The sequence below is a fragment of the Pezoporus occidentalis genome, unplaced genomic scaffold, assembly GCF_034315485.1.
Source record: "Pezoporus occidentalis ecotype Australia unplaced genomic scaffold, CSIRO_AGI_Poc_V1 ctg4, whole genome shotgun sequence".
NCBI lineage: Eukaryota > Metazoa > Chordata > Aves > Psittaciformes > Psittacidae > Pezoporus > Pezoporus occidentalis.
In genome coordinates, this window is record NW_026915724.1 from 19,232,749 (window position 1) to 19,477,840 (window position 245,092).

The 245,092-nt window shown below is 39.0% G+C and overlaps 3 protein-coding genes across 4 annotated transcripts; 2 read left to right on the top strand and 1 right to left on the bottom strand.

Moving 5' to 3' along the window:
• Positions 1-119,760: 119,760 nt before the first annotated feature.
• METTL4 (methyltransferase 4, N6-adenosine) lies at positions 119,761-136,769 on the bottom strand. Its single transcript, XM_062632888.1, has 9 exons — positions 136,692-136,769; positions 135,554-136,062; positions 134,758-134,820; positions 131,953-132,319; positions 129,925-129,991; positions 127,952-128,126; positions 127,635-127,741; positions 126,922-127,010; positions 119,761-120,115 (listed from the first exon to the last, which is right to left on the bottom strand). The coding sequence occupies exons 2-9, from the start codon at positions 135,980-135,982 to the stop codon at positions 119,970-119,972; spliced, it is 1,443 nt and encodes a 480-aa protein (XP_062488872.1). The 5' UTR covers positions 135,983-136,062; positions 136,692-136,769; the 3' UTR covers positions 119,761-119,969.
• Positions 136,770-136,834: 65 nt separating this feature from the next.
• Positions 136,835-152,372, top strand: NDC80 (NDC80 kinetochore complex component). Of its 2 annotated transcripts, none has more exons than XM_062632887.1 (17): positions 136,835-136,951; positions 138,307-138,417; positions 138,881-138,967; positions 139,665-139,788; positions 139,906-140,078; positions 142,556-142,658; positions 143,466-143,555; positions 144,626-144,719; positions 145,860-145,966; positions 147,065-147,209; positions 147,487-147,692; positions 148,868-149,020; positions 149,296-149,385; positions 149,893-149,985; positions 150,863-150,993; positions 151,542-151,644; positions 152,001-152,372. In XM_062632887.1, exons 2-17 carry the CDS (start codon positions 138,317-138,319, stop codon positions 152,121-152,123), a joined length of 1,923 nt encoding a protein of 640 aa, XP_062488871.1. In that variant the 5' UTR covers positions 136,835-136,951; positions 138,307-138,316; the 3' UTR covers positions 152,124-152,372. The 2 variants fall into 2 exon arrangements, with proteins under 2 accessions (XP_062488871.1, XP_062488870.1); XM_062632886.1 differs by lacking the exon at positions 136,835-136,951 and adding an exon at positions 137,015-137,238.
• A 19,024-nt stretch (positions 152,373-171,396) lies between these two features.
• Positions 171,397-237,322, top strand: SMCHD1 (structural maintenance of chromosomes flexible hinge domain containing 1). The gene is made up of 48 exons (XM_062632889.1): positions 171,397-171,742; positions 177,027-177,102; positions 177,560-177,721; positions 179,836-179,918; positions 180,021-180,151; positions 182,044-182,158; positions 182,297-182,416; positions 184,161-184,327; positions 186,441-186,534; positions 186,795-187,005; positions 187,329-187,458; positions 187,559-187,742; positions 188,288-188,485; positions 188,589-188,702; positions 189,132-189,238; positions 189,487-189,569; positions 189,725-189,838; positions 191,950-192,027; positions 192,110-192,229; positions 198,447-198,591; positions 198,828-198,924; positions 200,476-200,548; positions 202,142-202,281; positions 202,784-202,918; positions 205,337-205,564; positions 206,302-206,450; positions 208,041-208,129; positions 209,199-209,317; positions 209,999-210,166; positions 211,394-211,519; positions 213,878-213,957; positions 216,700-216,857; positions 219,144-219,259; positions 219,529-219,590; positions 220,309-220,396; positions 220,790-220,921; positions 222,554-222,703; positions 226,018-226,144; positions 226,304-226,423; positions 227,832-227,917; positions 228,985-229,107; positions 229,373-229,563; positions 230,329-230,438; positions 231,380-231,450; positions 232,730-232,901; positions 234,892-235,050; positions 235,764-235,881; positions 236,928-237,322. Exons 1-48 carry the CDS (start codon positions 171,563-171,565, stop codon positions 237,025-237,027), a joined length of 6,099 nt encoding a protein of 2,032 aa, XP_062488873.1. The 5' UTR covers positions 171,397-171,562; the 3' UTR covers positions 237,028-237,322.
• Positions 237,323-245,092: the final 7,770 nt, after the last annotated feature.

Genomic DNA, 245,092 nt, shown 5'->3' on the forward strand with positions numbered 1-245,092 from the left:
TGGTCAGTTCAAATTAGAAATATTTTGGGTTATCATTTTACAGTAAACAGTGTAAGTCAGAGAGTATTTAATCCATCAAATTCTTATATTAATCAGAGCACTGAAAATACAGCTCAGATAAAGTATAAATTTAATTACATTTATCCATTTACTTTTAAAAAGCATGGCAGACCTTACAAGCCCTTTTATGTGCTAAGGAATATAAAACAAAAATGCCCCAGAGTAGGTAATACAGATAGACATTGTTATGTAAAAATCATCTCAAATTTAATATATATATTTTTTTTTAAAAGCTACACTTCTTGCTTGCACAAATTTTTCTTATTAGCCATGTTAAGATAGCTATTTTAAGAATCTCAGAGCAGAAGACAATATTGAAGAGTGAGAACCATAATAAAACCACAAGATTCAATTAAGCTTTCTTGGCCTGCCAGGCTGGAATCACTGAAGAGCCTCATTTCTGTAGGCAAAGGTCTGTGACGAATTTCTAGCATTTGGCCATGGATGCTCCCAAGCCCCAAGAGCTTGTCCACCCCCATTCATAGCTAGGTTAATGGAGATAGATAGGTCTTAGTTTGATTTTGATTTGAGGCTTTCTTTGGACCTGTGAGATTTCTCAGCTCTCCCACATGCCCATTAGAAGAAGAGTGCATATTTTGTCTGAAAAGCTCATTTTAGGAAAAGATCTTCAAGTGATATAAAAATATACCTGTATGGTTCTGTTGAAGACTGTGAGAAATCCATTAGTTTGTATGAGCTAATAAAATGCCTTCAATATGAGAAATGTTCTTATAATAAGCAAAAGGGAATAAGCTTAATAGTATGGCTATAACATATTAAAACATTTTCTTGCACATCTTTCTTTATATCTGATGGAAGTTATGATGACTGGAAAAAGTTATAAGCTCTAAGTTACAATGTAAAAGCAGACTTGTCTCAGTACTGGTAATACCATAGCCCATCTAGTTTCTGTAAAATACTGTTGTACATTAGACATGAGTAAAAAGGGTGACATCACCCATGTTGTTTGTTTTTCCTTACATCTGTTTTTCATAAGCGGGTTAAGAGAATTACTGGCTGAGAAACCAATGTAAATCTTGATTTATGCTATGATTGTTTAACTGTCTATTTTAAAATTCATCTGTAGGCTGGGAGTCATCCAGTCAAGTGAAGCAAACAACAGAAAAGCATTTAAGTGACCAACTGTCCAATACAAGCAGCAAATGAGGAATAATGAATAGTCAAAGCAGTAATGCCTCTCCAACCATAGTGAACAATTTAAAACCTGAAAATAACTCAGACAGATTTTGGAATAATGTAAAGTAAGAGCCAGAATTACAAAGTACTGAAATGTAGGTGTACAAAGCTGATGAAAACAGAAGATAATTCTGCACATAAAGTGTTCACTGCAAAACCTAATACCTAGTCTATTCATTAACATTGACATCATCCTTAGTGACTGCCTCATTATTAAAGGAATAGCTATGAAACTCATAGAGACTTAAACATTGAAATAATTGCCAGTGAGATGGTCTAATGGAATAGAAAGTACCTAAAATGGCTGAAGCATCCAGACTGGAGTTAAAGTAGCCATTGGCCTCTCAAGACATTTTGATTAGCAGTTTGGAGTGGATGAAACTATTAATAACTAACTGACTTTGATATGTTTGTTTCTTTTAATCCCATTGCCTTAGTTTGACAGAGGTACAAATCACATAATTAGAAGCCTTGTTCCACTAGGAAATCAGTGTCAAGTGACACTGGGCTCATTTATCATGTCAGAGTCAGTAGGCCATGTAGGTGTTTTTAATCATCCTTATCCTGATAGGACTTAAGGCACAGAACAGTAACTGGTGTTTGACATTCAGAATGCTTGGAGATTTTCAAAGTCATGTCTAAATCAAGTCCACTTTGGAAGACATGGTTTTAAGGAAACATATTTAAAAAACATTTCCAAACAATAATAAAAAGTGGAGGTTTTTACATCAGAGCTGCCATTGCTAAAACACTAATTTTACTTACATGCATGTTCCTATACATATCTGCCATAAGGAATAAGTATGCGGGAACTCAGAGATGGGTTTCTCTTTTAAAAAAGACATGATTTACTTTGCTTCTTTTTTTTAGCTGCTTGGGTCAGTAGTTCAACTAATTACATTTCTAAGCCACCATTTGAGAATGACTGTGCAAGAGAAAGGAAGAAATCTTTTGGGATAAAATTATTGAATTTTCATCACACAGTTTTCCAGTAGACTGTTAACTGAATAATCTGCCTGCTGCCTTTCAGTGATATGAAGGATGTAATCTATTTTTGAATACCTGAAAGTAGTTGTGGGAAGTTCTCAGGTTGTTTTACCTTGTACACACAGGTCTTCATCCTGTTGTCACAAAGGCAATCTCAAAGCTTCTGTTGAGCTGTAACAGTGCAGAGTCTAGAATGACGAATCTTTGGAAGAGCATGGATTTGCCATACATATGGTTAATCCCAGCAACTAGACAGTAGGTTTTGTTCTTACTAAGTGATAAACATAGCAAATATTTTTCTGAACTGATTATAAAATAATATAGGAAATAAAAGACAGTTTGCCTACCATATAGGGTTATGCAGATTATATAAGCAATTTTTATTTCATTACACTTCCAAAATGCAATCAAGAGTAAAACATACAGAGTTAAGCAACAGAAAAGTTAAGTGCTCAGTGGATCACTGGGAATTTCATAGGATATCCTAGATTATTTTAGCTAATTTTTTTACTAATTTTACAACATTGCTCAAGACTCTCTTAATTATTTATGTATTATTCTGAAAGAAAGCCTAACATCATATTACACTATTCTTAGAGTAAATAACCAGTATCACAACATAGACAAAAGATGCATTATAAAATTTAAATCAACTTCTGTCCTCTTTACCACAGTGATCAATTGTCTTTCTGTTTTCAAATGTAACACTCATTGAGTTTACAATTCAGACACTCTGTTCTTCCTAAGTATAATGAACAGCAAGTTAAATACCAATTTCGTAACTGAGCAGCTGTTAATGAATACATAAGCAACCTAACAAATTCATGAAGATTTGGAGATAAAGTCAAGGAAAGTTGTAAGCAGATAGGCTCAGAAGCAACAGAAAAAGATGTTACAGATATGCTGAGGACCCCTACTTCACTGTTAATCAATATTAAAAGAAATATTGATTTCAAAATATTAAAAATTTGAAACTCAAACAATTCCCAAAACATATAAGACTACTAAAGATGATCATGACTGACAGACTCTGATAAAGTACTCATCTGTCATCTGTGCAATTTTTTGGTTCTCAAGAAAAAAGAACCCATAAAATAAAATAAAAGTTTTATTATGATGGTAAAACTGTTATGTTAACAATAAAATAACATGAGTGTTAGCAAGAGTGTTAGAAAATGCCTTACAGGCAGCTATCTCAGTTTATTGTTTTAAGGTTGGGACTTTTTCTAGAGAAAGGCAAAGTAAATCTGAACAGAAACAAGGAAAAAAGGCCACAAAAAGGTCCAAAGCACAGCAGAATAAAGTCGAAATCTCAAAGAAGATTGAGTCTGACAGGCTCTTTGAAGAACCTGAGTGTGCTGAGACTGAACATAATTGTAGTTCAGCAAAATTAATGATCCCCTCAAAAGTGCATGCCTATTGTCAGAGCAAAAAAAAAACTTAACTTGGGATTTAGTTCTCATAGCTTTGGAAAAGAAAGAAAATAAGATGGAAAAATAACCAGGTTCACAAATAACAAAGTGCTATTGATGACAGAAAATGCTTAATTAGAGGTAAAGAGTCTTGAGTAGAACCTGAGGATAGAAGAAATTTCAAAAAATAAAAAAAAATCACAAAGAATCCAGGTGATCATTACATCTGAAATATATCACCTTAGAGAGCACTAGGTGTTTTTAATCACAGGCTAAAGAAGAACTTGTTAGTTTATCCTGAATATCACTCCACGGAAAACCAATTCTAGGAGAGAGAAAGGTCTCAGGCTTAAAGACCTTCAGTCTTCGATAAAATAAGAATTATTTCAGGTACAGCTAGCTCACAGCTCTGATTTCTGAGATGTGCTTATGCCCTAGACTCAGTGGGGAGGAAAGTGGTGAGTTAGGTATTCATAGATGTACAAGATTCTTCTGCATTCTGGCTATACTTGTATATTTGCAGTGTCTTCTGAATTTAAGTCAGAATATCCTTTTCTTAATCAATACAGAATTACTTTTCTTTCTCATAAATTTACATAATGATTAAAAACTTTGCCACTAGCTTGGCAAATTCCTCTTCATTTTACATTATCTTTTGCTATGTGTGCCAAAATAGAAATTTCTGCGTGTTTCTCTAAACTCTGTATTTTAGGAAAACATATGAATTTTTGCATTGGACATCGAATTACTGACCAGGCACTAGCCACACATGAACTTTCTTTTCTAAGACAGTATTTAGATGTAGTTGATTAACAGCTGACATATTTTATCACACAAATTTTGAAAGTGGAGTTCACTATTCAAAATACAAGTCTATTGATGGACAGAGGTTTTCCTCAGTGAATCCTAATAAACACAAGAGGTGATTTAACTGAACAATCCTCCCACTAGAAACAAATCAAATCTGTTCAGTATCAGATACTTGTCACCAGTCATTTTTTCCTGTTTTGTTTCTGAAGCTTCACTTTGTCAAGAAAATTCTGCAGACAGTATTTTCCCATCTGCACCATTAAGGTCATAGGAAACTTTTCTTTCCTCTTCCATCTATCTTTATTTGGTTCAGGACTTCAAATACGCATATGTGTTAGTCCCATGCAGAGATATCTCAGCTAATTATTAAGACTATAAAACCAGAAATGTTTTACAAGGGGTTTGAGCCTAGGCTCCTCTGGCTGCTTGAAACTATCTACTCTGATGATGTCCCCATGCCTGTGTGGGTCTGCACCCTTGAGATCAAGATTTGTGGTCTACCAAGGGGAGCTGATTGGCATCTCGCTAGTAAATAACAATAATTTTGTATTCACATAACATTATATTTACATAATGATAACATCAGCGCTCACAGGCACAGTTCACCATTAAAGGTAATGTTTGGATAGTGCCTATTAGAAGCAGACGAGCCTAAGAGCCTTTTAAATTGTCAACAGGATAAAGCTAGGCAGCACAACCTGATGGGAGGCCACAAGTAAAACTTGAGAAACCTTTAGCTACATGGAGTCAAAGCCTGAAAGCAATCAGAAACAGGTGGAACATGACAGACTAGAAGAGTGAAAACAACTATGCCCATGAGCAAATTTAAAGTTACATGGTTCTACTCAACATGTGATATTTATTCCAAGGATCACTTGTGCTATAGGAAAATAGGTGGGTGGCAACATATGGCAGGGTAGGAAGACTGGACATGCTCCAAGCAATATCAGAAAACCAAGCATGAAGTTGAGGAAACCCACTACAGCAATCTCAGCCCCCATTTCAAAACAAAGAGGTAGCTGAGGAAGACTATAGCCTAATGCTTCTGTCAAACAAAATGTCAGTCCTTCAGTGCCCACAGACACAGGCTACCACTAAAGGTAATGTTTGGATGGTGTTTATTCCTCTTTCTTAAGACAGTAGCAATAAATGTCAGACTTCTGAAATATGATTCAGAACCAGTGATAGAGCAGTTTGCACAGAAAGTCACAACCAGAAGGAAAATATATCTGGACTTTAAGGCTCAGTGTGTGGAAACCATGGGGGAAAAGAAACCCTACTTTTTAGGGTGTAACTAGGTATGCCCCACTCTGCAAGACCCAAGTCCTGTGTTCTGAGGAAAGTTTATGATCTAGGATAATGTTATGCTACATGTTTTACCACAATGATGTTTCCTCAGTCAACGTGAAAAGAGTCACCCAAGATTTACCTAACAGACTGCTCTGCAAGACTGCATCTTTTTTGAACATTTTTGACACCTTTGCATCTCCAACCCAAATAATATAGACTTTAACTTTTTCTCTTCTGCTTGTACTTAGAATACAAGCATGATTGATACTATCTAATCACACTTGCATACAATTGCTTACAAATTGCTCCAGAGATGATTTCCTGAATAACAGCTTCCTAAGTGGTGCACTGCTTATCTGACCCTTCGAAAACTAAAAAGAAATTATGATGTGTGTAAATCTACTAATAACCTCTACTCTGAGAAAGTAGAAATGAGAAAAATCCCTCTGGACATCACTTACTCTTCTACAACTACATCATTCACTCACTGGACTCAGTTTGGATGAGTTCTGGATTTTCAGCCCATGACTTGAATGTACATAGCATTCTCAGCTTTGACGACCCAGCTTGCTCAATCATCTAAAGGCTTTGCAGTCTAATTCAAGATTTCTCTAAAGCCTTTCCTGCAGAAGAGAATTCATAAACCTCCTCAGATGGTGGGAGCAGGGCTTATACAGAAACAGATACCATGCAGCTTCAGAAATTATAGCACTTGTCCCACAGCATATTGCAATGAGCTTGCAACCATTTAAGTTGACATAGAAAAGAAGCAATACAGGCTGTAGAGTGAAGAATCCTACATGCACAGAAAAACAGATAAACCTAGTGCCAGATCCATTCCTTCCCTTTTTAGAAGGTTATACTCCCAGCTTTGCCCAAGACCGCACTTACACTTGAGGTACTCTGACACCTTCTAAAGGAAAACAGACTTTCCCATTCAAACATGACCCCATTTCAAGTAGTCAAGGATAGAGGAATCAAGCTGTAAAGCTGCTATTGTATTTTCTAAGCATCTATTAGTAATATAATAAGGAGGTCCATCAGCAGAATTTAAACTGCAACACCTTAAAAAGTCACTTCACTACAAACAGTTTTTAAAAGAACATCACCACAGTATTCTGATGCATATTGAGGTAAATAAACATTTTGAGAACCCAAAATATTCCTTTTAAGTGAATCAGCATTTTTTCAGGGAAACTGAAGAAAAAGAAAAATCATGTCAACCAAACCACTGTTTCCAGTTCAGCTAAGTTACTCTCTCATTTGCCTTATAAGTACAGGTAGAAGAAAACAAGCCTACTCTGCCTTAGGAGTTTTACTTTTGTTTTTTTGCTAGTTTTTATTTTTTCCATGTTGTCTTCATTTGATTCACTGATTATCAAACACAATCATGTGGGATGAGGATATAGGTAAGAGCCGAAATCCTGGAATATATCTTGGCAGCGTTACTTTCTAGTTTACGTATGGCCTTACATAACATTCTACTAACTAATGCCTGGAGAAGCTTTTTCTCTGCCACAGTCAACTGGGATTAAATAGTCTTCTTCTGTGTGTATGTTAAGCACAAAATGCAGTTAGATCCAAGAGCAGCAAAAGATCCAGTTTCCAAACACATTCAAACAATCCTCCAAACAAAATGAGAACCAGACAGCCAGGCAATTTCCATTTATGCAGTCAAGAAGCATTCATGACAAAGTAGCTTCATGAATAATAGCAGTAGGAGAGATTTTCTCTACTGCTGCGAAATGTGTTTGCTAGCTGGAAAAAGCTAGAAAGTAATAAAATATGAAGGGGAAGTTGCTTTCCCACATCTGTGCCTGGCAAAATCTTGGAGCAGATTATCCTGGAAACCATGCTAGAGAACATGAAAAACAACAAGGTGCTTGGTGACAGCCAGCATGGCTTCACTAAGGGGAAATTCTGCCTAACCAATTTGGTGGCCTTCTATGATGGGGCTACAGAACTGATGGACAGGGGTAGAGCAGTTGATGTCATCTACCTGGACTTGTGCAAAGCATTCGACACTGTCCCGCATGACATCCTTGCCTCTAAACTGAAGAGACATCGATTTGATGGATGGACCACTTGGTGGATAAAGATCTGGCTGGATGGCCGCACGCAAAGAGCTGTGGTCAATGGCTCAAAGTCCAGCTGGAGTTGGGACTGGAGCACCTCCTGTATGAAGATAGGCTGAGAAAGTTGGGGCTGTTCAGCCTGGAGAAGAGAAGGCTGCGTGGGGACCTCATAGCAACCTTCCAGTATCTGAAGGGGGCCTATAGGGATGCTGGGGAGGGACTGTTCATCAGGGACTGTAGTGATAGGACAAGGGGTAACGGGTTCAAACTTAAACAGGGGAAGTTTGGATATAAGGAAGAAGTTCTTTCCTGTTACGGTGGTGAGGCACTGGAATGGGTTGCCCAGGGAGGTTGTGAATGCTCCATCCCTGGCGGTGTTGAAGGCCAGGTTGGATGAAGCCTTGGATGAGAAGGTTTAATGTGAGGTGTCCCTGCCCATGGCAGGGGGTTTGGAACTAGAGAATCTGCAGGTCCTTTCCAACCCTAACTATTTTATGATTCTATGATTTAAAAAATCTCTCATGTGGAAAAACTGATTTTTCAGATCAAAGTATTTGGAAGGATATTTTCTCATGAGCCTTTCAGCTAGTCAGCTCTGTCTTTAACCTCCAGCTTGGCTGCACAACAGGTGTTTAATCAGAAGTAGCAATGTACTTTTTTATGTCAAAAACATTTTTTGTTTGTGTGGTTTTCATTTTCTTGCTTGCAGTGACTCATGAAGTGTGCCACCTCACTGGAAAGAGCTTCTCACTAGGAAAGCCGTGTCATAAGCTCTGCCCAGCTCAGAGTTATTCAGTCAGAGAGCCCAACAGTCAAGGGTGCTGCTCTTGATACATTCAGGGAAGTCCTAATATATGTAAAAGAGTAACCAGACAGAAGATATATACCTATTCTCTGGTGTTTCCCGAAAAATTCTGTGATCAGTTAAATGGAGATGAAGAAATACCAATCTGGGAATATGCCACTCTTAGAAAATGACTGCTTGATCAGGATGCTGAAAGACTTCAAAAGAGGCTCAGCCAGCCACAATGAGCTTCTCTTGTCCTAAATAACTCTGGAGATGTTCAAGGTTCCTTGGGACTTCTTAATCAACGAATTTTCTTCTCTGCACCCTGTTGAATGGACTTCCTCAGTGATCACAGTTAGAAATACGCAGGTATCATTGTAAATGAAATTGGCCCATATGCCATAACATGATAAGGTATTTCAGGAATGCAGGAAAGACAAAAAAGCAACTGATATAGCATTTTTTTTTTCTGCTTCATTAACAAAGCATAAGCAGCAGCTGTTCGAACAATATTTGCTGCTTTGCTCCCAGCAAGTGTTTCCCAGCAGTGGGAGTAGCAGTAGCTCTATGACTCAGGACTTCACAGCCATCAGCCTTTGGAGAAATCTTCCTTAGATAACTTCAATGCCAATTGAGCCATAGGCTTGATTTGCAGTTCTTGTCACAGTGCTTCTCTTTTTGTCAATATCTCCCAGATACCTTTTATTTTTTCATTAGGTAAAGAGAGGAGAGAAAGATCCTGTTGTCCTGAATTTGACAGTTTATCCTTTGCATTGCTTTTCACTGCTAAGGTGCCCAGCAGCAATATTTTATTCAGAGTGGAAGCAATTCAAGGAAATTCCACTGCTGACCAGTAAATAAGTTTGCAATCAAAGATGACAGAACATACGCCATTCGCAAAAGTGAGCCTCCCAGGAATTAGTTATACATGCAAGGGGAATCTTTCTGAAAGTATTGCCATTTTGAATTTCACTGCTAATATAAGTGTAATCTCAGCTTGCTGCAGATTATCTCCTGGGTTTGTTCTACTTCAGAGAGCTCCTTTAGGATCAATTTTATGGCTTATTTGGTAGTTTCTATCCTTATTGCTGGCATTGTGCAATGAAAAAAGAGCTAGGAGCAGAAAAACACTTTTAACTAACACCTCAAGAAACCTACAGGAGCCTTTAGGTGGCCCTCTCTAGCTGGCATAAGGAGGCTGGATGAATTCTGGCCTGTGCACCTACAAAGGTAATTCACAAGGCTGATTTGTGCCTTCTTTTTTAACAGTTTTGTATTCTCACTAGCTTCACCCTGAAGGTGAGGAGCAGAGTAGTATGGTGATGCGGTGCTGGACATTCTTGATGATCCTGGCTAATCCTAATAACTTAGACACTCATGCCTTCTGTGTAGGAGAGTCTGTTTTGTAGAACAGAAAAGGTTCTTGTTTTAATGTTGACAGTTGCATATACCAGCATTTATGTGGAGTATACAAGGGCTTGCTTACTCCAGTCCTCATCATGCTATACATCAGGTCTCTCATAACAAACAGCTAAACCACCAGTAATGTTTGGAGTACGTATATATATGGAAGTGTTAACTCAAACTCTTACTGGGGACTTTGTCCATCCAGTCCCTCTATTAGCTAATTAGGAGAGCTGTACCTTCAAGTTGAGTCCCAAATCTTGCCTAGCCACTGCAGGATCCCATGGTTCCCTGTCACCTGAGAATTTTAAGGAGTTTCTAGGTCCATCAGGACTGGGCCTGAGAGCTAGGATCCATCCCAGTGCCCCAGCCAGGGGCAGGGCAGCCAGGGAACATTGGTGCATCCCCAGCCCTAGGCATCAGGCACCTCCTTGGGAACAGACATGGGCTGATGCTGGGCTGGCACTTATGAAATAAAATATCATGAGGCTCCAGGTGTCTTGCAGAGTTGACAAGTACTTGTGAAGCTCATAGTGCTTTAAAATCCCCTGGATTTCCTAACTTTCTAATGTTCATTTCAGATAAGAAGAAAAATTATTTCTATTTTGTTTGGCTTATGCAAACCTAGTTTTGTGCAATATAAAGAAGAAAAAAAAAAACAAAAACAAACAGGAAATATCCAGAGAGTGAATTGTTGTTTGAGATTTTAATATAAACCGGATTAGTTATGGGACTAATAAATATAAGTAGTTTGTAGCTGCACTGAATTTTAAGTAAGTGATTCTATGTCCTCTGAGAATTATTCTAAAAATACGGAATTATTTGTTAAGATTCATGGTGAGGTTGGAGAGGTTTGGCATTAAAATGAATTTAGAGATTGATTATGCCAGCCATCACTGCTACAAAGCTTTAATCTTGATGACAGAGCTAGTGAGTCTCATTAAACTGTCTTCCACCATTTCCAATGCTTCGTGCTTTTGCTGAGTTCCACTCTTACCTAGTATCACAGAATGTTAGTAGGTTCCTACATAGTATTTTAGAAACGGTGAGCTTTAGAATCCCAGAGGTATTCAGAAATTCACCAGAAATGCATGAGCTAAAATGAACAGTAACAGAATACAGAGTTAAACACAATATAATGAGCTATAAAGTTTGGCAGTGTGTAAATACTCTGCTAATTGTTCATGCCTTAAAGGAAAACCTTCACCCTGAACTTGTTTCGGGGAAATAGTCTGGTATCTGGAAGAGAAGAAGGGTGAAGAAAAGTTCAGCTTCTCCTCTTCACTTAAAAAGTCAACTTCCTTTACAGAAGACATGAGGCTGAAGTACCCTCTCAACCCCATAGCTTCATATCTTTACATCTGCATTGCTTCTACCTGCACAGGCTTTCAAGGTGATGCTCATACCATGCAATATCCTGAGCCTATCCCTGGAAATCCAGTACCTTTCTTTGTGTAACATCACCACAGCTCTGTCCCATTTACAAATGCTGCTGCCACAGAGATGGGGTTTGAAAATGTGCCTTGATACATATGGGAAAAGTCACCATATAGTAACTGCTGGGGGTATGCAGAGCCTGAATCTGAAATTGCAGTTTGCCCTTCTAACATTCTTCAGAAGTTCTGACCACATGTGCAAGATTTTCAGACAGTTTGTGTGCAGTTAAACAAAAGAAGAGACTTAAAATTGAAACACCTCCACCATCTCCTGAGAACAGCTGCTACCGCTGCCATGGACCAGCCCTGCTCATCACTTCAATCACCTAAAAATGGTGAATGAATGTTGCTCTGGGTTCCCTTGGCCCTCACACACCACTTTCCACTTCAGCTTGAGATGAGATAGCTTTTTGCACTGCTGCACAGAGAAGGAGGTAGAAATAAGGCCAATATACTTACCCCTGGATACTCAAACCTGCGTTCTGTTCAGAGAATAAAAATCTTACTTTTACAAAGGTAACCTAGTTTTGCAGCAGCAGATCTGTCTTCTCTGTCTCCATCTGCTAGTCTCTAGTCTCACATGATCTGCTAAGACAGGAAAAAAATCATTTATGGAGCATAGGCAGGCATGGCTAGGTTTCTGGCCAGCTTTCAAGGGTACTCTGCATGCAGCTCCCACTCACAAAGAATTGTAGAGCTTCTCACTGTATAATAGCTTTTAAACTTTTTGGTGAAGTAAATTCAGAATGTCCCTAACTTCCACATAAAGCTTCCCTCTCAAGGTAAAAAGATGAGCCCTATTGTGCATGTTTTCCTCTGATGAGAAGTGCACGGACATAGAGAAGCTGTTTGAAATAAATGGTCCTACTCACCTAAGAGTGAGTAGGACTCATCATGATCAGGAGTGGCAAAATCTGCCACATTCAGAGTCCAAACAAACAAGTCTGTACACACTACATTCCACGAGAAGCCCTGAATGCATTTTTTTTTCATAAGGTTTATAATTTTCCCCAGCTTCACATGGAAGTGAGCAGAACATTCAAGTGCTCTACCATACGCATTCTGCATTCTGCATTCCTCATCGTAATGCCATTTGGCTCTTCTACCTGCAACAGCTCACATTTAAGCAGAAAATCTATACTTTAAGACATAAAAAAAAGAAGGAAAAGGAACATGTCTCTCCTCTTTCAGCAGCAATCCAAGCTAATATTAACTGCTTCCATTGGCAAAGCACTAGATCATTGTATGCATGCATTCAGTTCCCTGTGCAATTAGCATGCCCCCATGTATCAAGAACTCGGGTTTAATGTAAAGTAAAAATGGAATGTGTGACATAAAATCATCTCGTAACAAAACTGAAAGGTCAGGATTGTTTTGGTGGCATTTTATAGTGATAAAAGAAGCACACTGCTCAGACCATAGGGAACACAGGTTAGAGCTTAGAGTGCTCACAGGCACAGTGAAGCCTCTGATGTTTTCCCATGGTTCAGATACCAGCATTATCAGTTACAAAACAATAATGACTGGGAAGAGAATCAACATTCAGGGGAGTTCAGTAAGAAAGAGCACACCTTGAAATACCGTGTGTAGTTTATTTCTTTAAGCCTAACAGCAGTGTGAAGTGAATTAAAGTAACCACCTTTTAAATCTTTAATTATGACAATAACATTGAAAGCACTAAAACAAAAGCAAGGCTTAAGGTAAGCTTGAGCCCACAGTGAGAAATGATTGAAGCTGATTTAAACCTGATAAGGAAAGCCGAAGTCCTTCTGGAGCAAAATCTGGTGGGACTGTGAAGAGCAACAAGAAAGGCTTCTACAGGTATATCACCACGAAATAGAAGACTACAAAAAATATGGGTTTGCTGCCGGATGGGGTAGGAACCTGGAAAAAATGGACCAAGGCCAAGGCACTCAATGTCTTTCTTCTTGATCTTCATTAGTAAGACTAGCTTACAGGAATCCCAGGCTCCTGAGACTAGTGGAAAAATCCAAAGTGAGGTTGACTTACGCTCAGTGGAAGAGGATCAGTTTACAGAACACTTAAGCAACCTGGACATACACAAGTACATTAGATCTGATGAGATGCAGCATGAGTGCTGGGGGAGCTGCCTGATGTTATTGTGAGGCTATTCTCTACTATCTTTGGAAGATCACACTGATCAAGTCAGGCCCTTGAGGACTAGAAGAAAGCAATGTCAATACTGTTTTCAAGGGCAAGGAGGAAAATCCAAGGCTCTACAGGCTGGTTAGCTTTACCTCAGCCTTTGAGAAACAATCCTGAAAGCCATTTCCAAACATATGAAGGACAAGAACGCTATTTGGAGTAATCAGCATGGATTTACAAAGGAGAGATCATACCTGACCAGCCTCATATCCTTCTATGAGGAGATGACTGGTGGGTAGATGAGGGAAGAGTAATGGATGTTGTTTATCTTGACTATAGGTAAGGCTTTTCACATTGTCTCCAATAACATGCTTCTAGAGAAACTGATGAAGTATGGATTAGATAGGAAGAGAGTGAGGTGGACTGAGAACTGGCTGAACTGCTGGGCTCAGAGTGTTGGGATCAGCAGCATGAAGTCTAGCTGGAGGCCAGTCATTACTGATGTATCCCAGGGCTCAATACTGGAGCCAGTACTGTTCAACCACTTCATTAATGACCTACATAATGGGACGGGGGTGCACCCTCAGCAAACTTGTAGACAATACAAAATTGGAAGTTGCTGCTGATACACCAGATGGTTGTGCTGTCATTCAGAAGGACCTCAACAAGATGGAAAAATTGACAAACAAGAAACTGGTGAAGTTTAACAAAGGGAAATACCAAGTTCTTCCCCTGGGGACAAATAAGCCCAGGTACCAGCATAGTCTGGGAGTCAACCACCAGGAAAGCAGCTCTGCAGCAAAGGACCTGAGGGTCTTGATGGACAGCATAAGCCAACAGCATGCTCTTGTGGCAAGGAAGGCTAGGGTCATTCTGCACGGCATTAGGAGGAGTGCTGTCAGCAGGTCGAGAGAGGTGGTCCTTACTCTCTATCCAGTGCTGGAGAGACACATCCATGCTGCTAGGTCCAGTTCTGGGCTTCCCAGTACGAGAGACATGGACTTACTGTTGTGAGTCCAGTGAAGGGCTGCAAAGATGATTAAAGGACTGGAGCATCTTACGTATGAGGAAAGGCTGAGAGAGCTAGGACTGTTCAGCCTGAAGATGAGATGGCTCAACAAAAACTTATCTACGTGTATAAATACCTAATGGGGTGGAAAAGAAAATGGAGTGAGACTCTTCACAGCAGTACCCAGAAACAGGACAAGAGATAATGGAAATGAACTGAAATACAGGAAAAACCATTCAAACATAAGAGAAAAATTCTTTTATTGTGAGAGTAACTGAGCATTGGCTCAGATTTTCCTGAGAGTTTGTGGAGTCTCTAATTATTTGGGATATTCAAAACCCAGCTGGACACAGTCCCAGGCAACCTGCTCTAACTGACCCTGCTTTCAGCAGCTAAGTCTGTTTCCAGAGGTATTTTCCAACTTCAACCATTCTGTGATTCCATGGTGTGTGGACAGAAAAAAAATAATGCAAGGATTAAGCAGACTCACAAGTAATGATGTTAAACAAGTACAGAAAAAAAAGTTCACTGTCTGGCAGCATTCTGCTTCACATTCAGACAAGAGCTATAAATTGACACAGCTTCATTGAAGCCAAAATCACACATTTCTCTTAGTCACAGGCAAGTGAGAAAATGGGCACTGGCATATTTGTGTACAAGGCTTCTGAAAGTCAAATTCGATCTAGTAAGAGCTGAAAACCAAAATGACAGTGAGGGTCAAGGGCGAAGAGAATAATATTCAAGGTGATGAAAAGAGTGAAGTGCAGAAAAAGGAGTGTAAGACCATATAATTTAGTTTGCAGTTGTCTTGTTTTCTGCTGCTGAATACTCATGCTCATATATTGCCTGTTTGAAATTCCTTTGGTACTTCAGTGCAGTGTTATACTTATTTTATTTACATCATTGATATCTTGCTATTTTTCATATACTCATCTTTTTTAATGCTTCCCCCAACAGAGATTGTGTCTATCTACTGCTAGTTGAGATGCCTCAGAGAAGTAAACTCACTACAAATTTAATGTTTTGTGTTTGTGTCAGACTACTTCATGATTTAAGATATTCACTTCTGGCAGAATAAGGATTTTCAGTTTATAAGAGTACTGTAATCCTAAAGGAGTTCAGGTACAACAAAGCCCCTAAACATTAAGCATCTTTGCTGTATTCATTGTAATTTTTTTCTTTCACTCTTCTACCAAAATAAAATCAGTCATAAACTCTCTGTGAATTTGGCAATTGATTAGATGTGCACTGATAAATAACAAGATTCATTTTCCCTCTAAGTTACCACATATATATAAGTATATAAAACCACATACTTATAGCAGTATAAGAAATCCTCATGAGGCTTTACACATTACACTGTTCAGATTTGCTCAGGATTTCCCAGGGAAAGGAGGCATTCTGAATGCTGACAGACTCCAGCCAAAGGAAACTAGTCCCTGGAGGATGTTAGTATGAATTTGCTGCAGTGCTAAGCCATTGACTGATTGGCTAGAATGTAAATGAAGTAGAATAATTACTTCTGCTAAAAATGATGCATTATTTAAATTACTTATCAGCATCTTAAGACTGAAATCCCTATGTGCTTTAAATTGGAAAAAGACCCTCCTGGTTCCATAACCCGCATTCAGGGAAAACAATACTTGAAGTCTGCCAAGTCGCTGACCCAGGTTTTTATTCCAGAAGATACTGATTGATTTATTTTTGTGTACCTAACAACCCCTGATATGTACACAATTTCAAAGCTAAGAACATTTCAAAAGGTGGCTGGAGGGAACAAATCCTATATTTCCTTGTAGAACATAGTTTTCTACCTTCTCCATATCTCCCCTTTTTTGCCCCTTCCTTCCCCCCCAACCTTGCAGCTGTGTAATTTCCTGATTGTTAACAAAAGCAGCTGCACACACCAGAGAATACAGCCATGAAAGCCTACCAAAGCCTTGAAGCCTTGTGGAAACATATCTGTATTGCCAATGTCATAATTGCTGAGAGGGAGAAATGCTCCCCTTCTTTTTTAAAATCTGTTATCATCAGACACTTGAGTGTAAACACAATCTCAGTTTCTTGAGAGATTATCTGCTGGTACTTGACACTCATCCTTTCTCTGTAACCTGCAGCTCATGATTACAGTCAGAACTCATAGCTACAACTAAGTTATTTTCATGTCAACAGCAAATAGTTACTCCACTGACAGAAGAAGCAGCAGGAGGGAAGCTACCCCTTGAAACAAGACGTATTTTCATACTGATGGCCTTCAATTCCTGGTATAATGTTAAAAAGTTGACCTCATTGCAAAATGTAGCTTCAGTGGTGCTTTATATGATAAAATCTGAAAGGCTGTGTGTGTTAACATTTCAACCCCCACCATCCTGTTGAATCCTGCAAGTCCTTTCCCACCATTGTCATCTCTCTTGGACCTTCCCATCTGCCCCACCACAAGGGGACTCAGGCTGTGACCCAGAGATGAGAATGTAGCTCTGCCCCAACTAATGCCATGCCAACATCTGAAACAGGTTGCTTTGGTTTGGAAGAAACCAGACTATTTGGAACAACAGTGGAGACATACGGCTGGTTTTGGAGGGGCTTTTCAAGAAGCACATGTGGTTACAGCTAGTAAACTGAATATTTAATATATTTACATTTTTAGTGAAACTTCATGATTTTGATAGCTTTATGCGTTTAAGGGGTTGCTGATGGCTAATTTTAAAGTATTTATTGTCATTTTTTAAGTATTAGTATGTTCAGAAAGGTGAGTCTTTCTTAATATTTTTAGAAAAATAAGTGCACTCAAGATTTATGAGTTGTCTGGTATTATAAAAACACAAATTCTTCAAGAATTCTACCACCAACACCCTTTTCACCGTTATGTTTTCATCTGGCTGTCAATATATTTGCATCCTCTTCTTCCTCCTTATATTCCACTTCCATGACGATCCGCATATTGTTTTTACATATGAACTGCAGCAATAACCTACTTCCTTTGCATCTTAATAGAGAAATAACTCCAAAGCATAAAAAGGCAGTTTTGAGGTCTGGCCTAGCCCAGACAATTTAATCAACATCGTGAATTAGCATTTTCTAGTTGCTAGGAAATGGCACCTCAGAACATCTGACAGGCAGATGCACTTAGGCTTGCTCTTCACAACAGAAGAGGTTAATTTGATTCCAACCACTTTCCAATAAAAGGTGAATCTATTTGTACTCCTATGGCCAGCAACAGCAACACATGAGAAATTCTCATGGCAATTCTCCTCAGACACTGAACTTTATTTTCATGAATTGTCTGTTAAATGTATGTATTACTTAGTACCCAAAATCACAGTCACCATCTTTAAAATGAAGAGGTATGCTCAAATTGAATCATCATTAACCTGCTTGTCAAAGGAAATAACTGTTCTACACCTACAAGCACCAACCAGCTTTCCTTGGTTATTGACTTAAAATGAATTTTTTTAGATTGCTTTAGAAATAATCACCAGACAAGTCAGGGCGCATTTTTCCTGTTAAATTGTATTTAATAATTGTTAGTCTGCTATGAAACTGCTTCAGAATATATCTTTCTTTTTATTAAAGTATTAAAGAAAACAAAGTTTGAGGCTTTTGAGAAATGAAAGCCTGTCTAGGGCCATTTAATGAATTTACCTGAGGCAGTACAACTTCCCAAGGAATTATTAGTCTTATTTTTAAAAAATGAGTCTAGGTGTTATTAAATCACAAATTGATATAATAAAGTCACCTGCTATACTTCCTCTAGGGGAAAACTGCATGCAACCTATGTGAAAAATATTCTAAGACTTGGGTAGATGTGTGCTGAATATGTTTGTTGAAATAAAAAAAAATCCAACACTTTCCCATGCAAAATGACCAAGTCATTGAGGGCTAGGACCAAAACTATCTCAGAAAAAGTAATTAAAATTCATGAAGCAAATTGTTCAGAATTCAAGCTAACAGGCTGACTCTGGGAAAAAAAAAAAAAAACAAACAAAAAACTGTAGTTTGGACCTAAAGGATGAAATGCAGATTCACAAATAGAAAGCTTTCAAGGCAAAGATTTATTGGTAGGATGATTGGATTTTGTCTTTCTGCATCTCTGCTTAAAAATAACCTTTTTTACAAATGAGGGATGACCTATAAATAATGTCCTGTGGCTATGTTTTTATGTACTTTTCATGGTTTAATTATACCAGCTGTCCTTTTCCAATTACACATCAGTACCAAAACACCGCTTTCTCATTAATATGAATTACAATGTCACAAGTGTGACTTTAGATGTGAAAAACAGCTCAAACTTCAGCTATTTTTGCCAATGAACTAGTTTATTATCTAAAACTCCTCAGGAGCAGGTGGGGTTCAGTCCTGCTGTACTTAGTCACCACCTTTGACTGCTGACTTTATTAAATGTCAATTTTGCACATTAATTATTTTTTTAGCATCTTAGGGAAAAATGGCAGGTTTTGTTTCTGTTAAGAAGAAAGAAACAGGGAGCAAGAGAAAGGGGGAGAGGAAGGGATAAGGGGAAGAAGACGGAGGCTGGAATGGACTACTGGTGGCATATAAAGTAGCCTAATACTGAAAGCAGGGCCAACTGCAAATCCAAACCAGGCTGCTCTTGGCCTTGTCCTGCTAAGTTTTGACTATCTGTCTCCAGGAGTGTGGGTCTCACAGCTTAGCATCTCCCACAGTGCTCAACCACTCAACCATTCCCAGGCCGAAGCATCCCCTGCCTCCCCAGATGGGAAGCCACATGCAGGGTGAATGTGAGTTTCTCCTTGTATTCCCTCCTATGCAGGTTTTTCAGGTGTCAGAGCATGCACCAGTGTCCCATGAATTCACAGCAGCCTGTACCCCTTGGTAAAAGCAGATACAAGTGCAAGGAAGTGCCTTGGGAAAAGGTTAGAGATGAGTTTATAGGTAATGAAGAATGCAGAATAGAATAAAGTAACTTACATTTAAGCAGAAAATTAGAATATATCCAGAGGAAAACAATGTGGCAGTGCTTGTGCCAGTACCTAAGAGGCAGAACATGGCCTCATCCGCCACCTGCTGATTCACCAGTAGAGGAAAAGGGTGCTCATTTGGCTGCAGTGGTCACACCATCCCCAGTCCTGTGATGTCTTATAACTTAAAGTTTAATTTTAAAGTAACAGCCAGGATTCGTGACCAAAATCCTGTCAAACCACAAGGGTATCATCTTCAACCCATATAAGCTGGTATAATTCTTCTGAGGCCCAAAAACAGGTGAGGAACCAAAACTGTGGTTAAAAATTACTTGATGGAGAGCATCCAAACCCACTGTAAGTATGTCTTTGAGCATTTCACCAACAGAAAATGACACAAACCCAAAAGGCCTGGAAGAAAATAACACTTTGAACCTGCTGGTCTGCTGTATTCAGACAAATGTATGCTATAGGAGACTGTACAGATTTTGATTAGTTCAAATGTTGGTTTACTGTCTAGGATAGTTGCTCAATAGGGACAAAGGATGTCTGGTATGGAATGGTTTTGCCATCTAGTGAAAATTACATTTTATCTTTTAGTAGGAAAATCTGATTATACCCAAGAGGTTTGGGAGAAAGATATTAATTTTGCATTTTTTCCCAATGAATGGCTGGTTTATGGTCCTGTGAAATAGCTCCCTGCTGTCTGTCAACCTAGTGAAGTCTTCTGAGCCCATTAAAGCAGGTGGTGAATGGGCATCCTGAATGTCTGTTGCAAATAATTAAAGCAATATTTTTTTAATTTTTTTTTATACCTGCCGGTTGTCTAGCATTAATCATCTGCAGTGCTAATCTGTTTCTATGAAAAATTATTCCTAAAGTAATCGTCTGCTGTAAATCAATAGTCTCTTCAGCAAACTTCACAAAAGCCTAATGGTCACATTACACAGGCAGAGACATACCAACACAAGAGGGAGCAGGTTAAATAACAGCAGAGGAAACAATGCTCGGCTTTCCTGCAAGTCCTATAGACTCTTGGAAAATAAAAATTTAATATTAAAAACAATGGACATTTTCCAATCTGCAAAGCATAACTGCTTTATAACTTTGATGGGACTGTATTTAAAACTTTGATGGGACTCAGTTCAAACACATCACTTAATGCTGCAGTAAACAGAGGTGGTGAAACAGAGACAAAATATAAAATAGAAGTGTTACTTCCAAAGCTAAGTCTACAAAAGGCAAATGGCATGACTTTGCCCCAGGCATATGGCCTGGAAATAAACTAAGAAATGAGCAGAATTTAGCCTTTGTTTTCTGCTGTATTTTCAGGAAACAGAATGGTTTCATGAAAAGAAAGACAGATGAAAAGTTAATAAACCTGTAAAGCAGCAAAGCTTTTATACTGTTCTCTACATAACACTGCAGCAGCAGTGCTAAAAAAGAATTTTAGCAACCCGTGTGTCAGGAAAAAGCATCAAATTATATCCAGACACTGGAGCAGCCGGCTGGACACTGAGGTACTTACTTTCTAATTATCAGCTGGTCATGGACCAGATAACTGTATACTCGAAGTTACAGTGAGAAAGTGAAAAGCTAGAATGAGAAAAGTTCAAAGAGAAAAGCTGGAATACAGTGAGCTAAACTTTAAATGAGGCACTGGAAAAACATTTATGCTGAGAATGTGTGGACGTGAGGCAGAGGTCAAGCAAAGTCTGAAATGGTATTTTACCAGTATTGGAAGGAACAGAGTGTCTACCAAAGGAATGAAAACATACCATACAAAAAGCAAGCAAAATTAAGCTATAGAAAGAGTGGAGCTGGGGAAGGGTGAGGGGAAGACAAATTCCAGCAATTAAAAATTAGTAGCAGTGTTTAAATTTATTTGTAAAGACAAACCACGTGAAAAGTAATGCTTACTAAAACAAGAACCAAGACCAAAACCTGCTCATTTTGATGCACGTATTCTTACGAAAACTTAAGATACCTAATAAAAATTCATCAGTCATTGTTTATCCTGGGGAAAAAAAAAGGTGTATTGGTTCTGGTTTGTTACAGAAAAAGCATTGTTAGAGAGTATAGCTGCCTTCACATTTATTATTTATACATATATAGCAAATATGCTCCAGCACAGAACCGAGAAATAAGCATTTCCAAGTAATACAATAATGCCTGTGACACTCTTCATGTGTAGAACAGAATAATATGCTAACCTTAAATTTCTTTTTTGATAGAATGGGCAAATTTTCTACTATTGCCTGTTAATGAAAACAATAAAAATGTATAACGGCATAATGAGACAAATTCTTCTTTTCACACGTTCTTGGGGGAAATGATAACCCTATCTGACATACCTACCCTTCCAAGAGGCACTGGTAGTTTAACTCACATGGTCACCTATTGAGGACACTCAGCCTATTGGTGTATTATTTAGCTGCCTGCTGTTCTCTTGTCACTGGTGTGAGAGCAGTATGTCTGCAATCACCAGGGCATGGTAATGGTCTCGGTACTATACTGACTCACTGGTAGTGACAAATGCCCTGTGGGGGTGGTTGCAGAGATGGAAACAGTCTAACTGGTAGCACAGAGGGAAAACCTGCCTGGGCTGCTTCATTGTGGCAAGATATAGCTGCCTGGGTGCAGAGCCTGCTGGTGAAGGTACACCCTCTAGATGTTCATGTACCCAAGAGTTGGGCCACTGAGGAACACCAGAACAGCGAACAAGTGGGTAAAGCTGCTAAGATTGAAGTGGCTCAGGTGGACTTAGATTGGCAACATAAGGGTGAATTATTTTTAGCCCAGTGGGTCCATGACACCTCAGGCCATCAAGGAGAGGTGCAACATATAGATGGGCTCCTGATCAAAGGGTGGACTTAACAATGGACGCTATCGCAAGGTTATTCATGAATGTGCAACACTGAATGCAATTAAGCAAGCCAAGAGGTTAAAGCCTCTCTGGTATGGAGGACAATGACCAAAGTACAAATATGGGGAGGCCTAGCAGATTGTATCACACTCCCACAAACCTGCCAAGGCAAGCACCATGTGCTTACAATGGTGGAAGCAGCCATCGGATGGCTGGAAACACGCTGTGCCCCATGCCACTTCCTGGAGAACTATCCTGAGTCTTGAAAAGCAAGTCTTATGGTGACACAGTACCCCAGAAATAACTGAGTCATACAACGAGACTCATTTCTGGAACAACCTCATAGACACTTGGGTCGAAGAGCATGGCATCAAGTGGGTATATCACATCCCCTATTGTGCACCAACTTCCAGGAAAATTAAACAATATGGTGGACTATTACAGACTACACTAAGAGCAATGGGTGGTGGGACCTTCAATCATTGGGATACATACTTAGAAAAAGGCACCTGGTTAGTCAGTGCTAGAGGATCTACCAGTTGGGCTGGTCCTGCCCAATCAAAGTTTTACGTGCTGTAGAAGGGGATAAATTTCCTGTAGTGCACATAAAAAATATGCTAGGGAAAGCAGTCTGGGTTATTCCTACCTCAGCAAAGGCAAATCCATTTGTGGGATTGCCTTTTCTCAAGGACTTGGGTGCACTTGGTAGGTAATGGGGTAAGATAGGGAAGTCTGATGTGTATCTCAAGAGGAGTTGATTTTGAGTGAGAATAGCCAATGAATTACACTGTATGGTGTAAATCACTATGTAATACTGTATATTATCACTTCTATGGTGGCTATATGACCACAACCACACTGGGCACCTTGTGATGTCCATGTATGCCACTCTGGATTTGAGGATCTGAACCCAAATCCTTTTCAATCACCTTATCAAGGGTATTCCAGTAAAAATCACTCAGATTCATGAAGAATGAACTTTGATGAAACCAGGCAAGTGCAGAGGTGATGGAATCAGAACTGGCTTCGGCATGCAATAATCCAACACCATATACCACCTTTCCTGCCCTGAAAGATTGTTATAACTGATAGAACCCAAAGTCATAGACTAAATTAACTCAACGGACTTTTATAGGGAGTGGTCCATAGACTAAGGGAATGGTATCTGTGTGCATACATCAAAACACAGGAAAGGTGATGGTCTATTGGAAAGTATGGGACCTGGGCATGATGTAAATGGTATAGAATAAACAGTGGATGCTTAGTTGTTAACTGGGGTTAAACCACAACACCCCATTTTATTAATTAGATCAAGTGATTAAGTGATTAAGTTATGCAATCAATTGTGCCACAAATGACCTCAAAACAAGCAAAAATCTTTACAACAGCAAGATTAATATTTTTTCTGATACACAGTCCTTGAAAGTATTTTTTCTTAATTTTTTTCTGCTACACCCTTACTTGGCCACCACCTAGATTCAGCAATTTGGACATTCAGAGATTCTGATAGGAGTTTTGTAGTTAGAAGGGCTCTGATTATTTGTTGATGCCTGGAAACCAGGAGATTCATGTGCTGGGCTGTACACTTTCCCGGGTCCAGACAGAAAGCAGTAACATCCTGAAAAGGCTTTTATCATTGTTTTTACTAACTCATTAAGACTGTATGGGGTCTCTGCAGACAGCTGTGTTGGAGCATCCAAAGTCAAGAAACAGCACTTTTTTCATTCAGCACTCCGAAACACCATTAACTCTCAGACCTGTAAACCTGTTCTTCCCTTTTTTATGAACCTGAAGGATTTTTATTGCTTACAAAAACACCTTTCGTTATTTTGTTTTTTCCTAGTGAGAAAATTGAAGCTTTCCTTTTCATTTCTGCCTTTTACAGCGTATCTTTCATCCTGTTTAATCTCCCTTGCTTACTTCTTTAGCAATTACTTTACTTTGCTATGTATAGAATAGACTACTAGCTTGTTTCTATCTAATGGATCAATATTTCTATGGATTACTATACCTAGAGATTATTAACTTCAGTACTATCAAACTAAATGGATCAAATTAGGCATTGAGGTCAGGTAGTTTACATTCTTACAAGCAAGTTTTCTGGTGTGTTGAGAATAAAGGGCTATAATTCAAAGTTGTAACCACTTTTAGGATGCTTCTCAGTCATTAAAGAAAAGCCAAGGTTCCTGCACATTTTAGTCACTGCCACAAGCCAGCTGGCACAGTCATTTCTGGGAGCTGCGGCACTGCCTTTCCACAGAGGTTGAGATTGTATGCCCAACTGGCCACCCATGAGTGTGGCACTTCTTCTCTTATAAATAACATGGAATTCCTTCAAACTCCATGACCGTCCCTCTCTGACTTTTCTCTGCCATCCCTCTGTAATTCCTCTGATACCTCTGTTATGCCAATGACACCAACAGGATTTCACAACAGCTGTCACCCTCAGTGGCATCCCTTCTGAATGAAGCAAGTAGAAAATGTCTGTCAAACAGGAGTATCAAAAATAATTGAGAGCTTAACTTATATATACAATCAAAACTGTGTGCAGCATGTGTCCACCTACCACAAAAAGGCGCAAGCTTAGGAAACACATTTCTGTTTTTTAGCATGGTTTGCTCATCTGAGTGTTGACATTCAGCAAACCCAACTGCCAGTGTCACCACCTCAGCTTCTGATGCCTTTCCTCATTTCCCACACAGAATCCCTCCAAGCTTATCAGTCCAGCCTGAGACCAAGAGAGGAGCTGTTGTGAGGCCAATGCAAACCTAACTAACCAACCTAATTAGCTACACTAAAACCACCTCAAATCTCCTGCCCTGCAGTCTTTGTCCTAATCTCCGGAAATCAGAAAGCAAAGAAAACAGGAAAGAAAGGGGCAACATTTGTCCTTAGAAATAAAGCCCAGAAGGTTTGCCTCCACAAGAGTGTCTTCCTCGAAGTTGTGCTCCTTCTTCTGCCATTCCTCATTAGCACAGTAATTAGAGGACAGAATCCTGCTGGTAAAAGCAAGAGCTTCTGCTCAGTGGCCTAGAGGAACCCACCAGGAGGTAAGGCATCAAAATCAATGTTCACTCAGACATATATGACAGCAGAAAGTCCTGTTCTGTCAATATATGCTGGGGGAGACAAGGCTCTGAGAGTTTAATTGCTGGCTTTTCTTATTCGTGTTTGTTCCTGAACATCTGGGATTTAAGAGAGATAAGTGGAATCCCAGCACTGACATATAGAAAAAAGAAAACAATCAATACTGTGCTTAACCTCATCTGAGGAATATATGGCTTGTTCACTTCTAGTCTCTTTGTTTATCTCACACTGTAGAAAAGAGTAGTATTTCATGCTAATCTAACCAAGTCAACAGTGTTGAAAACCAAAGCAGTTTCAGTCAGAGCTTTTGGAGGTACAGTACCTGTGTTACAGTTAAAAACCATATGTTTTTCCCTGTTCTAATAGCAAATATAATACTAGAAAGTTAGCAATGTGTTTGTAACATAGATCTCGCTAATTTAATACAAACCAAGAGTTATACCTATGGTTTAGAGAAAAATTGAGTGAAGTGAAACTCCGTATTTGCACATAGGATCAAGGGGAATCGGGCCCCTTTATGTGTACCTGTGTTCTTTACAGTCTAAAACCAAGAAAGACTACGGTATTAACAATACTTCAAAAAAATCAAAATATCTGGATCAATGGCAAACCTCTCTTACATTTGGAATATTGTTCGCTACCAGTGAGGCAACAGGGAGGCTCAGAGGAAGTGTCCTGAGGCAGTACCAATACAGCTACATTAAATAGCACATTTCTCATGATTTTAAGCAAATTCGGAAAGTTTTTATTGCATAGGATTGCAAATTGCCAGTGCAACAGCCATACCTTTTGGAGTACAAATGACCTGGGTGTACACAACAGAAAAGTAGGATTTAAACTTGTTGATAAAAAAAACCTTGCACAAAGGCTAAAACCCAGCTGTGCCACCAACCAATAAAATGGTCTAAAACTATGAAGCAAAATGTTTTTTCTCAGAAAATAAAATTTTATTTTTAAATCATGAGAAGAATTTGGCTTCCTTCTTTCTTTTGCCCATTGATGTGGAATCAAATGAAGGAGGAATAAGCTGAAAATAAAGAATTTTCCTGACTGGAATTGAATTCAAATTTTCAAACATAAGTTTAAAATTATTAAAAACATTAAAAAGTAATTTGGAAAATCAGTTTGACAAGATATGAAACATTTTTCCTCCCAGTTCTCTGAAAGGAAGAATTCTATTTGGACAACTTGCATAAGAAATTTTTTTCATATAATAAAAAAATTGACCATAACTGAATAGCCAAATTTTCAATAAATTAATGGCGTTACAGCTAATTTTTACCCAGCACCATTTAAAAAAGTGTTACTTTAATTTTAAAGTCAGCAGAGCTAACATTAAGTGTTTTAGCTACATGTATACTGGTTCAAATGGCACATTAAACTTCTATAGGAACATAATGACTCACTGACTGACTGATGAAAGACTCTGTGCCTTATTAATGACTCCAGTCCCATGAGTGTGTCCAATCAATTTTCTAAGTATGTCAAAGCCAGATATTTTGTTGGTTTCTTCATTACTTTTCAAGGTCCCTGACTGCTATTGATCATTTCAGGTACTTCCTAAGATTTTAACTGGACATTTTCCACAATGCCAAAGCAGTGAAAAGTCAGCAGTGACAGAGAGTTTTAAAATTATTTAAATCCTTTCCCACTCCGTCATGTCAAAAGGCAAATCTTATTTACATAGCATCCTTTGAAGAAATGCAATTATGTCATTAATCAAAAGCAAACCTTGAAGGCAAAACAGCTCAGTAAAATATCCTTTCTTATCCTTTAGATTTATAGCTCTCAAGAGAGCATGTTGCCTAGGAATATAGTGGACTGATTAAAAAAAAAGTCAAGGAGCAAGTTATTATATTGCCATGGAACTGTTGTGCATTTTACTGTGTAGGACATTACCTTTACAATACATGCGCCTGCAATGAATCTATTTTCTAGGATATTCTGTTCTACTCTTTTCTTTGTGCAGTAACTGTACCTGACACACGTGAGTAATCTGAGGTCTGTTTCACTGCTGTGTTGTAGGGTACACTCTGTTATCAATGTTGCAATGAAAGAGACCATATGATAATTTAGTGTCTGTGTGTTATAATTCTATGTTATATAAGTCTATATTCTGTTGTTTCGGGGTTTAATTGCTGCTAGGAAAAAAAAGAAAACAAACAAACAAAAAAAACCACCCTGGACATGTTATTTGTAACATTCACATGATAAAAGCTCCTCAAATCTTCAAATACTGCTTTCTGTTGATTATCTAGAAACAATTCTATAATAAAGTCTCCAGGTGAATAAACGCTGTTCCCACAGAAAGATGAGCAATGAAAGATAACAAAAGAGTTCTCATTGGTACCGTACAGCAAGTGAAAGTACTTGGATTGTTTTTTTAGGAACCAAAGGACATGAAAAATATGCTCATGTTCATTGCTATGGTAACTAATTTTAGTAAAGCTGCTTTACTTTTGCTTTCTTCACCAAATCAGCAGAAGTCAAATGTTGTGTCAAAGTTAACACAGTCTTCAGCAAGATTATTTTTGTTTAATACTACCTAAGCAGCAAGGACAGTTTTAGGAAAGTTTGCCTAGAATGGATGCATATAGATTATGGAAATTCCAGTTCTCCTCACAGATAACCTCTACAATCTTGCTCTTTTCCTGCTTTTTAAAGGAGTCAAAACAATCAAGTCATATGAAATACAGTATGAGAATCATTAATTCATCCAGCTTTTTTCCTCATTATAACAGTATTTTGCAGTCCTTTTTGCTTAGTTTTACAGCCAAACACAGGCTGGCTGAAAGCAGGCATGAAGAAAGCACTTACTAAAATGGACATTGAGTCTTCCAAGTTCAAGTTAATTTGTTTCCAGCAAACCTCTGAAAAAGTGTAAGATAAGAGATGCTTTGGTTTTGCCTAAGCTTTGCAGTGTGTTTATAACAAGTTTCAGTTCTTTGACAGGAAGATGCGTTTGTCAGGTGCTTATAATAGCAAACAGCACAACATCATAGCGCTCTACAGAATAAGGCTCATAAAACAGGATAATCATAGTAATGTGCCCCCACTGCAGAAGTCTAGCACAAGACTGACACAACACTTCTGAACTCAGTGCTTCCAGGGAAAAGGGAATATTGAGATTGCCCTAGACTAACTTTTTATGAACCTAGTGTTTGATGGATGCTATTTTTTGAATATTTCAAGAAGCAGCTGCAAGCAAAAGCAATTCTCTGCTCTGCTTCTTGAGACCCTGAAAGTAGTACACATGTATAGAGCTGATATGAGCAGATAGTTATTGAAATTTTTCAGATTTTAGACATCTTGAGGATCAGAAGACTGACTTTGAGCCATTTTTACAAGAACATCAATCCCTTTTTAGCCGCTACACACTACAAGTTGACTGTTAAGAAATGTTGATAAAGGCCTTCTCCATATCTGCCAGTGAAAGTTATTCTGGCTGAGCGCACAGCTCCTCCCTCCACAGCTGTAAATGCAGGGAAAGGCATGTACATGTGTGTGTGTGTGTGTGTGTGTGTGTGTGTTTGTTAATGATGATGATGATGATGACGATGAAGAAGACCATAGCTCCCCAACAAAGACTGCTCCCATGGGAAAGCTTGCTTGAGTTGAGGCTCCTTACTGAGAATTCAGCAGTAATTTGCGGAGTGCTTCAGGACCTCTGCATTGTGGGTAATTCAATTTCTCGTAATATAACTCTGCCAGCTCAATGTGTCCCTTGTAGTGTGATAATGAGACCTGACAGTGTCCAAGATGGCACAAGATTTTCAGCTGTATCATCAGAGCTGAAAGCAGTAGTTTCAACCAGAACAGCTAGTCCTGGCCTCTCATACAGTTGCCGCTCTCTGTTGTGCTGTCTTTCAGCAGGGCACAACAAAAAGAGGCAACTGAGGGCTATTAGCCTTCTCAATCTCCTTTTTTAATATCTGCATGCATTTACAGATATCTGCTAGGTCTTTTTGAGTAGATATTATGTTTTCCACTGACATACCTAGTATCTGACAGAGCTGTTGAAATTGAAACCACACCACTGGCATTTTGTTGTTTGCCAGGTTTGAAGCATGCTTGTAATACACAGCCTACCTGTGTTAAGGTAACAGCCTGGAAAGGCAATAAAAATGCATGATTCCTCCAGACTGTGTTTCCATGGATTTCTGTCTCTCATGGATGCCTGCAAGTAGCATTTCAATAGACTGTAGGTGCCAATAGCGCAGTGTCTTTCACAAAATCGAAATTACAAGCATGCACTTTGAACTTAGCTGCTGTGAGACATCTGTTGCTAATGAAAGACACCATCCTTAGGCTTGACTATTGTGAGTTCATTTTCACCACCAATTTTCTTCTTGCAGTGATATTTCATTACCTCATTTTCGTGTTATTCATAGTGTGTAGCTGCACAGCACTATCATGTCCTTCAGGCATGCTACACTCCCATCTCACTCTGTGTGCCAGAAAGTCGAAGCACTGTGACAAAACAGAAGGGAAATCAGAAAACCAGACTTATAATGTGCTGAGACTACTTTCATGCTGAATAATGTTCAGATATTCTTCTAGCAAGGCCTGCCTCTGATAGCAATGCTTTGCTTTGAACTGGGGTTGAACAGGTATAACACTATGCTCTCAGTTTCTCAGATGATGCCATCAACAAAGGTACTCAACATTCACATACTAAATTAATACTAGAAATTCCTGTAAGATAACCTTAAAATTGAGGGGTTTTTTTAAATCTGTTTTTACCAGACTCTCATTCCCCCATATAAAATCTATTCATCATCTTTAGATGTGTAACAGAATCTACTTTCACCAACGCTACATTTCGCTTCCTCTTCTTTGCTCTCACAACTTTTTTTTCTTTTAATGCTCATCTGTTTTGGACAGTCATGTTGTCAGCTGCTTAGCAAAAATCCTTGTGCACCATTTGAGACCATAGTATGTGATATAGGCAACAATGAAGATCTCTCTACTATGTCAGCTGCAAAAGATCTTCTAAGAGCAAGCTTTGGAGCTTGGATATGGCTGCCTATATGACATAAACATCTTCCTTGGTGAAGTCCAGACACAGTTCTTTTAATGCTAATATCTATTGCCTTTAGTTTAGCTTCTTTGGCGTTTCAGGAACCTAAAGCTACATTGTCTGTTCCTCAGACCTTTCATTTTTCATTTATTCAATAACTGTGATATCCAAGAAAAGCGCTGGCCACCGGGCAGAAGAGACCAGTACCTCCTGTTTGTTCATTCTTTAGTAAGACATAAGGGAAGAAAGCAAACTGAGAAAGCTCTGATAAACACATTCACTCCATCCTCAAGGACTCTTCCTTGAACACAGTGCTGTATCTAAGAGAAGGGAAGAGGGATGTGGACAGACATTTGTAGCCTTCATTAAAATGTAGCAGGAGAAAGTCTTCCTTGTTAGCAGACTGCCAATGTTTGCATGGCTGAGCTGAGTGAAGAATATTTCACCTACAGGTCTTACACATCGAGAAACAGAGATAGCATATGTAGTGCATGACAACTGTGTTCAGATTTGATGCTTTGGAAGCACATTTATCATGAATACTTGTCTTTTTGACAAGAGGAATGCTCAAGTGAATAAAGCACCAGACAAAACAAAACAGCAGAACAGGTTAGAAAGCAAAAAATACCATTAGTGTGGTGTTTAAGGAACGAACCATGACTGTGGTTGAAACAGGAATAACTACTGATGCCTTTCTGGTCCAGTAAGAAATACGCAGGCGATGTTAGAATATTTTTGTACAAGTTAGTACTACTGGATTAGAAAATTCCTTCTAAAAGGCAAAGTATTGTGTGAGTAAGCATGTAATTATGTTGCTGAATGAGGGAAAGAGTAAATAGCTCTATGTAAAAAGAGAAATAAAGTAAAGTAAGCACTACTGCCCTAATTCTTATTGTTGCACACTCATATCAGAACTTCTTATATTTCCTTCCAAAAATAATTTTGAATTTTATTGCACCCCTTGCAAGAATCTATTATGAAAACATACTTATTTTGAGAGTAGAACTTGTAATTTTAACCAAAAAAATAACTGCAATAACAGGTTTGTTAAAGAAGACTATTTTCCTGAAAAATACATTGACCTGCTTTCATCAAACTGCTGTGTTTTAATTAGCTGCTACTGGTTTGGCCATGTCTGTATGCCCTCCTTCATGCTTTCACATGAGAGCTGTGTGAGCCTGTCCTGTATATCATAGCTACTACCCCTGACTGCAAGGCTGGGGGGGACTTGCTATTAAAAGCTATCTCATCCTGCAAAATTTGTGGGTCTCAGTTTAGAGAGCAGGACAGAAGGCTGCTGTAAATTCGGATACTATGCTCAGAACTCGAATCGGGTGCTTGCTGCCAGGATTTTCTTCATGATAGTGCAAGGAATCCTTAGTGCAAAATGCATAAAGAGTGATGGAAAAAATATCAGTGCACCAGCAAGTCCATCTTGTCAAGTGTATTACGGAATTGTTTTGTATCCTAGTCCTCTGGACTTAGGTGTGCACCTTCTTCTTCCCAGGGAGCAGCATTTACTGCAGAAGCAAATCCATGAATCCATGTGGCAGGAGGGACAAAGGATCTCATTTATCAGCCAGTCACTAGCAAGTTTCTTCATCTGCTTTGGAAAGCAAACCAAGAATGGAGGTGCTGATCACACTATACATTTTCACCTGTGATTTGTGCTGTGAAAAGACTATTTTTCAGAACAAACCTTGTGTGGGTAATAAGGTATGAAGTTCGCAGCAGCAAAGAGCACTAAATACAGTTGATAAAATTCTGAATTCTCCACAGGCCAGTAAAAAATAGAAAGCTCTTGACTTTAATGAATGTGGATTTCTCACCAATTCCAGAATACTGGGGGAGAAAAAAAGATGTTCCACTGTATGGTATTGCTCTTACTCGAAAATGTCTCTGTTTAATTAAGATGTCCCACTGAGCACTGTGAAGTGTGGAATTCAATCAGTTTCTTTAAAAGTGAACAGAATGGAGCATGAAACAACCGTGTAGAGTTAGCTTGGGAGTTCAGCTTGGAAGAAAATTATAGGGGTGGTAACTTGTGTAAAGAAAGCTGCCACTACAGCTAGAATGTAGTAGTCAAATGCCACAGGCAACCTAAGAAGCCCAAGGGCATGGAAATTTAGGAAACACATTCCTTGGAGCTAAAATTATCACTGTAATTATTTTCTGGGGTCTCTACTCTCAGATAGCCTTGTTCTCAGATATGTAGTAAATAAGCAATATTCAGATCGATGCTTGTCTTTGTACCTTTTTATAAGCACACGTGGGATGCAGCAGCGAAAACTGTTTCTTTCTGAATATTACATTAGCCTTTTGCCTAAGAATGTAAACAGTCTTGTTTTGCTTAAATTCAAGCTGCCTTTCATTGAATTTGTGTATTACATTTAAAGTTGGTTTTACGGTGTAGTGCAATTTATTGTGGTACCAAGTACAATGAAATATCAAAGATATGTGACTGTGTATTTATTGATGTGTCTACTGTTCAGGCCTCAAATAGGATTAGGTCCCATGACATTTCCAGATATTAGGCAAACTATCAAATTTAGACTTTCAGAACACACTTAAAATAGTGTAATATGTTTACCAGCTCAAAGATTTCAATCATTTGGTAAGGCCACGTCAACATAATAACAAATTCTGACGAAAAAAAAAGCAAGTATATATATTTCATGCTGATAAAATACAAAAGTGATAAATATAACCTTTTCTAGGCAAAAGATTACCCTGAAAAATTATCAGTGAAAGAAAAATGATCTATAGGTTTTAAGCACCCACATTTTGAACAATGCACTTTCTTCAAAACATAGTGCCTATACCATAATAGGAAGAGGTAGTCATTGATCAACATTGTCAGAAGCCTTTATAGGAACATTACCACTGAGTACTGGCATCACTAATTCATCTTCACACTTTTAGTTTTGCCACAGGTTCATTTTTACAAAGTAAGAAAGTGGAAGAATACAAAGTTGTGTGAAAACAAAAGTATAAACAAGCAAGCCAAACCAAAGGAAGCCTAAAATCAATGCCCACAAGTGAAATCCATTTACTATTTTGAATTCTGGAACAGGTCTTCAACATAGCAGTATATTCATTTTCTTTAGGGTGGGGAAAGGGAAAGAGATGCAATGAAAATATTCATGAGCTCTATCACCCAGAGACACATCCAGATTAAAAAGGTAGACATCTCCTACAATCTATAATTGACAAGGCACTGACATTTTACCTTCAAATCAACAAGCTTAGGTTTTCATACTGGAGCCTGACAAGCTTTTTATATATTCTCCCTGCTACACTCATTTGAAGGATCTACCCTTTCTTCAAATATCTCACTGAGGGGAATAAAAGGACTATAATGTAAAGGGGAAAAAGCACTTTATTAAACCTCCTACTTAGCAAGCTAAGCTAATAAATATCCCATGGAATTAAAATTCCATTTTGGATTTTGGATTGGACATTTCCACTGTGTCAGATTTCTGAAATGGTATCTGCCAATGCAGGGGCTACACCAGGTCACTGCACTAGCATGTTCACAGCTAGAAGGAAGCTTCAATCAAGCACAAGCCCAGATGACTGAAGGGAAAAATCTAAATTGATAGTTCTAAAGGTCATGAGAAATGAATTCAGGTTGGGAAGGAAAGTAATCAAAAAGGTCCAGTACGGAAACGTTGTCATTCCTCAGCTTAATGAGTCCTTTACAAGAGTAAATAAGGGGAGAAGGATGAAAGTAATTGCTAGTTAAGTGTTGAGCTAGCTGTGTTTTTGGTGCCTCCTAGAATGGCATATGGTACACTGGCTAACTCTGATTTGGAGGAAGTTGCTATTGGTGATTTTCATTTTCAGTAATCCTTCCCTGGCTTCAGCTACATAACATGACCTCTTTGGGGATGTATAACATCAGTATAAAATAATTTTGCTCAAGTCAAAAATAGAAACAGTGTTCTTTTTCCTGCCTTCCCTGCCCCCCACCTTTTTTATTCTTTTGCTTGGACATTCATGTGCCTTAAAAAGGGTAGAATATGCAAAAGAGATTGGAAATAACCCTGTATGAAACTCCTTCAGATAAGCAGGAGTGCCTTGCTACATTTCTTGTGTTTAGCCCTGTTTTCTTTAGAAAAAAGAGATTGTTTTCCCTGTATATAAACAAATACTCTCCAGCCTTTCTCCTTTGGTTTGGTATTATGCTCTTCTTACTCTGTCAGACAGTCTGTTCAAGGCTAGGAATAAAATAAGCCAAGAAGACTACTAACTATTTTAGCTTCCAGAGAAAAGCGGAGCTACTAAACTCTGAGATGCACGGGTATTTCTTTTTCTCACGCTTCCATTGGCAGATAAAATTCACTTGGTTTATCTATTTTCATTTATTCAGAGGAATGGCTAATGTGGAAAGCAACTGTTGAGAAATACTTGACAGCACTGAAATGTTTGGTTAAGGGTAACTCTTCAGCTAGTGTTAGCTGGCAACGCATTAACAACATAATGGAGCAAAACCACCTTTGCCAGTGGAAAGGCAAAAGAAAAGCTTTAAAGTCAGTTTTTCCTGCCTGAAGGTGGTACCACCTCTCTATACTCTGTAGTACTTTGTACTATATGATGTGGGTTAATGATTTCAGAAGGCTACAGTTTCATCTGCAGAGTACATGAAAGTTGCCTGGAAATAACTGCAAGTCCCCGATAAACTGTTTTGAGTGGACACTGTAATAGCTTTCCAATCTGAGGGACAAAAATGATAATGTAAATTACAAAAAAATGTTTACAATGAGGGCCACATCTGCCCTGTTTCTGAATTAAACTTTGGTAGAAATCAATATAATATTTCTTCTGTATTAATTATGAGTTACACCATCTTCTTTCTAAGCAGGTACACACAGACGAACCCTCTCCAATGGCATCATAAATTTTTTTGTGTGTAACAATGACCTTTAAAAGTGAAAAACAAAAGAGAAACCTGACAAGCCCTGCAAGCTGCACACCATTTACACAAGAACTCTGTAGAATTTACTCTACCTGTGCCATCTGCTTATGCTAGTATCTAGGGGGCTATGTTCATCGGAGAAAGGGCAGAGTTGACAGAAAATGGTTTTCTTCATTTCGGAAGAAGATTCATAGAAAATAGCTGGGACTCTTTCAGTCTAGTGTCACACACCTCCTCTTGGATAAGGTCAGAATGAGACATAATGGAGAAATAGATGTGACATTTCATGAGATGCCAATACTTGAAATTCTCCCTTCCATGTCAATTTAGAATAAAAATACAAACACTACTGTGAAGCCTGATTTCTGAAATATTTCAGTGCAAGCTTGTCGAAAGAAATTTAGTTGACAAAATTCTTACTTATTGTCCAGACTTTCTTAAAAATACTCAGAGATGCTTGATTACCATGGCATAAGCATTAACAGAAAAAGTACAAATGCAGAAAGAACAAAACAACATTTTGGGGCATCGCCAATTCAGACATTCTGACTATGTTGAAATGAAATGTCAGAATTGTTTGATAATTCCCTGTCATCAACAGATAAAACTGTTATGTTCTTCTCAAATGGATGTTTCCTGAAGCACACTCTCCAGCAGAAACCTGCACCCTCGGAAATGTTTCTAACTCAAACCTCCCATGAGATACCTGCAGTGTACAGCACACGAGTAGGTAGGCACAGGTCATGATGATTCAGAAGCATGTAAGAATTAAGGCCATGAGAGCAGAATCCTCAGACTGGGTTGGCTGGCTTGAAAATAGGGCTGGTTAACCCAGGTAAAACACCAAACTGGCCCATGGGCTTGCTGGCCATGCCAGACAGCTGAAGAAGTTTACCCAGCAGAGGTGTAAACCTCTGCAGCTGTTGTTCCCCTGCACCACTCAGACCTGCAAAGCATACTCTTGTTTTCTGGCACTTTTTTATCTGGCACCCAAAAAGCCATCTGATTACCCTGCAGGAAGATCTTCCTCACCTATATTCATATTCCTAGTCTATTAATTTCCTTCCTTCACTTCCTTGTCCAAGTTTTTTTCTGTTACCTGTCTTGATTTCATTTTCACAGGGATAGAACAATCCTTTTATTCAGATACCTCCTAAAACTCAGTTTTCCATGACTGAGTGGAATAATCACAAACAATGCCTGAGCATCGGCATGCTTTCTTACCATGCCAGGATTAAAAGGTGGAAAACAGAGAAAGAAAAAAATAAAGCTACAGAAACCTCTGTATGTATTCCTTCCTCAAGCTTTCCTAGGGCATCTTATTTCATCTGTGTGGGGGGTTTAATGATTAATTTTCCCCAGGGCAGGAAAAGTCTTTACTAGTATTGAATGCAGTCATGAATATCTCACCCGAGTTTAACAATATATAATAACAAGTCTGTAAACAGAAACAGCAGGAATTTTGAAATATCAGCAAGCTCACTGGCTCCCAGGATTTTGTTGTTGACCTCAGATATGCCAAGACTGGAATGACTTTTTCAAGCAAACAAAAAAAAGTTACAATCAAGTTTTGCTGCTTTAGTTGTTTGCACCTCCAATATATCACAGGTGTCATATGTAAAAAAACAATAATAAAATTAAAGACTATGAGGAAAGACAACAGGTATCATTTTGGAAGGTGAATCACAACTAAATATAAGGAGAAAAGACTTGAAACTTTTTGTCCATGAAGTTCCTAAAAGACATCAGTAATAATTTCCTAATACAAGGGCCAGCAGAACCAGCAGTACTAAAGATGTACTTGACCTGCTGCTCACAGACAAGGAATGGCACATGTGGCTATTGTCAACAGTTTGGGTTGCAGTGACCATGAAATTATTGTCTTCAGGATTCAGAGGATATGTGGGAAGGGGAGCTGCAGAGTTCAAAGTCTGAGCTTGCAAAAATTGAATTCATTAGAAAATTTCTAAGCAGAATTCCCTGGAATGTAGCCATAAATGACATAGGTGCCTTGAGGAGTGGGGCTGGTTTTATAAAGAAAATTTCCAGAGAGCACAGGAAGAGACTATCCTTTTGGACAGATGTATTGTTGGACAGGAATTTCAGTGAAAGGTCCATTGGTATGAGTACAGAGCCCCTCAGTGAATCAAAATGTAAAAAAAAAAAAAAAAGACTTAAGAAGTGGAAACGAGGACAAGTAATAAAGAAGAATGTAAAAGCATTGTTTCAGCACTTAAGGACAGCATCAGAAAGGCCAATGCTCAGATGAAGCTAAAAATAGGTAGGGGCATATTGCATAACATGAAGAGATTCCACTGGAGTGCTCATAACAAAAGTTTGGAGAAGATATTGGTCCACAGACAAACAGAAAAAAACAGCCTCACGACTGCTGATACAGAAATGACTGAAACATTTAATGCCTTTTTTTATTTAAGTGTTCACAGCTGAAACCTGTTGCCAAACACCTCATATACCAGTCCATTCTGGGAAGCAGAAGAGCAGCCAGTAGTGAAGGGCAACATGACTAGTGGCAGCGTAAGGAAATCAGATGTAATAAAATCCATGGGGCCAAGTGGGATCAACTGAGGTTGCTAAAAGAGATGACTGGTACACTGTTCACCATCTCTGAATAAAATGGCTGTTGGGAGGTTACTGATGACTGGAAAAAGGTAACAATAAGCCCCTCTTTAAGAAAAATGAGAATCCAGAAAACTACAGGCTGCTGAGCTTTACCTCCATCTCCACATAGAGAACAAAAAGGTAATCAGAAATAGCCAGGATGGGTTTACCAACCGCAAACCATGGCTGGTCAGACTGACTGCCTTATACAGTGAAATGGATGGCTCTGTGGGCACAGAGAGAGTGATGCAGGAAGCTGAGTAATCTTGGACGGTGCAGACTGCTACATGGCTGCAAATTGGCTGGACCATCAAGTACAAAGCAGGCAACATCCATTTGAGGGCTGGTGACAAGCAATCTACTTCAGACAGCAAAACTAGGCACAGTGTTTTTCAATATGTTCACTGTTGATGTGTATGAGGAGGCAGAAAGGAGGTCCCAGAAAATGCTATCCTTAACGAGAGGGAGTAGCTGACACCCCAAAGTGCAGAGCTTCAATCCCGAGGGAACTAGCAAGGCAACAGAACCTCAGAAAACTGTGTGGTAGTATTTGAACTCTACTGGAATATGCTACCAGTTTTAATATAAGTGATTATTTCATTTATTGTTCTCTTTCTGTTTTACATTGTAATTCAGCTTTATGAAAAAAATTGCCAACCTTTGACCAGTTTTTTGACCAAAATTAGACAGTTCTTTCAGAGTTTTCATGTACTTGCTTTTGAACCAAAATGTGTTTTGTGAGTATGTTTCTTTCTCGGTTGCAGTACCACCACAAAAAACAGCATTTTTAGATTCTACACATCAGACTTGCTCTTTTCAGAAGTGCCCAGTTTGGTCTGTCTCTTCATGTAGCTGTCTACTGACAAATGTCTAATTGGCTCCCAGTTTGTCAAGGTGAACTTTTGCCATGTCAAACTAATTTCTGAAAATGTATATTGTTTCCTTTAGCAGCCTCTGCATCCTGAAGAGGCTGGAGTAAATTTGGTATCAGCTGCTAACATTTTTCTGTGTAAAAGAATAATCGTCAGGTCCAATAGTTTGAATAGATTGGTTTCCTGACCACATTAACTAGCCTGTGGCTTGAAGCCAGCAAAGCGTTTAGGCATGTATACAAATTAATGTGTAAGAAGACTCATTCAGTCAGAGCTCTAATCACATACTTACATGTTTTCTATTTATGCCATTGCAAAAAAACAAGTTTAAGATTAAAAGTAACTAAATTTATGGCACATAAAAACATTATCAAACACTGTACAGAGTTTTTAAGTGGCTTATTATCAGCTGTGGACAGAGCTCCTAATTTTCTTTCTGCACATCCCTATCTTAGAAGACTGAAATTCTCTCTTTGAGTAGCATAAAATGTCTGAAGCATTAATTGCAGCGTCAACATCAATTACAGGATGTTAGCCAAAGTGTTTTGCTATCACTAATTTGCTATGCTCTAATTAGGTCTCCCAGTCCCCCTTCTTGTTTTTATGTTATAAATTATAACAGCAGACTCTTAATGGATTTTCAATGGTTACATCATAGATTTCTTGGAAAGCATTAAATCCCAATCAAACCATTAAAGTATTTATTTCATGCCAGTTTAAATCAGTTCCTTTTCACCCTTGTTACAGGATCAAAGCCAGCTTGCCTGTACCTTATTTTACAACAGGTGTAAAAGGTGACATTTTTAGACTTCTGAGAGGAGCAGTCATTATTCCTCAGGGCTTTGTACTCTCAAAGAGTTTTCTCGGTTATAGTTTTTATTATAAATGCCATTTCTGCTTCCTCATGGTACTGGTTCAAATATTGTGAAACAAAATTGCTCAAGAGGAGCTCAGCCTAACATTTGCTGTCATGAGGACCTCATCAGATCATGAAATGAGATGGTATAAGGGAAAAAAAGGCCATTATGCTTCTGTAACAGTCTTCTGTGTTCCGGTAGAGGGACTAGCCTTTCTTTTTCATATTTGAAATGTCTAAATCATGTGTGTCTGTGCACGTGCAAAGAAATACAGAGAAAGACTGAGATTTAAATATGTAACTTGCTCTCCCCACAACATAGGCATTTCTATCATCCTTGAGAGTCTTTCACTCTTTCAAAATTTTAAGAAAACACTCCAGGGAAAATCTTCACAGAAGCAAAAAGATTCTGTGGCTCTAAACAGCACCAGAATCTTATCTTAAGCATAAAATTGTATTTTATATAAAATACACAGACAACATATCAGCAGTAGCATTGACTCACTAGAACTACATATTGTTTAAAGACATAAGGTCAAAGAAGATTAGGAGAAAACATGGGCAGCCTTGTAAGGCAAGCACTTTTCTTCCCTTCTGAACAGAAGAAAACTAGGAAATTTCCCTGAAATATTCACTGCTCCCAGCATCAACCTTGACAGCAGCCCTTTGAAACTTTTGCACTATTATCAAAATGGTAACACTTTCTTTTTACTAGTTTATACTTTTAATTAAAAAAAAACTTGTTAGAAACAAAATATTTAGGAAAATTGACTAACCATGACAATGAATTTGGTTACCTCCAGGAGAACCTAGGTTGTTTGAGACAGAAGAATCATAGAATCACAGAATAGGGTTGGAAAGGACTTTAAGATCATCTAGTTCCAACCCTCCCTGCCATGGGCAGGGACACCTCATACCAGACCATGTCACCCAAGACTCTGTCCAACCTGCCAGGGATGGAGCATTCACAACTTCCTTGGGAGACCTGTTCCAGCGCTTCACCACCCTCACAGTAAAGAACTTCTTCCTTATATCTAACCTGAACTTTCCCTATTTAAGTTTGAACCGATTATACCTTGTCTTATCACTAGAGTCCTTTATGACGAGTAAGGTTTCTTCAATAGGATTTCAGTCATATGTAGCAAGTAGAGCCAGATCTTTGAGATACCTTCTTTCCAGTACTCTATCTTAGCATAAGCAGCATAATCTATATTAAAGATGTCTTTCTTTTTGCCTGCAACTCAAAACTGAACTTTGGTTTTGCTATTGCAGAAGTACTACACTGAAATATAGTGAGAGAACTCAGAGGAGGTGTCTCAAAAATACCAACCTTAGAAGTTTGCTTCTTAGACATTACTAGGATTATCATGGATATTATTATGTAATTGAAGCTGTACAAAAATCAGGAGATGGATATCTCCTGCCTGACACATCAAAGAGTCTCAGAAAGCCCCAGGGTTCTACACATATCAAGATGCTGTCACATCAGGATGCCTTGCTTTACCTCTAGCTGCAAAGTAGAGCAAGCTGGGAGGACAGCTCCAGCTCCTCCTAGTCCCTCCAGCTCTTCAGTTTCAGCTTGCACCTCTGAGGAATTTTGGGGGATTATAAAGCCGGTACGCAGGTGCAAGAAGACCCCAGGAAGACTCTTTGGTCAAAAGAGTGAATTCAATAAGGACTGGAATATAAAACATGGTTAGAGATTACATAAACACTAACTAACGTATATGAAATTCCCGCAGCTCTTAGTGGAAAACTGAGCTAATTTCACATTTTAGGAATCACGCAAAAAAAAACCCAGATAACACTCAGAAAACAGATCTGCCACTCAGTAACACAAAAGTCCAAAATCCCACTTTATTCATCTTTTGAGGGAAGTCATTAGGTTACGCTTCATACTCACCAAAAATGGCATGTTCAAAAGCAGAGGATTCAAGATAAAAGGCCCAAGGCAGGATGTATCATGTTGTTACCAGAGGTCTAATTGTTGGGTATCAGGAAATCTGGTAGATTTCCACTGCTTAGAGGGGTAGGTGACAAGCTTTATAAACAAGCCAAATCATAGTATTAATTGCAGTGTTAAGATGGAGCCTTTCCTACCAAGCCTGTTCTCAGAATTGTACTCTACTGGATATCACATTCATCAACAGTTCACCTCTCGGTTCAACTAAAAGCCTGTGAAAGTATATTCTTTTCCCTTTCATGCTCACTGTGTATACGACATCAGTATAGTAGGACCACAAGAGCACTGGTAGGTTATAAGTCTCATGACTTCTGTTGCCAGAGTGTACATTGCATTTTCAGCAGGAGCTATATCTCATCTTCTGGAAGTCCTGACATCTATTTTTACCAGTTAGCACTCCAGCCCTACTTCTATAACTGTTGAACAACATGTGTTTGTCAGCTGTCTGCTAGCTCTGTAGGCAATTAAACTCGGACCTAAAAAATATTTCAAATATGATCACAAGCAGCTAGAGAGAGGCTAGAGATTCATGATAGCAGAATGTGGTAGAAGAAGATCTATTTAAGTTTTGCAGACACCTCAGCTGAAAGGATGTACACACGGGTGTTCACTTCAAGGCACGGATTGATCTGTTTTGTGGCAGCATAACAAACCAGCACCTCTCTCAAGCTGTTATCTTGTACTCTTATTTCTCAGCTTTTGGTATTTTTTTTCTATTTCTGTTTGTTGGGTTTTGGGTTTTGGTTGGGGTTTGGTTGGAGGTTTTTTTTCAGTGTACAGCCCTAGTAGTTATGGTTGTTAAATAAAAAGTTCAAAGTTTTGCCAGTGCAAAGATTTCTATGTGAATATTCAGGTATCTCAGAAAACCACTGACAAGCAAAGCCTAAAGACCCCAGGCTATCCAGGGGAGCTAATACCACCATTCCTTCACAGTTAGTCCTATCTCTTTCAAGGGGTGACTTACCGGAATGAAAACCAGAGTGCGTTCTGATTTAAGGTTGAGAGTATACCCATACTTGTTCTTTCTTGTCTTGGCTTCTGGTTCTCTATGGATCATATTCAACCCTGATTGATGCCAAAGACAAAATTCTCTTCACTACTGAATTGAATTGAGGGGTCTTATTAACTGAAAACTGGATAAATCTTTTGCAGTCTCCTGGTTGTTGATTTCTTTTCTCTATAACCTCTTCACAGACTTTTTCTAGCAGCATACTAGAATAGATGTAGATATATTCATAACTCTTACTTATAAGAGTTATAGAATTAGATATGCAAGTACTCTCCAGGTGCGCTGTTACCAGGAAAAGTAGCTGAATCCGGATTGGAGAGACACTCCAGAAACCTGGAAAATCCAGACTTGCCAGACCTGGGACCATCATGTTGACAAAACAACCTCAGAGCCATGGAAATGGGAAGCCTGGACAGGACTCGGGCAAAAAAAGAACACAGTTCTCACCAGGTTTGCCAAAACAGGTGGACTTACTTGAAACACCCCGGTTTTGATGAATCAGCACTTTCTAGTGCAATTCCTGACCAGCTCTCATCTCAGACTGTTAGTGTTTTCAGGTTTAGTTTTAATGCAAAAAATACTGCTACAAAAGGAATTATCATGCCTGTTCTAGCAGATTGTCTGCCCCCATGGAAATTAGCATTTAGCAAACCTAAAAAGACATGCATCAGGCATTCATGAATCCAAACCAGTAGGCCTCTTTTTGATTTAAAACTGCATTAACTCCCACTGTGAGCTTCTGTAGGATATAGAACACTAATAGATGAAATATATAAAAGATCATCCACTTTTTTGCCTATAATTTGAGCTATTAAAAAAACTAGCTGTACCCTAACTTTACCTGTAAATCATATTTGCTTAACTTTACTGTAGCTGCAAATCATATTTGCCTATTTCCAAGTATGTGCTTGTTTGAGGCACAGGCAATGCACAGGAACACATCTTTCCTTTTATTTTGCTATACTTGATGTGGTTTCCCTTGAATATTTGGGAAATAAAAAACCCAACGAAATAACCAGAAAGACTAACTTCTAATTTGAATAGAAATTGGAAGTGCAGAATCCTGGCTAAATCTCTTCTCAGTCAGACTTTTGCAATCCCTGAGCTACTGGTGAAACATGGAAAGTATTTAATGTAGCATTTCAAAATATGCCTTATATATAACTTGACATCTGGTGTAAACTGAAACTGGGTGTCCACTGAGATTTTTTTCCTCTCTCACAACATAACAGTGTGAAGCCATTCAATAAAGTGAAAGGTAATAAATGCATATGTATCACAAAGAAACACTCCTGTTAAAATGGGTGACTGGACTGACAAAATCATTTGCTACAAAATTTTACTTAAATCAGACATAACAACCTTCTAAAAGATTTAGAAGTCTCAGGCTATTTTGGTGATGCACACCCACGTTGTTACAGTGAAAGAACAACAAATAATATAATGGAGAGAAACATTTTTATTTTCAGTCCATAAAATAAGCACTTTCATGAAATCTCCCCTGAACAACATTCCCTTATGGTTCATTTCATATTGTCTTCTAAAAATCTTGACAGCACAGGCAGGAAGAAGCCACTGGGTTAAAGACCACTCGCACCAGGCTGGTGTTTCCTGTGTTGCTGATAGCTTCCTTTTTATGTATTTCTTGTCAATCCATTCATCACTGTTAATGGTATTTCTGTCTTACTTTGTGGTTTTCAGCTTATAGTAGGTGGACTCCGGGGTCCATGTACTGCTTCTGAGGGACCTCAGAAGCTACCTACCGCAAGAGGTTTACACTTGCTGTGCTGCTGCCTGAAAGTTCTTAGGAGGTTGCAAGTAATCGCAAATCTAAATGTTACGAATTGAAATTAATAAATAGCTATGATATGGTTTGAAATTCCCACATCAGTATGTGTCAGCCAAGGGAGCAGCAACTCTATTTTATCATCTGTGAAATGGTATTTCTTACATAGTGGCTAGGACATTAAACATCCTTATTATACTAAACCTATTATAGAGGGGTTAAATTTTGTAGGTTTTATTCCTGTAAAATTCCTGTGCCTGCAGCAGTTTTATCCACACATTTCTAGCAACACAGATATTAGCTGCACATTAGCCAATTTAATTTACTTACTTCTAAAAGTACCTGGGAGAAATGTTTAAGGATCTTCTACAAGCAAGAAAAAAAGAACAGATATTTCAAGGTGATGTTTATTTTTTCCTTGCTTTTTGATTTTTAGTTTATTTATATTACTGCTGAGAACATACACATTTTAGTACTTGACAGATGGCAACCAGTTCCAGAGCTGAGGAAGACAGGAAACTGAAAGCAGCAGATAATATAGTAACAAAAATCTTAGCAGCCTTCTAATGGCGTAACTTGGGAAGGAAGGCCCTGGGCAGATAAAATTGGTCTAAGCAAGCGTATTTAGCAACAGAGAGGGAGTTTGAGAGGAAGCCTTGTGCATTTGGCTCTTGTCATTTGCTGCGTTTGTGAAAAACTGCAAGACTTTACGGTCTTTGAATGGAAGAATAGCATTCATGTGGGGAAAATAAATAACTCTTGTCAACGAAGAACAGGTGCAAGTGGCCTCAAAGGCCCTTTGACTGAATGATGACAGAATTGTAATTTTTAACCCAGTCACAGCAAAGGCAGTGTGAATATTTATGTTTGTGTGCAGAAGACAGCCTTTGACAAAGTAGCAGCTTTGTCTAAGATTCAGGGCCTGCACTCCCTTCAACATGGGTGTTTTAATTTAGGCACTACTGGCAGTTTAGGACTCAGTGCCACAGGGCCAGAAGATAACAGAAACAGATCATGTTGGAATTCAGCTGAGCAGCTGAAGGATTCAGAAACTACCCCTCACCTTTTTTCAGTGTTTTCTGTATTCTTTCTCTGACTTCCCTGTGGAAAAAAGCTCATCAGTCTGCAAGTAATCAGTTATTGAAAAGGAAAATTGTGTTTGCTTTTTCTTGAAAATGTGCAGAGCTATCAGTGAGCACACCAAACTGATTTTCACCCGCTTTCACCATGACTCCTTTTATAACTGATTGATGTATCTCATTTGCACCAGTGGCTGTGAAAGCATGGTTAGGTCCATACAATTCTGATGCCCTAAGTTATTTCAGTGGACCTAATGGTCTTATGAAAAATAATAGCCATCATAATAAAAGAATTCAGAACTCTACTCAGTGTAACTCAGCAAGGCTCAAATGAAATCATTGCAAATATATGTATTTACTTCAGGGAATTTGATGCAAGATTATAGTTCTAATGTGCTAATACAAAGGGTTTTGAGCATTTTCTCTAATCTGATCTTTATTCTAAACTGAATAAGGAAATTGGACACAGACTAAATGTCACTGTGCACTGCGTTGCTGTCCCTCTTTTATGATCCTCATTACTACGCCAGCTATAAAGTAAGTTCCTTTGCAATCAAGGAGACAATGTGATGAAACCCCAAACGTCAAGGGTCTTTCTCCTTCACAAACAAGAGTGCAATACAACACTGAAAATAAATAGTAATTCAATACATCTTTCTCTCCAGACACAGAACATGTTAGGAAGAGGAAAATGAGACTTTACGCAGAACTTTGAGGGTAAAAATGGTTCCCATTTAGTAGAGAAATTATATGACAATATTACCCAAGATGACTGGATTTAATGGAAAAGCCAGAGAGATTTTGTGTTTCTGAGGCACTCTTTTTTGCTAGGGAATGAATGTCTATGTAACTTTCACAGACATGTCCATTAGCTTCAGAAGTGTTTAAGACATACTTCTTTCTACTTCCTTCACCTTTGATAAACCTTCAGTGGCTATAATAAGAAAGTATTGATGAATATATATTATATGTATACAAAAATAGGTTGAAAAATGTTAATCTTATTAGTCTCAGAAAATATTATCATACTCACTTGGCTGTCAGAAAGGCAAGAAGTACACACAAGTATAAAGATTTTATTCTTCTGGTGCATCTGTCATTAATTAAAATACAATACAGAATGTGTGTGTTTTAAATTACCATCATGTTATTCCTATTCTACTATTTAGCTTTTGTTACCCATTTCTCAGTGACTGGAAAAAACATTATGAAAACATGAGCTGGGGTTTTGGGGAAGGGTTTTTGTTTGGTTTTGATTGGTTTAGGGAAAAACTAAAAAAATAAAAAAAAGGAAAAATAGAAAACAAATAAGCTTGTTAGCTTAGGGATCTCACTAATGACGTCTTCACATGAAGCTAGTGATGAGAGAGCTTCAGGTTCAAGTGGCTGGCCTGAATCAGCTGCTTTATCACAGAGGCTTTTTCCCAAAATAAAAACATTGTGCCAGATGATCTTGTGATTTTTACATTGTAAGATGTCAGTAGACTTTCACGCACCACTGGTGACATCTTCCCAGCTGATACAAGTGCCTGCAGAGGGTCACAAGGTTTACAGAGGGATCTGTGCAGGTTGCTGGGAGCATAATATCAGGATCTGCAGCAGAGTTTCCCAGGATTTGTACCACATGTTGAGAGAATGTGCTGATGTTGTAACCAAAACATAAGTTAATTGTGCCTACACTGTGCAGTCTGGAGGTCATGATCCATTTCTCCTCAATAGGATCTTTAGCTTGCTTTCCAGACAGTACCCCTATAGACACAAAGACCTTCCATGAAAGAAGTGCCCCTGAGGTTTTGTTCCCTAGCAGCTTCAGAGGAAGGTTTCTAAGGTTACCACAGTTCCATATGACACCCTGAGGAACTAGGGCTCAGGGCATGCATGTGCCAAGTAGAGTCAAACCAACTAGTTCCAAGCAGATTAAAGAAACAAGAATCAAGCAGATTCTGCCTCTATTCAACATATTGCAAGGAGCAGCACCAGCATCTCAGGAAGTGACAGTGACCTTGCCATGCTTGTGCTTTCACAAGTCTCTACCTTCCTACCTCACAAAAGAAGTAAATCCTCTTAAGGCATTCAGTCTATGAGCCAAGTGAGCCCTCTACAAGCCAGAGAAGAGCCATGACACTCCTGTCATGGGAGCAGGAGCTGGACACTGTGCTCACCCTCTCCCACCCCCAATAGGCTCCTCCTCCCTGACACCAAGAGTGGGGAACAGGTAGTGTATCTGTCTGTCACACGTGCCCCAGTGGGGATAAAACAGTGACAAGTCTTCCAGAGTGATTCTGGATGCAGTTTGGTACGCTCTCCCAGCTGGCAACCAGATTCAGGATAAACCTTGCTCACATATGCAACTTCTGTTCATGCATCTTGAGAAACCACACAGTTTTTAAAGTCCACTCCTATTTAGAAATTTCTGTGTTTTAAGCCTCCAGGAAGAATCAGCTGGCAGAAGACTGTGCCAAAATTACAAAAGCAGGGGTAAAATAGATTCTTTGAGTAACTGCTATATCAGCTGTGACACGTTTGTATTTCCTTCCTCCATGAGAGAAAAGCCATTGGGTTCATCCCTTATAGCAGGACTGATGTGTAGGAAATATTCAGAAATGCCATTTAGGCGTTGGTCATTAAAGTCACAGTCTGGAACAAACCTAGGACTCAGAGCGATCTCTCAGCAGTCACATATTCATTATCTTCTTGTCTTACGTAAGTGCCCAGACTGGCCTCTCCAAGTCTGATCCTTCAAAATTTCCTTATTTAGACTGCTGAAGACTTTGTCTGCCTGTAAAATGTTATAGCCTGATTCATTAATGCCCATGAGATACATTTTGATGGAGGGAATAATGGAACTATGTAAAGGTTCTTGTTCTTTATTGGCTTCTTTTAATCTCAGTCTTCAGCAGCCCCATCCTCCCCATAGCGAGCACCGCCTGAACTAGACCAGTACATAACCTGCAGTGGAGATGCTTTCAGGCTCACAGACATATTGCTTGTACTACAGGTCATCTTGAGTGAGGGTAGGAAAGGGAAAGGTCTTCTACAACACAAAATCCTGCTGCACAGGTAAGGCTGGTTGTACGGTTGATATGACTGAGCAGCTTCATTGGCTCAGACTGCAGGAGAGTCTGCACTGAGTGAAGACTCAGATGCAGCAAGGTCACACATTTCAGGTTCAGCCAACATCAGACATATTTTATCAGCTTGTGCAATGATATTTTATAGTGACTCTTGTTACCCCTTCCTGTCTAAAGGCTATTTAGCAGTGTTTCCTCCTGGACTTGCTGAAGACAAGACTGGGGCAGCCATCAATTCCTGCCTGGCCTCTGCCTCACTTTGACATCAGCAGTGCTGAGGTAATGGCTGTCCTGCCTTGTGAGTTAAATTCAGATTTCCCACCACATCACTCTTCTCAACAAAAAAGGTAGCCCTTATCCCCACAAAACAATTGCAAAAAGTCACTGCAGCCTCCTAGCATGATTGAACTCAGAGCTAAATGAACAGAGCAAAAGCATGGACAGAAAGCAAGACCACAGTGATAATTCCCCCAAACTACAAAGCAAAGTCAACAGGCCATGGAGATTGCTGGCCCCACTGCAACAGCATCAAACAACAGGGACGTTTCCAGGCACCGCAAAATCCCTGAATGACACAGAGAAGTCTCCTGTGCCTTCTGCCTTCAACTTGAAGCACACACCACAGTGTTTCCTAAACAGGTAGGAACTGCATCCACCGATCTCTTTCAGTCCTCACAGCTCTCTGCTGCTGTAAGCAGACAGCCTAAGATGGCAGAGGCCTGATACCTATCAAGGAACTGCAGATAATGCGTGTCAGGTATGGGAGATCAGGCACAACATAGAACAAGATATATCCCTGCACTTCCATGGCTTCTACAGTGTTTCAAGAAGGGGTAAAGATCCCAGACTAGATCTCATCAGGAAGCCTCAGAGGGGAGACCGTGTGCTCCCCACTGCAATGCCCCCTGGTCAGTATCTGCACTGCCCATGTAAAGATCTGGTAAACAACACAGGATATGAGTGCACACTGCAGTGTGAATGCTTGTCACCCAAAACCTTGATTAAGACCATCAAATGAATTCCAGATGAGCCATCAAAATGCTCATCAGCCTCGTCAGAGGTCAACCCCTGCCTTGTCATGGATTTCAGCATGCTTTGGGACTTGACCAAGAAGAGTAATTATAGGTTGGACTGGCTTTGAATTAACAGCCCAGCAGTGAAACAAATCTCCAGAGTAGGTTTTTTCCTCCATTTCTGTATGGCAGGTGACCATGTGACGAATTTTTGTTTTGTACTAAAAATTCAGTCTTACACCAGCCACAAAAAAACATCAAGAAGCATATGAACATAGTTTTGAATGAAAGCAGAATAAGGATGAAACAACTTCCAGAGAATAACACAAGACCACTTTAATACTTTTTCTTCAGAGTTTAGATGGATCTATAATTTCATTTTCTACTTCATATTATGGAGTGACATTTTATGCTAGCATGTTGCGTCCTTTTAATGGCCTCTCTATGACTCGCTGTGACTTTTGCTCAGAGATTTTGCTGTTAGGAATTTGTTATTCAGAAGTCAGCAACAGTGATTTTAGCTATCTGTTGTAATGTGTTCTGATTCACAGCTAAATGCTTCAGGGAGGGCTGACAGATGCCTCCACCCTATGCAACAGGACTTGGGACAGAAAGGTGAAAAGACTGCAGAAGCGCAAATGACTTTGCCATAGTCATGCAGCATGATGTCCCAGGCAAAAGCCCTGCTCAAAGAACCCCATCAGTATGACTGCAACATGCTTAGGTACAAGCCAGCATTTCTTTGGGTTGCTGCACTGTGCCATAGGGCACTGCAGCCTGGGTGAAGAGGGTAGTGCTGTCCTGGACAGAAGCTGCCATTGTATGTCCAAGCCGTGCCCAGTGACTGGTGGAACCAACTTCCAGCTGTTGTACAAACCCATCCAAGAGCTGCCTTTCTGAAACTGCCTTAACCATCACGGAACTGTTATTTTTAATAAAGGTTTCTGCAACATTAATATAACACTGCCAAAACATGCTCATTTCTTACTCCAACACTTTGGAGTGCTCACAGGAAGAGCACAGAAAGCTGTGCAGAAAAGTGGCTGTCAGCCTTTTTCATTATGTAAACACAAGTTTTATCAAAAAGCTGTCAACATTTAGCTATATTGACAGGTAGATGCTACTTTCCTGGACAGCAATTGCAACCCAAAATATTGTCATACCTGTGACCCAGAACAACATGAAACATGTGCATAATGACCATAGCACACACCACCTGTATCAGCCCTGCCACTTGGCGTCATGGGTAAAATGAAGCTCCTGTTATACATAATAAAAAAGAAATGTAAGGACACTACCCTTGTTATGACACTAAAGCCTTGAAAGGATACCAAACTGACAGTATAAATCCCAGCAGCACGAGGTGCTTCTCTTGCAATGGAAATAAACAGTATCAAAGGACAGACAAGCCAAGTGGTCCCTGGAGAGGAGCCACCATTCCCCAGCACCTGGTTCCTCAACGAGACTCATCTTTTGCTGTTGTTTTTGGGGAGTTGAGTCTTTTAAGGCACAGCTCTCCCTGGCTAACTGGAGTATCAAGGAAATGATACTTTAATGTTATAGTACAGACTAGCCTTAGGAAGATGAAACACAGCATCCTTTTCTCCAGGACTTCATACATGAATTGTCTAAAGGCAAAATCTTCCTTCCTCTGCTTCCTTGCCTGGGCTAACTGAATTGATAGTATTTCACTGTTAGCAAAGTTATATATATTTTATGTGAGCAGAAAGACCAATATGATAGAAAACATGGGATTCATAGTATTTGTTGTCTGATAACACAAACACATGCAAGCAAGCCCCTGTACCACTTCAGCTCTTTCCATTTCCATTTCTTTTCTTTAAACAGGAATACTACACCTCTTTCCCAGGGCACTAGCCATGTTATTTTCATTATTTAGTAGGAAATACAAAGACACTTGAAAAAGACCTGTGTTCAAAACCAAAAAATACTTTTTTTCCTAGTGTGTTTCTTTGTTCTGCATGATATACAGGGGAGACAGTAAGTTAACTTTTGTTTGCTCTCAGTCCCAGACAGTGTCTCTCACTCATACGTACTTTCTTGAGTCTATGGTACCATGTGGCATTTCCCAAGAAGCACAGTTTTATGTCAGTCTTACAACCTTTACATCAGAGATATTTTGCACCCTGTTTGATTCAAAGAGCACAGATGTATGAAACATTCCAGCATAAGCTCGACCTCATGGGCAGGGGTAAATTAAGCCAGTACTGAGTTCAAACAATATCGATGCTTGAGTAGGTATGCCATACAAACCCGCTCTTAATTAGAAGCTTCCTGTCCTTGTGTTTGTCCCGTTGTCCTTAATAATGTAGCAGCACAAATATTTTAAACAGCTGCAGCTTTGTCTTTTATTTGCGTTTTGAGGATTGTTAAGTGCTACCAGAGGCAGAAACATGGGTTTCTCCCTAATTAACTCTTCAGGTGAGCACTGGAAATGGAAAAGGCTTGTATAGAAACCTACAATACACAGAGGGAACCTGCCTGTCCCCACTGTGAGGGAAGTAGCCCTTCCCCTGGTCGACTCACTAATGGCCCACCCCTGGTTAGAGGCTGCCAGAGGGTTAAAAACACTTCTCCTGGTTTCCCTTCATCCTTCTGGCAGGTGAATGCAGAGCCCACTTCCAGGGCATGGCTTTCTGTGGTGACATGAAAGAGCCCTTACTCATGCCAGCCAGCCCAAAGTGGACATGCTGCCCCCCTCTCTCCATCCCACCTCTACAGGCAGTGACAAATGACTTACGACTATCACTACTGTCAGCACAGGTCCCACCAACCAGGGAAGTTGAGCCTTGATGCAGAGTTCAGATGCCACCTGCAATCTGTGTGTATTTGTCACTGAATTTGGTTGCACCAGGTCTTTTTTTTTCTTGTGTATAGCTCTGCATTTTCTTACTGATGGTGGCTTGAAAAAAACCCAGCAGAAAAACACGTAAAACACAAAAGCAAAAAGAATAAAGGTAAACCCCTTAAGTTGTCAGAATGACTTTTAAATTTGTGTGACACAGCATCAATGAGGGCATTTCCCCACAACAATGACAAACACAAAATCTCAGGATTGGTTCATTACTTAAAAATTGCTTCACTTAAAGCCTTTTTTTTTTTTTCAGTGAGGATTACGTTATAGCCCTTATTTCTTCACCTCCTCTGTAACAACATCTGCTTTACAAGAGGCAAATTTTGCTTCTTACTTTGAGCTGTGGTCAATTTGGTTTGGGTTGTTTGATTTTAGGTTTGTGTGGGGCTATTCTTTCTTTATTCAGTTTTTGTTTTTTTTCTTCTTTTTTTTAAGTAGGCAACCTACCTGTCTCAGTATCCATGGCAACAAATCTCTGGTTAATGAATGTCTAGAAATTCACTGCAGAAGGTTTATTAATTTTTCCAAGAACTTGTGAAAGAAAGCGTCCTTAAAATAAAAAAGATCCACCCCAAACTTACGAGTCAAGCGACCCAAAGAAAACCAACTGGACTTTTTGCAGTGGGAGTTCAGTGAGGTTTAGTTTGGGCTTTGTTTCTGGTTTGAGGGAAGAAATACACAAAACTGAATGTCAAAATGAAAAGAAATATCAATACTCATTGGAATTGGTTTAGTATTTGGTCTCCTGGCAAAAAATGAAAGAGTAAGAGAAAACAGAAAACTCACCATAAGAAAAGGAGAATGTCTTAAAATTTTGTATTAATACTGGCTTTGTTTAATATATTTACAGTGCTCCAGAAAAATGAAAGTAGATTTGTCACAGCAGCACTGCAGTTGTACAGAATTATTTTGGTTAATCACTCCAAAGTAGCCCTATCTACACTTTGACTCCATCACAGGCAGCTCCCTCTACAGGGTCCAAGGGAGTAGAATGGCCAGATCATGAGAACAGCAGGCAGTCTTGTCTCTGCGATGATTAATGTTCACATCCTTAACCTCAGAGAGCTATAATTTGTTCAAAATTAAGCTGGACCAACAAGAACCCCAAGCCAAGACATATTGTAACTACTGATGCCAAAGCACAGGGCTTCTAGAATTTTATAGGAAAGAGGATGCTAAAAATTACAATAAAATTTTTTTTCTCTCTTTTTTCAGAAAAAAACATTGCAGATCAAAATTTCTAGAATGATGTTATCTTAGGAACACAACCAACATGAAGAAATTCTGTTCAGACAGGAAGAGCTTAGCTAAGATAAAAACAGCTATACAGTTTGATAGTTGAAAGTGAGATAATTGCAAGTATTGCAAGTAATTACAGTAAAGGTGTAATAAATTTCCCCAATGTAATAGGGGTGCCATGCAATTATACCAGAGGAAGGGAGAAAGCTCCTTTAGGTGATACAAGTTGTTGATACAAATCTCTTCTGGTTATCATTGACTGGATAATGATTGCTTTAGTTTTTCCTCGAAAGTTCCCTTAAATTTCAAAAACTCAGTGGAGTTACTTAATCCAGCAGGAAAAATTTACATCTCACCTTACACATAATTAGTGTTTTTAATGACCTCTTAAGAAAGCCTTTGCCCAAGGATTTTTAAAAGCTTAATTCTCCATTCTTCATTATTTTGCTAGACAATTCAAAGTATTAAAAGAGGTTAACCAGGCATAAATTTCTACTTTGTAAATCCTACCAATATCCTCCAAGATATCATGCTGTTTAGCTGTTTTATTCTTAATCATCATTTCTCCTTATTTACTCGGTACTAACATAAAACTCAAGAACATATTATTCCCAGTATATTTTGAAAGGAAATATGACATTTGATTCCCTTGCCATTTCTGCTAGTATTAGCTCATTTAATGACCATTTCCTTGGTCACTAAGGCAGCCACACAGTCTGACATAGGTCAACCTTCACAAAATAAATAATCCTTTACATTTAAGTCAGAATTTCAACTGTGGCTTATTCCAGGTTTAATTACTCTTTTAATTCCAGAAGCTAGGGAGATACAATTCATTAGAACTAATTACAGAAGCTTGTTTTCCCCATCACCAAACTAACCCTAAGTCTGGACTTCCCCTGCTCACTTTCAAAGTCGTTTTCTTTCGGAGCCTCTCAGCTCAATTGCTGCAAAACCCATTGTCTGTATTGCCATCACTGGAGTTTATGCCATCCATGTCTGGTGGCAGCTTAAAAATGATCACTCTAAAATGACAGGCACTGATCTATCACTAATGTGATCAAACAAACTAGCTCTCAGACAGCTTAAAACTTTATATTTGATGGACACAGGATGGGCCAAAAGGAAAACAAGGCCTATGCAAATTAGCACTGACTGCTGCCAGCACACGGGTAAAACAGGTTCTCCAAAGCAACCTGCTCTTGTGAATGAGGTTCAACCACTTAACATCTCGTGCTGCTGATTGCAGCTCCTCCTGGAAGCTATTCTTGCATGCTGACATGTGAGTACTCACAGGTCAGTTCAGTGCACAGAACTTTAAACCACTGCTGAATATCAGCATTCTCATTAATCACATAGAATCATAGAATCATAGAATGGTTAGGGTTGGAAAGGACCTTAAGATCATCTAGTTCCAATCCCCCTGCCATGGGCAGGGACACCTCACATTAAATCATACCACCCAAGGCCTCGTCCAACCTGGTCTTGAGCACTGCCAGGGATGGAGCATTCACAGCCTCCCTGGGCAACCCATTCCAGTGCCTCACCACCCTAACAGGAAAGAATTTCCTCCTTATATCCAATCTAAACTTCCCCTGTTTAAGTTTTAACCCGTTACCCCTTGTCCTGTCACTACAGTCCCTAATGAAGAGTCCCTCCCCAGCATCCCTATAGACCCCCTTCAGATACTGGAAGGCTGTACAACAGTACAACTGCAGTTCAGACCTCTTCCTGGTTTTGATTTTTAAATCTGGTTTACTATGAATTAAAGTGGGACATCAGGAGCTTTGTTTTCATATCTACATGACATTCTTCTTGTTGGTGTTTTTAAGGTGTGCACAATACTTGATTTTTTTTTTCTTGCCAACCACAAGCCTTGCACAGATGCCTACAAATTAGAAATTAGCTTGGCTATTTTTCCTGTGACAACAAGCAGCATATTCAGAACAGTGTGAACTTGTTTTCTCCCCAACTCTGGTTTTAGTACTACATCTTTCAGCTCCTGTGAGAATATTGATATGTTCTGTAAAGATACTGAAAACCAGTAAACACACCATTTCGGGGGGGGGAGGGGTCTGAGATTTTTGTTTGCTCAATGACTGTTACTAGCTCATAATTGCTTTACTTCAAGCAATTAGCCAACTGAAGATGCTGTTAAAAAAATTTGCCATTAGTGTCTGAAGGGGTAATGAAGGCTACCAATATCAATTTGTGCTTTAATGATCATAGCTTTCTCTCTTACTTTAATGCCATATCCCTACAGCTGCTTGGCGTGGTGAAAAAACCTTTCTATTGTTTAGCAAGGGCCACTGTAACAGCCATTATTCACTTAGCAGCAAAGCCACACATATTACATGGAAAAGGGAATAGAGCAGCCCAAAATTCCTGGCTGGATATCCAGGCCCAGGCAGATCATCCTACTCTGAGGCTGTCAAAGAAACCAGACTAGTGGGGGTTTGATGTCACTGATGGATCTGAAAACACAGGAGGATGACAGAGACAACTCTTCTAAACTTCATCTTTCCAACACCTCTATTTTGGCACAGGGATGTTGCAGTACCTTCTACATCATGCTGTGACATAATGTATGTTCATAACCATGGAGTCATCAATGCCAGCTTGAAAATTTCTGATGGCTCCCCACCTCTACACATTTGTTAGTATAATATATTAAAATAACACCTATTTCTTCAGATAGATAGCTTTTTCAGCAGCAGAGAGCAGACTTCTCTACCTATAAAACACAGGTTCCCTTTGAGACAAAACACTTTTTAAAAGACATGATTTATCTTATGCAACACAGAGGAGGTTCATCACCTGCAGCTGATGAGCTCAGTTCCTAGCTGATTTTAGACCACTTGGGCCAAAGTGGAGCTAATATAATTTCTCTAGACTTGGATGGTGTCATGGTTTAAACCCAGCCAGTAACTAAATATTATGCAGTCACTTGCTCACTTCCCCCCCATTCCACACTCTGCTCCCCCTGGTCAGGATGGGGAGGAGAATTGTGACCAATAAGCAGCAATTTCCACACAGGTCACCCAGCCACAAGGCAGGACACAACAGGGATCCACAAGCTTTCCTCTCAGCCCACATCATGACCAAATCCCTCTAGCTGAAAGTCAGTATTTTCAAAGAAATATGAGTCAATAAAGTTTTCAGCTTGCCTTTCATAACACTTAATTCAGCAATGCTGTCTATTGCCTTATAAAGTAGTAGAAAGTGGGATGTTGTGAGTAACATAATTCACAATAAGCGCAGATAACTGAGCTTCATTTGAAATGATCTCATTTCTAGACAATCAGGTTTTTGATTATAGCTACGCCTGAAGCTGTCTATTCTCTTTTCTCTGGATGCTTGGCCATCCAAAACAATTGTTTGCTCTTGATAGTGTTTCAGTTGCTAAACAAACACCAGTCTGGTGTTTAATTTATGAACAAAAATGCTGCAGGATGTCAAGATGCTTGAAATAGAAACGTGGAAATCAACAAGGTATAATTTCACAGATAATTTGTAATGCCGCAGGTAAAAACTTGCATCAATTAGGCCCAAAATTCAACCGTGTCAACTTGTCTCTCAGCACTATTTCATAATTGCACTACAAAAAATTAACAGGAAAACTGGTTTTGCTGGTGTCTCCCATTCCATAATTAAACATGTTTCCATTCACTGTGTTCCAGAACATTAACTGTCTTTCAGGAGGTTATACAAAAGTTTGCTGCAAGTCCTTGGAAAAAAAAAACAAACAACTTAGATTATCCAAAAACTTACAAATTTATACCTCCTTTGCTCTTCCCACACGTATTCTGGTCAAGCCTTTAGTAAAACACACAATAATTATTGAACGCACAGAAGAAGTGGTCAAAATCTCTAACAAAAGCAAAAGGAAGTCTGCAAATTCATGAGATTGAAGGGGTCACCTCAAGTAAAAAAAGAAAAAAATCAATTGAGGGATATGTTGGTTTTTCATCCTAAAGTTTGCATCTCTATCTTGAAAGTGGAAATAATGGATAACAAAGGAAGTTAAAATCAGTCGGGGTGCCCCAGGGTATACATTGTTCCATTTGCGTACTACCTCTAGGAGCTCCATTAAACAATAACCAGGAAAGGTTACAACAGAAGGCAGAGACTTTGTCTCTTCATTTCCCAAATACCAATTGCTGACTTTAAACAAGCAATACTAGCGAGAGATACATTAGTCCATTAGATGCCCTGTGCAAGTCTCTTAATGCTAGACACAGTGGCTAAATTTTCTCCGTGCTACATCTGCAAATATTGGCTTGACAAAAGAACCCACCCTAGACCTTCCTTAGAAATACTGTGTGAAAACCAAAGAAGACTGAAGCCTCAGAAAGGAAATAGGATTTCAGACACAAGTTTCCAGGACCAGACCTGAGCACGAAGAGAGCTGGAAAAGAAGTTTATGTTTTTATTTTTATGTTTTAAGAATAAAAAGGAAGAGATAATAAGACAGGTCATAGTATAGCCAAAATTCTGTCAGTCTTCTCTGAGTGATTCATCCTTCCTCCAGTCAACATACACCTTTTCTTTGTCTCCTTACCACTGCCATTTAAAATAGTATACTGCATAAGTTTTTTTCTTGTACTCTATTATCCCTGGTATCAAATGACCTGGCCTAAGCAGTTCTTTTAAAACCTTTGCCTCCTGCACTGAGATTTACTTCTTTTTCTTTCCTTTCAATTTTGCATTCAAGCCTCCTTCTAACTACATTTCATTAGACCGTTCAAACAGATCTGCCTCTTAAAGCAAATAGGAAACTATATTAATATTTGGGCAATACAGAGCCATTTTATCTGCTACGTAAACTTGCTCAGATTGATTTCCCAAGTTAAAAAATAGATGTTCAGAAATTAATAACAACGCAGACTGAGAGTCACCAAGGCACAAGTGGAGCAGCAAAGACGCGCCAGCTAGGGATCTCAGTAAGTGGTGTATCAGTGAGATGTTAAAATGATGTATAAGGCAGCTCCATGCAGCCCAAGCAGGGAAAGGCATCCCCACTGCAGCACAGAGAAGTCTGGAGTGAGATAGTACAAGTCCAACCTCATCCCTGTACCCCAGCTACCACAGCTTAAATGAATGGGTATGATGTGTGTGAACCATAAAAGTAGTTGTGAACAACTCATTTCCAGTGGTATTTACAACATCTGCACACATGCAGAAACAACTGCTTCTCATACTGGCAATGCTGCTTTGGGTTTATTTACACTTTCAAAATACATTTAAATATATTTGAGAAGACTTTGGTGCAAACCTCATACAATAGGCTGCACTTGAAGCTGCTATAGTACTAACTACTTACACTGTGGTGGCATTGTGACCTACAGGATTACATAGTAACCAAAGCCCTGGGCTTTGCCATAAGAGGTACTGTGGCTACATCTGAACTGGTAAAGACAGACAAAGGAGGACAGCAGAAGGTCTTCCCAAAAGATACATCAGCAGCCAGCCTGTTGTGGATACTGAAGGTTTGCAAGTATGGGTCTACACCTTTTCCTGATGATTTGGCTTCAGACCACAGAGTATTCTCAGCAAATTTAATTTACTAACATAGGCTTAGCCACAAAGAAATTCCCTACCCAAAAAAACTCACACACCTAAAGAGCTGGGTCTCACAGAATGCTGGGGGGGGAGGGGGGGAGGGAAGGGGGGAGAATATAAACACAAAGCTTAAAGAGTGTCATAATGTGGTAACATCATGTTGGCTCCAAATGTGTCTTGTTTTGAATCTATTTACTTCAGTAGTCTCTAGCCTGTGGCTCATAAGATGATGTCCACTCCTAGACTACCTGGCATGTCGCAAACCAAAGGCCCCACATAGCTACAGTCCAAGAGGACAGGTGGCCATATGTATGATACCTACACAGGCAGAGTCCTCCAGGGGACAGCAAAGCTTATAAACCGCAAAACAGCGTATGTAGATGGCTGCAGTTTCTCTAATAGCTAAATGGATAACGGCAATAATGCTGCATGGATAACAGTAATAGTGTAAAACAAATTCCATTGAAAAAATACAAATTAAAAAATATGTATCTCAGTTTCAAATGACTTCACCCACAGAAGTGTGAGCAAAGAACTCTAGAGGACACTTTGTGTGTCTTGTGGATTGATTCCTGTGTCGTTAAACAAATCCAACTCTGACAAAAAGAAGAGAAGGAAGTCTTTTTCTCATTCAGCTTTCTACAGGTACTTTCACTTCTATTCACTAACCCTTTTTGTAGTGCAGCCTTAATTTCCTCTAAAGCTGCAGGACAGTTAACTCAGCCTTTTCTTGTTCCAATGCATATGTGGCGTTTTCTATTTTTGGCTGAATTTTATGATGAAAAATAAATGTTTTTGGAAACCTTGACAATAAGAAACATATTGTTAGAAAAGTCCATTTCAAATTTCTGAATGTTCATTTATTTTCTTCATTAAAGGAGGTTTTTTTCTACTGCTTTTGGATTTTGCAAACATAAGAGCATTTTTCTTTCAGTCAAAGATAAGGAAATTTAGTTTGTCATCTTCTCTCTCCCTTCCCCCCCATTTTCTCTTACAGTCTGCAGGATTTGCAAGAGAAGCAAATGAGAAACAATCATGCTTTCACTCTGACTTCCTGCTGTATTTTCTTTTTTATAACTGTTGGGAAATATACTATATTGGGAAATACGTGAGAGTGACACGGAAGAAGAAAATATCATGAGTTGTTGAAGGAACAAAGGAAGGGAGGAAGGGAGGAAGGGAAGAAGGGTTAGAAAAAAAGAAAAAGAAAAAGAAAGAAAAAGAAAAAGAAAAAGAAAAAGAAAAAGAAAAAGAAAAAGAAAAAGAAAAAGAAAAAGAAAAAGAAAAAGAAAAAGAAAAAGAAAAAGAAAAAGAAAAAGAAAAAGAAAAAGAAAAAGAAAAAAGAAAAAGAAAAGATAAAAGAAAAGAGAAAAGAAAAGAAAAAAAGGAAAGAAAGAAAAGAGAAAAGAAATTAAAAGAAAAGAGAAAAAAAAAGAAAAGAAAAAAAGAAAAGAAAAGAAAAGAAAAGAAAAGAAAAGAAAAGAAAAGAAAAGAAAAGAAAAGAAAAGAAAAGAAAAGAAAAGAAAAGAAAAGAAAAGAAAAGAAAAGAAAAGAAAAGAAAAGAAAAGAAAAGAAAAGAAAAGAAAAGAAAAGAAAAGAAAAGAAAAAAAAAGAAAAGAAAAGAAAAGAAAAGAAAAGAAAAGAAAAGAAAAGAAAAGAAAAGAAAAGAAAAGAAAAGAAAAGAAAAGAAGAAAAAAGAAAAGGGAAAGGAAAAGAAAGAAAAGAAAAAAAGAAAATAACAGTAAACAAAAGTACCCATTACAGACCTCTGTCATCTGTTGTCTTGAAATCTCCACACAAACGACCGAGCAGATTATTCTGAGTGTCTTACGTGCCACAAAGAAACCAACAGAATTGAGCAGGTCTCTGGTGGCTGCAGCAGCAAAGAGTACCAGTCAAACCATGCCCTGTCTCCTGGCCCAGGAGCAATGGCATATGATATATGATGACCCATTCCATCACTATGTTTCTGCTTGCAAAATGAAGGCCCTGCAAACTGCAGCAGGAATATGTGAGCCATCGAGTATACTCCTTTGAGCAAAGATTTATTGAAATACCATAAATCAATTGACGTGGAAAAATTAGAAGAGGTGATGGTGAAGGGAAATTAAAGAAAAAAGATAGAAGAAAATATGATAAAAGACAGGTGGAGTTCAAACAAGAAACTAATCTGTGAGTAATAAGTACCACTGCTATTAGTTGCCTGGACATAACTGCATGAAAACCTCTGTTTAGAAAAGAATTATGAGCAACTTTAACTGAAATAATGTTGTCTTTGACAGGCTGATATCCTTGGTTCAGTGCTCCCCTTGGCAATAGCATATATTAGCAAAGATTTTCTTTTGAAAGAGCCTCAAGAGTAACTTTTCCCCCCCCTACTGTGTTTACGTTAGATACCATCAAGCTTTCTACAGGATTGCAAATTTTATTCCAACATAGCTATATAAAGAGCTTGTGCCAGCCTGCTTCTACCTGCGAACAGCCTTTGTTGTCTAGAGGTTACACAGAAAACGCCAGTGAAAGATCTGTGTAGAGTCAATCAATTATGTTACCGTGATCAATTTTCACTTGCCTTTGATCCTACATATAAGTAACTTATTTATGCAGGTTTCTACGAAAGAAAAGCCAAGCGCTACTACCTCTTTCTCGATATGATTATTGTTATACCAGACATTTGACATTGCGAGCAGTCAGTTTTACTAACATTCCCTGTTTTGCCAGGGAATTGCTGATTCTGGTGCATTCACCTCTCCCAGGGCTGAGCAGCAGGTTCCTAAACTGGTGCTGCTGAAGGCTACACTGAAACAAAAGACTTTTCTGTCTTCACTGACTTCACTGTATAGCAGATAACTCACTGGGGGAAAGAAAAAAGTGATGTGGAATTAAGCATCTAGGCTGAATGGACAGCTTTTTTGGTTTCTGATAAATCTTGATTCTTTGATAAATGCAGATATTTTTAATCCTGGAGCTGAAAACAGACCTAGAACTCCCACAGATTAAAACATTCAATTGAAATAAATATGCAGTATGTAATGTATTTCCCTTTGCTTTAGAAGAAAGGTCTTAGTCTATGCTTTGTACAACGCTCAGAGTACTTCAGGGTCTTTGGAAGTTCTCCATCAATCTTCTCTGACAGGTCCCATAGATGCTGGTGAATCATCCCTGTTAGATAAGACCAGAATCTTTACATGAATTTTAATTACTTCTTTTGGCATTTAAGCACTGCACAAATACCTAAAACAGGAATACAGTCAGACTATCTACATGCTGGAGTCCAAACTCATTCTGTATGGTCACAGACATTTTCATTTAACCTTCAAAGAATCTGGTGTTTTCCATTTAAATTATATTTCTACACTCTCTGTCCAGATACATCCTGATCCATTAGCCTATCCCTTCCCTCTACTCCCTGTCTCACTATCAAGGCTTCATTGAAGTTCTCCCAGGCAGAAGTAGAGTGGCAAGTGCTACAGTGGTAAGAGAGGCAGTTTTCTCAGTAGTTTACACTGTGATCACACACAGTGCAAAGATACAATCTGTGGCAACTCAAAGGCAAGTCAAGAACTTCATCATAGTCTGACGCACTTCTCTGGCTTGAAATACCTGATTCTTTCTTTTGTTATTTTTCTATCTTCAGAAAAATACCATAAAAATAGAGGTTTTCATACTTGTTCATTTTGATTTATATCTCGGGGTGGTGGAGAAAAGGAATCATTTGTCTTACTTTATTTTCAGATTGACTTCCTATGAAAGGGAGGCTTAAGCAGTCACACTTACTGCCCATCTGTGTGTTCATCTGTTGAGCTGTCAGTCCCTCCTCCTCGATAGTTTTTTGAGCCCATTAGCCACTTTCAGTCAAATTTGACAAATGGCATCATAAAATTAGTAGTGGGTACCAAATTACAGCACTGACTGAGGGGATGGCAGCAGCCAGCTGGCCAACCAGCATGTGAACACTGCCTGGCCAGTCAGTGGGCTCCAAACTAGCCAGAGAACAAGGCATCCCTTACACAGGCTACCAGGCAGGAGAGGCTGAGGAGATTGCACCAGTGATCTGTAAGACATCTGTGCCACTTCAGCCACTAATGGAATACGCATTAGTGTGACATGTCAGATCTGTATCTGATTGTTTACTTGTTACATACCTGTACAACATCTGTCTCACTCTGAGCATGAGACATTTGCTGCTGGATAGAATGGACAGTGTCTGCTTTATGGCCTATATTCAGTTAAGCCTAGGAGAACATTTGTTCTGCATCCATTCTGTCAAAATGCTGTGTATGGGCAGAAGTGAGGAACCTGCCCTTTACTTGCTAGACAGGAGAGAGTCCTCTTTTCCTGGAAGCAGTCAAGCTCCCTATGGTGGAGACTGGAAGACTCTTAGGTGCAACAGGGAGACAGCACATATGCAGATCCTGGATAGGGAGGAAAGGCTTTCCTTTGTGACCCAGATTAAGAGCTCTGTGACATTTGTAGCAATGAATAGCTGCTGCATTGCAGGCAGTCATGCTGTCACTAGACTGGGAACAAGCTGGAAGTGAGGATATATTTCACAATGGCATAGTGGTAGTTTTTTGTGTAGCCCCTTCCTATTCATACTCTGATTCAGTCTGAGCTCTCTCTAGTTTAAAATGTTTGGTGTTCCAGCGCGTGTTCCAGTAAAACACTTTTCGTGTTGTTCAAAGGCCATCTGGTGCTGCTAACTGCTTGGTTTAATATATTATTTAGGCAGTCACCTCAAGGCTCTGGCTGGCTCTGGGTCCCATGACATTGGCCAACTTTTCCTGATGTTAGCTCCTTATGCATCACTTTACATGCTGGTCATGATTTGAAATATCAGATAAGGTCCTTGCTTGCTACTGGATATAGTGGGAGATACAGGGAGAGGGATGGGTGGTAGGAATAGTATTCAAGAATTGCTGGCATTGGTTTCTCTCATTTTTTATGTCATCTCCCTACTTGCATCCCTCTTGTGTCCCAATTGCCTTCCAAGTACAAAAATCTAAATCTAAATGTCAGTCTGTGCAACAATTCCAGCTATTCCAACATAGTTATCAAAAACCCCAGAAATGCCTGGAAGCATCTACAAAATACATGCATATTGTTAGCAGAGATCCTTGTACCACACAGAATTTGGAAGATAAAAGAAAGTAAAGTTCCAGAGTAGAAATAATCAGGGGCAAAACCACACATAGATTTATGGGGTTTTGTTTATTGTTCTGTTTGTTTGGTTTTTTTAATTAGGATAGTAGTGTTCTTCCTGGAGAAATAAAACTTGGTTTTGCTGTTACTACTCTTTTGACACAGTAATGACTGACAAGCTGTTGCAAGCAGCCAGGGAAGGTGGAGGGGGTTGCTTTCTATTAAAAGGCTAAATTTGGGAAGAAGCCAGAATAGGAAAATAATGGGCTTCCAGAAAAGCAGATTTCAACAACTAAAGGAGAAGGAAAGATGAAAAGATAACCTGAGAGATATGACATGTCAGGAAAACTGGCAAATTGAAAAAAAAAAAATTATACAAGTTTAAGGGTAAAGCATTCCAATGTGGAAAAAAATATGGAAATCTCGTGATTTCCTTCTCTAGGGGACCAAAATGGCAATATGAGGAATTTTCTAAGCTCTTGCAGATGTTAATAGATTCATACAAAAGAGGAAATGAGAGTAAATGACTTGCTGAAGAGATTAAACATAGATCATGTCTTCTTTTCCTTCTGTATTCACAATAAACACAGTGTGAACGCGTCTAATTTTGACAACAGGCTAGGCACATAGACTAAAGCAGGTTTTTTAATGTTTTTGAAAGTATTAACACAAACAAACAAACAGGCAATATTCAACACAGCACAGGCTATTCAAATTCAGTCCTGTTTAACATGTTACCCAAACTGATGTTGGCAAGTATCATTAGGATCTTGATTGGAAGAGGGACTATCAGAGAAATGGAGACAGGCAAGCACATTTTAAAATATATGCTAGTCAGCCTAACTCCAAGTTACTAGATACAAAATAATAGAAACCATAAAGCCTGACAACCTCTAAACAATAATAAAGTTACCAAAATCTACCAGTCAGGGGTTGTTAAGAACAACATGGGTCAGGCTGACTCAGTTTCATACTGAGATCAGTTGCCCAACCATAAAGCTTGGTATGGCTAGGTGGGCAGAAGATCTGCAGATGTGGGAGCTACAGTTAGCAACAACTTTGTCTCTTCTTCCACAGCACAACAGTCCTGCCAAAGCACCAAATGTCCTGTTGTATTAACAGAGCTGGCACACTCAAAAAGTAGTGGAAGTCATCTTTTTGCTCTACTTGGTGCAATTTAGGATCCCTCTCTAGGGTGTTATTTAGGAGAAACTGAAGAATTGTAGCAGACTTGAAAAGTACAGCTTAGGAGAAAAGACTGAAGGACGTTGGGCTTGCTGAGCCTAGGAAAGAAGGGGAAAGGAAGTGCACTGATCTTCTTCAAATGTTTGAAAAGCCTCTGTGAAGAAAATTATCATAGTTTTTTTCAAATTTACTGGGGATGTGACAGGAAGAAACTAATCAGATTTAAAACAAAGGAGATTTAGGTTAACTGCTGCAAAATAGTTTTTAATGAATGATAAATACAGTTATATACTGCAGTACACACACACACATACATGTGCAACAGAATTGAGGAATTTTCTCCTCTGGAGATTTTAAGAATAATTATACTGACATCTGTTAGGGACATTTTCTATACTTTTTGTCATCATTTTACAGGGGTATGGGCTAAGTCACCTCTTGAATCTTTTCAGCCCCATGATTTTTTAATTTTTATTTCCATGCAATGATTAGGCACAGAATTTTTTCTTCAGAATCAAACTGTGGTACTGAGATTTAAACTAATATTTAAACTGGGATTGGTTTATACACTGTACAACAACCACTTTTCAAGGACTCTCTCAATAGGTGAAATTAAGCAGGTGATTCTAAGAAAACATCGTCCTGAATTACTGAGATTTTTCTCTTTCAACTGACAATTAGCCTACAATGTCTTGACATCTGCCAATTTTCAACACAAAGAAAATAAAAGCTTTGACGAAGATTGGCTTTAAGGTAAGGTTTATCTACTGAGAAGTAATTCGTGCCTTGATTTAGGCGCACATCCACTTAGAAATAAGACTTTGGACTCAATTCACAAATTGTAAAGTTTATGGTAAGAGAAAACCCACAGCACTGTTTTATGACATTACTGCGACTATTGCTTCACTGAGGGAGTTCATTTATTCAGCATTCTTGATACGGTTATGTTAGCCAGGTATTGATAATTTAAAGCTGATTGTTCCTGAAGCAAAACCAGAGAAGTCTCTTGGATACAGAGAGTTATCTCTAATGCCTTGTCCATTAACAGTTAAATAGAGTAACTGGTTCTTAGGATTCAGGGCTCTTAATTTCCTGGGCTGCAGCACACCGCATCTTATTGCATTAGTCACGAGGTATGAGGTTCCCTAGTAGAACATAATGTGACTGATGTAAGCAGCTTTGATGTAGGCATGCATCCCTCAAACGTACCTTGCCATTAGGCATGTCAACCGTTTCAGACCAAAGCTTCCTTCCTTCCTACGCAGTACCAGTATCATCTTCTGTTCAACAACAGGAATCAAATTAGTGGTCACCAGAGGCTCAGGTTTACAACACCACTTATACTCACAAAAGGCACAAACCTCACTACACTAGGATTTCTCATCTGCTATTTTTGATTGCATCTCCTCCCTAATGTTCCTTACCAAGCTTTTCGGGCTTCACATAGGCTGACAGCCACACAGTACAGATCATACTAGTATCAGAAATAAACCTGAACCTTTCTTTCTCAAATAAGGAATCTGTTTCAGAAAGGTAAAAAATGGGTGATTTCTTAAAAAAAAAAAAAAAGTAGAAAAAATGTTAAAAGTAAACTTGGGATCTGGGCTAAAATGAGTAGCTCTTAAACATTGCTCTGGCACAATCTCCAAGTGCCATGAAACACTGAATAATTTAGAGACAGATTAAAGAGATTATGTTCTCAGAAATATACAGTCTATTCATTTCAATGTGCCAGGACAAACCGAATGAGAAGACAGAGCACATTTCTAAACTCAATGACGTGTTCCTCTTTTGCATACTTTCCTGTGTATTATTTCGTTGTCTTAAATTACTGAAGTTGTTGGCTCTTCACATTTAGCTTTCCTAGAAAACCCCATACTAGACTAGAAAATGCATTTCTTCAACTTTAGTTTTGGTATATTCACCAGTGCAACTCTTTCAGTGTTTTCTAATCTTCACTGTTAAATACAGTAAAGCCATGCACAGCAGTCCATAAAATACTGGATTGCATTCTCAACACAGTGAAACATAAACCACAGTCCCCAAAAGGATGGAATGAGTAATACAAGAAAGAGAAAAGCAGTTCCTTATAAAACACAAACTGCATGCTGCATTAATGTAGAAAAACTATGCAACATGCTTCCGTCATCAGTGCCACTGCGTCTTCAGTCAGCCATGTCTTTTGTGGACTCAGTGTTCACTGAATATTTAAAAATTAAGCTAAAACATTTAATAAATAATGCATTAAACATCTGATGATTTGCCAACTCCAACTATACAGGAAAATGTTAGAAAAAGACAAATACTTTTATCACAGAGTGTGCTCTCCACCAGTTTGTTATTTGCACTGCATGAATAATTTGTGATTCTAAAAGTAATATTAAAATCCATTTCCCAATGGTATCTACATATATTGCACTGTACTGTGAGGTCCTACAACATGAAATATTTAAATAATTTGAATATTTTCTGTGAGGCAGTAGAAGAGGCATTAGCTGTGGGAGAGGGGAAAGTAGAGGATATGTAAAATATTTCATACTACAAGCTTTCTCAGACTGTACAAAGTACAGCAAATAAATCCATGTAATATTAATAGAGAGGGAGAAAGAAAATTTACTTAAAGGCCATTGCCTTGTGCTCTTGGTAGATTTGTTGGTTTTGTTTTTTTTCTCAAGCTTTGTTCTGGTTTTATTCTTCTAGCTTCTGTTACAGATCAAACTTTTCAGATAACAGGCTGCACTCTTAAGGATGAAAATACGCACAGTCAACAGGCAAGTCGCCACTGGTTTTGATGGGGATGATATGCTTCGCATATTCTCTACAAATATTTATGAGGCTAATTATCTTCTAGCAGCACTGACTTTCCTAAACAGCCAGCACTAAGGAAAGGCACTTCTGCATGGAGTGGAGATTTATAGAAAGATGGTTGTGTTTCCTGACCTCCTGCTTAGAAACCACCTGGGTTTTTGCATATTTCTGTGTGAAAATTCCTGCAAATTTCAAACCCTCTTTTCCTTAAATATTTTGGCTATTAAATACTATGGACCACCATAAGTCTTGGCTGGTCAATCAGAAGTTGGCAATGTCACAGGTTCCCTTTAGCAGTTTGGATTGCTTTACCCTGAAAGATCTCTGTGGAGTGATGAAACATTTAGGGAATCGATAGCCCCTAGAAAGCCTCTACATTAGACTTCCAAGAGATTATTACAAAATCTGCAGAACTACAAGATGTTTTCTGTCCTAGGTTCAGCAGTAGCACTCATTATTCTCCTTCTTAGTAGCTGGTGCAGTGCTGTGGTTTTGACTTTCAGCCTGGTAACAACACTGATAACACCAATGTCTTTAGTTGTTGCTCAGTAATGTTTAGTCTGACCAAGTACTTTCTGAGTCTCATGCTCTGCCAGGGAGGAGGGGAAGCCGGGAGGAGGCAGAGACAGGACACCTGAACCAAACTGACCAAAGAGGTATTCCATACCACAGCACATCATGCCCACTATATAAAATGGGGACAGTTACCCGGAAGGGTTAGATCACTGCTCAGGTGGGCTGGGTATCGGTTGGCGGGTGGTGAGCTGCTGTAGTCTCTTCCCTTGCTATTTCCCTTATCATTATTATTATTAGTGGTAGCAGTAGTAATCTGTGTTATACCTTAGTTACTGGACTGTTCTTATTTCAACCTGTGGGAGTTACATTCTTTCGACTCTCCTCCCCATCCCTCTGGGACCTGGGGGAGTAAGGGAGGGAGAGAGTGAGCTACTGAGTGGTTCCGAGTTGCCAGCTGTGCTTAAACCACAACATTTTCCCAGGTCCTTCTCAGACACCAAAATCTAGTCCAGTCTAGTGAAGGTGTTCCCTCTTCCAAAAACCAGAAAACAACTTACTGACCAGTCTTTCCAAGCATTACACATTAGAAGCTCACCACATCATAACAGGACATTTGTTCATAATCCCAAAAGGGTTCATGTGGGAAATGAAAGAGACTGCAAAATTCATTAGCAATCCAGATAAAGGGCTTAGATCTGAGAAATTTTTGAAATGTGGCAGTTGCCGAAGTCCTGCAATGGGAGCAGGATTCTCAGATTTCTCCCTTTGCCTCAGTTTGCATCTCTATTGTTCTTTTTAAACACTGCATTTCTCTTCTGCAGCCCATTGTTTGGCTGTGTAGGCAGTAAAGTCCTCAGGGCAGAGCAGCAATTGCTTTTTATGGTACATGTTTACGATGCTTCACACAATGGGACCTTAGTCTCCTAATAAATGACACTCACACAGTAAATCTGTCACCTTTCTAAAAATACTTTGTTCATTAAAAATAATAAAGAAAAAGAAACATTACGCACGTCATACATGTTTGACAGCTGAATTGAACTGGTGCTTGGGTTTATTTCTAATATTTGCATAAGATGAGGGTTCTTCTACTTCTCCCTTCTGTTTCCTCCCCCTTGAAAATAGACATATGTTCTGATTATGGGCATCGATTCCCTTCAAGGCCTGCATTCAGTGCTTTACCATATATTTTTATTTTTTGTGATTTTATTAATAAGCTGTTGGGGAATACGTGCAAAAACTGTAAGAATATGTGCATGTCTGTGTGTATGCATACACACAGCTACCCATTAAAAAAGGTGGGTCTGCAGAGTGATTTGTTCTGACAGCTGTGCTGTCAAGCTACTGCAGGAATGAGAAAGATGTAGGCTGCAAAGAATGAAGGAGGTCCTGCTGTAAAAGGTCTCCAGCAGCTTTTAAAGAACAGCTGACAGAACACACCAAAAGGTCCGATGAGCTAAAACAAAAAGGGAGATAGAGACTACACAAAGCAGCAGCCATCCCCAAGGATGAAGGCCCTCCTGAGAGGCAACTGTCTCCCAGTTTAGACAAGGAAACCCCAGAAATGTTGCTCCACACATGGGACTGTATGTCTGACGTCAGGACTTCCACCTTTCCCTTCTGTCCAGTGATCTTTCCCATTGAAATTGCACTGATCCAGTGATCATTTCTTACTCCACGTAAGGTGACATAGACAGTCTTGTGCCTGTCTTATGCTTTTCAGCCTGAGCTTTTCTCCTGGTGTAACATTATTAGTGACAATGGCAATAGGACAAAAGATATTCAAAGAATGGAGAATTGAAAGAAAGCAGGAGTTTAACTCCTCCTGTAAAGTCCAAACATATCTGGAGAAGAATCTGGGATCATTGTAAAACAAACAAGAGCCTGAATTCACATAGTTCAACCTTTCCAAATTGTATGAATATAGAGCACCTTTTAGGAAATAGAGGTGTGAAACAGCTGGTAACTGACACAGCAGCCCAGGAAATCTGTGAGCATCTTAAAAAGCCAGCATGATCCAGGAAGGTTCCTCTGCTCCATGAGAGACGGATGTGATAGGAGAGGCAGCTGAAGCACCAGGCTCATCAGCACCTTGACAGATGATTCCTGAGGCTGTTGCTACTGACACATGGCCACAAGTTTCCAATGAAGATGAGGCTTGCTCCACTCCGTAGCCAGCCACTTTGTTTTCTGGAAGAGAGGAGAAAAGTGGGACCTTTACAGCCAAAATTGCAGTAAACAGTCTTTGAGGAAGCAACACCCCCAGTACTGAAGAGAGAGCAAAGGCATTTTGGGGGCAGTGATATTAAAGAGTAGCAAAGACATCATGGCAGCAGTGACAAGTATAGGTAGACTATTAAAGAAATGTTGTCAGAATAAATATCATATTACCTAACAAATTGGTCTGCCTGTGTTATAAAGAGATTATTAAAATTGAAAGAGTTTAAAGAATCTAATTTACTCTCCCCTGTCTAAGGTGTTTACTTCCTGGATTGCTCCCAGCTTGCACTATGGAAGTAGACCAGTATATTTCACTTTTACAGATAGTTTCTGGTTGATTTTATTTTTGGACTCTGTCTTATTAAATATTGCAATAAAGCCTTGAGGCTTTCCAACAGGTCATGGCAGTCTTGTGCAGAGCACTATACAGACGTAATAAACAGCAACCCACAAGTACAGACAAAAGCAGGCTTTTATGGGGAAACAAAGGAGTGAGAAAAAGATTGGAACCACAAGAAGACAATGGTAGTGACAACATATACATTATACTGTGTATAACCATATACATTGTATTGTGAATATTGTATATTTATTAAAAATATGTACAATGTGTATCACAGCTAGCCTGCTATCAATTATTATCATAATCCACTGTTTTCTTCATTCAGCTGTCAGTCATAAGACTCTACCACCATATCAATTATATTTGGTCTTAGAAAGTAGGAACACCAAAGAGAAGACTGCCTTGCCTCAGGGTTAGCCCCCTTATACCAGGTTTTACTCCAGGGTAAATAACATTAAAAAATTACAAAAATGCTTTACAACTTGCACTGAATAGAGATACTTCTTTTTGCTTCATTGTTTTGAAAAAAAAAAAATTTGTTTTATTTTTACAAGACCTAAAGTTGGAGATTTAGTGTACAAAAACTCTTCTCTACTATTGAATCTGATCCTCTCAGATTCAATATACATGCCCAAATACAGCATTCTTCCTTTGACTAAAAGATTCAAACCAGTGCCTCCTATCACACTCCTGAAACCTTTAATCTTTTCCTAATATCTAATCTAAGTCTACCTTCTTTCAGTTTAAAACTATTCCTCCTTGTTTTGTCACTTCCTGCCCTTGTAAAAAATCCCTCTCCAGCATTCTTGCAGGCCCCATCATATTGACACGGTTCACAATTTTTACCTTTTTAACATCAGTAGATTATGCCTTCATAATCTGGAATTATTGAGCAGGGTTCAAATCTTCTCTCCTTCCCCTCAATACAGTTATAAACAAGTTAAGAAACACAAGTTTAATTATTCTACTTGAAAGAATAAGCCTAGAGATGATTCACTGAAAATAAGAGCCCCATACATAGCTTAAAAAAAAAAGTATAAAAAGTAACTAATATCATCACAAATTGCCCATTTTCCTAAGGCACCCACTGATTTCTGTCTTTCCAGATTTCAACCATCACTGTTAACTAAAGGACTTCCTCCTTTAGTAATATGCGTTATATTACTAGGCTTTGCAAGTTTTGCTAAAACTGCAGTAAGAAAACACTTAATTATGCATGAACTCCTTCCAGTATTGGAAAATACTGGAAAATGCTAGGTACTAATAAAATGTTTAGCTAGAAGCAAATATATTGCTGGCAATAGAAAAGTAAGCTTATTAACTCAGGCCAATAGTGATAGGTATGATCAGAACAGGTCTGCTTGGCTAGGTCCACAAAGCCAGGCATAAAGTAAAAGTAGAGATGCTACAGTTGTTCTCATGAGTAGATGCTTAATAAGCTATGCCATGTAGGTAGTTTCAATCTATACACAAGAGAAATATTCAAACAAAAAATGGCTATCATCAACTGCTATTAAAATTCACAGCATCTACTTTGACTGCAGGTGTAAGAACCCCCTATTAGAATTTGTCAAAGTGTTTTGCTGGAAGCAAAAGACTTCTGGAAGAAGGTAAAGACCTGAAGTACCTGATGCTGAAGCCACTTCATACTGAAGAGTTTTCAAATGCTTTTTCTTCCTCCCTCCTCTCCCCAGCTTCAGCTCTGTGTGTTACAGGAATAAAAAAAACCTCAGCAGTTGACTTTGTGTGGCATATTGACCTTGCTAAGATGTGTCACATAGCCACTCACAAGGACAGGGAGGCAATAGGATGAGAAAATTTGGGAGTAAAGACAGGGAGATTACCTAGCAGTTACCAACAAAGACAAACATTAAAACAACATCTTTCCTCCTTGTTTTCCTAGGCTCAACTTCACTCCTCACCCCCCTCCCCTGTTGAGCAGTGCAGATAATGAGAAGTGGGCAGTTGTGATTAGTCCAGAGGTCAGTCCTCTCTGCTGCTCCTTCCTACTCCCGCTTGTACCCTGCTACGACGTGGGCATTCCACAGGCTGCAGCTTTCTTTAGGAAATATCTACCAGCTTCAGCTTGAAGTCCTTGTGCTAGAGTGTGGATATGCGCTCCACCATGGTCTTCCATGGGCTGCAGAGGAACAACCTCCTTCAATATGGCTTTCATCAAGGGCCACAGAGGAATCTGTCCTAGCACCTGGAACACATCCTCTTCCTTATTCTCTGGCCTTAGTGGCTGTAGGGCTGTTTATCACCCTTTTTTCCCTCTCCTCCTCTCCCTCTCCATCATTTTTTGCCCCTGAAGAATCAACTGGTAACAGCCCAACTTCCCCCTACTGCCTGCACTCAAGAAATGAAGAAAGATTTCAGTATTAACAAGAGACATTAATTTGGAAAGCCATAACAATGCTTTTCTATCCTCCATATACAGTCATACATACCAACACTATAATTCAAAACCTTAAAACCTTGGTTTCATATGTGAAAAATGGCTTAGATTGTGGAAGTTGACAGGCAGCAAATTACTGGGTATATGTGGGTGGGTGAATGTCCACCCAATGGGTTGAACTTCTGCACCCTCAAGCCTGCTACTCTCTACTGAAACTGATATGGGCTAGTTGTGGATTTTGATAATATCCGGACTAAACAAGTAACACATCCCAGAACCTCCATTTAATAAAAAGAGATAAGACAGAATCAGGAGTCCTCTGCATGTACAGTATTCAGATTGAGAAAGCCATGGTCCAAGAAGAGGAGCCTAAATAAGTAGTTTCAGAAGAAGTGGTCTTGGGAAGAAGGAGAAGCTCCTGACTGAAAAAGAGATCCTGAAAGTGCAGAAGATCCTGGAGATGAGGGACATGCATAAAGACAAATGTTGTGGGCTTCCCAAGGTCCTTGGCCAGTGATGCCAGTGAGCTGTGAGTAGTGGTACCACATAAACCAACACGATTCTCTGTCTGACCTTCCCAAACCAGCAGCAACCTCCCTGTAGAAAAGAGGAAATGAGGTCGTTGGGAGTATTAATATTGGGAAGTAGTGAATGAGTGTGTGAGATAATCAAGATCTGACTGCTACTGATCAATCTCATCAGTACTTAAAGAAACGTCAGTATCCAGATCTAGTACAGGTTGTTCGTTTGCTCTGCCTGCTGTCCTCTCCCTCACGCATCCCAGCTATAGGGCAGGCATAGCCCCAGAGCAGAACAGCACCAAGACTGCTTCCTGGTTTCCATACAGAAATATTTTCATTTTATTTTCCTACATCCTCTCCTAATAGGTAATCAGCACCCATAGGTCTGCTTGGACCCTATAGCTCTCTTACTCCTTGTTAATCTACTGTCTTATGCCAGGTCTCGTTTCAACACTCAGTCAGCATTACTATACTGTCTTGTTGCATATTTTTCCCTGAACCTAGGCACTAATGGCAGAAACACATTTCTGGGCCTTTCCTCTCACACCACCTCCAGTCAGGAGCTTGAGTTAAATCTCTTTGCATCCTCAGGTGCTGGTGAGATCATGGGGTGGAAGGAAAGCTCCATGTTGCTGTTTTCCCAGAGCAACCTCATCCCTAGAACTCTGCCACCTGCTCTGGACCCTCCTAATTTTCTCATTTCAGAGTCTATGAGCCCTATTTTTAAGGTCTGTGCTTTGGCAGAAAACCTCTCTATAGAAGATTTTTGGGTATCACAAGACCCTTGAGAATGAATACTGACTATTCAACGAAAGTACCAACCCAATTCACATTCCTTCCTTTAACTAGCACAGATAACTCACTATCCAGTAATGACTTCAATCAGCTTTAGATCACACATCCACAAGGATTTAGGAGACACAGGTGTTTGAGCTCACCCTTCATCTTTTCTTCATCAGCACAAAGACTGTTTGCATTGTTTTTTCCACGCCCAACTTGTTAAATATCACAGGTGATACAGGGAAGATGGAGAAGTGATTAAAGGGGTAGAGAGAAGAAAAAGAAGGGAGAAACAGGCCAGCAGATCTGCCAATATCTTTTAAATGTACATAAAGATGCAAGGCTGAATGCTGCTGATCTTAATCCTAGACTCCAGACTACAAAGGCACAAGCTAAGGCATCATGGCTGAATAGTTACCAGGCCACAGGAAGCAAATGCATCAGAAGATTTTGTTCCAGCCTGTTGTTGCTGCTGCGGTGATGCATATGGGAAAAGGAAGAAAGGATTAGCTAATTGCCAACCTCTGTACTCATTCAGTTGCAGAGGGGTTAGGAACTTATCCATCAAATGGTTTTTCTTTTGAAAACGCAAATAGGTCAACACAAAATTGCTGGGGGGGAGACTGACATCACTGGATTTAAAAAAAAAAATAGTAAATAATAGTTCTTAATTATTTTTTCCTTCACATTTGTAATTAACTTACTAAAATGTCCAGGTTTTGCATTGAAATTGAAATAGTTTCAGTTTATCAAATTAAATGTTTTCACTGCTGATTTGCAAAATATAATTTTGTTCCACTTCACAAACAAGCCAGGGTTTTTTCCACACAGAATGAATATTTTACTAAACAAAAAACATTCTTCATTCAAGAAAAAGGGGAAATTATATTTTAAGAACTTGTCCTAAGTATCCTCCTGTGTTTCTCTTTTACTTTTCTAATTCTCAAGGCTCTTGCTAAAGTAAAATGCAGACAAATTTTCACTTGTTTTGCTTTTCTCCATCTGCATTGTTGTCAGAGCCTGTTTTCTTATTTCTAAGCTGGTATTCTAGTTTTGTGGTGGAGGAAAGGAGAGCAGGACAAAATTTATAACAACATTCTCTTCAGGATGCTGTTCTCATAATGAACACAAATTGCTCTCATTTATCATCTTGTGATGTAATCATATAAAAGCCTTTCCCATCCTCTTCCCTATAAGGTAACTGTTTTGCAGTATTGGATTATAATGACAGATGACAAAATCTTTTGCATGACTTCAACCATTATAATATTCTGAAGGGATTGTTGCTCTATAATGCTACTAAGGCTTTCTGATACAGGTAGCCCACACTGAAAGCTGCAGTTAGAAATACTTAGTATACCAATAATTTTACTATACAATGTTGACTCCTAGGGGGGAGGAAAAAAACCAAACCAATCAACCAAACAAACAAAAAATACCCCAAACAAGTTGTCTTTAAGACAGCCCAAAACACCACAGGGAGTAAATTGTGGTTACATGTTACATCTGAATGGGAGATAAATCAAAGGGTTCTATTTCAGGATATTTTATTCAAAACCAAAACCCAGTTGGACTTTTCAGTATATCAGTGCTCACAGGCTACAGGAGTTATCTGCAGGACTCATCTGCTTCCTGTCTTCAGGAAGCTGATGAATCCATTCCACTCACTTAGGGCTGCTGAAATGTTCAGACCTCCAGTAAGATCTGATGGAAGAAAAGGGTGCTCAGCAATGCAGAGTTGTGTTTACCATTTCTCAGGATAGACTGCGTTGCTATTTCAAATAGAAGAGACAGAAATCTCCCCTAGAGTTCCAGTAGCAAAATTTATCATTTCGTGCTCCCCAGAGTATACTAGCAATTTAAAATTTGTCACAGAATATTTGTGACTAGGTAGGTACATAATTAATATACACAGTGAACTTAGAACATTTAGTCTGTTGAGCACAAGATTTGCCACATAAATGAATGCCTTTAGGGAAAATCAGGTACATCCATTTTCTGTGCAAGTATCTGCACAACTCCTCAGGTCAAAAAGCATCCCCAGAGAAGTTGAGGTCTGGTTGTCTTCTCTCTTCCACAATTTTTTTACTGGAGGTTTCCATCATGTTCCATGCAATCTTGCCTCATTAGGCATCAGTGTAGGAGAGGTGAGTCAGCTTCCTCATATAATTTTATTCATTTATACCCACCTTTCTGTAAACGATGAGCTACCTTAGGAGACTATAGTGTTTTCTTTATTAAAATGAATTCTGACACTTTTAAAGTATACTTAATCTAAATAACATTGGAACACATAGCTCCAATTGAAATACATCACAAAAGAATATCTATTTCTACTCTGCATTTCATTAAAAATATTTGCAGACCTAGTCAGACTTGGTTATACATTTGCTTCAGGTCTTCACAGGATTAAAATGGTAACACAATGCTGTTCTCTAATTATGACATTGGCCTGAAATCATAGAATCATAGAATCATAGAATAATTAGGGTTGGAAAGGACTTTAAGATCATCTAGTTCCAACCCCCCTGCTGTGGGCAGGGACACCTCACACTAAACCATATCACCCAAGGCCTCGTCCAACCTGGTCTTGAACAGTGCCAGGGATGGAGCATTCACAACCTCCCTGGGCAACCTATTCCAGTGCCTCACCACCCTCACAGGAAAGAATTTCCTTCTTATAGTCAATCTAAACTTCCCCTGTTTAAGTCTTAACCCGTTACCTCTTGTCCTGTCACTACAGTCTCTAATGAAGAGTCCCTCCCCAGCATCCCTATAGGCACCCTTCAGAGACTGGAAGGCTGCTATGAGGTCTCCACGCAGCCTTCTCCAGGCTGAACAGCCCCAACTCCCTCAGCCTATCTTCATATGGGAGGTGCTCCAGTCCCCTGATCATCCTCGTGGCCCTTCTCTGGACTTGTTCCAACAGTTCCATGTCCTTTTTATGTTGAGGACACCAGAACTGCACACAATACTCCAGGTGAGGTCTCACGAGAGCAGAGTAGAGGGGCAGGATCACCTCCTTGGACCTGCTGGTCACGCTCCTTTTGATGCAGCCCAGGATACAGTTGGCTTTCTGGGCTGCGAGCACACACTGAAGCGGGCTCATGTTCATTATCTCATCAACCAACACCCCCAAGTCCTTCCAAATCAACCATTGGCTCTAACGAGTTCAGTGAATGTATTGGTGAGAGCATTGCGAATTTTTTTATATTGTTAGATGGGGAAAGGAGTAGTTGAAACAAAGCAAGTTGATCTCTTATGACCCAAGGAAGAAAATCATACATTCTCCCCCAAGTAAATATAACCACAAAAATCTTGCTTAAAACTTGCACGTTTCTCTTTCTATAAAAATGACTGAAATGGTTTTTACTCCTACAGTATAAAGGCTCCTCCCTGCGAGATGCCAAGCAGCAAAACAGTGGAAAATTGCAGGTCTTCCATAAAGTATGCCTTTTCTCATACTATTCTTGTCTTTTTCTTTAGTGTTTTTAATAACATAGTAAGCAGCACGTTGATGACACTAACAGTTTAAAAGATTAAGAAATAGGATCAGGAATACCAGAATTCTCCTGACGTTGATCTGCTACTAGCAATAAGTAAGTTGTATTTCTACATTTCCCAAGTTGTTCATTTCATTACTTGATAACACATAATTGCTCAGTGGACATCACGGAGGAAAATAACAGGCATATAAACTTAGGGCTCAAAGCGACTTTCATCCACTCCATCCCCTGCCCCAGTCCATATCATTTAGGGAAACCTCAGCAACCTGGAGCCTAAACTGCCCCTTAAACCCACAAATGAAGATTTTCCCATTCTGCTAAGCATTTTATTGTTGAGCTTAAATATACTTAATAAATGTCTTATCAGTGCCTAAACTGAATTACAATGGCTACATTTTAAATTCAGTACCAGAAAAAGCTCCTTCTCTTAGCAGAGACTCTGTATGTACTTGAAGACCATTGCAATCTCCATCGACGTCTTCTGTATAAATTACCCAAGTTCAATCTTTCAACAGAAGTTGCATTTTCTAGATCTTCAATTTCCTCCTCAGGCTCTCTTCTGCAGCTCCATGGGAAGTCCATGGGACCACAATGGTATCCTATTACAAACTGTCAAAAAATACTTGTCACATTATAAAAATGCATTAAAAATCACTGTAGAAATAATACCTGATCCAGCTGAATCTTGCCTGAAAGTGACAAAAAATACTGCATAGAGGAGTATGTGAAGCACATTATCAGCATTAATCTTTAACTTATTTTAAAAAATTCCCTTTCATGGCAAATATTTCATTATCTACTAGGCAGTAGAGGGTAGTCAGTATCCAGGAGGCGTGTTTCTATATGACTTTCCATTTCAGAGTTCACATTCTCCTGCTCCAACTACTGGCACTACAGGTATTTGTCAGGAATCCCAGGTTGTTCTCAGTAATGTACAGGAGTCTCAATGGGTATTAAGGGATGGAAACAACTTAGACATAAGTAGAATCCACAAATGAAAGTTATGTGATGGCTGAAAATTATATCCCTTCAGATTTTCAGAACACCAGTGTCACAGAAAATTCTTCACCCTAAGTTTCCCCCAGCAGCCTCAGACATCCAAGTCCTAGAAAAATAATTTAATAATTGAGTGGTACAGGAATAGGAGCAGCTGACCTGCGTGCCTCCGGGGAAGGACCCAGGACAAAGAAATTCCTAGGTGCATACACCTTGCATGCTCTCATTGGTCCAATGGTGAATTGATCTGGGGTCTTCATGTACATCACTGGGTTCTTTCATGGTCTTGAGGTGTTATTCTCTCTCAGGTTGTTGCTCCCTGCAATCAATGTGACTCCTTTATCTTCCAATTTGCATAACTAAGCACAGGTTGTTGTGGTCTAAGGCTCCAGCAACTTCAGTTACAGGTGTGAAGTAAAATCACCCAGCCAAAAGAACTTAAAGAAATTCAGTGAACTACACTTAATTCACAACAACTAGAATACCTGTGGTGAAAACATCATGCTATTCTCTTGAATCAGTGTGCTTCTGTAAGAAATAGAGATGTACTTCACCTATTACTCAAGCTCCTAATATTTGGAATCCAAGGCATTTAGAATTCATGCATACATTCATCACTTGGATTTTGTTACTTGAGTTATGAAATACACTTATCTATGGATAAATTATTCTTTATCTTTGGCTGAAAGCTATGTATAACAAATGATGCCAAAAATAATATTTTTCTTAAAATAAATCTACTTTTTCAGCATCTGAATTTATGGCTGTCAAACTTTTTTCTAGTAAGTGATTATCTGACAGTTTTGTAGAGTTTTTCTTTTATCACAAGTAGTTTTTATGGTCAGTTTTGTGATTACAGTGTATTCTTATCATGACATTCAAGCAAATCATCATTTTGTACCACAAGTGCCCAATATTGAAATTAAGTGGAGGGTGACAAAATATACATTTTTACGCATCTCTCTATGGCCTGCTCAATGCATTCCACTCATTTCCCATGTTCCAGCCAACTTCCTTCTTGATGCTGGGGTAAGATGGAGAGATAGAGCCCCATAATCTGCTCCAATCACATCACAGACTTTTTGAGTTTCAGCTACCCTGGGATTTGCAGCAATGATCTTTGCAAGAGATCTGACAGTAGCTCAGCCCTGGTCTATTCTCTCAGTGTCAGTTGCTATTCAGCCACCAGACATATATGATGCAAATTGTATCTTACAGAAAAGCCTTTCTTAAAACCTGATACTGCTTGTTTGTTTCCCTTGGTCCCCTGCGAGCTATGGGCAGGCAAATCCTCATGTCTGCTAACGTCAGGTGCTCTCACTACAGTTTTAATCCCTTTTTTCTTCTTAGCTCTCTGAAGAAGGTCAGAACAACCTTTATTGACCACAGGCATGCAAAATTTCAAAATCTTATTAGCTGCATTGTTTCAGCACTTGGACACTTTCATTAATTATGCTTCTGTGCCTCTAGCATCAGCAAGAAGTGTCCTTTGGGTTGCCTACAGCTTCAGTAGCTGACAGATCATCAAAGATATGCTTATAAAGCTAATACCATAGCATAATCCCAGCTTCCATGCCGCAAGGCACGTCTCAGTACAGCAGTTTTTAACTGTTCCATTATTCCAGTGCACTGGGACTACCACAACAAAAAATTTCAGCTTAAGTAAAAACAAAGAAACCCACAACACTTCCTACGACAACTGATTTGGGTTTATATTTTAGATTTTTATTTTAATTGAAAAAAGTTTCTCTGATACTGCCATTGGGATCAACTTGAACGAGTCACCTGAATCCTTCATCCTACACCATGCATTGTGCATCTTTACACACTGCTATTTGTGATCAAGATGAAAACAAACACTGAATCTTCAGAGGTTTTGACCCAGTATCATTCTCAAATCAATAAATTTTATTATTTTGAAGAAATTTAAAAAATCAGCTCTTTGTTATGCACAAGCATGGCTGGAAAAAAATATACATATGGGACTTAGACTGCTAAGCAGACCACATCAAGTATTTATGCAAACAGCAGCGGGCAACCAAGTGTAAATTGCATTTTGTTAACAGAGGTGTTTGGGAGGACCTCTTTACTGCTAGTGAGGAGGTTTCCTTGATTTTCTGGGAGAAGATGAAGTCAGAAGACGGAACATGGTAGTACAAAGGCGTCCAGTTTTAAAGAGGGCTTGGCACACTCATTACTTCAGTTGATGAAGTGCTAGCTTGCACCAAAAAGAGAAATAAATGGAAGTCAGGATAATAATTTCCTAAACTACATAGATCATGTTATAAGAGCACATCTGACTACACCTTAACTGAAGCTGGTATCTGTCACCAGCTGGGAAGAAACATTAGCCACTAACCCAAGAAAAGGCTTTCAGGTCAGGATTTATAGACATTCTCTCTCACTTTACTGTAAACTCATTTTGCAGTTTCATTCAAATCACAGTTTGCAGCACTTTAGGCTTTCCCAGTATCACCACCAAAGTAGCTTCCTCCAACAAAGTTCACAGAACATTTGACTGTCTTCCAAACACAAATACTATGTAAGAACCAGATTTCAATACTTGTTGTAGAAGGTTTTATTCATGCAAGAAAAAAAATAGAAACTGAGCCGAGTTACTTAATCAACATAAATCTATTTTGATACATTACATGGGCTTTCTAAGGAAGAGGTTCTTCATTGTACAGAATTTACAGCAATCATCTGTTCTAAAAATGATGGAAATGATGGAGTGAATGAATATTACTTTTGAAGATACAACCAGCTATATGTCAAAGGAATCAAAAAACATGTTTCTTAAGTGAACAAATATAATGGCAGTACAAATTATTGTGGATTCCAAAGCACCTGCAGAAAAACATTTATTGGTTGAACTAATTGAGAAAGACACTATCCTGTTTGAGCTATCAAAATGATTGGAGGTGTGTGTGTCAAACGTATGGACAGTTGCAAAAATGACATGTTTGCACATGGTAATAGCTGGCTGAACACCTATGTACCTAAATAAGTTTGTAGACTCACACTGTACCAATGATCCTAATGGGCTGCAGTTTGCCATTCTGGTACCTAGGAGGTCACACACCTTATAAGCAGCAGCAGTTTCTTAGCACTGTTTTTCATTCTTTTTTTGTCATAATATATAGAGGTAAGCATATGAAGACATCCTCCACCTTCAAAATTCAAAGGCAACCTTAAAAGACAAAACCTGAATGTAATTACAAGCAATGTAAAGAAACATTATCACAAGCTTTATGGTATAAAGTGATTAAGTCTGGATCTGGATTATCAAATCATTCGGGTTTGATTTTGTAAGTGGTTAATTGCAGTTGTTTAGAAAAGATATATAAAACCTAAAGGAAATACAGAATGTTTCATCCTCTGATATACTTCTACCCTTTGGTCATCAGAGTTTTAGAATCTTCCTGAAAAACTGTTTGCACCTAGGCCATCATGATTAATATACATCTTCAAAAAATTATTTCCAGCAATCCAAAGGGGTCTTTTTCCTAAGTGGTAATAAATAATATATACATTACTGCCTACAATAGCTCACATTATTTTTCCCAAAGGTATTACTTCTTGACTAGCAGACTGAATTTGTTTTCATTTTCCTCAGCCAGTCTTTTGCTACTGTAATATCCTCATGGGTTTACAGATTAAAATCTCCCTTTTGCTTATTCTTCTGCAAATACTGGTGACCAAGACTGTAAAAGAGCAAAGCTCTTTCAAGCAAAAAGAGCTTTTGAAACAAGAGGTTTCTATAAAATATGTTACCTATGCAGGTAAAACAGATGTTAGAACCAGCACAAATGGCAAGTTGCAGTTCCTAAGCAGCAGTACACAAAACTTGAATTTTTCATCACTTGCCTGCAGGCTAAAAAAAAATGAGACTGATAAATTGTACAATTTGAAAGAATTATTGTGCTTTGGCTGTTTTTCAGGAGCACAGATATTATTTTGAGATTTTTAAGCTCACTGTGTGGCAGAGATCATGTGCTGTTGGCTGAGTTAATATTTTGGAGCTACTTTGAAAATGTGGTGTCAGGTAGGAGAAAAATACTTAAGAAGTAGAATTAGCATCAGAACTTCTAAGACTATTACAAGCTTTTAGAAAAATCAAACTAAAAATGTTTTTCAGACTTTTGTGAAAAGTTGTTCTAAGATGATATCTTTATTTTTTCTAATGAAAGGTTTTGAGAGCTAATTCTAAATTGTGTTGCTTAAGGTATCAAAAAAGATAAACCTAAACCCAGGATATTAGTGACCATTAAACACTGGGAATAATGAACAAGTCAATTTTGATCCCTTTTGACACATAACTTTGATGAGAAGAAACCTCTGTATGTACTTTTATTCAGGAAGCAGTATGTGCTAGATTTCCTGTTCACTGCAAAAAAAACAAACATATCTGTATCATCATCTTTAAAGAGTCTCTTTCTTGCTAATATTTTCATAGTGAACAACATTTGTATTAATCTTTTCCACATGATCTTCAGTAAGATAAACAAATATTTCCACAAAAACTGTATTTATATCACTACCATTGACAAAAAATAATGAAAACCATTTATATTAAACTAGGAATAAAAGCACTGCCATATAAAATGAAAGGTATGATCTGAATTTCCCAGAATCTTATTAAATACTAGGAGGTAATCATGAACAGAAAAATAAAAAGAGAAAAAATATAAACAATATCTAGTACAAAGATACAGCTCCAGGCATCAAGGTCTTTTTTTTTCTCAGGAAAATACAAACACCAAGGTGAACTGCAGTAAAGTACCTCTATACATTATCAGATGGATGGAGATGAAAACCAGATCACAGATAAATGCAAAACAGGTGAAGAAAACAGAAACAGCTTTGGCCAGACACAGGCACATCAATGCCCACACTGCCCTCCAAGAAAGGGCCAAGTCCTGGCCAAGTCCTTGGGAGCAGTTCTCATCACATTTCTAACACATTTGAGCAAACCTTTGTGCTGGACTGCAGTCTGTGAAAACCATCTCTTGATTCTATACCAACCTAGCACATAGCTAAAGGATTTTTACTTACAGCTCAGGAAATCAGCAACCAGCTGCTCCTACATAGCCTTCTGCCATCCTCTACAGTCATCTGTATAGTGTGTGAATGTCTGACTGATGTCAAGCAGGCAAGCCAACACCTTAGTGTTGCCCAGAGATACCTCAGCATCATTGTGCATGGACACCACCTGCACATGCCAGGGTGGACACACAGTTACCTCAGGGCATTAGCCTGCTCCCTGGCACTGAAATGTGGAGGTCAACTCGCTGCTTTTGCTGTGCATCTTGTTTCATGGATTGCAAGGATGATGTTGATGGTGAAGGAAAATATCGGCATCTGGCCGATGCACTCCAGATGCTGCAAGAGTCATGTTTTTAATACCTGCTGAAAACATTGAAGAGTTACTTGACAGAGTCCTGCTGCTAAAACGAATGTTGTGGAAATAATTAACTGGTCGCCAAAGACAGTGAGGTTCACAAATGGTACAGAGGACTGACTCTGACAGGCACTGCATATAAAAGTGAAATAAACTATTTCTACTCATCTTGAGGAGTTTTAACAACACAACTTCAGCACCCCAGAGAAATCCTTCTTGCGATTTATCGTGTTCCAGCTGTAGGATGGGAGCTTGTGTGTTTATGCATGCCCAGACACTAAGAAAGGTGGAGTCCTGAAATCAGCCAAAACCCACTTGTCCTCCATGGAGTAACCAAGGTGCTATAGTTTTAAGCTGGTATGCCTGTATACCAGAATATTTTACTCTAGATATATTGCATCACCTCATTGCAAAAGTCTTAGCGTCCTTTAACGAGTAAAATCTTTTCAAACAGCATTTTGTCGGGAGGTTCACTTACACAGCCTTTTGAAATACCAGCTACAGGATGTACTAGTTGTTTCTGAACACTCATGGAAAAAGGAGGCTGAAAGAAAATCGAAACACACAGATTTGGTTAGCTTTATACAGGCCATGAATGGCATTGTGCTGTAAGTCAAAACAGCACACTGCAATCCCCAGAGGAATCTATAAAACAGGGCTGAAGAGGTTATCTAGGTTATTTCGTCACCCTAAGGATCAACTGTCTTTCCTGACAAATATCCCTTCAGCCTGTTCTCAAAGGTAATCTGACGGATTCCAGCATTTCTCCTAGCAAGCTACTTCAGCACTTCACTGCTTTGTTAAAAGAATTTTCCTCATCCGAAAGTTAATTCCTCAATTTAGTATTCCCTGTCTTAAAAAAAAAAAAAAAAGAAAGAAAAAGAAAGAAAAGCAAATGTAGAAAAGAATTTCTTCTTTTTTGTAGTTACTTTCTTTCAAAACTTTCAGTTTTGAATTGGTGACCTGTGGGAAGAAGAAAAAAGTGGAGATTTTAGGAAAGGAGAAATATTCAGTAACTTTCATGTCTTTATCTGGTCAGTCTTAAATCTGCATGATTCTTCAGCTTATGAATATCCTTTTTAACTTTGTTCATCATTCGTATTCTTATTATATTCAACACCCATACAAGCCATAGCTCTGCAGGAGAGGCTGTGCCAGAACACTACAGGGTGGTACTACTTCATATATCTTAAGGGTAGTGCATTAGTTTATATACATCATAATGTGCTGTTTGCTTTTTCACACCACCATGAGTCGTGTTCAGCTTGTGAGCCATTGTAACCAATAGCCTCCACTGCAGTATTTCTCCATAGCCATCACTCTACATTCTGAATTTGTCCATGACTATTTCTAGCTTTGTTTAGATCTCTCTTTCTTAAATTGCATTATATTTTTCTCTAAATCATTCCTCTAATCTGAAACAAAGCAAATCAAAACAAAACACTCTGAGCATATCCTTCAAAAGGTTTTAAATCGTTAGGAGCTCCAGACTTAGTAAGCTCCTACATTTATGGAGTACTCCTCCAAAGATAAACCTTTGCAGTCCTTTCAGATTTTACTCTCTTATTTTGAACAGTCTTCCTTCAAAAGAGTCTGTGAAGGAGAAAAAATCCAAAACTGGTGATGTTCCATGTGTGTATAATATGACATTTTAATAATATGAATAATATTATCAATATTATTGAAGTTCCCAACAACTGGAAAAAGGGAAATATAACTCCTATTTTCAAGAAAGGGAAAATGGATGACCCAGGGAAATACAGACCAGTCACTCTCACCTCTGTGACTGGCAAAATCTTGGAGCAGATTCTCCTGGAAGGCATGCTAAGGCACATGAAAAACATCAAGGTGCTTGGTGACAGCCAGCATGGCTTCACTAAGCAGAAATCCTGACTGACCAATTTGATGGCCTTCTATGATGGGGCTACAGAACTGATGGACAGGGGTAGAGCAGTTGATGCCATCGACCTGGACTTGTGCAAAGCGTTCGACACTGTCCCACATGACATCCTTGTCTCTAAATTGGAGAGACATCAATTTGATGGATGGAGCACTTGGTGGATAAAGAACTGGCTGGATGGCCACACACAAAGAGTTGTGGTCAATGGCTCAGTGTCCAGCTGGAGTCCCATAATGAGTGGTGTCCCTCAGGGATGGGTGTTGGGACCGGTCTTGCTCAACATCTTTGCTGCTGACATGGACAGTGGGATTGAGTGCGCCCTCAGCAAGTTTGCCAATGACACCAAGCTGTGTGGTTCGGCTGATACGCTGGAGGGAAGGAATGCCATCCAGAGGGACCTCGACATGCTTGTGAGGTGGGCTGATGCCAACCTCGTGAAGTTTAACCATGCCAAGTGCAAGGCCCTACACCTGGGTCGGAGCAATCCCAGGCACAGCTACAGGTTGGGCAGAGAAGAGATTCAGAGCAGCCCTGCGGAGAAGGACTTGGGGGTGTTGGTCAATGGGAAAATGAACATGAGCCGGCTTCAGTGTGCGCTTGCAGCCCAGAAAGCCAACCGGATCCTGGGCTGCATCAAAAGGAGCGTGACCAGCAGCTCCAAGGAGGTGATCCTGCCCCTCTACTCTGCTCTCGTGAGACCTCACCTGGAGTACTGTGTGCAGTTCCGGTGCCCACAACATAAAAAGGACCTGGAACTGTTGGAACAAGTCCGGTGGAGGGCCATGAGGATGATCAGGGGACTGGAGCACCTCCCGTATGAATATAGGCTGGAAAAGTTGGGGCTGTTCAGCCTGGAGAAGAGAAGGCTGCGTGGAGACCTTATAGCAGCCTTCCAGTATCTGAAGTGGGGCTATAGGGATGCTGGGGAGGGGCTCTTCGTTAGGGACTGTAGTGACAGAGCAAGGGATAATGGGTTAAAACTTAAACAGGGGAAGTTTAGATTGGAGATAAGGAGGAAATTCTTTCCTGTTAGGGTGGTGAGGCACTGGAATGGGCTGCCCAGGGAGGCTGTGAATGCTCCATCCCTGGCAGTGTTCAAGACCAGGTTGGACGAGGCCTTGGGTGATATGGCTCAGCGTGAGGTGTCCTTGCCCACAGCAGGGGGGTTGGAACTTGATGATCCTAAGGTCCTTTCCAGCCCTAACTATTCTATGATTCTATGTCTACCAAATTAAATATTCAGGCATGCTAGAACAGTACTTACTGATTCAGTTCCAAGAACTAATCTAAAACCAGAGCTATGCAGGCAAAAGCATATTTTGTTCCACCCCCAAATTATGTATAAAGAAAAACTTTTCCTTATATTTCTCAGTCAGACAGTCCCTTGAAGTCAATGAGAAAATAGTTATTTTTAAGTAGCATGTGCTGCCGCAGTAGCTGTTTGAAAGCTACTTTCAAACAGTAGCTGTTTGAAAGGAAAAAAAAAAGCTCCCATAATAAAAACATGCCATTGTTTTTTTTTTCATTCACATAATAATTGGCCTCAGGTTGTAAAAGTTATCTTTTTCAGACACCTCTCATTCAATTTAAGAGTAATGCTTTCTCTTAGATGCCAAGAGGATTGTGAGTACTGAGGGTGACCTCACTTTCAAATGGAAAAGTCCAGTGCTAGACAAAGCATGATCTACTTATCATTAAATTCTACATGAAAAGGTCTTTTTTTTTTCATTGAAAGGTTTGCAAGGACAGATGGGCAAGGGCTTTTTTACCATTTAAAGTGGTCTCTTAGGTGTTTATAAGCAATGATACATGGATACTTGTCAGCAAATGGCCCAAGGCAGATCTCAGCAAGAGGGTAAAAAAGCTTGACAGTTATAGACACCCAAATATTATTTCAAACACTTTCAGGAATAAGCAGAATATTTTCTTAGACACACACGACGTGTAAAGAAAGCAAATGATGCACTGTATGGGTTTGTTTTTTTTTTTTTTATTTAAGTGTGTGGCTTCCTCCTGTGAAGGATAAATAAATTCTTCCTGGATCCTGTTTTTATTGCACAGTTGTACAGATAACTCACATTTGTTATTCTTCCACACCCCCTTTTTCTGGTGTTAATAATATCAGTAGAAAGAAGAAGTACTGAGCTGAAATATTTGCTCCTCACGCTGCAAGTAAAGGAGCCTGCGTTCAGTGCAGAGAAAACACATGAGATCATGTGTGTGAATGGAGAACACTCCAGAATAGACAATAGTCTCAAAAAGTAACTACAGAAATAGCCTGGCCATGGTTAGTTTATTTGAAGTTACTACTCAGGATTTCTCTTTAGCACAGTCTAGCTCATCCAAACAAATAGAATTGTCCTAGTCACTAACAGTGGGATGACCTGTTCATGTAGGAGGCTTGGGTGTGTTGAGGGCAACTGGGCCGAAAAAAAGCCTAAAGACTGAAATATCTGGATATTCCTGCTTAATACAGGAGTAATGACAAATGTGAGATATGTGTGAATGTAATTCCTGTTCTCTCTCCATTGAAGAGGACAAAAGTCCTTCTCCTGGGAAAAAGTCTGGTTTTTCATTTGCACAGGATCATCAGGACTTCTGTTGAGGGCAGTGGTCATGATCAGAGCAGGTGCACATGCACCGTATCCTGTCAGGCTGCACTAAGGAATACACCTAAGATCAAATCTTTCCAGCAGGGATATCTAGAAGTCCTAAGAATCACTGAATTCCATTGCCTTGTAAACTTCCAAGAAGCATCCCAAAAAACTGCTACCTTCAAGCTTAACTGAAAGTTACTGTATCAGCAATATCAATTTTGGGGAACACCTAGCAATCTTTCCAGCACTTTGCCTTCACTTAAAACTGTCACACTGCAAGTGAGAAACATATCTGTATAAAAGAATAGTAAAAAGTGATCACAGAAAGGATAGGAAAAAGAATATTCATGAGAGACACTGAAAGTTATCATTTGTTTAATGTATGCCCCTTCTTAAAGCTCCTTTTTTTCTTTCATACTCAAAAAAAAAGCATACAGATGGTACCACATAGTCATGAATATATTTCAGTATTTTCAAGGGGTGTATGGAAGACAAAACAAAGCACCTGCAACTTTAAATCCTGATAATTTAAAAGATGTTGCTCTGTCATTATTATAACTCATAAAAAATGTATTGTTGCCATAACAACCACTTCATCACATGTGAGACTGCCTGAAAAACTCAAGCTTTCTTTAATCACTCAGATAGATGGGCCCAAACCTGAAAATAATATACCAATATATTCGTGACACTTCCCCTCTTTCTTGTAAAATAAAATTTAATGCACACAAAATCCTTTTTTACAATCATTATTTTTAAAAAATTCATAATTGAAAGACTCTAAGGGATTCTCTTTTTCCTCTTTGGCAATAGAATACTTGTATCTGGGAATGACAGCATTTCTTCAGATGGAATAGGGTCAAGGAATGCATTCAATGTACATTCTCTTCACTGCCGTTATTTTCCAAAGGCATTCCTGTGTATCATTTGAATAACACTCAACACAAATCTCAAATGGTGGCAGTATTTGCAAATGATCTAGTGTGGCAGCCCTTGCATGAATGCAAGGATTCATTGAAGAAAATTGCATTTTAATGGCAGTAGAAAGTATGCCACCTGGCTCCATGTGATAAAAAGCCTGCAGTAATGCAACCATATTTCCCAGTCCTAAGGGCATGAGACAGATGGCTGAGCGCAGGACCTGCCACTGAAGCTGTACAGTCCAAGCAGAAACACATAGTTCAGCTGATCCCATGGAAGGAAGGGCAGCATGTCCCCATACCCCACGGCAGGTCACCCCACATGCTGCACCAGGGCACAGTTGTCTGGTGAGACAGGGAGCAGTGCAACCACACTAGTTTGCTAGTTGGACTGTTATGTGAAAGGTCACTCAAAACATTCATTTGCTTTTGGTAATATTTTAGGTCATTCAAGAAGTACAAAGAATTTCTTCCTAATATCTATTCTAAACCTCCCCTCTTTCAGTGTACAGCCATTCCCCCTTGTCTTAGCAGTCCTATCACTACATGCCCTTATAAAAATAATGGTGCTCATCCCCCACCCCTAAATGAATCCCTCCTAGAAATTTTTTATGTTAAATGCCTAGATCCTTACAAAACTGTATTTCAAATTCACACACAGGCAAACTGTGCTTGCATATTTAACTATGCTTTCCTATACAAAACATGCTTTATTTCTTACAGACTGAATCACTAGCTGAAATGTCCCTTCTGGCCACATTTAAAATCTTGATTATAATCCTTGATGAAACAGGGAAGTGAACAATCCTTGTATTTAATCAGAATAAATTAAACTAATGAGCTTTCCTGGAAGATTTATTACTTTTCTTATGGATGAAGTTTCACCAGCTGATGATATGCAAGCCAAAATAAAAAAAAAAAAAATCTTATATAAGGGGTGGGGGCCATAATGTTTAAATTTCAACTAGTACCTTCCTCGTATGTTCCTAAGAAAAACTGGGATTGTGCTTTTTCTTTACACTTACATAAAGACCAGATAGGAAGGGTCAAAAGCAAAGTTCAGATCTGAGACTCAGCAATGAGACATGCAGGAGAGTGCTAGGGGTGGTTTTAGCTAATAGCAGTCCTGCTCAACACTAGGAGATAGGCTTTAGTTCTTTAGCATTGCATTCACATAGTGCCAGATGCTGACCCTTTTTGCATCACTGTAAAATACATACTCAGAGAAATGTCTAATTTTATGAATGCATTTAGGAGTATGCATGCAAAAAAGGTAATACTGTTCACTTGAATCCAAGCAGCTGAAGAGCCATCTTTCCTTTCTCACCCAGAGAAGCAGCTTAGGATGGAGCTCTGTCTTGCAAATGCAGAGCTGTTTTTCAGTGAGAGGGGGACAAAACCTGGTTCCTGAGCTGCAAGAAGAATCAGATAAGAGAGCTATTCTCCCTGAGCTCCCTCTTTCAAGCTCTTTCTGAAAAAATGTGCATGCTCTCTTCATGTTTGTCTCAGGGAAATATCAATGTTTGTAAAGGCTCTGACTGGAGCATCCTGTCCTGTTTCTCCTTTTTTCCTACCTCTACAACCCCAGCAACATCACCTTCGTATGTAAAACTAACTCCCAAGTAGATCCACAAATGCCTAAGGTTTGGGCAATGTTTTCAGTTTAATTTAATATTCTCTGTAACAATACCAGGAGGATTTTTGCTCTTGGGGAAAAGACTCTTTTCCATTGCACGCTGACACATTACTGGAGACACTTTTCAACAGCTGTCAATGTCCTTGATTCCTGGGTTGTAGATAAAAAGATGTGAAACTGCGGTTTTCTGTGCAATATGCACAGAAAACACCAATATTTGTCTTGTGGAAGAAAACACAAGTCTGCTGAAGAATGATCTTCAGTAACAGTTCAGAATTGGCTGATAGCAGAACAGGAGAAGGCACTTCCCAGTGTGGGGTGATAGACAGTCCAAGATTGCTCTGACCAGGCATGTACTTTGATGGGCAGTAGTTAGCAACAGGATCACAGATGGTATAGCAATAAACAAAGCTCAAGACATGAAAGGACACAGAAATCTCAATATTTGAAAAATATTAATTTCCCCTTGCAATTGTCTCTCCTTTTTTCTTTTAATTCCACAACCAGATAAAGAGTGGGAGGCCACTTGTCTGCAGGGAGAAGGCAATCCCTGCTCTGCAGTCCCCTAAAGAGCTGACTCAGTCACTGCTTAAGGAGAATCACAGGTCTCAGCCAATTACTGCAGACTTTGTAGACATCACACACTTGCTCCTTTATCCTACTTAGATAGGAAAGTATTTTGAAATGAAATTCTACAACTTTGTTTTCAGAACTCTTTCTGGTGTGCTTTTAACAAAACAGAAGGGAAATGCTTAATGTTTCTACTTCTGAAATTTTGGTCATTCATACTCTGTGACTTTAGACCAAATAATTCTGGTCCAAGGACATAGATAAACATAGATAAAGGTAGACATGCCTTTCACAGACCCTTTCTGTCGCAGGCACCTTGTTAAAAGGAGTGGTGTTGCCTTCTATTGTAGACAGAAGGTGTTCCAGACTTTGTTATCCAGCAGCAAACTCAGGCATCAAAGAACATCTGATCCAGTGGAGCTCCCACAAGCCTGATCAATAAATCAACTAGATATTGCCTAGCAGGGCATTACTTCTGTTATCTTTTTCTTCTGTCTTTCTTCTCATCTCATGAAATAACAGGTGAGAAGAGTCTCCCATCCAAAAGCAAACCAAGGCACGGAGATACATAGCAAAAGTGAGAAAGCTGGGCAGCTGCTTCATTACAGAGTAAGGGGCTTTCAACATTTGACTGACACTGTCACAGAAAAAAGCCCAAACAAACTCTAGCTACAAACATTCACTTTAATTCCTCCTGTATGCCTCTTTCAGAAGCCATAATCCTTTGATAATTGTTGCTGGATTCTCCATAATAAAGAGGTAAAATGGGGTTCCGAGCATGTTGTGCAAAGGCAAGCCCAGTAGAAACAGAAGTGATATTAAATTCCACAGCATTCTTACTTTCCTTTGTTGCTCCTTTTGGGCGACTATGGTCTCAGTGTAGCATACATGCAGAATTTAATTAAGGAGGACCAATGGAAGCAAACCTTCCCCTGCTCAGCGCACATACCCTGATTTCAGTTTTAGAAGCTCTAGTGATTACTGCAGGAAGCAGTTATACAGAAAAGCAAATCTTATTTGTTCTTCATTCTTAAACTCTGTTTGATTACATTTGGTAAATATTGTGCCCTTAAGTCTTTTAATAATTCAGCTTTTCCACTTTGAAATATTATTACTCCTACATGAAAAGTTACCTGGAGGACCAATTCCAATTGCTGAATACATACTGCATAAAAATATTCAAAATCATATCCAAATGTTTACCAGTCACAGCTTCAATAATATTCTTTTACAAGGCTAGCTTAATTGCAGTGTACTTACTTAACTTCATTCATTTTTTTCTAATTTAAAAGCTAGGTTACTTCAGTTGTGGATTTCTCGTTCTTTTGGAAACAGGTGGCTGTTAAAGTAAGTTCTGGTTGAGAGGATAGTATTAATGAATATATTGCAATTTGCAAGACACTCAAGACTTGAATCCCCCATTAAATCCAAATCTATCCTCACAAGACACTAATTATGGAAATGCATTCATATATTTCAGTGATATTAGTTACACATCCACATCTGCCTCAGACAGACAAATGGAAAAATACTGCTGTAACTTAAACATGGAACTCTTAGGCACATGAGAAGGTAGATGCAGCACTGTAAGCTACCACCTATTACAACGGAATTTCATAACTATGCAGTTACAATTGTTCCATAGCCAGCGGATGATTTCCAAATACAACCATGGAATAGATTTATGGAATTTATGGAATAGGAACCCATAAAAAACAGAAGCTAGTTGTAACTTTTCTGGATAAAAACCTCTGAGGTTTACATTCATTACACTCCCTGATTGAGCAAATATTCATTTAGAGTCACTAAAACATAGCCTCCAGCATTTTACATGCTGTCAACTTGGTAATAAAATGTATAGCAAGCACAGCAATATCTGTTATTTGCAAAAATAAGGCACTCAATTTCAATAATTTTATTAAATACATTATTAAAAAAAAATCCCATCACCATACCTGTAACAAGTAATAATCTTTGCAAGGATTTGAAAAAAAAAGACATGACAATCATATGGGTTTATAATTCTTGGGGCATATCTAATTGGGGTAATAATATCTAAGACAAGCAAAGCCTTCTGAAGCCTTCCCTTACAAACTACAGTCATACATTAAAGACAGTACGAAGTTCAGCAAAGCCAGCTGGAAGGCTTCTGTGAGCTTCAGGGAGGATTGCTCAGGCCACGACAAACTCACTTCAGTCAAACACGAATAAAGCTCACATTCGTTCAATATTGGTACATCACTGGTTTAAAAGAAAAAGAGGTTTTCTGTATTGTAAAAAAGAATATCCATGGTCAAAGTGTGATGTTAAAACCCTCACAAGTAGACCAATCAATGGATTTTCACCAGGCTATTGGGTCATACACCTCTAACCCAAACCCCTTGGTTCCCACTAGATTTACAGTCTTTGTTCCAAATCACAGACCACTTTCCTTTTTAAATTGCTGAGGCTTTACTTTTCCACTGCAATAATATGGGTGGTTTAGGTGGAGGTAATTTTCTTCACAGAAAAGAAGATCTGCTAGAGCTCAAACCTCCTGACAAAAAAAAAATGTGACCTTGACTGACAATGGGCATGAAGTGTTTCAAAGCGAAAGGCAAATATTTGACAAGATTATAATAGACTCAAATAGACCTCTCCAAATGAATGCTGTGTGCAACCTTAACAGCAGGACTCTGCTATAATGGCTACATCTATCCATTTCTCCAGGCCTCACAAGCTTGGAAGACATGAGGAAGGTGTGATGGCCTCAAGCTGTGGTCTCACCTGCGATTAAGATCTGGTTTAAAACCAGGTCTGTGCATTTGCACACCAAATAGGTGTCCCTGACAAAGACAAAGGGGGCTCTAACACAGACACAGGCACAGAATCTGACACTTCAACCTTACTTTTGTTACAATTTCTTAACAAAAGAGATTATACATGAGGACAGTGCACTGCTTTCTGCTGACCTTAACTGAACCAGTGCTATGAAAGGTTCAGTCCCTTTCTGTTAACATGCTGTTGGACTGCATAGCCCTTGGCCTATATGGTTGCTGGCCTTAAAATACCCTGTTACAAAATACTTCATTTGTCTCCCATGGTTCACACTATGATGACCTCAGCAGCTGAGGCAGATTTAAGCTTTTATTTGAAAGAAATAAAGAGCAAAATAACAACCAAAAAAACAAAAAAAAGAAACAAACAAAACAACAAAAAAACCACAAACCCAACACACACACACAAAAACACCGCTACCATCAATAACAAGTAAAAACAACACACAAAAGGGAAATCTCTACATTTTCTGTCTCTGAAGTGAAATTCTCTAAAGTGTTTTGATGGTTTTGACCTTCCTGGTCAAAGAACAGACTTTCCCTGAGGTACCCCTAATGCTCATTCTCAGCACAAGACATGCTATGGAGAAGAAAGTTCTTTAAATAAACATTTGCATAAAGCTCAAGTGACCAGAACACAACTTGAAATTATCATAGCCACTTCTTCCTCAGTACACCTTCTCATACGGTCCCTCTCCAAAGTAAGGGGTAGAGGAGGACAGTCCTTAGCCACCAGGAATTTCTTGGTGGAAAGCTCTCCTGTGGGTGACAGGACAGAAATAGTTAACGAAATGGATCCAGCCATTATCGTCCTGATCTGGCCTAAGCCTAGGGAACTGTAAAGAGAACAATGAAGCTTCAAGATCGGTTAGCAAAACAAAGCAGGCGGTTTGCAAGATAAAGCAGGATGCACAACCCAAAGACAGACCAAATATTTGTAACTCTTAGTTGTTTTGCTGAATCAGGATGACAAGGAAGTAAGAGAGTGGAAAGTTACTGCTTTGCACTTAGTGGACTATAAAAGAGATGGAGACACACAGTAAAGGTCTTCAGATTTCACCAGAACTGGAGTCTGGTTTTGATACACTACATATACTCTTCTGGTTTTGCAGGCATGAGAGAAACCAAAACTTGGGTCTTGTGAGGCCAATCATCATTTGACAAATGCACCCCAAAGTCTTCACTGCTGTACGAGTCTGCCTAGGGAAATCAAAAGTAAATAGGAAAAGAGGGTGAATGGTGCACTTCACTGGCAGTTCCAAGCAGTCCTCCATAATTTTGAGGGTGCTGCTGGCACCAAAATATTATTTTATTCTGATGTTGCTTTGCACCTACGGGTGTGAACGTTCAGCTTCAGGACAAATGTGATCTGACTTGCAAGGTTCTTTGTCTTCCAAACAAAGCTTTAGCTTTTTATTTTCTTGAAGAATTTCAGCCTGATGGATATTGGCAGTGGAAGGCATGCTAAATAATGCATGAGGAGAGCGATGGACACAAGAAATGTCAGGTTTTCCTTTTTATACCCTTTTCCCCTGCAGCCTTTGAAACATATTTTACACAGTTGCTTTATAATTCATACAAATATATATGTAAAGGCTAACTCTGCAGATTAGGCTCTGATGAATATACTGTGCAGATTCATATGCAAAGCAGATGTCACCCTCAGGCCATTGGCACATGCCCAGCTGCAAATAGGTACCACAATGTCATGCAGCATTTTGTTGTTTTTGGCAATCCCCCTGAATTTAAGTCAGGAATGAAAGTAAATGGAACAAATTACATAAATTTTACACTCCTTTACACCAAAACTACAAGCACAGATCAGCATCCTCTCCCAAAACTTGTGGGATTTTTAGCTGTCTCCGAAGTAAATAAAGCTGTTGTTGCCATTGTGTTCCTTCTCTTCAAAAATATCCATAGTTTTGTCAAGGATATGAAAGTGATGGTGTAATAAGACATTATCTCAAAAATCTGAGATTCGATATATATGAAATTCCATATATGCAACAAACACCCTTTATTTAAAACACACACACATTGTATTGCTCGCTCAGAGCTATACAATGACTAAAGCAAATGGATAATCACATTCAGGAAATCACCTTTCTAGTCATACATGTTAGCATCATATACTTTGACAAAAAAAAAATAGCTTATTAAGAACCTGCTGTAACACCAGTGTCAATATGGAATTGACGTATCTTAAAATATTTGCTCCTGCATGAATCAAAGCCAACTGAAATCTTTGGAAAGACTTTCACAGTGTTTCCTGGACTTAATCCTCTCCAGTGGTCACAGTCTACTATATATTAATACACCCACCTAAACAAATTTGAAATGTTTGTGCATCAGAGAACAACCAGTCTCAGAAAAGCAAGAACAAAAAAATACTTTCAAAGAACAGTTTCTACTAAAAGTTCAATATTAATATTTTACCACTAGGCTAAAACACCAGAGAAAACAACATATTATAACTCCGAATGGTGACATAAGAAATCCATTAAAGTCCTAATTAAAGTGCATTCTGCAGAACAGCAAGTCTTGGCAGTGCAAGTCATCTACTAAACACTATGAAATGCATTGGAAATTTGGAAAGATCATGTGCAATTCTTTTTTAAAAAAGATATAATTTAGCTCAAGAGACAATGATGTTTAATAGCATTTGACTCTCCCAACATTTTAGGTTTGCCTGAAATTACATATTTATCATATAATCTGGTCCTTATAAATGTTATTATTTATCCTACCCAAAGCTATCAGGCTATCAAGCTTGGGGTCCCAGTAATCTGCTACTGTATTGGCAGAAAAGCCACAGCCTTGTTCAGGAAAGCTTAACATTTGTAGCACTGATCCAGCAATTGCTCTCCACCATAATCTCTTTGGCATTAATAATTTATTATACTTAATGAGTTTTCTAACATGCAGAAAATTAGGCAAGTCATTACATTTTCAAAAGATCATTTCCTGACAGGTGAAAGTAAGAAAGCAGCAGACAACAAGGTAGAGGAACGATCAGTCTGGCTTAGACAAACAGCACACTAATTCTCTTTTTAAGAGTATTAATTAATCTCCAGTTACCCCTTAGAAAACTATTGTTACATAGTTTTTATATATAACTGTGCATCTCAAATCTTTTTTTTTAAATGTTGCGCATCTGCCAGTTACCATTACTGTAATAACAGGCTCTGTTAAGGTCTGTTTGTTTGATAAGCTTTTTAAAAGCTTAAAGTACTTAATTTCCTTTCAGGTAGCTTGCTCCTCAGCACCAAGCCTAATTTCAAGTCAGTAAAATCATTCTTCTCTCTCTTTAAACCCTTCATTTATCTCTTTGTCTGCAGCAGTTGTACTTCCTTTACACAAATATTGATATTTCTTGACACCGTGACAGCCAGTTCCCATGGCAGTAAAAACACGGTCCTTCCCCTCTCCAACTGCTTTTTCCCTTTCTTCTGATCTCACGTGCACCAGACTGGAGGTGGATTTAAAGGATCTTCACCAAAAGGGATTGCCCGAGGCATGACTGGTTCAGATTAAAACCTCAGATTCAGACATACTCAGAAAATTGCACTTGCTTGAGCCAGCTCATCTCGGTCACACCTACCCAGAAGAGGAAGTTGTTCTTGCCATGAAGGAGGGTCATTCCACCCTTGTGAAGAAATTTTAAGAACAAGGAGATTAAAATATCCTAACAGAGTCAACACCTGTTCCTAAACCTTGAGCCTCTGTGGATACAAGCACAAACATAAGTTTTCTTCTGGCTTCACAAACAGATGCTGCTAAAGGCTGGCAAAGCAATAAGCATGGGCACTGCAGAGCACTCAATCTTGACTTCAGATCTCTCTTCCTCTGAAAAACAGCAAACTGGAGACATTCAAAATCTCCTAGACACTGAGACACAAAAACTTCCGGAACATATCTGAAAGCAGCAAATTACCCTTATGGGAAAGATCTGAAAAAGACATCTGCAAAGGATGCTGCGCGTGCTAACTTTAATGGTTTTGTAAATATATTCCCATATTCATCTGCTCAGAGGCTAAACCAGCCTGTGCACTCATTGTGTTCTCTAGGTTTGGCTTCGGTTTTATTTTAGGGTGAAGCATACTCAATAAGCCAGATAAAAGGAATCCATGAGAAAAACAGGAAGATGCTAAACCAGGGTTGAGGTTAGCAAAGTACAGATGCCAACTTAACAAGGCAAGCCAGTTTTAGAAATAATAGGATATGGATTTACACTGAGAAAATTGGCTATGGTAGGATTAAACAATGCAGATGGATGCGAGATTCAAGTGCATGGAGCTTAGATTTTTAGCCCTTTCTTATCTCCAAAAGAAATTAATTTTCAGGTCTGATCTGCTTTTCATTTTTCCATCCAAATACCACAGATCCAGGTTACACTTCTTTAGGCTGTACTACAAATCTATGTGAAAGGACAAAAGTGGGAGATGAAAATGGTCTTCACTCATTGTAGAGACTAAATGCTGGCTCAGAACTGACCACTGTTTCCTCGAGGGACTTTGGAGGAAGAGACTGCAATCAAGATACAAGATTTGTCTGATTTGTTTCAGCATCTTCCACTGCTCTAAGACAGCACAATTTATATCGTGTGCACAATTAGGAAAGACCTATTGAGCCACCGATTCTTGCCATAATTCATGACCAGCACAAAATCAGTCTTGTTTTGAGGGGTTTTAGTTTGTTTGTTGGGGGTTTTTTTCCTTTCTGCTGGGAAGGGGGATTTAGCATCTGGGATGTTTTTGTGTTACGAAATTTTAATTACCGCATTTCAAATGTATCAGAAAGAATGCAAGTCTCAATGCTTCTTGGTATTACTTCTGCATTTACCTTTTCTCATTAGAATTTATCCTAATAATCACATATTACTCCAGAGTAGCAAAAAAAGTGGCCTTGTTTCTGTCAGAAATATTGCATTTAGTATGCAAAGTTGTTTTTAATTTTCCAATTGGGCTGCATACATATAGATAGCGCCTTACAGCATTGTTTTTGCAGCCTTAACGGGGAAAATACACGCACTGGAGCAAAGTAATTGGATTTCAGCTGAGAAGCAGTATTTGAATGAAATCAATAAAGATTCTGTCATCTAATATTTTAAGTTTGGTACAACGTGTATACTGCAGGTCAGTGTAAATTCATTAAAAAGATCAATGTGATGGAATTTGTCTTGGGTGCCTTGAAATATCCTATGCTGACTTGAGAGGAAGTTGCCAAGGAAACAAGAGATGCAACTCAGAGAAACATTTAGGTGTTTTAAGTTGATGGCTGAATTCTACTCAGTTTGTAAGACAGTATAATATAGGAAGTTGTCATGGAAACAAAGTTCAACAAATGGCTAATGGATAGCCAAGCTGGGCAATTACAGCAGGTGGCTAGATTGGGCTACAACACCCTTAAAAATGTGAACACTCCACAGGTTCTTAGTTGTAGGTTTTTACACTATATAAAAGAGCTAATGTTGCTTAGGCACTAAAATGGCAGATCCACTAGCAAAACTATTAACAGGTAGATTTCTTCATAACTGGATTAATTTGGGCTGTTATAAATCACAACTCCTTAACTAGCATCTAGAAGCTTTGCTATAGGTAATAAAACTGCCTTGAATTTCAAATATACTTCTCTTGTGTTATTTTTCATATTAAATGAAACATTTTAATTAGAAATACTTTGGAAACTCAATTTGTGTCTTAATTGGTGTCTTTGCTGAAGGCATTTTGTTTGTGGTGATGTTTTGGCTTTTTTTTTTCTGGGTTTTAGTCCCACATCTAATTTTCTTCAATAAATCCTTGCTGAAGCTATTTTAATTTCTGTAACAGAACATAACAGTCATTTTCAAGGATCATTCGGGCATCAATGTTTTTCTTCTTTATTATTCCGTTTCAGCTTCTCAATTTCCTTTCTTATTAAATATGATGCATTTCTTAGCTTGTGTACAGAGCTTTAGGCTCTCAACACTAATGTGAAAACTTCTATAACTTTCTATCAAAATCAAAGAAGAAATCCAAGAGCATATAAAGTAACATTCAACAGATATTCTCTTTTTGTATTAGAGGAAACCATGACATTTGCACTCTCGGGAAGATTAGCTGATACAGACACTATAACTGAAGATGTAGAGGGCATGCTTTCACTTTCTTAGATACAGACAGACTACATCTAATGTATAGATAAAATACATAAGGTAACACTTCTGCATGGAAATTCCTTTCCCAAAGCTACTCAGAATTTATAATAATTTTTCTTCTACAATGAAACCTCATTTTTAGCCCTCAAATACGTTTTTCTGGGAAGTTTTTTTTATCTAATACTCATTCTAAGAGTATCATTCCATTTAATTTGCTAAAAAGCTCCTGGCCATTATGTTCTGGAATCAGCCTGTCACTTGTTAAAAATAACACTCTTTTGAGATTTTTCACAAACATTTTTGTCTGCCTTAAATAGCAAGGAGTTAAGATGCCAAATACTGTATAACAGCATTTGTATCTACCTCATCACTTTAAGTTATAGCTGCAGTTTTACATTTTAGATTATGTCATTTCCTCCATCTCCACAATCAAACACACACAAAATTGTACATTTTGAAATGTATCTGTGCTTACACATGAATGGAGGTAAAGAAAGCTTGTGCCATTCACGTGTCCAGTAGAAATGCAGTATGCCTTTAATGAGGTTTAGCTTATCCTGAACATACAAAAACCTTCACTTTGACCCTCTCACCCCCTCCTCACCATTGTACCCAAAAGGTGACATAGGTTGGTGAAGTATCCACATACTCTGGGTCCTGTCTGCCCTCTGCCTGCTGTCCTGCTCCTCATCCAGTGCAGCACTGGCTGCAGCTACACTGACAGCCGACAGGATCGAAAAAGGAGATTCCATCCAAAAATGCAAAATTTTCTAGCCCAGCAAGACCTCTCTGATTTCATGTATTTGGACGTAAAGAAAGGGAATGTAAGATGGAGTGTTACTTTCGCATTCATCTTCACATCAGCCTCACAGAGTCCAAATGGATTCTTGGGTAGAAGAAAAAGGAGACTCAACCTCTCACGATTTCATTAAAAGTCTTATTTCAGCACTTGTCCAGATCTTTGAATAATGACTTCCAGGAGAATCTCAGTTTTTACATATGTTTCTAGACTTCATGGTCATGCAAAAAGGGGTTTAAAAGATTTAGAAAGAGAGGACAAAGAAACCAACCCTTATATAGGATTTTGGGATAGGCTTCTTTTATCATCTCCATATTTCTGAAAGGCTTAAATCATGAGTGGTTGGGACTGGTCAAGAATCAGGACTCTAAATGTAAACCATTTTTCACATGAATGCATGCCCTTGGAAACCACCCACGATTTCTTTCACCGTCATTCTTCCCAAAAGAAAAACTAAATAGAATGAGGATTTCACTGAGCAGTAGATGCTGTCTCTGAGCTATGAAGGACACAGTAAGATACTAACAAGCAAAAAAAATCCATTGTCATTTGCAACATTGTAGTTAAGCCTACCTTGCCCTTAAATGTATTTTGCAACCTGTATGATTTTGTAATTACACAGCTTTGTGTAAAGATAATAAAATAACCTTGAATTGTGCCTCATAGCAACACAATCAATTAACTACTTACATATGGACAAATACTTGAATATATTGTATTGCGCCTGGATGCTGTCACACTTCTCTCATAAACTGCATTCAATTAACTCAAGGCTGTTGCTAGTTCCTGAGCATGCTGCAGAATAAAGGCCTTTAGAGAAATGGCATTTGCCTCTTGTGCCTGAAGATATTCAAACTTTCAACTTGAATGAATCCTCTGAAAGTTTAATTTCAACGTGATTAGTGCTAGAAAGTATCTTTTTAAGGCCTGTTGCAGTGTAAGGCAGCTGAGGAAGCAGATCAGACTCTGGCTCATTGCTCATAGCCCAAGGATGGTGCAGCCAGCTGGATAAAGGCAAAAATTGGCCTTTTTGTGCTCCAGGTTTGCTGTGAAGTTAAATGGCAGATGTTCTCTGCTTTATTATAGGACTTATTAGAAGTTATTAACTTTTTGAGACCTGAAGGGCATGGGAATAAGAAAACTTAAAATTATTTTTCCCTTTGTTTCTCAACTGTTTGCATTAACTAACAAGGAGAAAAAAAAAATATAGGAAAAGCTCAGTTGCCAGAGCAGTATTTGCCCAGCAACTGATTTTACTTGATGCTATACAAATACAAGCTGAAGCTCTGGGAATCCTGGGATACACATTTGTGCTACTTTAATAATTGTCTATCCGTCTTAAATGCTCATGTGGGTTAGCACTTACACAAAAATTACTGGCATCACTGGAGTTTGTTGCGTACTTTGTAATCATCAGTGCTACTAGATTCACTCAGGGATAACAAATTGTGCTTTACATAACTGATGTGACAAGCATTTCAGACTGACTACTCACAAAAGGCTATCTGCATCCCTCAAAAATATTAATGCTGAAATATGCACAGAAATTGAATGTGAAATCTGTGAAATTGACCTGTGAAATCAGCAGCAGGCCTATAAAGGAAAATGCAAAACTTCTCAAATGATACCTTATGAATGATTTTTCCAACTGTAAATGTGAAAATTGAACCTTATAAAAATCAACAGCCCTTTTTCCATTAATGTAACTTTCAAAATTAAAAGGTTTGTGAGCTGTTTATTCTTGAAAAACGTTCAAAAAGCTCAACCAACTTGAAAGCCCAGAGCTGTCTTCCCAGGATAAAGTCTGTTAAATAATAAATATAAAACCCAATAACTTTCAGGCACTTCAAAGCAGGCACAAAATACAGAAAACTCACAGTAGTTTGTCAGTGTATCAGAACCAGGTATTCAAGTCGTTTTTATTCACTGGTGCAACTTGGAGCATTTTGTTTCTCACTGAAGTGCTGTTCATACAAAGAATCCACAGCAGAGAAGCATTTTAAATATCTTATGTCTGGAACTTCCTATTAGGAAACACAGCTTGTGAAATGGCAATTAAACAAAACAGAAATGAAGTCTACACTTGACCTTCTTAAAGGATGAGCAAAGGAAGGATTGTGTCTTCCAGTGCTTTGGAGAAAATCCTCCCATTGCTTACATGCTTCTTCAGAAGATTTCACTTCTCTTCTAATCTGCATACCTCTGCATTTTCACAATATGGACTCAGGCAAATTTAAGGTGCGGCCAAAAGACCTGGCAGGGATCAAGCAAGAAAAGGCTCATAAACAGTGAAGGTTGGGACAGAGAATCCAGTAAGTCCCTTGGTTAGCATCAAGACAATGCTCTTGTACAGCAGGAATGACAGCATGCACAACTGTGAGCTAAGTCTGCAAAGTCAGTATGGTCTGTCCTGAATGAAGGGTGGTGGGGAAGGAGAGAGAGGAGAGGCTGTTAAAGGCCAGTTGTCACTTGCTGGGGGGGCTGCAGCCCTCCAGGGTGGACACCTCCAGTGATGGCACCAGCTTCTCCTCCAGCTGAGAAACCAGACCACCTAGTCTCAAACTCATCTGCTGTGGGGCCTGCTGGCCCTGCCAGTGGCATCCTTCGACCCTGGGAGCAGAAACCCCAATGCCCTTCATTCTCTCCCAGTCATTGCAGCCATTCCCTGTACCAGACTGGGACTGCCAAATCAGGCATTCAGAGACTGCTTTTCAGGACATCTTGGCTTTTAGCCTGTGCTCCTTGCTGGGCCAGCAGACGTCTGTTCAGAGCTCAGAAAGCCCAGGTGAAAAGTTTAAGTGCCCTGCTGTCAGAGAGATTTGTACCAAAACATGGGTGGAAGCCTGAGTTAAGCCTGCAGTGAGGATATGCTCTCAGTCTAGATGATCAGTCACAAGAATGGCAGATCCTACCTGCACCAATGTGCATATACTGTCCTAAATCACACTGTTGCTAGTGTCAGGAAAGAAAAATGAGCAAAGCAGAGAGAAAATACCAGGTAAGGACAACACACAACTGAAAATATACACATATGTCCACCCACCCATAAGTACATGCACACACCCCACATGTACACTGTGTAACGTAACTGCATTTCACCTAATAATGCCTTCAGGGAGATATCTCAGTTTCAGCCGTAAAATACAGCTTCAGTTTCTTGAGTATGTCATAGATTTCAAGTGCTGTAGTTTCTAACTAGTTTGAGGTTGAAATGATCACTTTCATTCATTTCACTGAGAGTAGTCATGGTGCACAAAGCCACTGGTTAAAATGATAACCTGAAAAAAAAAGGGCCAGAAGTGAGAGAGAACCTCTCCACTCCCTTCTGCCTCTACTCACTTCCCACTCCTCGGTGCTGGATTCCTTAACCTTTGCCACAACTTTCTGGTAAATAGTCTGGGCTAAAATTAGATATATAGCAAAGGGTAGGTGTTGCCATCTGCTGCATGTTGTTAATTCTTGATGGCCTGATAACATCTATTTTTGATGTTCTTTATTAGCTTTCTGGGGAGGAGAACAGAGGGATAGGCCTCTAGTGCCACCATCAGTGGTTTTCAGTATTTGCTGCTTTCCTTCAGTTGACAACCAGTTTTAACACAACAGAGGGTTTTTAGAAGAACATGCCAAGTAAGACAGGAAACCATGGATACTTTTCTTGAGCACACAGTAAAAGAACTTGCAGTAATATCTGGATCTGCTTTCAGTTCATTTGATAACCAGCACATCTTCTTTCATGCAACTGTGGACTCTTTTCTCTCTTGGGATCTTTTTGTCATTGTTGTAAGAAATAGTCAGATTAGAACTGAGCATTAATAGTGTCCATCCATTTTGGCTGTCTGGCAAGACAAAACCTCTATCGGGTACTTAGCACACTTAAAAACCTTTGTACACTGCAAATATAAGCTTAGACTGGCAATGAGTGACTGATGAATATATTACCTGCTAAGCCAAATAAAGTTCTCAAGCAAAACTCGTATTATTTTGCTCTATTAATCAGCTGAGGAATTACCAACTGTACCTGATAAGCATTTGTATTGTTTAGAGCTAAAGAAATACAATACCCTTGTCTCAGCTGGATTTTCAAGAGTCAGATGACTATGTTCTGTGACATGAAAAGTCATGGGAAAGTATAAATGAATCCCAAGCAAATCTAGGTCTAGCATGACACAAGACCAACTGCTACGACCAGCACAACATACCACAACATTGCCTAATAGAACACCATCTGTTTAAATTACATTTTTTTAGACATTACATTTCATTGCATTGTTTTGAAACCATCACTTCTGCTTTTCTTGTCTCGTTCTGGACCTTCTGTTTTTATTCTTCACCTACAGTCATGCCCCCAAAGATGGAATAAACCAGAAAAGTGACTTTGCACGTATGCCTTTTATTTGGCAATGAACATGTGAAAGGTAGCTCTTGAAAAACAACTGAAGGCCTGAGTTGCCTTTCTGATCTTTTCTATTATAAATGGCTAAGCATTTTGCATCATGCATGGCTGAGCATACTGCCAACATAAACTGGGAGGAGAAAACAACCCATCAGTGAGTTCAGACCACACAAGATAACCAGAATCTTCATCATAGTTAAAATTTCCTAGAAATAAGTGAAAGTTTGCTAATTATGTTAAAGGTTAGTAGTGGAGACTTGCTTTTTTAACACCAGTTTGGCATTACAAGTTTTCATGAAAAATTCTAACCTTTATACTGACCCTTTATTTTAGAATTCAGTCTTTATATAGACTTCTTACTTTTCTCTTGGAGATCCTCATAAAAACTCCCTCCCTGCATGCTACCTACAAGTCATCTCTTCCTAGAGGCTCTGTAGGTCCTACTCAACAATCCCTTTTCTTCTCCTACACAGAGATTCAGTTTAACACCACCTGTGATAGTTAAGTGCTTCCTCCTCTAATGAGCCAGCACCAGTCTAGCTCTCGCTGCCACTGAGCTGCCGTCCTGGCTGGGGTGCTTTAGCATCCTGACCTGTCTGCCCAAAGGCCTTCCTTTTGTGCTTCCAACTGCATGAAACAGGCAACCAACCAAGCACTGCTACCAGGACTGGCAAGTATATTTGTTTTCAGCATCTCTGTGGTGAGTCAGTGAGACAGATGTACTCCACAGAGCTACAAAGTCACATTGCCTTTTTATGAATAGCTGAGGTATTTGAAACTGCAAAACAACTTCCCAGAGGAGGCAAGTGAACCTCAGCCTGAGACAGCTCAGGCCTTCCTGGAAGACACACTGCCTGGAAACGTTAGAAGGTAAAAAATGGCAACAGCAACTGTAAATGTCAAAGAAGAGACCTACTACTCACAAATGATACATTAAAGATCTCCATCCAGTGGGAGAACTGCATGATATTAAGCTCTCCCCAGACATAGAGGTCTCTTAGACAGAACTGGAATACTTGTAACCGAAGTAGATAAATGCTTTAGCTGCTTTTAGAAAGCCTCCTGAAATATTTGGTCTTTTTCAATCTAAGCAGTTTTGTATCAAAACATGAACGAGCTATACTAGGACAAGCAGATAAAAGGGAATGTCTGCAGGTGAAAGTGTTACCATGAATGAGAAAGCATAGCTCCAGCACACCATGTGACATAGAAGTGAGAATTGCTAGACACTTAGCTCAGTACTTCTAAAACTGTGGTCTGTGGTGTTTCTAATGATCAATAAAAGATATAAAAGAGGTTAAAAGTGTTAGGTAGCAAAAGCAGGCTGTAGCTCAGCTCTACAAGAGGTGGGATATGAATCCAGATCATAACACAAGGCTGCAACATTCACTAGTCAGGAAACTGCAAATACCCTTAACCGTTAGCAGCAGCTCAGCTCCTTCAAGGCAAAGGATTAAGTATAAACACATGCAGCCTGTAGTTATGGCTTGGTTTGATGCCCCTGCAAGACATGGAAGGATCTACTTCTGATGCAGAGAGTAAAATGGCTGTGGTCACATGGAAAAAAGATGAATCAAAAAATAGTCACAGATGGCTTAGAAAATACTATGCCCGCCTTATACCAAGATGTCTGTTGTTTTCTACAGGCCAAATAAACTGAGAAATTCACAGAAGGGATCATCAGTGATGGAGAAAGTGACACCAGGAGCTGTCAGGAAAAGGGCTATGGTTTTGCTCATGTAAACTAGCATTTCACCAACTTCAGTGAAACTGCCTATGTCCATACCAGCTAAGAACCATCACATGTACCTCCAAGTACTGTTATGCAGAGAGGTGAGAATGAATAAAGGTTTTGCAAAAATTAAGCCATCACCTATAGTACACCCTGAGAGAAAGAAAACTTAATACTTGCATCTGTAAACCTTACTTACACACTTGCTTCTCTCAAAACCACACAAATATATAGAGTATGAAAAAGGATAACAACTTTTTGCTAATCCCTTCCTATTACAAAGCAAGATAAGTAGTCCTCTATAATCAGATCTGTATGAAACTTCCTTTTTTTCATAATAAAACATTCATGTTACAGATGCCCTGACAGATTTTACCATCTTGCCATTTTATTGATTCTTAAATAGGAAAGCTATCATACATCTGACTGCTTCTCATGAGGAGACTAATTAGATTATACCATCATCTGGTTCATCAAAGCAGGAAATACTTAAGTGTCACAGCTGGTCTCAGACTAAATATCTAGTACCAAGATTTTAAATGAAAACTATTACATCTTCACTGGATAAGCATTTCATAAATGGCTAGACAGTAAAAAATGACAACAGATATGATCTCACATCTCTGGGCTGCAAAGGGATTCTTAACTCTACGTTTGGATTTATTTTCACTTTCTTTTGCTACTACAGTCATCAAAGAGACTTTGCATTATAATCAGATCTGGAAAACTCAAGAGAGCTATTTAGATTTCTGGCAAAGATTTATGACTGAGAATTAAAAGCTCAGAGACAACACCTTCATTTTAAGTGAATCCCCTGGTATTGATGCAACCTTTCCAAGCAGAGTATTCACCACTATGGAGGGATTGACTACAAGGAAGCGCATCCCCCACAGAGAGGACCAATCCACTATCTGATCACTATTCACTGCCCATCATTCCTCTCCGAATTTATGGGATATCTTCTTCTTTTGCACACACCACTTTATACAATAATCAAATCTTCCTGTAAAGAAACATGTGTGATAGATAATTCAGTTTATTGTTCTTCACCTTCTCATATGTGTATGCAGGGGAAAATAACAGACAAGCTACACATTTAGAAGAAGTTTGTTGCCCATAGTGATACAGAGTGAAACTGACAACTATCACCAGCAGATAAAAGGCCTGGGCTTCAGAGGTATACCTAAGACCTCCAAAGAGCAGTGTGATAATGGGCAAATCATTTCCTTTAAAGAGCATTCTCATAAAATCATATGTAAAAGCAGAGTCTTAGTATAATACCAAAACCTCAGTAACTTTGTTATGGAATAATATAATCCTGTTTCTCTTACAGACCTATAATGTCATTATGTAAATGGCTATCCAAAGCCATGATTATATCAAGAAAATGAAATTGTTGTGTAAGACAGTTCCCAGTCTCTGTAAATGAGGCTTTTCAGCACTACAAAACCAGAAAATTTCCTCCTGTAACGTTAGGAGGAACATTAACATTGTTGATTCCTGTTGCATTTTTTTACTTTGAGGGTTATGACAATTAACCTTGAAGTGCACAGGACCCAAAAAATTACATATATGTGAGTTGCATCACACAGTGAAGATTGTAATAATGTTTAGATTCCTCTTATGTTCTGCACTTCCTTGACCTTATTAGAAATTTAGAAATCCTTGTAACTTTGCCTGCCCTTTAGTTGGTCAGAAATAGCACTCTGTAATCTAAACTCTCTTGGGTTCTTTTAATGAGTTAGGCTGTAGGCCTCATAAAATTTTAGATGGAAGTTTTGACTGGGTCACTTTGATGCGGGAAAATGTGGTTTTTATGTCAGAACTGTCTCTTTGAAGTTATATGAACCAATAGATGAACCATGAACCTCAGAAAAGGACACATACTTTCTCTCTGAATTCAGCCTAACTTTTGGTGTGCACATAGCAAGGAAAGACACAAAGGTCACATAGTTAAAACCACACACTGAACAGTTTGAGGGGAGTTAACAGAGTCATAAAAATATTTTCAACAAGCTGTCTCCTAAATTAATAGTGTAAAAGACAATACTATTAAAAAAATACTAAGATTTAGCTACAAACTTCAGTTAATGATCGTGCAAAATCATGACCCACATTGCTGACATTTTTAGCCTGTTACATTATTAGCAATTATTTCAATTTTAAGTTATAGATAATAATTTCTGCTTCCTTGTGCTGGCTTTGGCTGGGATAGAATTAATTTACTTCATAGCAGCTAGTATGGGACTATGTTTTGGAGTTGTGTTGAGAACAGTGTTGATAACACAGGGATGTTTTAGCCACTGCTGAGCAGTGCTTACGCAGAGCCAAGGCCTTTTCTGTGCCACCCCACCAGTGAGTGGGCTGGGGGCGCACAAAGAAGTTGGTAGGGGCACAGCAGGGACAGGTGAGCCCAATTGACCACGGGGATATCCCATGCCATATGGCATCACGCTCAGCATATAGAGCTGGGGAAGAAGAAGGAAGGGGGAACATTTGGAGTGACAGCATTTGTCTTCCCAAGTGCCCATCAGAATGAGATGGCTGAACACCTGCCTGACCATTGGAAGTAGTAAACGAATTCCTTGTTTTGCTTTCCTTGAACATGCAGCTTTTACTTAAGTTATTAAACTGTCTTTAGCTTAACCTACCTGATTTCTTTTACTCTTCTGATTCTCTCCCCCACCCTACTTGGAGGGGAGTGAGTGAGCAGCCCAGTTGCCTGTTGGGGTTGAATCAGGACAGTCCTTTTTGGCATTCAGTATAAGGTTTGAAGGGTTCAAGATAACAGATTTGATTGGAAAGAGCTAGATTGCATTTATTGCTGTTAAAACTGTTTCTCTCTTAAGAAGCAGGCTCCTGTGCTTGCCTGCTCCTCTGTATATTAGAGTCTAGTGCTTGTTAGTGGCTGCTTTTTGCTTTCGCTGCTTGCTGTAGTGCTGTACTGCTGATCCTCTTACTCTCCTGTGCCTGGGAACATTTTTATAACAGCAATGGCCGTGTGCCTGGGCTGTCTGATGGCCATGGCATCACTGTGTTTTGTGCCACTGTACTGGACAGGCTGGAACTCCAATAGGGACTTGAGTCAAAGGGACAGTGACCTGTGGATGAATTCACATGGGGGCAAGACATGCAGAAGTATATGTGGCTGTAAATATGTCCATATCAAAGTAGGCACATCTCAAAGCATCTGTGCTGTTTCTGCCTGTTTCCCCATGCCACCAAGGGGGAGTGAGTGACCAGCTGTGTGGTACTTAGTTGCCAGCTGGGGTTACATCAGAATAATCCTTTAGAAGGACAAGCAAACTACAATGTTTTTGTCTTTTTGACCCTCATCTTGCAATTTGCATGAATAACACAGTTGTTTAACTTGAATCCTTCTTTAAGCAAAATAGTTTTTAAAAATTAAAAATATGATAGGGGAAAAAAAGGTCAGAAATTAAATTCAGATTTTGTACTTTCTGCAATTGACCTGCAACCAGCGGTGTGCGATGTTCACTGTGCTAACGATGCCAACCAAGGGAAATGCACTCACTCTTTTGTGTTGAGAAATGCTACCATCTCCTAATAGGCAAGAGATTTGGTGAATAAGGAATTGGCTGGATGGTCGAACTCAAAGAGTTGTGGTCAGCAGCTCAATGTCCAAGTAGAGAACAGCGGTCTTCTCCAGGGCCAGTATTGGGATCGGTGCTGCTTAATACCTTTATCAGCAGCATGGACAGTGGCACTGAGTGAACCCTCAGCAAGTTTGCTGAAAACACCAAACTGTGTGTTGTAGTCAACATGTTGGAGGGAAGAGATGGGATTCAGAGGGACGTGGACAGGCTTGAAAGGGGGACCAATGCCAACCTCATGAAGTTCAACAAGGCCAAAGTGCAAGACCCTGCACCTGAGTTGGGGCAATCCCAAGCACAAATACAGATTGGGCGGAGAATATATTGAGAGCAGCCCTGTGGAGGACTTGGGAGTGTTGGTTGATGAGAAACTGAATGTGAGCCAGCTTCAGTGTGCGCTCACAGCCCAGAAAGCCAACCGTACCCTGGGCTGCATCAAAAGGAGCATGACCAGCAAGTCGAAGGAGGTGATCCTGCCCCTCTACTCTCGTGAGACTCCACCTGCAGTTCCAACAAAAAGGGGGATGTGGACCTGCACAGGAAAGTCCAGAGGAGGCCATGAAGATGCTCCAAAGGATGGAGCACCTCTGCTATGGAGACAGGCTGAGAGAGCTGGGCTTGTTCAGCCTGGAGAAGAGAAGGCTCCAGGGTGACCTTAGAGCAGCTTCCATTACCTAAAGGACTAAAGGTGGAGGGGGACTTTTTGCAGGGGCATGTAGTGACAGGACAAGGGGAAATAGCTTTAAGCTGAAAGAGGAAGGTTTAGATCAGATAGAAGGAAGGAAGGAAGAGGTGAGGCACTGGAACAGGTTTCCCAGAGCAGCTGTGGCTGCCCCATCCCTGGCAGTGTTCAAGGCCAGGCTGGATGGGGCTTTGAGTAATCTGGTCTAGTGGAAGGTGTCCCTGCCCATGGAAGGGTGGTTGGACTAGAAGATCTTTAATGTCCCTTCCAACCCAAACCATTCTGTGATTCTACTGAAGTTTACAGATTGTAAAGTTTCAAATGTCTTTATGAGCTAGCCCACAGTAGAGGCTCAGAGAGCCATGAGCATTGCAGTGGCACCAGCTAGAGAATAGACTAGGAAAGCACACAATTCTCTTCTCATTATTCCATTGCATCTTGGGCATCAGTTTCCACTTTGTTATTTCCTCTTTACAGTCCTTCATTTTCTCACACTGCTAAAAATGGCTGCTTAAGAAGGGAAACAGAATGGAAAAAAGAGGAGGTCTAAGACAGGCCAAGGTGTGTAATATCCCACAGGTTTGGGTTACTTACAGGACTGCCAGATCCACAAGGTTTAACCTGAGGCAAATAATGTTACAGCCAAAACAAGAATGTCTGACCTCCCCCTCCCTCAGCAGATGATGTTCATTTTTTACAAAATAAAAGGAGAACTGAGTGAGGATGCCCAATATTCCAACTAGCAATAAGCAATGCTTCTATTTTAAGATCATTTACTTACTGACAGGGGGAAAAAGAAGACATGGCACTGCATATTGAATGTCAGGGTGAAAAGATCTTACTAAAATATTTGCCTTCTTAGCATTTTATTAGCAGTACATGAATACTATCTCTCTAGCTGACCTGGAAAGTCACCTATATTCAGAAGCAGGACTATCATTTCCTTTATGGTCCTCAAATGAGGCTTCACTTCATTCTTTCATTATCAGACAGGAAGCATCAGAAAACTGGTAAATAAAATTGTGGAAAAAAATCCTGCTGCAATACTGTTTTCTGTTTATCTCATTTACTGCCGATTCTTTTTTATCTTCATTTCTACAAATTAAGCAACACAAGGATTAACAGAGAAATCACAACTTTCTCTCACATGGCTTGCACATTTTTATGTCCTTGTTACAGCAGCCAATTCATTATTGTTATGATTTCAAATTCTCAGCTCCCAGGGTGTGGTCTTGTACTTCAGATGCCTCAGGATGGTTGCAGTTGCACATCCTAGGATGCTGTTGCTTGCAGCCCCTCTGTCCTTCTTCACCAGCAACTACTTGTTTCCAACCCCATGCTACACTCTGTTATGCACAGCTGTTTGTGAGAACAGGAGACAAATCAATTCAAATTGGGTTTTCCTAAACCACACTTCTATGGCCACTCTTTCCCAACAGTTACATGAAATCTAAGGCAATTCCAGTAACACCAATGAGACTCTTATGTAACAAAATAAAGTTACTGATGTATAAATGGATGCTTGATTGAAGCAAATCAATTGAGAAGCAGAAGATGGAAAAGGACAAATGAAGAACTAAACTGCAATAACCAGCACTTATGGAAAGTCAGACTTATTTTGTCCTAAGTAAGTGGCAAAGTACTAACTGAAACAGGTAAATGTTCTGATATGGGTAATAGAAATTTCCTCATCACAGGGAAAAGATTAAAAATGCCATATTTCTTAAGGAAAACAACACTGAGATTTCAGTGCCAAGACCCCAGTGTCAATGGCGCCTCCCAACCCCTCATCTCAGAGGACTGATAGGGAACTAAAAACTTAGAAAGCTGGAACAGAGAACCGCTGAGGAGGACCACCTGCAGTTTGGTGGTCTTTAATTCCAGGACAACCCACACAGCAGGCTCAGAGCCAAAGCTGAAAGCCAAGCTCTGCAGTATACCCCCTGAGTTCAACAAGTTTAATAAAAAATGCTTGCAGGTGAAAATGTCCAATCCACCAAAAAAACAACCCTGAGGAGGTATTAGCCTCACCTCCTTTATGTCAGCAATGAAAATCCTGAAAGCTAGGCTCAGCAAGGTGATCCAGCCTAGTTAGAGCTGGTCTGATGTCATTTGAGTGATGCTAAAGTAAACTGAAGCTGCCATAGGACCAGTGAAACCACCTCTCTGTCCAGCCCTCTGCATGCTTCCTGCGCTGTCAAGATGTAGCCAGAGCCACAGAAACCCACCTTGGCAGCTACTCTGCTGTTCATTTATCAGTGTCGATGTAGGCCTTTGAAAAAACACCAAGCAAAAACATACTTATCATGCAGCCTCCAGGCAAGCTTTTAAACCATGCGTGTTATCAGGGTATCTCTAACCAAATGACAGTACCTTTTCCCATACATTAGTAGCATCAGGGCACTGACAAGTAAAAATACAAAGGTGATAAATTCCTAGTAATGCACAACTCTGGTTGTTATTGAAAGGCCAGTATACCCCTGATTCACACTACTCCAACAGACCAGCTCTGCATGTACACACAAATACACACACACATGCAACTCTACAGAATACTGGCAGAGCAGTCACCCCTCATTGCTGTCTGATCACAGCCTTACAAATGCTCTTCTCTCAAACCAGGCCATAGACTTAGCATCTGTAGTCATGCCCTCTCTTATCTGAGCACTGGGCCACAACGAGTATTATACCTGTTCTCTTCTCAGGCGACCACCATTTAGGCTGGAGTACCCAAGATGTCTTCTCCAGAACCAAAGACCATCTGTGATTGAGGCACAGAAAGCTTTCTGGGCAAGATTTCTATTGTACCACTCTTTATGAAGGTCTCTTCTTCCGTTGTGAACAACCTGTGAGCCCCATGTCTTGCAGAAGCATCCTCTGCCAAAGACCTCTAGTTAGTCTGGTGCATGCAAGCTGCTTATGACAACCAAAATCTCCTCTCACCCCTCCCAGTACAATGATTTTTAACTGTTTAACAGCTGCAGACTCAAGCTTTGCCAATGCTACAAACGCGAATTTGGTTGTAAGACAGACACAATCCTAACAAGACAAAGGCCTGCCTTTGTTGCATGGGTAGCAGCTTACCGACACCTACCAGTTCCTCTTCCTGCTTTTCTCCAACTCCCCACTTTCCTGAAACAACATCAGCAATCAGTCACCATCACTAATGGAAAATACCTAGAAATTTTAAGCAACAGAATTTATCATGCTGCTTTCTGGAACAGCAGAGCCCTTGATTAATACTAGGTCACAGCACATATCTCTTCTGTAATGCCAGCCCTGACCAAAGTCCAGTGAGGCTCCTCCTGATCCTGAGTCATTTCTATGGAGCCAAGGGGTGTCCAGGGCACACAGCTAAACCATAGAAGCATTTTTCAGGTCTTGCAGTTTAGACCTTGGCTCTGTGAGCAGCAGCTCCTTTCCATAGCCCTGTTCACTTGAAAAAGCAATCTCCACCCAGGTAAGGGCTGAAGATCACGGGACAGCAATGCGCTGCTGCACTAAGACACTCCTACTCATTACACCATAAGCATGTTACTATATCAAAAGTTAAGTCGAGCAAGATCTAGACAGTCAGACCATTCAGAAAATGTTTATTAGTATTGTTTAATATCTTCATTAATGACATGGACAGCGGGATCAAGTGCACCCTCAGCAACTGTCGATGACACCAAGCTGTGTGATACAACTGACATGCTGGAGGGAAGGGATGCCATCTCAAGGCACAGTAGCATTTTCCTCCTGTAATTTTATAGTTGTTTATGTGGTTTGGAAATTGATTTTCAAAGTCAACTCTTTACTGCTCTTTAGAGACACCTACCTGAGCTGAGTCCTATAAAGAGGTAAGAGCTGCTCACTTACTTCACCTTTTAGTAACGTTTAATCTTGCAAAAGAAACTTTGCTGTTTCCACAGGAGTTCATGCCTAGCAATCACTATTCCAAAAACATAACCTACTGGTATAATTCTTTTTACTTCATAGAAGTTTAAAAATACAAGTAAAGGTCATATGCTAATTCGACATTTCAAAAATCATACTCAAACCTGAAGCTTCATAAAAGTAAGTTTGATTATGACACTTGATGTACTCTACATATAGAAGCAGCTTAGAATTACTTCTTATTGCTTTATGAACTGAAGTCTTTTTGCAATCAGCCATAATTTTAAAAGGCCTAAAGTAGTAGAGAACACCCAGACACAGATTTTTAACATTGTCATGCTAAAATAACAGCAGATGTACCAAATAAAGTATTTTCTGAAAATTACAGTTCTCAAATCACCAAAGTGCCACAAAAAGAATTTAGAACTGAAAAAAACTTTCGTCAATGTTGTTAGTAAAATACTTTATTAACATATGCTTCACCTATCTTTTCCTTGGAATGTGTGTATTTTAACATACCAAAATAGAAAAGTAGAAAGAGATTTAAAAAATAGCATTTCTTAGGAACACCTGAGATGTGCATAATACCTAGGACTGCTACTCACCATATTCACACCTCAACATCTCATTACTATCCTGTATTCCTCATACTTATCTTCTCTCTTGTTCTTTAATTTCTTACCAAGTTTGTACTCTTCAGAGAAGGGTTTTTTTTTTAATACAAGGCTTGACACAACATCTTTCCACCACAAAATACAGAACAACTGATATAGATAATATTCTTTTTTAAAAGGAAACCAGATCTTAAACTGTCCTTTTGCATTAGCTGGCTTCCCTTATCACTGGTTTTCTAATACACTTCAAATTCTGCTTTAGAGGAATCATCTGACTGACACTGAAAGATCTGATGGCTGGCTGGGGACAGCTGGGATTTTGGATAGCTAGAAAAGAGGCTATTTAGATTTTGAATTAAGCCTAAAAGACCAACAATTTGTTTAAAAGATGACCCTGAAATTACCAACTGCTAATAGCACCATGAGACTTCTGAGTTGGCAATGAACAGAGATATACTGAACCTCCTCCTGAGAAAACCCAGCAGTTTCAGGTTGGTTAGCTGCATACGTAGAACAGCACTTCCATAATACTCACAAGGTTTTCTTCATAGCCAGAGTGCTGGAAAAGCAGCTGAGCAAACAGCTGTCCAAAGCCCAATTTGTAACCATGTATGACAGGATCAAGTATTATTTAGATGTCAATCTTCAACTTTTGATTTCCAGACTGAGAAGCTTATAACCTGCGTGTACATGCCCTCTACATATAAACCATACTCAGGGCCTGGAATTAGCTGCTGAAATTAGCTGCTCAGTTTCTCAGCACAGCAGGTCAGAAGGCGGAGGGAAGGCTAGAATGCCATGACTTGCAAACAGGCCCCACAGAAAACACAGATTAAATAGTTCCTCAATCCTTAAACAGCTTGAAGAAGGTCATTCCCTTAGAAGGGTTCTGCTGCTTAGCTCAGAGGAGAAAGGTGGTTCCCTGAACTCTAAGACTGTTCATACCTTTCCATTTTTGCAACTAAAAGATAATCCAGAGCCACGCATATCGGCGAATGTGGAACAGGCATCATAATTTCTTGTGCAGTTTTTAAAGTACAAAGGGAAAACTAGATATGGGCAGCAGTTACAATTTATTCCATACTTGAGTCTCATACAGTCATTTAGTACTGAGACCACCTTGCGAGGATGATCTTGGCAGAAGAATTGTGGCTGGGAACACAGAAGCTCCAGGTAGTGAATATTTTGTAAAAATGAAAGCAAATAAAAACCCCTCACAGAATCATGGAAAAGTTAGGGCTGGAAAGGATGTTTAAGATGATCTACTTCCAACCCCCTTGCCACAGGCAGGGATACCTTTCACTTCTTATCCCTTACAGTTCTAGGTAAGATTGCTTACGTCATGACAGTTTAAAATGTAGGCTGAATAAAATCATGCAGCAAGAAGTGTCCGGCTGGATAACAACTTTCAGTGTTATATTATTTACTGATTTTGAGTATACATTTAACTGTTAGTAAAAAAAGAAAAAAAAAAAAAGAGAAAAAAACAAAAGGGCATTTTTCTTGTTAACTCCCAAACAAAAAATTGGAACAGTGGGATAGAAACTGGTCTGCAAATAAAACACTGACAAGGTTTTATTATTTTTCTTTTTTTTTTTTACAAAATTATATAAATAAAAAGTCTTCTAACATTTAAAGATTAAAAACCTTCACATCTCAGGCTACCTAAAGGGAAAAATGAATGTAAAGAAGGTACGCAATGCATTTTGTTCCCCATTATAAGCAGTCAGAACTCAGGAGCTTCCATGAGGAAAATCAGCCTGTCCAGCACCTCTGCCTCTACTGCTGCAAATGAGTAAGTGGCAAAGGCTTCATTAAGTCATGTAAGGAAAGAGAATTTTTAAGATACTTACAATCATTTAAAGTTTCAGGTCAATCTAACAGCTTCACAGGCAGAATTTGTAAGATGTTGAGACTGATCATTTAGAAAGTGTTCAAAGAAATAGCACCATATACAGAAAGACAGAATTGCTGACTGTTTTAAAAGTGTAGTTTTACATAGAATACAGTCAATCAACAATTCATTTGCCAATTAACACAAGCACTGCTCCTTTTATTTCCCTGAGATAGACAAACATGTAGGATACAGTGCCTTCATTTATTTCAGTTTCAAATCCACTGTTCTATAAAAACAATCTTCTTTAAGGAAGCATTATGTAATTCAGAACTTCTATTGCCAATGTTTAAAAATAATACATCATTCTTTAAAAATAATACAGGTGCAACACTGTAGTGCTTATGATACTTAGATTTGATAGCTGCAGTAAGAACACCTCAAAATATCCTTCCTTTCTTAAGGTTCGAAAAAATCAGTGTTTAAATATCTCAAGATAATCAAAATAAAGGACCAGTTCATACAAATGGAGATAGCATTTAACAGATACCCTATCACTTCAAGAATTTTAACCGAAGTACAATTGGTTTTATTTCTGCTACCTTCTGAGTGCACCATCACTAATAGAGGCAAGTTTGGGAGCCTCCTGAGGTGTGGAATTTCAGAACAAAGCTACAAGACCCAACTCAGTTTTCATTTCGCAGAACAGTAAAATAATCCATGTGCTGAAACTTCAAAACCTCGTTTCCCCAACTGGTCCAGCCAGGCTGTAGGTTGCGAGCAAACAACTCCAAGCATTCCACATCTGGCTTGAGAAACTCTGCCAGAACCCCTGTGCAAGATAAGAAACAGAAGAAGAAAACAACAGTGACAAAGGTACAAATAACAACAGCAAACAAAAACTTCTCTGCGCAGTTAGTGGATGAAAAACTGAGCGGTTTATTACAAAAGGAAGAGACAGCAAATTAATTTCAGGGGTTTCATCAAACAGCTAGACTATTTATAGTGAGAAAGTAATTTTAAGTAAGTGCCCTTGAGATTCTGAACAACACTGTCAAGGCCTTCAATAGCCTTGATTTATTTGCTTTCATTTAGGGAAAGGGAATGAGGATTTATTTCAGCCTCTACATTGATGAGTTCTGAATTTTTCACTAATATCAACCAAACACTTCCTAAAGACTCACTTTGCTCCTACAACACAGGGCAATGTTTATTAAAATAAATAAATAAATAAAGCCTTTCCTTAATTAAGATCACTCTTTTCCTCCACATCTTGAAGGGGACAGAAGCATGTCTTTTTGTTTTTAATGACAACTGAAGAAACACCAGTTAAATAAGAATAGCAATAAAAGGACGATAAAAATGCAGGGACTTCGTTTTCCCCAACACCAGCCTGGCAATTGAAGAAATATTTATATAACTGTGTTCTTTTATTCAGGAACATAAATTTTAAATTTCTTCTACAGCTGGGCATTTTTACTGCTTAAATCCAAGTAATCCAGATGCCTGTCACCAATTGTGTCACTGATTATAACTGCTATTCTTGGACTGACAGAAAAAGATCTTGCATTTTGCCCAAAAAGTATTACTGCAAACAGCTTACTGTTAAACATGTTATATGTCATAAAGAACCATTCAGGTTCGTGTCTGGGTCAAACAAATTTTCAACTAGGTTTCAGGAAACCTAGTATCTACAAAGATATTATGCATAAAAACATGCCTGGGAAAAGCAAAGGTTTAAGGAGTACCCAACACAGAGAGGGCAGAAAGGCTAAAAAAAATAACTCTACTAAAAATTACATGTTAAGTTCTTATTTTTGTTCCTGAGGACAAAAGAAGAAAAACTAAATGAAAACATTTTCTATTCCAAAGGGTCTCTTGGTCATTTATCAGATCTCCCAGTGGTTTCTGAATTTCCACAGCTTAAAAATATGGTTCATAAATCCAACATTATGTTGCTTGACTCAGTCTCTTCAGATATGATCACTGCAGAAAGCAAAAACACTTCCAATCAGCATACATCAAAGTAGAAGATGGAATGTTTTTTTTTTTTTTTTTTTTTTTGGTGCAATCCAAGCTCTGACTTTTTGTATCAAATCTGCCAGTCACAGATACCCTGTGTGAAACCCAAGCTGATCTTGTCAAGGACTGCTCCTATTGCAGAAATACAAGCATCCACTTTATTTTATAGCCAACCCCAGATGTATTCCCTACCTACATGGTTACCTCTTCCAAGACTTCAATCCATTCAAAACTTTTTTTTTCTTTAAGTATTTTGTAATGGATGTTTCTGGACTTTCTTGTATTTTGGCATGGCACATACATGTAGTCTCCTTCCCCCCAGTCTTCAACAAATGTCAAACAAATGTGTCAGATGGGTTATCATTAAGGCAGCTTTTATTCTAAAAAATACTACTACCAACAGGAACCTTACTCTAAAAACCTGCTCCTTTTCAAGGCAAGCTAAAATGTTTAAACAAATCTAACATTTGCAGAGAACAGTCTGGGAAATATAGAGGAAAATCTACATTTTGACAGAAAACTTGCTGCACTGAACATTGGTGTCACAGGAGTTCATCTAATTAGACACTACTTATGAGTAGCTGCTTTTATACCATTTTGGAAAACCACCATATATCTAAAAAAAAAAAAAGGGGGGGTAAAATTTATTGTTCTTTTTCCATGCTCTGTTTAGTTAAGGATTTCTTGTGTACACTTTCCTGCCAACATGATCAGAGGGCTGGAGCACCTCTCCTATGAAGACAGGCTGAGAGAGTTGGGGTTGTTTAACCTGGAGAAGAGAAAGCTTCAGGAAGAACTTATTGAAGCCTTTCAATGTTTAAAGGGGGCTTATAAGAAAGATGGGGAGAGACTTCCTTGTAGGGCCTGTTGTGATAGGACAAGGGGTAATTAGTTTAAACTAAAAGAGGACAGAAGGATGTGGACCTCTTAGAGCAAGTCCAGAGGAAGGCCACAAAGATGATCAGAACCTCCACTATGAAGACAGGGTGAGAGAACTGTTCAGCCGAGAGAAGAGATGGCTCCGGGGACACAGCAAAGCAGCCTTCCAGTACCTGAAGGGGGCCTACAGGAAAGCTCAAGATGGACTTTTTACTAGGACATGTAGTGATAGGGGGATGGCTTTAAGCTGAAAGTCAGGAAATTTAGGTTAGATAGAAGGAATAAGAAATAGGTTGCCCAGAGAAGTTATGGCTGCCCCATCCCTGGAAGTGCTCAAGACCAGGTTGGATGGGGTTCTGAGCACCCTCATCTAGTTGAAGATGTCCCTGCTCACTGCAGGGGGGCTGGACTGAATGACCTGTAAAGGTTCCTTCCACCCCAAACCATTCTGTGATTCTATGACTAACAAAGGTATTCCAAAAGTTTATTTTCTTGATTATTTAAGAAAGCCCATGTTGTAAGAGGTTGCACTTTTTCCACAAAAGATAAGGCAGAGACTGTGCAAAGCAAAGCTCCAAAGCTTTCAATAAGCTCTGTTTGCAGATCCTGACATCTGCAGAATATCTTCTTTTTATCCTAATGGGCATAAAGTCTTGCAGAGCTTACTGCAGTCCAGCTTTATGACCTTTTTCCCACTCCATACAAACCCAAAATAGAACCATTTTACTTTTTACATAGGCGTCTAAGTAAAAGAAGCAATTAGGTGACATAATTTCATTAAGAGCACATTAGTAATGTTGACACTTGTTCTTAAAACGTATAACTAAAAATATCATCACAGCACTAAGGCCAGTAATCAAAAGCAGTTTTACTAAGCACTAAAGACTAAGAGAACAAATTTTAAAAGCACACTTAAGAGATCCAACCAACCTCAAAGTTTGGTTTGCCATAAAGGAAAAAAGACGTAGCCAATAAATGGGTCAGTGCAGCAGAAGCAGGAAGGTTGTGCCAAACCATCAATTTGGTCGTAGAATTTAAAAAGGAAGTCCCAAGAATCTCCCCCTTTCTCTCTTGCTGTCAGAGGTTTTTTTTTAAATCGGCGTTTTTTTAAAAACAGACATTACATATAAAGCAAGATTACATTACAATATGATTTCTCATTGCTAGGTTGTAGGTATTTACATAATCACATCAGGCAGTAACTTGCACTGCAGTGGAAATTACCAAATCAAGAGGACAATAACATGGCTGTATTTGGTTGGAATAAAATCTCATTACATTGGTTTCCTTAAGACAGGAAAAGTCAGCATTCAAGTTACAAATCATAGCTTCATTGTTAGGCTTGTCATGTATCTGACTTGCAGCCCTTAAGCAAACTGTGGAGTTTTTTTCCTCTGAAAACAGGTTAGAGGATCTACATCAGCAGAAAGATGAAATACTAAAATTCCTCTACCATAGGAATAGATCCACACAATTAATTCTATCCACTTACAGATATCACTGGCAATAAACAGCTTAAATAGACAATAAATAGATTATTTTATATCACTTGTAGGTGTCATAAACCCTATGACAGCAACTCAGGCAGCTATACTGGGCATCTAATGCCATCAGACACAAGAAGCTACCTCAAAGCTGACTGGCAGATGTAACACCGGTCTTTCAGAAAACCCACTTCCTTCTGAAGCACAATCTAGAGGTCAAGGCAGGATACCTGCCATACCTGCCTGCTCTTAATCCTAAATATGCATTGAAGATGCATGCTGCTTTTTTAAACATCTCTGAAATAAGAACAGTTTCCCCTTATCTTTGAATTACCTAAATAGCAAGTTCTTCATGGCAAATTGGATACATGAAGTGAAAACAACTGTCAGCTTTCCACTGTCTGATTTGTGAGTCATGCAAAGCACAAAGCACATGATTGAACTGATTTCACAGTAAGCCTTCAAAAGAGTTCGCAATGTATAGGTCTTTATTGCTCAGTTTGTCTAATCCATGAACAGAGTAGGACAAGAAAAAGAGCTGAAACTCAGCACAAAAATGGTTATACATCTCAGCATCTTTCCTGAGCTTCAATTTAAAGCTAGATGTTGATGCACCTATCAACTGTAGTCTAACAGTAAGGCTTCACAAGGTACGTAAACAAACAAAAAGCATTGACTTGGTTTTGCTTCCAAGAGCACTTTTATAATATGGCCTTACAAGCCAGGGCTTCTACAGCAGGAGGGAGTTCCCAAGATTTCCCATTGCACTCTTGTGCTGGAGATACGCAAGGTGACTAGAGCAGAGCCGAGAATTAATTCGAATTTTAGGCATACATCTATATAACAGCATTAGTTTCTAACAATAAGCCTACATGCTTAAAAACTGGAGGAAAAAATAGCTATAATAAGAAGAATCTATAAAACAGGAAAAAGAAAAAAAGGTGTTTGAAGCTTTACATTCTTTCACATCATCTCTGTAACAGAATACCTTCTGTATCTTCTGTGAGTAACATTGTATTGAATTAGAAAGAAAACCTGCTGTTATTTGTATCAAAACCAGGAGTAATAAAGTTTCATTTTAACATATTTGCATAAAGAAGCTTAAGTACATTTACAATGACATATTAAAGCCCTAAGCACTGAACTCAGCACATGTATCACCAAACACCCCCACAGTCACAATTTCATGGTTAAATGCACTGTAGGAACCCAAGCATCTCTTTTTGATGGCTTACTTTAATTTACATCTTTCTCTTCCTCCAGAGAGATAGACTGTTATAATCAGTCATGAGTGGCTACATATGTACCAGCATACAACCTTTAGAGTAGTAATAAGAAATACAAGTGCCAGACAGCATCAGTAAATACTAATTTTTTTGGCTTTGTTACTACTTAAACAAAGCATAAAGAATGTGTGTGACTCATCAAGTGTCCCTCTCCCCCACTGCCAAATCTCCGCTTCTGTTCAAATTGCTTCTGAACCACTCTAGGATGTAGCTCAGCTGCTCTCTACTGGCCACTTGAGAATACTGCCGGGTCCTGAAAGCATTACCCCGTTGCAACGTTGAAGTCAAAGCATCAGCGATTAGTTTTTGCCTTACAGTCTACCTTTTCATTCCATACCCATGTTCTGAATGGCGCTGCCAAAACTGTAAAATACATGTGGGTTTTATAAAACATTTGTAAAAACCTTGATATTGCTCAACAGCAAATTCCTTTTTTCAAACAGAAACATAAATGCTGCATGATGGTATCGAATTTCAGCATTCAAGTGAAGACTGAAGACAAACATAAATTAGCACAATTTCTTTCAAAACCCATTAAGGATTATAATTTATAAAGGATACTCCCAATATGGTTTCTAGATTCTGCCCTATGAGAGAATTGTTCTGCTCTGGCACTAGAATTCTCTAAAATGCATACAAGCTGCTGTCTTGCACCCCTGGATACCTTACAAGCTTCCTGTTTGTGTCCAAGAGGGCTGCTAAGCATTAGTTTTCTGAAGAAGCCCCAGGTGGCTGCCTCACAAATCACTACCCAGCCATTCATTACCTTAAATCAACAAAGATACTTCCTGTTATAGCCCTAATGCTTAAAGATGTAACTTCAGAACTGCAAAAAGATCCTCCTAGAATTGCCTTTTATTATTTTATCTAATCAAAGTACATCTTCTACTAGTTTGAACAGGTACATACGTATGTTAATTTAATAAATACAAGCCCAAAATACAAATTCTAGAGCCTTCCCAAACATGTAACAACTGTCCAGATCAGCTTCCTAATTGAAGCTGCTCTGTTCCTTGAGAACAGAAAAAGGAAAGCATGTCAGTGAAACAAACTGTGATGCCTGCCCTATCAGTAGAATTATGCAGCTGTTCTACCTGCGTTTTCTGATGTGATTACATAGCACTATGTGCACCTGGAATATTTGCAGATTCGTCCTGAGTTCTCCTCTTACGGAAGGACAGAACCATTTTTGATATATTTAATACTCTATGATGATGGAAGAAGTACCATTGCTATTGATGAAGTTAGTCAGAGTGTTCCAGAAAAATGTGCAAAACGTAATGTATCACACAAAAAACTTAAAATTCTTTGAACTAAACTCTGAAAAGTTGAATTCACACCCACACTAACTGGCTGAAATCACTGCATCAATTTCAGTAAATTAAATACAGCTCCTCAGAAATAAGCAGGGCATGCCTTATTTGCCATATATTGTTAACAGCTTTTAAATAATTAAGTTTTTGGATTTAAAGGCACAACTGTACCACAGGGGTATAAGCAACTTGTGCAGAAATAAAAACATTTCTTTCAGGATGACATAATAAAGAAAGAGATTTCTGCTTTATTAACTAAGTAGAAGATATCCTATTTACATATACCCGAAGTCATTGTGTCTATCCCCCCACAATGTACTTTAGGTCATATGGCATAACTTCACACATAATCTATAAACTGTTCCTGCAGCATTTAAAAAAAAATATTTAAAAATGCTATTTTTTTTTGCATGTCTACCCAAAATATCCACACAACAATGTCTCAAGTTCTACTTCTCATATTGATCTTTAGAGACCAAGACTTAGGTGCCTGAACATTTTCAGAAATGTTGAGGAACCACAAGTCCTGTTGAGCAGAATTACTTGGCATATTAGAAATTAAGGCGCTTCATATAAAAGATACCTCATCCTAGGTACATCATTTCAGACATCCAATCCCAATGCTCTAGAAAAACATTACAAAACAAAACGTACCAGTAAGAGGGGGTTTATGTGAATGCAGACTGCAGGGTATGCTGACAATTAACTTATGTTCTGGAACTGGGAGTACATCTTCAGATTTCCTGCTGTATAAGTCAGAACAAGAAAAGAAGTGTGAGAATGAATATCACTGAATGTGATGCTCCAGCTTCAGATGGGAGCTAAGACACAGAATGTTCATTCGCAGTCAAACTTCAGATAAGTCTGAGGGAAATTAAATGTTGCTCTGCCGTAATATACGTTTAGGACAGTTTATGAAATCACTGAGGCTTTATTCAATACACGGTTAACAAAAAGCCAGCAAAGACATTGAGAACAAACAATGCAGTTCTGTGTATTTTCATGCGTAGAAAAACATCAGCATCTCCAAAATGGCATCAGCTTATGCCAAGGACTCACAGTCCAAGAGAACCTGTTAGCAAAGGAAGCCCTGTCCACAAGGCTTTTATCTCAGCCAACTCCCCAACACAGACTGATGTAAGGAACAAAAGGTTTCCATCCTTCAGTATTACTAAAGCACTCTCTTACCCCAAAACTAATAATGCTATTTTTAGTTCCACAAAGATGATGCCAAAAGACTTTGGGACATTACACTGTATTATGAACAAGTGAGATAGAGATACATATATATACATTATATATATATATGTATTAAGAGAATCCTAGCAGCCTCAAAAATCACATTTACCATAAATATCCTGGCATACCTTGAGGTTTCTTTTGCGTCTCCTTGAACTCTCCCCAGTACAAGAACTTCATAGGGCTTTTTGTGTAAAGAATCCAAAGGAAATACAAATTCTCCAGCTCCAGTAATCTGTCACAAAGGAATTAAAAATAGACAGTGAAAGATTTTTGTATCAATTCCTTTGAGATATTTTTCTTTGATCATAAGGAAGATACTGATGATACCACACTTCTCAAATATGAAAGCACATGGAAGTAAACAGACAAATCATAATATAAAGTGTCACAGTGCAAGCCCTCTCAGTCTCCAAGAAAGCAACAAAACAAATTGAGAACTTACTTTTACCCAGTGCCACTCAGCAAGTGTTTTCACAGACCAATGAGGATAAAGTTCATCCTTAACAAAATGCAAGTGCTTCTGTCTATTAGTCACCCATGTGACTACAAGACAATTTGGAGCAGCTAATGCTGGTACAGGAATCTGCTTTATTTGACATGAAGACAAGTAGCTGTATCTGTGTGCCAATACAGTGAGAAAACAAGTTAGCATATACCGAATACAAAAACTGCAAAGCAACACAAACGGATGAAGAAATTAGCCGAGGCATCTCAAGACCCATCGCCTGACAACACACGATAAAATGGATCAAGGCTGACACCCAGTGGCCAAATTTGATACTGGGATTCTGATACAAAATAATCAGTGCATATGCCTTTTACTGAGCAGAACCTTTAGCTACATTCTTCTACTATTCCCCAAAATAAAGTATTATGAGTTGTGACTCTGAAGATACCTAAAAACCCACGTTTAAGAAATACCATATGTAATTCAATACTCTCATCTTCACACCAGTGAAAAGCAGCTCTTTAGTCAATGTAACATTACTCACTTTTCGTAATAATTTCTCTTTTTAACAAAAATGACAAGTGAGTCATTTACAAGTGCAAGGGCAACACTAATTTGACTGGCAAGTTAAAAGGTCAGAAAGAGTAATCACTTCTCCAATTATTTGCAGAAATTATTCATTATTTCTAAGTTACCATTAAAGATAAAAGTTGCCTAGGTTATTCAGAACAATTCTGCACATTTATGAGCTAACGATATGCTACATCAGTGTGCTATCCAGATCCTGTCTTGCTCTACCACTTTCATCATGATGCTATTCTACACTAATAGTGATGCTACAATTCTTGGAACCTATATGTTGAAGTATCAAAAACATGGGCACACTGCCTACTGGAATCAACACCTATCGCCTGAGTGCCCCAGATCCCTGTACAATGGAACAGTGAGAACAACAGCAAGAAACAGGTAACAAGGACAAAATCCAAAACAATTCAACTGCCCAGAAATAACAATATTCGCAACAAATGCAAAATGCAAAACAAAGATTAGCTGTCAACAAGGTAGCTAACAGCAGTGATAGCTCTTTACAGCTTTTGCCAGAGTCTTGCTGACTAATTCATGCTTGTGAATAACTACAATTTTCCTCTGAGTAACTTACATAGTTAAGAAAAACACCTGGATGAGTTTAACTCCAAGTTACTGGAGGTTTCTATAGAGCTTTCCAAGTAAACCTACCAATCAGTCTCTGCACGTTCAAATTATGTCTTCATAACAAGCTTCAAAAGCTACAGTAGACATTCTTGTAAGGCTGTATTTCTTGCCTGCCCTTCTTTCACATAGATACAATTCTGCGGTAATCAAGAGAGCTCTACTGGCATAAGCCTGATGTTACTCAGTAGAAAAGGAAGGCTATAAAAATTTTAAGTTAATGACTTCATAAACTGCACTACTCAGAAAGTTCCTACTGCACTTGAGGATTTTACTGCTGCATTATCACTTTCTTCTACCCATCAGACTGAAGCTCAAACAACAACTCAAATTAACAAAAAAAAAAAAAAAGTAAGACTTCTAAATAGAACCTCAGTCCTGGAAATACACATTTATCTAGCTTTATGCCCACTGAAGTAGCCCTAATATTTTCACATGATCTGCATGATCAATCTGCATGATCTGGGCCTTAGAAAACAGTGGACCCAGACTTTCCTTGTAAATCTCAGGGGCTAACATTCTCCCACTAGTTAGGTAATTTAACAGCTATACCCTTGCAAATACTTTGTATACAAAATATCCAAGCCATTTCAGTGAAGTCCCCAAGATGTTTCATAGACTTGAAGGTAGGCATACTCCAAAATATTTGCTAGTTTAAGCTATAGTCTCACAGTTATTAGTCTTGAATTGCGTCAGTATATTAAAATGTTAATCACCCTTTGTAAGCTAAGATGACAAAGTTTTACTATAAAATTTACCTGCTGCTCCTTTTAACAGACTTGTTCTCCCATGGTGGATCAATCACGATTACATCATACTTCTTGTCTGGAAAGTAAAATAAAAATTAAAAGAAAAAAAAAGACAGTAAACTAGTTTTAAAATAGATCTACCAGTTAAAACTGATATGCAATAAAATTGCAAGTTTCTTCTGATCCTTCCAAATAAGAAGTTTCTTATTTGGAACAAGCTTCTAGCATGCTTGTTTTAATTCTGATAATCATATACTTCAGAAATGTTTAGGCTGATTACCTAAGGAAAGGATGTTTATGTGATCTGTGTCAGATCCCTCCAAGAAATTTGGAGCATCTTGGGAACTCTTCTATCAGTTTTCATTCTGAGAGTGCAAGTCTCAAAAGATTAAAATTTCTCAGTTTCCTTACAGAAGTTATGTAATAAGGCATCCAGCTGAGTGAAAGGCTGTATCCCTGAACGCAAGATTCCTGTCCTGTTTGATCTTTCAACAGGCCAACTAGGTCATGTAGAGCTTCAAACCAGCTCCAGAAAACTGTTTTGCACTGCTGGAGATCAAGAGAGACAGAGAGCTAGACCCAGTGTATGAAATGGAAATTAATGGACAAGAGGAAGAGAACTGAGGGAGTTTTCATGGGAGAAACTGTGTTTACTTTAGTTGGAGGACAGAAGATACAGGACACATCCATGAAAAAAAGGGACTCTCCAATTTTATTTCATCCACAGAACATATTAGTTCCTTCATTGAGTCTGATACTAATTATCTAAACAGCTAGTAAGAACAACACTTTTATATTTCATGTCCAATAAGTATGATTTCTACATCTTATCCCTTTATTAACATTGGAGATGCCATTTTGACAGCGCACTGACCAGAACTACTTTTGGTAGGTGAAAAGGAAGAAGAAAAATATTAATTAAAATGGACAGCAGATATCCTCAAAAAATAAAAAAATCTAAAGTCATGGCATTAGAGGGTAGAGCAGTAATCCCCTGGTCTTGCTCACAGGGCAAGATCTTTCCTATGAGACAGTCTGATGAAGCTTAGCTACTGCTAATAATTATAAAGGCCAAACTGAAAGCTAGTGGAATGGTGATGTACAGCGAAGACTGCTGCACGTTGTTAGCTTAAGGCTTTCTGCACTGCCCATTAAGGCTGGGGATACTGGCTTGGATACCTCTGGATTTACTTTTACAAAGGAGTTTCTAATTCTAAAATCACACCATTTCCCTGTTACTGATTTGGCTTATGCCAAATTCATCTTTCAGTATTGTCAGCTGTGAAATGTAGCAGCTAAGAAGTCAACTCATGTTGGCTACTCACAGTCCAGCTGGATGCAGCAGCCTCTCAAACTGTTGTCTTCTCTGGGGGACACTGAGGCTGGTTTCAAAATCAGTTCATGCAAATCAATTTGGGTGACATGGTTTAGTGTGAGGTGTCCTTGACCATGGCAAGGGGGTTAGGACTAGATGAGCTTAAGGTCCTTTCCAACCCTAACTATTCTATGATTCTATGAGTCTAAATCTAAATAGCCCCTGCTGCTGAATAGGATGAATGTGTAAGGGAACCGTTGCTTTAAGGTGCACAGTCTCATCCCTCTCCCATGGTCTAATCTAGCTAAAATCAAAGACCCACCACAGCAGCAGCATCCATTTATCTATTAAATTTATCTGTTAAAGCCTCACCCTGGGGATAGGGACCCAGTAGCACAGCCAGTCAATTTAATGCATCTACATGACTTCCGTATTGACAGTGGCTCAGAACATGCTCAAACTGTTGTAATTTGGCTGAGATTTTTTAAAGGAGGCTCCTGGAGATAGATAATCCTCCCATGTCATGAGCCCCTAACCACTTAAGATTCCTTTGAAAACCCTAACCTATTTGCACAAACCACTTCGAAAGTTTGCAGCGGCATTTCTTATCAGTATGATGCTGTATATTACAATTTGTTCATTGAGCCATTAGCCATCTTAACACTAACTGCCCTTCTCAGGCAGTTGGAAAGTTGTAAATTCTAATGCCTAAAGATACTTACAGTTCAGCAGAGGCTGTAAACATGAAATGTCAGACAAAAGGAAACTGCTTTTTGGTGGCACCAAGTACTTCTGCCCCATTAGCTCAACTATCTTTGCACAGTTTGAGCTGTTTTCCGTAACACATGACAGCGGGTCCCACTCTGGAATGGAGGTTTCATCATCTAGCACATGTACAGCTTGATGGTCACTTTCATTCACAGCTGTAAGCTGCTTTGCCATTTCACATAATTCAGCCAACCCACAGCCAATGTGTCCAGGAACAGCATTCTTCCTGCAACTGGGTTCTGCAATAGTGCGGTGGAGAAAACCACTTTTGAGTCCTTCTTGGACTAAATGCAATGTGCCTTCCCAAATGAGCTTCCTGACCTGTGTGACCATAAAGAAAGAAGGGAAAAATAAATTATCTTTCACGTATCTACTTGATCAGGGAATGTGATAGAAATCAAAACATTTCCAATCTGCAGAGTGGGAAAAGGATCTTTGCCAAATACTGAGACCACTAACTCAAAAGGTCCAATAGTAATGATAATAAGGCCATGCTAACTTTTGCTGTTGGTTTGAGGGTTGTTTTAACAAAGTTACAACAATTAAAAGTCTGGAGAAAGAAAGAGTGAGATACTACAGAATAAAGTGTTTCACAGACAGAGGAAGAATATTATTGTTCCAAAAAAATATAACTTTCAAGGCAATGATCTGAAGCAAGTTAAAATTCTCATTTAATTTGAAGTTACTGTGCTCATAAACACATTTTTGAGAGGTAAGTTGGGATCAAAAAGTCAGTATTTTTTCACATTTTAATTCACTTTGAAAAACAATAGTTTATGCATTTTAAAAGTAATACAGAAGTACAATCAGCAAATAAAATTATAATAACTTGGTTTTGCAAATTTTCTAAGTAACATACCTCTCAAATAATCAGCCAGTGAGTCCAGCACAACAAAATTACTGGATCTATAAACAGTCTCATTCCCTTCATCACCTTCCCTTTCCAGAACCTTCCCTTAGAGACCTAGTTTATCCCCATGTCACTGAGCCTTTACGAGCTGTAATTATCAATGAGGCATTATTATTCACTTAGAAAAGCAACAGTCCCAGGTACAAATACTTATGATTTCTAAAGCTCCTGATTATGGAATGCTCAGCTTCACAAGACACTTTTATAAAATACCCTTTATTACAATACCCAAATTAATGGTGAGGAAATTTTAATTATTTCTTTAATAGCACTACCATATAGGTATCTGATGGGACAAAGCAGTAGCTTTTTAGTATCTAGGTTTGTGACAGGAAAAGTTCATACTGCTTTAACAAAATAAATGTCTATTTATAAATGCTACAAGTTGTACAGCTGAATTAATGCAGATAGCTTTTCTTTTACACTCATGTTAATTCACAGGTGGACAAAGCCTCTTAACTATCAAGCAGTAGTTTTAACAAATGGCTGCTGAAGGAATTTAACATCTTTTCTACTGTTTCCTATGTTGATTCTGACTAAAGTTCATAAATGGATTCAATGCATACTTACAGTGGCAGACACAAATTTGGGCTTTTTTTTTTTTTTTCAAATGATTCTGAAGATATGAGTCAGTACCAAAATAATCTGAATGGACTTGCAGAGCTACAACCTTTAACACAAGTACAGTAAAAACCAATACATTCTAATCTGAGAATAGTATCAGAGGCTGACTGGGACCACAGATTTTTCAAAACAGTGTCTTCTTTGCATATTCACTAAAAATCATTTGAAGTTACACAGGCCTCCAAGACATCAAGCTTCTCTTCATTGTTCCCTTATTCCTACTGTTGAAGGACTTTATTTTAGCTTAAAGATTTTCATACTTATAAACCTGCTTTTGATGTTGAACTTCTGCTTGCTCCTTTAAGGCCATTCCTGCACATGCATGGCTATTCACAACAACTACAGGACCTCTACACTGTACTATAGCAAACTGTACATGTTTATTATAAAACTTTTGCCATGTAAAAGAAGAAAAATTTAGTCATTTAAATATACTCCAAGAGGAACAGAATTAAACAAGAGGCCCAATATGACTAACACCTTTGATGCATTCTTGCCGCTTTCTGAAATAGTGTGAACTTCCTTTCTGACAAACATCATCTACAGATTACACTTCCAGGATTTACTAACACAGCTCAGTTTAATTCAGTTGTAACTTCACCAGTACATCACAGACATAAGACTAAATAGAGACCTGAATTCTAATCCATTCATGATACTTTAGTATTACAATGTAAAATGTTGGGGGGGGGGTGGGGCAAGAGAGGGGGAAGGGAATAAAATTTTTTCTCATTAGCAGAATGAGACATCTAGGAGTACATTTGGTCAGAGAAGCTTTGAATAACTTCAGCACACTGTCCTGATACACTAAAGGTGCATCAATCTTCAAACACACTATGCTGTTTATTTCAAATTAGTCACTTTCCGTTCAACTAATACACAACTTATCACTATCATATCATCGAATACTTATTCTATGGGTTGGAAAGCACCTTAAGATCACCTAGTTCCAATCCCCCTGCTATAACAGTAAAAGATACTTTGCGAATGCAGATTTCAGCTCTCTGAACTGTCTTAGTCGCAGCTAAGTCTAGTTCATTTCACATACATCTACACGGAAGACAGTTTCTGTAAGCCCTTATTCATTTAAGGACTAGAGAGTTGACCTTACCATTAGTGGAATAAGCTACAAGAACAGAACTTGTTTGCAACCACATGCTGCACTCTGTACATGCCCAAAGTCAGATGTCATGTGTCTGCAAATTATACTTCAGTTCAGACTTACCTTTGAATGGTATTGTAAAGCATCCAGTTCACCTTGGTTGAATACACATTTCCTTTTACGTTTCTGCACAAAGAGCAAACAATGAAAAAAAAATATTACTCCACAATGAAAGGAAAAAAATAATAAAATAGAAATGAATTACAGGCAGAAGAATTACATGTTTTTCTATCACAACTCCAATAAGCAAAAATACTATCTCAAAATACCTCATCTGCTGTAGGCGTTCTCAAGGTACATAAGCCTAAAGCTGTGCTATGTTACTCACGGCACTGGGATCTGAACATACCTAGCACATGCACAGTTCACATTCATACCTTCTTTGGGTCCATACTTGAAGGTATGGGCTTCAAGTGCAGCTTACCAGTAACAGAAGAAAATTAGTTACATCTTCCGGATTACATTTGTTGGTTTAGATCTGCCACACTTTTTTGTCCAACAGTACTGAGCAATCTACATACTTATAGTAAATTCATACTGTCCTTCCCTTCTTGTTAATCTGCACAATCTTGACACCTACCACAGTTTCAGCTCAAGTGCCTGACCACAGCCAACATCAGAAGATTTTGTGAGCAACACACTGCTTCTGCATCAAAGGATGCATATTACTGACATAAGGGACACAAGAATACCTTTGTGAGTGCTTGTGAGAGATTTTTTTCCATGCATCTTGAAATCTATGGCGGAAAAGTTCCTTATCTCCTACATAATCTCAGGAAACTGAAGTGTGCAAGACAGTGTTAGTGGTATGTTATTTACCAAGGGGTTACTGTAGCTTACTGTATTATGGAGAACATACCTTCCTAGCACTGACAACAGAATCTCCGACACCACTCTTGGTTTCTGCTTGGTGTTCCCCTCTGCTGCTGCTGGCCTTTAGTTCTGTGAGACTTGCCTCAGGGCACCCCTGCCACAGCTGCTCCTCAGGAGCTGCAGCTATATGGGGCTTAGAAACATCAAAGAATTCCTCTCGGAACGTGTATCTTGTTTTTGCTGGTTTACCTTCTGTTTCTATCGCATCTCCAAGACCAGGAACAGGACCATCACTTGAGGAAGTGGCAGCAAAGGTAGAAGTAGGATGACAATCTCTAGTAGATATGACAGAAGTATTGAGAGTGACACCATCAGGGTATGCAAAGGAGTCACAGATCTCATAGCCACACTGGTTGATGAAAGACAGATGATCCACAAGCCACCCAGCCGTCAGTCGATGTACCACGGACATCATGGCTCCTGTTTTCAAGAAGAAAAATCAACTCCTTGAAACTGTAGCTGGCAATCACATGTGCTTCCTGGCGCAAACTCCTCCTGTGGGAAGTTTTTACAGAGTTCACTTTTCAGAATTACCATTGTCTAATAATGCAGCACTTATCTCCTGACAGGCATTTCCATGCGCACTCAGCACATGGTGTAGGAACTTCTGCCTTTATCTGGTTTCCTAATTGTTGCTTCTGTTCTATCTTTATTCCACATTTTTACAGTTGACAAGTTTTTTAAAAAGTCCCTATGACTTTATACAGCACAATGAACTTGAAGATGACCCTCTTTTAACAAGTTAGAAAGCAGCAATAAGGCACAGCAGCTGCACAGACCAGGAATTCACACGGCAGCGCCCAGAGCAATAACACAAGCCCGGGGACAGCCGCCGCCCCAGCGCGACAGAGGCCGGGCCACAGTGCCCGTACCCGCGCGTACACTGGAACCGGGAGCTCGGTTTTGCCGGAACCCCCTCCTCGCCGCCACATCCCACCGCAGTTCGGCAGGACGAGCAGCCTGACAGCGCAGTTACCCTCCTTACCGCCGCTGGGTTGATGAAGCCGCTAAAGGCTCATTACGGCGGTGAGTAGAGAAGGGACTACCTTCCATTCTTGCCCCTCGCTGTACAGGGAGAAAAACACCAGAACTTATCACCGCACAGCAGCACCTCAGCCTCTTACCTTCACTGCTCCGCCACACCTGAGCGCCTCCATCTTGCTGTACGGCCACGACCTTTCCCCCTGAAGGCTTCCGAGGGAATCCGTCAGTGTGCGTGTGAGAGGCCAGTCAAACGGAAGTGACACACCACTCTCCATGTCTCTTCACCCGTTACCCTTCTTCGTCGCTCCTCTATGACATAGGCGTTGCGGCGCGCTAAGTGACGTCGTCGGCGGGTGCATTTGAAATCGAGGGGATGCCTTAGGCGCCGCTCGCCGTAACGGTCGGGTTGCTGTGACGGGATTCTCTGTGGTGCAGGCCTTCCTCACCGAGGAGAATAGGGCCGCGCCGCGCACTGGGAGAAAGCCGGGGCTTTAGGGAGTCTGGTCCCGGCTGCGGCGAGTGTCGGGGTGTTGGCGTGTAAACGCCGCTAGCTTCTCTGTTAGCCTTTGATCCGGATTAAACGCGCTGTTAATGCAAGTGGAAGCCGTTGGGTCCAGTTCTGCCGTGCTCCTTCCTTATTTTCTGCTGACGTGTGGACTAGCAAGCTGCTCTTAAACCAGCCATTTGGTATGTTTGTGAAGACAATTTACTGTCTGCTTTGCGTCCCTGGTAAAGGAATGGGAGAACGTAGATTCTTTTATGAGGTCGTGGGTAAGCCACTGTGTGAAATGGGCCTAAGCTAAACTGTCATGGATTGAGAACTAGAAGTGGAACTAGAAATGTGATTGTGTAAACACAATTTATATTGATAATGTGTTCTGGTAATGTTTGTAATGAAGGCTTTTTTTTTGATTACTTATAATTCAATCACCTGAGCCCATACCAAACTAGATACTCTGTAGAGGGCAAAAGTTGGCATTTTTTTCAAAATTAACTCTACCTCAAAATTCCACTTAATGCCACTCTGGGGACAGTTCAAGGCTTCCAGTTTGATTTCTATTTTGTGTGGGTAGTCTGAAGATAGCCATAATGCTCTATCCCTGGCAGTGTTCAAGGCCAGGTTGGACAGAGCCTTGAGCAACCTGGTCTAGTGGGAGGTGTCCCTGTTCATGGCAGGGGGGTTGGAACGGGATGATATTAAGGTCCTTTCCAGCCCAACCCATTCTATGATTCTGTAATGTTATTTTAGAATAGGCTTTCTAGTCATTGTGCTATGATATCGTGAGATCATTTTGCAAAATCAGTAAGCAGGCTCAGAATTAGGGTCTAAGGAATAAATGAAATGTTAGGAACAGTCGTCATTTTAACATGGCTTTCCTCCCAGCTGATTAGACTGAAAAACTTCTTAAGCCGTTTTGCTTTTGGACCTTTGTAGGCTAGAAGTTACTACAGATGAGTAAAGGCAAAAACAGTAGGTTTTCAACCAGCACTGGCACTTTTATCAATAAAATAACTAATTTGAAAGGCTGTGGCTGCTGCTATACAGTTCTGGAGAGAGATACATGCTTTTTGTGTGTGTGTTAATTTATATTTTTTTTAGGAGAACCTAATATTTTTTTAAACTGTTAACACTAGCTGGTCCAAAGTACAGTTCTATTTGTTTGTTTTGCTCCTTTCTAAAGTCATTGTGATGATTAAAAAAGTAAATATTCTTGGATCCTGCATTTTCTATTACTGATAGGTTTTGATTTACAGTTTAGTCACAATGAGACGAAGCTCAAGTATTGCTGGCAGTGCTGGTCGGCAGTCTATGATGGCACTGCGAGTGCAGGACAGCAACAAGATGGGTCTTCAAACACCTCAGATGTAAGTGTTGCTTATCTTGCTAAGAATAGGGATATAAAACTAAGTCTAAAGAGATTTACTGTAGTGTGTTTCGGTGTCGAAGTAGCAGCTGAAAAAAAACAAACAGCAAAAAGAGAACTTTCTGCAGCTAAGGACATTTGCACAAGTGATCCAGTTCTGCAAAAAAAAAAAATCTTTAATCTATTTGTATACCCATGATACATCTCAAATTGTAACACTTTTCTATGTATATTTCTTTAGAGGTGGCTGGGGGGGAGGGCATGTGTATGAAATGTATACTTGCATATCTTGCAGAAGAAGTCATGATTTATTGACAAATAATGCATTACGATCAGTTGGCTTTTCTGAGATGCTGATATGCTGAAGATGCTTAGGCTTATATACATGTGTTTATAGTTTTCTTACATGAGCAAAAGGTGAAATGGTAGAAATATTCACTTGACTCCTTCTCCCTATCCCTCAGGAAGGACAGAGGTATGTTTGGGAAGCTGAGCATGAGCAAACCTACACCTGGGACTTCGGAAAGGAAAGTCAGCTTTTTTGGCAAGAGGTATTAGGAGCTTTAGATCTCTGTAGTGTAAATTAAAACAATAACACTCCCACACCATTTTGTATTCTTTCTCTCTTGATTGCTTTTCATTACAGCGAGTGATGGACCTTAGGCAAGCAACTCTTCAGGTCTGCCATCCTCCATTCTTTGATCACTAAACAATGATGTGGAGTAGGAATTGCTCTGAGAGCTGTTCTTCCTCTTGGGAATGATAAGCATTGGAGACCTTAAGAGATCATCCATACACTTGCCTGTTTAAGGAAGAACAGTGTCTTCAGTACACTCTGCTTTAGGTTCTCCTAGTTTCTGAGATGCAAACCTTCCAAAGTCTATAATCTCTCAGCTTAGTTTATGGTTTTCTGTGTTCTGGTCTCTTGCAAGGATATTCTTTCGTAGGACACTGCTGTTGCAGGGAACTACTCCTTTTAAATATTCCTTAAATGCTTTAGTCTTTATATTTTGTTCAATAAACTGAAGAAAATATTCACCTAGGATGCAGTAATACCTCTGTTGAATGTGTGCAGCATTGATTCCAGGTTCCTGTTGTTTTTCCAGTCATCACAGGGAGAAACTTTCAGGCATCCCTTTATATAACAGATGCAAAAGAAACATAAAAATAGCAATTGGAGTGACTTAAATACTTACGGAGTCCTTTATTTGTATTGTCACAAGAACTGTATCTATTTTTTGTTCTTAGAACTAGTGGGGTTGGAGGCTCACGCAACAGTCAGTATGGTGTGTTTGGTACAGAAAAGATCAAGGATCCCAGGCCACTTCATGACAAGGCATTCATCCAACAATGTATCAAGCAGCTTTGTGAGGTACTTTTAAACTTATTCTAAATGTATGTTGTTAGGCATAAAAGATGCTAATCAGAATATTTTTTTCATGGTTTCAACTTTAGATTTTTAGTGACTAATATGCCATGTTTCTTTCAGTTTCTTGCTGAAAATGGTTATGCCCATAATGTTTCCATGAAATCGTTACAGTCTCCATCAGTTAAGGACTTTTTAAAAATCTTCACTTTTATCTATGGATTTCTTTGCCCTTCTTATGAATTGCCTGACTCCAAATTTGAAGAGGAGGTTCCCAAAGTTTTTAAAGAGCTTGGGTAAGATTATTATTATTAGTCTGTTATGCTAAATAGATATGACACAGCTAGAAAATTAAAAGCTAAGAATTCTGCATGATAGCTGGGGAGAATGCATAGGCTTCATTATTCTTCTGAAACTACAATGTTGTGATTACTTTGTTTAATTTTTGTTTAGCTCCAAATTTACTCTCTGGAGTAACTGATTCTCTGATTCTCACTTTACGCTTTGTATTTGAACATGCAGAACTTCAGGTTGCTGGAAGCTTGCTTTGAAATGTAAAATCTAATTATTTGTCTTTATTTCTTTTAAACTTTGAAAGACAGACACAAATCTTCTACTCTCTTGAAGGGTTCAAGGCCAGGTTGTATGGGGCTTTGAGCAACCTGCTCTAGTGGCAAGTGTTCTTGCCCATTGCAAGGGGGTTGGAACTAGATGAGCCTCAAGGTCCTTTCCAACCCAAACCAGTCTATGATGCTATGAAAAGCTTTTTAACAGACTGTTCTGGTTCATTCTGTTAAAATCAAAGAACTAAAAAAAAAAAAAACACTACCAGTTTCAGAATGTTTGATTAGTTAAAAATAACTTTTCCTGTAATTTCTCTGTACGCTTTTGAAGCGGAGAGTAGAAATAATAAAAATGACCACTGAGGTAAAAAAAAAACACTAAGTAGCTGGATGTTGTAATCTCATTCAATAAGTGTTTGGAATCAGTAATGCACCAACACTTTCCAAGAAAGAAAATCCTCTGTTTGTTGATCATGGTGAATTTTTAGGTCTTATTAAAACAAGTGAAGTGTAATTTGCTAGTGTAAATTCAAGCCCATGATGGTGTCAAAGCACCAGGACTCCTTAGATATAGGTATAAATCTGTTCTGTTCACTTATTGGTATTTTAATAAAATCTGGGTTTAACCTATAACATTTGAAACTGCTGACCTAGCCGAGATGTTGAAAAGGAGGTTGTTCTCAAGAGGCTTCACTCTGCTGCGCCAAGAGTATAATCCTCCATAAAAAGGCTTGTTTTGAGACCTCACTTTAAGTTTTCTTTTGAAAGCTAGAAAACAGACTTAAGTAATTAATTTTTAAAGATTTTTAGCCAGAATGGCTTGTGAGCACTTATTTATAATTATCAGTTTATCAGTAGCTTCCTGTTCTATGTTCTTAAAACAATTTTGGGCAGCAGTCAGTCTAAAGACAGAATGAAGTCTGCACTTCTGTGCTCCTTAACAAACAGAAGATTGAGATCATCTCTGTAATTAGCATGTTGCATGTTTTTAGCATGTTAATACTTTGATATGCAACTGTTCTAAAATTTATTTCTGTAATTGCATGACATTAAGCTGATAAACAGCTGTTTTGTTTTCAAAGTGCCTTAGACCCCAGAAGCAAGAATCTTGCCCTCTAACAACAGGACTCCTGTGTCTCAATTTGTTTTCATATGTTAATAAATCTTCCAGGCTTGCACACCTATTTTGGAAGTCTAAACATCATCTATTGACTATTACTTCCTCCCTCATGTTTGCCTGTCCTTTGAGGTCTTTGTCGCATCATGAATCACCTCATGCTTACAGGTTACCCACTCCTTCTTCCTTAGTACTGCAGTGTCCAGCCCTCCTCTGTAAGAGAGGCTAAGGAGTGTATGAAGGGACTAAGGACTGTGTGAAGGAATAGTTTACATTGCTTTTGTATGAGGCCTTAATTGTTCCTAATCTTTAAATATGCAAAAGTCCATTTTTTTCAATCATTTCCTCGATAGTGAGCCAGTAGAGGGAGGTGATTGTCCCACACTGCCCTGCCTTTAATATTGTGTGCAGTTTTGGGTACCTCAATATAAGAAAGGCATCAAACTATTAAAGTGCGTCCAGAGGAGGGTGGCCAAGATGGTGAAAGACCTTGAGGGCAAGACTTATGAGGAGCAGCTGAGGTCACTTAGCCTGTTTAGCCTGGAGAAGAGAAGGCTGAGGGATGACCATTGCAGTCTACAGCTTCCCCAAGAAGGGCAGCAGAGGGTGAGGTGCTGATCTCCCCTCTGGTGACCAGCAGTGATACACAAGGAAAAGGAATGAAGCTGTGTCAGGGGAGGTTCAGATGGGAAATTAGAAATAGACTTTTCACCAAGGGGACTGTCGCTTACTGGAACAGGCTCCCCAGGAAAGTGGTCACAACACCAACACTGTCAGAGTTCAAGGAGCATCTGGAAAATGCTTAGTCATATGGTTTAGTTTTAGTAGTCCTGCAAGGAGCAGGGAGTTGGACTCAATTCTTATGGGTCACTTCCAACTTGAAATATTCTTTGAATTACAAAATAAACCCATGGTAATTGAATAAAATAGTGTTGTAAGAACTTGGCTTACCTCCTTTGATGTACAGTATAAAGTACAGTTGAGTTTGTTCTTCATCTGTGCATTGATCTACATGTAAGTTGTTGTTTTCATGTCTACTTGTTTATCACTGTTTGCCACAGCTATAAAAAATGTATTTTCTTTGGCCTTGTAGGTACCCCTTTGCTTTGTCAAAAAGCTCCATGTACACAGTGGGAGCACCACACACTTGGCCTCAGATTGTGGCAGCTTTGGTGTGGTTAATTGATTGTGTCAAGGTAACATTTGTCCTTTTTAAGCCAAATGTTTCCACATTTGGGGCTGGAATGTTTGTTTCAATACAGATCTCTTAAATGCTTTCTAAGTATTTCTTTGATATTTATATAAAGGAAAAAAAGTAGATGTTCTTACCTGCTGTCTGGGAGCTAGTCCTTAGCCTTACTTTTAGTATTGAGTTTTTAATGTTAAGTTACAGTGTTTTTTAACTGTGTGCAATGGATAAATTTGTGTATGAGAGAGGTGGAGGGAGATGATAACTTACATATAAAAATGTGAGAAGGTAATGGGTGTATTCATGAATCTTCAGTGCTTATCATCTTGTGAGATCTGCCATCTTCTCCTACATTTGCAATCTAAAGATGAAATTTTCAATAGCAATTATTCAAGTGTTCTGCGATCATTTTACAGAATGGGGTAGGTTTATTTGGGAGCAGGTTTTTTGTTTTCTAAAGTGTTAACTCTGCTGCTGCCAGCTCAGGTCTGAGCAAAATTTGGAATCTGTGACAAGTTCACTGCTGAATTGGTCACACGTAAAAATACCATCTTTTATGCTGAAAAGATACATTTGGCTTAGTAAGGCAATTTGTCAGTGTTGAATTTGGAGTTAATGTCTCTTCGCCTTTTAAGTCAACTAAACACAGGTTTATACCCTGATGTGATTGGTCACATTCTGAAGCAGCATCTTTACACCCACTTGCTGAAATCCTAATCCAGTGTTACTCTGCTTCTTATCATGAACATGAAACTAATATGAAAAATAATGGAAATCTTTACACTTGCTCTTTGTATGCACCTGTGCCTTTCAGCTGTATGCTGCTGTGAGGGAAAATGCGCCATCATTTGATGACGGACAGAACAGGGGAGGAGAGACAGATGATGGAATTGTACATAGTAAGGTACCATGGTTATCAGAGCTGTTCAACTGAATTTTTCCATATGCTGTAACAACACAAATATGAGACAACAATTTTATCTGAATTTATACATTCTGTTCTGATTTATATTCACAGAGTTCTCTAGGAAGTATACTATCATCATATAAAAAGCCTGATCAAGTAGTTTAACAGTGTAAAGACAGTGACTTCATCATAAATTTGGTGGTTCTTGCAGATACCTACTCAGTTCACCATTTAAAAATCGGTTGTAATATTTAATTTTCAAGCCACAGAATAAGGTGGCAATGTAATTCAGGCACTTAAAATTTTATCTATCAGCTTGCTTTCTGTCAGATTTATCATAGATTATTAGTACTACTCAGATTTAACTCTGGGTCAGCCCACAACAGATGTTTGGAAGGGATTATATGATGTGCCAAAAAATCAAATTGTAATTTTGGACTAAGGTTACAAATCTAAAAGTTGACAAGTAAAAATGATTTAAAACTAAATGTGTGCTTATACCCTGATACATATGCACATATGTTGAAACAAAATTTACAATACTGTTGTAATTGCTTCTGAAAGATCTGTAATTTAAAGTCTCAAGTAAATTCTTGCATAACCTTTCTTTAATTCTAGATCGGTACTCTTGACATCTGCATATCTCAAGTATAGTGGTCATATTTAGGTTTGTTAAACAGACCTACCATTTTCATAAACTAGCATGAAAGCATCATATGCTTCAAGATAATAAATTCTTAAATGTTGTATCTACTGTTATTGTTAGGTACTGCAGAAAAATGTATCGAGTATTTCCAGACCTTTCTTAATGTGAATTCTAGATGTTGCCTCCTGCCAGGATATAATCTGTTGACATTCTATGTTTTAAGGGAGGGAAAAATGTTGAGGTTTTGGGCGGTTTTTTGTTTTTTTTTTGTTTTTTTGTTTTTCTTAATGGAACTGCGGTCAAACCAGTGAAAGGTATTTTTGATGGCAGTTCAGTCCCATTGGTTGAGTAGATTTAGACTACATAGATATTTTACAGCCCTCTGAATTGTTGAAATGAAAACTTTTTAAACTGTTTTCAGGTTTTCATGGATTATTGTGTGAAGTGCTACGAGCAATTCATGAAGGGGGGAGATACTTTTGAAGAATTGGATGCAGAAGTGCAGTCAAAATTAAGTAAGTTTTCATGTTTTAATGAAGTGTTTGTGTTACTGGTTTCTTTCCTCCTTGTAAAGTGAGCAAAACTGCTGCAAGTGAAAGTAATCTGAAGTAGGGGAAGCCAAAATTCCAAAGTACTCTGACTCAGTTTTTTTTTAATGCATTTTTACTATTTTGGACAGATGGGTCATGCTCTACTATCAGCTATATCTGTACAATCCTGTTGTTTTCATGGCTTTGTGACATGCACAAAGCAGTATAGAGTTCTTCAGATACAAATACCATTTATGTAGATGTTCTTGTCTGTCTGACAAAATTAACAGTTAAAAAAGAAAAATATTACCAGAGGGTGCACATTTGATGAGTAAGGAAGTTCAGCTTCTAAAAGCTCTGAAAACAGCTTGTAAGTCTTCCAAACTCTGTTGTTAAGGTTCCCGTGTATGATTCACCATGCAGCCATGCTTATCCTCAGGGAGATGGAAAAGTATTAATTTTTTTTTTTACTTATTCATTTCATCACCTACAGAAATGAAAACAGAACATGAGAACAAGGAGAAAAAGTAGTTCTTGCTTTGTGGCCTACTATGAAAAGCCAGACTAAGGACACTTCTATTGCACGCTGTAGTCATCAGTTGGAGAGATTACAAGCTACCAGATTGTTGCTAGATATTAGTAGGAAAAAGTAGACATGGCATTGTTTAGCAAACACTGAAGGAAGTAAGGGAAAAAGATATCTCAAGAGGCAGGGAAGTATGTGAATGAGAAAGGAGTATACAAATCAGCCTACCTTCTAAACCTGGAATAGATGGAACTTACCTAACAAACACTATCTTGTACTGTGGGCTATATGACAGTTTGGAAACTGATCTCACATGAGCGATTTTGACCTCTTAAGAAATAAGTTTTTCAGTCCTCACTTTGTATCTTGTTTGTTTGGGGGTTTTTGCCTATTTGCTTTGTAATGGAAGTCTGTGGTTTTTCTGATGGCTTTGTTAGTTGCTTCGGTTGGGTTCGTTTGTTGGTGGTTTTGTTTCCTTAAAATAATTGTCCAGATAATAGGTATTTACTGAGCTGAAGCTAAAGCACAGATAATCAGATTAGGTGATGATTTTCAGTGACATTAACTTGTAACTTCCATCTTCTTTTCCACCTCCCCAGAGGATCTATTTAATATAGATGAATTCCAGATAGAAAGTTTAGCAGCTGACAACAAAAGGCTTCATGAAGAGATTGCAAGACTAGAAAAAGAGAAGGAAAATGAGCCGGTTAGTAAAATGTGTCTATACTTGTTTATATGGTGGAGTTGCATTTTCTGTTATTGACCACTGTTGATTGTTGTTAAGCAAAAATGCTGATGATATATTAAAAAAATGGAAAATTATTATCAGTGCTCTAAGAGATTTTAATTAGGCTAGGTTATTACAGACTCTATACCATTGTAGTACAAGGTATTTACTGTGGAATTTTCAGTCACTGATATTATGCAGGTATTTTCAGTTAACAAAATCTTACATTGATTGAAATGTTAATAAAATAGTTGAACCACCTTTTTTTTTTTTTTCCTGAACTTCAACATTATTTCTTCAAAACATGTTGGTATGAGAACTCCTTAGGGGTCAGAAGAACTTTTTATAAGAACAAGTAGTAATACAACAAAAGGTAGTGGCCTCAGACTGAAAGAGGGTAGATTTAGATGAGATATTAGCAAGAAACTCTTCACTATGGGTTTGGAGAGGCACCGGAACAGGTACCCAGAGAAGCCATGGCTGCCCCGTCCCTGGCAGTGTTCAGGGTGAGGTTGGACAGGGCTTTGAGCACCTTGTTCTAGTGGAAGGTGTTCCTGCTCATGGCAGGGGTTGGAACTGAGTGATCTTTAACAATTCCATTGACTCAACAATAACAATATATTTTAGGGAAAATTTCTTGTTTGAAAAGTTGGATTCTGCTTTTTAATACATCAGGAGTTCAAAAATGCTGTAGTGGCTGTGCAGCTGGCTAATTGAGACTCCTGGCTACTGTGCAAAAAGTGCTGCTTGTGTTCCCAGCTTCCTGTAGATTTCTGCCCTTTGTGTATTATTATACTTAAGCTGTGAATTACCTGTAGTAAGAAATTTATTAATGCAATGCCTGATGCAAATCAAAGACTAAACATAGGAACTAAGGTACAAACCATATTTTCAAACATTTTTATTGTTTAAAGATGCTTAACTTAACTCTGCTGTCACAGGTAAAATTTATTAAAGTTCTTTAATTTTATGTTTATACTATTGAAGTTGACCAATTAACTTATTGTCTTGTCTGGAAAGTAAGATCATTATTTTAGATTAAAGTAATAATGGCTGTTCTTTCAATCCGTTTACTAGGATCGTAGAGTATCACTACGAAATGTGAAAGCATCTCTTCAATCAGATGTCCAGAAATACCAGGCTTACTTAGCTAATCTGGAATCTCATATAGCCATCCTTGATCAAAAAAAGGAAGGTGTGAATGAGGAAGTTGAGACAGCAGGTAAGAAGGTTTTGGTCACAAATGCAATAGTGACGCTAGAAATAGGTTTAAAATAATTGTAAATCTCAGTGTCACAACAGAGAGATACTTAGTGTGTGAAAATGGCACAAATAACTTTGCAAAATGGATTGCTAGTAGAGACTGGTTTTTGGCTGATAGCTGCTTGTACACTGGACTAATGACATACGGTTATTTACTAATAAAAATACAGAGAGATGAAGTTTAACTATATAGGCTGGTATTTTACATACATTTAACAAATGTTTTGTAAACTTAGAAATGGAATTAGAAGCAATGAAGCAGGAGAATGCCCGGCTCCAGCACATCTTTGATAACCAAAAGTACTCAGTTGCGGACATTGAGAGAATAAATCATGAGAGAAATGAGTTGCAGCAAACCATTAACAAGCTGACTAAGGAAGTAGAGGCAGAAGAACATCAGCTGTGGAATGAAGAGCTGAAATACGCTAGGAGTAAAGAGGCGGTATGTGAAAACCCTATTACACTGAGAGGTGGTTATCAGTTTTCATCATACAAGCTTAAACCTAGGACTTGGACTATTGCTAACGTCTTTCCTAAGTAATCTTAACAGCAGCATAGATGTGTCTTAATAGCCTAAAGTGACAAGAATGGCTTCTCTTTACAATCTTGCTGAAAAAACACGAGGTGTTTGTTTTTTTGTGTTCCCCCCGTTTCTGTTTTGAGCATAATGGAACTGTATTCTTTCCTTTTTTTTTTTTTTGCCTGCATCGTAACGATGCTAGAATATGCACCACTGTCAGGTCTCACTGTTAAGGCATCAAGAACTTTTATAACATTAGCAGTTTCAGGCTAATATTAAAATATCATGCCAAGGAAATAATGCAAAATTAGAGCTTTAAATCAGTATCCACATGCATTTAGGACTAGATTGATCCCTTCTATGGAAGGTCTAGTAGATTTTAAGGGACAAATTCAGTTCCCTCAGATGAAAAGATGTGGGCCTGTAAGTGGTGGGATTTAAAAGCTTCTGCTTTGCTAGATGGAGAACTAAAGAACTTGCATTTGGCAGGGTTAACTTTTATCAAACACTTGCACAGTATGAAGAATTTAACTTAGTGATACCAAGTATGAAGCACATAACTGTAAAAAATATTTGGGTTTTGGTGTTTTCATGTAAATCGCACTCATTAATCAGAACATAGAGCATTTAATAAGCTTTGGCTAGAGGTGTGCTCAAGTGTTATTAGGATATGTGGCCTTTACTGTCAAAACTAACAAGGAAAGCATATCAACATGATGACTGATCAGTTTTAGTTATTTGTATTATTTTCAAGCATGGTTTTCCTTCCTTGTTAACTAATCCTCAAAAAGCTGAGGCAGGAAAAAAAACAGCAGATGAGTAGGGGAAAAAAAACAGGTGAAACCATTCAGTCTTACCCATATACACTGGAAACCTTCAAGAGCAAATTCTGAAACAATCATAAAACAGCACTTAATCCAAGCAGTGCAAACTGCTGGACTGTCAGTACGTACAGCTTTTGCATACTGTGGCATGACATGGAATCATGTTTCTACACAGCAACTCAGACACCTGTTTAAAGCTCTATATGTATAATTTTTGCAAAGCTTTTCATTTATATTTTCTGTATTATTTTTGACCTTTTCTCCTCTGAATAGATCGAAATGCAACTGGCAGAGTACCATAAACTGGCTCGAAAGCTGAAATTAATTCCAGTAAGTGCTGAGAATTCCAAAGGCCATGACTTTGAGATTCAGTTTAATCCTGATGCAGGACCAAGTTGCCTAGTCAAATACAGAACTCAGATCAAGGTGAGTAGACCCAACACTAAATGTTTCTGTTACCGCTCATAAAAAAAAAAACATTTATTTGGAAATGCTGGAAAGGTCTCTCTTAACCTCTCAATGAAACTTAATTGGAAAAGCTTGTGATGCATTGCCATAATTGCGTTATAATATAGGAAGGAAAATTGCTGTTGAAGGGTGTAGCAGCCTAAATAAAAAAAGGAGAGGGAGGAGATATACTGAGGTACATCTTAGTTCAAACTAAAAAGCTGCATTAACCAGATCTTGTATGTGTATTACAGGGTCCCCTTATGGAGATCATAAACCAGACTGAGGAAGAAATTAGGAAAGCTACTCAGCAGAAAATGGCTTTGGAAGATACTTTGGAACAGGTCTGTTGGTTAATGAAGATTAGGACTAAGATACTGTAATGTCACCTGCTGTTCTCATTTGGCCTTTTGCATGGGTGAAGTGTGGTGTGGTGGGCTGGTTTTTGTTTGGGTTGGTTTTGTTGTTGTTGGGTAGGGGTGGATTTTTTGGGGGGATGGAAGGGGGGTGCTGTGAGAAGATTGCTTTAATTATGGTGGAACCTAAAAGTTTCTGTGAGACTTAGGGTCTCCTGTTGCTTTAAATAATATATATTCCCTGCATTGAAGATTATGCAGTTTACATGTATTTGACCATAAACATTGGAAAGATTTGGTTTTAATAAGTTGCCTGTTCCACTCTGTTGTGTGGCTTACCATCACTGACACATTGTCATGAGGAAGATTTTTAGCAATAGTGGTTTCAGGATGGTTTAAATATTTCTTGGCTACCACGTGTTGCTTGTGATGGCATGGGTTTATATGCTGGAATTCTTTTTGAATTACATTTTCTCAGTCATGTTTTCATTTTAGATGAACGTAATGGTAGCAGACAAGAAAAGCAGTGTGAAAATGCTAAAAGAAGAAGCTGAAAAGCTGGATGATCTTTATCGTCAGAAGCTTAAGGTAGAACTTTTTATCAGTTGATGACAATCTATCCTTGATGTCCTTAATCTTTATACGTAAGTTTTAGGTTTGCATTTTTGTTTGGACTTCTGGCCTTGCCTCGTTGCTTTCCTCTTGCAGGATTCTCTAATTCTTTTCAGAAATATTTCTGTGCTACCTTAAGTGAGTCAGTTTTCACTTTCTTGTAAGAGAATCTGGCATCATACTTCGGCAGATTCTGTAAGTCATGAGCTACTATGTCCAGTAATAAAACTAGTGGCAATCATCTCCTGACCTCAGGATTTCTCAAAGCATGTGCTTGAAGGAAATTTTAGAGTTAACAGAATCTGCCTTGTCTATTCAGCTCATATATAATAAATACAGGTTTTAGTAAACATGTTTAATCACATTAAAAAGTAAGGAAGAAGTTATTTGACTAAAAGCACACTAAGTGTTGTAATAATATAAAACTGTTGCTTTCTTGATTTTGCTCCCCCCCCCCCTGGTGAGGGAGTGGACCCTGTCCTAAGTGGCTGCTTCAGTAGCTCCCAACTATCAGTATGGCTTTGGTGAGGCTGTGGTGCCCAGGAGAAAAATGCTTTTTGAACTAATCTATTGTTTCACATAACTGCTCTTCTAAATCAAATTTGTGAGCTATAACCACAAAACAGGGTTATTTCATTGCTAATATCTGCTTAGGTGGCTGAGGATAATCAATTTCGTTTATACCTGAAACTAGGTTTGGGGGATGTCCTTGTGTTCTTTTCTTAGTTCTGAGTTTGGAGTTACTTGTTTGAATTCTGAATTCAATTATCAGAATGTAATTGGGTAATAGAAATATAAATCCTAATTATTCCTGAGTTATGCAATTTATTTATTTTTTCTCTTATGTTTACAGGAGGCAGAAGAGGAAGAGCAAAAATGTGCAAGTGAACTGGAATTGTTAGAGAAGCATAAGCAATTACTTGAGAGCGGTGTCAATGAAGGTCTCAGTGAAGCCACAGATGAATTGCATGATCTGCAACGAAAGTAAGGCCCATAACTTCTAGTTGTTTGTATAGTTTATTTTGGGATTTATGTGTTCTAAGAATAAAGACATTTTCTTGAATCCTAGCATAAAATTCCTTGCTGAGCTGGTATCCATTTCAGTATATTAATTTCACAAATTCACAGTTGAAAGATTTTTCTCCTCCACATTTACTGTTTTGCTAGAATATTTCTCTGCTGTATCAGAACCCCTGATACCCATGTAATTTTTTTTCCATATATATGGTTGTAGTAAAGAAATCAGTTTGTTTCTAAACTTATGTGACAGCTACATCTTTACAGCCCTACAGTCTGGAAAAACTGTTCTGACTCTAGTCTGACTCTAAGGCACTTTGTTTCTTACTGGTTAGCACAATATGGTACTTTTTCTCCTAACTTGGGTATTAATAAATAAATCTATATCGGTTCAAGTTGAGACTAAAGAAAAAAGTTATGGCTAATGATGACAATATATCAGAGTTGAAGTGATTGTTTTAGATGTCAGGAATTTAATAATTATTGACGTGACTTTGAGTGTCTTTACTTTTCAGGTATCAAGTTGTTCTGCAAACAAAAACAGAAGAGAGAAGGAAAGCTGGTGATAACTTGCATCGTCTTTTGGAAATCATTGCTAGTCATGTACTATCTACAGAGGTAAGCTAAAACTTGATATTCCTAATTAATTCTTTCCAGAAACATCTGCAACTGCAGCTAAATGCACAGAAATTGGAATTTACTCTTTCCAATAAAGTAACAGTTATTTTAGAGCTGCTTCACTGAGTCTGTGGATTCTAATTAAATAAATTTGTTGACAAAACCTTTGGCACAAATAATCAAAACTGATCATTAAATTTCAGCAGTAACATCCTGTCATGTTTAATCTGCTTCTAGCAACTTTCAGTTAAGTGTTTAACTGAAATCACTTAACCTGTGCAACGACTGCTTAAAATGCTTAGCAGAACCAGTTCAATAGAGACCATGATCTAATAAACTTTCTATAACTCTTCTAGAAATATCTTGAGGAACAGAATGTGAAAATTGAGAAAGACCATAAGGAATTCATGTCTGAAGATCTGTTGTCAACCTTGACAGGAATTCTAGACAGTTATAAAAAGAAGGCTGAAAGCCTGTAATTGCCAAGAAGGTGAAGATGAAACTTTCTGAAGCTCTGGTATGGTGCCTTCTGAAAGAATGAGTCTTTCTTGTGTTCAGCAGCAGAACTGGTTTTAAGCGTAAAGAAATGTTTTTATGAATTTCCTTTGTTATATGGGCAAAAATACGTTAAAAAAATTAACGAGTACATTTACATTTTCTTAGAAAAGGCTTTGCTTACACTTCCTCCTTGCTATGTATTAAACATGATTACAAACATCTGTTACAAGGCAACTGTGGAACAACTAAATTTTATTTTTCTTTATAATAAAATCATTTCTCTCCTGGGAACATTAGTAAGATGAGTACTGTTAACTTGTTACAGTAACAAATCAGAGTGGACTTAAAGATGGAACCGCAAGTAACAGCACAAATGCAGAGGGTAATGACAACTTGAAATACTGCTACTTAGAAATAACTACTGTTTTTTGTAAATGTGTAATATTTCTAACTGATTAAAGTTATGCTTTCCCTTTTAGAGTATAGCTTGTGCATTTCCTAACACACATATATAGTTAGCATGCATGCATGACTGCATATCCATCCCTAAGCCTTCCTTTTAGTAGCAAGACCAAATGTGAGCGTATTTTAGCCTCTATCTTGTTCAGTTATCTATGAAACTGCCCCGAGACCCCTCTTACATATGATATTTTTTTTTAACCAAAACCTCTTTGAAAAGATCAGTAGTTACAGTCTTGTAAATAGTCTAGAGAAAGATAATCAGTTTGAAAACAAAGTTCTGTCTCTAACTGCTCGTAGTCCCAGATGAAACCTCACTGTACTACTTAAATCTATCTCTGGTTTACACATTCAAGTAGGGCAGCCTGTGAATTCTGGCAGTCCAGCTAGTCAGTTGTAGATTTTGCTAATGTTAGATACATCAAAATGGTCCAAAATGAGTCTGCAATCTTAGAACAGTAGGACAGGCTCTGTTGTTTGTTTGGTTTTGGTTTTTTTTTCCTTCCTCAGGAAAGTAGCAGTAAAATTAGTGCATGGGGAAATACATTGAAGAAAATGTAACCCATCTCTTGAACATGTACTTCTTGTCAGTGCTGTGTGGAAATAGTATCTTATCTACTCTGTATATACTTTTGTGTTTAAAAAAATAATAATAAAAATTCAGCATTTATGTCTTGGTTAGTTTAGTTTATGGTAGCATTTTCTATTAAAAATACTGAAGTATTCCAGTGTTTTTAGGAGTTCACTGATTTAAAAAAAAAAGATAGAAACAACTTTGCAGTCTGAAAAAAAAGGGTTTAGCAGCCAATAGCTAAATGACGTTGTTCCTGAGATCTATAATGAGATACAATATTTGAATGAAACACAGATCCCTAGGATATACAGTAAAACTTAAGCTGGACTAAACCTTAATCTGAATGCAGGCTGCAAATTGAAACCAAATTGTCTTTAGTTCTAGGCTATTTTTGTAAAGGATATACAAATCTCTAACATAGTGTGTGAATCTTCTGGCTCTGGTATAATTTGTTTCAGATATTATGATAATGATAGCGTTATTTAAGCTTCTAACTTTCTGTTCTTTTGTTGTACTGCAGATTTAATTTGACAGCTATAAAAGTTTTCTGCCAGGTGGGTAGTGTTTCTGTTTCTTTCTATGATCCTCTTTCATTATACCTTTACAATTTTTTTTTCTGTAACACCCTAGTCCTTATCAAATCTCAATTCCTTCTCTTTAAAGGCTTTCTAAAGCAATATTCTTCTAATTGAGGAAAACTGTGAACAACACAAAAAAATCATGTTCCTCTAAAATATGTGTTTACTTGGGGGCTATTGATAGCTGTTTGTCTGTGCTTCTGTAACTGACTGTGCTTCTGTTCATTAGTATCCACGGGTTCTTTGCCATGTGAGGTAGTCAGTAAACTGAGTAAATGAAAGCAAAATAAATGTCATTTACAAGGACGGATACCAACCCAATGGTAATAGATTAAAGAATCAAGGTCATGACAACTTTTTCATGTACTGGCAAATGTAATATTCTGAAATTGGCCTTCAGTAATAAAAAGTCTGCATTTATAATGTTGGCAAAATGTTCTTGTTATTGGGCTGTACTGATCTGTGTGTCAGTTAAACTGAGTTGACTCTAGAACCAGCTCAGGCTTTGACCAAGGGTCTGTAAAATACTATGGGGATTTTTATGTTGTAGCACAGCACCAATTAATAGTGGCCAGTGTGTACGAGTGTGTGTTCACATTTTGGAATGGAGGGAATTTTTCAATGCTTCTTGAACACAGAAATATAGACTAGTTAGTGTTGGAAAGGACCTTTAAGGCCAAGTTCCAACCTCCCTGCCATGGGCAGGGACACTGCACACTACACCATGCCCCCCAAGGCTCTGTTCAACCTGGCCTTGAACACTGTCAGGGATGGAGCATTCGCAGCTTCCTTGGGCAACCCATTCCAGTGCCTCACCACCCTTAGAATAAAGAATTTCCTCCTTACATCCAATCTAAACTTCCCCTGTTTAATTTTTAACCTGTTACCCCTTGTCCTATCACTACAGTCCCTAACAATTAGTCCCTCCCTGGCATCCCTACTGCCCCCCCTCAGAGACTGGAAGGCTGCTATGAGGTCTCCACGCAGCCTTCTCCAGGCTGAACAGCCCCAACTTTCTCAGCCTATCTTTATACAGGAGGTGCTCCAGTCCCCCTGGTCATCCTTGTGGCCCCTCCTCTGGACTTGTTCCAACAGTTCCATGTCCTTTTTATGTTGAGGACACCAGAACTGCGCACAATACTCCAAGTGAAGTCTCATGAGAGTAGAGTAGAGAGGCAGGATCACCTCCTTCAACCTGCTGGTCACGCTCCTTTTGATGCAGCCCAGGATACAGTTGGCTTTCTGGGCTGCGAGTGCACACTGAAGCCGGCTCATGTTCATTTTCTCATCAACCAACACCCCCAAGTCTTTCTCCTCAGGGCTGCTCTGAATCTCTTCTCTGCCCAGCCTTTGCCTGGGATTGCTCCGACCCAGGTGTAGGACCTTGCACTTGGCATGGTTAAACTTCACGAGGTTGGCATCAGCCCACCTCACAAGTGTGTCAAGGTCCCTCTGGATGGCATTCCTTCCCTCCAGCGTATCAGCCGAACCACACAGCTTGGTGTCATTGGCAAACTTGCTGAGGGCGCACTCAATCCCACTGTCCATGTCACTGACAAAAACGTTAAACAAGACTGGTCCCAGCATCGATCCCTGAGGGACACCACTCGTTACTGGTCTCCACCTGGACACGAACCATTGACCACAACTGTTTGTGTGCGGCCATCCAGCCAGTTCTTTATCCACCGAGTGCTCCATCCATCAAATTGATGTTTCTCCAATTTAGAGAAAAGGGTGTCACGTGGGACGGTGTTGATCGCATTGTACAAGCCCCGGTAGATGATGTCAGCTGCTCTGCCCCTGTCCATCAGTTCTGTAGCCCCATCATAGAAGGCCACCAAATTGGTCAGGCAGGATTTCCCCTTAGCGAAGCCATGCTGGCTGTCACCAAGCACCTTGTTGTTTTTTGTGTGCCTTAGCATACCTTCCAGGAGAATCTACCCCAAGATTTTGCCAAGCACAGAGGTGAGAGTGACTGGTCTGTAGTTCTCTGGGTCACCCATTTTCCCCTTCTTGAAAATGGGGTTATATTTCCCTTTTTCCAGTCTTCGGGAACTTCACCTGACTGCCATGATTTTTCAAATATGCTGGACAGTGGCTTAGCAGCTTCATTCGCCAGCTCCTTCAGGACCCGCGGATGGATTTCCTCTTGATCAGGCGGTCTGTAACAGATCCCCCCAGTAATTTCTCCCATCTCTGGTCTCCCTTTAACCTTGACCCATAAACCCTCTGTTGACTGATCACCTGTCCCCAGAATTCTATACTTTTCAGCCTATCCCTAACATAAAGGGCAACTCCCCCTCCCCGTCTGCCAGGCCTGTCTTTTCTAAAGAGCCTGTAACCTTCCATCCCAACACTCCAGTCATAGGAGCCATTCCACCACGTTTCTGTGATGCCTGTTATATCACACCCTCGTAGACGTGCACACACCTCTAATTCCTCTTGTTTATTCCCCATACTAAAGGCATTTGTTTAGGGACATCTGAGATGAGCTCCAAATGAAGCCGGCTCATTTGCTGGAGCAGCTGAAATATATCTACATTGCTCTAAGCATTTATTATAGGTGCTGACAGCTGACTGGGTGTGTTGGGATGGAATGATGCCCCCCTCCCCAACACATCTAGTTTAAAGCATCCTTGACGAGCCTGGCAAGCCTCCTACCAAAACTGCTCCTCCCAGACCAGCTCCACCAGCTTCCAGTAGACCTGGCCTCCCAAGTTGCCTCCCATGTTCTAGATACCCAAAATCCTGACTATGGCACCACTGTTCTAACCATTTATTAACCTGGCAAATCTGCCTAGCCTTTTTAAGGTCCTCCTTTTATTGGTATCCCAGGGAGGAGTTTGTTCAGTAATTAACAATAGCTGTTTTTCTTATGTAGATCAAAGAGGGAGAATTACTGCTGGTCTAAAAGAGATTTGGAAACAAGTTAAAGTGTTCTACAAGGTTGCTCAGGATGACACCTCATGGGGATTTGAAGAAATCTGGAAAAAAAATAACATCATGGCTACCCAATTTCTCCTGGTTAAAACAACTGCTCATAAGTGTGTTAATGATAATAGCTGTAGTCTTGATCACATGTATCTCTATTCAATGCTTCTTTTGGTGTTGTAAACAATCAATGATGAATTATGAAGAATGGAAGAGGAACAGATGAAACATCAAGTAGAAATGGGAAAATATGTTAGAAAGACTTTGAGTGGTAATGGAATTATATAAAATAGTTGAAAAAGAATTTGCAAAAGGAAGTAAAAACGGGGGGATTTAAGATGGACAAAGAACAGAATGAAGAGTAGCTCACTGTAAATAGAACAAACATTTTGCTTGTAACTAAGCGACCTGGACCCCAGGTAGACTCTATAACAATGATAAGGAAGAGAACTCTTCAGTTAATGTTTAGGGAAACCAGTTAGAACCAACTAAGGAGCTGGCAAATGGACAATAAGGCTGGCCAGTTCCAAAGTTCAGCCGAAGGACGAACTGATGAAGAAGAAGATGGTGAAGAAACGACCACCAGGGGTCCCAAAGACCACTACCACATTATTGTGTGCATGTGGGAGTGAGTATGTATGTTTGATGATTATATAATCATGGCTTGTTTGGTGCTGGAGTGAGACGTGCTAGGAGGAGCTACCCCTCATGTCTCCTGGCTCTGCAATGAAGAATACCTGCTTGTCAACTTACACTTTGTTGGCGAGTTCTTAGAGTTTTTCTATGAATCAATCAGGAAGCAGTAAAGAATGCCAAGTAGAGAAAATGGTCTAGATTTATTGCTCACACTTGAGACTATCCATGGTAGTGGTCTGATCATGAGTACCACATAATGCGTGACAAATGCCAGGTCTGTTGTGCTCCACTTCCTGTTGGAGAGCAGACATTTTATGAACCCCAGCTCATAAGAGTCTACCAGTCCCAGTATTTGCCTGAAATAGATGGGATCACTTGTCTGACTACAGGATAACTGTTGGTATTGTCTCTCCTGAAGTCCTTATCAACCACTTTGTGACAGCAAGACATCTTTGTGATGTGTGGTCTCTGTGGTGTTTTCCCTAGTTCCTCATGCATGAGATCACAGTTTTAATTGGCAGTGTCTTATCGGCATTTCAGTCTTAAGAACCCTTTGCACAGGGCTAAAAGGCACATAAAATCACCTGTTATTCCAGTTTCATCTCCAGAAATATTTACCAGTTTGGCAAGATTCCAAAGCAGAAGGAAAGATAAGTGGTGATGGGATGTGTATAAATATTTTGAAACAAGATGTATGGAAATGTTTTTCACTTTGCATAGCAAGGTTGAGAATAGTGAATGCCTTTGTATCAGTAGAAATCACATGGCCCTTTTGAGAGCACTGGATACTAGAACAGTCTTGTGTGACTACTGGTGCACGCAGCTGAAAGGAAAAGCTTTCATTATTCTGCTTTGAAAAGAGCATCTGGAGTTACCAGTTCTAATTATCTGACAGGTCTTAATTAGCAGGGGGCAGTATGCTACATTTGAAGTGCAGAGAGGACACCAAAGCAGTGGGATCCACTTGACTACTATATATATGTATAGTCATATATACAGGACACATATATATATATATGTCCTCTCCTCCCAGCAGTTTGGCCATCAGTTGTAAGAGAGCCATAAGGAAAGCTGCAGAGTCAAGTCACACAGCATAAGAAAGGGAAAACTACAGCCAGAGGTTAAACTGTTCAGGCAAGCATAGTTTTTTTTAAGAGGAAAATCATCAATGTGGAAGATATAAAGTTGTAAAGGAATAAACAAGAAATCAGAGAAGGCAATTCAGCATCACAAAGGATCTCTTCCAGCAATGATGAACCCTTCCCACCTGCCTGTTTATTCAGAAAATATTCCTCAGGTATTTTATAATGGGTGCAGAGCACACAAATGCTTAGGCTAGAAGCTCCTTAAATCCAAACTCTTTTGCGTGTGCTGCAACAAAACCTCTGTGAGGCATGCTTACTGAATCTCTGCCTGGCAAGAAATGCCCTGTCTTGGGTTCAGCACGACTGCTGCTGCTGAACCCAGGACATGCCCACAGTGAGAAAGGCAGGGTAATGGTTACTGTGTCACCCTCCCAAAATCCAGAGCATGAGGCGGTGCCATGCAGAGGCATTTAGATGACTAAGGCATCAACCAGTCTTGTCTGGCAGGTTGACTTAGACTCCATGGTGCCATGGCCTCTGGATCTGGTGCTGAAGGTATTCCTTGATGCTTCAAGAGAAAGCAGCCAGGGGAAGGGGAGGAGCGTGAAAAGAGTGGCAAAAGCCAAAGGTGAGAAGAAGAGTAAAAGGGGGAAGGAGACTTCCAGAGACAAAGCAAGTAGTGATGGTGTCCAGCTACAAAAAGGCTGGAAGATACTAAAATGAAGACCATATAGCAGCAATATCAACTTGAAAAGCATGATGTCTACTACATACTACACATGTAGTAGACTTTTATTCTGTGAAAATGTCATAATGAAATTTTCCTATTTCTTGCTTTTACAGGAAAACATTATGTATTGTCTAGGAAGCTAGAGACCAGGTTAGGAAAGCTAAGGCCCAGTTAGAATTAAGCTTGACTAGAGATGTTAAAGAAAGATAACAGGAAGGGATTCTATAGGTCATCATCATGGCTTGACTCCGTGAACAAAGATTTGGGAAGGGCTTTACCCATGCTTACTACAAGCATGCTGATGACTAAAAAGGACAATGTAAAATAGGCAAATCCGGCTGTGAAAAGCACAGCGAAAGGTCTCCTTTGGTGGTATAGGCGGGGCTCGAGTCTTTCTACGTTGTCTTTTCTCCCCAAGACTAGTTCTGCGTGAGTTCTCAAAGGAGTCAACGGCATTATGTATGGTGTGTCTCCAAGTCTCCCAATTGGAGGCCAAGGTGGACCACTGATGGTAGTCAATATAGCCAAGGCTAAGGTATTGTTTCAGGGAGTCCTTATATCTCTTCTTTGGGGTACTTCTCTTGCGGCTACCAGTGGCAAGTTCACCGTAAAACACGATCTTAGGGAGGCGGTGATCCTTCATCCTAGAGACGTGCCCTGCCCAGCGTAGGTGCAATTTCAGCAATACGGCCTCGATACTGGTGACCCCTGCCTGTTCAAGGACAGTAACATTTGACACATTGTCAGTCCCATGGATGCTTAGAATTGTACAGAGGCAGCACTTATGAAAGTGTTTGAGGAGTAGCAGGTGATGGCGGTAGATGACCCATGACTCAGACCCATATAAAAGAGTAGACAGTACAATGGCTCTATAGACACTTATCTTTGTACTTTTCTTCAGGTGTTTATTGCACCAGACTCTTTTATGGAGTTTTCTGAAGGCTCTATATGCCTTTGCTATTCTGGTGTCTATCTCTTTGTCGATCATGGCATCCAAGGAAATAATGCTTCCCAGATAGCTGAACTGCTGAACTGACTTAAGCTCTGACTTGCCAGTGGTAATGTGGGGATGATGGTAATCTTCTTGTGGTGCAGGTTGGTAGAGAACTACTGTCTTCTTCAAGCTGACTTCCAGCCCAAAAAGTTCAGCCGCCTCCGCAAAGCAAGCTGTTAAACGCTGCAGAGCTGCTTCTGTGTGGGCAACAAGGGCAGCATCATCAGCAAAAAGCAGTTCATGGACAACATGATTTAGGGTCTTAGTGTGGGCCTTCAGTCGCCTTAGATTGAATAGGCTACCATCAGTACAATCTCGAATACAAATGCCGTTTTGTTCGTCGAGGTCTACCGTAGCCCTTTGGAGCATCATGCTGAAGAAGATTGTGAATAAAGCTGGTGCGAAAACACAACCTTGTTTCACACCATTGGTTATTGGGAAGGGCTCAGAGAGTGCATCACCATATCTGACTTGGCCTTGTTGATCCTCATGTAACAGAATAATCATTTTGAGGAACTTGGGGGGGCAACCTAATTGTTCCAAGATCAGCCACAGGCCTTTTCTGTTCACAGTGTCAAAAGCTTTGGTGAGGTCAACAAAAGTTACATAGAGCCCCTTATTCTGTTCTCTACACTTTTCTTGCAGTTGTCTGAGAACAAATACCATGTCTGTGGTACTTCTATTAGCTCTGAAATCACACTGACTTTCAGGTAGAAGTTCTTCTGCGATAGCGGTTACTAATCTGTTCAATAGTATTCTTGCATGAATTTTTCCAGCAATGGAGAGCAGAGTTATACCTTGGTAGCTTGAGCAGTCTGACTTTTTACACCTTTTTTCTTATACAGAGTGATGATGATTGCATCATGAAAATCTGATGGTAATTTACCTTGTTCCCAACAGCGCACAACTAGCTCATGAAATTTAGCATGAAGTGCTTGGCCTCTGTGCTTCCAGATTTCAGGTGGGACTCTGTCAACCCCAGCTGCCTTGCCAGTTTTAACCTGCTGTATAGCCTCAAGAGTCTCTTCCATGGTAGGGGTTAAATCCAATTCATTTTTCACTGGATGTTGTAGAATGTGCTGGATTCCCTCACCTTGGACTACACGGTTAGCACTAAAGAGTGTTTGAAAATATTCAGACCAATGATACAGGATGGAGGTTTTTATCTGTAAGAAGCGTTTGGCCATCTGCAGTAAGTAAGGGCTTTGAACCTGAAATGTGGGTCCATACACTGCCTTCAGAGCCTCATAGAATCCTCTGTGGTCACCCAGATCTGCACATAGTTGACTCTTTTCTGCTAGGTTGAGCCATCACTTGTTCTGGATGTCTCGAAGTTTCTGTTGGAGTTTGATACATGCAAGACGAAAGGCTGCTTTTCTTACATGGCAAAGTGGCTGAGCAAGGTGTGCTTGATGAGCAGATCTCTTCTTTGTCAGCAATTCCTGGACCTCCTGGTTGCTATCGTCAAACCAGTCTTTGTTTTTCTTTAAGGAGAACCCAATGGATTCTACAGAGGACTGCAGGATGCTATTTTTAATATGTTGCCAAAGCGCTTCAGGAGAAGAATCTATAAGCTGGTCTTCAAGCCTAGTTTGAAGGTTAGCCTGAAAGCTGTCCCTCACTGCAGCTATCTATTTGGAGATCATTAACATTGAGCCTCCTCCTCAGAATGCAGCCCCTCTCAGGTTTGGACTTGAAGTGGAAATTAAGCTTGCAACACACAAGGGGGTGGTCTGTTTGATATTCTGCACTAGGCATCACTCGGGTGTGACAGACATCAAGAATATTTCTCTGGCGCAGTAAGACATAATCAATAAGGTGCCAATGTTTAGATTGAGGATGCATCCAGGTTGTCTTCTGGCTGTTTTTCTGCTGGAAAATAGTGTTGGTGATGGTAAGCTGTTGCTCTGCACAGAACTCTAGTAAGAGGCGACTGTTATCATCGCAGCTGCCAACACCATGCTTGCCTAGTACTCTTTTCCAGGCTTCAAATTTCTTACCTACTTGGGCATTGAAGTCACCAAGGATGATGATCTTATCTTCTATAGGAACCTTTTGAGTGAGGTGATGCAGGTCGGAGTAGAATTTTTCTTTTTCTGCAGGGTCAGCTTGCAGAGTTGGAGCATATATGCTGAAAAGAGCAACATGTTGCTTACTGTGTAGTGGAAGACGTAGGGAGATAATACGATCAGAATGACCTATCAGCAAATTTTCAAGTTTAGAGACTATGGAGTTTTTAATCATGAAGACAACTCCAGAAAGATGACTTTCAGTTTTGGATTTGCCTGACCAGTAGAGTGTATAGCCAGCACCATGTTCCTTAAGGCTACCTTCCTCATGAAGGCGAACTTCACTGAGAGCAGCAGTATCGATGTTAAGTCGTGAAAATTCGTGGGCAATTAGCATAGAACAGCACTCAGGACGCCAGCTGTTTGCTGTATCAAGCATGGTTCTGATGTTCCAACATCCAAGTGCCAATCTGGACACACCTTTAGAGGCAGGTGTATGCCTTTGTCTCCTTGTCTTTAATCAACCGCAACAGAAGATGCCCGTTGGCCTCGGCTAGCCAACCAGGTGGAGGGGGAGATGAACTTTGGTTAGGCCACCTTTTCTAGGCCTCTCTCCATATGGAGCAAGCGGTGCTCTCCTTGAAAAAAAGGCTGCTTGGTCATTCAGGATACTGCCGAACAAGACTGTCATCTCCTGAGTAGGTCTCAAGCGACCAATGTCCTGAACTGCCTCCATGCATGGTTGGATCTGTGACTTCCAGTGCACCTTATCACCTGCCGTTTCGTCCCTTGCCTGTCGCTACAGGGCTTTGCAAGTGTGGGTAAACCCTCCAGGCCTGCACAGTGGATTTTTTAGGTGAGGCACAGCGTGCACAGAACTGGCCCCACCCTTTACACCTGAGGTTTATCTGCCAGGGCCTAGTGAGCTTGGACAGTGACAGCAAAGTCCTCAGGTCGTAGGTTTGATTAGAGTGTCTTTCTCTTAGATGGATGGCCTTACAGGGCTATACGAGCTCCATCTGCCTGGGTTTGAAGTTAGAGTTGTCCTTCTCCTAGGATGGTTGCCTGAAGGCTAGTGAACCCATCCTGCCCATGGGCACACTTTGTCTGACCCTTCAGTTGAGACCTGTCTGGCATGGGAGACCCTACTGGAGGCATGTGCCATCACCAGCATAGCTCCCAACCTCACAAGGGCATGCAAGCTCTTTCCCCACGACAAGGGGGTATCCACGAAAGAGATCCTATAAGTACACTGCAAATAAAAGACAGACTAGGGACAACGTAAGCCTTCTCTGGAAGCTATCAGAACTGGCTACCCTTGATTTGGAAAAGGCTGAGGTTCTTAATGATTTCTTTGTCTCAGTCTTCACTGGCAAATGCTCTGACCACACCACCCAAGTCTTGGAAGGCAGATGCAGGGACTGTGAGAATGAAGACCTTGCGCCCACTGTAGAAGAGGATCTGGTTCGAGACCATCTTAAGAACCTGAACGTGCACAAGTCCATGGGACCTGATGAAATCCATCCACGGGTCCTGAAGGAGCTGGCTAATGAAGTTCCTAAGCTGCTGGCCATCATATTTGAAAATCATGGCAGTCAGGTGAAGTTCCTGAAGACTGGAAAAAGGGAAATATAACCCCATTTTCAAGAAGGGGAAAATGGATGACCCAGGGAACTACAGGCCAGTCACTCTCACCTCTGTGACTGGCAAAATCTTGGGGCAGATTCTCCTGGATGGCATGCTAAGGCACATGAAAATCAACAAGGTGCTTGGTGACAGCCAGCATGGCTTCACTAAGGGGAAATCCTGCCTGACCAATTTGGTGGCCTTCTATGATGGGGCTACAGAACTGATGGACGCAGTAGAGAAGCTGATGCCATCTACCTGGACTTGTGCAAAGTGTTCGACACTGTCCCACATGACATCCTTGTCTCTAAATTGGAGAAACATCAATTTCATAGAGCAACCACTCGGTGAACAAAGAACTGGCTGGATGGCCGCACACAGAGAGTTGTGGTCAATGGCTCAGTGTCCAGCTGGAGTCCCATAATGAGTAGCGTCCTTCAGGGATTGGTGGTGGAACCGGTCTTGTTCAACATCTTTGTCAGTGACATGGACAGTGGGATTGAGTGCACCCTCAGCAAGTTTGCCGATGACACCAAGCTGTGTGGTTCGGTTGATACACTGGAGGGAAGGAATGCCATCCAGAGGGACCTTGACAGGCTTGTGAGGTGGGCTGATGCCAACCTCATGAAGTTTAACCCTGACAAGTGCCAGGCCCTACACCTGGGTCGGAGCAATCCCAGGTGCAGCTACAGGTTGGGCAAAGAGGAGATTGAGAGCAGCCCTGCAGAGAAGGACTTTGGGGTGCTGGTTGATGAGAAAATGAACATGAGCCGGCTTCAGTGTGCGCTTGCAGCCCAGAAAGCCAACCATATCCTGGGCTGCATCAAAAGGAGCGTAACCAGCAGGTCAAAGGAGGTGATCCTGCCCCTCTACTCTGCTCTCATGAGACCTCACCTGGAGTATTGTGTGCAGTTCTGGTGTCCTCAACATAAAAAGGACATGGAACTGTTGGAACAAGTCCAGAGAAGGCCCACTAGGATGATCAGGGGACTGGAGCACCTCCCATATGAAGACAGACTGAGAAAGTTGGGGCTGTTCAGCCTGGAGAAGAGAAGGCTGCGTGGAGACCTCATAGCAGTCTTACAATATCTGAAGGGGGGCTATAAGGATGCTGGGGAGGGACTATTCACTAGGGACTGTAATGATAGGACAAGGGGTAATGGGTTAAAACTTAAACAGGGGAAGTTTAGATTGGAGATAAGGAGGAAGTTCTTTACTCTAAGGGTGATGAGGCATTGCAATGGTTTGCCCAGGGAAGTTGTGAATGCTCCATCCCTGACGGTGTTCAAGGCCAGGTTGGACAGAGCCTTGGGTGACATGGTTTAGTGTGAGGTGTCCCTGCCCATGGCAGGGGGGTTGGAACTTGATGATCTTAAAGGTCCTTTCCAACCCTAAATATTGTATGATTCTATGATTCTATTTCATTGCAGCATTTGTAAATAAAGAGGCTAAACGCACACGCTGCTTTCACAACTAGTTCTACTTTATTCACTCAAGCATATATATAGCATAGATATGGGTCTGAGCCATGAAGCCAAACAGCAACTACATCATTCCCAGTGACGGTTTTCAGTCACTGTAAATTCCGTTCTATGAACAATCACTCCCGAGGCTGCTTCCCAGCCCGACCTTGCACTCAAACACTCCATGGCTTACCCAAGACCCAGATGCACTACCAGCAATTCTTCTTCTTCTTTAATTATCCACAGAGCAGGAAAAGGACAGCTTGCAGTTCCCACATTTCATCCCAGTCTTTATAACTTGTAAGAGTTGTGGTTGGAGTGGCTTCTTCAGACACGGTCTTAAAAAAATCTTTGCAAGCATAACACCAGGATCATTCTATTCAAATACTAATAATTGAAGACATTAATCTTATACTCCAACAGCCTTTATACAAATTAAGACCTGTCTTTCCTCCCAATATGTATTTATCACATACACATTTTCACATGCTTGTTCAAAAATAATTCACACTTCTTTGTCTCACAAAGGAAGAAAGGTTTTACGGTTTGGTCCACCATGACTGTATTTATGGGTGCAGCCATTTATCCCTGGTGGCTAAATGGCAAGAGCATTTTGCTAGTTTTCACAGAGGTTTCCTGGTATTACCACAGTTTCCCTCAGAGTTATGTGACAGTCCCAGGAGAGCTGCAAGTATCCTTCTGTAGGCTTAAATTATAGGTTCAAACTAACAATAGTGTGTGTGGCTTTAAACTAACACAGTAAAATACAGCAAACTGTTCTAACTTGCTAACACATAGAGAGTAAGGAATGTCCAGCTGACGGGGGAAGGAACATCATGGGATTGATAACAACTAAGAAGACAGTAAATAAGACCAAGGATGCCAGCCTTCAAGATAGCAGAATGGTGTCCAGTGTGGAGCGAGACTGGAACAGAACAGAAGCAAGGATACACCACTGCTAACTCAGCACTAGGACCTTGAGAGCATGCACAAGCACTGAGGTCATTCAGTAAACACAGTGAGGAAGACTATCAGTAACCACCAGAAACCCTCACTCAGCAAGAAAGCACATGCATAATTAGGATGCAACTATTATAATTAGTTTTGGAAAATCTCATGAATATGTAAAACATTTCCTGGGAAGACTTTGACTATCCACGAGTATGCTAAATATATAGCCACTGCCAGCAAGTTAAGGGGTGCAATCACCTTTGCAAAACTATTCACACTGCAATAAAGTATGCCTGCTTTCTACAACTCCAAGTTGAGTTTTAGAGTTTCTCCAACCAACTTTTGTGGTAACACTTCTAGTCTGGTGTCCTTCCAAATACAGCTTTCAAAAATGGTGCAAAAAATTCTACAACAGTCAGATATGGGATTACTTGTTTTCAAACTTACACTCTTCCTACTCAGTAATACTTGGATTTTATCCTAAGGGCAAAGTATATCATAGAATCTTAGAATCAGCTAGGTTGTAAGAAGCCTTTAAGGTCATCAAGAGCAAACATTACTCCAGGACTGCCAAGTCCACCACTAAACCATATCGCTGAGGACCTCACCTGCATGGTTTTTGAACACTTGCTTTACTGAAGTCCAGACAGACAATGTCCACAGCCTTTCCCTCATTAACCAGGCAGATCACCTTATCATAGAAGGAGATCAGGTTAGTCAAGCAGGACCTGCCCATGAACATATGCTGACTGGGCCTGATCCCCTACTTTTCCTGCACGTGCTGTGTGACTTCAATGTCTCCTGGTAATAATTTCATTATTTATTTTTCCTAGTTCTTCATCTCCTTTCTACTCATCTGAAGAAAAAAAAAATGGCTTACATCTCACTAAATTATTAATTAGGTAAAAACATATTTCACAGTTGATTTTTTTTTAATGAAAAGCATATCTTCCTATCAGTTCTGCATGTTTTTTAATATAACTCCATGTCCCTGCTTCTTGCTTTATAAGACTGGAAGCTCCTGATGATCTTTCATATTTTTATACTTTTAACTACAGTATCTCCTTAGTTCAGAAACCCCAGTTGTCTTAGACACACTTCCCACAACTAGTCATGCCTTATCTGTACTCATCAGAGCCACTATTTCCACTGGATTTTAAATGAGCATGTCACGTTGTATTTTTGTTAATGAAGTACACAGTGACAGTGAGAATTTACATGAGTTTTGCTCACAAAGCCCAGCTGACAGAGTTAATTTGGACCACAGAAGACTGAATGAACAGTCCATTGTCCCTCTCCCAACGCCATCATCTTTCCCTGTTGTCCTGGGTTCAGCAGTAGCAGTCATGTTTCTCCTTCTTGGTAGCTGGTGCAGTGCAGTGTTTTGACTTTCGGCCTGGGAACAGAACTGATAACAAGGATGTTTTGGTTTGGCCAAGGACTTTGTGAGCCTCATGCTCTGCCAGGGAGGAGGGGAGGCCAGGAGGAAGCAGAGACAGGACACCTGACCCAAATTGACCAAAGAGGTATTCCATACCACAGCACGTCATGCCCAGGAGGTAACTGGGAGTTAGCCGGAAGGGCTGGGAGACTGCGGGGTTGGAGGAGGTATCGGTCGGAGCTTGGTCGGGCTTGGGGGGCGAGTTATCGGTCAGTTGGTGCTGAGGTGTTGTATTCTCTTCCCTTGTTATTTTCCTTTATCATTATTATCATTGGTGGTAGCAGTAGTGATCTGTGTTATACCTTAGTTACTAAACTGTTCTTATCTCAACCCGTGGGAGTTGCATTCTTTTTTCGATTCTCCTCTCCGTCCCTCCGAGAGCAGGGGGAGGGCAAGAAAGGGGGGGAAGTGAGCGAACGAATTAGCTGACTGGGTTTAAACCATGACACCTGTGTTGCCTTCAATTTTTCAAAATATAATTTAATCTATTACATTGGTCAGATTTCTCAGAACCATGACTGTCAAGTCAGACCTCTCAACTTGACTAGCTCGATCGTGTTTCACAAATTTTGTCACTTTAATTGCTCATTTGCTTTTTGCCAAGAGTAACTTTTGTCAAGATTGTCTTGACAAAAGCAAGTGAGCAATTAAAGTAGCAAAATTCGTGAAAAATTGGAAAAAAGCCCACAAACAAAACCAAAAATCAGGTAACCAGTAACCCAGTTCTCACATCTATCTTAGCTTGCAGTGGATAACAATCCACTGTTTATTTCTATTCTTTGGTTTCTGTCTCTCAGATGGTTTTCTGAGTAATAAAGCTGTCCTTTAGCACTTCAGCAGTTCAAGTAATGATGCTGTTTTGTTTCACACCTCGGGGGTTCTCACTTAAGATACTTCTTGTGAGAGTCCACGTGGAGGGTTTATTGAGTTCTAAATGCATGATGCCACCGGCTCCTTTTGTTAGACATAAAACCTTTGTTACTTTGAGTAAGAGTAGTGCTTTTGCTAGAGAATTTGGTATTTGTAGTTTTGTACCTACAAAGCATATGTAGGCAGCAGCATCCCTCAGCAGACTGTGCCACTGCAACAAGCCCTACTAAAGGGGCTTTACACTTTATTCTAGAGAGGACACAGCAATTTTCATTACATGTATAGAAAATATTTACTAGCTAAAACTGTCCAGTGCTGGAACTTATCTCATATTCTCCCTTAATACAAAGAAATAGATATTTAAGTTATTCTTTGAAGGAAAAAAATTAGACACAGGTAGGACTTAATGATAAATACATTCTCACACACACCTAACGAACACATTCCTGAGCATCATCTGAAATACCAAATGGCAAGATGAACAAATTATTGCTTACTCTACTACTACTAGTAATTCTGAAAAATATTATGACATCTGACTTTAACTCCAGTAGATCAGCATAAGCAATATTCCTTTTTCCAGCAGAAAAAGTTCTTGTCTATGAGGACTGAAAGTGATTACTCAGTTGTTAACAGAGCAAAATACTTCACACTGCAGAATCAAAACTTTGCAACTGCAGGCATTCTTTCAACCATCTTGAAGATAGGCTGAATAATGACGACCAGATTCTCATGCAAGTTAAGTGCCTGCATTTCAGGTGGAACTATCCTTCCCTCCTTGGCATATTAATTTTGAAACTAGATGAAGTAAATCACTTTTTCTTTTCCCCCAAATTAGTTAGCATTCTAAAATTGAAGTGCTCTCTCAGAAGTATAAATATGCTGAAAAACAAAGTTCTGTTTAACAAACTCATAAATTAATGAGGTTTGATGTGCCCTTCCAGATTTCATCAAGTCACTATTTAGAGGGGCTCTGAGTCAGAGACTATATACAAACTCTGAAAAGACTCTTTCTCTCTTAATCTCATGGCACAAACACTCTTTGTTCCCACAAAATGCCACAGTGCTCAGTTCCACCTTTTTTTTTTTGTGTTCTTAAAGAGTGTAACTGCATGAACCTCAGTACTTTCATGGAGGTGTGTTTTTTTTCTGTTATTCATTTTCACTTTCACTATTTTACAGACCTCCTCTACATGCCAATACAATAATTTCCTTTTAAAGATAATTCCTTAAACCAGTCCCAGCTGCACTCTTCCCAGCATTCCCGTTTGTGGCTTTTCCAGACATACTGGACAGAGCACACAGAGCAAGGGCTGTCTTCTTTTGCACAGCTTTCTCTTTCATTTCACATTCATATCCTAAGAAGACAACATACACCTTACGTACAGTATACATCCCTTGAGCACTCCTAAAACAGAGATCAGTGAATATGCAATTTTGTGCCAACAGAGCTTGAAAGTAATTAATTACAACTGGGGATGTATATGTGTGTTTCATAATCTTTTTAGAGAGCTAAAAATCAGTGACTAGCTGTATATGTCTTCTAGATCTCAATCTGTACAAGCATTTGTACTAGACAATGAAAATGTCACCCTCAAAGGGTGACTACAGATAACGTTTCCACTTTCAGCATTGATGTATTCCTAGAGCAGAGACTTTTCCCAGAAGCAAGGAAATACTGAGGAAACTCTATAAGTGTTACGCTCGACTGACAGTACTAAAGGTTGTGCATAAGTTCAGCAGGTAAGAACACCCCACAGCATGAAAGAACTGCAAGTACCACAAGAACACACAAAACTGAGAACACATTCAGTTTCTCTAAGTTAGCCCCATCAGAAGCTGCACTTTCTGGAAATCAAAATACATAAATTGTAACTAGTGACTTTTTTTCTCCAAGTTAATTTATAAAGTGTATCCCAACTAGGTCCCTCTTGCTTATGATAGAAGGAAGAGCTACCAGTCTACCCTACAACAAATGAAACATCAAAAGATCCCGACAGCTTCCTGACAAGTATGTTTTGCTGAGTCCGTAAAGACCATGGAGACTACGTTTTTTAAAATACTTTAACTGCAGACTTGCAGCTACTCTATTCCTACTGTTCTTCTATAATGGCACTAAGCAAAAGTCAGTAGGGGTTTGCATATACAAAATAGGAAAAGGGGGAATAGCTTTAAATGGAAAGAGGGTAGATTTAGATTAGACATATTGGAAAGAAATTCTTTACTGTGAGGGTGGTGAGACACTGGCACTTCGAACAACCTGGTCCAGTGGAAGGCTCCCTGGCCATGGCAAGGGGCTGGAACTAGATGACCTTTAAGGTCCCTTCCAACCCAAACCATTCTGTGACTCAATGACACACAAACCCCAAGAACTTTGTATAAAAGTCTGAATTAAGTTTTAATTGAAATTTGATTTTTAAGACTGAAGAGAACACACCAACTCATTCCCTCGGAGGAGGAAAGCGTTTCAAGCATTAAAACCAGCAAACAACAGCTTATGGACCACGACTGGCGGTGGACGAACTACCACTTCGCGCCTCAGACCGAAGCCTGACTCCACCTCAGGACCGGCCTCTCCGTTCCACCGCCACCGCTGGCGGCAGAGCGCGCCCACACTGCCCGGGCCCGGCCGAGGCGCGAGGTGTCCGCCAGGGGGCCCTCGCCGCCCAGGTAGCACGCGGAACAGCCGCTAGGCGGCGGCCTCGGAACCGTTAAGCGCGGGCGCAGCGGCCAGGCGCAGTACGCTGCTCCACCGCCAGGGCGTCGGCACGCCGCCCGCTTCTGCCCCGCTATGGCGGAGAGCGTAGAGCGTAGAGCGTGAACCCATTCCGGAGTAGCGGCGCTAAGCACCGCTTCCGGTTCCGTGTCGCTCCCCGGCCGCCTATCCGTATCGCCGCTCCTCCCCTTCCAGGCCTCTGCCCCGGCCTTTCGCCTGGCTTCTTCTGGTTCCCCGGCTGGGGCTTCCATGCGTGCGACGGTTGGCGCCAGGAGGGGGAGCTCGCGGGTCGATTGTTAGATACCGCCGTTGCCGCCATCGCAGCCGGGCGGCTTCCGTCTCCTCGCCTTCCCCAACATGGCAGCGGCGGCGGGAGGCTGCCGCGGAACTCGCAGGCCGGTGCTGCTGACGCCCCGCGGCAACGGGTACCGCACCGTGTTTCTCTTCGACCGGCGCCAGGAGCAGGCGGACCCGGACGAGAAAGTGCTCAACTACGGCAAGGACAACTACCGGGGCTTTCGCAGCGCCGTCCGCCAGGTGCTGGGGACAGGCAGGGAGGGCGGGAGAGCGGCGGCGAGGGGCACAGCCGCCCCGTTAACGCTGCCCTGGCGGCGGGGTCAGGAGCGGGCGAGCAGCGCGGGACGTGGGGAGTGAGGGCTGCCGGCATGTGCCGCAGCCCCACGTGTCGAAGGAAGACGCGAGGGGGGCCAGTCTCGGCGGCACGCTCCCATCCCGGGGTCGTTGCGCTGTCGGGGGGAGGAGGGAACGCGCCTCCACCACCCGGCCTGGGGCGCTCGGGTCACCGCGCTGCTTTCTCCCATCAAACTTTCCTGCCAGGCCGGGCGGGCGGGCGTCGAGGGTGGACCGCGCCCGCGCTCCTGACGGCAGCGGGCACCGTTCCGGCCGGCTGTAGGGCGGCCGGCTGTGCGGTGCAGAGCTGCTCCGCGGGAGCAGCCCCTGGCGGCGGGCGGGAGGGGAGCGGCGGCACAGGAGCTCCCCCACGCGGGGAAGCGGCGGCGGTGCGGGGCGGCTAGCCGGATGGCCGGGCTGTCGGAGCGCCGGAGCTTGTGCAATTCAAGGTGCGGGCGGGAAGCGCCGGTCGTTTCCTGGTTTGAGCCCTGTAGCTGCCCTTCGGAAGCCCGAAGGGGTGGCTGTCGGTCGGACGGTTCACCTGGCTGGGTCTTGGCTGTCTCGATGTCCTTTCGGTTTCGTTTCATTATGCAAAGCGAGAACTTACGCTGTCTTCAGACCTCTGGGAGGTGGCGATTTCTGTCTGCCTACGAGCTGTTTACTTCAGTTTGCTAGCGATACCAGAAGGCGTCACCCACTTTCTGTCGTGGTTTCTTTTTCTGAAGGAGCAATAAATGCCATAAAACCTGTTAGCTGCCTGCACATGTTTTATGTTGAGGAAAATAAGCTGTAAATTGCACACTAATTTAGTCTGATAGCATATTCTGTTTTAGTTTCCTTATCCAGTTTTATTTGCACTTTGTTCTCCAGCATATAAACTCTTGGGGAATATTGCTTTGTTTGTCCTGTGTCTGGGTAATCTTTAATGTTTTCCTACTGAGATGGAAGCGCCGAGTTATCAAGGTTAGCAGGAGTAGCTGTTACGCATGACTATCTCCTCCTTGCATGGTCCTTCTGCCTCAGTGGTCTCCCACTTCAGTGTTCAAAATGGAATGTACTTTATTAGATGTACCGAATCTGTACTGCCGCTACTTCAGGTGCTGCAACTCAGCAGTAATTTGGCTGTGGAGTGTTAGCACATCCCTTGATCTCATCAGTGCCCCTAAAGTTCAGAAGGCTAGAAGAAACAAGCAAGTGAATGGAATACAGAAATCTGTAGACTTTACTTATCGTAACATTCAGAGAAGTTAGTGGGATGGGTTCATGGCCTTCTAATAGCCAACTTCCTCTTTAGCGAAGCATCATCATACCTCCTAGGAGTAATCTATGAACCAACTTCCTCTTTAATGGAGCATCATTATAGGGGTTCATACCTCATATGAATAATAGTGAGTATTCTGTGATTTCCTTCAAGAGTTGTCTTAATGGATCCCATTTCAATTGTACCTACTGGATGGATCACAAGGATACTTCATATTTTCAGTATTCAGAGCAAATATGTTGATGATTAACCCATCTTTGTTTCTTAACTTTGGTAATTAATTGTTTGACAGAGATTAACACTAATTTTCAATTTGTTACAGTCAAGGAAGTCTTAGTTTTCATGGCTTTTTATTATATATGTGCATGCTCCAGCGACTTCTGTTTCCATGTGTCCTCACAGTGCTCATTACTTCACAGAGCTTTTGCCACAACTTCCCAGCCCCAACTTCCTCAGCCTATCTTCATACGGGAGGTGCTCCAATCCACTGATCAGCCTCATGGCCCTCCTCTGGACTGGTTCCAATGGTTCCATGTCCTTTTTATGTTGAGGACACCAGAACTGCACAATACTCCAAGTGAGGTCTCACGAGAGCAGAGCAGAGGGGCAGGATCACCTCCTTCGACCTGCTGGTCACACTCCTTTTGATGCAGCCCAGGATACAGTTGGCTTTCTGGGCTGCAAGCGCACACTGAAGCCGGCTCATGTTCATTTTCTCATCAACCAGCACCCCCAAGTCCTTCTCCGCAAGGCTGCTCTGAATCTCTTCTTTGCCCAACCTGTAGCTGTGCCTGGGACTGCTCTGACCAGGGTGTAGGACCTTGCACTTGTTATGGTTAAACTTCATAAGGTTGGCATCAGCCCACCTCACAAGTGGGTCAAGGTCCCTCTGGATGGCATTCCCGTGCAGGAAAAAAAAATAATGAATACTCAGCGCAAGGAAAATAAGCAGCAAAAAATCTGGATACTATAAACCTAACCTTCTACTGTGCCATTCAAGTTTTACTTTTGAAAGCACAGATAAGCATCTTTTCCCTCCAGGTATAATTACAGCTTCCCTGTTTTCCCTACCTCCAAGAAAGCTCTTCTGCTCTCAAAACCTTATGTACAGGTCAGCATTTACTTTAAAGGCAGAAAGAAGTTGGTTAGGATGCCTGCACACAACTGCAGCCTGCTAACTGAGCAAGGGCAGCCTCATCCTTCCAGCTCTACCCTGGATTCCAGGAGTGAGCCTTAACTAAGCCAACTGCAACAGCCTCGCAGACTACACCTGCCTTTCCCCTTGTGAGCTCATTGTTACGGTATCTACAGGCACCAGGTCCATTCCATGTCATTTAGAGATAAGTTCCTGAGTACATTCATGGACCAAGTATGGCAGTCCTAACTGTGGATAAACTCTTTTTCTTGTCTATGTCTGAATTTAAGAGGCTGCATCCTCTGTAAATGTTGGCAAACTTAGAAAATGTTTCAGTTTGAAAATACCACTTTCATGTCATGTCCCACAACATCATTGTCTCTAAATTGGAGAGACACATACTTGATGGATGGACCACCACCTGGAAAAAGAACTGGCTGGATGGGTCAATGCTCGCATGGAGACCAGCAACGAGTGGTGTCCCTCAGGGATGGGTATTGGTACTGATCTTGTTCAACATCTTTGTCGCTGACATGGACAGTGGGATTGAGTGTGCCCTCAGCAAGTTTGCCGATGACACCAAGCTGTGTGGTTTGGTTGATACGCTGGAGGGAAGGAATGCCATCCAGAGGGACCTTGACATGCTCGTGAGGTGGGCTGATGCCAGCCTTATGATTTAACCATTTAACCAGGTCCTACACCTGGGTCGGAGCAATCCCAGGCACAGCTACAGGTGGGGCAGAGAAGAGATTCAGAGCAGCCCTGCAGAGAAGGACTTGGGGGTGCTGGTTGATGAGAAAATGAACATGAGCCGGCTTCAGTGTGTGCTTGCAGCCCAGAAAGCCAACCGTACCCTGGGCGGCATCAAAAGGAGCGTGACCAGCAGGTCGAAGGAGGTGATCCTGCCCCTCTACTCTGCTCTCGTGAGACCTCACTTGGAGTATTGTGTGCAGTTCTGGTGTCCTCAACATAAAAAGGACATGGAACCATTGGAACAAGTCCAGAGGAGGGCCATGAGGCTGATCAGTGGATTGGAGCACCTCCCGTATGAAGATAGGCTGAGGAAGTTGGGGCTGTTCAGCCTGGAAAAGAGAAGGCTGCGTGGAGACCTCATAGCAGCCTTCCAGTATCTGAAGGGGGCCTACAAGGATGCTGGGGAGGGACTCTTCATCAGGGACTGTAGTGACAGGACAAGGGGTAACAGGTTAAAACTTAAACAGGGGAAGTTTAGATTGGATATAAGGAAGAAATTCTTTGCTGTTAGGGTGGTGAGGCACTGGTATGGTTTGCCCAGAGAAGTTGTGAATGCTCCATCCCTGGCAGTGTTCAAGACCAGGTTGGATGAGGCCTTGGGTGATATGGTTTAGTATGGGGTGTCCCTGCCCATGGCAGGGGGGTTGGAACTTGGTGATCTTAAGGTCCTTTCCAACCTACTATTCTATGATTCTATATAGAAATGCGTGTAATGTGAAAGGCTAAGTTGAAGAGATATGACCGTAGAAGAGTTAAAAAGTAATAATTACTCCAGACCTCTAAGCCTGGCCATCAATGTCTTAATGTCATCTTCATTTGTTTCACTTGTACCAGATGCTGTGAGAAACTTAATGATTTTGCTGATGGATACTAACTGTATCTTTAACATAGTTGCAACTAGGGAGAAGGGAACTGAAAGAACGAAAGCAGGCTTCTAACAAAAGCTTAAGCAGTGTTTTAAGAATAATTTTGTGAGTCTGAATGCAGGGGATGGAAAGAAAAGAGGTATGGGAAATGATGAGGGCAAGCTGCTCTGGGAATGCAAGAGCTTCAGGGAAGAATCTGACTGAATGTGCAGAAAGCACCTGTAGGAGTCATGACTGCAGGACTGACGGGGTGGTTGGAGTCAAACAGGATTTGAATTGGCTTTTAATTGAGTTTCAAAGGCCTGGAAAGGCAGGAGAAAATACAGGTATTTAGGTTATCATTTTAAGAAAGAGATTAGTGAGGGTGGATGTAGAGGCATATGAGTCTATGTAGAAAACAGGATAGAAAGTCCAAAGCTACAAAAATATGTTCAAAAGTTGGAGGCAGCAATGCAGCCACAATCATTTAAGTTCAGAAGAGTACACTTCAGTGGTTTAATGGTAAAGAATTTTCTAAAAGAAATCTCGATTTATTTTTTTTTCCTTTTTTTTTTTTTGTTTGTTCGTTAATGTATGATATACTTGAAGAGCAGAAACATTAGTATGTATCCAACGTTAAGAAATATTTGGTTGGTTTAATGTCTCAAAAGGGTGCAATTAAATGTGGAACACCCTCTAGATCATGACTATTGCTGTTGTGGTTGCTGTTGTGGTTGCTGTTGTAGTTGCTGTTGTAGTTGCTGTTGTAGTTGCTGTTGTAGTTGCTGTTGTAGTTGCTGTTGTAGTTGCTGTTGTAGTTGCTGTTGTAGTTGCTGTTGTAGTTGCTGTTGTAGTTGCATAGTCTGTAATAGAGCTGTTCAGTCTTGTTTCTCAGCCTTCAAGGTGATTACCGGTAAGACAGTTCCTCCTGCTCAAAATTTTTGTTGCTCATTAGAACGTATTTTAGGGAGGTAAAAATCTAAACTACTTGAGTGCAAACAGTTTTGGCTAAGTTGAGAAAGCAAATGCAGTTAAGTTCTGGAATTAAACTATGTTGTGAATTAATATGGGGAAAATGTCTGGTCACTTCCCAGTAGCTTGTGGCAAAGGCCACTAGTTTACTTTGTGGGTTCTATTTATTTGGGTATTTTACGGAGTCCTTAGTTATCATAACTGAATAACCTGCAAATTTTGTAGGCATTTGGCATAGCTGATGATGAAAACTTTGTTATCACCACAACGAGCAGGAAGGAAATTACAGAAGACAACTTCAGTAAGTATCTAAGATAGGAAGATAAATACAGCTATTTCTTCTATTCATTGCAAAGACTGCATGATGATTGTTTGTGACATGCAATAATTAATTGGAAGTGTAAATCCTATAGTAGTTTGCCAAGAATTGTTACAAAATTGAGTTTCACAAGCAAGATTTTAACAACTACTCGTTAGTATGATGACAGTTATACAAGATGATCTTCAGTCTTCTGTCACAAGTTCTGTAAATGGTATGAAAAAATGTCATGTAAATAGCTATTGCCTGAGAAAAACTTGCATTAGTAAGCTTGGAAAAGTGAAAGGATTTTAAATTACATGCTGTTGCTAGGATGCTGAGCAGTCAATGCCTAAGAAAATACAGAGAACACCTGTGGCTAAGCCTGTACTAGCTTTGAGAGCAGAAGTTGCCTGGTGCAGTGCTCTTCAATGTACTTTGTATTTCATCTTCTCTGCAGGTGAACTTGTTGAAGATGGAATTACTTTATATTTGCTACAGTCAGTTGATCAAATGCTGCTTTTGGCAACCAAGGAGCGAATTGACTTCCTGCCCCACTACGATACCCTTGTCAAAAGTGGCATGTACGAGTACTATGCCAGTGAAGGGCAAAATCCTTTGCGTAAGTACTTGGCAAAATAATCTGGTGTAAATTATGTTTATATGTTGTATTACCCAGAGATTTTGTATCCAGGTCACATCAACCTTCCACAGATTAATATACTGCCTTTTACAATGTGGCTTGAATGTAAAATATAGTAGCATCTTTGATAGGTTTGTGTTCCAGAAGTATTGGAACAGGAGGAAAATAATTGAAACAGGAGAAGAAAAGATTTTGATTATGTCTGTCAATGTCTGTGGGCCTAGATAACAAAGTTTCTTGGCAACTTGCTCTAGTTTTGAAGTATTTGAAACTTTTGCTTGGGTCCATCTGGCAGTATCATCAACATAGATTTTCTGTTTTCTCTCCCTGCAAACTCTTGCCCAAAAGCCGAAGCATATTTATTTATGAAACAGAAAAATGATTTAAATGTCAATGTATGTCAATGTTGTTTTTTGAAGTCTGTTGATTTTTTTAGTATTAAAGCAAACTTTACTACTACTAAGGGAAAAGTAAACTTTCTTACATTTTCCTCTGTCATTACTGCTAAAGCAGCTTTGTTAGGGTGCTTTAAATCATCATTCTCTCTAAAAGAGAGTGAACAAGTTTCAGGTGTTTGTGAGAAACTTTTCATGTGCATTTTAGTCAATTATTGGTCTTACCTGTACTCTGAAATAGTTGACATAGGAAAAGGGTGATTCCTGCTCCAAGTGTACTGCATGTGTTCATATTGCTACCCCAAAAACCTTTAAAATGTTCCAAAAGTTCTGGTACTACTTCTTGTCATAACTCTTCAATCCCAAAGACACACTACAGTGATCAAGATTATGAACAGAATAACCTTTAAATCTACTTCTGTAATGACATTACTGGCATATTTTTTCCTCATGTGCTACTAAATCTCACTCTGAGACCCTAGTAGAGTAATCGTGAAATTCTGCAACACATCCATAATTCACATTTGCAGAACAGCTATATTAGACTGCCTACTTTTGTTTATTATGTACTGGAATTGACTTGTTAGAGCAAATAGCAATTTTTGAGCATGTGTAAGTGCACTGCAGCTGATGCTCCTTAGTTAGAACATCTCTTAAGGACATGCCTAACCGGTTTCAAGTGTTAATGAGGGGTCACTGTCCTTTGGTATGGAATAGTAAGGATAGATGATGGTAACTGGTGCTCCACGCTTGTTGTTAGCAGTGAAGAAATTTGCAAAGGATCTGAGAACTGTTTTTATACTTCAGAAACAACTAGAGGGAAAATGCCAAATGCTTCAGTGTTGCTATATGATACTGGCAAGGGATGGCCAGCGTGATTTGCACTGTAGCATTCTGAGGAATGTTGCCAATGAAACTTTATCGGAGACTGAATGGAAATATCTGTTCACTAGGGCTGATCAGTTGGAGTAAATTACTCCAAACAATGTATTTTTCTAGATTGATGCCATTGTCCTAAGTTAAATGCAATTTTTCACTAAAGTTAAGTAGTCCTAACTTAAATTAGATAAGGGCTCCAAGTATTTTTAATGTTTAGAAACACAAACTTGTGTGAGTAGTTTGTCTGGCTATTTCTGGTGTGTATTGCCATGTAACTGATAAAATTTGGGTTGTAGTTACGATTCACTAAATTGTTCAATCATTTTTACAGTTTTGTGTTCTTTTTGTAAAAAAATAACTTTGTAATTTGGAAGTTGTACAACGTATCTATTTAGTTTTTTTCAATGAATACATTCTTCCTTGATATTTTTTTACAAGTCAAAGTCAGTTTTTTATGTGCTTGACGCTTTCATATGAATCAAATTCATTCCTAATCATGGAAAAGAAGTTTGTCTTGTGGTAAGGAGCCTGTTAGTTCATCACTGTTCACACATACTTCCATAATTGTGTTCTTACATCAGCAGGTTCAATGATGAAACAAATCATAATGGTATATGTGCACGTTGTTTTGGTTTGGTTGTTTCTTTTTTAAGTCAAGATGTGATATAATTTTGATAGTTCTGATAGTGCTTAGCTCTTGTCTGTATTTTGGGAATTGCTCAAAGGAAACTAAGAAACTGCTCTGTGTGTGCCTGTTTTCTGAGTGCTGTCTTTTGAGAACAAGATTTTCATAGGTTTATTTTTCTTCAATTTCTTTAGCATTTGCCCTTGCTGAGTTGATCGACAATTCTCTGTCAGCTACATCCCGAAATACTGGTATTCGGAGCATACAGATAAAATTGGTAAGATAGAAATATGCTACTTTCTTCGGGTATAGTTTGCATTGTCTTTTCTTTCTGGTGCTCCTTGGTTTTTGTTTATTGTTTCTTTTCCCCTCAATACAGTTATTTGATGAATCCCAAGGAAAATCAGCTGTTGCTGTGATTGATAACGGAAGAGGAATGACTTCTAAACAGCTTAACAACTGGGCTGTGTATAGGTTGTCAAAGTTTACAAGGCAAGGTGACTTCGAAAGGTTAGAAAGTTTTGATCATTTTTACAGCAACTAGCAAACTCTGTGAAGGTTCACAGAATATAATTTTTAAGATGCATCTCTGTAACAACAGCTAAAATCTGTCATTCTGTGATTACAAATAAATAGACACTTTTTGTAGGTAGGAAATAGAGAAGCTTCATAACACAAAACCACTCTTATGATACTGTGAGAATGTTTGGGGTTTTTTTATTCTTGTGGCTTTTTCTACGCTGTCTTTGACTTGCCTACATACGCTTACGCACAATGTATGTTCTGCAGAGGTTTTTTATAGTGTGTTCATTTATTACCTGAAAGCCTTTTAGTAGTTCATTAACTAATGCATTTAATGTCTGTTATGCTACTAGACTAATGGATACAGAGATTTTGTTTAGGGGTTTTTTTGTTCATTTGGGGTTGTGGTTTTGGTGGTTTTTGTTTTGTTTTGTATCTTAGTTGTATATCGTTTAATGTAATATTATACCTGAAGATGACTAATTTTTGAAGGAGTTCTTTTGAAATGGTCTGCATTTAAAGAAGAAAGTGGAGGTTTATGGTGGGTTTTGCTACCTAGACAAATTAATTTTACAGTTTTGAATCTGTTCTCAAGAGATCTTCCATCTGCACAGCCAGGTTTAACCGTAGTGTACAAAATTCCAGAAAAGCAGTTCTGTACAGTTCTTGAGCTTTAGTCACTGTTTTAAATACTTTAAATCTAGGACAGTCAATGTCAAGATGAGGATCACAGCCTAGACACATATGCATGTAACTAATTTGTCTATGAGAAACTAGAGTAAAAAGTAATGGGGCAAAGGAACGTGGTAATATAGCTGAAGAGGGGCTTTTTGCGTTGGAAGCATCCTCAAATAGAATCACTAATAGCTATCAAACAACTGGAGATAATGGCATAAATAGTGATCCTGAGTCATCTAGTCATTTGTAAAAAAAAATCAGAGGTTTTTTAAATTGCTGTAGGTGAATTTAGTAACAGTAAAAATGTATAGTATTTTTAAGCTACAGGTTTAAACAGTGGGTTGATACCATTATTGGGAGCATAGCTGTAAGTTATACCAGGATACCATCTACACCTTGTTTTCATTTGGGACTGCTACAATTTAAAACCAGATGTTTGTCCTACTGTTTGCTTAAACTAGGTAAGACTGTTTGTCTGTCAAAGCTGACTTAAAAGACATGGGATTTAATTGCTGATGGCATATGTAGTCTTTCCAATAATGGTTGGCATTATTTCCCATTTTGGCTCAGAAGTATTTCTGTGAAAGGATGATGTTAGAAAGATGAGCTTTCTGTTTTGTAAACCATTTTCTTTTGCAGCAGCTTTGCATTATCTTGTCATGGTCTAAGGGAGAGCATTGAGGGATTTGCCTTTTTACCTTCTACTATTAAAACTCTGCGTAATTACTGTAGTTGTCACACAGACCTGTTGACTATGTCCCTGTTGCAGAGTTGTCACTGGAAAACAGTTTTCGTAGTAATAGTTTATTTTTCTGTCAAATTCTACCTGCCATATATTTTCCTCTCTTTCATCTGAACTTCAGTGTAAAAAGAGTGTACGTAGATAGTAATAAGCAAAAGAGTCAGATGAAAAAGTTGAACTTGTATGACTGAATAAGATCTGGTTTGGTAGAAAGACAGAAGTGTCTCATAAGATAACTCGGGAAAAGAGTTTGTCAGTCACCATCCTTTTAAAAAGAACACATCAAGAATTTTAGGCACATATGTTTAAGTGTTGCAGTTATAATAGGTCTAACATGAAGGTTTTTTTAACAAAGTGACTATAAGAAAAAAATTAATACAAGCTGTTTAAATCAGAAGTTTTTTTTTTTTTTAATTACTTTTGTTTTGAGAAAATGTATTAAAGGCACTTTTACTCTCAGTGATCATTCAGGTTATGTGCGCCCTTTGCCAGTGCCTCGTAGTTTGAATAGTGACATCTCGTATTTTGGAGTTGGAGGAAAGCAAGCAGTGTTTTTCATTGGACAGTGTGCCAGAGTAAGTAAATGTCAATCTTCATTTTAAAACATTTTTACATGATCATACTATCCTAGCTTTTAATCACAGACTTAAACTGTTTTATGTTAACTTTAAATCTTATTTTGATTTTAAATACTGTTTCTTTAATACAATCAGATGATAAGCAAACCTGCAGAGTCTCAGGATGTTCATGAACTTGTCCTTTCTAAAGAGGATTTTGAAAAGAAGGAGAAAAACAAAGAAGCTATATATAGCGGGTACATTCAAAACAGAAAGGTAAATAGCTTTCCTACTTTCTCCTTTTTAATTGAAAACATTTCCCAGGTTAACATGGTTTCATTTTGTAATATTCTTGTACTACCTGTTTAGGGGTATCTTTGTCTTACTGAATCATTTTACATGCAAATGTAAAGTACAAAAGTAAGCAATAGGAAACTTGAGTAAACTATATCATAAGGCTTTATTTGTATGTGATTCTTTTTTCTCTTTTCAGTTTGAAGGACAGAAATGCCATATAATTTGATGTATCAGGTTAAGAAAAATATTTTAAAATACATTTCTAACAACAGCAGCTGTTTTCTCATGTGTGAAACCGAAAGAAAAATGTCTGTTCTGTGAATTAGTAAAGAATAAATTAGAGAAACAAACTGTGCTTATGTAGAAGAACTAACTGGCATATTGGAGAAAGTCCAGCCAGATCAACAAAACCCAGTTGTTTCACAAAATTTCACTCACTTTGTAAAAGAAATGAACTGTTTAGTTTAAACAAAAATGAACAGTCCTGGTTGTTTTCATGAAGAATAAAAGGTTAAGTGAAAAGCTGTAAGATCAGGAAGAAGACTGAAAGGAACTGTCCTTTGGACATTTTTGAGCAAGGAGATAAAGGCAAAGGTACAGCAAAAAGTGCAGATGGGAACGTGAATGGGTGTTGTGTATGATAAGGTAATCAGACCCTGATTATAGGGCATATCTTGTGGGTAATATCAGTGTTCATGGCTTTTTGTATGGGTGAGAAAGGAGCAGGTGGTAAAATAAGGTTTTTATCATGCCAGTCTTAGGTCAGTGACTTGTGACAAAGAGTGAATCATCAGAAATATATGAGTTTTATTTTTAATAATTACAGAGATGGGAAGGTAGAGATGGTAAAGAAGGTAATAGAGATGGGCATAGAGATGGCAGAGAGGGTAACAGATGGGAATAGAGATGGTAGAGAAAGTAATAGAGATGGGAAGGTAGAGTCGCAGAAGTAGAAACTGAAAATAAAAGCAGACAAAATACTGGGTTTTATGTAGAGGGCACAAATGCTTTCCCTCCCCATTTGATATTATAAAAGGAGGATGGGAGATAGAAAAGTAGAAAATAAGCTAACACATTAGCCAGAGGAAACTAGCTGAATGAGGTGCGTAGCTACTACTAAAGAATTCAAGGAAGTGGTGCAATCGTTTGAAAAGATGTGGTAATAACATAAAATGAAAGTTAAGATGACATAGTTTAAAAAGACCTAACCAATTGCATGCAAAGTTCTATTAGAGGTAAAAAATAACTTGTAAATATCCAGGAGGGAAGAGATGATGTGAAGTACTCAAGTAGTAAAATTGAAGTGGAGATAACGAATAGACAAATTGAGTCTAGGAAATTTTTACAAATCATGGAAATAGCCAGGCCGTATCAATATGAAATTAAATGTGTGAATTTGTCTCTTTATTGTATTGAAAAATGGCCTGCAGTGCACATGGGTATCACACGGTGGCACATTAAACATGGTTAAACACATTTCTAGACTGAGCACTTCAAATGCAGTGATGAAAGTGACTTGAAAATGGACTTGATCAAGGGTGTCAGATTCTTAGTTTGTTGATTTTAATTTGTAAGCTTTTATTTCAAGCATTAATCCTTGTATACTTGGCATCATGTGTTCTGTATTATTTTCGTGTTGTGGGTTTTTTTAATCCCTTTCAAAGCTGGTGGGAATTCAGAAATTCAGTTTACATTCCTGCTCTTGTTATTTTACTTTTTGTAGCCATCTGACTCTACTCATATCACAAGTGATGATGAAAGATTTCTTCATAATCTAATATCAGAAGAAAGGGATAAAGAGAGTTTCACAGCAGTTGTCATTACAGGTGTACAGCCAGATCACATGCAGTACTTGAAAAACTACTTTCATCTTTGGACAAGGCAGCTGGCGTAAGTTGGTGATTTTAAAGATTTGATTTAAAAGTAGACTACTAACAAAGTCAGATAATGATGAATTATTTCCGTTTCTTATTTGGCCATTGGATTTATTCCTGTTAAGGCTCTTGATATATATATATTTTGATGCCACAGTTAGTCTTCCTAGCTAACTGGTTTTACAGAAACTGAATGGGGGCCCCCCATCTAAACAGACGTCAGTTTCAATGTCACGTTGTTGTTATAATCATATCCAATTTAATAATAATGTGAAAATTACATCTCTGATTATTAATAATGTGATGTTACTTTTCTGATAGCTGCACTCCTACCCTTGATACCTATTTTTTTTTGTATTTACTGGGCTTGAGTTGGGTTTAGTTTTGGTTTTAAACAACAAAAAAGCGGCTGCTTCATCTCAGTTTAAGACGGAGAACAATATATGATACTGTCCACTCAATACTAAAGTAGTATCATCAGTGGGCTTGCAGAGCCTGGAGATGTCTGTGGTATCTGTGAATTGTGCGGGATTATCTGTTAAGATCATCTGTCAATGTAAACTGAATTCTGAAGTCATAGCCTAATGTTAAAATCTGGCAAACCATAGACCTTTATTTTCAAGATCTAATTTTACTTTGCTGTTACCTGCAATCTAATAATAATAGATGAGAATTAATGTAAGAATTAGTAATACATTACATGAAATTAATTCAGTGTTACGTGTAAGAACTTGTGGCTGAAACCCTTTTTGACCTCATGAAAATACAGGGATACATCTACATTGATAGAGAACTTGGGTCCTTAGGTCTTAGTTATCTAAGATACCTTAGATAACACACACCTAAGAAGGTGGTGAACACCCTCTTAGGTGTGTGTTATTTCATTCCAGCGATCTCTTGAAGGGAAAGAAATGCCTCTATTTGAGATGAAACCCAGATGCAATTACACAAGTATATGCCTCGTAGCTATTACAGTAAAACCAATCAGGTTTAGCTTCCCAGTGATACACAGTCCTGCATCACTACTTCAGTGTAATGGCCTTTTTCTCCTCAAACACCTCCACATACCTTTCTGCCACACCTTGTGCCATACTTGCATGCCAGTTTTATTCTGCTTTAATGGCCTACAGCACATCCCTCATACTGTTTCATATGCTTTAAAGTGGAGGGAAGGGAGATGAACCCCCAAAATAATTATGTTTTAAGGTCATGGGAGCATCATTTGAAGTCTAGAAGAAATGCAGACAAAGCGCTAAGCAGTTTGGACGTACCAGTCTGCTCTGCTCTGAAGTCCTGTGCCAACGAGACCACGAGGAGCTTTTGTCTGGGAACCAAGATTTCTCCTTGGGGTGCATTCTGTTCACTTCTGGATGTTAGAAGCAAAACAATTATAAACACTTGCTGATGCATGTAACGTCATTCATTTAGTCCCATTGACTTGTGTAATCTCCTTTATCTGAAAATCACCTGTGTTGGGTTTAAGGACTCGCTCTTTGACATTGGAAGAATTAACTAGGCTGCTGAAAAGTTGAAGTGAATGGATTTAAACTCCTCAGTTTTCTCAAACTTCATATTCCTGTGAAAATAGTTAATCTATCTGACCACATAGATTTGGGGAGTTTTTAAATAGGGTGTCCTTATTTTTTTATAAATTACTTGTTTGTTAAATGTTTCTGTTATGATTAAATGATCAATACAAAACTGATACTGGAAACAATATGTGGAAAGCTTTTTGGCTTTAGTTCCTTCTCATCTCCAGAGTGCAGAACAAATTGCAGTAGTTTTATTAGTTTGCCCTTTGAGGTAAAGGATCTGTAGCGGTGTAACAATTATAATTTTTTTTCACTTACATATGTCTTTTTCCAATTTATAATGTTCAGAAATTAAAAAAAAATTATCCTAATATGATTCTGCATGAAAGAGATGAGAGTTGAAAGGAGCAAAAAGGGGTCATACCCTTTAGTAAATCTTCTGTACCAGATATACATGTTCTCATGGAGTTGATTTGTAACAATGCAGTGAAGCAGTTGTGTTTTAATTAAAATATGGTTTATTTAGATTTTTGAAAGTAATAATGTGCAAATTTTTTAATTTTATTTCCTGAGATTTATTTTCCATTTTTATTTCAGACACATCTATCACTATTATATCCACGGACCAAAAGGAAACGAAACTTATGCTGCAACAAAAGACATAAGCCCTTTCAACAACATTGACATTCAGGTAAGAGCTTATAACGTTATTAGTCAATTTTTTTTTTGACGGCAACTTACTTTATATTGTGCCTGTTTGTCTTTAATCGTGCATTTTGAACTACAGCATTTAAAGATATTTATGTAATTTATTTTTTGAAAAGTAATACTATTTATCATTGCAGTATAGAAACTAAGTCATTTTGCTAACAGTTAAGATAAATGTCACAAATGCTAATTACTGTAGGTTTTTTGGTCTAAGGAAAATCAACTTGTTTTGTATTTTTCCAGATTTCAATGTTTGAAAAAGGAAAAGTACCGAAGATTGTCAATCTTAGGGAGATCAAAGATGACATGCAGACATTGTATATAAATACTGCAGCAGACAGTTTTGAGTTTAAAGCACATTTTGAAGGAGAAGGTATAGTGGAAGGCATCATCCGATATCATCCCTTCCTGTATGATAAAGAAACATACCCTGATGATCCGTGTTTTCCATCAAGTGAGTGACATATTTTGCTGCTCATCAATCCTATAATAGGCAATCCTACTGCTAACTGTTTTAATGAAATAAAAATAATAATATTCAATCCCTGTTTAAATTTCTTCCTTAACTTTCCTTAGTTTTTCTGCTTGACATTTCTTAAACAGGAAAAAAAATTAATCCTAATATTATATATAGCTTAGCTTGATATCAAGTATACTGCTACTCTGCCTCTCTTAATAAGTGTAGATTATTGTTAACTTAGACTATGCTCAGTTTTGATGATAATATTAGGGGGTTTAAGAGATTTATTCATGGGGACTGTCTTCTTTTTAATCAAGAATTAAATGATGATGATGATGATGATGAAGAAGATGACTGCATTATAGTAGAAAAGGGTGCCAGAGGAAAAAGGCCTATTTTTGAATGTTTTTGGAATGGAAGGTTAATACCATACACGACTGTGGAAGAGTAAGTGGTAATCTGTTTCTACAATGCAAACTGGTCTGTTTCTGTAATGTAAACATCTTTATAATGAAGGGTTTTAATGTCTGTTTTCTTGTGTTTTAAGTTTTGACTGGTGCGCTCCTCCAAAGAAGAGAGGATTGGCACCAATTGAATGCTATAACAGAATTTCTGGTGCATTATTTACTAATGATAAGTTCCAAGTCAGCACAAACAAACTCACTTTCATGGATCTGGAGCTGAAGCTAAAAGATAAGAATACTCTGTTCACAAGAATCTTCAATGGACAGGTAACCATTCCGTTAGGTATTTCTTATTGACAAATTTTAATGCGTATGATATAGAAACCTTTATACACTGGGCATTTGTTTGTGTCACTGATTACCTGGATTCTGAACAATTTTCACTTTGAGCACTTTTACAAGACTTTGTACCACATACTTCTGTTTTAGTGAGTTTTAGTGAAGACTGAAGTTTTAGTTTCAGTGAGTTTTAGTGAGTACTGAAGTTTAATTTTAGTGAGTACTAAAGCTGACTTACACCTGTAAGAAAAAATAGAATTCAGTCTGTTTCCTTTTGTTTCCTTAAACAATGACTTCTGTTGTTACATAACAGTTTTTGTGGAGAGACTCTCTTCATATAAGAATCTGGGTGCTGGGGGAAACACTTTCTCTGAAATACAGCTTTCCTAGAATTTCGTAATGCTTCCAAGGAAAATCTGGTTTTGTTTGAATGCAGTATCGCTGTATTTGTAATTGTTCACACTTCTGGAGTTGACAGATTTAAATTTTGTACTACATTAACAATATATATTTATTTTGTAATCTATTTATAGGAGCAGCGAATGAAAATTGACAGAGAATTTGCTTTGTGGCTCAAAGACTGTCATGAAAAATATGACAAACAGATAAAATTCACAGTCTTTAAAGGAGTAACTACACGTACTGATTTACCGTCCAAAAGAATGCAGAGCCCTTGGACAACTTATGCTGCAATAGAGTGGGACGGAAAAACATACAAAACCGGACAGCTGGTAAGTTAGTTGTTTTGTAATAGAGCATTTGAACCCTATAAAGGGCAAATACTATGCATTTGATGCAGAAGCAATGTATTTATGTTAATTGTTGTCTTCTCAGGTGAAAACTGTTAAGACTCTTCCAATATTCTATGGAACTATTGAGAAATTTTTTTTGTATGGAGACCATGATGGGGACATATTTGCCACTGGAGGAGAGGTTCAAATTGCTTTGGTAAGACAAATATAAGAAGGATTCACACAGCTAGTGTGGATGGAATCTTTAAACATAATCCTGGGTCAGATGTATTTAAGTGATGGTGAAAATTACTGTGGGGGTTTCTTTTAAGAGTCAGCAGTCTAGAAATAATCGAACTACTCAATTCCATTAGTTTCAGTGTAAATATAGTAAGATTATTATTCATTATCAATGACCTCATTTACTTAAATTTGCATATGAAATAGAGTAGCACACTTGGTATCAATCTTAGTTCTTAACCCTTGTGATTTCAGCAAATTTTAGAAGTGTCTTGTGGTGTTACCAGGTAGTTGTTATATTGCATTATGTCTATGCTGGCTTGTTTAGTCCTTTCATAGACAGGTATTTCTTATCTGACATACTATAATCTGGCTGTTTATAACTGTATACAATTTTTTGCTTCAGGAACCTCAGGCATTGTATGCTGAAATGAAGACTATTCCAATCTCAAAGCTTGACAGAACAGTGTCTGAAAAAGCTGTTAAAAAATACATAGAGGATGAAATGGCAAGGTAAGCTCTAAATTGTAATTACTTACTTGTAGTGATCCTAATAACAGTTTTAGCATTTCTTCAGGGAAATGGGAAAGCAGTCAGCTGTTTCAGTAGAAACAAAAAAAAAAAATGTGGAACTCAAAATCTGTAAGAAATAGTCTGGTGTCGTCCCCCCAGGAAAATAGCTTCATGTGTATTCTACTAAAGATAAATTACCCTGTTTTTTTAACTCGTGGAAAAACTGTTCACTCTTTCTTTTTCACTAGACTTCCTGACAAATTATCAGTGACATGGCCTGAAGGAGATGAGTTATTACCAAATGAAACAAGATTTGCTGGTACACCAATAGGTATATTTTTTTCTTCCACATACAAAAAAATAAAATATCCATTAAAAAATATATTATGCATTCTTGTTGAAAAAAAAACAAGAATACAGAAATCTCTGATCACTTACAATACACAGCGTATTTTAACAGTGCAACATTTTTCCTTTTACATACAGGGGCATTAAGAATAGAAATTTTGAACAAAAAAGGCGAAGCGATGCAAAAACTTCCAGGTACAAGCCATGGAGGTTCAAAGAAACTTCTTGTTGAACTCAAGGTTATTTTACATTGTAAGTATTTCTGTATATTGAACTGATTCTTTACTATTTTAAAAATTGATAGTGGATAATGCATTTTCTTGTGTATATACGTATTATATGTTAGAATTTGATAGATGGATATAGCTGTTAATTTTAAGAGCAATATTGCATCAGAGCATATAGGACTCCAGAGCCTCGTTTCACTTCAATGGCAAGTGCTTGATGGTTTAATGCTGTATTATGATTACATCTTCTATCCCATGTAACAAGGGCCTGTCAGTTCCAAACTACTTAATGTACACAAGAATATGGTTAAAATGAATACCATTTCTAACATAGAAATTCACACAAGTCGCATAAAAGTAGGAACTGCACTTGTTGAATGTCTAATGTAAAGTCACTTAGGAATTTTGCAAAATCGAGTTTGTGTGAGCTGCTGTTTCATGGTTTCTGTTGTATAGGCACTTCACTTAATATTTTTACACTGCGTTTGTTGAACTGTGTTCTTTCTGAGGCAGCTGAAATTGGTCAGTTGTGTGTTGAACACAGAATTAGAATGCTAAGTTCTCTGAAAACTCCAACTCTACATGTGTGAAATCTAAAATTTACAGAAACTTAGTCTTGTTTGCCTTGTTTCTTTCTATATACAATAGGAAAATCCAATTCCTTTGTATGGTAAGAGTTGTAAAAATATCTTTCTGAAGCACTGAGGTTACTGTAGTGGTACATGTCAAAGGAAACTAAATGGAACTATCTTAGTTTCAGTTTAGTATTCTTGTCATAAGACGACACTTAGTGTTTCAGTGGCGCTTGTTGTATGGGAACTGTCTGCTGTGCATGTCTATTGTCCAAGCTTGTGTGCTGTGGCATTAAGAAATTGGAATTGAAAAAGAATGTTCACATAATACAGAATATCAGATTGTATTTGCCAACAGCCTCATTTAAATTGCAGGTACCTCTGTTAAAATACTCAAGTAGGTGCTGTGGCAATCTGTGGCAATACTAAGGCATCTTTTCGGGGGGGGGGGGTGAGCTAATAAGTAAACCTTTTATTGCTGAAGTATTTATTTTAGAACTTTGTTAACTGTTCTTTTGAACAAACAATTATCTTGCTAATTCCCTCTTGTAAGCCACAATCAGAAATGCAGTTGAGATGCATCTGTCTCACACATGCACCATTGAATTTTCCCAGATCATGAAGGCTATGGCTGTTGGCTATTAATATGTAATTTGAAACAAGATTACAGATGTTCTTCCTCTGTCTGTACTCCCCAAGGATTTATATTACACCATAGCAGGGATATTTAGTTATCCATTGTTTTCAGAATGTTCTACATGGAAACTTGTTTACATGAGAAGCAAACGTTGGCATTGTAATAATCCTGCAAGTGTAAGATACCTTTTCCTCTTTAGAAAAACATCTGTTTCTGAAAGGTTTCAGACAATAAACAACTGCATTACTGCATTTCTTTTTATCCTGTGTAATCTTACTGCATTTGCATTCTGTATTTATTACACTTAAAATATGAATAAATATTAAGATATATTGCAAATAAAATATATACATATTTTATTTGTAAAATATTAATATCTTAAATATACTAAATTGTAATATATACTGAATATATTAATGCCTCTTGAATGTGTTCCTGTATTTATCTTAGGTTATAGAACCATTCACTAAAAATTGCTTTGAATTTTCAGTGTGTTCTTAATTTGGAGAAAAAAAGGAATGTTCTTCTTTCCTCGATTATACATTCAGTCAACTGCACATTTTTAACATGGCTCCCATTTAAGAAAGTTGATAGCTGACCAGTTGCCAGCATGGAGTGCACACCCTACAAGTGCTCGGACTTCACAGGGAGCATACAACCAAAGAACTAATAAAATTCATCTTTACAAATCTGCTGCTTTCAGTTTAATATGTCTGAGCCTAGCAATTTTTAATTAAAATGGGATTAGGTAGGGAGTTTATTTTTTTTTAATATGTAACCAACATGATTAAGTATGAAACTGAATTTATATTTATTAGATTTAGAGGTGATAGTAATACTTAACAATGAGTGATAAGTAATACATGAAGAAAATGAACAATTATGGTGTAGAATCTAATTAAATGTAGCTAATTGTTTATTTTGCAGCACCTACTGGGAATAAAGAAATAATTTCCCATATCAGTCAGCATGGAGGCAAATGGCCATACTGGTTTAAAAAAATGGGTAAGTTCACATACGTAATATTTTCAGTTTGTTTATAATTTTTCTTGGTTTGCTTTCTAATTGTATTTGTATTTCTGTTTAGAAAATCTTCAGAAACTTGGGAGCTACACCTTGAAACTGCAAGTAGTATTGAATGAAAGTAATGCAGACACTTATGCAGGAAGGCCTCTACCATCTAAAATCTTTAAATTTACTATTATAGGTAAGAAATCCAGTCATTCCGATTTTCTTTTAGTGTCTATATTTCAGTCATTGTATATCAAAATTATTCGTGTTTTCATGGAGAGGTAATTTTCAGCACTTGAGAGCAGCATTTTCATGTCAAATAACGAAATTTGCAGGCAAATATGATTTTTGCCTAATAGATTTTGCTCTCACCTGTAACATGTTGGCTGTGCTATACAGTTAGTTTTTGCAAAAAAGTGTTAACAGAATCAGAAGCTTTTCCCTGATGTGAACTTTTCCAAATGTACTTAACAAAAATAAACTTTTACTTAATTAGAATTGCTCTTTTTCCTGATGCCACTGGCATAAATATTATTTCATAAAACTGCTATTTTTTAGGCCAACTTTCATGCATAAACCATGAAGAGAAACTCATTCAAAAACAGGTTATACATTTAAAATGTGCATGTTGAGACTGAAGTTTTTTGTTGGCTTCTTTTTAATTGGAAGAAGAGTCCTATGCAAAAGTAAATTCTCATTCAGTTATAATGGGTGTGTATCTTTGGATTAACCACCATAAAATACTTAACCGGAATACCACAATAGAAATAATACTGTTAAATATGTCTGATGTTACTCTGTCTTGCCAGACACTCTTGTATGTGTGTGGCCTAAAATAATATGTCTGATCATATCTTCCCAACAAAATTCACAGATTCTGATCTTAATGACACTATGGAAGCTTGTAAGATATATGTGGTTACATTGTAATTCAGGTACAGCCTTGCTAGTAGGTTCTGTTAGGTTAACACTTGGAGACGACAATCTTAAAGATTCTTTCTCTAACCTAAATGATTCTGTGATTCCCTGAAGAAGTTTTATTTCTTTTGCTGGAAAGACTACATTTCCAGAGAAAATAGGCATCTGTTTATGAAAAAGGGTAGAGCCTATAGGCTAGTTTGTAGTTGCTCTTTCTGTCCAGAAATATGGAATAGAATCCTAGAGTCACAGAATAGTTAGAGTTGTAAAGGACCTTAAGATCATCTAGTTCCAGCCCCCCTGCCATGGGCAGGGACACCTCACACTAAACCATGCCACCTAAGGCCATGTCCAGCCTGGCCTTGAACACCACTGGGGATGGAGCATTCATAACCTCCCTGGGCAACCCATTCCAGTGCCTCACCACCCTTACAGTAAAGAGTGTCTTCCTTATATCCAATCTAAATTTCCCCTGTTTAAGTTTTAACCTGTTACCCCTTGTCCTATCACTACAGTCCCTAATGAAGAGTCCATCCCCAGCATCCTTGGTAGGCCAGCTTCAGATACTTTAAGGCTGTTATGAGGTCTCCACGTAGCCTTCTCTTCTCCAGGCTGAACAGCCCCAACTTTCTCAGTCTATCTTTGTACGGGAGGTGCTCCTGTCCCCCGACCATCCTCATGGCCCTCCTCTGGACTTGTTCCACCAGTTCCATGTCCTTTTTATGTTGAGGACAGTAGAACTGCACACAATATTCCAAGTGGGGTCTCACGAGAGTAGAGGGGCAGGATCACCTCCTTTGACCTGCTGGTCACGCTCCTTTTGATGCAGCCCAGGATACGGTTGGCTTTCTGGGCTGCAAGTGCACACTGAAGCTGGCTTATGTTCATTTTCTCATCAGCCAACACCCCCAAGTCTTTCTCCACAGGGCTGCTCTGAATCTCTTCTCTGCCCAACCTGTAGCTGTGCCTGGGATTGCTCTGACCAGGGTGTAGGACCTTGCACTTGTTATGGTTAAACTTCATGAGGTTGGCATCAGCCCACCTCACAAGTGTGTCGAGGTCCCTCTGGATGGCATTCCTTCCCTCCAGCGTATCAACCGAACCACACAGCTTGGTGTCATCGGCAAACTTGCTGAGGGCGCACTCAATCCCACTGTCCATGTCAGCGATGAAGATGTTGAACAAGACCAGTCCCAACACCGATCCCTGAAGGACACCACTCGTTACTGGTCTCCAGCTGGACACTGAGCCATTGACCACAACTCTTTGCATGAGGCTATCCAGCCAGTTCTTTATCCACCGAGTGGTCCACCTATCAAATTGATGTCTCTCCAATTTAGAGGCAAGGATGTCGTGTGGGACAGTGTCGAATGTTTTACACAAGGCCAGGTAGATGATATCAACTGCTCTACCCCTGTCCATCAGTTCTGTAGCCCCATCATAGAAGGCCACCAGATTGGTCAGGCAGGATTTCCCCTTAGTGAAGCCATGCTGGCTGTCACCAAGCACCTTGTTGTTTTTCATGTGCCTTAGCATGCCTTCCAGGGGAATCTGCTCCAAGATTTTGCCAGGCACGGAGGTGAGAGTGACTGATCTGTAGTTCCCTGTGTCATCCATTTTCCCCTTCTTGAAAATGGGGGTTATATTTCCCTTTTTCCAGTTGTTGGTTCTTCACCTGACTGCCATGATTTTTCAAATATGATGAACAGTGGCTTAGTAACCCCATTTGCCATCTCCTTCAGGACCTGTGGATGGATTTCGTCAAATACAATTAACTTCTTAAATTATAAAGGACTATTGTTAGCTGCAAATGAGATTTCATAGGATTAAAAACAAAACAGACTTTTGATTCCATATATCATAAGACAACTTAAAGAAAATCTATATTTACTTAGAAAATGAATCTGCAAAAATACATGCTAACTACAGATTATATATCCCCTGCTCTATCTTATCACCAAGACTCACCCTTTTATGGATATCTCTGAACTGCATGTACACTAATGCATGTAGCATGGGGAATAAACATGGTGGATTAGAGACAGCAGGACTACAACATTGCTAGTCATTGAGACGTGGTGGGATGGCTCACATAAGTGGAATGCTGCAATGGATACAAACTCGTTATGAAAGACAGACCAGGAAGACCATAAAGGTGCCTCTTATGTAAGTGAACAGCTGGAATGTATGGAGCTCTGCCTGGCAATGGATGATGAGCCAACTAAGATCTTCTGAGTGAGGATTAAAGAGCAAACCAGTATGGATGACACCATAATCAGTATTTGCTATATGGGCCACCTGACTAGGAAGAACAAGTGAATGAGGCCTTTTACAGACAGCTGTAAGCAACATCATGTTTGCAGACTCTGGCCTTTGTGGTGGACTTCAACTACCCTGGTATCCGGTGGAGAGACAACACAGGAGGGTGTAAACAATTCAGGATGTTCCTGGAGTGCATCAATGACAACTTCCTAACTCAAGTGATAAAGGAACCAGTAAGGAGGGGTGCTCTGGTGGACCTCATACTTATAAACAAGGAGGGGCTCGCTGGGGATGTGAAGGTTGAAGGCAACCTTGGCTGTTGTGACCATGAGATAGTAGCATTAAGAATCATGAAAGGAAAGAGGATGGCAGAAAGGAAGCTCACAACCCTGGACTTTATGAAAGCCTGTAGCCTCCTTAAAGATCAGCCTGGTGGAGTTTCATGGAGTAAGGCCCTGGATGAAAAGGGGCCCAAGAAAGCTGGTTAATATTCACAGATCACCTCCTCCAAGCTTAAATCTAGTCTATTCCAATGAACAGAAATCAGGCAAAAATGCCAGGAGGACTGCATTGGATGAACCAGGAGCTCCTGGCAAAATTCAATGCAGAAAAGTAGTATGTAGAAGGTAAAAGTGTGGACAGGTAACCTGGGAGAAATACAGAGACACTATCCAGGCATGCAGGGACGGGGTTAAGGAAGCTGAAGTCCAATTGGAACTGAAACTGGAATCCCTGGCAAGGGATATTGAAGGTAACAAGATGAGCTTCTACAAATATGTATGCGTGACAAAAGAATGACTTGGGTGAACATGAGCCCACTGTTGAATAAGGCAGGGGACACAGGACATGGAAAAGGCTGAGGTATTGAACACCTTCTTTGCTTCAGGATTTACTAGCAAGGTGGACCTTCAGGAATCCCAGGCTGCAGAGACCTGTGGAAGTTCTGGAGCAAGGAATATATACCCTTGGTGAAAGAGGATCAGGTCAGGGAATACCTAAGCAAACTGGTTGTACATGAGTCTGTGTGCCATGATGAGCTCCACTAGGAGGAGAGCTGCCAGCAGGTTGAAGGAGGTGACCCTTCTTCTCTACTCAGTACTGGTGAAGCCACAGTTGCGGTACTGTGCCCAGTGCTGGGCACATTCCAACACAGAGACATGGACATACTGCAGAGGGTCCGGAAAGGGCCATGAAGATGATGAAGGGACTGGCACAGATTGCCCAGAGAAGCTGTGGCTTTCCCATCCCTGGCAGTGTTGAAGGCCAGGTTGGATGGCCTTTGAGCAACCTGGTCTAGTGGAAGATGTCCCTGCCTGTGGCAGGGAGGTTGGAACTGGATAATCTGTGATTCTATGATCTCTCATGTCAAGAAAGGCTGGGAGAGCTGGGACTGCTCCACCTGGAGAAGATACACGGGTACCTTGTCAATGTCTATAAAGGCATGAAGGAAGATTGAACACCAGGAAACACTTTTTCACTGTGAAGTTGACTGAGCACCTCACTCTAGAGGGTGACTAGGTGTAGGTTGCCCAAGACATTGTGGGTTCTCCATTCTTAGCAACATTCAGAAGCTGTCTGGACATGGCCTTGGCAGCTGACTTGACTTGAGTCAGAGGTGTTGGTTAAGATTATCTCCAGACAACCCTTCCAACCTCATCTGGTCTGTGAGTTTTATCTACAAGGGGGGACAGGGAGAGAGGAAGACAGAAAATACCACTTCCTTTGCATGTAATATTAAATGAATATTTTTGCCACAGGTTCAAGAGGTAGAACGAGCATCTCTTTCCAAGAAGATCAAGAAAAAATAGATGCTTTCAATAGCCTTACATTTTTTCCACAAAATGAGAGGCTTTGAATGCAAACCGTTTAGGCAGAAAAGAGTTCTTTGTAGCATATTCTTCTAAAAGCTTCTCAGAAGTCTTATTGGCAGAATAGAGAGAAGTATTCTTGTATGATAATACAGAAAAAATTCTTGGTATTACTTCAAAAGACTAATTATTTAAACATGTTTGAAAACCTGGCATTGAAGTATCAAGACACTTCTGTGAAGTTCTGGAGCAAGGGGGGAAGCTCTTTCTCTGAATGAATGCATAAATGAGCCTTGTCTGCTCCTTCTTTATCTCTTTATCTAAGCAAAAAAGAGAACCTTAAAAGTTGCAAAGTTTCATTCTGTATTTTAAAAACATTTTCTCAATAGAACTGTGACTTTCCCCAGCATGGCAGCTTTCAATTAAAGGTTCCCTTGGCCATAACAATTGAAATGAACAAATCTCGTCTGAAAGGAATAGACACACTAAAAATCTAATGGGCTAACAGTTTGGAACTTCGGTAGTTACTCACTTCGACAGTGCTGAAGTTCTTTTACTGTTATTTTTGTCAGCTCATTTTACACTTTTATCACTCACTTGTAAACAAAATTGTGAACACTTCAAGGTTGAGGTATTTTTGTTATTGTAACCAAGAAATAATTTTGGCCAACAGAAGGTAACATTTTCCCTCCCTCCATGGTTTTCACATCTCTTGTGCAAAAGCAGCTCTCTGATAATCATACTAGTAGGTATTAAAAGTAGCTGTTGATTTGTGTCTGAAATAATTTGATAGGATATTTATCTACCATGTAGCTCAGCACTGCATTGCTTCTTTTTTCAAAGGCCAGTTGGTCAAGATAGTTTGATTACACAAAACATTATGCTGATTTACAAGCCCTCATTTGTACCACTCTGGTCTCATTTTTTAGTACCTAATTGGAGGCAGCCTAACAGGGCCAGATTTCACAGGAAGGATTTTCTTACATTTCTTTTTTCAAATGCTCATCATTACTCATCTTTATCTCTCACATTTGGGATAGTTGTAGAACAAAAATATTTTGTTGCATGAATGAATTTATTTGAACAGAATTAAAGCAATTAAATGTAAGAAAAGCTATCCACAGGAACTTGTCTACTCTCAGGTGCTGCATGGATGTTCTAAGTGTTTTGGAACTTTTAGCTGCCCTGTTTTGTTGTATATGTCCTGTTTTGTTGTATACTGCTGTTATGTTTTAACTATTGCTTTTATGTTACTGTAATTTCAAATAGAGGATCAATCAATAAGGCATGATTTTGGTTACAACAGTATTCTAAACAGCTTGTTTAATTTGAGGCTGAAAACCACTTGATTTAGTTGCCATCAGTAAGAGAAAGCCAGCAAATATGCATAATTCCTTCTAAAAATGTATTATTCTTTTCTCTTAGAGGGCAAACCAGAGAAATTTTCAGTGGGACTTTTGGAGCTTCCTTTCCGAATTGGAGTACCTTTTAATATTCCTTTGGAATTGCAGGATGAATTTGGTCATGCAACACAGTTGACAACTAACATTAAACCAATTCTTGAAGCTAGGTAATTCAGCCGTCTTTTGGGGGTTCTTGGGGGAGAGAGTTTGTCCTTTTCTTCATGTGACATTGATACAGTAATTCTTTGGGGATTGTCTGAGTAATATAGTGGATACTTTTCACATAAATTAATGGGCATTTTTTTCTTTTATTTCCATGAGAATATCTGAAAGTATCTTGTATATTAAAACACTGTGTTTATTTGTAAATTGATTCTGTTTTGTTTTCTATGTATTTTTCTAGTGGATTGACGTTGCAGTATGAAGGAATAACTACAGGCACGAAGTGCGTCATTAAGGGTGTCACTGCTAAAGGCTGTGTAAATAGTTGCCAGGGCAAGGTAGGCTAATGAAATTAAACTTGAAGTAATATATTTAAGGAAAAAACAAACCAAACAAATAAAGAAAAAGCCACACACAAACAGAGCAAATAATTTTTGTGTAAAACAGATTGTCACATAGTGTTAGCTAAGTTTGTCCTACACTAATGGCTGCTGGTATTTGTTAGGGTATTTTCAAATGATCTCTTATAGCTCTACCTGGAGCAATTTGTCTTTCCCATAGCTTCATGCTCTTAGCTCATGGGACTGGAGTGGGCGCAGCTGAGCAACACTTGGGTGTGTGGTAGTGTACCCCGTATGCGAAATCACAGAAGACGGCATTAAGTAAAAAATTAGTATTGCAGAAAGGGGTTGAAACTAAAAAAAAAAAAAAAAGGGGGATGCATAAGAGGACTGTTTAGTGCATAAATACAGTTTAATAGAATGGATTCCCGAAGAATTAAACTTACTAACATTAAACGTCAGCTGTCAGTTATACTGGTTTCCTTGGTTTTTATTCCCTACCTTATTTTTCACTTCACTCCTTGTCCCCATCTCCAAGACTCCCTGCCTTCCCCAGTCCCTCAACATCTGACTTCAGTATATATTGCCTTCCCCTGTTCTGGTGATTCACCATTTGGTTTAACGGGGCCTTCAGCTGATATGTGCTGGTTGGCTTGCAGACAGACAAATGTAGTTAGTTGGCTGGCCAGTCAGAGCGGGAGAGTTTCAAGCACCTGTGTGGCCAGCCATCATCTGATGAGATCGTGTGTTTGATGAGACTGCAGATGTGATGCAGCAGCCCAGGCCTCATTGCACTATCTCTTACCCAGCAAACCAGAAGAATTGCCTGCTCATTTTCATCCAGTCTACAAGGCGTTCATGTTGCACATACCCTGCCAGGCATGGGAAGGGCATAAGCTAGGAAACTAAACCTTCCCAGAGGCAGCATTTCTGAACATGTAAAAGTGACAGTTCATGAATTGCAACTAAATGTTCTCAAATATATAAATTATGAAATTCATATATCTGCAGTGCAACTGGTTTTCTTAAAGCTGGAGCTTTTAAGATTATTGATTAGACTGCTTCATTCTCTGATTTTAATGTAATAATCGGTTTTAGTAATGCAGTTCTTCAGCAGTTGTTTTTCTTATGGCCTTATTCAAACATGGGTTGGATAATAATTGTAATGCCTTGCTTCAGGCAATTAGCTGAGGAATAATGAACACAGAACTTTAAGACCCTTTCTTTTTAGAACTATTTTTATAACTGATCTATTTTTTTCACCAGTGAAATAGCCTCTAAGCAGGAAACCATAAGTTATGATAGCTGCTTTTAATGGTTTTAGAACCATATAGTTTAACATGCAGATCTTAGACTGAACATCTCTGGGAATAATAACATGAAAAGCAAGATTTTTAGTACAGGAAAAATACCTTGATTTATGTAGCAGCATGAAACAATTTGGATAGTCTTCTGAAATTTACATATATATGAATTGACATGACTATGTGAGTTAATTTGTGATCTGGTTTTGTTTAAAGTTAATATTTAAAATATTCTTTCCACTAGAACTTTAATCTGAAGGTTACTCTTCCTGGTTTGAAAGAAGACACACAAATCTTTAAAATAAGATTGCAGCCTGGTAAGTAGTCTTAAAAAAAATAGTGAATTTCTGTTGAACTTTATTCTGACACTATTAATGAAATGCTGCTTCTCCCAAGAAGGTAGAATATTTAGCGAGACATAAAAAAGAATATTCTAGCTCATCCAAGTGATAACTGAAACTAAATAAAGTGAAGGGCATGTCGTTGTTGGCAGGAGTAACATCAAACTCACAGCTCAATCTTACCTATTATTTCAGCAGCTGGAGTTTTTCCGCTTGCTTGAGACTGATTTTTAAAATATTTTTCTAACATGAATGAATTTGTTTATCTTCTTGATTTTCTACAGCATTAAGCCCATTAACCTGTACTAATCTGCATTGACCTGTTCTCCCTGTGAAAAGCATGTTGTGAAAGCATTGGAGCTCATGCAGTTTCTTGCCCCAGCAAAGGGGGGACGCTTTGGCAGTTGGCATTGTGTCTGAAATTTTTAGTGTTACATGTTGACTATCATAATGAAAGAGAGACATATATACGTCTGTAAGTCCACAGCCATTTCTAGAATTTTATATTTTGTGGATGTCTTCATGCTGAGGATTCCCTTGCATGATACCTATTATCCCTTGTTACCTGAGTTTTTCTGGATTTGGGAGATAAGGTATAGTTTGAAGGCTGACTTTTTGGCCTCCTAGATTAACAAACTTCAGGCTATAACATCTCATTTTGCAGAGAAATTGTGTACTTCAAGCTTTATTAGGCCAACAGTGTTTAATATATTCCATTATTATTTATCTTTTGAGGAGTTCAGCCTTCATGTAGAAGATGCAGTGGAACGATCTGACTTGAGACAGATTGTATTTTGTATTGCTTGGTTATTTACTTTGGACTAAAGGCAACTTCATCCTTCATTAGAATCTTTAGCTTTTGGCACTGTAGAGATGCTTCACTACCTCTTTCTTCTCATTGGACTTATCTTTGGCTTTTAAAGCTGTTTTTTGAGGAAGGAATGAATAAAAGCTACTTTGGTCTGTCTTGGTCTTCAGCCAGTGAGTTTGAAATGCAAGTTTTAATGAATAATGCATAAAGGATGTTTCTGAAAAACGGCCTTCTTCATTCCTTCAGAACTTGTCTTTTAACAGTAATCTATTACGTCCTTCTCTTTTTAAAGCTTACAAAATAATTATATGTTCCAGGAGGTAGCCTTACTTAAATAGTTCCACTTTAATATCCAAGTAATGTCAACACAACTCTTTGGCTTGTATTCACACACAAGTTGTAGCTGTGGTAGCTTTGGTAATTAACCTGCTGAACATGACCGTTGATCAGATATCTGAACATTGATATTTTTGGTTTTAACATATCAGGAGGAAGCTCCAAGTTTCTTGTTGATGAGCATGAATCCATATAGTATGTAAACACTAAATGGATTAAATAGTTATAAGTAATATATCATGCGTTTACACCTTGTATATGTTTGATGTTCATCATGTTTGCCTAACTAATATAATGGCTTGTTACCACAAATTTCTTGGTAGCCAGCTTTAAAAACTTTGTGAGATAGCCCAAACTGAAATCCAGTGTCTCACAAGTTATTTAAAATGCAACCTCTGTTCTTCAATTGTGCATTTTTACAGGCCCTCCTCATCAATTGAAAGTAAAACCAGATTCAGAAATTCTAAAGATTGAAAATGGTACAGCTTTCCCCTTCCAGGTTGAAGTACTGGATGAATCAGGAAATATAACAGCACAGCCAAAGTTGGTAGTTCATTGTAAGGTAAACTGCATTTCATTCTGTCATAAGGATTTTGATATGTGCTTTTTAAAGGGCTGGGAAAAGAGCTTATTTTGGCATCTAGATAGACTATATTATCTTTAATAATGCTTTTGAAGTTTCTGTAATTCGGCTGCCATAATGGTGACTCTCTTGCCTCATCCTTTGTGAGTCATTCAGTAAATTTCAGAATCAGAGGAATCTAGCCTTAGAAATGCAAGAGAAAAATATGTGAGAATATATAGCTAAAATTTTAAGGTTTTTTAGGTCATATACATGTCATAAACAGTGCTAAAATTTGTTAAAGGGAAAAAAAGTCATACTGCTTACTTTTGATTTTTTTATTTTTTTTAAGGTGAAAGTGCAAGTCTGCTGCCTAAAAATAGTATTAGATAAGACTTATCATAAGCACTTCACTAAGTTCAGAAGGGAATGCAGGTGTTATTGTGGCTTTTAATCCTATTTTGTAAAAGAAACCTGAAGTTTAATTTTACATTTTGAATAGTTTCTAGGTGCTTCAAACCTTCCTATGTATTCTGTGGACTGCAGTAATGCAGGAAAAAACATTCTGACTGGTCCAGTTATACATGTGCAGAATATCAAGAAAGATCAGGTCCTGAAAGCAAGGATAGAAATACTTGTAAGTGTTGATTGGGATGTTTTGGATGAATGAAAGATTGAAAAACAGTTTGTTGTGCTGTCTTGCTAGTGTACTGAAGTCTTTTATGAATCAACCTCAAAAAGTTTCTGGTTTAGTTACCATAAGCCTGACAATCCGGTGGCTGATCATTTTCATTTCCGGGAAATTATAAAGTGGCAAAAAGTTGGGGTATTTTTTGTTTGCTGGTTGTTTTTTGTGTTGTGGGGGGGGTTATTATTGTTGTTGTTTATGGAGGGGTTTGTTTGGTGGTTTTTTTTTGTTTGTTTTTTCTTCTTCACTTCTTACCTTTATTTCTGAAATCAGTGAAGTATTTCAGAAATATGCATTATTTTTGGATTTTTTTCTTCCTGTTTTTACTCCCTAGATCCTTCTGACAAATTGCCTTTATTGCATAAATATTTAGAGCCACAATAAGTATGGTAACATGTTCCTCAAAACTTTAGTGAAGAAGGATAATTTCTCAGAGGTTTAAAATATTGTAGCTTTTTGTAGCATTTCTGTCTTAAATCTCTTGAGGTTTGATATTTTTAAATACTGTTGAACGTCCAAGTTCCCAAGTAGCCAGGAGAGCCATGCTGCTGGAGCAAATAAGACGTGGTATTTTAAACTGAAAAATGTATAAACAAATACTAATATGGCAAGATGACCAATATGAACCGGTACTTATGATTATTCTTAGGTATTTTGAAAATCGTATAGCATAGAACTTTTGGAATAGAAAACATTTTCTACATAGCTAGCTTAAATTCCGGTGTCTGATATAGAATCATAACACAGAGTTGTAAAGGACCTTAACATCATCTAGTTCCAACCCCCCTGCCATGGGCAGGGGCACCTCACTCTAAACCATTTCACCCAAGGCTTTGTTCAATCTGGCCTTGAACACCTCCAGGGATGGAGCATTCGCAGCTTCCGCAGGCAGCCCATTCCAGTGCCTCACCACCCTTACAGTGAAGAACTTCTTCCTTATATCCAGTCTAAGCTTCCCCTGTTTAAGTTTTAACCCATTACCCCTTGTCCTGTCACTACAGTCCCTAATGAAGAGTTCCTCCCCAGCACCCTTGTAGGCACCCTTCAGATACTGGAAGGCTGCTATGAGGTCTCCACGCAGCCTTCTCTTCTCCAGGCTGAACAGCCCCAACTTTCTCAGCCTGTCTTCATACTGGAGGTGCTCCAGTCCCCTGATCATCCTCGTGGCCCTTCTCTGGACTTGTTCCAACAGTTCCATGTCCTTTTTATGTTGAGGACACCAGAACTGCACACAATACTCCAAGTGAGGTCTCACGAGAGTAGAGGGGCAGGATCACCTCCTTTGACCTGCTGGTTACGCTCCTTTTGATGCAGCCCAAGATACGGTTGGCTTTCTGGGCTGCAAGCGCACACTGAAGCCGGCTTATGCTCATTTTCCCATTGACCAACACCCCCAAGTCCTTCTCCACAGGGCTGCTCTGAATCTCTTCTCTGCCCAACCTGTAGCTGTGCCTGGGATTGCTCCGACCCAGGTGTAGGACCTTGCACTTGTCAGGGTTAAACTTCATGAGGTTGGCATCAGCCCACCTCACAAGCATGTCAAGGTCCCTCTGGATGGCATTCCTTCCCTCCAGCATATCAACCAAACCACATAGCTTGGTGTCATCGGCAAACTTGCTGAGGGCGCACTCAATCCCACTGTCCATGTCAGCAACAAAGGTGTTAAACAAGACCGGTCTCAACACCGATCCCTGAGGGACGCCACTCGTTACTGGTCTCCAGCTGGACATTGAGCCATTGACCACAGCTCTTTGCATGCGGCCAGCCAGCCAGTTCTTTATCCACCAAGTGGTCCATCCATCAAATTGATGTCTGTTCAATTCAGAGACAAGGATGTGGTGTGGGACAGTGTCGAACGCTTTACACAAGTCCAGGTAGATGACATCAGCTGCTCTACCCTGTCCATCAGTTCTGTAGCCCCATCACAGAAGGCCATCAGATTGGTCAGGCAGGATTTCCCCGTAGTGAAGCCATGCTGGCTGTCACCAAGCACCTTGTTGTTTTTCATGTGCCTTAGCATGCCTTCCAGGAGAATCTGCTCCAAGATTTTGCCAGGCATGGAGGTGAGAGTGACTGATCTGTAGTTCCCTGTGTCATCCATTTTCCCTTTCTTGAAAATGGGGGTTATATTTCCCTTTTTCCAGTCGTCGGGGACTTCACCTGACTGCCGTGATTTTCAAATATAAGTTGTAGGTGTTCTGGCATATGTTTTTGATTTACTTTTTGGCATGTCAAGCTGATTTTATCTTTGAAAACGTGATCACACTTGGTAATCCAGAGTAGTGCCGTAGGCTATTATGGAGTGATATTTATGCATGCACATTTAATATATTAATCATGTATCTTTTTTTTTTTCTCCATGTATAGAATTGCAAAGATGTGCCACCAGTGGAGAAGATTATTAAACTTCTTCCTAGCAGTCATGTTGCAAGACTACAGGTCCTAAGTATGGATGGACAAAAAGCTATTCAAATTAAACATCAGGATGAAATTAATTGGGTTGCTGGCGATGTCATGTGCAACCTTATATTTCAGATGTATGATGAAGGAGAAAGGGAGATACATGTGACCCCAGCTATAGCAGAAAAAATTAAGGCAAGTACTTTTGAGTAAACAGCGGCATAATATGGGAGAGAGGTACAGTGCCTGTTCTCTAAAATCCATTGACTTCAGACGGTGAAATAATATTACTCAAGACTGTATTATTAAACATGGGAACTTCAGTCTCTGCATAATAAATTTTTAAAAAGTATTTTATTAAAATTGTGTCCTTAATGAGATAAAGGCGTTTAATGTAATGTTAAATAATGCTTCAGGGTAGTATTATGAAATGCAAGTTATTTCAGGTTATATAGCCGTAATTCCCAGTGTTTCTCCTAAGTACAATAAAATAATTCCAGTATGGCTATGATTTTTCAGATCTGGGGTTTTCCCAACATATAGGAACCTTGAATAGGCAAGTTCCTTCGTGAAGATTTGCTTACCTGTCTTATCCTTCTGTCTGTGTACATACATGGAGCCTAATACAAAGGTAGAGCTTCACCAGTATGTGACAATTTTTTGGTGAGGTTTTTCAGAATCAGATCTTTCCTAACTGAAGATAAGTGAGAGAAACTGTAGTACGTTTTGTTTTGTTTGGAGGGTTTTTTTTAGAGTAATTTCCTGTATTTGGGAAGATAGCATTGGGTACTGCTGGAAAATACACAGGTTTTCCACTGAAAGCTTCTATTGCCAGTATGTTACTTCAGCATAGTTAGAATGACCACAGATGTATTATGTAGCTAGTCATTAATAATTAACCTTTTGATTAAATTATTAAATCTTAATTTTAGGTTAACTGGACACCTAAAATTAACAAAGAACAGTTGATTCAGGGATTATTGCCTGATGTAAAGGTACCAACATCAGTAAAAGATGTACGTTACTGTCTCATTACTTACCTTGATGACCATGTGTCTTTGGAGAGTGCATTCACAGTCAGGTTTGTTCATTTGATATACTTTTTTATGATTTATTTTGTTGGCAAAGGGTTTTAGGTCTGTACTTTGCGGTAAAAAAGAAAATTTTACTGAAAAATGTGCTGAAATGATGCAGTTGGCAAATTAACAGGGGATGTAGGTTTGCTTGGGTGGGTGTGTTTATGCAGATTGCTTACAGATGATAACATTACGTATGTAAACAACTCCATCATGATCTGTTTGTACCCAGCCCTTTAATCACTTTTGTAAGTATACATGCACAGAATAAGATTGCTGCTATCTTTGAAAACTTGCAGTAAATATTAACTGAGTCAGGTCACTGGTTACCAAAGAGAAATCTTTATGAAGCTAATTGTTAGCCTTACAAAAGTTAGCACTTTGAAGCTAAAGATAGTATTTATCTAGCTAAATGCTGGGTGCCTGCATCTGGTGTCTCAGTCAAAGGTGATAGGATGTAAATTGAACTTGAAAATTGTCTGTTTATCACTTTCAGTGAGTCTAGGAAGTTAGCTGAACTTACTGTATCTATAAAGTTAAGATGAATATGATCCTAAATGACTTTAGTGTATTTCATGTGTTCATAATAGGTTTAAATTAAGTAACTAGTTCAAGCAAACTGATGCCAGGGTAAATTTTCAGCAATATTAGACATTTCAGAGAGCTGTAATAGGAAAAAAAAAAAAATTGCATTAAGAGCATTATGAGCATAATGCTTGTAAAACACTGTTCATGATGCAGCACTGTCAGAGACAAAAAATTTTTCAGCTAAGTAGTATTTTCTGTTTTAAGAAGAACAGAAAAGCAGACTGAATTTATACCTCTCCTCTTGAAAGGAAGGAGAACAGTTGATTGATTTATTGAATATTTTTAATACATTTTACTTGTCATTGAAAAGCTGTCTCAGATCAGGGAATTTCTGTTTAGATGTTATTCTGTTGTAGTTGTCATAAAAATTAGCTGGAGGTTATTCTGGAGGTTCACTGCAGGTAATTCTAATGGGAGTTTTAAAGATTTATTTTTTTTTTTTAATTTGAGTAAGTTTTAGAACACACAAAAAGAGTAAAAAACATTATGTTGGATAACTGTTAAATAACTTAATGTCAGATAAGTCTTAAATGTTTGGGAAGCTAGCAATAATACATGTTAACCATCAAGTAAAGGGAAGGAAAGCCTGAGGTTGTTTAAAAGCACCCCAGAAGATATGTTTAATAGACATAGTTTAGGCTGATGACTTCTGCTTTATCATAGTAAAAGAGGAAATGCAAATCTGATTTTTCTTTCTTTTTTATGATTGTTCATCTTCTCTGTAATTTTTTGTAATGTGCTCTGGTTTTGTTTTGCTTTTAAGCAAAAACTGTATCACTAAGAATCTTGAGCTATGTTATTTGTAATCAGGTCCTTAAGAAGTCAGCAAATATTTTTTGTAGCATGGAAGACTGATACCTTTGAACATCAGGATTAATGTTGATATTTTAATCGGTTTTACAGTAATAGATTTAATAAAATTTTACTATTTAGACAATTGTATATTATGATTTCAATGATTATGTTCGTGGAATGGTTTTTAAGTCAATTTTTATGTGATGACTTAGACCACTTCCTGATGAACCCAAACACATTAAATGTAAATTAAAAGGACCGAATACTCTGCAGATGGGTGAGGAACTACAAAGTGAAATCGGTGAGTATTTACATATTCCTCAGTTTCTTGTAAGATCCGTTTCTTTTTCTTTGCAGTTTCTTAGCCTATTATGTATATAGATGTCATCAAGAGTGAATTATCTTCAACTACTTGTATATTAAAAACAGATTTACATTCTCATTCATTGAAGGATGATCAGACTTCTCTGATTGCCATTTTATATTTTTTATCATTCTGGAGTTCATAAATTTTTGTTTAGTTCATGTATTATGAAATCCTACAGGCCATAACAGCATTCAGACTATTTTGAAGGCAAAAAATTCAAAGTGAAACATTTTAAGGTTAACTTTAATTTGAGAGGAAGGTATGTCAGGGATCACTCTTCTCATTCTTCAGTTTCTCTCTGCAGTTCTACATGACATAATAGGAAATTTAAAATTCTTATAGTGTTCTGGGACATTAAAAGCTTGTGTGTGAGCAAAGAGAAGCTCATAATGGACAAACTAACAGGTTGAAACGGCTTTTTATTTTAAGACATTTTTTTTCTTTTTATAGCAAAAAATAGTCTTTTTAGGTAAAAAAGTGGGGAGCACAAATATGTGATATGACTCTTTATAAATCAAAAGCATATATATGTATCCTTTTGTTACCCACAAGAATGAGAAAGTCTTACCAATGTATATAAATACCTGAAGAGAGGTACTACGTAAAGACAATGGAGCCTCTTCCCAGTGGTGTTCTGTGACAGGAAAAGAGGCAGTGGGCACAACCTTCCTCCAAACATAAGTAACACTTTTTCACTGAGAGGGTGACCGAGCATTGTTGCACTTGGCGATTGCAGAGCCTCCATTCTCAGAGTTACTCAAAAGCCATCTGGACATGATCCGGGGCAACCGGCCCTAGCTGAACCTGCTTGAGCAGAGAAGTTGAACAGGTGATCTCCAGAGGTCCTGTCAAGCTCAGCCACTCTCTCATTCAGTGATACTCATGTAAATTTTCTCTGAATTATATGTTGTGTACATTATATTCCACATGTATAACGTTTCATTTAAACAGCTGCTCAGGTAATCATCTTATTAATCATTTTAATCATCATCTTTTTTAACAGAGATAATGCTTACAGATCAGTATGGAAATCAGGTTCAGTCAGCGACATCTGCATGTGTGAATTCCCTAGGTGTTTCTGCACCTGAACTTGATAAATCGAATTTGAAAATAACTTGGCAGGTATTTATAAGATATCATAAAGTTTATTTCTCTGTGGTCTTTGTATGGTGATTGTCTTAATTCTTTCACACATAGTTAAACCAAAACTGTAGAAAGGTATTCAAATTAAACACTGGTTGATAGGCTGTGAGAAGGTAGAGAATTAAAGCATTAAAATCGTATGATCCTGTTCTATGGAATACAGCACCATCTGTTGAAAACCTTACCAATGCTGCAGCTATAGAATATGGGGAGCAATGCACTGCATGCTTGAGTTTCTAGTCCAGTATTCTACATCTTCTAACTTGTTTTTAGTCTTTTCGTCTGTGTTTATGGTGTTACAATTGATTTTATGATCTTTTGAAGAATCTTCTATAACAGACCAATGGTACCATCTGTCATAGTTTAGTTTAAAATGCATTCTATACCTTTTCAAATATGTTGGATATAACTAAGTTGTGCAGAACTCTTGTACGTTGAAAAACAGGTTCCTGAGAAATGCTTGAGTTTGAAATTGATCCTTTCTTACACAAGGAGTCCATTTAAATCTAACAAAAGCCGTAGAGCTTGTAGTTTAATTTTTAGTCTACTATCTCACAGTAAAGGTAGTAAGCATAAATATTAAAATACTATATTGCAAGAAATGAACAAATTATAGTTCCTTTTAATTGTTATTGATGAAATCTTCTTACTTCTCAATAGGAAAGTACTCTAACAATGAAAGTACGAGGTATTCGGTTTAAACCTTGTTTACCTGGAAGCAAAGAATTGTGCTTTGCTTGGCGTGAATTTTCTGACTTTCTCAGACTAAACTTAACTGCAGGATCCCCTGCCAAGTTGCAGTTTGTGGATTGGCCAGAGTTAGAAAAGGTAAGTTGAACAATTTTGTTTTGGAAAAAATAACAAGGTTACTATTCAGCAGGTCTTTTATTTCCAGAGATTTTTGGAGCACGAGATGCAAAGCTGAAAACCGTGATATCATAGTATTGATGTTTCTAAAAATTGTCTGAACATGACAGCTCTAGAGACAGTGTTTTCTTCTATACAGGACTACATAACACAAGCAAAATTACGTATTTTGCCATGTAATTATATAAGTGTGTTTTAAATGAGACTGCAGATGTGAAACAATTCTTCATAACAACAGCTGACTACATTATATCACATATTCTATTCATACAATAGCTTACAACATTAATTTTGAAAAGTAACTTATTTTGCAGTAATCTAACTTACATGTGTTTACAACACTGTATTCCTTAATATCTCTTACTGTTTATTCTGTCTCACTTGCCCTTATACAGGTGATGTAGTTTTCTTTAGTGCAGCTATTTTACTGTGGGCTGAATCCTAACACCCATCTCCCACTGTTGTTTGCCAAAGATACTGTCCTTAGTGGTAGTAATAGTTGGCAGCCCATCTCCTTTATCTGTTACTGGGTTTTTTTGATTTTTAGAGAAGGGAAGCACAGTACGTCTTGGTACAGAGCTTTTTGTTACCATTCATTTATTTGCTAGGGTTTTGTTTTATTTTTCAGTGTTTACTTTGGGTATTCAAAAGATAGTTCTGGAGTTGCAGCAGAATGCAAAATAGGAGAGTGGAAGCAGGTAAAAGAAAACTGGATCTCTAAGTAGAGAATAGGAATAAAGGTTGGTGTGTTGGGAAAACAGAGAAGGAAGTTATTGAAGAAGAAAAGTGAAACAAAAGGTTCAGGGAGTATCATAACTACTTTTGCTCTCTAGAAAGCTGTGAAGGTATGTCAGAAGATAAAAGTTTGGGGCCATTTGCTCTTTCTACAACAAGGAAACTGCTAAGCCTCTTCTAGAAATGTGTCCTTTGATGTGACTTTCAGTCACATCAACATGAGTAACACATGCAGTTCAGTTCAAGTAGTGCATTTTATAATGACAAGAGAATGTAAATGGGAGAACTCTAGAAATACATTCCTGGAGTTTTACAGTTCTGTCGTGGTCTGGCTGTTATAGAAGACAAATAGTATGGAAAAGGTGGGTATTATTGCTCTGGGGGTTCCTGACCTGCCATGAATGTCTGGTATATCTAGAACAGAATAGTATAATGTATTTGTATCTCCTTCAGCCTGTTGCAGTGATTAATGGTAGAGAATTGCAGAAGCCCCTTATTGTTCAGCTGTGTGATCAGTGGGGAAATCCAACACCTGAACCCAGTGTCAAAATCAGCCTTATAAGAAGCAACAGCATAAAGGTAAGCATAGGCCTTATTTGCTGAGCTTTCTTTAACACATTTTGTTTTCATGTCTACATTATCTTCTTCATTTTCAAGAAATCTTTTTGAAAAGTGAATAAAATATTGTAAAGGCACAAAATAATTAATCTCATATAATGGTAGTGTCAGCGAGTAATGTAAACAGTTCCCAGGACAGATCTCTTTCATTATAACAATCACAAATATAACTAAATTCCTAAAGTATGATGTCCAAGTGTAATTAGTATTCATCCTGATGAACCTTTTTCCAAATTCTGCATGCACACAACCCCATCCTATCCCCCACTTTATCTGAGGTAATATACTGAATGACAATCACGGTGATGTGGCCTAAACTGGCCACCAAATCGTTTTTATCTGGTGGTTCTTTGATTGTGGTTCCTGAATATATGACTTGTGGTCTGTATGTAAAGCTAGTCAGGAGGTTTGAGCCCTACTTGATTGTCTCCATGAAAAGCATTGGCAGTATGAACCAAATTAAAACAGTGAGGCTGCAAATCTAACCCGAATTTCAGTAGTTACTGTCCTTTCCATAAGTGAGATGTGTCAGATGGTCTGCACATTGGTCTGTACAAAGAAAGGAATTCAACAGAATACTCCATTCATTAAAATTCTTGTTCTTGAAGAAAAAAGGTCAAATTATTAAATGTAACTGTTCATGCAGAGATTGTCATATTGAGTGGTACATTATCAAGGATATATTCATCCAGCTCTGGACATAACATTTTTTCATGTAGGGCTGGTCTTGTTCCCTTTTTGTTCCTGCTTGCCATGCATTTGTGTCTCTCGGTTACCTTAGAATGCACAGCAGCTAAGAACTTTCTTTTGTTCATCCTCTCAAGAGCTGCCACAATCTCACAATTAATTTCCCCAAATTTAAAATTATGCTACTATTACTTATCTTTATTGCCCTTTTTTTGTTTGCCCCAACTACTGCCTTTATGATGGCAACTGCAGCTTCTTGGGACTTTTAATTAGGTTGTTCTTGAGCAAGCATCCCACCATGACAGTAATACTGAGTGGTCATTCTGCCTGATAAGACATGTTGTGGTGGCATGCTGTCTTTTGGGCTATTACGCCTTCCTCCATGGAAGACCAGCAGAATGTCTTAGAACTTAATGCCAGTATCATTTCTAAGAGTTACTTTTATACGTTAGCAGAGCAGCCAACTGCATATTTGCTGAATAGATATCAGATCAAAATTTATTATTATTTTGGAGAGCCTCTTTAGAGAGCTGTCTTGCCTTGTCAGTTGAAATAGCTTGTATGCACAGTCTTCCAAAGGAAATGGAAAGCTTTTGGGAACTGAAATTCTCAGATAAGCAGTCTGTCTATATTTCACATTCCCTTCTCTAAGTCTCCTAAGCCTGATATTCTGCAGTTGCAGCATGAATTCCATATACTCTATTCTTTAGCTTACAGGTCCAAAACTTAGGTGAACATCAAGAAACCCTCAGAACGTTTATGTTCAATAAAAACAGCTCAGCAGTGGAAGTGCACAAAAGCACAGGTTCCTGTAAAAATTTAAACTTTCCATTCTGTAGTGTGCAGTAATTTCAGTTATAAACATATTTTGTATATAATTTTCAATAGAATATACTCTTCAAGAGAGTGTGTGAAATGTCTGGAAACCTTCTTAATGTATGTTTACAAAGCTGCCTTCCGTTTGAACCATTAAGCACTTATTTTTTGCCATTGCTGTTGTCTGGTGACATGGTAAAATAAATTCATACTCCCATAGCTGATCCATTATGAACCAACTTTCAAATTTTATTTTTTTTTTTCCTAAAATAGTTTTATTCTTGTAGCTTATTGACGAGATTTGGGAAAGAAAATAATTTGGAAGAAGATTGCCCGCTTCAAATATTCCAAAAACATTGGTTTTGTGTAAGTGGACACTAGACACTTCAGTCTCCTGAAATCTGTGCTGAAATAGCACAGGGAAAGCAATTTAAAGCCAAACACTATTCAGATAATGACAGACATTTGCACCACATTGTTGAGTTATATCATCAATGAAAAAGTTGATTCCTCTCATTAGAGAGAAATTCATTACAGAGGAACTCGGAATGTCTCCGTGGCTTCCTTTGCTGTCTTCCAAACCGTAAAGCTACGTATTAATGAACAAAAATATCCTAGTTTAAAACGGACAGGGAGAGTTCTGAAACCTCTTAATATTGCATTCATAATTGTGTCTTTCCCTAATTTAGAGTGCAAAAATACAACGAAGCCATTGCTCACATGAAAGCAATATGCAGGCAAATGAGGTATGCATTTTATTCTAAGACTTGATACTACTTCTGTGTCATTGAAAGAATAAAAATTTTTTTTTGACAGATTGTTTCTTCAAACCAGCAACATAAAACAGATGAAACTGGTAGGGCTAACCTGGGAGTTATTTGTATTCATGCACCTAGGTAAGTAGTGAAAACTTCATGGAAAAGAGATTGAATGCTGATACGTCACTTGGCTAGATGTTTTTAAGGTGCATATTTCACAGAGGACTTACCAGAATTAGTCTAGAGCTAAGGTCAAACATTTTTTATTTATATGCTGGTGGAAGGCAAAATAATGAGATATAAGTAATTAAGTGCTTAACTAAATAAAGTTCAAATCCTGCTGCTTTTGGTTTTGTGAGAAGCTGCTGTTCTAATTTTCCAAATCCTATTTTTTCTGGTCATGGTACAACACAGCTTATAATTGTCAGACTGTACCTAATGTAGATGGTGTCATAAACTGCTTAAAATACGTGAAATATACAGCCTTTGGGTGACCAGATCCAGACCTATGCTTTCAAGATAGGAACCTATTTTAGGAGTGTTGAAACCCCAGTCCTCTGGGTGCTAGCCATTGTTTTAGAGGTTTAGGTAAAGTGTCCAAAAGAGTTTTAAATATATATTTTTATTTTTTCTTATTTGCAGTAGAACTAATGAAGTCCCATTTCCTGCATATGTCTGTCCCATGACTCCTGTTTCATGTTAGCCACCCTGGCTTCCCTTTCATGTCCCATCTGACTTTTTGAATTCATTATTTCTATATTGTCTTCATGTTTATGGTTTTGCCATCCACTCCCTGTATCCCTGAGCTTTTCTTGCAAGACTAGGTTGGGTGTAGGTAGCTTAGGAGCTAGCAATAAGTGCTTGTTCTTAAACTTCTGAAGCAGTTAGTTAATGGTAGTTAATATCTTTGTGTGCTACTTCTATTTGGAAGAAAGTTTATTTGAAATGCTGTTGATGTGGCTTAGTGTATTTATAATGCCTGCATTTTCGTGGGAGAATGGTGAATATTAGCTGTCAGTGTATTACTGGAGAAACAGGCTTGCTCAGTGATAACATCATACTATTTATAGCATAGAATCATAGAAAGGTTTGGGTTGGAAGGGACCTTAAGATCATCCAGTTCCAACCCCCTGCCATGTGCAGGGACACCTTCCACTAGACAAAGTTGCTCAAAACCCTGTCCAGCCTGGCCTTAAAGACTGCCAGGGATGGGGCAGCCACAGCTTCTCTGGGCAGCCTGTGCCAGTGCCTCACCAGCCTCAAAGTAAAGAATTTTTTCCTAATACTTAATCTAAATATACCCTATGTCAGGTTAAAGCCATTCCTCCTTGTCCTGTCACTGCTTGCCATTGTCAAAAGCCCCTCTCCAGTTTTCTTGTCAGCCGCTTCAGGCCCTGGAAGCTGCTCTAAGGTCTCTCTGGAGCCTTCTCTCCTTCAGGCTGAACAAGCCCAGCTCTCTCAGCCTGTCTTCATAGGAGAGGTGCTCCAGCCCTCATGGCCTCTCTGGGCTCGTTCAAGCAAGTAGACCTAATATAGACCTAGTAACTACCTGCTGATGTAGCCCTAATGACCCGTGTTCATTTTTAATCAGAGTATTAAGTGATAATTCAATCTGGGACAGTGATAAAAGTTTCCTTCTTAGATGGCTGGCAGAGTCATTGGTTTTAATCAAAAGCATAATCAAAACTGGGGAGTACAGCCCCTATGCAGTTAAGCACTATGTTCTCAGTTCTGTTTAAAACCTTAAATTTTACGTTTTTAATACAGTAAAGAAAATGAGTTTTTCTGTAGTGATGAAGTCACTGAACACTCGCAGTGCATTTTGCTAAATGTGAATTGTAAGTGCAGATTCACTGTCTGGAAACTTTCAAAGCAGAATGCTCATCAGGCAGCATTTTAATTAGCTATGTTTGCTTTCCACTTTACTGTCTTCTGCAACTTAAAGCTGTAGTTGCTAGATCAAGCTAATGAAATATTAAAGCAAAATTAAATTTAATAAGATAATATTTTAAACTTATGATTTTACTTGTCTAACTTACAGAATCATAGAATAGTAAGGGTTGCAAAGCACCTTAAAATCATCCACTTCCAACCTCCCCTGCCATGGGCAGGGACACCTCACACTAAACCATGCCACCCAAGGCTCTGTCCACCCTGGCCTTGAATACTGCCAGGGATGGAGCATTCACAGCTTCTCTGGGCAACCCATTCCAGTGCCTCACCACCCTAACAGGAAAGAATTTCCTCCTTATATCCAATCTAAACTTCCCCTGTTTAAGTTTTAAAACGTTATCCCTTGTCCTGTCACTACAGTCCCTAATGAAGAGTCCCTCCCCAGCACCCTTGTAGGCCCCCTTCAGATACTGGAAGGCTGCTATGAGGTCTCCACGCAGCCTTCTCTTCTCCAGGCTGAACAGCCCCAACTTCCTCAGCCTATCTTCATACGGGAGGTGCTCCAGCTCCCCTGATCATCCTCATAGCCCTCCTCTGGACTTGTTCCAACAGTTCCATGTCCTTTTTATGTTGAGGACACCAGAACTGCACACAATACTCCAGGTGAGGTCTCACGAGAGCAGAGTAGAGGGGCAGGATCACCTCCTTCGACCTGCTGGTCACACTCCTTTTGATGCAGCCCAGGATACGGTTGGCTTTCTGGGCTGCGAGTGCACACTGATGCTGACTCATGTTCGTTTGCTTATCAACCAACACCCCCAAGTCCTTCTCCACAGGGCTGCTTTGAATCTCTTCTTCCCTTTACTACTGATAACTTTTAGATATTTATCATGCTTTCATTTACATGATTCAGACCTAAAGTCTGTTGAAAATTGTCTTTTTGGAAAAGATTTTATAACAGTTTTCACTATTTTTGTTATATTTCAGGGGAGAGCACACTTTACAGCTTAAAGCCACATACAACAAGACCATGTTAGATTGTCCTATAATCACATTAAATGTCCTGCCTGATCCTGAGAAACCTGTCTGTTTGAATGTTAAATATGACAGAAGTTCTTCTTTTCAAGCAGGAGGTACCTTTCCTGGTATGTATAAGGATACTTTGGTGGAAAGCAGTCACTCAAGAGCTTCCTAAACCTTTGAAAATCTATTTTGATGATTCTTCTCATGGTTTTGTTGGGTTTTTTTTTTTTAGTCTGTTTTGTCTCAGCTCTTTGTAACAGCTCTGTCTGAGGTGCCTCTAACACTTGGAGAAAAAAAGATATATACAACATATTTGGAAAGCATTTCAAATTGCCTCTTATTTATTTGGTCCAAGTTATTGGCTTTATGTGTCTATAAATGGTAAAACTGCAGAATCTATTCTCTGTCCATAGTGAAATATCAAATTTCTGATTTTGTGATCTTCCAAGAAGATGATCTAGTTCATTCACGTTTTTCCTCACCTCATTTTCTGTGGAATAGTAACAGAAGAGGTAGCTAGGAAATTATAGGCAAACTGTGAGCCAAGAGGAACCAAAAAGTGATCAGAAGTAACCTGTGAACAGTAAAAAATATTCTCTCCTTGTGTGTTCTCACAAAAGGTTGATCTTCACTTTCTAACTAACACTGCTGAGTCATAAAAGAAAAAACCCCTTATTACGTTTTCTATCACAGTAGTATTCACAATAAAGAAAACAAATAAAGAGCAGCAAGTTATAACCATGAGGAAACATCTTTTGTGAAAAGCAGAAGAGAATTTGAAATCTCTGCCTTTTTCCTATAGGGAAACTTTGGCATGAATAAGAAACCTATGCTAACTAGTTACATTTATTCAGGAAATAAATAGCCCTTATGATATGGTTCTTGAATTTGAATTTGCCAATGAAGTATATATTTTTCTTCCAGAAAATATATACAGTGAAGTATACAGTTTTCTTCCAGAAAATTTTCCTTTTTAATTTGCAGTAACACAGTTTGCACTCTGAAACCATGATAAACAACATTCTTTAGAAAACTGAAGTCCTGTCTAAACAAGTGAATTATAAAGCAAGTAGATTCTGTCACTTAAAAGACAATGCTTCCTTAAGGAAGGCAAAAAAAAAAAAAAAAACTTCAGTAACAATTTAGTGAAATGTAACTAAAAGGATTTCTAGACCTATTTGATGACACAAATACTAACAAATTTCCTATACTGGATCGTATTCGCTTAAGAATTATAAATTGGTTTACGCATGGAATTGTTAAGTTACTAACTGTTATGGTAATACTATTTAATTTGGGCTTTATTTGAAATAAAAATAAGATGGCAAATCTGATGCCATTTCAAAAAAGTTTCAGGAGGGCTTAGGGAAACTTTTCATTAGTATATACATTTTCAGTACTGGACGGTTATTGGACTGGAAGGAATATAAAGAATATAATTAAGTCAGGACATAGATAAATGTAGAAGTTGGAGCAGGTTGGAAACTACATGATTTTTGTACAGGGAATTAGTGTCTTGCAAATGCCTTTGAAGGAGTTGACAGCTGTGTGAATGTGAGTGATCCTGCTGATGCAGAGTGCTTGATTTCTTAGAGAGCTCTCGACAAGTTCTTAGAATCATCGAATGGTTTGGGTTGGAAGGAACGTTAAGGATCATCTAGTTCCAAGATGGCCAAGGACATCTTCCACTAGACCAGGTTGCCATTTCTCATTGTCCTGTCACTGCAGGCTCTTGCAAGAAGTCCCTCTCCAGCTTTCTCACAGGCCCCTTTTAGGCTCTGGAAGCTGCTCTAAGGTTCCCCCAGAGCCTTCTCTTCTCCAGGCTGAACAACCCCAACCTTCTCAGTCTGCCTTCACAGGTGAGGTGCTGCAGCCCTGTGATCATTCTCATAACTCTCCTCTAGACTTGTTCTAACAGCTCCACGTCTGAGCTGGACACAGTGGCTGACAGATGAGGAAAACAGTAGTTGTGGTGTTGTTGTTACAACTACTGCACCTTGCTAGCCAGCAGCTCAATGGCTAAAGCACTTGTGAAGGAAGACGGAGATCTGGATTTCCTGTCTTTGAAGAAAAGAGTAAGCTACTTAACTAGAAGCCTGGCTTGCTATTTTGATAAGAATGATAATGTGGAAAAAGTAGACTTGAAATTTGAGAGGTTTTATTAAAGCACTCATTTGATAAAGTAGGTGGTTTCTCTTCTAAGGATGGTTACCTGGTCTAATTACAGGGCTGGAGAGAGAAGGTTTTCCATATCTGGTTTTAAACTTTTTGTTGCTTGAGTTCTGTTTGGAATGCGAGTTTTGTGTGGTTTTCCTTTAAGTATGAGGGAGACAACAGACATGCATGGAGTTTGATCTTTTTAATTCTGATTAAAAATAATCCTGAAAATCTTGGGTTTCATTCTACAGATTTTATGGTTAGTGTTCTTTCTGAAGATGACAACATTATCAGAAATATTAATCCAGCACGGATTTCAATGAAAATGTGGGAAGCACAGAGCATTGGAAACAGGATGCCAGTCGATGTAAGTCATCAAAGTGTGTTTTCAAAATGGGTATCAAAATGCCATCATAGGACAAACTAATAGTAGAAACTTCCCTTCATTTAATTTAGATCAATATCTTGTTCTAGATTTTAAATTACAAGTATTACGTATAAGTCATATTTGTTTATCAGTATCTGTCCTGATAAAAGTTGGCAGATTTTTCAAATGTCAAGGCTATAATGAGGACACAAATGTTACCACTCTGCAGAAACTAATTAATAACAGGGGGGTTTTTTTCATCTTTTTAGGTTACAGTATTTAGCTGTAGTAAAGTGAAGAATGACAAGGAAGATGGTTTCTTCTACTTCAGGTATAGCAGTGTTCATTTTATAATTATTGACACAACTTACAAAACTCAGTTTGATATACAAACAAGGAGGTTTAGATTTTGATAATAAATTGTTACAGAATTAGTATGATACAGTGCTACAGAATGGTAGGAAATACTAGCAAGATGCATTGAACATGAGGATTGAGTTCTTCCCTAAATACATTTGACATCTGTTTAATCTGGGTGTACAGAAGAGTCTAATATATTATGATAAATGCTGGCAATGGAGAGACTACATAATCTACTTCTCACTTGTCTAGTAACATTCCTTTCAATGTTACATTCAACTGCTGTAGAATTGCAGGTTAGACAGAGTGGACTTAACCCTGATTTAACATCTTCTGTAGCTGGATGTTAATCCTGAACCAAGAACTTGACGCTGTCAGTTTAGTGGTCTTTTCTTGGAAGATGTTGGGCAACATAGTCTAGTGGGAGGTGTCCCTGTCTATGGCAGGAGGGTCTAGATGGAGGGGGAACTACATGATCTTGAAGTCTTTTCCAGCCCAAACCATTCTGTGATTCTATGATATAAGCTCCTTTCCAACCCTAAGCATTCCATGATTATAGAGGAGTATTTAACAGGACTTTTTAACTAGTTCTGGAGGACTACCCAGAATTTAGATTCCTTGCATACTTATATACTTGTCACTTTAATATTGACTCACTTTTGCTTGGTTTTTGGTTTTGATTTATTTAGGGATAAAGTGGTTCCAGAGCGAGTTGGCATTTACAATATCCAGTTTGCCTTTGCAATGGATAAGACAAACATTCTCACCAGTGACCAGGTTTGAATTTATAATTAATTACATGTAGCCAACAGCATGTAATACAGAATCATCTGGGAAAAGTACGATACTTTGTAGATTCAAAATACGAATACACTCACATGCAAGCTTTGCAAAAATGTGTTTTTATTTTTAATAGTTACTGATTTTAAGCTGCTGATTATGAAAATATATTTTCAGTAGCTTTTATAATTAAGCAGAAATTTTGTGGAATAAGAGAGCTGCATAATTTGCAACCTAATGTAACTGGTCATGCTAGTTTATTTCAAGATTCTCAGTAGTTTTCACATGCATTTGTTTCCGTATTTTTTCAGCAACCTATGTGTGCAAGGTGAATTATATCAGTCTTTATTTTACTTTGTGTTATTTTATTCTTCCTCCTTTTTCTGCTAGATTACATTTGACGTTGTACCTAATGACCCTGTACGCTTGCTACCTGATTCTTTACCAGCTACTCCGGCAGTTTCAAATGTTCGAGCTCTTGCTAGCCGTACACTGGTTAAGGATTTATGCTTCCATGTCACGGTAACTATACTTAAATACAAAATCACAATTAGGGAAATGTGTAAGAGTGCTAAAAATATGTTGAATTTTCCTGTAAGGCATTGCTGCTATCTTTCCGCAGATTAACTTCACAAAAATGATGTGCATCAAAAGATGTGCATCGAAGTTGGGGCTGTTCAGCCTGGAGAAGAGAAGGCTGTGTGGAGACCTCATAGCAGCCTTCCAGTATCTGAAGGGGGCCTATAGGGATGCTGGGGAGGGACTCTTCATTAGGGACTGTAGTGACAGGACAAGGGGTAATGGGTTAAAACTTAAACAAGGGAAGTTCAGATTAGATAGAAGGAGGAAGTTCTTTACTGTAAGGGTGTTGAGGCACTGGAGTGGGTTTCCCAAGGAAGTTGTGAATGCTCCATCCCTGGCAGTGTTCAAGACCAGGTTGGACAGAGCCTTGGGTGGCATGGTTTAGTGTGAGGTGTCCCTGCCCATGGCAGGGGGGTTGGAACTTGATGATCTTAAGGTCCTTTCCAACCCTAACTGTTCTATGATTCTATGATTTTTGCTTTGACAGGTGTATCTTGTTTTGTTTACAAACAGATGACTGAAACCTGCAGTCCTTGCTGTCAGGCATCTTAGGCAATTGAAACCCATTTCTTGTTGCCACAGGAAAAAAAAAAAATGTTTTAAGAATAAGTTCTAGTGGGGAAAATGCCTACATATAGCAGATGATTCACTCCATGATTTTTCTTCCCAGAGGCAGTTTCTCTTAGGTATTTTCTATTACAAAAAAATAAGATTTCCTGAACTTTGAATGTTCACAGGGATACAGGGAGATCACTTACCAGTTACCGCCATGGGCAAAGCAGACTTGACTTGTGGAAAATTAATTTAATTTATCACCAATTAAACTAGATTTGAGTAGCGAGAAACAAAGACAAAAAAAGTAAAGCAAAACCTTCCACCCTACCTTTTCCAGGCTCACTTTACTCCAGACTCCTCTACCTTTCCCCAAGTGGCACAGGGTGGGGAATGGGGGACATGGTCAGTCTGTAACAGCTCCTCTCTGCTGCTCCTTACTCCTTACAGTTTCCCAGCTCTAGTGTGGGTCCCTCCATGCAGTACTGCCATAATGATCTGCTCCAATGTGAACTGTCCTCACAGGCTGCAGTCCTTTAGTAGATATTCACCTGCTCTAACATGGGGCTCTCCATTGGCTGCCGTATGAATATCTGCTCCACCATAGTTGTTCGTAGGCTGCAGGGAAATACCTCCTCCACCATGGTCTCCCCACAAGCTGAGGGGAATCTCTGCTCTGGCGCCTGGGGCACCTACTTCCCCATCCCCTGTTCCTCCTCTCACTTTGGTGTTCCCTCTTCTGTCTCTCATGGCTTTTTTCCACCTTCTCCTTGTCCAGTGCATTTTTGCCCTTTTTTAAAGCATATTTTCCCAGAGCAGCCACTATTTTGGCTGAAGAGCCGAGCTGTGCTTTGTGATGAGTGGGTTGGAGCCAGCACAGGCAGCCCTAGCCTCTCCTCACAGAGGCCACCCCTGCAGCACCCGCACAGCCAGCACCTTGCCCCATAAACCCAGTTGAGTACAAAAACTGATTACTTAATTCATATTCCAGACTAACTTTTTTGGTTTTCTTACTTACAGGATGAATACAACAACCCCACTGGAACTGATCTAGTTGGCAGAATAATAACAAAAATTAAGAGCCCCAATGAAGATGATACGGAGATCCCACAGTTTCAGGGGAAAGTCAGTACAGTTGAGTTTCCATTTAACAGAGGAACAGCTGAAATTGTAAGTGTGAATAAAATACAGTTAGCTCCATGAACAATGGATCTAATGGGGCCTATTTTCCTACAGTTTCAAAGTTGATCTTGCACCTCGTCATGTTTTGTAGAGGGTTAGCATCCCCTCTTGTAGCCTTCCCCTGCAGATAAATAGATAAATCATTTCTTTTTATGATTTGGTTTCTGATTTTCAGAAAATCTGAAGGAAGGACTTTCTTAAACTGTTTATCCTTGCCAAGCAAGGGAAGTTTACAAGTACATTCACTTAGGGAATGGAACATACAGGGGGATCCAGGATAAGTCTTTGAATTTCACATGTTAATAGCACTTCGCTAATTTGTAGTTAAACCATTAATATTAGTAGTATTTTACATTTTTATTTGTAATACCGTCTGGCTGTTAAGATCTTGAGATCATTTAGTCTGACATCCTCATATATATGTAATGAAATTTTTCCAGGTTCTGTTTACATTTTCTCAAGCTGGCTAGGCTTATATATATGCATTGCAGAAAGGCATCCTATCCTCATTTGAAGAAGTGAAGATAAAGCTGCCACTTCTCTACTTCTCCTTACGCTTTATTTCAGTTACTAGTACCCTTGACCATTAAAAATGCTTGACTTATTTCAGTTTAAATCTCCATCTGTAACATCATGCATACCTCTGAAAGTACTGTACGTTGGAGTTACATCATCACAGTCACTTTTTCTTCAACAAATATAGATTGAATTTTTAAGACTTGTGAGTACCATTTGTAACTATTGTTACAAACCATAATATAAAAGTTACAAATTAAAACATGCCTATGCCCAAAACCAGAAGCTGTTGGCAACACACCAGAAAACCCAGCTGAGCATAGAGCTACACATCTGTTTGAGTGGAATGGTCACAACATCACTCTTAAAAGCCTACAGAGAACTTCAGTAAATAGCAGTATTTCGTGTGGTGAAATAGGTATATATCCTGAAGTCTATGGAAATCTTCAAACATGTAGAAGGTGTACTGAAGAAGAATCCAACTTTTTAAAGAAATTTCCTCAGCCACGGTTTTTAACTTATTCATTGAAAGCAGCTTCCCAGCAGACCAGCATCAGTGTGTGCCAAGTGAAGGCAGACACTGCCTTAACAACTACAAAATCATGCAGTAAATCTTGGAAATCACAACAATAAAACCCCATTAGAATCACTAAAATCTTCATAATTTATTTTATTCAGTACATTAACTGCTTTTATGGAACTGCATAGATAAAACTTAATGACACAGCATAAATAATTCTCTGTTGATAACAACAAAGAACAGAAAAATCCAGTTAACACAGGCAAACATTTTTCGCTAAACAGTCTGTCAAGCTCAGGTCTACTCTGATCCATAAGGAAAAGTGACAAAATATGTATGAAAAACAAGCTAGAAAAATAAAATGCATGGATGAAGGATCAGATAAAATTAATATACTAATTGATTTATTGCACGCTCTGAATTTCTCTTGTTCCCCAGCCATGTTTCAGGAGTACTTTACTAACTGGTTTCTGAGCACATTTTTCTTGGGCAGATGAGGTGGGAGAAAGTGCAAAAGCATAGGTGGGGGGTCATCTGTAATCAGTGGTTTGATGAACTAGCATTTTTCTCTGCAAATCTTGCATTTACACCTGTGGTAGAAATTTGAGCAGATGTTTATAACTTCATACTATTAAGGGATTAATAACCTCATAGCATGAAGTCTGACAGTTCAGACAAAATTACTGGATAATTTCTCAGACTCCTCACTGATGAAGAAATAGCAATTTTTTTGTCTCCATGTGCTAATAACCCGCTGTTTAGCCATTGTGACCTAAATACTCCAGTCCTGCTACAGTGACTAACAACCCGGGGGGGGGGGGGGGGGGGGCAGTGCATATTTCAGATTTATTTTTTTTTTTTTTAGCTTTTTTGGGGTTTTACAGGATTTTTGTAAGCAGATGCTTTTTATTTCTACTTAAATGTTGCTGGTTTAAGGTGGGAGGAGGTTGTCACATTCTTCTACTCTATTGTGATTTGATGAGTTTTTACTGCTTTTGACAGTAACTTGTGTTTCCTAGTCTTCCATTGGGAGTAATTCCATTTCAGTGAATCGTGTATTTCTTCTTCTCTTCAGGCAGTTTTCAGTTGTCTAATTTATACCAAGTTCTCTTACTTTAGACAACTCACAAAGCTCGTGGAAAGGATTTGTTGGTTGTGATGCAATGTACTTTTCATATGACTAATGGGGATGGGATGGAACACACCACTGTTTTTTTCACGTATCTTGAAATTGTTCCATCTTGTTTATAAATATAATTACGTACAATTACTATCATTGTAATGAAAATGATAATCTGACATGTTTACCCTTACACTGAGGTTCAGGAATACTAAACTGGTTTAATGAGGGAAAATGTTTAGATTTTCATTAGTATACATTTTCTTAAGGAAATTACATTTCCCATACAGACTTCTCCTAATTAAATATGTAGCTGCAATATTTTTGAAAGCCATAAAGACTTTCTTTGAAGGTTATATATCTATCTCTTCTTTTAGGCTGCAACTACCTCTCTCTTGATTTGGCCAGTTGAGTAGCAATTTCTACATGTTAAAGGTGGAAACAGTATGAGTTTTATTATAAGCATTATTCATTTTATGCATGATACCTTTCCCAAAGTAACAGCACATTTAGATATTACCTATACTAATTTTATTGTCATTGTTTATAGTTTTATAATATTTCCTGTGTTTGTTAAGCAAGGCAAAGGATTTAGTTTGCCTTTTCAATAAGGAATTGATAAAAAATGGGATTGATGTTCATGGTAGTGTTTGGATATATATTCTTTACTCATTTGGGACCTGCTGTCTACTTCCATGGTAACAGCAGTAACTTCAGCTGAGCACTGGGAATAGTTTGTTTTCCCTTCTCTGCGTTTATACATCAGGCCTTTCTTTTTAATGTTCTGTTTGCATTTGTTCACAAGCTGAATGAAGTACCTCTGAGGAGGTCTTGCGTGACATTGCGGAGAATATTTTTTTCTGAGCATGTCTCTTAAATATATAGCCAACAATAATAAGGCTCTTTAAACAGGTAAAATGACAATCTTAATTCTTAAATATTAAAACACTTACTGCTAAATATTTGTATTTAACTTCTCTTTAATAGTTGCAAAAGGCATTTCCAAGCCAATACTTAAAACTGTAGTAATATTGTGTAGGCATCATGCATTAGGTAACTTTAGCATTTGAAGAATGTTTATTTTATTTTGTGTCACTGCAAGGGTGAATATAAAACTTATGTATGTTTGTTTGTTTGTTTTATTAGAGTCTAGTGCTGGCTGAAAATAGTCCTGGAAGAGATAGCACTGAATATATTCTTGTATTCGAGCCAGATCTTCCAGCTTTGAAAAGACCTTTGGAACCATACCGTCTGTCATTTATGTTTTACAATGGTATGTTTCAGTTACTTTAAAACGCTTGCTTTTCCTTAGAAGCAATTATTTTTATGTCCATAATCTTCTTCAAAACTGTGTAATAGCAGAGGTTTTTGCTCATGTTTAAACCAACTATGTTACTGTTTTTTTCTTCTAAAAATACATATATTTCTGTAGATTTCAAGAAGCAGCAACAGATGGCAACACTTACAAAGGAGAGAGACCAATTATCTCAGTCCATTGGTGTTTACAGAAATTGGTTAGAAACTACTAATCAACTTGTAAATGCAATTAAATGTAAGTCAAATCAAATATATGAATAAATTTCCTGGGAATTACACTTTTTTCCTTTAACAATTTTAATATAAAGAGGGGAGGTAAATAGGCATTGAAATCATGAGATACAGTAATTAGGGTTCATACCCTAATTAGAGCAGCAGGGGGGAGTATATCTTTGAATTAGCAGGGAAGCATCTAGTTATTTGGTTGACCTGCCTGTAAAGGGTCTTGATTTGCGGTAGAACATCTTATGCCAAAACTGTCAAAAAGAGAAGTAAAACATTGAAGCATGTGGTCTGATTCTTCAGTTTTTCCATGACTGCCTTGCCCTCCCATCTTTGCAATGGATGTGTGAATGCTCATTGATCTGGAAATCTGACAGTTGCCTAAAAACAGGTTTAGGGAATGAACCATCAATAATCCTCTTTCAAAAAGTCTTACATTTTCAAAATCTTACTTTTTCCACCCACATTTTGACCCTGTGTACATTATTCAGAAGAATTGTGTAGCTATTAATTGTTTATCTCAATGTTCTTCAGCTAATTTAATCCTTTATATAGTCTGTTAAACAGCAGAGTGAGGGCAGTGGTTTATGGGAATGAGAGAGATGAAGAAAATGTTTTCTTTGCGTTATTTTTTTGTTTGAATCATCCTGTCCATTGATCAGAAGCTTTGATTTAATAAATGCATTCTGAAATTTTATTTTAAGTAATCATTGAATGTAAGTAAAGCGTGCTAGAATTAAAGGATGCTGCTGTTTCTTGTAATTTTAGCACAGGGCTATGTTTCTGTTGCTTGCTTCATGTTTCCATTATGGATGCAAATTCCTGAATTCCAGTGTGAAAGGCAAAAGGTTTTGTTTTGTATTTGCAGTTGTTTGCACATCTCTAGAGAGCAGGTTAGAGCACATTATACTTTATGCTTAAGTAACATTTTCATATAGAAACCTATTTGAATAGATAGAGTGGAAAGCAACTCACCTATGTACTCATTTGTTTTCAGAATTACTTCAGTTGAGATATGAGACTTGAGGAAATAGTGTCCAGGAAGTGCTGTCCCACATAAGAGAGTAAAGAGGGTAGTGCCAGCCACCACTCTTCCCTTTCCTCTTGCCCTTTCACCTGTTGGAGAACCATTTGGAAAGATAATTAAGAATGAAAATTAAAAAAAGAGCTTAAATTCTCAGAATTATATAAGGACTGGTGTAACTGCTTGCTGAAGCTGAAGTAGATATCAGCTGCTGAAATAGATTAGAAGCTGGACAAATCACAAGATCTTTGTGGACAAATCTTGATATTCTGTGCTGAAATTAAGAAGTAGATAGGATCAGCCGTGGGTGGCATAAATCTGTTGTAAGAAATTCTCAGAGAAGTGTTCCATTGCTTTCTAATATTTCCTTACTCTCTGTTGATTTTATCGGTTTCAGGTCAGGTTAAAGATGCTGAAACAAAAGAAAATCTCCTGAAGAGCCAGCTGAGGAAATACCAAATTGAATTACCAGAGAAAAACACAGTATGAGTTATTTCTTATTAACCTCCCTCGTATCTTAAGAATAAATTTAATCTTAGTATGAAATTGGTATCATATAACATTATGGAATCATACTGGTATATACACAAGAACCTGTTTAGAAACCATGAAAATTTAAACCATGAGGAAAATTCGTGAACAATGCCAAACGTAATTTATTTCTTTTATTTACTTTTCTGCTAATGTGACTATCTCTTAAAGAAACTGCTGGAAAAATAAGAAAATCTTATTTCTGATCCACATTTGGATCATGTTTTTACCTTTCTGCTAAGGTTAACAATTATGTTACTGGTATTGATAGTTTTCATAATGGGGTTTTGCAGGCTGATCAATGTACCCTGGATGTATTCTGGAAAAAGTAGACCAAAGGAAAACACTTCTTTTGCGAGAATTAGAGAATTTCATATGTTACTGACAAAGTCAATATAAAAGTACATTTGAAAGATTCAGGGCAATGGACCCCACTGATAATTTCCTATAAAGATCCAGTTATATAAAGATCCAGTTATATTATTAAAACTTTTTACAGAAAGCTACTAACATTTTAGGAAATATATAGGTAAACAATCATCTATCTTCAGATCAAATAAAAACAAATGTTACAGTCATTAAGCACAGATCAGTAACATTAAATTATACACATTATGCAATCATGGTACCCATGTTCCCCTTGCTGGCTACACTTTTCAGGCCTGGATATAGTCCCCTTCTAAAACTGCTTCTTTTTGTACAGTCGTGCTTGTCTTTTCCTGCTGGTTTAAACTTTCTGCAGTTTTAGCTCTAATCAAGCTCCAGTAGCTCTTTGTGAAAAGCTCCCTGAAGTCTTTAAAACAAAAAATGTAGCAGTAAAAAAGTTCATAGTCACAACTGCAGTGTGCCTCCTTTCGCTCTCCTCTGAGATTATATGCAGCAGTCCCTTACATATTAAGAGTCTGTTTCAGTTTATTGAAGGTTTTTTATTAAGAACTTGATTGAGAACAAGTAAATTAACTACTTCTGCAGCTCAGACCAATGATACATGCTTGCTAACTTTAAATTTTAATTCTCAGCTTCAGTATGTGGATTCTCTGATAAAACAAAAGATGTTGGATCAAGAAGCAGTAATGAAACAGCCAAGGCGAACTTGTACTCTCCCAAACTATCCGAAAGGCAACCAGGATATTTTAGGCAAGGTAAGTTTTCTCTCTGAAAGCCTTCAGATGACTTTGGTTGTTAAATGGTAGTGATGAAATATTAGCCAACCAAATATGCAAGTAATTTTTGAGAAGTATTGAAAAGAAGACAGGATTCTCAACCCATCAGATGACTAGCTCTTCTAACAGACCCATCAACAGGGGAATTAGATGTCTGATTGAAGTTGCAGGATGATTGTGATTAGTATGAAGAGGGGAAGTGGCCTTGGCTTCTGTGTTGATTGTTCTAACTTTTGTGGTACAGATTGCACATTTAGCACAAATTGAGGATGATGAAGCAGCAAAAGTTATCTCTTGGCATTTGGCAAGCGACATGGACTGTGTAGTCACATTGACTACTGAAGCCGCTCGTTCTATCTTTGATGAAACTCAAGGTCGACAGCAAGTGTTACCTCTTGACTCTATTTACAAGAAGACGCTCCCTGACTGGAACAAGTAGGGAAAAACAATGAAATTTCTGTATTTGTATTTCATATGAATTCAATTTTTTTTTTTATTTTGTCTAATTTGTTTTTTAAACTTCTATGAATGATTCAAAGAATAAGATTTCTAGCTTCATAATGATAACAACAGTAATGTCACTTGAAGTGTTAGCTGAAATCGTAGCTTTATCTCCTCTGCTGTGCATTGTTCTTTGTTCAGTAGGGTTTTTCTATTAAAGAGAAGACAGTCTACCTTTTCTCCACTTCTAAATAATTCTACTGCTTCAAATCAAATACTAACTTTTATAAAAATCCAGTTCCAGTGTACATTCGCTAAAATCATCTGTAGTTATAAAACTCAATTCTGCTGTTTTGGTTTCCTGGAAGGTAATGGAAAATACAATAATTCCATGCCTGAAAATAATTTGTGAATAATATCATGAAGAAATGCCTTTTAGAAAAGATTGAATGTGCAGATACATTTATAAGGTCCAAAATCTTAGCTTTTCATAAAATAGATTATTAAAGCTTTCCCATAAAATTAGTCATATGAATTTGTTGGATATACATCTCATTACAAATTAGTGTTTTACCAAAGAATCTTTAATATCACTGGCATTTCGGATACTATTAGGATCATTTAGTACCTAATGTGGAAGTGTTAAGATGCATTCAATTCCATTTGAGATTTCTGCTGAGATTGTCAGAAACAATAATGAAATAAAGGCAAATTACTTTTTTTTTCTTTTCCACCTCACTCTGCCCTTTCCTTAACCAGGCCTTTACCTCACTTAAGGAATGGAAAAACCTCCTTCAGACCTATTGGAAATCCTGTATTTGCCAGAGATCTGTTAACATTTCCGGATAATGTAGAGCATTGTCAAACAGGTAAATGATATCAAAGAAATTGTTCATAATTTCTTTCTTTGTAATAGATAAAATACAGAAACATCAAAAATCATCATTCATTGAGTAATCTTCATTGAGACATTTTCAAATACCACTGAGGACAGGAAAGCACTGGCACCCACAGGGAGGTGGCACTGGGGGACAGAGACCACATCCTTTTCCTACAGTTTTTTTCTTAGATTAAGGAGATCTAATCCTTAATATGGAGCATTGGAATTTGTAATTATTTCAGTAAGTTCTTCATTTAACTTCACAGCTTCTCAGTATTGGAATATTCATCTCTTCATAAAAACCAATTTTTAATCCAGTGTATTTTCAGAAAATTAGATACTATCAGAGACTTTAACGATAAATTCTTCTCCGTGTCCCTCAGGGGAATTTAAAAACTGTTTTGCTTGACATATCTCATGCAAGGCTGCATCAAGCTAGGCTTTGTATAGAACAGCTTTTTCTGCAAAAGAAAAGTCTTAAACTCAGTTGATCATCAGCCTGTGAATGTTTGGGTTTTTTTCTTTGATAACCCACTGAATATTAAGAAACATGTTAAGAAACTGAGAACACAATTCAGGAAGGAATTTAAAAAAATATCATATATATAATTTCCTAAGACTTGGGATTTTATTATGTGTGTCTTCATAAATGTAAAAGTAAGATATCAAGTGAGTACTTTGGAAAATAATTGTCTTATGGCATAATTGATTGTAAACATAGTAAATTTTTTCTTTATGAATTCTTTGAAAACAAGAGATTGCTGTTTATCTCAATCTCAGAATAAAATTTCATTGAAAAACATGCAGATGCTGTTTTCCTGGTACTTATCTAAAAAGCTGTAGTAATGATGCCTCAGAACTGATTTTTTCAAAACTCAAGTTATTTTGTTTGCAGAAAAAATTAATGATTCAAAAAATTACATTTTTCAGTGTTTGGGATGCTCTTGGGTGACGCTATCATTATAGATAATTTGGATGCTGCCAACCATTACAGAAAAGAGGTATGTTTCAATTATTCTTTGTATTTTTTAAAACAAACATATTGGATAGTTATATATTTAATACATTACAAACTTAGATTAATTGCTGAGTTTAATGCTGCATTAGTTGTAAGTGTGCTTTCTGTCTGTGGGTCTCAATGCACTTAACGGTGAATGAAATCCTTCTTACTGACAGTGGCAAAATTACCTCTATTCAGCAAATTCTATTATGTGAATACTGCCGTCAAGCATGAGACCATGTTTTTAAATAGAAACAGTTTTAGTTTTGCAGTTTAGTATTAAATGCAAGCGCATCAGTGCTTTCCAAGTACACAGGAACCTGAGGCAGATGATGAAATTTCAGATCCACAGAAATCTGCATGTGGAACATACGAGACCTTTTTCTGACCCATTTTATTTAGGTTCAGTAGGACACATTTTAGCAGGCAAGAGGCTCTGAGGAAGTCCTCACGCTGGGCACTTTGTTTCACCTTACAAGTTGGCTAGAATTGAAATAATGATTCAGCAGAAGAATATGGAACTGTACAGATTAAACATTAAGATCTTGGGGTTGGATTTTTTTTTTTTTCCTCTGCAGAAGTGTAAGAAATTGTGCTGTGGGGCTGTTCGTCAGAGAACAAGTTAATAAGGAATCTGGTGGCATTGGTTACCTGTTTTGCTCTTTCACAGTCAGTGCAGTTCTGTTCTCTGGGCCTGACCAGCTTGTTTATTGTGGGATTCTATTCCCTGTTTATCGGCTACTACTAGCTGGTAACCTGGGAACAAGGAGTGTTTTAAATGCTTCCAAAGAGTGTCTCAGAAATGCAGATACAGTCATAGTAAAAAATCCAGATGATTGACACTAATATTTTAATTTTCATCACGTGTTATAACCATCTCTGTATCCATCAAGTGAACATTTTTCAACTGTGAAGACTGCATGTGCTTCTTTCATCAAAAAGTATATATTTTTACTGGAAAGTCAAGCAGGAGAGTCTGTAGAATCAGATTTGGGTTGTTAACCAGTGTCAGGAGACTGACCATCTGTAGTTCAAGTAGTTCAGTAAGTGCTCACATTTTTTTATGACCACTGAAGTTTGCTGACATTACTTCACAGTATATGTTGATAATTAGCATTACTTGAAAGCAAAAGTCATTAAATGTAATTTCATAAAATACATTCTCATTAGAGAACAAGGTGCATCATGACTGAAAGATACAAAGCTTCACAGCAGCACTGCTGAAAAGTTGGATTTTCCATGGGGTTACTAATTTAGTATCACTTTTTATACCTGTGTAGGTTGTAAAAATTGCACATTGCCCTACTTTGCTGACTAGGGCAGGCGACAGGATTCGTAGTAATGGAAAATTTGGAGGCCTTCAGAATAAAGCTCCTCCAATGGACAAACTCAGAGGAATGGTATTTGGAGCACCCATGCCAAAACTTTACTCTGCTTTCGCTGGACAGATAGGTGGGTTAATGAAGTCATGAAAATACAAAACTTCCAAAATTATATTGCTTGCCTATGTTATTCTCTTACGTAATATAAAAAGGAAAACTTCAATTTAGCGTACAGTTATTTTAAGAAATGTGACGTGTATGTTGTCCTATTTATGAATTTCCCTTTCCTTTAAAGTTTACAGCTGTTAAATTTCCTGAAAGACAATATAATAGTCATGAGATATTCCCCCTTTATCTTAGTTTGTTAAAGCGTATAAGCAGTTGTAATCATTCAAACAGCAGGCGTGAGAAGCTTGAGCTGATTGGATTCCAGCATCTTTGAAAAATAAGGTTTGGGTCTTTCTTCTTTAGAAATACCATACAGCAATTCAGAATTTCTTACTGTGCAAGTAAGTTCTATGAAGCAGTGGTAGGAAAATTCCTGTTCTTGTAAGAGTCGCGCACAACGTCTTCTACATTATTTCCCTAACAGGAAAATACCTTCTATTTCCTGTGGGATCACTTACATTTCATTATGTCTGGAGTCTTCCTTTCAGAATAAAGGTTGTAAGTTAAAAGATGGTGGCTTCTGATACATTAACAGCTGACCTGACTGATTTGTAAAACATTAAAAAGTCTTAATCACAAATAAAGTTGTTCTTAAATACTTAATTTTCAAAAGAAAGGAAATGGAGTTTCTTCATGACAGTCTTCCTAGAAACTTGCAGTATAGAGGAGTGGGAGAGAACAAGAGAGAAAGAACACCTGTACTTACTGGAGTAACTTCAAATATGAGCAAACTACGTAACATTAACCAGTTGAGGGAGAAAGAAGACTAAAAAGATCTTTCCTAAACATTTCAGTAAAAATACATTACATGTAGGGAAACCATAGTAAGCATTTCTGCTACAGACTGAAATATCCTGGGTTTAGCACACTGTATTTTTCTGTCAGCCCATTTTCAATTGTTGAACTCGGTTGCTACCCAATGTGAATTAAATTGGAATTGTCTATAATTTAGTACAGGGACAAACATGGCAGAAGAAAAGGAATGTTTTAATTTCACTTGGATAGTTACTAGACACTTAAAGGAAAATAATAGTGAAATTCCATATAAAGGACAGCACCTCATTACAAAAGACTTGTTTTGCACTGGGTTTCAGCCTTAACATTAGTTTTGACTTGCTTTTCTTCTGTGTCTGTAGCATAAAAGTAAAATAGTTACTTACACTGTGATTACACTGACAAGGTACGTCTAAAATAAACATACTAAGAATTTACCATGCCTTTTGTCAGTTTTCAGTAACTATGTGACTGCTTTCACCCTGTGCCAAATGTAAGGTAATTTATTGTTCAGTTAAGCTTTGTGGTGCCTCATATTCACCACAAAGTAAAATGAATGAGTCTGGGCTAACATGCTCAAACCCTTTATTACCTGACATATTTATTCAATACCTAGACAAAGAAAAATTCTTTGTCTTATGTGTTAAAAGAGGAATAAAGTTTGTCAGCAAAATAGGCCCTTGTTTATCTGAGTCTGCTGCTGTGTCCTTGTTTAAATATCTGTAGGTAAGACAAAGTGAAACTCAGTAAATATTCTCTTGTTCCACAAGGTGGACTAAAATTCAAGTCAGTAATATGAGCTTCAGCTTTGTAGCATTAAAAGCAAAGCATATTACAAGCACACTTAATGGCATCAAAGGTAGAGAATTCAGTTTGGAGCACACAAGCGACAAGATGTGTAAAGAAATGCCTGTTGGCCGCGTCATGTTCAGAATTCACTGGTACTTTGTGATCTAAGATACAGGCTCAAAAAGAAAAGAGGAGTCAAAATACTCGTGACTTTTACTCATTTTAACAATTGGTCCACTGTAAGTTTGGGTGGAGTTTTTTAAGCAGTGAGTTTGAAAGATGTTTTCTTGTGAATCTTCTACAGTGTGTGGATTGTGTTTGGTAGCCTTCCAAGTCAAAATGACCACATAGTTACTGTTTTCTGTTTTATTATTTTACTCTTCAATTAGATCTTCTGCAGCAATACCGCACAGCAGTGTTGAAACTTGATAATGCGAATAAGGACCTTGATTTACATTTACAGTCACTTAACGCTCCAGAAATGCAAAAGAAAAGACAGGAACTTGCTGAACAAGAGAAAAGCCTCAAGCTAATAGAACAAAAATTGGGTAGGTTATCGTATTATATTTTTGGTGTCTTAGAGGAGGAGAACTGTTAATTCATGTATCCAGATGAATTCTCCTGTTGCAAACTAACATGTTCAAACTACGAAGGAAGATTGTTAAAATAAATCTAGAGTTTAGAGTTGTCTCATTTTAGGGAAAAAATAGAAAACCAGTATGTACTATGATGCTGTGGATATTGCCTAGAACAGCACTGCCCTGTAGTGTCTTCAGATAATGAAAATGTGGTCAGTTAGTGTATTGTGAACATGAAACTATGATCTCCCTAATACGAGATTATATAACAGGCTGGCTGGCCCAGTGCTGGAGAACATTGACATTCTTTCTGAAATGTCTGCGTAATAAAGAGCTGAATTGCTTTTGCTGGGGAAACACAAACAAAACATTGTGCAAGAAAAAGAAATGCATCTAATTCTGCAAGGATAGGATTTCTGAGTTAGAAATTGTTTTTATGTTAATATTGAATCATTTGTGATATTTTAAAATATATCTAAGAAAACAACACTCTGTGACAACTATAAAGCAGATGGCTCTACCTGTCATCTTTGAACTCAGTTTCAGACATGAGGTAGCCATAAATTTTATGGCATGTCTAAAGCCTTACTTCAGAAGTTTAACACTACTGTTACAGGGACCATTTATTAGCAATAGGTTTCATAATTTTTTTTAATTCATTCTTTCTTGCCATTTTTTCATAGGTATGACCCCATCAGATAAAGTCACTGAATCATTACTTCAGCCTGTAATGTTAGATATGCCTGACACCCCCATCCCTCCCAAAAGAATGCGAAGAGAAACAATGAAAACATTGTATAGGTAAGTCTATTCTGAATCTAGTCATTATTTTCCCATCTCCTGAATTCAAAGCAAAAACTATTTTTATTTGTTTGGGTTGGGGGGGGGGGTGTTTGTTTTTTGTGGGGTTTGCAAGGGGGGTTGATGAGGTTTTTTTGGTGTGGGGTTTTTTTTTTGCATGGGATATATATATATTTTTTAAGGCATATTTGTATACAGCAACCAACGAGTAGAGTTTTTGTAAGGCTGATTTTCAAGGTAATTTTTGATTCCTTTGAAGTGTTTGCTTTATTTAACGATACAAATACAAATCTTCAATACAAATATTTGCTTGCTAACTGTTTCTCTGTATGAACTGATTGATTGGCATCTTTGTGCATTCACATTCCCCATGTATTCAACTCTGTTACACCCCAGAAATATTTGAGATGGTATGGTCTGTAAATTCTTTTAAGGTGTGATGTCAAATGTTCAGCAGATGAACAGAGAGAATCGTTCTTGCATAACTTTTTCTAAGTAACTGTCTGAGGTCAGCTGATCTTAAAGTATTTAGGACAGTTATCTTTACCTGTGTATATATAGTTCTGTATTGCCTCTGTGGCTACTGAGCATTAGTACAGCCGAAAAAATATCAGGGAAATCTGTAAGTCTGATCTTCTAGATGACATGGAACTGACTTTTCCATTTCTCATGTCTCTCCTCAGTAACAATATTGTTGTTGCCGAGCTGTGGTTATATTTTTGAGATTATTTAAATCTTACTCACTTGTGTTCTGTAAATCTCAGAACTACTTTTTACTATATTACTGTGTCTCTTTGTTGCTATTTTTTTTATCCACATGTGGAACTTAATTGGTTATATATTTAAAACACCTAGTATTAGCCTGATTCTATGCCTCATTTCAACAAAATAATTTCAAGAATAAGAAGCTGTGCACAAATATAGGGGTTTGTTATTTTTATACTAGTGGGAGCCCTGTGCTTTTGCATCAATTATATCAAATATATATAAAAAATATAGAAGGAAAACGCTTGCTTTATAAGCTACTGTGCTATGTTTTTGTCTAGCTCAGAAGAATGGATTTCCTCTTCCGCAAAGAAGCAGCAGCAATTGCTGCAAATACCCACTTCAGAACTTAATGGAACTTCACGAAAAAGAAAGGCGTAGACTGATGGGACTTTCTGGAAACGGCTCTGTATTGAAAATGTGAATACCTTCAGTTAAAGAAAATATTCATGTTGTATTACCCATTACAATGAAGATTTTTATACTGATAGAAGATACAAATGTATTTCAGTTAGTAGTAAAAAAGATAAGCTTTTAGCATTGATAGCCTAATTTTTGTATAGTTAATTTTCATTTCTAAAGCTTTCAGAGTTTTTATGTTCATGTGTGAAAAAAGTTTAAAATATATCCTTTTTTATTTATGAAAAAAATCAATCTTTTCAATAAAACTACTTCATACAAAGCACTGCCAATATAATCAATTGTAATATTTAAGTCAACAGATTGTGCCATTAAATGAAATTTTTAATTTAAAAAATATCGGGCTATCTCAGGTAAGAGAACTTTCTGGACTGCTCTTTTGTGATGGATGAGCTGTCAAGGTGGTATCAATTTAAAAGGGAGGGTTTGAGAAGAGATATAACTGAGATCTAACCACAGCTGTTTGTTGGAGTCTTTCGATGGTTAACAACAAGCCAGTATCTAAGGCTAGACCCAAGGTGTTGACATGGGAATTCATATCTCCTGCAGACAGTGTCAGTGGAAAAAACAAAGTAGTAACTTCTCAGTATGAAGAGTCTTAACATGTTCACTGAGGGGCTATTCTAACAATTGGGAGAGTGGTGAGTAGGGATACTTCATGGGTGCAGATGAGACAGAATACTGAACCAATGCTAACCACTTTTCAAAATCTGTATTACCACAACCCCCATAAAAGAACCTGCTGCTTAAGCAGACCAAAAATTGGTCCTTGACATCAAAAGTTTAAATGACAGGAGGATTTGAGTAGGAAATGGTGATGTCACAAAGGAAAAACAAAAATCCTCACAGTTGAACTCTGTGTGTGCATGTTAAAAATTGGAAGTGGGTACTTAAGCTGGAGGTAGAATAATTGTGTTGGGAAATTCTAGATACCTCGACAGAATTTATTAAGGAGAAATTAAGTAGTGGTGGAATGGTCTCCAAAACCTCATGTTTTAAAGGTAGTCTGAATTACTTCAGACATAATTTTGTCGTGTCCTTAAAGAACATCAGTATATTCAAGTATGACATGTAATATCAGCCAAGTACTATGCTATCCCTGCCTCAACCCTTTCTCCTGTTTTCCTGTTTTTTCAACTCAGAATTTAGACAGCAAGACTTAAAGCAGGCAGCCACAATGAAAGGTTTGCCATGTAAGAAATTGTCCCACCACACCAAGTTACTTGGTTGTACTTCTTTTAAATTCATTTCTTTTAGTTCTGACATCTGCCCAGCCTCCAGCCTCTGGATGAGCTTGAATCTTATTTGATTAAATATATATTCTAGCACAGATGTTTCCTTTTGGAATTCACCTCTTTATGCTGGTAGTGCCGATGCTGACCACTGAAGGCATGTGGTGGATCTCCCTGGTAGAAGCAAGCAGGAAACTAAGGCGGTTTCCAGAGTTGTGCAATAGTTACTAGAGATTTTAGGAAATTTCACCAGGGATTTTTCAGCAGATGACTTCAGGTTATTAGAGTGCAAGTTACTGCTTTGCATAGCTGTTTAGGGCAGCTGACCTGGTGAAGAGGTCAGTGTCAGAGTTTTTATTTTACCCCTTCTTTACTGTGTAACAGAGCAAACCAGGGACCAGAAGCTAGGGTGTGTATGTTGTCCTTGCTGATTCCGTGAGGGGGTGGTAGAGAGCGGTGCAGGGAAAGTGAGAAGTGGTTCTGGCTGGGGCTTGGGCCAGCTCAGGGGAACAAGGAGATGGTTTCTGATGGAGGCTGGGGAACGGCGGCTGCCTGACCCTCCAGCACAGGGAGATGGAGCAGCTGTGCAGCAGGGCTGGGTGGTGATGGGGAAATGGGCTGCAGGCACATCAGGTCAGGCCCTGGCTGTACTGCAGCTGCCAGTGGCACCAGCCACAGAGCAGACCTGGCTGGGAGTCCCCTTGATTCCCTTTGGGCTGCTGGCACCTCTCCCAGCCCAGGGAGAGAGGACCTCACCTTCTCCCGTTTTCTCCAACAGAGACCCCCAGACAGACTCGCACGGTGCTGTTGTCCCACTGTGAGGTGATGTCTGCAGTGGGCACTGGTGCGTAGGGGGGACTGATCACTGTTCCGTCAGGAAGCTGAGTAGGAGCCCCACTGTTGTGCCGGGTGACCCAGCTCTGCCCAGCGGGCCCTGTACTACCCACAGCAGTTTTCATGCTCAGCAGATAGAGAAGACTTACCCCACTGGAAGACCTGAGATCTTCTCTTCTAGCAAGCAGGGATGTAGACTGCCTGTGTCAGGCAAGTGGGATTACCCCGTGGTAGCCAGTGATGTGTGTCAGTGGCAAGTCGTTCCTTTCCAAACCACACTGTTGTGGTGTTACAGCCCCACCATCACCACCATGGCCCTGGTACCACCACTCTACCATCCCAGTATCACCGTCTTCTCCATTGCTTCTCTAGCTACATATATCCCATCCATTACTTCCTTCTGCCTCCTCCAAGGCCTTTCTGAGTCCCGCTGTCAGTCAAGGGCTCCAGTTCAGGCAAAGCAGTGAGAGGGAAGGAGGAAAGGATGATGCCCAGGAGAACACAAGAAAGGCAGAACAGTAGGCAAGACAGAGAACCACTGAAGGGTGATGCTATGGTATCCCTACGTCAGATGGGCTGGGTGAAAAATGCACCCTTTCCGAATGTTCACTAAGACACCTTGTGAGACTCAAGCAGTATAATTACTGTATGTTTTGCTCTGAGGACTCCGAAGTAGGTGCATATTTGATGAGGTCTATATTGTCACTCTGAACTCCATTTCGACTAAGCTGGTCAAGAGATTTGCCGTCACTGTTGATGAATGGTCCATACTGTCAATGCTTACAATAAGAAGAGATGTAAGCTGTTGTGTTTTTCCAGGGATGCAGTGTCTGCAGTTATTCCTTCATCCCTATTGCCTTGTGGTTCTGGGTAACTGGGTATCAGTAGTTGGGTTAGGAGGGAGAGGGAAGTAAAATAAAGTCCAATGTCCTTGGCAAATGAAGCACAGCTCAGGTTGTGAGCACCCAAAGCAGGTATAGCTTGCTAAGGCATGTCTGTTTGATGGTACAGGAACAGTAATCTGCCATGGTATTTGAAAAGTCATGGCAGACAGGTGAAGTCCTGGTGACAGGAATGGGAAACATTGCACCCATTTTTAAGAAGGGTGTAAACGAGGACCCTGGGAACTACCAGTCTGTCAGCCTCACCTCTGTGCCTAGGAAGAACAGATCCTCCTAGGAGCTATGCTGAGGCACACAGAGGACAAGGAGGCAATTGGAGACAGCCAGCATGGCTTCACCGAGGGCAAGTCCTGCATGACCAACCTGATGGCCTTCTCTGATGGAGTGCCTACATCACTGGACACGGGAAGAGCTATGGTTGTTTGTCTTGTCTTTTATAAGCCTTTGACAAGGCCTCTTGTCTTTTATAAGCCTTTGACAAGGCCCCCACAATATCCTTTTCTCTGAATTGGAGAGATGGATTTGGGGGATGGACTGTTTGGTGGATGAGGAATTGTTTGGATGATTATATCCAGAGGGAAGTGCTGAGTGGCTCCATGTCCAGACAGAGACTGGTGACAAGTGGTGCCCCTCAGGGGTACATACTGGGACTGGTACTGCTTCATATCTTCTTCAGTGACAAAGTGGAATTGAGTACACACTCAGCAAGTTTGCAGATTAGTGGTCCAGTTGATAATAATGGAGGGAAGTGATACCATCCAGAGGGACCTGGACAAGCTTGAGAGGTGGATATGTGTGAACATCATGAGGTGCAACAAGGCCAAGTGCAAGGTCTTGCACCTGGGTTAGAGCAACTGCTGGTGTCAGTAGAGCTGGGGGATGAGGGGTTGAGAGCAGCCCTGCAGAGGACTTGGGGGTAGTGGTCAATCAAAAATTGGATGTGAGGCAGCAAGAAAGCCAACCGTATCCTGGGCTGCATCAAAAGAAGCATGACCAGCAGGTTGAGGGAGGTGATCCTGCCCCTCTGCTCTGATGAGACTCCACCAGTACTGCATCCAGCTCTGGAGCCCCCAACATAAGGATGTGGACCTGTTAGAGTGAGTTCAGAGGAGAGCTATGAGAATGATCAGAGGGCTGGAGCACCTTCCCTATGAGGAATAGCTGAGAGGACTAGGCTTGTTCAGCCTGGAGAAGAGAAGGCTCCAGGGAGACCTTAGAGTACTGAAAGGGGCCTACAAGAAAGAAGGGGACAAACTTTTAGTAAGGTGTGTTGCAACAGGACAAGGAGTGATAGTTTAAAAGTGTATAGATTTAGAACAGATATAAGGAAGAAAATGTTTACAATGAAGGTGGTAAGACACTGGCACAGAGAGGTGGTAGATGCCCCATCCTTGAAAACATTCAGTGTCAGGTTGGACTCGGGCTCCGAGCAACCCGATCTAGTTGGTTGCATCCCTGCTTATTGCAGGGGTGTTAGACTAGATGACCTGCAAATGTTCCTTCCAACCCAAACTAATCCATGATGCAATCAGGTAACTGTTTTCCTTAATGCTGCTCAGGTCTTTGAAGATTCATTAGAAAATAATATTAATTGTTCAGGCAACTATTACAGCATTCCATGAGTCAGGTTGCTTCAGACTTCCTCTTCTTTCTTTTTGTAGTTAATCCCAATAGCCATTTTCTACTGATACCTTTGTCTTCCTTTATTACAGTTTGTATTTTCTGACTCTTCAAGTGTACTTTCTTTAACTTTACTTTTTTCACCATGTGATAGCAGCAAAGGGGTCAGGATTGGTTTTAAAGGTCTTTATTTCATCTCTTTTCCTAGCCAGTGGAACAGAGGTTCTTAATCAAAGACTTCTATGATTATAGACTGTGGCTGGGGTTGTGGTGGTATCATTTTATGGACATTTAAAAAAGTGTTAGTAAGGAACTGTCATTAAAATGCCTTCATGCATCAACATTTTCACCTGATATATTCTGCTCCCAAGTGGGGTTTTGTTTTTGTATTTAGGAAACAAGGTCAGTTAAGATTGCATTTCATTAGCCCACAGCAAGTATGATTGTTTCCACTGAGGCAATCATCACAAAGAGATGCGCAGTCGATTCCTTTTCACCTGCCAGGATGCAGCCCACCACAGAAGCCCAAATTAGTTCTAATATTTTCTTTTTTTAAAAGTCTGTTTTCTTATTCTCTAGGAATTAAAAACATTTTACGAATGGTAGCAGTAACAGTATCTTCCAGTATGCAGTAGCTGTTAGCCTCCCTCTCTGCCTATTGCTGGAAGGGTGTATCCAGTGATTTTGACATTCCTGCCACATCAGATCATCTCCCCAAGCTTCAGCAGCAGGGATCATTTCTGTTTCATAAAAAGTATCGACGTGTATGTGCATACACACATAAAGATATCTATGTATACGCATACCTGTAATTACTGTTCTGTATTTCGATAAACAGGTTCTTCTGCATCCACTGTGACTGGAAATGCATAAAATTGTAACAGAGCTACTGTGCTGACCAGATGTACTTCAGCTGCGCAGATAATCTCCCTGTGCCTGTGTCGCTTGTCTTCTCTGGAACAACATGGTTCCAAGGAACAGCGTAGTCTCAGCTTTAGCAAAAAAACTTCCATTAAAACATGTGTGCACATAAAGTAAGCGCATTTAATTCTAAACCAAGCTGTTAATAAAAGTAAGGAAAATTTTCAGGTATTAGAGGCAAACAAGAAGTACCTTTAATTTGCAAATATATTAATTCCACAGTTTTTACTGTATGTTTAATGTGCATTAATGGGTTCATGCAACTCTCACTAGTTTTAATAGGACTGAGCATGTATGAGTGCTCTAAAGAAATACCCACCAATTACTTCATGGGTAGTTATAGTATGCAAGTAGTTAGCTGTTTATGACTACAATATTTAGGCTGTTTGTATGCACACAATCAGGCATACATGCCTATATTATAAAATATTCATTCTTTAACAAAGGACTGTTATGTTCTAGTTGTTTGAAGGACATTTAGTGGGCTCTCATTTCCTATAATCCACTCCCTCTTTATCCCTCATCCTGTAACTTTGGCAAATCAACTAAGCTGCAGCATGCAAGAAATACACAAATTGTCTTTTTAACCGTAAGGATCTCTTAGCACATAACGTGCATGTGTGTGCAGGTATAATATGAACTTAAATTAGCAATTGCTGTCTTGAAGGATACAGATCCCAGGTCCAGCTCTGCTCAAGCTGGAAGAGCTGGTTGTGCAAGAGGAAGATTCATGACAGCCTGAGGAATGCAGTGAAAAGAATTCTTCTGAAACAATAGAGAAGGCCATTCTGCAAGTTGCTCAAGAGCTTCTTAAGCAGAGTCCTGGGGCAACTTTAGGAGAGAGAATGTGCTGTGAAAAGTGAGAAGGGATGGTTAGAAGTACTTTCAATGTTAGAGACTTCTGGCAGAAGCAGTCATGAGAGTAGTTTTAGTAATGCATACCAGAGCTAACTCAGGGAGGGAAATCAAAGTGGAGCTGGTGTAGTGGGAGCACACTGAACACTGGTACACGTGAGAAATTTCACATGTGAAATTGAGCCTGCTTCTGTTGCAAATGGTGATTTTGGCAGATAAACTGGCTTGAGAGAGCTGCCTTCAGTATAGCAACTCTTATCTTCCATTATCCATGCCTGAAGGTACACAACAAGGCTGGCTGAGTCAAAGAGCGCAACTGTGGTAAAAATGGGGATGGGTTAGGTCAATTACTAAGTTATGGTGCATTGCTGTTGCAGTGTGTTGTTAGACATGAGCAAGCTTGCAACTAATCATGTCCTTCATTGGCATTTTAACCACCATTTTGAAGTTTGGAATTACATTCTGAGTGGAGAGCCTTCAGATGCCAAAGGCAGTTCATTGTCATGCACAGCTTGAAAGGAAAAAAGTTCCTCTGAAAGTGGGTGGTCAGGCCAAGACTGACTTATTCCGCTGGACTCTGAATGGCGATTTTATCTACAGGCAGAACTGAGCCCATCAGGGAGTCAGCATCAGAGCATCCAACCTGTAAAAAATTTGACCATTCTTGTCTTCTTCCTTACTCTGCAAACACTGTGAAGCCAGCGGGAGAGCTGGCAGAAGGCTGCACATGTCTCACACAGCACAAAGCCAAAGGGTCTTTACTTTTGTTGTTGAGAGTAAGCTTGTGATGCTACTAGAATCTCTCTCTTCTACCAAACTTTGCCACCCACATGTGCTATGCTATTTCAAACGCAAATGAGTCCTCAGGGAAATCTGAATGGAGGAGTGTGTGGCAGGGAAGGGGAAAGCGTGGAAGCAATGGAGAAGGTGTAAGAAATTGGGCAACACTGGCTTTGAAATTTAGGTCTGAAGTTTCACATTCAAAGAGACCTGACAGTTTGTTAGACCTCTGTTTTTGGATGCCTCCAAGTGTGTGAGGCAGCTTAGGGTTAGGTATGACCCAGCCATGGAAGCTACTGGCAGATGACTTCGAGAAGCCTACCTCTGTGGTAGGAGTTCTCTATAATCAGATGCTGATGGCAAGAGAAGTCAAGCAGAAAACCAGGAACTGCTGCAGCTCCTGAAAATAAAATTCCAGGTAAGTATGCAAGAAGTAATGTGAAAGCTGAACCAGGAGATGGACACATCCATCAACATGAAAAAGAGAGCTCTCCTGTGGTCAGCTAATGGATGACCTCACCAGCGAGACTCCAAAGCCTGCTCCTGTTCCCACACTGACAGGAGGGCATGGATTCAGGATTCTAGTGATTAGACCTTGCACAATCTCTATGCAGCGGATTTTCAACTTACGCCAAATACCCTGTCTCAAAAGACTTCTTATGGAGCCCTTTTCTTCACCACTGTGATCATGTAACTTCCCTGGTTTACAGAACGGTTACGGATGCAGAATCAATTTTAAACAAGGTTTGGAGGTATAATAAGCTGTTTTTGTGATGGTGAAATGATGATGATTAAACAATTCAATATCTTTTTCAGATTTTGTATCTTCCTTGTGGGTTTTTGTATGGCTCCCAGAGCTGTCTAATCCCCAGTTACTCAACC

Bases quoted from the DNA above. Each gene is read 5' to 3' on its own strand.
- METTL4 (XM_062632888.1), bottom strand. From the start codon at position 135,982: ATGATGTCCGTGGTACATCGACTGACGGCTGGGTGGCTTGTGGATCAT. The intron at 127,011-127,634 runs GTATGCCAGGAT...CTTATACAGCAG, and splicing joins GACGCAAAAGAAACCTCAAG to GAAATCTGAAGATGTACTCC. The intron at 120,116-126,921 runs GTACGTTTTGTT...TATCTTGCACAG, and splicing joins ACATAAACCCCCTCTTACTG to GGGTTCTGGCAGAGTTTCTC.
- NDC80 (XM_062632887.1), top strand. From the start codon at position 138,317: ATGAGACGAAGCTCAAGTATTGCTGGCAGTGCTGGTCGGCAGTCTATG. The intron at 144,720-145,859 runs GTAAGTTTTCAT...CCACCTCCCCAG, and splicing joins AGAAGTGCAGTCAAAATTAA to AGGATCTATTTAATATAGAT. The intron at 151,645-152,000 runs GTAAGCTAAAAC...TAACTCTTCTAG, and splicing joins GTCATGTACTATCTACAGAG to AAATATCTTGAGGAACAGAA.
- SMCHD1 (XM_062632889.1), top strand. From the start codon at position 171,563: ATGGCAGCGGCGGCGGGAGGCTGCCGCGGAACTCGCAGGCCGGTGCTG. The intron at 180,152-182,043 runs GTTAGAAAGTTT...TTTTACTCTCAG, and splicing joins AGGCAAGGTGACTTCGAAAG to TGATCATTCAGGTTATGTGC. The intron at 235,882-236,927 runs GTAAGTCTATTC...GTTTTTGTCTAG, and splicing joins ACAATGAAAACATTGTATAG to CTCAGAAGAATGGATTTCCT.